At 43.7% G+C, this 257,214-nt stretch overlaps 1 protein-coding gene and 1 pseudogene across 1 annotated transcript; both read right to left on the bottom strand.

Annotated features, from left to right (window-relative positions):
- Positions 1 to 36,252: 36,252 nt before the first annotated feature.
- Tnfrsf19 (TNF receptor superfamily member 19) lies at positions 36,253 to 104,828 on the bottom strand. The gene is made up of 9 exons (XM_052190502.1): positions 104,754 to 104,828; positions 104,339 to 104,449; positions 79,102 to 79,280; positions 69,324 to 69,409; positions 47,036 to 47,200; positions 45,910 to 46,035; positions 44,429 to 44,531; positions 43,230 to 43,632; positions 36,253 to 38,682 (listed from the first exon to the last, which is right to left on the bottom strand). The coding sequence occupies exons 1-9, from the start codon at positions 104,820 to 104,822 to the stop codon at positions 38,674 to 38,676; spliced, it is 1,251 nt and encodes a 416-aa protein (XP_052046462.1). The 5' UTR covers positions 104,823 to 104,828; the 3' UTR covers positions 36,253 to 38,673.
- A 19,781-nt stretch (positions 104,829 to 124,609) lies between these two features.
- Positions 124,610 to 193,063, bottom strand: LOC127690698 (high mobility group protein B1-like; annotated as a pseudogene).
- Between the last annotated feature and the right edge of the window lie 64,151 nt (positions 193,064 to 257,214).

The following is a 257,214-nucleotide window of genomic DNA, read 5'->3' as shown; positions in this document are numbered from 1 at the left end:
ATGTGGAGATATTGGATTGGAGTTTGCCTTGCTGTGTGTCAGTCTGACTTTCATTCAATATTTCTTCACTATGCCCCCTTCTGTGTATTGTAGATTGTAAGTATGTAATTTGCTTTTTGCTTTTCCAGGGATTACATTTAAGAGATGTCATTGGTCTCAGAAGAGACTTTGGACTTTGAGAGAGTGTTGAGACCATAAAAGACTATGGGAACTTTGAAGTTTGATTAAATGCATTTTGCATTATGATATGGCCATGAGCCAGCGTGGAATGTGGTGATTTGAATGAGAATTACCCTGTAGGCTCATGTGTTTGAATGCTTAGTCCTCAGTGGATAGAACTGCTGGGGAAGAATTAGGAGGTGTGTTACCAAAGTGGATTTTTGAGATTTCAAAAATGCCATTCCTAAATCTCCCTCCTTCCCCACCCCCTCTCAGTTTGGATCAAGATATAAGCGCTCAGTTCTTCTTTTTCCCCACCACTTTAACCCTCTAAAATCATAAGCTAATATAAGTTGCTGTGGTTATGGTGTTTTATCACAGACAAGAAAAAGCAGCTAAGACAGACAGAAGTCATGGTAGATGATTCAATGGGTAATGAGGCTAGATGTGCAGGCCTGAAAACCTGAATTAAATCCTCAGAACTTACATGGAGGTTGAAGAAGAAAACCAACTCCGCAAAGATGTTCTTTAACCTCCACACATATACCTCCATACATATAAAGCACTAACAGCACACACACACACATCACGAACACACATGCATATGATAATAAATATTAAAGATAAATAAAATAAATAAATAAATAAATGCCATTGGGTGTTCTATAGATCTTCTGTTGACTTCAGTAATCTCCCAGGTAAAGAAAGTTCTGGTAGGTCCGTGCTAATAAAACTATCCCTGAACAAAGCAGGCTGAGTATGTAACACACATCTGTACTATAATTGGGAAGCACAGCAGGAGGATTGCCACCAGAGGAAGGCCATGTCCCAACCCATAATGAGACATCACATCTCAAAACAACAATAGCCAATCTAAAAACCAACCAAACAGAAAAACAAAGCCACGAGCCATGAGAAGGGCAGTGTAGAGCCCTGTCCCCATTGCCCAGTCATTGAAACTGACTTCAGGAGACCTCCCAAGGTACAGAGGAAGAGTTGCTGTCAGAAACTTTTGAAAATTCAAGTATTTTAGCAAGGCTAGTTTGAAAGCAGCCATCAATCACAAGGAAGGTGATGCCAACAGGGGGTTATAACACACAGCCTGCTCAAGCCTTGGAAGAGAAGCCCTGGAACCCTCCTGTGGCCAAGATGTGATCTAATGAAGTGAACTATATTTATAAGGCCATATGCCAGAACATACAGAAATCTGGCAGGTACAGCAGAAGATTCTGGAAATTCCTAGAATGAAGTTGAGTTTCAAGATGATGGATGTGATCAACTTGAACTTTACTCACAAGCCTCACTGGTTATAAACTAATCTAAAAAAAAAAAAAAAAAAACACTCACGTAAAACTGGAACAGGCAATCTGAACTGCAGAACGCTTCACTGTGGTGGCAATGAAAGTAGGTACTTGTGATTGTCTTACAGCACGCCAGCTTTCCTGTGAGAACTCCATCTTTGATTTTTTTCTCAGAAAGCTGATGGGTTTTTCATTTTCCCAGAAACCAAGCCAGTTTCTACCATCCTGAGAAAGCATCATTGAGAAACTCTAGGTGAATTTCAGATTTGAGTGTTAGGGAGGAATCCATTGTCTTCCCCTCATAAAATTTAGTGCCACTTCCCACTAGAGACACCTAACAATGCTTGCTGTCACTAAAAATAAATTCAGGAAATGTAAGATCCTATTACAAAATCTAGTAATGACCTAAGAGCTTGACTGAAGGTAAAGAAGAGATTTAGAAAGAAGAGCCAGGCAATGGTAGCCCACACCTTTAATTCTAGCACTCTGAAAGCAGAGGTAGTGATCTCTGTGAGTCCTAGGCCAGTCTGGTCGATGAAGTGAGTTCCAAGTTGGCCAGGGGTACATGAAGAAACCCTGTTTCAAAAATGAATAAAGAAACAACAAAAAGAAGAGTAGGAGGAGGAAGAGAAGGAAAAGAAAGAGGGAGAAAGAAGCTGGTGTCCAGGGAGGACCCGGGGTCAGTGCTACTGTGTGCACACTCAGCAGATCAAGTCCACTGATCTCCAGGGAAAAAGGACAACAGGATTTTTTGAAGTAATTTTGTTCATGTGTCATAAAATGTATGTGTGCGCTCACATCTGCACACACTAAAGTCTTTACAATCAAGTGTTGCAAGGTAATTTGAACAGTCCCCAAAAGCGCGACACCCTAAGAAACATAAGTCAGTCAGGATTTCAAACAGTCATAAATGGTGAGGGAAGACAGGGTTCTAACAAGGAGCTGGAATTTGGTGACACCCTCTATGACTTTGTATGACATTCACAGTGACTTCATGTGACACTCACAGTGATTATGTGTCTCCCTCACAATAACTCTGTATCCTCACAATCACATTCTGTGGCACAATGGCTGTGTATACCTCACAATGCCTTTGTGTATGCCCTCAAGATACATGGTTTGTTTGTTTGTTTTTTTTCTTGTAGTGTGGTTATCTTTTTTTTTAATGTTTCTTTTTTATTTTCTAAATTCTTTGTTTACATTCCAAATGTTTTCCCCTTTCCCAGTCCCCCCACCCCCATATGTCCCATAAGCCCTCTTCTCTTCACCCATTTGTGTAAGGTAATGGCTGTGTGTCCTGAACATGACTTTGTGTGCATTTATAATTTGTAATTCGAATGACTGCCTATGATACTTACCATGATTTTCTGACCTTCAAAGTGACTTTGTGGCCATCACAATGGTTGTATACCCTTACAATGAATGACTTGTTGGTCCTCACAACTCAGTGTGCCCTCACAGTGACTTGTGTGATACTCAAAATATCAGTGTGTCTTTTGCAATGATGGTATAGCCTCGTAAAAACTTGTATGCCCTCATAATGACCCTGTATGCCTTCACAATAACACTGTGACCTTCAAAATGTCATGTGTGCCCTCAAATGACTCCATTTATTCTTATAATGAATTATGTGCCCTCCTAATGACTCTGTGTGCCCTAACAATGACTCTGTGTGCCCTCACACTGGCTATGTGTCCCACCACAATGACTAAGTGTGTCTTCACCAATGACTGTGTGTGACCGTCATGACTGTGGGTTTTTACAATGACTGAGTGCTCTCACAATGGCCCTATATGCCTTCACAATGACTATGTGCCCTGATAGTGACACTGTGGTGTTCACAATGATTTTGTGTGATCTTTACAATGACACTGTGTATACTTCACAGTTCCATGTGCTACCATAACTCCATATGACCCTCACAATGACTTTCTGTACCATCAAAATGGCTCTGTATAACCTTCACAATGACTCTGCACACCCTCATAGTGACCTGTGTGCCCTCACAATAACCTGTATGACCTTCAGACTGAATCTGTGTGCCCTTACAGATGCCATCACAATTGCTAGATATGCTTCTACAGTCACTATGTGTGCCTTCACAATGACTGTGAACCCTGCACAATGAATGCAAGCCCCCACAGCGACTTGTGTGCCTTCACAATGACCATGCGGCCTCAAACAATGCTTCTACAAGATCTTTACAATGAATCTGTGTGTGCCTTCCACAATGACTTATGTGCCATCATAATGACCATGGGACCTTCACATGACTTTGTGTGATATTTACTGACTCCGTGGAAACCTTCACAATGACCTGTGTGCCATAAGAATAACTGAGTGACCCTCATAATGACTCTGTGAACTTTTACTATGACTCACATGCCCTCACAATGACACTGTTTGGCTGTCATAATGACTTTCTGTGACCCCAATAAAGAATAGTGTTATTTCACAGTGACACCGTGTAACCTCTCAGTGAGTTTCTGTGCCTTCATAATGACTGGACACCCTTCACAATGATTCTTTGTGACCCACAAAGACCTTATATGATTTTCTAATAAGTTTATATGTTCTTCACACATGGTATGCACTCACTAATAAGCGGATGTTAGCCCAAAAGCTCAAAATAAACAAATTACAATTCACCAAGCTCAAGAAGAAGGACTTCAGTGAGGGTGCTTAGGTTCCTCTAAGAAAGGGAACAAAATAACCACAGGAGCAATAAGGGAGACAATGTGTGGAGCAGAGACTGACATAAAGGCCACTCAGAGACTGCCCTATCTGGGAATTCATCCTATAAACAGTCAACAAACCCTGACACTACTGTGGACGACAAGAAGTGTATACCAAAAGGAGCATGCCATGGTTGTCTCCAGAGGGGCCCTACCAGAGCATTACAAATACAGAGGCAGATGCTAACAACCAACTATTGGACTGGGCATGGGGTCCCCAATGGAGGAGCTGGAGGATGGTCCAGAGGAACTGAGGGGGTTTACAGCCCCATGGGAAGAACAATGATTTCAGCCACCCAGATGCCCCAAGACTCCCAGGGACTGAGCCATCAACCAAGGGGCACACATGGTTCTAGTCAAAAATGTGGCAGAGGAAGGCCTTGTTGGGCATCAGTGGGAGGATGGTCCTTGGTCAGGTAAAGGCTCAACAGAGGCCCAAACAAAGGGAAACCGAGGTGGGGAGGAAGGAGTGTGTTGGGTGGAGAAGCATATACGTGGAGGCAGGGGGATGGAGGAAGGGAGGGGTTGGGGGGGCCTTAGGGGAGGGGGGATATTGGGAAAAGTTTTACCATTGGCAATGTAAATGAAGATGATATTCAATAAAAAAATAAATTTAAAAAAAGTTTATGTGGTCATCCTGATGACTCTATGACACTTGCAATGACTTTGTGTGACCTTCATAATCACATTTGCATTCAAAAGGACTCTGTGCTCTCGTTATGATATTGTGTGTTCATGAAATGACTCTGTGTAGCCTCACAGAGATTTGTGTGACCTTCTCAATGACTTATTGTGCATCCTCAAGATGGTTTGTGTGTTTTTCGCAATGTCTGTGTTAATTACTATCACAATGATATTTGGTGTCCTCACAATGGCTTTTGGGCCATCACAATGACTCTGTGTGTGCCCTCCCAAAGTCTGTGTGATTTTAAAAGTCATTTTGTATAATGTTCACACAGACTCATTGCCATGTACACAAGAATTCTTTGTACTCTTGCAATAACTATGTGTGACCTCACCTCATACTCTGAGTATGTGTGTACTCACACTGATTCTGTATGATCTTCACATGTTTCTGAGTGACCCTCTCAATGAGATTGTATGTTCTGAAATTGTATGACCTTCACCATGACTCTTTGTGATTCTTATAATCACCTGTGCATCCTCAAAATGACATTGTATGACCTCACAATGACTTAGTGGGCTCCTAACAAGGACTTTTGTGCATTCACAGTAACTTTGTATACCCTTTAGAATGATTTTTTGTGACTCTCACAAAGAATTTGTGTGTTCTTCACAATGACTCTGTGATGTGCACAGTAACTTTGTGGGACCTTCACAATGCCTTTTTGTGAGCTTATGATGATCTCTGTGCCCTCATAATGACTCTTTTTATCAACAAAATTAATGTATGACATCACAGTAGCACAGCATGGTCCTCACAATGACTGCATGTGCCTTTTCATATTAACTCAATGTGCACTCACAGTGAGTTTGCATTTCTTCACAAGAACTTTGTGGGTACCTAACATTGACTTACATGCCCTCACAATGATCTATCTTCCTCCATGTTGATTCTGTGTGGCCTTCACAATAATTCAGTGTGACATTCACAAGGACTTATTGTGAGGCTCACATAATTTTAAGTGCTGTTACAAAAACTGTGTGACCTTCTCTCTAACACTGTGTGACCCTCACCATGACATTGTATACCCTCATAGTGACTCTGTGTGAACTTCACAATGACTCTGAGTGATTCTCATAATGTGATTATATGCCCACAAAGTGACTCTATGTGACTTTCATAATGACTCTTTTTGTCTTTATTATGATGGCTTGAATGCCCTCAAAATGACATTGTATGACATTAAATTGCTTTTGGGGCCCCTAACATTGGCTCTTGGGCCCTCTCAATGACCTTGTATGCACCTCACAATGATTCCTTTTTACCTTCACAATGTGGTTATAACATTGACTTGTGTATCATCACAATTACAAACCCTTTCACAGGATTTTGTACACACATCACAATAAATTTTTGTGACCCACACTTCATGACTTTTGGGACTTTCATGGTGACAACTTGTGCACTCACAATATCATTCATTCCTCATAATTATTCTGTGTGCCCATAAAGTGACTCTATGAGACCATCTCAATTACTCTGTATACTCTCACAATGATTTTGTTCATCATAAAAATGACTTTATATGACTTTCACAATGTCACTTTGTGATCTTCATAATGGTTTGTGTGCCCTCAAATGACTCTGTGACTGTGTGCCCTAACATTGACTCTGTGTGGTATGACTTAAATGACAACTCAATAACAGTGTGACCTTCACAATGGCACTGTGTAACTTTTGCACTGTGTTTTTATGCTACACAATGAAGGTCCCCATAATGAGCTGTGTGACTTTCACAATGATTTTATATATTCTCACAATAAATTCTGTACCCCAATAGAACTCTGTCTGACCTTCAAAATGACTCTAGCTTTACAGTGACTCTATGTGGCATTCACAATGACTTTATGATCCCTCACAATGGCTCTACAGACCCTCATGATGACTCTGTGTGAACCACATAATGATGCTATGTGCTCTCACAATGAGTTTGTGTTCCTGTACAACGACTTTTTCTAAACTTCAGAGTACTGTGTTTAATATTCACAATGATGTTTATGACCTTCACAATGTCTATGTGCCCTTCACCATGACTGGTGTATCCTAAAAATATTTCTGTGTGTTCTCATGATGACTCTGTATGAACTTCATATTGACGTTGTGTATTCAAAATTACATGTAACCTTGACAGTGACTTCTTATATCCTCAGACTAATTTGTGTGCCTTGGTAACAGTTCTGCATAACCTGCACAAATGGCTTCCTGTGCCCTCAAAATGACTCTGCCTTGCCATCATAATGATGTGTGTGTGGTCACAATGATGTTGTGTGCCTTCACAAGGTCTTTGTAGACTCCTCACAATGACTCTTTGTGACACCCCCAGGGATACTGTATGCCACTCACAATGGTTTGTGTAACCTTGAAATAACTCTGTGTGTTCTCACAATGATATGTGACCATCACAATGAATTTTTTATACCATTACAATATCTTCTATGCCCTCAGAGTGATTTTGTGTGACTTCACAATGACTTTGTACCTTCACAATTATTCCATGTAGCCTTTGCAATGACTATTTGTGACTGCTCAAAGGCTTGTGTATACCCTCACAATAAAGATGTGTGCCCTCACAATAAGTCTCTGTACTGTTACAATGACTCTTTGTGACCTTTAAAAGGACTTTGTGTTTTCTTGCAATGAATTTGGTTCCCTTATAATGATCATATATAACCCTTATAATGATTATATATGACTCTCTGTGCCTTCATAATGACTTTGTGTGAGCCTCACAATGACTGTGTGAGCCTCTCAATGGCTTTTTGTGCCTTTATGATGAATTTCTGTGCCTTTACAAGCACATGTGACCTTCACAATGACATGTTGAGATCTTCACTATTTGTCTTGTATGCCTTCATGATGACTCTTTAAGACCTTAATGATGACTATATGACTTTTACATTTATTCTGTGTGAATATGTGTTGCAATGATTTACTTTACTGTGTCCTCAAACTGAGAAAAACATCATGAAAATCTAATTATATTGTCTGTGAGCTTTAAAAATTGTACCTTCTCTATTTTATAATTCCATAATATTAATTCCCTTCCCAAATTTGCTCTCAAATTGTATAACCTCACAATGACTTTTTATACTTTCACAATGCCATCTCCAATGACTCTTTGTAACCATAATAATAATTTGTGTGCCCCTCACAATGACTTCATTTGTAATTCACAAATCTATGTAATGCTCAGTGATTTTGTATGACCTTTACAACATCCTTCATGCTCATAATAACTTCTGCACCCTCATAATGATGACGGGTGACACAAAATGACTATGTGTAACCTCACGGTGACTCTTTGTGACCTTTATAATGACATATTTTGGTGTTCACAATGACTTATATGTCCTCACAATGATTTTTAGAAAGAGTATGGACGCCTTCACTATGATTCTGTCTGACCCTCATAATCACAGCCTGCCCCCACAATGACTTGTATGACATTCACAGTGCCTTTGTATACCCTCAAAATCATGTGCATCTTCACTATAACACCAAATGCCCTTACAATGACTTGTGCACCCTTATAATGATCCTGTGTGCCTTCACAACTAATTATATGCCCTTGAAATTACTTATGTACCTTACAATGACTTTGACCCTCCCAATGACTTTTTGTCCTTACAATGAGGTTTTTTTTCTCTCTCAAAATGTGTACAAGTCTCACAATGACTTTTTATACTCTTAACAATAACTTTGTGTGGTTTTTCAGTGATTCTGTGTGATACCGTTAGTGACTTTGTAAAACCTTCACAATGACTCTATGTGTTCCTCAGTGATTCTGTATAGTCGTCATCATGATAATTGTGTGACTGTCGCAATGACTTGGTATGACCTTACAGTGACTTTATGTGACTGTCACAGTAAAATCATGTGCCCTCACAATGACTAATATATCTACAAAATGATGTTGACTGCTCACATTCTGACTCTGTCTACCCTCACAATGACTCTCCGATACCTTCATTATGACTTTGTATATACTCACATAGCATTATGTACCCTCAAAAATGACTCTGTGACCTTTACAATGACTCTCTGTGAAGGACTTGTGTGCCCTTACAATGACAATGACATTATAAGACATTGCAATGACTTTGCGGCACCTAACATCAACTTTTGTGCTCTTATAATGACTGTATCCCTTAGTCATTACTGTGTATGCTCTTCATAATAATTCTTTGTACCTTCATCATGACTTTCTACGCCCACACATTGCTTTTGTGTGTTCTTCCCAATGACTTTTTGTGAAGTTCACAATGACTTTGTGCCGCCTTCACAATGACTGTGTAACCATCAGAATGATTGTTTGCTGCCTCACAATGACTTTTGTGTCCTCATAATGCCTCAGTGGCACTCATGAAGACTCTGTGTAACCTAAACAGTGATTCTATGTGATGTTCACAATGACATACTGTAACTCTTAGAATATTTGTATTTGCCCTCAGAATGACTGTGTGTGTCCTCAACTGAGTATGTATCCCTCACAACTCAACTGTGTGTGACCCTCACAATGACTCATTTTGATGTTCAAAACAGTTTCACGCCCTGAAAATGGTTCAGTGTGACATTCATAGTGAAAATGTATGCCTTCACAATGACTCTTTGGGTCCTCACAATGAGGCTATATGTCCTTAAGCTGACCTTGCCTGATCGTCACAGTGATTCTGTGTAATCATCACATGACTTTGTATTCCCTCACAGTGACACTTTCTGACCCTCAAAATAATATTTTATGTGGCTCACAAAAACATTGTGCTTGCATGAAGATTAGTGTGCACTTGTAATGATGAATTTGTCTTCACAATAGCAATGTGTGCCCACACATTGGCTCTGTGTCCCATCACAATGACTGTATAAGACCTTTAGAATGACTCTGCATACCATTAGTGTAATCATGTAACCTTAATATGGCTCTGCAAGTATTCAAAAGCCTCAATGTGACCTTCACAATGACTTGGTGTGTCCTCACAATGACTGTGTGACCTTCACAATGATTTGTGATATTTACAATGTTTCATTGTGATGCTAACATAATTCTACGTGTTCTCACAGTGAATGAGTGTGCCTTTCACGCTCACACTATGTAATCCTCACTGTGACATGTGTGCATGCATAATGACTCTGTGTGACTCACAGTGATTCTTAGTGACTCTGATCATGCCACTAAATGACTCAAAATGACTGTATGCCCTTCATAATGACTCCCAATGATTCTCATAGTAAAATGCATGCCCACGAAATGAAGCCATATGACTCACAGTGAGTTTTGACTCCATAACATTGACTTTTGTGCCCCAACAAGTTTGTGTTCCCTTACCATGATGTCTCATTCACAATGATTCTTTATAACCAATACTATGAATTTTTTGTACTATCATGACATCTTGTGCAGTCACGGATGTCTTCTGTGCCCTTGAAATGACTCTGTGTGACCTCACCGAGACTGTAAATGACCTTCACAATGACTTGTCTCCCCTCAAAATGACTGTATGACACTCACAATGACTCTTTATGACCTTCGCAATGACTCAGTGTGATGTTCACAATGACTTATTGTGAGGCAGCCAATGACTCTATGTGCTCTCAAATGGCTTAAATCACCTAACATGAGTATATAGTTCACTCAGCGACTCTGTAACCTTCACCATGACTCTGATTGAGCCTCAGATTGCCTTAGAATTGACTCTGTGGCTTTCACAATGACTCTGTGATTTTTTCATCATGGCATGCCCTCACAATGACAATGTATGACCTCACAATGACTTTGTGGGTTTTTAATATTGATGTTTATGCCCTCAGGGTGACTTTTACCTGTGTTTTCTTTACCTGTAATACTCTCAATAACATTTTATGACTTTCACAATGCCATCTTATGATTTACAATGACTTCTGTGAATGAAAATGACTTTGCCAACACATGCAATGTGTAACCTAACAGTAACAGAGTGTGATGCTCAAAATAACTGCGTGTGCCCTCAGAACGATTTTGTTTGACTTTCACATGATTGCCTGTGTATGCAGTCACAGTGAGTTTGTGTGTCTTTAAAATAAATTTGTTGTCATCTAACATTGACCTATATGTCCTTGGCAATGGTTTTATTTTCCTTTTGTAATAAGTCTTTGTGACCCTCACAGTGAGTTTGTGTTCCTCCCAATGAATTTTGTGTTCTTCTCAATGACTCTTCATGATGCTCGCCAGTACTCTTGTGAATTTCATGATGATATTCGGTATACTGTACTCAAAGTGACTTCTGTATCCTCATAATGATCCTGTGTTCCATCATGATGACTTTGTGTTATTTCTTTTTACACTGGCTTTGAATACCCTCACACTATCTTGTCTGCTTTCATAATGACTGTGTTTGATAATACAATGTCTCTGTGTGATAATTATGCTGACTTTGTGTGACCCTTACAATGATGTAATATGCCCTCCCAAAGACTTGTTGAGCATTCACAAAAATTCTGTGTGACCCTCACAATCATTAAGCAACCATCACAATAGGTTTTGGTATCCTCATTTGCCTTCTCAGACAACACAATGCCTTTGTATGTCATTCTAAAGACTCTGTGTGACTTTTACCATGACTTTCAACCTCACTATAACTTGTAGGCCCTTATAATGACTATGTGACATTCATGATGACTCCATGTGAATGGCTCTATGTGATGTCCATAATGATGTATTGTGATACTCAGAATGACTCTGTATGACATCCTGAGTATATACGCCCTAACAATGACTTTGTATGCCTTCAGAATGCCCTCAGAATGACTCTATATGACATCCTGAATATATATGCCCTAACAATGACTTTGTATGCCTTCACATGATTTGTGTCCTCCCAAAGAGTTTGTGTGCCCTCACATTGACTTTTTGTGACCTTCATTATGACTCTCTCTCATCTTTATTGTAACTGCCCGCAATTACATCAAATGGATTACCTGGAAGGGAAGCTGGGGATGTATGGGAAGGCCGCAAAAAGAGACGAAGACCAAGACAACATTGCTGTTCAAGGTCTCAAAGTTTAATGAAGAACTCCCAATATATAGGCAGGGGGAAACCCTTCCCTGTCCCTTCCCCCACAGCCATGAGCTGGGCTTCTCAGCCCATTCGATCAGTCTGTGACATTCCTGGTCACCACCCCCAGCCTTCTGCTTGTGTTATCCCTGGCCTTTGTTCTTCTGAGAACCATACCTCTGCTTTCATCTGGAAATCAAGGCTGCCTCAGGGCAGTCTCACCTGGAAACATCCTGGGACCTGTAAGACATGAAGTCCTTTAATCCCAGCAGGAGACCCGCTGAGAAGAGGAGCCAACGATTTCTCAGATATCTCCTTAAGTCTGGGGGGAAGGGTTTGCCCAAACTGTTAAAAGGTCTGACTGACATTAAAGTTTTGGCCTCGATCAGTGAAACATTGTCCTGACCCTTCTTTCTTTTCGCCCCTTCCCCATCCATCCCTCAGCTTCTGTTCCAGGAACCCAGTTCATAATAGCTGCAGGCAGCTATGGAATACAACACTTCCCCAAAGGCTGGAAGTTTCTCAGCAGAACCAGTTCAGTTGCTCCACAGGTGGCTAGTGTTTCTAGGAAACTGCAGGTCCTTGATGAACAATGGGCTTCACATTTGGTCTGAGCAATCCACCCTAGGTGGAGGGGATTATGGCTAACAAAGGAGTTCCTGCTTAAAGGTTGGGAGAGGAACTTCACATTGGTCGATGTCAAGTTCCTGCCAGGTGGCATGGCACCTCATTAAGGCTCTCTACACTTTAATATAATAAAGACTTCTAAATCCTTCCAATGACATTCTGTGACTTCAAAATGACTCTCAACTCCTAACATTGACTTTCTTACCATCACAATGATCTTGTTTCGCTGACCTTGACTTTTTATGGCCTCAGCAATGATTCTTTGTCATCTTACAGTGACCTTGAGCATCTATATCATTGACTTTCAGGCCATCACAAATCTTTCTGTCTTTTCCCAATGATTTTATAAGCCCTTCACAAAGATTCTTGTGACCTTAAAATGATGTCTTCCTCACCCAAAATGTCTTCTGTGCCCTCAAAATCACTCTTTATGCCTTTGCAAGGACTCTGTGTGACCTCACAGAAATTCAATTTGACCTACACATTGAATTTGTGAACACTCACAATGGCTCATCTGCTCTCATAACTGTTATATGACATTCATGATGCCTGTACAATCACATAGATTCTGTGTTATGGTCACAGTGACATATTATGACACTCAGAGTATTTTTGTTTGTTCTCAGAATGACTACATGTGACCTCATATGAGAATGTATACCCTCAAAATGTCTCACTGTGACCCGCAGAACAACTCACTTTGGTGTCCACAATGACTACATGCCATAACAATGACTCAGTATGACATTCCTAATGACTATATTTCTATATTCTTTGTTTACATTCCAAATGATTATCCCTTTCCTAGTTCCCCCCTCCTCATAAGTCCCATAAGCCCTCTTCCCTCCACCTGTTCCCCAATCAACCCCCTCCCACTTCTCTGTCCTGGTAATCCCCTACATTGCTGCATCAAGCCTTTCCAGGGCCTTCTCCTTCTTCTTGGAAATGATTTGAAATGTGAAGTGTCTTGGGTATTCAGAGCTTCTGGGCTAATATCCACTTATCACTGACTGCATTCCATGTGTGTTCTTTTGTGAATGGGTTACCTCACTTAGGATGATATTTTCCAATTCCAACCATTTGCCTATGAATTTCATGAGACCCAGATTCTATGGGTCTCTTTGTTCTCACAAAAACTATATGTGATCTCATATGAGTGAATATGACCTCACAATGTCTCTCTGTGACCTTTACACTGACTTCTGTGCCATTACTATGACTTTTTGTTCTTTCACAATGACTTCCTACACCCTTTACAAAGATTCTTTGTGATCCACACTATGACTTTGTGTGCCTGTCACAAGGACTCTTTTTGACCCCCAAAATAATGTTGTATGTTCTTCACAGTGTCTTTTTATGCTTTCACAATGACTAGTGTGCCCTCTGAATAATGCTGTATGATCTCACAATCACAATGTGTGCTCATAGAATAATATTGTGTGTAATCTCAATGATTTCAAGTGACCTTCATAATTGACTTTGTATATTCCCACCATGATTGTATGCCATAATAATGACTCTTTGAACCCTGAAATACTATAGTGTGACCTTCACAATGACTTGGATGTATCCGCACTATGACTCTGAGTAGCCTTTGTAATAATTTGGAGTAATGTTCACCACAACTTATTATGATGCTCCCAATAATTCTATGTGGCCTTTATAATGATTTTGTGGAACTTTTACTCCTCCTCTGTATGATCCTCACATGACATTGTATGTCTCACAATGACTGTGTTGTCCTCACAATGACTGTGTATCCATCACAATGATTTTTGTTGCCTTTACAATGATTTTGTGCCATCACAATGACTCTTTATGTGCTATCAATGATGGTATAGTGTTCACAATGACTTTGTATATCCTTGCAATAATTTGTCTGCCCTCATAATGGCTCTGTGACACTCATGATGATTCTGTGTGACCTTCACAGTGATTCTGTCTGATGTTCATAAAATATATTGTGATGTCGCTCAGAACATTTCCATTTTCCTCAGAAAGACTAATGAGTGACCTCATACAAGTATATATGCCCTCATAGTGATGCCATGCAACCTTTATAAAGACTCATTTTGACATTCAGTTATTTATATGCCATAACATTGACTCAGTGTGACATTCACTATGAATAAGTATTTCCTCACAATGACTCTGTGTGCCCTCACGTTGACTTTGCTTGACCCTCAAAATGACATTGTGCTTCCTCACAATGACTCTTTTGGACCCTCACAATGATGTAGTATGTGCTTCACAGTTTGCTGTTGTATCCTCTCAGTGACTAGTTTGCCCACAGCATGAAGCTGGGAGCCCTCACAATAACAATGTGTGTCCATATAATGGCTTTGTGTGCTGTTACAATGGCTCCATGTGACCTGTATAAAGACTTTGTGTATCCTTGCTGCTCCTATGTGCTATTAAAATGATTTTGTGATCCTTCAAAAGAACTCAGTGTGACCATTACAATGACTTTGAATGTCCTCATGTTGACTCTGTGTGGCTTTCATAATGATTTGGTGTGATTTTTACAATGATTTGTTGTGATACAAAACTTGCATGTACCCTCACAATGGCTTTGTGTGATTTTTTTTACTCTGACTCTGTCTGACCCTCACCATGACACTGTGAATCCTAAAAATAACTCAGTGTGATCTTCTCAATGTCTCTGTATGACCCTCACTATTTGGTGTGTACTCTCAAAGTGATTCTATGTATATGGCCTCCTCAATGACTGACTCTCATAATGACTTGTATTTTCTAGCAATGACTGGGTGTGTGTTCTCACAATGCGTTTCTCAGCCTGTGACATTAACTTTGTGGGATCACAGTGACATCTTTTTATTTCACTACTGATTTGTCCACCCTTGGCTATGATTCTTTGAGACCCACACAGTGACTTTGTGTGACATCAGAATGTCATCTTGTGCACTTAATGTGTTCTGTGTTCTCATAATGACTCTCTGTTCCTACACAATGAAATCTGTGTGGCCTCATAAAGGCTATGACCTTGATTATGAGTTTGAGGTCCCTCACAATTATTTGTTCTCATAATGACTGTGTGTGACCCTCAAAATGACTCTGTGTAACCTTCACAATGATTCTGGGAATTATTTGAAATGTCTTATTGTAATGCATACAATGGTTCCATGTGCCCTCAGAATGACCATGCTACCTCGTATAAGTATGTATGTCCTTACAGTGTGACCTTCACAATGACTCTGTGTAGCCCTACTATCAATATTGTGTCACAGTGACTCTCTGGAACCTCATAATGACTTTTTGTGCCCTCACAATGATATGGGATGATCTGTCAATGGGTTTGTGTGCTCTCACGATGATTTCAGGTATTCTTCACAATTACTCTTGTGTCACAATGACTCTCTATGACCTTCAAATGGCTGTGTGACATTGACAATGATTTATTCTGAGCCCCAGAGTGATTTTATATACTACACAGTAACTCTGTGTGACATTACACTGAGTATTTCCAGCCTTACAATCATTATTGACCTTCACAATAAATTTGGGTACCTTCATAATGAATCTATGTGACTCTCTCAATAACTGGTGACCTTCACAATGATTCCATATGATCTCAAGTCCAACACAGCATGACCCTGACCATGTGCCCTCACTATGACACTCTGTGACCTTCACAGTGATTCTGTGTGTTGTTCATAATGGCTTATTATCAAACATACAATAATTATTTGTAAATCCAAATAATTTGTAAACACAAAATGAATGACTCTAGACAATTTCACAATGACTCTCAGTGACTCACAATGACAATGTCTGGTCTCCTCTAAGTATGTATACACTCACAATAACTGTGTGACATTCACAGTGGCTCTGACCCTCACAATGAGTTTGTACAACCTCAAATTGACTTTGAGTGTACTTCACCATGACTCGCTGTGATCCTAATAATGACTTGGGTGTCCTCACAATAACAATGTATGAACTCACAACAACTTTGTGGGACCCTAACATTGACTATGTGCCTTCACCATGTCTTTGTGTTCCCTCTCCATGACTTTATACAACCTTCACAATGGTTCTTTGTTACCCACGATGGGTTTAGGGTTTTTTTGTTTGTTTGTTTGTTTGGTTTGGTTTGGTTTGGTTTGGTTTTTTGGTGGTTTTTTTCTCTGTTCGGTGTTCTGTTTGTTTCTTGTATTTTAATAAGCACCTCCTTCTTTTTTTAGGAAAATTTTCTATGATTTTGTTGAAAGTATTTCCTGTGCCTTTGATCTCATTTCTCCTCTTTTTTTCAATTTCTGTTATTTGTAGATTTAGCCTTTTCATAGTGTCTCAGATTTTCTGGGTGGTTTGGGCTTGAAATATTTTTTTATTTAACATTTTTTTTGGACTGAGGTATCTATTTCTTTTGTCTTGTCTTCAAGACCCAAAATTCTCTTCCTTTAATATGCTAGTGAGGCTTACCTTGAGGTTTATATTTAGCTTCCTAAAATTTTCACTTCCAGTTTTATGTCATTTTAGGTTTTCCTTAATAATTCTATTTCTATTTCTATGTCTTAACTGTTTTTATTACTTCATTCCACTATTTATTTTCATAGCCTTCATTAAGGGATTTATTCACATCTTCTTTGAGAATGTTCATAAAGGACATTTTGAAGTCCTTGTCTTGTGCTTCAGCTATACGGTATTTCTCAGGCTTACTGTAGTACGGTTACTGGGTTCTGGTAGAAACATTGTTTTGTCTGTTCATGTTTGTGGTTTTGGGCTGGTGTCCAGGCATCAGGAGTTATGATGATTGAGGTGATTCTAGGTGTTGATATCTAGTCTTTTCTTTATTGGATTGTGTTCCATTCCTTTATTTCTGTTGCCCTCTTTATATTCAAGGAAAGTGTGATAGATATTTGCAAGTTGCCTAGCAGAGAATCCTCCTGTAGGTCTGTGGGTGGGGGAGAGGACTAGAGGTGGGCTAGGAGAAAAGGCTGAGGTGGGCTTCAGGAAAGAACTAAGAGAATCTTACTCTGAGGGAGTTGGAGTTGTGGCAGTAGGAGGGGCTCTTGCAAGTAGCTTGTAGTAGGATAAAGATAAGGCTGGGATGAAAGGGATAGAGGAACCCTGAGTCTGTACCAAGAGTTGGAATCTCTAATGGATGGAGTTGAGGCAGGAGCTGCTACAAGGTTGAGGGTGAGAATGGAAAGGTCCTAATGGAGGACAGGATTGATAGCAAGAATGAACTACCTGAATCCTAGCCTGGTGTGTAGCCACTAGGACAAGTTCCATAGAAAGTGTTTCTAGATATTTGTGGCTGACAAAAATGACTGGGAATGGGTTAGAAGGATGTCTGAGAATGCCTGGAGGAAGAGTCATGGCTAGGTCCACACCAGGGGTTGACAAAGTCCTCAAAGAATGGAGCTATTTTATATTATTTAACAATTACTATGTGTGACCATCACAATGACTTTTTGTGGCATGCACAATGATGTATGTACTTTCACAAAGATTTTGTGTGACCTCACAATAAATTATGTGTCCTCATAATGATTCTGTGTGGACTCAGTATGACTCTGTGTATTCTTCATAATGACTCTGTGTGACATCCACAATGATAGTAAATTTGCCCTCACAATGACTTATCATGAACTTCATAATAAGAATCTGGTCCTCATTATACTCATTGTGGCCTCTACAATGACTGTTGACCTTCACAAATGACTTTATGTGATCTTCACAATGACTTTTGCTTTCATCACAATTTGCCCTAATAATGACACTTTATATCTTTATAATTGCTCTTTATGATCTGTACAGTGATTTAGATAACCATCACAATGAGTTGTGTACCTTTATAATGACATTGCTGACCCCCCCCACAATGACTGTTTGCCTTCACAATGACTCTGTGCACACACAATGATGTGTGTGTCCTTGCAACGAGATTGTGTGCTTTCACAGGTGTGTATCTTGACATTGGTTTTCTGAACTCTTCACAGTGACTATTTCTGGTACTCATAACTCTGTGTTTCCTTACAATGACTTCTTCCTTCCAGCCCCATGCTCTCAGAAATATGACTCAGACCTAAAATATATTTACAATACCTTGGCCATATAGCTAGGCTCGTCTCTGGCTAGATCATAACTTGGATAATTGAATTATTTTAACCTATATTCTGCCACATGTCCATATGACCGAATTCTTTTTCCTCAGGAATGTCCCACCTTCTATTTCCTGCCTAAGCCATAGGCCTTGGGCTATAGGCTTTTTAATTGACAGGTGATACATCCATACAATACACAAGATATTCTTTCTACAGCTGAGTCATGTGATTATTAGAGGCCAGGCTTATGAGGATCTATAATGAAAAGGAGAAAGTTGAGGAAGAAAAAATACAACATGTACAACATGTACACTTTGAGGAGAAAAGAGGCACTAGGAAGTATAACCATATTAAAGAAAAACCGGATGCTAAATGTAATAAAGGGAGTAGTGACCTCAGAGCAAGACCCCACTTTTGTAAGCTTCTAGCTTGTGAAAAAAAAGTGAAAATTAAAGAAAAGCTTAGGGCCAGGCATGGTAGCACATGCCTTTAATCCCTGGACTCAAAAGTCAGAGGCAGGTGGATCCCTGAGTTCAAGGCCAGCCAGATCTAAAACAAGTTCCAGGATAGCCAACCTTAAGAAGATAAGGAAACCATTGAAAACAGGAAGCTGGTGAGAATGTATTTGAGTGAGGGGGCATGTTTCAGCCCCAGTAAGCAGCCGAACTTGGCAGTTTTAGACATAGGTTCTGGCTTTAGAGTAAAGGATAGGATACGAGAAAGGGTTTTTGGAATCTCGCTCTGTAATTAAGGAAAGCCACTGAGACCAGGCATATATCAGGGGTGTCCCTACATGGATATCTGGAAAGGCTATATATAAGGCTATGAAGGTGAAGCCTAGATTTCATTTGGAGACTCCCAAGATGTTGGAGATGTCAGAGTTATGGGGAACCTGCCAAAGAAAGCTGTTAACAGGGAATAGAAACCAGCCCAAGAGAGAGAAGTATGTTGCAGTCAGCAAAGCTGAAAGGAGTTGGAGATCTAAAGAGTGCTTTGAGGTCAGACAAGGAGATGCAGAGTATGGAATTTGCCCTGCTGTTCCTTGGTCCCGTTTCAGTCCAGTATTTCCTCACAATGTACCCTTTCCACACTTTTGGAATAGTAATGTATATTTTGTATGTTGGAAGTATGTGATATGCTTTATAATTTTACAGGGGATTACACTTAAGGGATTTCCATGAATGTCTTAAGAAACTTTAAACTTTTAAACATTGTTGAGTTTTCTTAAACTATGGGAACTTTAGAAGTTGGACTGAATGCAGTTTTGCATTATGATATGACTACAAGCCTGTGAAGGCTAGGGAGTGGAATGTGGTGGATTGCATAAAAATGGATCCCATAAGCTCATGAGAAGTGGCACTATTAGAAGGTGTGGCTTTGTTAGAGTAGCTGTGGCCTTGTTGGAGGAATCATATCACTGGGATGGTCAAATGCTTAAGCCAGGTACAGTATTACTCTCCAGTTCTGCTGCTGTCACTCTCTTGTTCTAGTGAATACTGATCCAGATATAGAATGGTCAACTCCTTCTCCAGCATGCTGTCATATTTCCTGGCATGATAATAATGGACTGAACCCCTGAACTGAACCTGTGATCCAGTTGCAATTAAATGTGATCTTTTGTAAGAGTTTCTGTAGTCATAGCCTCTCTTCATAGTAACAGACACCCAGCTAGGACTCTGCAAAGCTTGATGCCTTAGCTACTCTTTAGTATACTTTGGGATCCCATGGAAGTATGTTTTAATACCAGCGAAGGAATGCCTCATCATCAGGATAGACGAGCGTGCCGGTGAAAGCAAAGGCAAACAGACAAAAAGAAAAGGGTTTCTTCTTCCACGGCCTTTATATATGCTTCCACTAGAAGGTGTGGCCCAGATTTAAGGTGAGTCTTCCTTTTTTCTTATTTATTTATTTAAGATTTATTTATTTATTATATATAAGTACACTGTAGCTGTCTTCAGACACACCAGAAGAGGGCATCAGATCTCATTACAGATGGTTGTGAGCCACCATGTGGTTGCTGGGATTTGAACTCAGGACCTCTGGAAGAGCAGTCAGTGCTCTTAATTGCTGAGCCATCTCTCCAGCCCCTAAGGTGAGTCTTCCAACCTCAAATAATCCAGATGTAAAGGGGTTCTTTACACCTCAAATGACCCAATCCAAAAATCTCCTCACACTTGTGAACAGTTGTTTGGGTTTTCATTAATTCCAGATATAATCATGTTGGCAACCAAGAATTGCTATCACATGTGCTTCACAGTGACTTCATGTGCTCTTTGCAATGGCTCTTTGTGACTCTCACAATGATTTTGTCTTCTTTTACAATGACCTTGTGTGAAGTTGAAACTTCTGGTTTCATTGGAAAGTCAGTTATGTCAAATGATGTTTTTCTGGGGCACACAGGTGAAATGTCTTGCTAAAGCAAACATGTGAAAAAATGTCCTGAAGCAGACACAAGTAAGAGGATGTTTTGCTATAGCAAACATGTGAAAGGATTTATCATGTTCAGAAGGAATAATATGACCCTGCAGACAGTGAGAGCTCGAGTTTGCCTTGCTGTGCCCCACTATTCTTTGTTGATGACTTTCATTTATTGATTCATCTTACATTGCATTGCTGAGCTTTGCTTGTGGTGACTTGAGAGAGAGAAATTCAACAAAGAACTTCTCATGAGGTTCCTGTGGCTTTTTGCTGCTTCCACAATTCAGGCTGGTTGGTGAGCCTCACAGTCTCAGGTGATGATTCGTGTGTGGTATTTGCTGAATAGGCTGGTAATTTGTGTTTGGTGTTTTGCTATTAGACTGAACTGATGATATTCTGACAAAAAGTTTGGAATCACCCCCAAAGAACTATTTCTAAACAAGTCTATTTCCCTCATGTCCTAATAGCTTTTCTTTTCCACTACCTTTGGTGGGTGGTGGGCTAAATGTTGGGTTCCATAGCTGCCTGCAGCTATTACGAAGTGGGTTTCTGGAACAGAAACTGAGGGATAAATAGGGAAGTGAAGGGGCGAAAAGAAGTATGGCTAAGACAATATTCACTGATCAAAGCCCGAAACTTTAACAGCGCCAGACCTTTTAACAGTTTGGGCAAACCCTTCCCCCCAGACTCCAGGCTGAGTTCCGGTGGAAGTTGTCTAGCTTCTCTTGGAGGTCCTCGTCTTGACTGCTCCGGCAGCTGGGTGGGTCACCTGCTTAATTCAGGAATTCCTAGACCTGGAGGAACAATGAACTTAACCTTTACTTCGAGCACTCCACCCTAGGTGGAGCAGGATCCTGGTTATCTGGGAGAAGTTAACCTTGACCAAAGTCAAACTCTGACCATGTGCATGACTGCCCCAATATGGCTCTGTACAGCTAAAGAAGAGGTTGAACCCTTATTAACGTAGGTTGAGAAAAACTTATGCCTACACTTGTATGTATACTTGTATCTTCATGATGACCCTGTGGCTATCACAGTGATTCTTTGTGAGCCTCACAATAGCTATGCATACTCTCATAATGACATTGTGTGTCCTTGAAAATGACTCTGAGGCACATGATGACTTTGTGTGACTTCACAATGACGTCTTGTGCTCTTAAATGATATTATTTTCCATAACACTCACTCTTTGTAACCTTCACAATAACTTTATATACTATGGTGGTTTGAATAGTATTGGTCCCCATAGACTCACATATTTGGATATTTGGTTCCACAGTTGGTGGAACTATGTGAGAAGGATTAGGAGGCGTGGCCTTGTTGGAGGAGGTGTGTCACTGGAGGTGGGCTTTTATACTAAGCCCAGTCTTGCTCTCTTTATCTGGAACTTGTGGATCAGTTGTGAGCTCTCAGCTATTGCTCCAGCTCCATGCACACTTGCTTGCAGTCACACTCCCTGCTATGATGATCATGGACTAACCCTCTAAAACTGTAAGCAAGTTCCCAATTAAATGCCTTCTTCTGTAAGATGCCTTTTAGTCATAGTATTTCTTCACAGCAAAAGAACAGCGACTAAGACAAATGCCCTCACAATGACTCTATGTGACACCCACAAGGATTCTGTGTGACCTTCACAGTGACTCAGTTTGACACTCATACTGACTTTATGTGCTCACATTAACTCAGTGTAAACTTCATAATAGATGTGGGGGCCTCAAAATGACTCTGTATGACATACACACTGACTGCTGACCCTTGAAATGATTTGTGTGCCTTTATAATGATGGAGTGTCCCTCACAATGACTATATGAGTTTTAACAACTCAAAGTGACCCTCACAATGACTCCTGTATGACCTTTATAATGACCTCTTTGTACTCCTTCAATGACTTGTGAACTTTCATAATGACTCTATATGCCCTCATAGTGTCTCTTGTACCTTCATAATGACTATGTGACACTCACAGTGACTTTGTATAGTCTAACAAGTCTAGCAATGAATTATGACCTCACAATGACTTTGTTAACCTCACAAGGACTATGTATGCCCTCATAATGACTATGTTTCTATGTTCCTTCACAAGGACACTGTGTGACCTTCACAGTGACTTATTATGATCTTTATAATAATTCTAAGAACTCTCATAATAACTATATGTGACCTGATATGATTGAGATCTCACTTTGACACTGTGTGACCTTCACTATGACTTAGTTTGACACTAATAATGACTTAACAACAACTCATGTGACCCTTGACAAGGAGTATAGGTGCCCTCATAATGAATCTGTATAAATTTCTTAGTACTCTGTGACCTTCACAATGACTGTTTGATGATCACACTGACTCTATGTGACCTTCACAATGAGTAATGGGCCTTCAAAATGACTCTAGATGAACTTCACAGTGACCATAATGACTCTTATAATGACTTGTGTGCCCTCACAAGAATTGAGTGTGCTCTCATAATGAATTTGTGGGTCATTAACATTGACTTGTGTGCCCTTACAATTTTTCTTCATTCAAAATGATTCTATACATTCTTCACAATCATTCTTTAATAGTCATAGAATACCTTTGCATGTGCCCACAATGATTATTTGTGTTCTTCACAATGTCATTTGTGATGTTCACAATGACTTCTATGCCTTCAAATGACTTTATACCTACACAATAAATAACTGTATGACTTCACAATGACTCTGTAAGACTTTCATCATGACTTCATATACTCTCACAAAGACTGTTCTGTGCTCATAAGACTATATGTAAGCTCAAAAAATTTAAGAGATTCAAATGTTTTGATGCACCCTAACAATGCTTATGTCCAACCTCATATGAGTATGAGTGCCCTCATAATGACTCTGTGTGACCTTCACTATAATTTTGTGTAACCTTCACAATGAGTTTGAATGACCTTCACAATGACTGGTTTGTTATCAAAATGACTCTATGTGACCTTCACTATGACTCTATAACCTCCAAATGAAAATTTGGAAACCCCCACAATAAGTCTGGGTCATCTTTATAATGACTTTGTGTTTCTTCACTATAATTTTGTTTTCCATAGGAAGGACTCTAGGATCTTCACAAAGTCTTTTTGTGACCCTTAAAATGATTTGTGTTTCATCACAATGACTATGTGTGACCTTCATAATGACTTTTGTGCCTTCACAATGACTTTATTTTTTCATAATGAATGTGTATCCCTTTACAAATATAATTGTATGCCTTCACAAGGACTGTATGTGACCTTCACAGTGTTTTTTTAATGCCCTACCAATAGTTCTATGTGCCCTCAAATTCTTGGGGTGAACTTCCCATGAGTCTGTATGCCCCAACAATGACTCTGTGTGTCCTAATAATGATTATGGATACCTTTGTGTGCTCTTATAATGACTCTGTGTGCCATCAAATGACTATTTGTGTCTTTCTCAAAGACATGTTGCATTCACTATGATTTTGTCTGTCTTTCACAATGTGAGCCCTCACAGTAACTTTCTGTGATATTTACAATGATTCATTGTCCCCTTCAGAAGAAGTATGGTCTTTCTCAATAGCTTGCACACCCTCTGTGGGCTCCCAGAATTACTGTCTATCCTTTACAACAATTCTGTGTGTTATCACAAGGACCCTGTATGATGCTCACAATTACTCTATATGTTCTCACAACGACATTGTGTGCTCTCATAATGACTACTGTGCCTTCATGATGACTCTGGGTCTTCACAATGATGTCATATGAACTCACAATGACTTTGTGTCACACTCTCATGATTTTTGAGTCGTCAGAATGATTCTGTAGCCTTTAAAATAATCTGTGATTGTCACAATGACTTTATATAAACATCACAATGTTTCATGTACTATGGTAATGACTCTGTATGATGTTCACAATGGCTTTGTGTGATGTTCAGAATAACTTATTGTGATGCTATCAGTGTTGTATGTCCTCATAATGACTTTCTGTTGAGAGGGACCCTGCAGGTAGTCACTGACAGCAGAAAAGTGAACCAGGAAGAGATGAGAATGAAAACTTGGTTTATATTGACTTTGTCAACCTGGATCAAACCTTCTAGAGATCTGAGGCCAGGTAATTTATTCCCAACAAATTTAAACACAATATAATTTGGGGAAAAAGTTTCCTGGTGTAATACTATCCCTGGTACACAAGGAAGCATAATCACATCAAAATGTCACTCAGGATTCAGGTCAATTCTTCTAAGAAGATGGGTTCTAGAGTTAGACTCCTGTGCTGGCCTAAAGGCCTATAGAAGTGTCAGACAGATACATCTCCATCATACAGATATTATAGACATCATTTAGGCTATTAGCCACCTCTATTTTGGTTGTGGGAGTTTAGGGGAATGCCTAGCTATACAGATAATGTAAAGATAACTTAGACTATTAGATATCTCCAGTCCTGGAGCTTGCCAGGGGAGGGTGGCTGTCTGTAAGGGTCATTTTGATTGCTAGTCACTTCTGGTCCTGGTTGTAGGCACTTAATATGTTCTGGCCATCAGATAATGCTGATCACCAGGCTATTAATTACTTTCAATTCCCAGCTTTCTGGATGGATGAACAGATTTTACATCTTCCCCATGAGAAAGACAATCATGAATATTCAACATCTCTGGTTTTTCTGGAGATCTGTGGGTGCAAGGACCTTCCTGCTGTACTCCCAACATTTTGTGACCTAACAATGAGTATATATGGCCTCATAATGACTCTGTGACCTTCACAATAACTCATTTAATGCTCACTACAATTGTGTGTGTCATCACAATGACCTAATGTGAAATTCACAATGATGATGAATACCTTTAAAATGACTAAGTGACTTTAACAATGACTGGTGAACTTCACAATGACTGTGTGACCTTCATACTGAACCTGAGTAACTTTTACCACGTAATTGTATGCCCGTAAAATGATTTATGTGACCTTCACAATGACTTTATGTACCCTCACAATAACTTCTCTGTCCTCATAGTGACACAGTATGACTTTCACAATGACTCCTTGTTATCTCACAGAGACCTGTGTGCCCTTCACAGTGCTTTGTGTTCCTTCACAATGATTGTGTGGCCATCACAATGATTTTCTGTGATTTCTTTTTTGCCCTCACAATGACTTTGTGTGTCCTCATAATAACTCTGTGTTGCTCTTTTTTTATTAAAGATTTATTTATTTTATGTAGATGAGTACACTATTGTAGAGTACACTATTGCTCTCTTCAGACACACGAGAAGAGGGCATCAGATCTCATTACAGATGGTTGCAAGCTGCCATGTGGTTGCTGGCAACTGAACGCAGGACCTCTGGAAGAGCAGTCAGTGCTCTTAACCACTGAGCCATTTCTCTAGCTCCTCTGTGCGACTCTTACCAAGGTTCTGTTGTGCCCTCACAATGTGTTTCTGTACCCATAAGATGATTTTATCTGACTTTGACGATTATTCTATATGCCCTTCACAGTGACTTTTCTGTCCTCATAATGATTGTGTTTGCCCTCACAATGACTGTGCAACCTTCATAATGACTTTGTTCTCACAACGAAATGTAATTCTCATGATGACTTGTATGCCCTCATAATGATTCTGTGTGATTTCACTATGAATGTGTGTCCTTCAAAATTGTGCTGTGATTCTCGTAATGACTTTGTGTGTCCCTACTATGACATTGCATTCCCTCAGATTAACAATGATTCTTTGTGACCCTCACAATGACACCCGTATGTTGTCACAATAATTGTGTATGACCTTCACAACATTTTTGTCTGCCCTCACCACAACTTTGTGTGACTTTACAATAATTTTGTATGCCCTCAAAATGACTACTACGTGTACTCACAACCCACAGTGTGAGATTCGCAATGCTTTTGTGCTCTCTTACAATAACTCTGTATGTCTATAATGACTGTGTGCCTTCGCAATGATTGTGTGCCATCAAAATGACCATGTGGCATTTACAGTAATTCTTTGTGCCTTTTCCAATGACTCATATACACTTAAAATGAGTTGTGTGCTCTCACAGTGGCTTTGTACAACCTTCACAATGGCTCTAGATTTCTTTCACAAGGATGGCACAGTGTGCCATCAAAATACCTTGTGCATACTTAAAATGACTGTTACCTTAGCTTTGATTTTAAGAACCCATACAATGACTCTGTGTGACCCTAACAATACTTTTCCATACCCTTATTATGATTCTCTGTGCCCTCACAAATCATCTGTGAGACAACATGGAAAACTCATTCGCCCTCACAGAAACCCTATGTGTTCTTATACTATGTGTAGCCTTCAGAATGACTCTATGTCCTTCATAATAATTGTATACACTCAAGACAACATTGTCTCCTTTCACCATGACTTTGAGTGCTCTCAGTATAATTAGTTGCCCTTACAGTGATTCTGTGTGACTTTCACAAAGACTCAATTTGAGGCTTATTATGACTTTATATGCCTTCACAATTTGTCTGACTTTCTCTATGACTCTTTGCAATCATTCTAATGACTCTGTCTTACCTTCATAATGATACTATGTGACCATTGCAATTAGTGAGTCCCCAAAATGTCTTTTGTGACCTTAACAATAACAGGATATGATCTTCATAATTATTTGTTTGCCTTAACAATGACTTTTAGTGTCCTCAATATGACTTGCTTCCCTTAGAATGGCTGTGTGACCTTCACAGTGACTATGACTCTTGCAATGACTTGATGTGCCCTCACAATGACTTAGTGTCTAACTTTCACAATGACTCTTTATACATTCCAGTGACTGTGTTGCCTCACAATAACTCTGTGTGACCATCACAATTAATTTATGAGCTTCCAAATGACCTTAACAATGAATGACTGTGGCCTTCATAGTTACTTGTATGCCATTACAATAATGTTTGTGACCTCACAAATGACTCTGTTCCTTCAAAATGACTGTGTGGTGACTTTCACAATGACACTGTGTGATCCTCACAATGACTTGTGCACAGTGTGTATAACTTTCATGGTGATTATTATGTATCCTCACAATAAATTTGTCACCTTCACAATTTCTTGTGTGGCTTCTCATTTACTCTGTGTGCCCTTACCTCCCTCATGTGCCCTTCACAATAGCTTTGTATTACTACAATGACGCTGTATGTCCTCTTAATGCCTATGTATGAACTCAGAATAACTTATGTGCTGTTATAATTATTCTCTGAGCCTTCGTGATGACTATGTCCTTCCACCAGAACTCTACTTGACCTTCACAATTACTCTGTGACTTTCACAATGATTAGTGTGTCCTCATGGTTACTGTATGATTTCACAGCGACTCAGTGTGATCTCACTGTGATTTTTTTGTAACCCTCATAATAAATTTGTACCCTCACCATAATGTCTGTGCCCCCACAATGACTCTGTGAGACTCCACAAAGACTTAATGTGATCTCAACAAGGCATTGTGTCTCTTCATAATGATTTAGTGTTTCTTCATAGTGATTATGTGTGATCTTTACAGTGACTCTTTGTGATTGTCATAATGATTTAGTACGGTCTTCACAATGACATCTCGTGCCCTCATAATAACTTCTGTGCCGTTGTAATGATTCTATGTGTCTGCACAATGATTTTGTGTTCTCTGTGACCTTCACAATGACTCTTTGTGATATTTACAATGACTTTGTGTGTCTGTCTCCACAATAACTTTGAGTTCCTTCACGAAGACTCTATGACTTTCTGAATGATTCCTTGTAAGTCTCACAATGACTAGTCTACCCTCCTGAGCCTTTCTAACAATTACATTGGTTCTGTGAGACCATAACGATAACTCTGTGACACTCACACTCATGCATTGGAATGCTCAGAATGATTTTCTGTATTTTCTTTTTTTTTAAAGAATTATTTATTTTATATATGAGTACACTGTTGCTGTCTTCAGACACACCAGAAGAGGGCATCAATGCTCTTAACCACTGATCCATCTCTCCAACCCAGATTTTCTATATTTTCACAATGACCTTATGTGACCTCACAATAACAATGTATAGCCTCACAACAACACTGTATGATCTTCACAAAAAGTATGAGGACCTGGTGACTGTGTGTGACTCTCCAAATGACATTGTGTTGTCTCACAATGAATCACTGTGACCTTCACAAAGACATTGTGTACCCTCTCAAAAACTTTATGTGACATTCGCAATGATTCTGGGTGACCTCCACAATAGGTTTTTTTGTGGGTTCATAATGTATCTCTATGAATTCATAATGAATTTGTAAGCCCTCACAATGACTTTCTATATTTTTTAATTAATTAATTAATTAATTAATTTTATGTATGTGAGTACACTGTAGCTGTCTCCAGACACACCAGAAGAGGGCATTGGATCCCATTACAGATGGTTGTGAGCCACTATGTGGTTGCTGGGAATTGAACTCAGGACCTCTGGAAGAGCAGTCAGTGCTCTTAACCACTGAGCCACCTCTCCAGCCCAGCTTTCTATATTTTTACAATAACTCTCTATACCCTCACAACGAAATATGAGCCCTTATAATGACTATGTGTGTCCCTCACAATGAATTTGGGTGCCATCATAATGACTTTGTCTAACCTTCACAATGACTGTGTAACCATCACATGATTTTTCTGTGACCATAACAAAGATTCTCCATAACATTTAAAATACTTTGTGAGCCCTCAAAAATGTCTCTGTGTGACTTTACCAATGACTTGCTGTGACCACAATTACTTGTCTTCACAATGACTTTGAGTGTCTGTCACAAGGATTTTGGGCTATCACAATGATCTGTGTACTGTTATGGCTATGTGTACCCCACAGTGAGTTCATATGCCCTCAAAATGGCTCTGTGTAACCTTTACAATGATTTTGTATACCCTCAAAATGATTAGTATGCTATCACAATGATTTTGTGTGGCCTTAACAATGACTTTGTGTGACTGCTGCAATGTCAATTGCACCACAGTGACTTCTGAACCCTCACAATGACTTTGAGTACCTTCACAATGAACTATGATCTTTAGAATGACTTCATACATCCTCATAATGACTTCTGGGATTCTTTTCCCCACAGAGGTTCTTGATGAGACAGACAGTCCTTGCTTGGACATATTGTTTAGCACTGTTCATTGTGAAAAAATGGTTTATACCCCTTCCTCAGGGTGGACCAGAGATTAAATACCTTTCTTAGGAGGGAATGTCTGGGAAGGGAAGCTTATTAGCTAAACTCTTGGGGACTCTAGATCCTCATTAGTATGGAGAACATTCTGTTGTTGTTGTTGTTTTTCGAGGCAGGGTTTCTCTGTGTAGCCCTGGCTGTCCTGGAACTCACTTTGTAGACCAGGCTAGGCTCGAACTCAGAAATCTACCTGCCTCTGCCTCCCAAGTTCTGGGATTAAAGGCGAGTGCCACCACCACCCGGTCGAGAACATTCTTTATGTGGGAGCTGTGGTCACATGTTCCAGGCCAGGAATCTGGTCTGGAGTGGATGAAATGTCTACTGACCATCCTCATGAATCAGGTGCCCGGTTTCTGAACCCACTCAGCCTTACCAAGTTTCCTGGCACTGCCCACTGCCCCATACTTCATAATGATGGTGTGTACTCACAATGATTTCTGTGCCCTCACAATGGTGCTGTGTGCTCTCATAATACTTAGATCTTTTCAGTGACTATGAAGCATTGCCATAATGACTTTCTATGTCCTAACAATGGCTCTATGTTCTCACAATGACTGTGTGTGACATTGGCATCAGTTATTTGTGACCCTTGCAATTTGTGTGCCATTGTATTGGTGTGATGTGTCTCCACAATGTCTCTTGGATTCTCATGATGACTTTATGTGACCTAAACAATGACTGTATATAACTTTCACAGTGTTTCTGTGTCCTCTCATCATAACTATTTGTGCCCTCAAAAGACTCTATGTGACCTTCACAGTGATGGTTTAAAACCTTCACAATGACTGTGTGTAATATTCACAGTGACTAATAACCTTCAAAATAAATATCTTTGACCCTTATATTGACACTATCTAATCTTTACAATGACTTTCTTTGTAAACCCTCACAAATAATTGTTGCCCACAAACTGACTCTGTGATTGCCACAATTCTCTCTGTGGCCCTCAAAATGCCTTGCGTGTGCTCAAAATGACTTTGTGAGTCCACTTCTGTGACTCTGTGGACCTAGCAATGCCACTGTTTGCCATTCACAATGACTTTTGATACACTTAAATTAGTGACTTCAAATGACTGTGTGCCCTCACAATGATTCTATGTGACCTTCATAATAAGTCTGAGTGTGTTTACAGTGACACTGTGATGTTAATAATGACTTACTTATTGTGTTCACAATGGTTTCATGTGCCTTCACAATGACTTTGTAAGACTTTGTAATATTTATTTGTGCCCTCACAATGACTCTGTGGGACATTCACAAGGACTCAGTTTGATGCTCATAATGGCTCCTGGTAATTACCACAAAACCTTTGGATGCCTTCTTACTGACTGTGAAATGAACAATGATTCATTGTGACCCTCACAGTGACTTTGTATGCCCTCACAACAATGATTCTTTGTGACATTCACAATGACTTGTATGCCCTTCTAATGAGTCTGTGTGCTCTCACATTGAACCTCTGTGCTCTTACAATGACTCTCTTAGCCATGACTTTGTATACTCTCATGGTGACTCTATGTGGCCTCACCATGACTCTGTATGACCTTCACAATAAGTTTGTATAACATCACAATAAAACTGTACCCTTATATTGACTCTGATGGTGACTTTGCCTTCACAATGACACTGTGGTGTCGCAATGACTTTCTGTGCACTCACAATGAGATTGTGTTCTCACAATGATTGTCTTATCTTCACAATGAGTGTGTGACCTTCATAACTCTGTATGACCCTAAAAATGACTTTGCTAGGCCTCAAAATGTCTCTGTACATTACCAATGACTCTCTGTGACTTTTTGTTTTTGTTTTTGTTTTTTGTTTTGTTTTGTTTTGTTTTTCAAGACAGGGTTTCTCTGTGTAGCCCTGGCTGTCCTGGAACTTATTCTGTAGACCAGGCTGGCCTCGAAACTCAGAAATCCTCCTGCCTCTGCCTCCCAAGTGCTGGGATTAAAGGTGTGTGCCACCACCACCACCCACCCCACCCCACCCCCACCACCCCCACACATCCCCCCCAGCTCTCTGTGACTTTTAATAATTGCTTCCTTGTGCACCTTTGCTATGACTTCAAGTGCCCTCACAATGACTTTTGTGTCCTAATAATGACTCTCTGTGTCCTTACAATGACTCTTGTTTGAGTTTCATAAAGTCCTTGTGTGTTCTCTTGATAGTTTTATCCTCTCAGTGGTTTTGTTTACACTCAGAATAACTTGTGTGCACCCATGATGATTCTGTGACCTTCACAATTAACATGTGTGCCTTTATAGTGATTATGTGTGTCACCACATTAACTCTGTGATACTCAATGACATCTTGTGACCCTAACAATGATGTATGTGCCCTCATAATGACTTTATGATCTCCTACTCATGGCTCTTTGTGAGCCTCACAATGATGTTGTGGGACCTTAACAATGTGTTTTTGTGTCATCACAATAACTTGTGTGCCCTGATAATAACTGTGCATCTTCACAATGATGATATGTGCCATCATAAAGACACTGTGTAACATTAAATGACCTTGTGATCCTCACAATGACTTGTGTGCCCCAGCCATGATTGAATGTGATGTCACAGTAATTTTTGTATATTCTCACAATGTATCCTTCTTTAGTAATCTCACAGTGAGTTTATGTGCATACACAACCATAATTGTGACTTTCACAAAGACTGTGTGTACTGGCTGGTTTTGTGTGTCAACTTGATACAGGGTAGAGGTATCACCAATCAGGGAGCTTCAGTTGGGAAAGTGCCTCCATGAGATCCAGCTGTGGGGCATTTTCTCAATTAGTGATCAAGTGGGGAGGGCCCCTTTATGGGTGGTACCACCCCTGGGCTGGTAGTCTTCGGTTCTATAAGAGAACAGGCTGAGCAAGCCAGGGGAAGCAAGCCAGTAAGAAACATCCCTCCATGGCCTCTGCATCAGCTCCTGCTTCCCGACCTGCTTGAGTTCCAGTCCTGACTTGCTTTGGTGATGAACAGCAATGTGGAAAGTGTAAGATGAATAAACCTGTTCCTCCTCAACTTGCTTCTTAGTCATGATGTTTGTGCAGGAATAGAAACCCTGACTAACACACTGTGTCCCCTCACAATGATTCTGTGAATATTCATAATGACTATGTTCCCTTACAATTACTATGTGTGCTTCACAATAATTGTGTGCCTCATACTTACTTTGTGTGACTTTCACAATTACTGTGAGCATTTCTTTACTGTATTTCATTACTGTGAGTAATTTCTCACAATCACTTGTGAGCCATCACGGTAATTTTGTATGTCTTCACTGTTAGAAATCAGGTGTACTCCCTCAGCCTGCCCTTTATGGAATCAGAGCCGGCAGACACCAGATACATCATCACCTGCTGCCACCAGGTGCAGTGCATTTCCATTGTCACCACTAGTTGTGTATTTTCTTATGTGACATGTGTACCCTTTTAAAAGGTCCCCCTTGACATCACAACTCTTTTCCTCTCTCTTGTTTGGTCTGTCTTCTAGTCTTTGTCATCTTTCTCTTTGTTTCTATCCCTCTCTCATGTCCCCATTCTGAGACGGCCTGACAAGGTACTTCTGCTGCTAGCTCCTAACACAACAACTCAGAGTGCCCTCACTGTGACTCTGTATTAACTTTACAATGAATGTGTCTTGACCATAATTTGTGTGCCCTCAAATGACTCTTCGTGCTATCACAAAGCTTGTTTGACCTACATAACGACAGCATGCACCCTCACAATGACTTATGTACTCTTCATAATGATTCTCTGTGCACACACAAAGACTATGTGACATTAACAGTGACTCTGTGATACTCACAACATTATGTGACCATCACAATGACTAGTATGCCCTTCAGAATGACCTTATGTGATATTCACAATGACACTGTGTGACTTAACAGTAACATCATGTACCCTCACAATGACTTATGTGTTCTCCTAATGACTCTCGGGGTTCACACAAGGACTCTGTGTGGTCTCATAGTGACTCTGCATGACCTTAATGACACAGTTATTTCTTCACAATGAACTGTGTTATCATAATTCATTGTACTGTATCCATTCATTCTGTGTAACCTTAGCAATGATTTTGTGTGACACGCATGACACAGTGTGATGCTCATAAAGATTTATATACCCTTATAATGACTATATGTGACTTTATAATGAGTATATGCTTCCTTACAATGACTTTCTATGATCCACAAAATGACATTGTGTTCTTTCATAAAGACTCTGTTATCTTTACAATAATTTGTTCACCATCACCGTGACAGTGTGACATTCACAATAACTATGTGTGTCTTCACAATGACTTCTTGTGATCTCATAGTGACTTATGTGCCCTCAAAAAATAACTTATGAATCCAGGTGTCCTCATAATGAACATATGCCCTCACAATGACTCTCTGTGACCTTTACCATGATGGTGTATACCCTTATAACAATGACTATGACGATAACTCTGGCTTAACAGTGACTCTGTGTGACTTCACAATGATCTTGTGTGCCCTCATAAGGAGATCATGTACCCTCACAATAATTATGTCTGACTTGCACAATGACTGTGTAACTATTACACTATACCTGCATGACCTTGACAACAACTCTATGCAATTCTCCCCAGGACTTTGTGCATCTTTACAATGACTTTGTTTATCTTTATAATGACTTTGTGTTCCCTCACATTGACTGCTTGTGTTCTCACAATGATAGTGTGACTTCACAGTGATTGTATGACCTCTCCAATGACTGTGAATTTCACAATGACTCTATGATCTAACCAGTGACTCTTTGTGCCCACACAATGAGGCTGTATAATCTTCACCAGACTCTTTGTGACCTTCACCATGACTTGTGTGCCCTCATAATGAGTTTGTGTAATCTTTACAATGACTGTAATCTTCTCAATGTCTTTGTGTTCCCTCACAATGACTTTGTACGACCCAAACAATGGCTTTGAGAACTCACATTCACTTATATGTCCTCACAAATGACTTTGTATGCCATCACAATGACTCCACGTGACTTTCAAAATTATTTTGTATTCATTTACAATGATGACATCGTATATCTTCTCAATGACTCTTGAGCCTTTCCAGCGACTATATGATATGCCACAATAACTTGGTGTACACTAAAAATTACTATTTGGTCTTCTTATGACTATGTATAACTATCCTACCCTCACAGTTACTCTATGTCACCCTCATAATAACTTCTTGTGTCCTCATAACAATTGTGTATCTTTCACAATGATTTTGTATATCCTAGCAATGACTTTGTGTGACTTTCAGAATGACGTTTTGTGACCTCTCAATGACTTTGTGTGTCTTCACCATCATTTGTGTTCTCTCCCCAGATGCCTGTGTGCCCACATAGTTACTGTGTGACTTTCAAAATGACTTTATATGCCATCACTGGCAAATGACTCTGTGTAACTCTTCCAACACATCTCTGCTTAATGGTCCCAGTGACATTTTTGTGACCTTCGCAGTGACGTTGTATACCTCACAAGTGACCCTGAGTGCTCTTTACAATGACTGTCATGCTCACAATGACTTTCTGTGACCTTCCCACTGTGTTCCCTCACAATGACTTTCTTTGGGCACCCTTACAGAGACTGCTGTGCTCTTGCAATCATTCTGTGTGCGCTCCAGGAAGACTGTTGGCTCTCACAATGACTGAGTGACCTTCCCTGTGACTTATGTGCCCTCATGATAACGGTGTGATCTTTACAATGACTCTTTTTGACCCTAACAATGACTGTGTCATCCACAATGGCTCTGTGTGTCCCCCACTGTGGCTCGTGTGTCACTTTCCATGATTTTATGACACACACATGAATTTTTGAAGCAAGCAAAACATAACCACAACTACAAAATCATTTTGACTTGACACGTAACTAAGAATAACAGGTATCAATTTTATTCACAATTTTTAAAAAGCACTAAAAAAAGGTTTGTATTGGAAAGCAGTAACTTACAATTGATAAATTCCAGTATGTAAAACAGTTGTGGTGAAATCTAAGCTGAAACAAACTATCTTAAGAGCCATGATTGTTTCTCTTTCCTTTTCTGTTCTTTTTCTTTTAACACAGACAGCAGTACTTATACTAAGTAACAGCAGCAGTAACTCTTTAAAGTAGAAAATCCCACAATTCAAAATATATTCCATATATTCAAAATAGAAAATACATGACTTGACCTGACTGCTTCAAAAGTCCTTGTCTCCATCTTGTCCTGGCTTCTGCCATGGAAAAGGTGGCACTGGTTCCCTCTATGCTTAGATGGTTCTCTATACCAGTGTCTGATATCAGAATGCCAGCTCCTATGTAAGACGTTCTAATAATGTGAAGTGAAGGTTGTAGTTTTTCCCTCTTGTTTGCAAAGACTGTGAAATGTAAAACACCATTGCACATTTCTAGAGTGTGTAGTGGAAGGATGTCTCCTTTTTGATGATAATCCAGGATCTTTCAAATGCAGTATCAAATGAAATCAATTTTTAACCCTCAGGATTTCTCTTCTGATTAAAAGTGATGTTTCAGGATTTGGGGCCAGAGTCTCCCTTCCGTCAGTCTGGCTTTCCCCAGCTGTGCCTGTCTTTGAAGTCCATCAGGGCTCAGCATGTGGAAAATATCTTCAGGTTACACAAAGGAACACAACCCTGCTGGCTTTGATCATCCCTGTCATAACAGAGATGATTGGGTTGCAAGCAATGACACACACATGTGCACGAGGAGGAGGCCTCTCAGGGGAGCTCAGCTTGCACCCTCATGGACGTCTGCTGCTTAAATCCCAAATACTTTATGACTTCCCTAAAGTCAGTTCTCACAATAATGGTTGGGGACAAACAAAAATGACATAGGTTATGACTGGGTACCATAGGGACATAAAAGCAGGTGTGGGCTACCACAGGACACTCAATGCTAGTGTTCTTCCTACATCTGGTAAAAGAACAGATGGCATGAGAAGCAATAGATATGGACAAACTAGAAGACACACACCAAAAAACTATAATTAGGAATAGAGAGAGGCTACAGGAAGAGGGCTCATTAAATCTACCCATGTCTTACAATGAGGGAAAACCATGGGGATAAACAGAAGATAAAAATAAAAAGTCTAGGAAGATAGTGTCTCGATGTTTGGTAAACGAGCCCGAATTAAACAGGACAGCTTCAGAACAAATAGACTAGTGAATTCCCCAACACTAATGCTCACAGACTGGGCTTCTTTTAAAGTGTGAACTGGACAGAGCAATGGCAGAGGGTTGAGAGGCTGAGGTCAGATCTGCTCATGTGAGTTCAAACTGGAAACCAAGGATAGCCTGCTCAGTGAAGCCACAGGGCAAAGGAGGAAGAGAAAACGAGGCCCACCTCTTCCTTAGCCTTAGAGATTGTTCTGGAAGGTAAATGCCGTCATGGAAGAAGAGGGAATACCTTACACGGCACCCCTACAAAGCCGTGGTTAGACTAGATGGCACCAGGGACCCTGTCCTCCCAAACTGGGCCAACCATGCTTCTCCATGCATTGTGTTCTCACTGAAAGGTTCTTTAGAAGTGCGCTCGGTGTGCTGAAGCCTTTTGTGTAAGCTCAGGTCTAGATCACGGATTACAATACTCAATATCTCCGTTCTATATAAGAAATATGGGCCTTGGAAGCTCAGGACAGGGCAACACTATCACAAGCATCCACAGTCGCCAGTCTGAACACTCACAGTCAGGCTTCGGGATATGCACAGTAGGTGTTCACACTTTACCGTGATGCGCTCTCCCCTTGTAGCTCCCCTCTCACCTGCTACATTCTTAACCACATTCACAGTCACTTTCAATAACCCAGGCCTCCCTCCTGTCAATGCTGTTGTACATTTATGGGGTGGAGACCAAAGGAACTGTTCGTAACAGATAGGCCGGTCGACGTCACCAAACTACAGTTCAGGCAGGGCTATGAAGCCCCTTCAAACCACCGAAGTATACCATTCTGCTGATTAGAAAGTGCCTTTCCTCAACAGAAACCCCCCCAGAGCTCTGCCTAAAATCTAAAAAAGTCATCTACTAAGGCTTTTTCACAGGGTAATGGAGTATTTCTAAAAGAGAATGTCTATGAAAGTTTATACTCTGGGTCTGTGAAACCACATTCACCATGAACGTAAGAAGGAGCCAGGCTGGGTCCTGCCGTGCCCACAATCTCACAGGCAGCACATTCCACCCATGGGTCCTTCAAATCGGCCCCAGCTAAGGTTCTCGGTTAGGGGAAGTGTGCAGGTCCAGAGGCCGCCTCCAGTCTCTCCTTGCTTCTCGCTGGGGTTTCAGCTTACAGCTGGTCTGGCTCAGAAGCGAGTGGCTGAAAGGATGGAAATGATGCCAGTTTGGTTCAGAGTTATTTTTGCTTCCAGACACCATAAGGTCAAGACTGCTTAGTCCGTAGGTCTCACTACAGGAGTGTCCAGACCTACACCTCCACATCAGGAAGATGGCCTTCAGGCATCCTAAAACAGCAACAGAGGAAAAGCTTGAAAAATGATGTCTTCTTCATTAAACCTGCTATTCAGTCATTCTAAAACTGATTGTGCACAGATAGCTACTTAGAATAGTATCACGTACCCAGGCATCCCATACTGTGTCCTCTGAGAAAGTAATAAAAATTTTGCAAAAAGTACAGCATGTGATGAGTATTTAAGAGATGACAAATGTAACCCATAATCATCACAATGACTTACAAAACAATTCTTTTGGAGGCTAGGGAGATAGCTCAGTAGTTAAGAGCAATGACTGCTTCTTCTGAGAGAACCAAGGTTTAATTCCCAGCACCCACATGGCAGCTCACAACTGTCTGTAACTCCAAAATCTGACACTCCCACATAGACATACACGCAGGCAATATTAATAAAAATATTAATATTAATATTTAATAAAATTAATGTTAATAGTGCATATTAATAAAATAAATAATTAAAAACCCACAAAACCCAGATTCTTTTATTTATCAATCTCATAGGAACATTTAAAGACACTTCTTCAGTGTGGGACTTCCGAAAACTTTCGTAGCTAAGTCATTCAAAGTCTCCAGAGACAAAGATGGCCAGTGAACATCGCCACTCTGTCACCTCAGTCATAGAACCTCAGTCATCCTGGCAGATATCTACAAAGAGTAAGGGACTAGGACCGCTCTTTACAGTCTCCTCAGAATAGACAGTCTTCTTGAGACAATTATCCTCAACAAAGTGCCATATCACAGAAGGTATGACCCCCTTCAGAAGGGCAGCAGCGGGCAGCGGGCAACTGAATTCTGCTGGAAGGGGCTGAGCCTTGCTTTCACACACTGCCCCTCAGCAATGAGTTCACCACCAATTAGGATCAGTAACATAGGTAAATCTAAGGATTTCTAGGTAGAAGAGGTTATCTAGAAACCAGAGGTTCTGAAGTCTGTCTGAACACCGGAAGACAGTCTTTACCAAACACTTTGACCAACTGATGCCACAGTAACAAACATGCTGACTCTATTGCAGGAAGCCTGCCATTCTCCTTTGATCACATGCAAAAAGTAGACTGGAAAACTGGGTGGTCCTCTCAAAGCTTCCTCAACCTTCTGGGCCTTCTGCTGAATTATTCATTTGTTTGTTTGTTTACTGTTTTGAGTTGGGGGGATGCTTGTGTCGTCGGTGCATATGAAGTCAGAGAACAGCTCGCAAGGGTCAGTTCTCTCCTTCCACCATGTCAATTCCAAGGATTAAACTCAGGTCATCAGGCTTGGCCGCAAGCACCTTTACCAGTTGAGCCCTATTGCTGCTGATATTAAATGATATTTTAAAGGTAACACCAAGAGGGGCTGCACCCATAGCTTATGGGTAAAGCACTGGCCGTGCATGGAGTCTGATCCCTAGAACCCTTGTAGGAGGCGAGAACGGACTCCTGCAAACTGTTCTCTCACATCTACATGTGCTTCTCAGCTCCGACAGCGACAAAAGCCACCAAGCAAGCTTTTCCTGTGAGGAAACAAGCTAGCTTCCTTCTCTCAAAGATCTCAACAACAGACACCACACACTCCTCAGCTCTGCTCCCTTCTGGCCAGATGGGCACCGGGAGAATGAAATTGTAATGGACCCATGGAGGCTGAAGGCAGCTCTCACACCTGTGTACTTATCTTGAGTCGGGAGTGCCACCATCTCACCGTGGATGGTCTTAAAGCACCCACACACACTAGTGTGTAACACACTAGTGTGTGACAAGCCTGGTTCGGGAAACAAAGTCACCATGCTTTGGAAATCACCAGGGCTGGAGCTGCTTCTGTCCGGGATATAAGATCCTTCTGAATTCCAACATGCTATGGGGCCAAGTCAACTAAGAATCAACCGGAAAAGAATGGACACGATGATCTAGATGTTCCATGCTTTGTTTCCTAATAGGAAGCTGCTGAAGAAAAAGTCTTTTTTGTTGGATTTTGTTGGCTTTAAAAAACACACACGGGCTGGAGAGATGGCTCAGTGGTTAAGAGTGCTGACTGCTCTTCCAAAGGTCCTGAGTTCAAATCCCAGCACCCACATGGTGGCTCACAACCATCCATAATGAGATCTGTCTCCCTCTTCTGGAGTGTCTGGAGACAGTTACAGTGTACTTACATATAATAAATAAATTTAAAAAAACAACAAAAAAAATCTTTAAACACACACACACAAAGTCTGCTATGTAGCTCATGTATTGTGTACTCACTATCTATCCTAGGCTGGCCTCGAACTCATGGTGACCCTCCTTAGTGTGTGCTACCTCATTTGGTAGTATCAAATTACTTATGAGAAGTAAATGCATTGCTTACTGGAAAAAAATGAGCCTGTTAAAAGAAAATGTGAACTGTTCTTTGAATGCACTAGTCAGAAAACAGCAAAATTAGTTAAGTTCAATAGTTGACTGCAAAGCGCAGGAGGGGGCCAGCGTGTGAGGAGACGGCAGTCTCACAGATTCAGTAAGTTCACCTGAAGGGGTTCTCAGAACCCAGAAGGGAGTCTTTTAAAATGGGCTCAAAATGTTGGTTTTGTTTCTGTTGTAGGGGGGATATGGAAATGGTTTACATTCCAGAAATTCTTTTTCTGAACTTAGAATGTTCTAGTTAGATGTTTCCTAAATTACCTATGGCCTGTAAGATAGAATATCTCAGAAAGTAACTTTTTTACTATGAAGTTTTGCTGTGTAAGCTGAAAGTCACAGTTTCTTCCTGGATTCATTTCATAAATAATTACGTTCTTCTTACAATTATTTGGGTTGAAAGTTATCCTTATGTAGATGGTGATAATTATCTGAGCTGTCTTTCCTTATCGCCATTTGTGATAACTAGTTCCATATCAACTTACACAAGCTAGAGTCGTTTGGGAAGATGGGACCTTCACTGTGAAAATGTCCCACCCTGTGGGCAAGACTGCAGGACATTTTCTTAATGATGTGGGAAGGTCGAGATAACTCGAGATAACTCGAGTGCGCTATGACTCTCCTGGGATGGTAGCTCTGGGTTCTGTAAGAAAGCAGGCTGAACAAGCCATGGAAAACAAGCCAGTAAGCAGTTCTTCTCTATGGTTCCTACATCAGCCCCTGACTCCAGGTTTCTGCCCTGTTTGAGTTCCTGTCCTGACTTCCTTCAGCAATAGAGTGTCACCTGAGAGCTGTTAAGCCAAAGTCAAAAGCAACCCTCTCTTCCCTAAGCTGATTTTGATAATGGTGGGTCTAGCTTTTCTTCTCCATCTCTCCATCTTGAGATTATAATTACAACCTGTCTCCCTTCTCTTTCCTCCCTCCAAATTTACCCATATACCTCTCTGCATCTCCTTCAAATCCATGATCTTTTTTCATTGTTATTACATACACATACATAAATGTATAAACATATATATTCCTAAATATAACCTGTTTAGTCCATGTAATGTTACTTGTATGTATATTTTCAGGGCTGGCTGTTTGGCACTGGCCAGCCAGCTGCTGTACTGTCCCAGGGAAGACCTCCTCTGCCACGCCTGGCGTTCCTCGGTTGCCTGTAGTTGTTTTTTTTTTTTTTTAATATTTATTTATTATATGTAAGTACACTGTAACTATCTTCAGACATCCCAGAAGAGGGCATCAGATCTCATTACGGATGGTAGTGAGCTACCAAGTGGTTGCTGGGATTTGAACTCAGGACCTTCTGAAGAGCAGTCGGGGCTCTTAACCACTGAGCCATCTCTCTAGCCCGTCTGTAGTTCTTTGTGTAGCACTGAGGCCTCATGGGCTTTTCCCCATCCAGTTCGGCATGTCCACTCGTGTCATCTTTCTCCTGCTTGGGCAGTCGCGTTGCTGAGACTTTGTGGGTGTGGCTTCTTATGTTGCTAGGAGACACAGTCTCACAGAAAACTCCCTGGTCCTCTGGCTCTTACAGTCTCTCTGACCCCTCTTCTGCCATGTTCCCTGAGCCGTAGGTTCCATTTCTCACAGCAATAGAAACCCGAAGACACCATTTATATTAGAATATAAGGTATGCTTACAAACATGCTTTCTTAAGACGGGATCTTGTGTAGGCACCTCCTTATCAGGAAGAACTCACACTAAGTAGTCAGATTTAAGAAGACAAGGGAGAATGCGTATGCACTTTGTGCTCCTATAAAATGGTTCTGTTTGGGTTTTTTTTTTTTTAAGTCTTGAAATTTATTTTAAAACTCTTCTCTGGCTGGAGAGATGGTTCAGCAGTTAAGAGCACTGGCCACTCTTCCAGAGGTCCTGAGTTCAAATCCCAGCAACCATATGGTGGCTCACAACCATCTATAATGGGATCCAGCGCCCTCTTCTGATGTGTCTAAAGACAGTGACAGTGTACTTATATACATAAAATAAATAAATCTTTTTTTTAAAAAAAAAAAACCTCTTCTCTTTTATGTCTATAAAATAATGTATAAGAAATAATAAAATATCGCTACCCCTTGTCTACCGCCCCAGATTTCAAAGTGGGACCGGAGGTTGGTTCCCTCTGGCCTAGCACAAGACACTGCCAGGCTCACACTGAAAGCCATCACTGTCTTACCTGGAGGGCTGTGGGCGTGGCTAGACTCAGGCTTCCACTGCCTTCCCAGCCACCTCGGCTTGGAGTCCTTTGAGCATCCTGAGGTAGGGTCTGCTCCCAGGCCGTATCAATCTCACCATATCTAGGTGAGTAAGTAGTTTCTGAAGCATTTCCAGAAGACTCTGGAGCAGCTGTCCCAGCTAGATCCTGGCCACCACTGGAATCCAGAGATGTTGAGCTTTCATTTTCCGGATTGAGGGAATTGATATCTTCTCCAGTGAGTTCAGGATAAGAGTCACAGAGAGAGCTGTCCCCGCCCAGAGGATTCTGCATCAGAGGCCAGGCATCAGAAAACTCAGCGCAGACGGAACGGGAAACAGACCCGAAGAAAGCTGGCATCGTGTCCCCCACAGAAGCTGCATTTCTGAACACACATCCAAAAGGTTTGTAAGTACTGTACAGTGACAAAAACCATTACTACAGAAGAGTATTTCAGCTATAATTTTAAGTCTAAGACTATAATACCAACGTACAAAGAATTCTAGTGCTAACTATTGTTTTAAATTTGCCTCGGTATGGCTACTGAAGCTACTCCATTGTCCTTGAAATTGATTTCTATACCCATTTCTAATTAATATAAGCATATCCAATGTCTAACACCTGCATCTTCTTAGTCTTAATTGAGTTTTCATGATTGCTGTTCTAGAACAGTGTGCCAGCAGACTGTGATGAGTGAGCTGTTACTTTGAAATAACAGAAATGTCAGGAAGAGACACTGGAGGAGAGCTGAACAGTTAAGCCCATACACACACTGCTCCTGAGCCCTGAGCTCAGTTCCCTGCACCTACACTGGGAGACTTACAGCCACCTGTAACACCAGCTCCAGGGGGACCTGACCCTGGTGGCCTCTGCGGTTACCTGTGCTTGTGTGCACATGCTTACACACAGAAACACACACATGCACTTTAAAATCTTATAAAAATAGAGAAGTGTAAGACAAAAAAAATGAGGTGAATGGGGAGAAAGTGCCAGAAGGTGGAACTGGCTATCAGTGACCTCAGGCCCCTCCACTCCCTGCAGGGATCTCTCTCCTCTCAGGTTCAAAGAAGTCCTTGTAATGCTTAAGAGGCCGAACCCTACAGTTTAACACAAAGCTGGTAAATCAGAAGGATCCATGTCTGCAAACAGGAATAACCATTGCTGACCGGGAGGGCAGTTACCTCTCCTGAAGGGTAGCCGGAGAATGCAGCCCACAGCCAAGCACAGCTCGGGTAGAGCTTCGGGCCTCCTCGCAGCACAAGGACGGAATCAGGTGAACAGGCCCTGAAAGGCAGAAAAGCATGAGACAGGGACTTTGTTTTTTCCTGAACTTTCTTGTTCATTCCAGCTAAGCCTTGCTTCCCTTGGAAAGGTAGCTGGGTGACTGTTTAGCAGAAGGAGGAACTGTATTATTGGTGTCCAGACTGAAGCAGGAGGATGGACGACTTAACCCAGCCTGGGCTATACAATGAGACCCGTCAGGAAGGAGGGGACAAAGGCGAAACTTTCTCATTCCATGTGTGACACTCGGGACCAAGAAGGTCCATTCGACAGCACCATCAAGAGACTGGATGATTCCAAAAGGCTAGTCCAACCACCCTGGAATATAGGTAATGAAGCAGATAATAGTGCCCAAGAGATGACTTGATACAGTCACAGGCACTATACCCAGAGGAACCAGAGGACAATAGAGAGGGACACTGGGCCAGATTGCCACCAGTGCTAAGTATGATTAGCCACGTGGAGTCTTTGTGCAGGAGGTCATCAGCTGAGGCCTGGAGTAGAACATGAAGCAGAAACTTCTGCTCAGTGACAAAGAGCTGGGGACGGAGAGAGTCTGTGTTAACTTTCCCTAATGGCTATTTCCAGCAACAGGCTAAGAGGCAGGCAAGGGTGGACCCTGCTGTGGACCTCTCTTTTCCTTCTTCCTCTCAGAAGTCATTGAAACCAGACACACTAGTGTGTGGCTTGACTTGACCAGGTAACCAAGGTGTACTGGTTGGTTTTATGTCAACTTGACACAAGGCAGAGTCCTCTGAAGGGAGAGAGCCTCAACTGAAAAGATGTCTCCCTCAGCTGGGTCTGTAGGCGAGCCCATAGGGTTCCTTCATGGATAAATGATTGATGGTGGAGAACGCAGATTACTGTAGGTGATTCCATCCTGGGCTGGCGGTCCCGGGTTGTATAAGAAGGCTGAACAAGCCATGACGAACAAGCCAGTGAGCAGCACCCCTCGACGGCTTCTGCATCAACTCCTGCCTCCAAATTCTTGCACTGTTTGAGTTTCTGCCTTGGCTTCTCTCGATAGACTCTAACATGGATATGTAGGCCAAATAAGCCCTTCCCTCCCGAGCCACTTTCAGTCATGAACTTTCAGCCCAGCCACGGAAACCCTGACTCACGCACACAGATGGCAGCCCCAACTCTACACAGCAGGAAGAGGTGACTGCAAGTGACAGTGACACCAAATGGAGACACCTGGAACACCCAAACCAAAGGTGGCAGAGGGAAATCATGAAGCTGGGTCAGCCAGGACTGGAAAATCAGCCTGTGACCCGCTGCCTCCCATTCTGAAGGATAAGAGCTGGGCTTGGCAATGCCTGGTTTCACAGTCCCGTTCTTCGCTCCTGGTTCCTCTGGGCCTTTCAACATCCCAACTCACCATATGTCGGGGCTGAGTCCCGGTGATACGGACAACACGCTCTATGGGCACAGTGGCGGAGCCGAGGCTGGTCAAAGCATGACAGCTCAGAGCCATTGTACTGAATGTCCTGTGACCGCAGAGACCCTAGTGGCGAGAAGAGAGCCCCAGTCAACACTTCTCCATAAGAAACCAGGCACCCCGGTTGCATTTGTATTTTTAAAGAGTCAACACCATTACCCCATGTATTGCTTCCGCGTACCCGAAGACACTCTGAAGAGAGTAAACTGAAGACACTCTGTATGCCAACCTCCCAAACATTAGTTCTTGATCTAGAATAGCTTAATCTGAACCACAATACTTCTATGAGCCTTCTGTGGGAAAACTCAAGCAATACAAAGCCTATGTCATTACATCCCCACCACACACACACACACAAACTTAAACATTTTTTATTATTTTATGTGTAAGGGTATTTGACCTGCATGTCTATCTGTGTACTACATGCATGCCCTGTGCCCATGAAGGTCAGAGAGGGCATGAGATACCCTGGGAATGGACGTATAGACACTTGTAAGCTGCGGGGTAGATGCTGGGAATTGAGTGCTCTTAACCACTGGGTCCACATCTCTCCGGTTTCCAATCCCCACATTTTTGTATGTGCTGGGAATTAAACCCCAGGACCTTTCACATGACAGGCAACTGCTCTACCACTTAACTACAGCCCAGCCTGTTTCATACCAGTGTCTACGTAATTTCCTGCACATGGGCTGAAAGCCAGAAGCAGCGTGGCTTAAGAGATACAATTTCAGACCATCATGATATAGAAAATCTGAGCCTACTGAGAGCAAGCCGAGAACTGCCTATTTCTTCTTATACAGAGGCACACACGGTTTAAAATCATTTGCTAAGAATGTAGGGTATAGACAATTTTTATTTTTGCCTTGTAGCCTTGGGACATCCCAGACATGCTAGCATTCCTGTGAGGCCCTGCAATTCCTGAGGAGGCCTGTTTTCCTGTGTCTTGTAGTCTAAACAGCTTGGTGGTGCTCTTTGGGTCTTAGGTCTTAGCCAGGTCTCTTGTGAACTCTTGTGTGACAGTGCTAACAAGCTCACTTCACTCTAAACCAGAGGGACGGGAGCTTACAGCTGGGCTTCTTCTCCATGAACTGCCTCTTGCAGTAGATGACGCACAGGATGAGCAGGGCTAGCAACACCGTGGCCAGAGCACTGCAGATGACTGCAGCCAGGGCCGTGTCCCGAGGGCTGGAGACGGTCGATGAGATCTTCACCAGATTTACCTTGCTGGTACCTGAGGGTGACAGCAACACGTCAGTACACCCTCTACAAGCTGGACTCGAAATGCTACCAGGCACGTCCAACCTTGTCACATTGTGACACCTTATCATCACTCCTCATGGTCACATCCCCCCAACCTGTAATCAATTACTAAGCAAGTTTAAGATTTGTTGCCGCTGTTGGATCACATTCATAGCTATTCTTGGCTGTGGCCAGCCTGTGGGCTGCAATCTAGACATACCAGGTTCACCTGGCCCACGGGTGCTAGCTCTCTCCATGGGTATGAGGTACATTGGAGGCAGGCTCCTCACTGCAATTCACACCCACCCCTCCTAAAAGAAAACCCATCTCTCATCCAGTGGCTACTTTGGACTGTCAACTTGGCTGAATTGAGAAACAAACACATGGGACAGTAATGAGGTACAATTCTGGGTTTGCCTGGGAGAATGTTTGCAGAAAGGACTGAGGAAGATACATCCTGCTTTTGGTCAATACCATCCCATGTTCTGGACCTCAAAGAGGAGACATCCAGCTGAGCAGAAGCACCCCCTTTCTCTTCCTGACTCACTGATATGTGAACACGTAGCCTCATGTAGGGAGCTGTTCCCCGTGTCAGGCCTTCTGCACCTTGGTGGGCCACATCCCTGCCATAAACCCAAATAAGCACTTCCCCCCTCTCCTTAAGCTTCTTTTTTGCCAGGCACTGGGTTATGGGGATGGGCAAAGCGACTACTATATTTCCCACATCTTCCTACCTGGTTGTTATGTCTGTCTGCTCTTCCCATGCTACCGTGCAGACCTCTCCCTCAGCTGACACTTGCTGGGTGATGCTGTTCCCCAAACAAAAGTTGCAATAGCAGTCCCCAGGGTTTCACACTCCTTCCCGCCCTCTTTTCCTCCACGATGCCACTGTCACTTACACACTTTACACACTTCCTTCTGAACCATTGTTATCTTCCTGACTGCCGTCAGGCTGGCTTGGCAAGGGGCTGTGCTTCCAGCCTCCTTTGCAGCTAGGCATGGCAATGCCAGGATACCAGGGGTGCGTGTGGGTGGAGATGTGTGGATCATCTCAATTCATGGACAAATCATTTTCACCTCCACTGTGAACTGGGAGTAGGGAAAGCAAGAGGCCCAAGGTTGAGGTGTATCAGCAAAGCTGGCCTAGCACCAGGATGGGAAGCTGTCCTTTGAGCTCACCCAGGCCCAACTGGATGGACTGTTACAAAACTTCTGTTTTACTTTGGCAGAAATTGTTTTGAATCTTCTCATTACAGCAGGCTTGCCTTTTCCCTAGCTAGTTCCATCCCTAACACGGGGCAATGGCTCTTGTTAAGCTTGGTTACTCTTTATTTGTGATGCCTCCAAGGGATCCTGGTGCACAGTTGCTTTTTGATGAAGGGTGGAGTAAAGAAGTGTTTACAGGGAAAAAAAAACCCTCAGCCCCTAAGTACTCCAGAGCGTTGGCTCTATAAGGTCCTGTCAGTGAGTGAAATGAGAATGCTTGCTGAGTACCTCCTGCCCTGCTCTCGCCTACACGGCTGATGGCAGTGCGAATGGAAACAGCTTTAGTGAAGAGCAGCTTCGTTTACAGCCACTGCTGTGTGCAGGGCGAGAGCAAAGGACTGCTTGACTTGATCAGTATGCAAACCCCGAAGATCATGACCTCATCCTCAGAATGAACACCCAACAATAGATCAACCTTCCCTTGTGACGACAAATCATGTAGCCATCCCAGGGGAATGGCAAACTTGATCCTAACTAATAATACACAGAAAACGACAGCTGATATACAACAAACACCCAGAGATCATGCCTTCTATCTAACCAAAGCTAATCTGGTGCCAGGATAGTTATTAAGGGAATCAATAAACATTCACAGCATCTTATTCAAATAAGGCAGAGTGACGTCTACTTATCCCTACCCTCCCACATTAGGTCAGCCAGAGAGCTGCTAGCAAGAGCCCACATTCATTTTCTGCAAAGCATTACCCAAGGTAGCATCCAAACCATTGTGGCTGGCAGCACCTCTTTGATACCCTGGGGCCATCCCCCAACCTCTCAATTCCAAGTGTTATCATAATGCTTCACAGTAAGGGTTTTATAGTTATGGACTCTATAGGCGTTTAATCCTAGGTTTGCCAGATTCGGAAGCTTGAGCTTTTATCTTCCTTTTTCATGTGTATGAGATGTACATGCATATGTTTTGTGCATATCGGTGTATATATGATCATATATACATATATGTGGGAACACTTAGACATTTGTGCATGCATGTGTGCATGCATGTGTGTGTGTGTGTGTGTGTGAGTCCTGAGAGTGTCTTCCTGGTTTATTTCCCACCTTGTTCACTGAGACAAGGTCTTTCAGTTGAACCCAGAGCTTGCTCACATACCTAGTCTAGCTAGCCAGCTTCTTCCAGGGATTCCCTGTCTCACCCTTTCAGTCCAGGACTACAGGTGGGCTGCCATGTACACCGGTATTTACATGGTTTGGGGGGATGTGAACTCTGATCCTCAAGCTCACTGCTTTTGTAGACAGCATTTTAACTGCTGATCAACCTTCCAGGCCTAACTCATGCTAATGTTTTTTGTTGTTGTTGTTTTCTTTTTATATTATGTTAAATTATTTGCAACCCCTTAGAATAAAGCATATATATAAACTGTACTGTAAGGAACTATTGACTCAAATTCTGTACAGGCAGATAAATTCTAGTTAACCAGCTAACATACATTATGGTTTGATCTAACATCAAACACGCACAGGCCTTCTCAAGTTCAACTCAGTTTATCCCTAAGAACAAAGAGGCAACTGAATTTTAGCACACTGAGAGGCAACACAGAGCTTCTAGTATTGGTCCTAAAACACTCCTTTTAAAGTACACACTGTATAATTAGATTACTGTTGCTTCTACAGTGGGGAAGAACAAGTGAAGGAGGAACTAATGATGTCTTGGGTCTGGGCTCTCATTTTGAGGATCTCACTAACACCTTGTGTGTTCTAGGGTGTTAGGATTTGCATTGTAGACTCTCCCTCTGGACACTGGACACAGTGGGGAGCACCAGTACTCCTTGCTGATGGCCATGTTGTTTTGACACAGGCAACTCGACTCAGAGTTCTGGAATGTAACTGTAGTTCAGACGTCTTACAATATTCCTCAATGGAATATTTTATCTGTTTAACTTCTAGATTTGTTTTGAGTAAGCTACAATTTATCCCATTGTCTTCTGTGACCTTCCACCATCACCAACAACCAAAATCCAAACCCACTGAAGGTTTAGCACAATTATTGATGAACTGAGTCTAGCCTCGCTCTTTAGTAACAATAAAGGCAGCTAGCAAAGAGGCCCTGCAGGTTCAGCGAGGCAAGAGCCCAGCCCCAGCTGAGGCTTTATCTTGTTCATCTAAACTGGTAAAAAAAAAAATCCACGATAACATTCGGCAATGAAATCCAGATGTGCCCTGATTTGCCAATGAGCAAAATAGCTGGACTTTCATCCACTCCATACCAAGCATTCCGACGACAGAGGAACATAAGCCTTAGTCATTCACGCTTTCTTCATTCTAGACTTTGATCTTTATTTTTTAATAAATGATAGAAAAATTATTTCAAAATAAGATTTCTAGTTTTATTTTCCTGTCTATAGTCATGTCTATATTTTAGGAATAGATCTTTCTGGAGGGAGGAAAGGGAAGTTGGGGAAGTAATAAGATTCTATTTTAGTTAAAGCTGTGTGAAAATATATTTTCTTTGATTTAAATTTCTTCACCTCTACTTGTCTTATTGTCTCTTGTGTGTATGCATCTGAGCATGAGGGTAATGGTGCGCACACAGAGCTCAGAGGGAAACTTGTGGGTCGGTTCTCTCCTACTGGATGAGGCCTAGGGAGGAAACTCAAAAGTTGACTCTCCAGGCTTGGCAGCAAACACCTTTTCTTGCTAAGCCATCTCATTTGCCATGGTTTTCTCATTGTAACAACATCTGCACAAGGGTCTTCAGCTGAGACACCAAGTAGGCTCACTATGCTGTCTGGTGATCATGGCTAATTCCAGAACACATTCGTTACCCACATACCCCTGAAACCCAAGGCCTGAGCAATCCCTCTCACCCAGAGCTGGACGAGCATCGAGCTGCTCTCTGTTGCTATGATACTGGCTACTCCAAGTGTTTCTGCATAGACGGAATCCCACAATATTATGTGACTGGCTTCTGTTACTTAACAATATTTTCAGGGTTCGTTTACAGTGTAGATGCATCAGAGTTCACCTCTTTTAATGGTTGAATAATATCTCACTGAACAGATACACCATATTTGTTTATCTAGTAGTCGGATGATCTTTGTTTTTAACCCTTGTAGGGTCATTTTGAGTAGGCTGCTTTGAGCACTTATATACAAGCTTTTCCAATATATTTTAAAACTTTCTCTACATGGTAATTGTTCCATATACTCTCAAAATACTCATTACTGAAATTATAATAATTAAACTTATATAAATACGTCAGTCAAAAATATTTCATGAACAAGAATGAGAGTAAGGGTTGTCAAAGCTGTTGGGAAGAGTTAGCTCACGTGGGAGTTTACTACTACATGTAGTAAGCCTACTAAGTAATTTTGGATTCTACCCTAAGGAGAATGGGAAGCACTGGAATCAACAGTCTCAAGTACGTATGGTCAAGCCAGTGAGTGATTCTTCGGTATTGCATTCTGAGGACACTCCTACCGAGTACAGCTCTGTATCTCCATTTCCCACTCGGATTTCTGTATTGCATCATATATAAAGGCAAAAGTCATTGTAGGTGAGTTCACAGGCAGAGCCGGGAACATGCAGAGTCTGTCATGTCCATCACCCACACCGGTGGGCCCTTCAACGGCATCGCTATGGGGTGATGGTTATTTACATTTCTCTTTCTTAACAGCTATTTTTACTAATTTTTGGATGGTGCATGCCGATCATCATGCACACATGAAGGCCAGAAGACAGCTATGGAAGCTGTTTTTCCCCCCTCAACTATGTGGGTTCTGGGAATCAAACTTGAGTTGCCAAGTTTCATAGCATCCATCTTTACCCACTGAGCCATCTCGTGGGTCCTTCGTTTTATTTTTATTTGACCAAAAGAAAAATCATTGTACATATTTCTTGGCAATAAACTCTACACTCTGCTAAAAGACAGCTTAAGAGACACGGTCGCAGCCGAAGTTGAAGAGGGTTTGCCTTTATCACCGTTCTACAAGGGAAGGTCCAAGCCTTGCAACCCTGTGCATCGGGGCGTGGTGCTGGTTTTCCTACAGCAGGTGGCTGTTATGAGAAGAGCGTCTTTGACTGGCACTTTCCACAGTTTCCAGCTAGCACCTTAGCTCCACACTCAGCTCTGCTAGAGCTCAGAGAGAAACAAGGTATACAGCTGATCCTGAACTAGCTAGAATGGCCAAGACACTGCAGGAAGCAAAGGGTTAAAGAAAGGATATCTGTTTTAAATATAAAGAACAGTTGTTTTAATTAGAACTAATGCACAAACTACCACCAATGACTTTTGAGATAAATTAGTATCTCAAAGGACATACAACAAATGAATGAGCAGGTTGGATGGAGTTTATACTTCTACAATTGCATCTTGGAGTTGTGCTCCCAGAATCTGGTCTTCATAACAAAGGAAGAGGACAACTAGCAAATGGGTAAAACCCAAAAGCTGATGTCTGCAGGGACTCTGGGGTGGAGGTGGGGGCTGACTGTGTGAAAATACAAAGCACTGCTTGTTCATCGAGCTGAGCACTTGGTCCTGAGAAAACAGAGGGTGCACCTCACAAGCACCTATGGTAATTATGATTTGGACAAAGATTAAAGAGTTTTTTCTAGGAGCCTCCCTCCACTGGTCCCCATGTGACCTCAGCTGACCTTTATTTACTTCCTTAGCTTTCCAGCTTTCTCTGCCTTTAAAATTTCCTGGAGTGTGCTATACACTTGATTGGTAGAAGGCTTTGTGGCCAAGTCTGTGTTCAAATACTAACATTGCCATTTTCTACCTGGGTCAACATCACACAATGGTAACCTTGTGCCTCGGTGTCCTTATCAAGGAAATCAAGATGGTTAGTAGGATGTTTGTGAGCACCTAAGCTCTAGGTTCTAGAGGAGGACTGCTCTTGAAGGAGGAGCATGTTTCCTGACACATGGCATCGGTCCATAAGTTCACCGTGCATTCTCCTCTGTATTTGAAACTGACATCATAAGTACTATGTTGTAGGGGGTCTTGAGTTCCATTAAACTCAACTGATACCACCTCCATAGGGACCACGGCTGACCCAGAGAATGAGGAGTAGAAACTCCTACTACATCCTGGAACTGATGGAATGGGCTACAGGGAATTATTTGCTCTTCGGTCCTCACATCCCCAATGCCCTGGAAATTTAAGAAGCAAAACTAATGGTAGAAGTGAAGCAAGAGCATTTGATCTGAAGGTTGATTCTCCTTTTCTATAAAAGAGACAGACACCATTACAGAGAACTTTACCAAAGTTATTCAGTGATGTTAAGCAATCCTCTAGAACAATTAGGATAAGAATCAATCCTTAAGAATTATTTGAATGGAAATGATAAAACCATGACTAATAAAGTGCTTCCAGAGAAAGTTCTTTGACAGGCAAACAAGAGCATTTGATCTCATCTGTCAGTTGCAGAGCTAGTTCCGACAAGCCCAGTGAGGGCCACCTGCCAAAGCTTTAAGGGAACCCTCCTGGTGAACATTTTCATTCAAGGAAGGCAAGCTACAGACTCTGCTACGAAAGCTAATCATCACTGTTAGCTCAACAGAGTGGAGAGCCACCTGGGACATGGACTTTCCTGGTATGTCTAGGAGGATACCTCCAGAGAGCTTAAACTGAAGTGGAAAACCCCCGCCCTGAATGTAGCCATGGTATTCCACAGGTTGAGGTCTTAGACTTAAGAAGAGGAAGGAGGGGTGAGAAGCTGAATTCATCCGTCTGTGTCCTGGCAGCAATTAATCAGTGTCTTATGCCCCAGCCACCAGTGTCCCTTCCCCACACTGACTGACATGGGCTTCCTGTCTCCATGTCTTCCCCATTGTGACAGACATGGGCTTCCAGTCACCATGCCTTTCTACCCTGATGGACATGAGGTTCCTATCACCATACCATCCTACTCTGATGGATGCGACCTTATCCCCTGTGGGCTAATTTTGCCATGTATTTTGCTGTAGCAACAAGAAAGTGACCTTTTCCTGGAACACATCTTCAGAGAATTCAGTGTAAATGATAGCACTATACCTGGGTACAATTTCTGCATGAGATCCCTGACTCTTCCTCCAAACTGTAGAGATGTCCTTAATAAACAGAACAAACTAGAAGAGATTTTCCTCCCCTCGTTTCACTGTCTATGTCATAGCACACTACAACTAAACCTGATGTGTAGAAAGACTGCAACCAACTCTTTCACCAAATGCTGAGTCTGAGCCAATCACAACAGACCACAGGTCAAACAGTGCTTGAATAAGGCGGATACAAGCTAGCACCCAGCAGACTGTCTATAGATTTTTCAGAGGTTTGTTTTTTTAATGGTTTAGCTTGATTAACTGTAAATAAGTAGAAATATAAACAGCAAGCAAAAGCAACAGTCTTTAAATCACATGTGCTGAATGGGCTGAAAGGAAAAGGGGTGAGGGTTGGTGGGCGTGAGCCTGGAAGAAGGCATAGAACAGAGAAATCCATATCCCTCAACCAAGGGTCTGTCCAGGTCTATGGTCAGTGTTCAAATGTGCAAAGGTGAATGTGCAAAGTTAAAAGGAGTGAATGGTAGTTCTCCTGGTGGGCAAGCTAACTAGGCCACAAATAGGGACTGATGACAGTTAGCCAAGCAGCTCTGATTGGCTCGGTTAGTGTTGGAGAGAAACTCTTGTACTTTGAAGGGAGAAGGGAAAACACACAGAGGAAAGTTCTGAACAATTCCCCAGCCAACAGAAGCGTGTGTAACTGCAAAGATAGCTAACGCATGAGAATCACATCCAGCAGTGCGGGCAGCTCGCCCACCCCTTCCCTTCCTCCTCGGCTTAACCTCTCATTTTTAGCTGGAGAGAATCAAGCTGTCAATCAAGACTAGGTACATTTTATTAATCAAGAATGCTGCTGAGAGTAAGGTCAGAGAGGCTCAAGTCTCCCTGAGGGAATTAGGCAAGGGCTTATGCCCTGTGAGGTCCTGCTGAGAGGGCTCACCACATGGTCTTTATTGTAGCACCCTTTGATGCATCTCCTTTCAAATGACCAAAGCTTTTATGGCCAAGTCACCCAGTCATTTGATAGACAGCTGACCCTTCCCTTGTGCCCAGTGGCCTTGACTAGGGAGTTGTCAATCATGCAGCCACTTCTTTGACCCTTGGTGATGGGACAATAGCTTGAACACTTCCTGGATGTTTCTGTACTAGCTGCAGAACCCTTGCAGCTGTGGTTGCTGCAGAAGCCATGGCTTCTCTGGAGGCCTTGATCCACACATAACTGCTCCAGAGAGCTACACTGAGACTCAATGACCCCATTCATCTTTTAGCTAATCTTGGATCCAGGACAGAGAGCCATTTTCCTAATGGCTCAGGAAAAAGTTTGCTTGAAGTACATCCGAGACTCAAGACTTGTGCAATTGGAAAGGTATGCACCAGTCTCAGTTTGGAGGCTTCTCCTCTGTGAATGACTATACCCTGGTGCCTTAGTCACTGTTCTGATACTGTGAAGAGACACCATGACCAAGACAACTCTTACAAAAGGAAGTGTTTAATTGGGAGTTTGCTTACAGATTCAGAGCTTGGTCTGTGATCATCCTGGTGGGGAGGGTGGCCGTAGGCAGGTATGGTGCTGAGAAGTAGCTGAGACCTTTACATCCTGATCTGCAGGCAGCAGGGAGGGAGGGAGGGAAAGAGAGAGAGTGAGACAGACAGAGACAGACACAGAGGCAGAGATGAGTCAGAGACAGAGACAGACCAAAACAGACAAGGCTGGGGAAACCTCAAAGCCTGCCCCCAGTGACATACAATGTCACACCTCCTCTAACAAGGCCACACCTCCCGACCTTCTAATCCTATCAAATAGTTCCACTCCCTGGTGACTAAAAATTCAAATATATGACCGAGACCCGCCAACATGGGCTGCTAAAGCAGCTACATAAACCCCTTTGGTTCATATTGAACCTTACTGACTCAGAAGACACCTGGGAAATAGAAAGTATGGCCTTTGAGGTCCCTAATCTTTAATGGTCTGCTTCTGACAGTGGTGGCCCACGTAGCACTTCAGAAGAGGGGAGGTGAAGGGACAGTGACATGCGTCTCCTTCCCCAGGAGAACAGTGGTCGGTCACTCAAAAGCACCGGTCCAGGCTAGCAGGTTACAAAGCAGCACTGACTCTACTGACTGAAGTTGTAGTAAAGAGTTGCAAATTTCCTTCAAACTTGACTTTGGATTTATTAATATAAAATGTTGACGGTTTCTACCCAGGGAACAGAGAGACACTAAGCACACTGCTTAGGAGCTGAGCTTAGGACTCTTGCGTCTCCTTAAGTGGACAAAAGAAAGTTCTAGACGGACAAGATAGAGCCATGTTCTCTACTCTTGCACATGTGTGCACCACACCGTCCACACACAGAGACGCTCACGAGAGAAAGCTAGAGGGAACCAGTAGACAGGGAAGGGCAGGGCAGGCATGATGGCCAGAGGTCAGTGTTATCAGCAGGGACTGAGGTGATGTGAAATGTATTCAGCTGGCAGTGTCCGGAATGCTTGGCAGGTCCTGAGAGAGGGAGATGAGACCCTGAATCACACACATGAGGCGAGGACGCACAACCACGGGAAAGACTCAAGGCAGGGGTGGTGCTGCCGGAAGACTGAAGCTTGGAAAACTACAGACTTAATTTCCTCAGTTCCATTTGCTTGTAGATCATTTGTCCTAGGGATATATTTCCCACTAGGCTAAGACAGATCCATATTATCATAACATGTCTTTGAGGAGAAAGGAAAGAGAGAAAGGCAGTCGGGAAGAGCTAACTACTGCTGGGGAGTAGCTAGCAGGGCAGGAGGTCTTCAGGCTCCAAATGATAACTGCATCCACTGAGGAGGTCTGAGGAGACGTCTGGTTCCTTCAGAGGAAATCCATTCCTAAGGAGAGCTCTTTCTTTTAAATTCCTCTTTAGCACTTGCTGGATGCCATTTGGCATTTTAATTAGCATAAATACTATAATTAACACTAAAAAGAAATCATAAGGCACTAAGCAGCAGTTGATCATCTGCAGCATTTCTTTGCAAACACAATAAAGTTAAAAGAATTTTTCCTGCTTGCAAGGATGCTCTGTTCTTTTTTTATTACCCCACCCACCTAAAAGTCTCTCAGTGTTTCTTTGCTTGGAAAAACAATGAGGTCTTTAAACTCTGCACCCAGAAGCAGGAAAGACACCATAAAGGAGAAACACATTACGATGGCTTTGAACATCTGTGGCCAAGGGACAGGAAACTCAAATAGGACCTCAAAGGGACAGAAGCTGGATTGCCATCTGGGAACTGAAACAAGGGAAACCAGGGCCCTGCCCTCCCAACTCTAAGCATGCAAGCTCTCCTTAACCCCTGGAGTGCCACACTGCACCAGAGTCCTTGGAAAGCAGGGCTCTGACAGGGAAAAGGCCCTATGGAAACAGACACAGAGACGCTGAAGCCAGCCAGCGCAATTTTCCTAGGCTCCCAAATCAGTGAGGTGGGCAGTAAGAAAGAAGTAAACTGTGGGACTGGACTCTTAAATTATGTATTTCCACCCAGAGAATAAGTGTTTGTGCATAGTTTAAAACTCCTGACTCAGCCTAGAGAAAAAGAAAAATCCAGGCTTACATAGCCGGCGTCCCCACAGCCTCCCATTCGGGCAGAGCTACTCCTGTGTCTAACTCATCTACATTTTAAAACCAACAGAACACAGGTGAAAGATCAGAGAAGTTTGCCAGATTGGAAAGAGGGCACTTTTCTTGAGTCTTAGGACATGAAAGGAATTTGAAAATTCAACCCATGTTTTATTATCACGTGTGGTTTCTAACATCTCCATCTGGTACATGAAAAAAACAGGGGAACCAAAAATAAACTGTCTGTGAGGTGTTATGGCCAGGACCCAAAATCAAGACTTCCTCAGAATGAGCATGGTATGTGACCAACCGAGAAAGTCATCAAACAGGGACTGTTCTGCATCTGTCTTGAACAAATGATGTGAAATGACAGACTGAAGGAGAGATGACAAAGGACTACGGGGAGGGGGGAGGAGGAGAGGGTGGGGTGGGGGTATAGTTAGGCATCCACCTGTTTCCCTAGAGCCTAAACCACAGAAAACACCGTTGATGATGTAAAATGACACAGTATGATGTGAAAACCCCTTAGCCGCTCTCCAGTGTGTGGTTTCTCCTGATGGTCAGCTCTGTCAACCTGACAAAGTCTAGAATCACCTGAGAAGGGAGTCAGAATGAGGACTGTCTACGTTAGGCTGGCCTGTGGCTGTCTCGTGAGGGATTTTCTTAATTGGGTTAATTAGTAAAGGTGGGAAGGCTCAGACTGAACGTGGGCTGCGTTATTTCACGGGTTGGCCCCTGGACAGAAACGGAGACAGTGTGCTGAGCATAGGTAGGTGTCATCCACTGCTCCCTGCTCTTGACTGTGGATGTAATATGACTGTTTCAGTGACCTGTCACCTAACAAGAATGATGGACCGAACCCCAAGACTGTGAGCCAAAGAAATCCTTCCTACCTTGCTTTAGTCAAGGATTTTATTACAGCTACGGGATACTTTGCTGTTGCTGTGATAAAACCCTATGGCTGAGGCACCTTAGGTAAGACTTTACTTTGGCTTACAGTACCAGAGAGACAGGGTCCATTGAGGTGAGGGTGAGGGAACTGCTGGAGTAGGAAGCCAGAGACCTCACATCTCAACCACAAGCAGGAGGCAGGGAGGGCGAACTGGGGAGTCGCTGAGGCTGTTCACTCTCAAAGTCTGCCCCAGTGACCTACTTCTTCTCCCTAAACAGCACCATCAGCTGGAAACCAAGTGTTGAAATGCCTGAGACTAGGGGGATATTTCTCATTCAAGCCACCACACATAGGAAAGAAAACACCTAATTTAGAAAAAGTGTATCAGTCAAATGTTGTTCTTTGTCACTTCCATTGACATATGTGTGCAGGTAGGGGGCTGGGGAGGCAGTTACCCCTTAGTATCCTGGGGGGATCTGCCTCAGGGCATATATTGTCTTCTGAATTCCAAAATCCACGGTGGTCAAGTTTCTTCTAACAAAACAAGTAACATTCCATAGAACCTCAAACACCTTCCTGGAGCATAAAGCTTCCTCTACATGACTTGTAATGTCCAATACAGCGTGAAGGCCGCTGGATAGCTATACAGTACTCCGAGCCGAAGAAAATGTCTGTGCAGAAGCACGGCTTCAGAATGTTCTTGACACCCCGATTGGTTGACTCTGCAAATGTGAAATCCACAGATAAGGAGGGCCAGCTATATAACAGATTATTATGTTCTTAGAGTAAAAACCGGTAATTAAGTCAGCCAAACGGCACTTATTTAAGTTAAATTAATTAAATTGCATTAATTAAATTAATCATCAGTTCTTGAGAAATGAGCAGAAAGCCTGTTCCTCAAATGCATTTACTGCACCAGCTGGGCATTTTCTGCTTAATTAGGAGACTAGGTCCCTGCTTCCTCCCTTGTTCCCAAAGTCTATTCCCACCAGCTTCCATTGCTGTAGCTAACATTGCCGGCTCACAGGAGTCTCCTCCCTCTTCTGACCAAGCTCCTAATCTTTATGCCCCTCCAGCCGCCACTCACACTGAGACCCAGCCCCTGCTGAGTGGGTTCCCACATCGCAGTTGGGTCTCTGTCCTCCGGACTCCTAATTTGGGCCTTCCTTTACACTTTACTGTCTTTATAAACCACTTTGATCCTGGCATTCTGAAGGTGTCCCTTAACACACTGCTCTGGTTAAGCAGCAACCCCGACACATTTTAAAGAGCGGTTGACCTTAAAGAGAGGCAGAGTTCTGTCATCTGTCACAGGAAACCTGTTCCGGGGCTATTCATTTTGTGTTCCCGTGCCTGTGTGGGTGTTTAAAGAGACCCGCCATTCCTCAGATGCTGCCCACCTTTTTTGTTTATTTTGATATGAGGCCTGCCTGTCTTCATCCCAACACCAGGATTCCAAGAACACTCAGCCATCCCGGGCCATTTACACACAAGTTGCAGGGTTGAACCCAGGCCCCCCAGTTTGTCGCGCAAGTACCTTACCAGCTGAGCTATTTTTCTACCTCAGGAGTTATTCTTTTTAAGCAGGTTTTAATTTGTTTTTCAGTACTGCGGACGTTGTGGACAATCATCTTGAGTAAAAACGTTTATGTCAACACTTTTTAGGAATCTGGATGAAAATGAGGCCTGAATGGGACATGGGGAGATTTGCATGTGCAAACTTTAAATAGCAAACAAAAAAAGCCGACAGGCTCAGTCCCCTTTGGGATGGCAAGGCTCTGTACCTGGGGTGGCTGTAGTTTTGTATGTATACATGTCAAAGCCACTGAGTGATGTACTTCAATAGGCAATCCTCTCACAAGAAAGTATGTTTCAGTAAAATTGAAAATCTAAGGCTAACAGTTACAAATTTACCTCCTTTTAGAATTATAACTGAGTATCAAGGAGAGATGATTTTTGAATACTTAAGAAAGTGGCTAAGTGAATCACAGTGTGCTTAAAGCCTGTCTTGGGAGCTCCTAAGATACTTTCTCTGAGATGATCAAGGTAAACAGAGCAGTTGGGACAACATTTTAAAGACTCAGTGGGAGACACTCTTAAGCTGAATTAATTTCCAACTTGAAATTTAACTTCAAGCTTCTACTTTTGAAGGGGAGGGGCTGGGCCTGTGCTCAGGGGCTCCTGAATGCCTTACTCTCAGATGCCAAGCCTGGGCCAGCGCTAGTGCTCTAATACCCTTTTTGGCCTATGGGGAATTTTGACCTACTATTTTTCGGCAGTGACTCAATTACACTGTTGACTGTTCTTTCTCGCTGTGTTAATTACGGAATCTGAGCCGCTCCTGCCTCTGTACCGAACATGCCCAGGCCTCTTCCCTTGTCATTATTCCCAAAATAGCACAGCAGAGCCACGCAGGTTGATTCAAATCTAGGGTTGAATTAAATTACGTGGAAGATCTCTTATATGAACGTGGAAGATCTCTTATACGAATACCGAACTGGTTTGGTACAAGAGACTTGAGCATCCAAGGTCACTGGCCTCCTAAGGCTGGGAGTCTCACCCCAGAATCAATCCCCAGGGGACACCAACGCACGAGCGTGCATTGATTTTTACAGTGTTGGGAATGGAACCTGGTCTTCACGCATGCTAGGCAAGCACTGTACCACTATACCACAGTTCTTGTCACACTGTGGTTTATAATTTCTTAATCTAGGCCTCTGGGGGTTCACTTGGAGCTTGGCAGGTCTATGTGGTCAGGCAGACCCCTGCTGAAACCCCTTTTTCTTCCACTTGAGAAGGAGCTGACAGAGCAGGCTGAGAAATTCCAGTAAGGATTCTGGCACCTTCTTGAATTCAAGAGGGATTTACTATGTTATACACTGTCCTAGTGCTTTTTTCATTCAATGATGAAAATAAAATTTCTTAGGTTAAGGCCCTCTTCAGGGAGCAGACTTGGAAATAGTTGGACACTAAGTTTAAAGGCCATCTAAACTGGTCCCAACTAGGTTGTGAATGGTCTCTGGCACATACCAACAACATCCCAAGAATAAACATTCTCTGGACGAAAGTTCCAACTACACAGCCCTGTGAATCTGTGACTGCACTGAATTCTCCAGCTGATGGCTTCACCCCTGCATCCCCCCCAGTCATTTCTTCCCATCGTTTCCTGGGCACTCGCAGATCACAGATCCACTTGTAAAAAAAAAGCCCCACAGCTTATCGATAGGGCCTGATAGGTTTCATTCATTATTTTTAAAATAAGCTGACTTAATCTAAAACTCATTCAATGTAGTGCTATCCTTTGATCAAATACAGGTTATTTTTCCATGAATAAATATTTAAACCAGCCCATAGGTTTAAAGGTCTAGAAGAGACTGAGGGGTAAAGCCAAGAAGGAAGATACACAGGGGACCAGGTAAGAACTGGTTCTCAGTTTCTCAGAAGGGTGGTCCTTTTCTCCAGAACCAGACAGGCAAGAGCAGCGCCAGGCTCAGGGGTGGTGCGATCCAGTCAAAACACCTACATCTCTGCTCTTCCTTTCACAGAAGAGATTGATGGCTTGTATTGAGAAATTTCTATTGGGAGAAAAGGATGTGTTAAGAATACCCTTAGAAGGATTTCTGAATCCTACAGCTGATGAAACCACAGCCAAAGAACCATTAGGGGCATGAGTCTCAGACAACTGGACCAGTACACAGGGCAATCGCATGGAGTTCTCTCTAGAGGCCAGGACATGTGGATTGAATTGCAACAGTCCCTCCTTCCCTGAAAATGCTATGTCATGACAGGTGTCGATTACCTAGGACCCCAAGCATGACCAAGATAAAAACAGACAAACAAACAAACAAAAACCCAAACCAACCAACCAACCAAACAAACAAACAAACAAATGAGAAGGCACAATGGCTGACATTTGTGGCTCCAGTCCTGGGGAGGCTAAAGAACTGGTATGTAGTCCAGGATGGTTTAGGCCAGAGTGAGATTCTCTCAAACAACAACAAAATAAAACAGAAGGAAGAAAAAGGCTCCCTCTGATGACATCTGATCACCTCTCCACCCTTGGAGCTTCTGGAAAAACAAGAACTCTAATTACCATATTCAATGACATTAGACCAAAAACCCTCCTGCAGCCAGTCATCCATCGGGATGACTAGACGACGAGTTTGCATTGCACTAAAGGCCACCAGTGAGACTGAGCTCTGGGTTCCTGTGGCTGCTCTGGGGTCAAGATCCTCACTTGACGATGGCTCGGTGATGGTCTGCCCTGCCGGCTGGTTGCATCCACTTCTCTGACTCTCCTGTCTCTGGAGCTTTCTCTCTCTCTCTCAGACTGGCGATTCTTACAGCAAAAGATAAGTTTGCAGCCAGGAGTGAGAGCCACGGGGCTGGAATCTCAGTGATGTGGAGGCTAAGGTAGCAGAATGCCAAGTTCAAGGCCAGTTTGGACTTATATTGGTAGACTGTATCTCAAAGTGCTAAGACTTGGGAACACAGCTCAGTGGTTTGTTAAGCAACCTTTGAGATGAGAACTACTTTGATTTATTTTTCAATAAAATAATGGAGTCACATAATAGTGACAGGAAGTCAGAGGCAAGAAGAAGCTCACAGACTGTGGTATCTTAAACCGCCCAATGAAGAGAGAAAAGTGGGGAGTCTCTGCTCAGATCATGGCAGGAGGCTGACTCTCCAGAGCTGTACCCCCCATCCAGGGCTGCACTGCCTCTGCTGTGTTCTGTGATCTTTTCCTCCTATCTTCCCTACCCCACGTTCTGTTCAGCAGGAGAGAGCTAATTTCAGACATCTCTCTGAGCGGCTTCCTCTGTGGGATGCTGAAGGTATTTGTTGAACACACACAGCCACACTCCACTGTTCTCCACACAGCACCCACAGTGAGGCTCACGAGCAGCCTCCTTTCCAGAGTGACCTGGCAAGACACCAGCGAGTCTCGGTCTGGGGACCAGAGACAACTTCACGACTCCCAGTAAGCTGAGCCCTTCATTAGTGCATACTGGCTTTGTGGATCATAATGCAGGGGTTGCAGTAAGTATTCTGGAAAATCTGACCTCTGAGCGTTAGCAAACTCGCCAAAAAGTCTACTTCAGAATCAACAACAAAAGCCCCATACATATGCTAGGTACACAGAGCAAGTGTGGAGGACCTTGCAGTATAGACAGGTATCCTCCTGCATCCACACACTGCTTTAGTGTGGAGTGCCTTGCACTATGCCCATCTCTTCTGCATCCACACTCTTTCTTAAAAATTGGATATGTATATGCTCAATAACACTTGCATACATCTGTGTGTGTGTTGAAGGTCAGAGGTCAATGCTCCGTGTCTCCCTCAGTTGACTTCCATCTTACTCTTTGACACAAGGTTTCTCACTGAAATTGGAGTTGGAGCCCATCGATTGCTACACTGGGACATGTGTACCAACCCAGCCATCCCCCCTGCAACACACAGCCTCCAGTGCAGTGACTACACATCCATCACCATGCCCGGAATTTATGTGGCCTCTGAGGACCTGAACTCAGGTCCTCGTGCTGCATAGCCGGTGCTTTACCTGCGGAGCCACCCCAGCTCCCTTTCAAAATGTTTTAGAGAGCTGCGGCCTTATGACAATCCAAGCAGTGTGGCAGTCAGTGCAGGCAGGGATTCCAAGAACGCTAGTGAAATTAGTGTGGCCTGGGACTAGCTTTGTGCGAGAGGAAATGCCTAATGGGAGACGGAGGAGATTCAGAGCATCAGAGAGCAAATCTTTCCACAGCTTATTTGTGCAGCGAAGAAAGTCTGAATCGGGGCTCAGTAGCATGTGTTTATATGCCCAGCTACTCGGCAGGCTGGGACAGAGGATCACTTGAGATGGGTTCAAGACTAGCTTGGGCATCATAGTGAGACTGCAGCCAGAATAGAAGGGGCCTGAAGGTGCAGCTTGGCGAACAGAGCACTGCCTAGCATCCCGGGGCTTGGAGCCAGCGCTGCGACATAAATTCATAAACATTGTCTAAATAGACACTTCCTTCTTTACAGAGTAGGCTTATGACCCTGCCGCAGCAAAGTGATCTAAACACAGGAAAGAAGCGCCCCTGTTGCCATAGTTACTTTTCTGTTGCTGTGATAAAATACCCTTCCTGATAAAAGCATCTTAAAGAAGGGTCTATTTGACTCTGCAGGTTGAGGGTACAGTCCCTGATGGCGGCAAACGCAAGGTGGCAGGAGCCTGTGGCCGCAGGCCACACTAGGCACATGGGGGGGGGGGGAACGATGGTGCTTGCCTCTGTATTCCCACCTCAGTTAACCACATCAAGAACTTCCCTCACAGGCCCGTCCAGAGTCTAACCTAACATAAATAATCCCATACAAGTGTGCCTGGAACAGCAGTTCCCAACCTGTAGGTTGCCACCATTGGGAAACACAGATTCCCACCATTGGGAAACACAGATTCCCACCATTGGGAAACACAGATTCCCACCATTGGGAAACACAGATTCCCACCATTGAGAAACACAGATTCCCACCATTGGGAAACACAGATTCCCAATGGTCTTAAGAACTGAGACACAGGGACTGGAGAGGTGGTTCAGTGGTTAAGCACACTGACTGCTCTTCCAGAGGCCCTGAGTTCAAATCCCAGCGACCACATGATGGCTCACAACCATCCTTAATGGGATCTGATACCCTCTTCTGGTGTGTCTGAAGACAGCTACAATGTACTCATATAAAACAAATAAATAAATTAAAAAAAAACAGAGATACAACTTACACCAAAATTAGTTATTAAGTGGCAAAATTAGTTATTAAGTGGCAATGAAAATAAACGTTAATTGGGAGTTCCCAAATATAAAACACTGATGTAACTCCCATCTTCTCTTTGACTCTGTTTTACTCCCTGGATACAGGAACAGTAACACCCAGGTAGTAGTCTGGGCTATAACTAAGTGAACGTGTCCACAAGCCCCAGATACAACTCAGGACGTCCATCCCTGTGCTGTTCTGCCTTGCTCAGGCTATAATTCCACCTGCCTTTTGTCCCATTACCTCTCCTGCCCTGACCACGCAGTTAGGGATATGGTAGTTCAGGAGCTGGCTTCTCCTGGGACAGTGCCTCATTTACCTATCTCTGGTGCATGTGCCCAGCAAAGGACAGAACAAAGGGGCTGTCTATTCTTTGATATGCTGGCAGCTGAGGAGCCTTCAGTCAGCTAGCCTTTTACCTTTCCCATGTCCAGTTCCCCCCACCCCCAATGCATGCTGAGGACCCCCACAACAATGGCGTTTGTGAAAGTGAGGCTCCTATCGACCCACAGCCTCTCTGCCAAGTCTCCAATAGCATCAATTGGTGGTAGAGATTGGCTGATCTTGGAACAGGGCCTGACAGTGGCATTGCAGACAAAAGAAAGGCATTTTATGTAACGTTCCCAACTACAGGCTTTGTTCTGACTGCATCAAATGTGTGCCCACTTGGGACAGGAGAGAGAGAGAGAGAGAGAGAGAGAGAGAGAGAGAGAGAGAGAGAGAGAGAGAGAGAGAGAGAGAGAGGAAAACACCAAAGACATTTTAGAGCTAAACCCTGCCTTGGGTCTGATGAAAAATGCAGAACTTGTGGGATTTTTCTTGAGTACTGTTTATTCGATTTGGGTCACTGCTGTGGCTGGAATAAGTGGTTTAGAAGTGATTCAAAGAGGCTTTCACCAGAGTATGACTGTGTTTAAAGTGTGTTTAACCTAGATGTTTGCTCTGTTCTCCAGGGCTCTGTACAGCAGGCCACGTGATTATAAAGTCATAGCCATGAGATAAATCTCTGCGTGTGGGAGAAAGGAGACCAGGAGGTGCGTTGACCTGCAGCGTTGGCAGCGGTGTGGGACTCGGCACTCAAAACGTAGATTCCGGCTCCTCGTATTGATGCGTAATAAGCCACATTGCTAAACAGTGGTTATATTCTAATCACTTGGAAGAACTTAAAAGACCTTCTTATATCATGAATTAAAGTCATTTCACAATTAACTTTAAAAGGACATTTGAACTTATTGTACATTTATGTTTGCTTAAGGGGCAAAAATAGAGGGAAACACCAGTAGTCCCCTGAAGAAGACATTTCTAGTACCGGGGCTTTATAAAACTCATCTAGCAAAACACAGCACTTGCAAGTTCTTCCTCATTGATTTGCTATCTATATGTTTTCAGAAGAGAGCTGTGAGGGCTCCCCGTAGGGTAGGCGATTGTGCTCGTCCCCTTCCCTGCTTCAGGTATGGCTTTTCCTGCACACCATTCACAAGCTTTGCTGAGCAGCGTGTCACAGAAGCTCTTGGACTGAGGGTCTCTGCTCGCCATGTTGCCCTTACCCTGCACAGGCCGGAAGCCTCGCCAATACGGGAAGATTCACATACCACACCCTTCTACATGCCTGTGTTACCAAGGATACCAGGACTTGTTTTGGGTTTTGCTGTTGTTGTTGTTGTTGTTTTTAAACAAGGTATTACTCTATATCCTAGGTTTGCCTCAAACTCAAGGCCATCCTCCTGCCTCTGCCTCCTGAGATTATAGCTAAATCATTATGCCTGAGGCAATACTAAGACTTTTCTTCTCTCTACACAGAGTGCTGAGCAGTCTGTTAGTCTAAGTGCTTGGGAAACATTCTTTGAAAGAAAACAAAAACAAATTAAAAAGCATATGAACCATCAGTCTTTGGAAATGGAATACCAGTGTGAATCCACATTTTTGTTTTGAAGAAGAAAAAAGAGTGTCCTGGGACCCTCCTCCAGTCTAGTACCCAGGTCCTGGGACCATAACTCCTCTGAGCCTAGATGCCCCAGCTGAGCCTGTCCTGGTGTGCACCTAGAGACCAACCCCACTGCCGGAGGCAGCCTGAAGGAGCCTTCTTCCCACAGCCTTGGGAGGCTCAAGGGCACAGGAGCCCCCGGGGGGGCCTGAAAAAGAAGTTCTTTGTGGATAGATTGAAAAGCCCAGAGGAGAAACACAAACAGGAGGCGTCAGCATCACTTTCCCCAAAGACTTCCAGATCTCCTTAGAGGGGATTAGTTAAACTCTGGACTGCTTCCCGAGGAAGGTGCCAAAGACAGCAAAAACCTCTTTGACAGAGGCGAAGCTCACCAAGACCCCAGGCTCTCTCCATCTGAAGTGGCAAGCCACTTCTGACCTCACCACTGTCTTTCTTTACTTTCTAGAAAGTGTGACGCTGGAGGAATGTATATTTCTATATGTTAAACTAACTGTCTTTTCCAAGTTGTATGACCAAAGGCTTCATAAGGCATGAGAACTACACGTGAGTCCTGTGCTCAAAGGTCCTTTCGTGCTATCTAAACTAGGCTAGCTCGAACCCTAAGGCAAAACATTCCAAAGCCCCGGACTTTTGATTGCAGTAAATCAAACCCAGCACATCATGTGTGGGGGGGAGGGGAGGGCCCCAGTAATTTCCAGCTCTAACCTGGTCTGTGCAAATGTCATTTGTTTAATAACAGATCAGCTTGCCTCCTAAAAAATATGACAAACAGGACCAGGTCCTTGAGTTCTAATTGGCAGGAGGATGTTTCACGTGTACATGCATGAAGAAGACCCCATCAGTATCTCCTACATGGTAGATTTGTAGAGTGGTTAAAGAAGGAGCCAAGGAAGGAAGGCCACAGGATTAAACAGTGCAGCTTGGTTTTTGTTTGGCTTTTGTTACAGAAAGAGGCAAGAGGGCAGATACCATGGGTCAGAAAGCCTGTCCTGCAAGCCCTGCAAGCTAGGACGGCAGAGCCTGCCTCACCCTTCCCTGACTGACCCCATGCCTTGCCTGGGTGGTTGTCAGCCACCTTTTCTTAACATTAAGACAGTGAGCGGCCACCATGCAGGGCGAGCATACAATAAATGTCTTTGTTTTCAAGGGGAAAAAAAGTAATGGTCAAAAAAACGAATGTTAACACAAAGACTCAAGTGTCTCCTGTGCTGCTGCCCCCAGGCCCTAGGAGTGCAGAGTCTTCTCTCTCACTGATTTGACAGGTGAGAAGAACAGAAGAATTAGTGAGCAGGTGGAGGAGGAGGGAGTCCCTGAAGGAAGTTCAGAAAGTGTCTACCCCTGTGTGATCCTGTCAAGGACAGAGAAAGGGACTCCCCGGAGTGTGTGAGCACGGAGTGTGTGAGCATTCGTCCCCAGACAACCCAGTGAACCCCGATCTCCTGCACTGAGCATCTAAGGTGAAGGGGAAAAAGGAACAGGACTCAGCGATGCAATGCCCGTTTCCCTTGGGCAAGCAAATCAAAGGTCACTGGTGACCGAGGCCCACAATAAAGGGCTTTCTAGACACAGGGTTTTTTTTTGTTTTTGTTTTTGCTTTTTTTTTTTTTTAAGGTCTGCTACCACTTGGCACATCACTCACAGTGTGGTTCATAGGGAGGAGGTGGGTCTCCGCAGGGCACACACTCCATGTCTTGAAAACCAACCAGTTTGGTCTTCCGGTAGAATCTAGAAGAGCGAGGAGAGAGTCCTGGTTAGTGGTGTCACCTAAGTTCACTGTGGCAGCCGAGCATCACGGACGGCATGGGTCACCAGCAGCCTCCAGAACCAGCTCTTGGTGATGTAAGAAGCAGCCAAAGGCTGAAGGTGGGAAGCAGTGTGCAGATCCAATTCCTTACATAAAACTTGTCGGCTCCTCTCTGGGATGGTTGGGATGTCAGAGAGGGAAGATGAAGCTAGTGGGCTCTGGCAATTCTGTTGTAATCTAAACCACAAACACCTCTTAAATAAAGTACTAGCTTTAGCATTTGAAATTTAGGAGCCCCAAACGCAGCATGTATATTTTCATGTTACATACAAAAGAGTAATTTGTGGTTGTTTCTAGACAGTGGGAACTTAAGTCATTCAAGACTCTGTTTAAATAAAAAAGAAGTAATAATTTAATTTATTTTAAGGAAAACCTAAAGCATCAACAACATAGCTAATGAGCAGCATCAAATTTAAAATTATTATGATCATGCTACTGCCTGTAAATTAAATTACAGGGACAAACTTAAAATCATTACTATGAAAGTGGTATTACAAGTAAGAAAAAGTACAACGTTCATTCTCCACAGAGCATTATTCACAATTAAACCAGAGTCTCCATGCAATTAAAACGGGTTTTAAATGCTTAATAATCAAGTGAATGCAAATTGATGTGGAAATGTATTGTTTTTATTTGGAAAGTAGGGAAAAGGTTAGCGTAGGCACATAAATACACAAGGGGCAGAGCGGTGGGGGGTAGGTATGGAGGGAGGCTGGGGCAGAGGAGTAGACTGTGGTACCATCCGTAGAACCAAATAAAAGCAAAACTACTGGAGAGTGAGAGAAAAGAAAACAAACTTTAAGGTTTACCAAGCTGTATTCATTGACTCACAACCTGTCTTAAAACTCTAGATTCTGAATCTTAGTCTTCATACTTGGGGGAGGCGCTTTTAAAGTTAGAACTAATGTCCGGATCATTACCACCTGACTGGTAATGTAGTGATTATCTTGAGCATTAGAGTCTGACCTGAAGTTCACTGTGTGTTGTGAGCAGGTTGGTAGTTCTGGAAGCGTTATAGTTGTTTGGTAAAGGTCGTACCTGAGCCTGCAGTGTGCTGGCTGGCCGGCCTGTAAACCTGGGAGGATGAGGCCAGCCAGAGCAACAAGGGGAGACAACCTCAAAACAAAACAGGACCCCAAACTCACAGACCCCTCGCCTAAGCTACAGCAGTAAAAGAGTGCTGGATGTTTCTGCTGGACTGACGGACAGCACTGGCAGCCCCTCTGGTCCTCTGTGACCCGTGCCCATGCCGCCCTTTGCCTGGTGTTCATTCCAACTCACCAGGATTTCTTCACCTCCAGCCTCACAGGCGTGCTGGCCTTGGGAAACATGACCTATTTTAATAAATTATTTTGGTAACTGGATTTTGTTTGCTTATTAGGGAAAACGCAGCCATCGCAACTGTCTTGCCACAGGGGAATTTCTTATTTTTTAGAATGTTATTCAATTTTGAAATTAATATTTCTGTTTTGTAAAGTAGTTTTAGAATATGCATTTTTTGTGCCTTTAGTGTTTGCTTTAAAAATATTGGGTATTACTTCTTCATCTGCTTTTTTTGCTCTTACACAAAAAAGCTTTTCTGTATTAAAACAAATCTTATAGATTTTGTCAGTATTTAATTAAATTATATTTGGTAATTTTCTGGATGGGAGTATAAAAATGTCGATATATTACAATATTTATTTATTTTTGTTTTTCAAGACAGGTTTTCTCTGTATAGCCCTGGCTGTCTTGGAACTTGTTTTGTAGATCAGGCTGGCCTCGAACTCAGAGATCAGCCTGCCTCTGCTTCCCAGGTGCCAGGATTAAGCTGTGAGCCATAACACTTGTATATAAATAAACTACAACATTTATTACAACATAAAGAGATTACAACATTTAACAAGTCACCTTTAATTAAGAACTCTCCCTTTAATGTTGTTTGTCTTTGTGTAGAGACAGGATCCCAGCAGGTCGTCCAGACTGGTCCCCCCACCCCCCACCCCCACCTCTTTCAGGTGCACGCCAGAGGTATATTACTGGTTGTAGGGTAGTTCTCTTAGTATCTGAACCGACTGCTACTCCGCGCCCCGGCAGTGCACAGCAGCCAGTTCCTGCCTCTCCCCCAAATCCATATTTTTCTTAGTTCTTCCGGTTTGTGTTTGGTAGTAGCCATTCTAATGAGTATGAAGGGAGAACTCGCTGTGATTTGAGGGGAAGCTTCCTGAAGATGAATGATGTGAAGAATACGTGAACGTACTCTTGTAGGCTTGTCTGCTGTAGAGCAGATCATCTTTGCAGCAATGCTATTTGAATCCTTTCCCCAATTCTTTAATCAAGTTAGTTGATATTTGTTGTTGTTGAGTTATGGAAGCTCTTTATATACTTGCATATTAACCCTTTATCAGACAGTCGTAATTAGCAATCACTGCAAAAAATAAAAGTTGATTTTTTTTTTTTAAACTTTGTGTCCATATGAGGATGGATGTGTATGAAGAAGGCTGGAAGGACTTACAGGAAATCAAGCTTGGGTGTTGTTCTTTGGGTTTCTTCCACCTTGTTTTTTTGAGAAAGGGTCTTTCGCCGGCCGGGCTGACTGACCAGTGAGCCTCAGCATCCACCTCCTCAGCACTAGGAGTACAAGCCACCACACCTGGCTTTTCTACATAGGTTCTGGGGCTCAAACTTGGGGTCTTATGCTTACAAGATAAGGACTTTACCAAGTGCAGGGTCTCTCCAGCCCCTGCCTGACGTGTAGATGTTTCCTCTCATTCCACGGGTGTCTGTGAACTGTTGATGTATGATTGAATGCGTGCTGGCTCTGTCTTGTTGCACAGGAGATCTTGAGTTTGATGTATCATTGTCAACTTTGGTGCCTGTGCCTTGGTGTCACATCCAGAAACTGTCTCCAAATCCAGTGTCAAAGTTTTTTTCTTATATTTCTGTAACACTAGGTCTTGTCCTTAGATGTTTAAATCAATTTGAGGTCGATTTTGTACAGAGCATAAGGTAGGAGTCCTTCTATTGCTTCCACGTGGATATCCCAGTTTCTTGATTCTGTCTCCAATGGAAGGAAGCTTCAAAGGTCACCAAGCAAGGGCACATCTCCAGGCTCCACTTTGTGTTCTTTTGATCCCTTTATCTGTCTCTGCACCATGGTGTCAGATATTCCTGAACAAGCCATAGTCAGATCAAAGTAGAAGATTGACCAAGCACCGAATGTAGCTGGGATATGATCTTATTTACCAAGTTTTAAATGTGTTCCCATTATAAGTGACAGAGCTTCCTACTGTATTATCCATTACCCCGTTGAGGTCAAAGGTGAACCCTGGGCATTGCTTCTATCATTTTGTGTGTGTGTGTGTGTTTGGTTTTTTTGTTTTTTTTTGTTTTTTTGTTTTTTCGTTTTTTGTTTTTTGAGACAGTTTCTCTCGCTAGCCAGGAGTTCATCACATGGGCTACATTGGGCTAGGACTGCACATGTACACACACACACACACACACACACACACACACACCAGGGTCGGTCTTTTGACTATGGGTTCTGTGGATAGAACTCTGGTCTGCACAGCCATCACTCCATGCTAATTAGGCACAATTACTGATCCACCGTCACTCTCTCTCTCTGTCTCTCTCTCTGCCTCTGTCTCTGTCTCTCTCTCTGCCTCTCTTTCTTGCCTCTCTCATTCGTTAAGAGTACCACAGTTTGGGGGGCACAGAAACAGTTGCAACTGCATTTCCTGTCCAAGTGAGGTAGGAAACAGATTTTTCAATTGAAACAAAATGAAAGTGAGCACAAACATTCACCGTGCTAAGTGTCTGGTTTAACTGGCTGCAGAATCTGCAGCAAATCTGCCCTTGGCTTTCACACATATAATATAAAAAGACAAAAGCAACCCACCCTGGAAGGTGCTTGCTCACTGTGTGGTGAAAACTGGCATGCAAATACATCTTACAGATGCAAAACTCACAGGCGGTGGTTGTGAGGAGACAGTTTTTAGTGAAGTCAGTCCAAGTTAGCCTGGTTAGCCTGGTGAACGCTCTTTAAAAATGCTGTTCTAAGAAAGTGTGGTAGACCGCCACACTTCCACCATCGAGAGCTCTTCTGCTATGCAGAGCTACGGCACACTGGCTCGGGTTTTACAGTGCGCTGGCTCGTGGCCTGTGAACCTCCATCAAGCTAAGGCTCAAGTCTGCCACGCACATGATCTTGGATAGACACAAAACTACCTTGGTGACAGCTTTGTTCATCCCAGCACTCCAGGCTCAGGCTAGCCCTCCAGCCCACAGTGGACCTTGCCCAACAGTTCACGGTCATGACTGAACACTGCTAGTGACAGGATTAACCGAAGAGCCCAGGCCTCGCCAACAGTGTCACTCACTGTTATCCTATCTGCTATCCTGTTCTTATCCTATGGACAGGATAAGAATCTAGGCAACAGGAGAGAAGACTGGAAGTGTGCAAGCCAGTTCAGACAGCTCTCCAGAGCTAGAGGCCATCAGGAAGCTAGAGTGTAGAATGGCCTGGGACAAAGAATGGGCAGATGACTTGAGTCATTTTCTGTAAAACTTCCTGGTTCCACAGGCGCCTACCCAAACAGGAGGCTCAGCGCTGGGAGAATCCTTGCCCTTCTACTCACAAGCGGAGTGACTATGGCCATCAGTCACCACGCTAGGGACCAGTTTCCTTCTTTGAAAGGAATGCACAATGCTCCTTCTGACATAGCAGCCTGGTTTTGGCGACAGTACAGTGCACAAAAATACCTGGTTATAGGAAGTGCTCCTTAAGTGGGTTGACCACCAGAAGCATTGAAGAGCTAGAGAGGCCAGGTTCTACTTTGCAGAACTGGATTCCACTTTCGCCCAGAACAGAAATGATGGACCACGTGAGGTCCACTGTCGCTCTGATACAAGCTCCTCTAGTTTGGTTTCTATTGCTGTAATAAACACCACGACCAAACGTCTCAGGGGGAGGACAGCGTTTACTTCAGCTTACATATATAGTCTGTCCCTGAGGGAAGCAGAAGCAGGAGAGACTCAAGGCAGGAACCTGGAGGCAGCAGCAATAGAAGAGTGTTGCTTAACTAGTTTGCATGCACACACACATATACACATACACACACACACATACACTCACACACTCACACACATACATACACACACTTACACACACATATACATATACACATACACACACACACATACACACACACACACACACACACACACACACCACCTGCCCAGGGATGGTACCAACCACTGTAGGCTGGGCCCTCACACATCAGTCATTAGTAAATAAAATGCCCCACAGACCTGCCTACAGGCCAATCTAATAGAGGCATTTTCTCAGCTGAGATTCCTCTTCCCAAGTAACACTCCAGTTTGTGTCAGACTGACATAAAACAAACCAACCCCCAAACCAGGACACAGCCATCTGAAGCCTTGTGAGGGGCAAGACCACTAATGGGCAATCCTGTCTCGTATCTGTTCCGTGTTTCCTAGGTACTGGGCGCTCTCCTAGGAACGCTTATGCTTTACATGTTAATTCCTCCAAGAACTGCAGGATGTCACGACTCTCAGATGACAGCGTGTGAGTGACTGGAAGGAAGTCAATGGACACACCTGGAAGCCAAGGAACTGGGTCTTTATCATCACTTAGCTTGTGGGCATTGAAGACCGTGATTTACACACACAAGTGAGCACATGCAGACACATACCACACATGCACACACATATGCACGTACATATTTATACTACACATGCACCCACCTACCACATGCACATACATACATGCACATGCATGTACACACATGTACACACACACACACATACATACACAGAGGACATGCTGTATTAGCATTGCTGGTGAACTGCTTCCTGGAGGCCACACCTACAGGGGCCATCTAACCTCTTGCCATAGCTTAGTGTGTGTGTGTGTGAGGGGGTATGTATGTGTGTATGCACATGGTGTGTGTGTGTATGCATATGGTATGTATGTGCACATGCAGTATGTGTGGGGTGGGGGTGTGAGTGCATGTGTGTGTGTGTGTGTGTGTGTGTGTGCGCGCGCGCGCGCGTGTGCACGCGCGCGCGCAGCACACCCCAGTGTGGTTCTTGGTAAAAGCCCAGGAGGCTGCTTTGAAAAACCAAGTCCCCAGTCCAGCTAGTCTCTCAGGGGCTGCCTCCCTAGATTTGCAACCCAGGGGCCTCAGCTTAGCCCCACTCCCCAGATGAGACAAGACACGCACAGACATGCTTCCATCACAGAACTGTAGATCACAAGTAACAGAGACATGCCAGAGGTTCCAGGCATGTTCTTCAACTTAGGCTTGCACAAAATTAAAACTCCATTAATAGCTGGGCATGGTAGTGCATGCCTGCCATCCAGTATGGAGAGAGAGAGGCAGGAAAATGGGGAGTTCAAGGTTACTTCAAGCTACACTGCAAGATCTTGTCTCAAAGCAGCACAGAAGAACAATTCCCCTCAAACTGTCCTAACTACATACATCTACAGTCATAACTTAGAGTTTTGAAACGACGGCGCTTTTAGGTCCGCTTTAAAATGACAGACTTGTTAAGCCGTAATTCACGTACTATACAAGCCAACCCCTGAAAGGGTATTATTATAGTCATGGAGCTGGGTAACTATAGTTACGACAGATGTTATAACATTTTATCATCCCCAGAAACAAAATGTCTAACCATTATCATCACCCCCATCCTTCACAATGCTCCCCAACCAGCCCTCAGCCCAGGCTGACCAAGTGGGTTTTCCATATCTGTAGATTTGCCGTTCTAGGCATGTCAGTAAGGTGACCATTGGCTGCGCAGCCTTTTATGACTGCCCCTTTCATTAAATATAGTATTTCTCAGATCCATCTATGAGAGGTGTCGATTTCCTCGCTTTTTGCTGCTGAGAACTATTTCATTGTCCAGCTCTACCCTGTGCTGCTCCTTCACAGTTGATGGACATCTGGGTTTGTCTGACATATTTCTAGAGTGATATACCACAGACTAGGTAGGCCATGTATTAAAAACAGAAATCATTTCTCATGGGTCTGGAAGCTGGCAGGTCCAGGGTTTGGGTGGCAGAGACAGAGGCTATGAGAGTCAGCCTTCTCGCTGTATCTTCACAAAGGAAGGAACGCTGTGTGATGACTTGGTAGAGGGTGGCGAGGCTAGAAAGGGACAAATTCCCCCCACCCTGTCCTTAGCCAGTTCAGGAGAAAGAAGCCGTTGGGACCCAATTATGGCTTTGAGTTCTAAGGTTAAGTCATCACACAACAGCACCCAAATTCTGGAGAGGACCAACTCAATCCACAGCAGGGCTGTTCCGGCTCTCTCGCTATTATGTACAACGCTGCCACAGACAACAATGTAGCAGAGTTTTGCATGTGTGACAGTTTTCAGATCTCTTGATTATAGGCCCAAGCAAAGAACTGTTGCATCTATGGTATCTGTGCATTTAACCTCTTGAGGAAATGTCAGTCTGTTTCCTAAGGTTTTACATTCCCACCAATTCAGGAAGGTTCCCATTCTCCCTCATCCCACCAACACACGTAACCGCCCACCCGTGGCTACTCTAGTGGGTGGAATGGTGTGATTTAGATCTGCAGTTCCCCAGACCCGAGCACCTTCTCTGAAGATTTGCCCTTTGCTTGTATTATTGGAGAAGCACATTCAAAGCCTTTATTCTTATTTTAAGTTGATTGTCTTTTTGAACCATTGGGTTACAGGAATTCCTCGTGTATTGTTGCTGAGATTATAGTGAGGTAGGTATCTCTGCACAGATCTAGGACCCAAGAAGCTGCAAAAATAGCAGTCTAAAAGCAAACACGTATGAGGGTGTGGGAGAAAGGTATGTTGTATTTCTTCAAAACTAAGAACTTTTGTGCCTCAAAGAGAGCATCCGGAAACTGAAAAGCCAGTCACAGAGCAGAGGAAATGTCGCTGAGTCTAGCATCTGACAAGAGACATTTAACAGAAACATGTGGACCTCCCAGGGTGCATGTCAATGAGCCCAGGCTGTCCCCATCCACACCTGTCTCTGCTGCTCCATCCTTCTATTCTCCTGTGACTCCCTGGGCCTCTTGGCGAAGTTTTTTATGTGTAGGGGGTACTGGACTCAACACAGAGCTGTGCCTACACAAGGCAAGCACATTGTCACCAAGCGACATCCTCAGCCCCCTCCCTCTCTTTTTGAAAATACTGTGAGATGGTATTTTTCTTTTTTTGTTTTTTTGGGTTGTTGTTGTTGTTGTTGTTGTTGTTTTGTTTTGTTTTTTTTTTGTTTTTTTGATTTGGTTTTTTCGAGACAGGGTTTCTCTGTGTAGCCCTGGCTGTCCTGGAACTCACTCTGTAGACCAAGCTGGCCTCGAACTCAGAGATCCGCCTGCCTCTGCCTCCCAAAGTGCTGGGATTACAGGCGTGCGCCACCACCGCCCAGCTGGTGTTTTTCTTTTTACTTTAAACAGTGCTTATTCTTTTGTGCATGCTAAAAACTCAATCTGAAGGAACGCTGCTTACTGGGGTTTGGAAAGGGAAAGGAATTATGGGATACCGGGTAAGGGGCAGCAAATATGTTTAGATGTGGTAAGTTTGAGGTGGCATTTCAAGCATCTATTTCAGATATGTACTTGTGGGGAGAGATGTGTGTGTCGTGCATGCATGTGGAGGTCAGAGGACAACTTGGAGGGAGTCAGTTTTCTCGCTCTACTAGGAGGGTCCTGGGATTTGAACACAGGTGGCAAGAGTTCTTACCTGCTGAACCACCCTCTTGGCCCAGAACATACCCAATTTTAGAGGAATTGTTAACATTTTCTGAGAAAACTGAAGATTTACGGGGGAAAACTTACTGATAAAATTGAAGAAATATATAGGGAAGCTTTTTATTTGTTTTTTTGTTTTTTTGTTTGTTTGTTTGTTTTCTCGAGACAGGGTTTCTCTGTACAGCCCTGGCTGTCCTGGAACTCACTCTGAAGACCAGGCTGGCCTTGAACTCAGAAATCCGCCTGCCTCTGCCTCCCAAGTGCTGAGATTAAAGGCATGCGCTACCACCACCCGGCATAGGAAAACATGTTAAAATTTAAAGTACGGTAGCCCAACAGACATTAAATGAAATCTCATGTGTTCCTGGTGCAAGCAACTGCTATTCCTCCAGACCTCATTAAGTAATCTCTGTTACACACAAGGGTCACCTAAGGTAGGTCTCCCTATTTAATACAATGAATGCCAAACAAAAAAACCAAACTCCACGTGGTTAGAAATCTTTGCTACCTTCAACTCCGACCTATTCCTGGGCAGAAAGGAATGCCCACAGGACAGCCTTTATGGTCATTTTGAAAAGTACCATCTTTCACAAGCTGGCTGCCAATTTCTTTGTCCTTTTGTCCAAGTGTTTCTGTTTACTAGCTTGCAGGAGCTCTAGTTTGCAGGACACGCCCCTTTGTTGGTGTTCGGCCTTGTCTCGAGTGCCTGGCACAGAGTAAGCTCACAGGCTGTAGAAGGAACGAGACAAAAGTTTCAAATGTTGCCCAACCATCTTCAGTTCTTACCACCATGCTTTCAAGTTTAGAGGGATCAGAGAACTGCCTTGGAAAACATTTCATTAAAGAGAAAAAATGGCCCCACTCACCCCGGCAAGCAGTCCCCGCAGACAGCATCGCTGGTGTGTGAGCAGTTGGCCCTCTGGAAGCGGTTCACCAGTGCACAGTCCACACAGGGCTTACACTTCTGGAAGCCCCAGTCTTCCTTGAACCTGTGCAGCCTGCAGGGCACACACTCTGCATCCTCCCCGTAGCCGAAGCCACATTCCTGTGGGGATTAGTGGGTAAAAGACAGCTATTCAGACTCTGCAAGCTTGAAAAAAGGAGAAGCTGCTGGGATAAAGAAGACCCACGAGGCCGCCTTCCTGGGCACAAAGGCAGCTCTTTCAGCAAGTTCAAATGTGTCTTCCCTGGCTAATAATCTCTCTTGCGGCCAGCCCAAGGGTCCTCAGCAATTCACTTTATTCCAGAGGCGGTGAGCATGTGCATAAGAAAGGGTCTCCCACTGGGGCATTAGGGCACAATTATGGCACTTTCTTCTCCCCTAATTAAGCCAGCCACGTGACCACTCAGAAGCTGAAGCCAGTGGACCGTTCAAGGACACTGGTTCACTCATCAAGGCAGAAAATAAACACATCACTATTAGCAGTGCAGCTTCAGAGGACAGAGGTGTGAGAGATTTCAAACACCTTAAAACACTGAGCAGATTAGCATTTCCCGTGATCAGAAGGGTTGTTATCTATTTGTTCAAAGAGAGCTCGGGTCATAAGCTGGAGCTTGGGATGTGCCTCAGAGGTAGGGAGCCTGCCTAGCACATGGGATACCCCGGTTCAATTCTTAGTACTGCAAAGAAAACAAGGCACCTAAAGGTTTCAAGCCTCAGGTGTGATGTATATCGGGACGCTGCACTGTTTTTTTACAGGGACGAGTGACATTAAACACTCTTCGGCACCCAGACTTCCACAGCTCAAGAGCAAAATGACCTATAGCGACCATATAATGTGACTAAGACACAGCATAAAACACAGGTTTTAGTTGTGTATTCGTGAGTCCACAAGGCTGGATGTCTCAGCAGGTCTTCAGGATACATTAGGATCCTGAGGAAGTAGGCTCTACTGCCAGTGAAGGAATGGATTTGCCAGTGAGAGAGAGAGAGAGAGAGAGAGAAGGTGAAGAGCAAAAGCTTCTTCCTTTTTCTGTGTTTTTTATATAGGCTGCCAACAGATGTGGCCCACATAAAAGGTGGATCTTCCCACCTCAGAAGATGTGAATTAAAACTGGGTCTTCCCACTTCAAATGATCTAATTAAGAAAACAATCCCTCACAAGTGTACCCAGCCTCTTGGATTTCAGTTCATTCCAAATGTAGTCAAGGTGAAAACCAATGAGCTAGCACAAGTCCACCGCTTGTCAACTTGACACAATCTTATCTCCTTATGTCATGCATAATTTCCAAATGAAAACAATAACCAGGGCATAATTACACCCTACATAATATAACTGTTCCACACACAATCACAAATGCATTATACATTTAACCAGGTCATAATTACACCTAATATGATGTAACTATCCCTCATAAACCACAAACACATAATAAATTTTAAAATAGGTGGCAGTGTCCCTTGAGGGACAGTCTTTTGGTATCCCAAAACTTAAATATGGTCTTTCTCTTGGTGTTATATTACATGATAAATATACCAAGGAAAGAAAACTCAAATATCTGTATAAACATTCTTAACAAAATATGACAGAAACACTCATGTCAATTATAATTGTCACTTCTGCAACTGGTATTACGGGCTTCTCTGGTATTTGTAACTGCCTTCCTCTACTACCCATTCTGAATTTCCTCCACTCTCTTTAAGTACCTTAGCAGGTCTTGGTTCTCTTCCTGGAGGAGTGACCCATACCTTTATTCTTGAAGGGTCTGTGCCCTTTGCCATCCTGCCTGGATTAGGTTGTTGTAGCTTCTCTTTGTAGTTTTACAAGACACAGTAGTACCAAGAGACGCCCTAAAGGATTTCCTGCACTCCAGACATAGCCTTTCCTAACCCATTGTGGAGAAGCAATCCAATTTCCCCATGGTGATTTGGATCAGTTATCCCTCTGAACACTGTTATTCCTTTCTTGGCCTTTTGGCTTAAGAGCATCAGAAGCTCATAGTGGCCAGGGGCAGTCTCAGCTTCCAGTTCAGTGGAATGCTTGTTGGCTTGTTGTGATTCCTGGCAGGAGGGTTCCCTCCTCTGGAACCAAAACTTCTAGCCCAGCAGGTTGTGTGAAGAGGAAGCAAAAATGTTCCTAGTAGGTTATTAGGAATGATAGTGAATGGAACTATTCCCTTTCCACTACTGATTCCTGGAACCGTGGATCCTGGCTATGGGTGAAACTGTACCATGTTTGGATGCTGATTCAAAGCATATACCACCTTCCGGAGGACCCTCACCCAGCCCTTCAAACTGCTACCACCTAATTGGTGCTGTAACTGTGTCTTCAAAAGGTCACTCCCTCTTTCTATCAGGGCAGCTGTTTCAGGATGGTGGGGAGCATTGCAAGACCTGTGGCTCCTATGATTGTGGCCACACTACTAGACTTCTCTGGCTGGGAAATGAGTTTCTTAATCAGAAACAATACTGAGTAAGGCCATGACAGTAGATAAAGCATTCTCTAAGTTCATGGGTGGTAGTTTTAGCAAAAGCATTGCATGCAGGAAAGGCAAATCCATAACCAAAATGAGTATCCACTCCAGTAAGGACAAAGCAATCTTCTGTCCACGGAGGAAGTTGTCCAACGTAGTTGCCCTGATATCAGGCTGCTGGCTGCTCACGCTGTAGAATGGTCGTTATACCCGGGGCTCAGAGTTACTCTGCAGTTGGCATATCTAGCACTCAGCAGCAGCTGTGGCCAGGTCTGCCTTGGTGAGTGGAAGTCCATGTTGTTGAGCCCATGCATAACTTCCATCTCTACCACCACAGTCACTTTGTTCATGAGCCCATTGAACAATGGCAAGGCTGACTGGAAGAGGCTGAGCATCAGAAAGGCTCATCCTGCTCTTGCTCTCCTCCTCTTGCTTCTGTTCCCGTACCCTCTTCCCCATCTCTCCTCGTTCCCCTCCCCTTCTCTCTCCACATGTTCATGACCAGCCTCTACTCCTCTCTCTCTCTCTGCCTTTCTGTCTCTACTCCCTCTCCTCCCCATACCCTAAATAAACTCTAATCTACACTACAAAAAAAAAAAAAACAAAACAAAACCCAAAAACAAAAAAACCCAACTCAACCTCTCTAGTTGATTATTGAATTCTTTCTCTGCTGAAGTCACATTTACAATTGGACACAAGTATCTTCATATCCTTTGCCCATGTGGAGAGATCTATCCACATCTTTACCAGATGTTTTTCTTACCAATTTTCCAATCGTGCTTTTGCTAAGTCACTGACAATGCAGCCAATCCATTGACTACAGCCCTAATCACTATTCATAAATAATCACACATTTGGCCATTTCCCTTCCAAACAATATGTATGAGCATGTGTACTGCCCAAAGTACTGCTCACTGTGAAGATTTCCCTTTGTCAGTATCTTTCAGGGTTGTCCCAAAAAGGGGCAGTTGTCCTCTTCTGGGCAATGCCTGCATAATGTATAGAACCATCAGTAAACCAGGTCCTAGTCTTCTCTTCCTCAATTAACCAATCATAGGCAATATTCCATGAGGTTACAGTGGCATTCCTGGGTACAGACAGCATTATAATGGGAGTAGAGACCATAGGCATTTGGATAACTTCTTGTATTACTTGCTTGCACCTTCAGGACCTGCTTGGACCTGATCATGTATATATCACTTCCATTTAATAATAGATTGCTGTTGTACAAGTTCTATTTAATGGCTTGGAGTGTCCAATAACACCCAGCTCACAGTGGGCAGCTCAGGTTGCATGTAACTTGGTGGCCCATTATCAAATATTCACTTTTCACTAAGGCTAAATAGCAGGCCAAGATCTGTCTCTCAAAATAGTTGTCTGCAGATATGGCAGAGCCTTGCTCCAAAATCTCAAAGGTCTCTCATGTAATTTGCCAGTAGGGGCCTGGTAAAGGCTCTAACCAGCATCCTTGTCTACCACTGACACAACTACCATTGGGTCTAAAAGATCTTAAGGTCCAAGTGGTAGAGCAGCCTGCACAGCAGCCTGAACCTGTTGAAGAGCCTTCTGTTCAAGGCCCCACTCAAAGTTAGCAGTTTTCCAAGTCAGGGTATGAACCAGAGTAACATACTTAACTGAGGAATGTGCTGTCTCCAGAATCCAAATAGGCCCACTAAGCATTGTGCTTCTTTGTTGGCGGTGGGAGGGATGGACCAGGTACAATAATTTATCCTTCACTTTAGAAGGAATATCTCTTTGTGCCCTAAGGAATTTGGGGGGGGGGGCGGGATTTGGTTTTTTTTCCCGAGACAAGGTTTCTCTGTATAGTCCTGGAGCTCACTCTGTAGACCAGGCTGGTCTCGAACTCAGAAATCCTCCTGCCTCTGCCTCCCAGAGTGCTGGAATTACAGGCGTGCACCACCACTGCCCGGCGACTCCTAAGAATTTTATTGAACTAGAAGGCCATAGAATTTTGGTTGGATTTGTTTTTTTTTTTTTTAAAGATTTATTTATTTATTATTATATGTAAGTACACTGTAGCTGTTTTCAGACAAACCACAAGAGGGCATCAGATCTCATTACGGATGGTTGTGAGCCACCACGTGGTTGCTGGGATTTGAACTCAGGACCTTCGGAAGAGCAGTCAGTGCTCTTAACTGCTGAGCCATCTCTCCAGCCCCCTAGATTTGTTTTTTATCCTGATACACATATGTGTTACCAATGAGTTCAAAGTGGTTGCTATCACCTGTTCACTTGGTCTAATCACCATAATGTCAATACAGTGCACCAATGTGATATTTTGTGGAAAAGATAGACAATCAAGATTCCTTTGAACTAAGTTATGACACAGGATTGTAGTGTTAATATATCCTTGAGGCAAAACTGTGTAAAGGTATACTGCTGGCCTTACTAACTAAAAGCAAATTGCTTCTGGTGGTCCTTATGGACAGGTATTAAGAATAAGTCAGCCAAGCTGGGCGGTGGTGGCGCACACCTGTAATCCCAGCACTCTGGGAGGCAGAGGCAGGCGGATTTCTGAGTTCGAGGCCAGCCTGGTCTACAGAGTGAGTTCCGGGACAGCCAGGACTATACAGAGAAACCCTGTCTTGAAAAAGCAAATCCAAAAAAGCAAAAAAAAAAAAAAGAAAAAGAAAAAAAGAAAAAAAGAAAAGAATAAGTCATTTGCTACATACAATACACCAGGAGATATGTTAATTTACTCAAGCAAGGACCCGCATCTGGTACAGCAGCTGCAATTAAAGTTACTACCTGATTGACTTTTCAATAGTCAACTATCATTCTCCACAATCCATCTTTCTTCTATACTGTCCAGATGTGATGGGAACCACCACCCCTGTATCTCTCAAGTCCTTGACGGTGGCACTAATTTCTCCATTTCTTCCAGGGATTTGATGGTGGTTTCGATTCACTATTTTTCAAGGCAGAGGCAACTCTAATGACTTCCATTTAGCCTTTCCAACCATAATAGCCCTTACTCCACAGGTCAGGGAACCAATTTGAGATTTCTGCCAACATCTAAGTGTATCTAACCCAATTATTCACTCTGGGACTGGGAAAAATAACCACAGGATTAGTTCAAAGACCACTGCACCTATTGTGAGTCAGACTTCAGCCAAAGCTACATTAAACTTAGCCGGGTATGGTGGCACAAGCCTTTAATCCCAGAAAATCTGATTGTTTCCTATCTACCAAGTATACAGTTATCCTTGTAAAAGGCTATAGGACCCTCTTGGGGAGAAAGGCTAATAGTAAAAACTCTTGGGCATTTTATGAATGTCCTTCCTTAGGGAATCTGGCCATCCTTTCAATCAAGGAGTTCTGGATCTGCAAACTGACTCAAGTCTGGAAACTGGTTACAGGATGAAATTCCCTTCTATCATGATACAATGTAGCCTTGCTTTCATTTGTTTGAGATTTTCCCCCTCTTATACAGATCAAACAAAAATACAGTAGACTTCTTTTCTTCATGTCTGGAAATACCATGATTGACTAGCCAATACCAAAGGTCCTACAAGTTATACCACCATAAAAGTCACTTTGCCCATTATGTGTCGGGCCCTTATGGACATTGCTTCGTCTGTGCTGGCCATTACAATAACTATGATCACCTTGCCTTTGACCATTCAGCTGCCACCTGGCCCCTGCCAAGTTAGGATCCAATTCAACCTATTGTATTGAATTTATTCAACTGAGCAGCAGCATCTCCAACCCTAAAGTCTAGCACAGAAAAAAAAATTGATGACAAAGCCCTGGTGCCTCTCTCATCATTTTGCATCTTATAGGTTTAGTGAAGGGCATGTCTTCTGGACCTTCTCATTGTGGTGGATTAGGTTTTACACAGTTTATTCAGTCTAGCATTGCAATTTCTCCATGCCTTAAATTCTTCCTCAGCACTAACAGAAGGTATAACAGGCATCTCCAACTCCTTTTCAATAGGCCTTCTTTTGACAAATGCTTTATCCAAGCATTCAAACAAACTTTGGACACCTTTTTTTCTTTCTTCTTAACTGTGCAAACTTCCATATTAAACCTAGAATCTCTGCTCAGAGGGCTTATATCAATAAACTCAGCATGATCCAGTTTTATGTTTCTTTCTCCATTATCCTACACCCTAAAACTCCATTCCCACACATATTCCCCAGACTTCTGCTTGAATGAGTTAGCAAACTCATTACGTTCTTTAGTTTGCCTCCTCCTGGAGTACACCTTCTAACTCCCCGGGACCTGCTTAGCGTTTGGTCTGGCTATACATCTGTCTGGAGGGGACTCTTGGTGGTCCTGTAGGACATCAGCATGGTCTTTCCTGGCATCTCCTTCGGGAAAGTTGCTGCTGGTTTATCAGACAATAAAGATTAATTTCCTCAGTCAAAGGTGGAAATCAAAAGGCAGTATTTCAGGGGAGGAGTAGGAATCCATCTTCTGCTGGGGGGGGGGGCGCAGAGACTACCTCCTCAGGTGGGCTAAAGCCTTGAGAACCTCAGCCTCAGTAATGCACTCCCACCCATCTCCAACCCACATCATAGGGTCCCATTCTTCACCAACTAAGGCCCTTACTTTAATGGCTGATACCCTCCAAATGCTGAGTCTTGAAATTTCTCTATAATTCAGCCAACTTTATAATGAGGGTTTCAGTCTGACTTTCCACAACTGAGCTCTGTGGCTGCTGGAGAGAAGATTCTTTTCCAGGGCACACTTATAAACCTTTAGAGCACTTATGTGTGTTTGGAGATGAACAATTTTATTGTTGAATTTATTGTTGTCCTTCACCATCCTGAGATGCTAGACGTTGGCATCAATGAGTAGAGCTCATTCATTTCCTCTCTCAACTTATCCAGAGATGCTAGGAGCAACCAACCAGCAGCAGCATTTCCCCATAAACCGTCACAAGTTTTATGTACAGACTCATTGAATTCATTTCCTCTCACAATTGGTCAATCAGATAATCAAATGCACTTGTCTCCTAAGTTTGTAAATTAGTTCACAACATGGGCTTTCAGTACTCTCTGAGCTTCCAGGAGAGGTTTCAGTAACTGAAGAGGCTTCAGTAACTATAGATTGGCTAGTCGGAAAACTTATTCCAGATACTTAAGAAATTCATCTGTGTACTTCTGTTGCTCTAGAACCATTGCTGGTACCAAAAATCCGTATTAGTCAGGATTCTCTAGAGGGACAGAACTTGTAGAATGAACACACACACACACACACACACACAATTTATTAGAAAGGTTTACAGGCTATGGTCCAGCTAGTCCAACACTGGCCATCTATCAACAGAAGGGCCAAGAATCTAGTAGTTAGTTAACTGTTCAGTGTAGCTGTCTAGTGGCCTTGGATGAACTGGGTACCTGAAGGGGGGGGCTGGAAATGAAACAGGACAGGGTGTGAGAAAAGGATGAAGCCAAGACTAGGTTCTGATCAAGGCTCTAGGTTTAATAGTGAGTACAGCATTTATATAGGGAGAGCCCACAGACCCATCCTTTGTTTCAGTTGGATTATGTTGTAAAGCGAGTTCAGTGGGGAGTTTATTCTTCAAAGCTCCTGTAGGAATTGTAGATGCAGTGAGGCCCAGACCTCTCCGCCTAGGTTGCCTAGGTTGTAAAATCCATTGCAACAAACACTCAAGGTCTAGTTAGCTGCTCAAGACTGGCAGAAGGACACAGCTAGATGTCTCAGCTGGTCTTCAGAATCTTAAAGAAGTAGGGTCTAATGCCAGGAAAGGAATGGACTTTCCAGCATGAGTGAGAGCAAGCAGGCAAAGAATGAGAGAGCTTTCGTCTTCTATGTATTTATTTAGGCTGCCAGCAGAAGATGTGGCCCAGATTAAAGGTGGATCTTCCCATCTCAAAAGATCTGGATTCTCCAGATACATAGGCAGCAGAGGATGGTCTTGTTAGACACCAAAGGGAGGAGAGGCCCTTGGTCCTGGAAAGACTTGATGTCGTAGTGTAGAGGAATACCAGGACAGGGAAGGGGGGTAGGAGTGGAAGGGGAGATGGTTTATGGGATTTTCGGGGGAGGGGGGATCAGGAAAGGGAACATTTGAAATATAAATAAAGAATATATCTAATTTTAAAAAATCTGGATTTAAAGTGATTTAATTAAGGAAAAAGTTTTCTCACAGGTGTACCCAGACTCTTAGATTTTAATTAATTTCAAATGTAGTCAAGTTGACATCCAAGAATAACCATCACAGTATGTATGGCAGAGAACTATACATGTGACCCTACAGGAAGCATCGCCGACCTGCATATGGCATTGGTTCTTATAGTAGAACTGCTTCCTGAAGTTCATTCCTTGATCATTGCCTGGCATGTGCACATATACATGCTGTAATATCTTTAATTCTCAAAGTTCAGTTTTCTTAATACTTTTGTTATTGTGTTGTAGAAGGTTGGAAATCAGAGGACATGGTTTTCATGATAAGGATAGGGAAGTTGGTGGACTCATGTCCAGTCTGACATCTATTTGAAACATACTAGTCCCTGGTAATCTCATAAGGAAAATTTGCCTCTAACTTTAAAGCCACTAGACTATCTGTTAAAAAAGAATCACGACTCATGGCTTTTATGTTTTCAGCACATAGGTTAAAGTGTCTAAGGCCTGGTTCTCGATATAACCCCCCCCAAATGTTAATTATGAAGGGGAAAGTCCTGGCACCCTGGGTGCTTACTCTGTGAGAACCTCATAAAGCATAAAGCCATGCCCACTCCCAGGGAGGAACACTGTCATCGCTGCCTGAAGGGCTGGAGCTTTGGAGAAGTGTTTGACCTTATGCAAGGTGATCCAAATGATGTTGGATCTGAGACTTGAGCCTCCACACCTCTGGCCGCGTAACCACTGTGTCAAAAGCTATGTCTCAGAGTAAAGGGTGCATACCTAGAACACAGAATCAGCCTCAAACCTCAGGAATCACCTTCTAGAGAGTCCTTAAGCAAGTCCACAGACACATGTGAGATGTCCCAGAGTAGGAATAAGACAAACTCTCTTACGGCTCCAGTTTCTCATCTGTATCCCTATATGCTAGAATCTAAGGCCCAGCCTGTGGGGGAAAAAATCCCCATTTGTCCATAAAGTTTTATCCATAATTTTAATATAAAACGAACTAAGCTTCACTTAATGGCCAAAAAAAAAAATTAAACCCAAACCAGCCCAAGGATAGGCCTCCCGTGAGAGAAGCTAGCTATAAAGGATAAGCAAAATCAACCCAGAATCCACTAGTTCTCACCTTCCCGTTTAGGCTGCCACTGAGCCCAAACTGGCTTCTAACTGGCGACCAGGTCCTGTCTCAGCTTCCTGCAAGGACTGTGGTGTGAACCACTACATCCCTCAAGCGTACACAGCCTTCACATGCTTCAGAGATAGTTAGAGCGAGGGTGGGGGGTTAGGGGGTGAGGGTGGGGTCAGGGGTAGGGGGATGGGGGGTGGGGGGTGACCTCAGAGGCAGAAAGTCCATCAGTCTCTTCCCAGTTCGGGGGTTGAGGCCAGGACCTCATATGTGCTGAGCAAATACTCATCACTGAGCTACGTCTCCGTCTCCACTTAATGGTTAGTTTTTATTTTCAGGAAGCATCTCATTAAGCACTCCAGGCTGCCCTTGAACTCACGATGTTTCCTTGTAGTCATCCATCAGCCCTGGCTCTTTCTATCCCCTCTTCCAAGATGATCCCTGAGCCTTGAGAGACAGGGGAAGCTATAGATGTCCCTAGTCTAAGATGTCCCTAGATAAAGAATCTCTATAGATGTCCCTAGTCTATAGATGTCCCTAGATAAGCTTCTCTATCCTAACCAGTTATGGGTCTCTGCATTAACTGTCATCTACTTCACCAAGAACTTCGTGGGGGTTTGAAGATGAACTGACTTATGGGCATAGCCATACGTTGCTAGGAGCTGTTTTAATACTATGTCCATTTAGCAGAATAATAGTAGCAAGTTCTCCCCTAGGCCCTATGACCTGTCTAGCTTCAGGTTCACAGCCCTGATAATGGTGTCAGGTATGGTTGTGTCTCATGGCACAGGCCTTAAGTGCAATAAAAATGTGTTTGGTTACATTATGGTATCTTACAGGGCATCTCACTTTCCTCTTCTGACATCATGCAGAACACTTTCTGGCGATAGGAAAGCCGACTGAAGGTCTGCATCCTCCCAGTCAGTACCAGATTGATTTCGCCACGTTCTTCATCCAAGCATGTGTTGTCTTCAGCAGTTGGGTCTTACGCTTAAGTTCTTATGGGTGACCATGAGCAATGGTCATGATCTATGGGATCTATGGTGGGGTCTATGGGAACCACCACTCTCTGCACTAGGATTCCTATTTTCTATCATGGGGTTATCTGGTCCCTCTTGTTATGGTGGGGGGTAACTAACTCCATTTCAACTCTCTGTGTACGATGTATATATATATTTTTTTTAAATATTATTATTTTCTATATTCTTTGTTTACATTCCAAATGATTTCCCCTTTCCTGGATCCCCCCTCCCCATATGTCCCATAAACCTTCTTCTCTCCATCCATTCTCCAATCACCTCCCTCCTTTTTCTCTGTCCTTATATTCCCCTCTAATGCTAGGTCAATCCTTTCCAACGATGTATATATTTTAGTAAGCTTCTTCAGAAATAAGTTTCTATGACTTTCTCAAAGGCCTTTAGTGTTAGATTTCCCTCCTGTGTCTTACCTTCCCATCCCCCACCTCATTTAATCCTTCTTGACCCATTTTTCATCTCCCTTCGTATCACTGCATTTTATCTTGCTGCCTTGAAAGCTCCTCTCCCCCATGGCCCCATAACGTTTCCTAACCTCTATGGGTATTCCAAATGAAACCCACATCTGCAGACTCAAAGTTAACATCTGTACATGAAAGAAAATGTGAGATGCTTGTCTCTCTGGGTCTGGGTTACCTCACTCCGGGTGACTGTTTTCTAGCTGTAGCCATTTCCCTATAAATTTCATTTTCCTTAAAAGTTGAGTAACATCTCATTGCTTAAAAGAACTACGCTTTCACTATTCATTCATATTGAGTGGACGTTCAGGCTGTTTCCAATTTCTGGCTGTTAGGAATAAGGAGAGCATCAGTAATCAGGGCCGAACAAGTGTCGCTGATGTAGGACAAAGCGCCCTTTGGGTATACGCCCCAGCAGTGTAGTGGGATCATATGGTAGATCTATTTCTAGCTTTTCTGAGAAACTGCCACACTGATCTCCATACTAGCTGCATGAGCTTGCATACCCATCAGCAGTGAGGAAGCACACCCTTCCCCCACACACCAACAGCCAGCGTTTGCTATTTTGTTGCTATTGTTACCTATCCACTCTAACTGGGATAAGGCAAAGTCTCATATATCAAAAATTATAAAGTTTGATTTATATTTTTGGGGTGGCTAAGGTCAACCACTCTCTTCATCTTGAGCACTTAAGCTACATGATGTTCTGAACCAAGCACAGACAGGACAAATATGGTGCAAAAATCCACCACGATCTGAGGAGTGAGCGCACAAGTTAGAATTTCTTTAAAGTTGTTAACAGAGATGGTCTATTGGCCAGCAGCGGTAATCTCTGATGCTTTGAATGTTTTATAATTCTACCATTTATAGTTCAGTGCTTGCAAGACCATCTGTCCTCCTTGAAATCAGAACAATCGTAAAGATAGGCATTCAGAAGGAATTTCTTTGGACTGAGGGGTCTTTGCAGGAGGTCATTGTTCCAGGCTTCGCGGCTTTGTGTGGGGCTTGTGGCTGCACTGTGGACAGAGTGTTTTTGCTGAGCGCTTCTGTTGCTTAGAGAACCAGGAGCTCGCAAAGGCTTTCCGTGAGTACAGAGCGGCCTCCCCACCCCCACCCCCACGCAACTCCAGGGATCAAAGCGCTGCACACGTGACATTCGGGGGCGGGTGCCACATTGTTCACATGAGAAGCTTCCAGTCAAAGGCTCCAGCCTGAGCAGAACGTTTCAAGTCAGGCTTTGATCCTTGCAGCCAGGACTGTCAGAGACCCGTGTACAAGTTAGAACACAACAAAAGGGGGAGGAGAAAGGGGAGGGGGCGGAAAGAGGGCGAAGGAAAGGAGGGAGCGCCTGTGTATTAACTCCAAAGAAATGGGGCTAACTTTTCTTTTCAGGCCAGCATTGAAATGAGAAGCAAAATGGACAGGATTTGCTACATTGGCTCCAAAACTGCATGGGTTGGTGCGACAACTCGACCACTTGCTGGCTAAGAAGTTCTGGGCACTCTGGTCCTCAGTCTCCTCGTTGGTGAAATGGGAACAGGGATATTTGCCCCACGGGGTTGTTCTGAAGAATAAACGGGAGAACACATAAAGCCTAAATCAAGCACAGTGGGCACCCATTAAACAAATTATACCGATGGCTATTATTTTGGATTTCCTACAGACCAATAAATCAACTCTCCCGATTAAACTTTAATAACATATTCGGGTGGTATGGGCAGGAAGGTTGTGTGTTCAGGCCAGTTTAAGCAGTATAGTAAGATTCTGAGTAAGATTCCGGCTTGTAAAGAGCTTGCTTAGCTTGCGCACAACCCTGGGCTCAAACCTCGTGGGTGGGGGAGGGGGGAGGGCAACGACCCTTCATGGAAAAATATGGTCAGGTTACCTAATCCTAACTTTTTCTAGTTTACTTGAGACATACCACTTTCTATCCAAAGCATCTTATGGGGGAAATAATCATCCTAAAATGCATTACAAGTTTTCTACATCAAAAAAACAAAACAAAAAACCATCTCGACGACCATCATTCAGTGTGGCTGGACTTCACGTTGAGGAATCACCTGCAGTGCTGTTTCACAGATGTAGCGCCAGCTACAATTGGTCTACCCTGCAGCTGTGCTGACTTCAAAGCTCAGCCAGACAGCCCACTGTCACTCCTGCAGAGATCATTTCCTACACATTCCACCTCCTCCCACCATGAAGAAACAGATAAATGCTCCAACAGGACAAAAAGATCAGCAAGAGACCGGTCACTAGTCACTGTAGCATGAGTCTGTAATCCCAGCACTCAGGAGCTTAAGGAAGAAGGCTGGACAGGGCTCCTTAGTAAGACTTTATCTCAGAAAACAAAATAACAGCAACTAAAAATCAATAGGAGTTTTGAGGGGCTCATCTTTTTTAAAAGAATGAGTATTTACACATTTTGTACCACATAAGTAGCATTGTGACCAATGTGTTCATGCCATATAGTTTCCTGTGTCATTTATACCCATGGTACTTTATACAATGAGCATCTCTTAAAATGTGCATGTGCTCATAGTGTATGTGTATGCATGCATGCATGCGTGTGTGCTCATGATGTATGTGTGTGCATGCATGTGTGTGTGCTCGTGATGTATGTGTATGCATGCATGCATGTGTGTATGCTCATGATGTATGTGTGTGCATGCATGCATGTGTGTGTGCTCATGATGTATATGTGCATGCATGTGTGTGTGCTCATGATGTATATGTGCATGCATGTGTGTGTGCTCATGATGTATGTGTGTGCATGCAAGTGTTCGTGAGTGTATGTGCATATTCCATTTTACACTAGGTCCAATCATACACGAAGGAGCAACCAGGTTGCAGATCCTCACACTTTACTCTTATTACTGGATGCCAGCCTTCTGTGTTTGAATTTACAGAGTCTGGTGGCAGCAGAGCCATTTTCACTGGGGTGGCTTTGAGGGAATGAAAACCTACCTCCATGCCAGCTGTGGTGGCATACACTCTAAATCTCAGCGCCTGGGAGGCAGAGGCCAGAGGATCTCTGTGAGTTAGAGCTTAGTCTACTCTACAGAGATAGAGGGCAGCCAGGACTACATAAGAGAGTCCTGTCTCAAGAGAGAGAGAGAGAGAGAGAGAGAGAGAGAGAGAGAGAGAAGAAAGCCTATATTCAATATAACTCATAAAATAACACCCATGAAATATCTACCCTATTGTGTCCTGGGAACTATCAACGCTGCTAACTGGGGAGAATTTTATTTAAAATATATTTTCTTCAAGACTTGATAGTTTTAGAAAATTAGTCTGATATTATTTTTAAATTCATTTTTTTAAAAAAAATACCTCTAGTTGGTTCACGACAGGCTAATGGATGGTGTAAGCTCAGTTTGTAATTCTACACATGAAATTAAGTAGAAGCTTTGAATAAACTGGAAATCCAGGGAACCTGTTTCCAAGGAATGAAATCAGGGTGTGTTGTTGCATCTCTGAGCAGCCACACATCCAAAGCACCATAAACACAGGGCACTGTAATTACTCGTAATCCCGGCTGTATGTAAACAGCACATAAATATTAAATTACCCCCCAATAGGCCCGTCCGCTTTGAGGTTTTTTATTTCATTCAGTGAAACCCGGTGCTTAAAATGCTTTGGAACCTCCACGAAGGTCAAGAAGTAACGACCATGTGGAAAGGAGTGATCAGCTGCTGGTGCCGCCCACCCTCCCACCATCGGCCATCTCGATTCTGCCGGCACAAGACAGTGTCTCTGCACACTCCTGCCCCTCCCTTGCTTGGGACCATGTCTTTTTCTTTGTATGTTGAAACCTATTACATATGACATATTTAAAAACTTAAGCAATATACCTTTCTTCCTCTCTCTTAAATCCCTAAAATCCCATCTCTGCCACACAGGGAAACACGGGCAGTGGGTTGGGATGGCTTCTCTAAGATGCCTGTTTCTATGCACGGGCTTGGCCACTCTGTAGCTCTTCCATGCTTCGTGCTTGGCACGTCAGGGGAGTGCTCCACAAGCAACAGGGAGCACTGCCTTTGTGGATGCAGCGGGATGTGCCTCGCCTGTGCTAGCCACTCGCACAGCACCCATGTGCTAGGCAGGGAAACAATTCACACTTGGCTAGCTGCCTGTACACGTCAGATCACGTCATTGTACTTCCCATGAAAATGATGTCAAGTCTCGCTCCCTATAATGCTTATCAGAAAAGGGATAATTCCTCTAGCTACATTCTATTCTGCATCAGGCAGACAAGCAAGGAAGGGCACGGGCTGTGTTTAGATTTAGCTTTGTGATGAGAGCCCTCTAAACCAGTGGTTCTCAACCTGTGGGCCGTGGCACCCCATAACAAATTTCTACCTCCAAAAATATTTACATTATGATTCACAGCAGTAGCAAAATTTTAGTTATGCAGTAGCAACGAAAGTAATTTTGAAGTTGGGGGTCACCACAACATGAGGAACTGTATTAATTAAAGGGTCGTAGCATTAGGAAGGTTGAGAACCACTACTCAAGGTCAAATGCTAGGTAGGCTCCTGTGAGTGATGCTCTTGACTAGCCTTGTCTACAAAAGCTCAGCTGTTTACGCAATCTATCAAGTCTGTTTAGTCCAAACGTCTCTGCACTGTCTAATCAGGCCCCTCACCCTGTACCATGCCCGGGTAGCTCCTGTTTATCCTGGATAGTCTTACTAAGAATCTTGGTTGGTCAGTTTGACCAAAATCCCCAGGTTTGTCCTCCATCCTCTGACCCTGCCTTACCCTTGAACGCTCTGCATTCAGGACAAACCCCTCTTGCACACTCACATCAGTACACACCCCTCTCCTGTGCTGCTCTTGGGGCTACATCTAATTCCGTTCTGAGGTCCTTCCTTTACCGCGGTAGCCCTACACGCTAATCTAGTTCAGCGCTCTGCTGTCTAGCTCTGCTGGTTCTCTGACATTTCCCAGGGTCGGGGGGGGGGGGGGGGGTAGAGAAGAGTCTGTAGGGTCAGTGAAGGAAGGAAGGAAGAGGAGGGTGAGCTAGTCACCAGCCTGGACTTAGAACTGGATTTCTTTTCTTTCTCTATTTTCATGGTTCAACCACAAATACCAAGGGTCAAATTTATATTTTGGGTTTAAAAATACCCTATGCATTGTTTTTTGTTTTTTCTTTTTAAACATGCAGTGTTGTAAAAGCTTGAAGGAAGAACCCGGTACTTCCTGAGATCACCAAGCCGACTGCTTTATCAGTAAACTTTTCAAGTGAGAAAATAAACACACTGATAAAATAGCAATGCAATGGGGAAGGCATCGCCCTTAGTTTCTTACTTTCCCTCTAAAACTGTAAGCACGCAGTCCTTAACGCGGACTCTCCTAGACTCTGGAGTCACACACAGCCATGCCGGAAGATAGATAGCTGGGAACGCGCGCCACCGAGCAAACAGCGAGTGGGCCAATACTGTCCAAAGCAGTACTTCCTAAGATTCCCTTTAGGGATTAAAGTCTCAGGAGCAGAGGCTGTAAAAGGCTGCAGCCACAGCTCCCTTCATCCCGGAGTCTTCGTGGGTGCCATGGGTGTGTGAAGGCAGGGCAGGGTGCCGAGTGGGAGGAGCCTAGAAGCTTCTTCTCCAGGTTCTGGGCCCAACCCAGCTGCTTCCACCCCGGCTGGCAGCTCCCCGCCCGCCCGCCCCCCCGAGACTCTCAAGCCACATTTGGTGGCTATCCAGTAGCAGGATGGGATGACTCAAAGCCAGACAGTCCCTAAACCTCCTCTCTTTTCTGCCTTAGAAAAGCCAACACTTAGCAAAACACAGGCTGGTGCCACCACATTCAGATTTGGGACAGTTCCCCACACCACAGGGGGCCTCTTAGACCCTCTGTGTCCAGGAGTGGCTCCCCAGGGCCTCTGGGCCTAATAGCACTATTTATTTGTACAGCCAGTGAGTTATTTGCTTCGGTTCTTTGAACTTTAAAAGTTAAATGTTAAATTCCAAATTTAAGTGGGAAAGAAGTTATTTGTGGAGAAAAACAAGGGCACAAAACTCGTGATGTCAAAGTAGGTTTATATGGCTTGTGCTTAGAAACCAGTTTTTTAATTTCCTTTAATAAAACAACACCAAAGAGCTTTAAGAATCTATACTTTGAGCTCTTCAAGAAAAATTACAGGAGGGGACTTACTGCTATCTGCTGAATGTGCTGGACTCACTAGTACAACTATAAAACAAAACAAAACAAAAAAACGAAAACTTAAAAGGTAGAAATGGGTCTTTTGACATATATAATCAAAAATTATATTAATTTTTGGTGACTTTTATTCACAGGGATGAGAACCTCTTTCAAAAATTAGACATCCTCTAGAAACCCGAAGCTGGACACTTGCCCAGCTGAAGGGAAAGTGGGTTGTTTACAAGAGCTCCCTTTTTTTACATTAACGAAAGTCATCCCAATAATTGGTTAGAAAAGCTTACTTTGAAAACCATGCCAAAGGCTTGAAGCCTGCTTCAAGTGGTTCATGCGAAAACTAGTTTCCTGATTTACTGCTGTGAGGCGATCATGTTAAAGGCTGGCATTCTTTCTCTGGGAGGAGGAGGGGCCAGTGCTGATGAACCTCCAATGTGGTTACTTGGTGCAAACAAAAGTCCCCCTCTACCCTGTATCTCACCAGAGTCCAAGGGATGCTGAAAGCAAGTGGCATTCAGGCGAGCTCACAGCCCCATGTGCCCGGCGGGTACCACCCGAGGGGCCGTGGGAACAGTCTTGGGGGCTTTGACTCTGGCATAGAAAAAAAAATCACTCTATTATCAACCATGTTAGAATTTTTCAAAAGATAATAGGGTGTACACGTGTGTACATACATACATCTCAGCAGGTGGAAGTTGCCCAAACAGGCTCCAAATGACTCAGTTATCTGTCACGTTCTTTCCCAACATACAGTTAAGATGGCTAAGGGCAACCAGAAGGAGCAGAGAGATTTAGGACCTGGAGGAGAGGAGCGTAGGAACCAAAACGAATTAATGAAATGAGGCTGCTCATCACGGTGCCCAGAGCACCATCGGTGCCGGGAGCATCATTGGGTACAGGGAATGGATGGGGTTAGAGCCTGCAAGCGGCGATTCTCATCTGCGAGGTGGGGGCAGAGACAAAGACATCTGTTTAGAACATGGTTCTCCATCAGCACCTTTCTCAGCTCTGCCTTGCAATTCCAATGAGATTGACAATGTTCAAATGAGATACAATTAAATGATCAGTGGCTCTAGCTAAACACATTTCGAATGTTTAGCTGTAGGGGCTAATTGTTCCCAAAGTGGTGACAGACATACAGACCACTGTCACGGGCAATCCATTAGACAGTAATCTATTGGAGCAATGACAGAATGAGAAAGGTCATAACTCCAGGTGACCACACCACTCCTGATCCTGGCATATGGTAGGTTAACATCAGTAGTGACAAATGAATCAATCCCCAGGTGACCGTTGTCTATCCCTAAGATGGGAATAATCACGGTCCTTACATAGGCCATGTGGTGTGAAGATTCTATTATTTAGTACCCAGAGTCACATGCTAACATCTGCCGATTTGTTTTGGTCATATCATCTGCCATCACCACTGCAAGATATTTATTATAGAATAACAAATGTGAGCTAGAGAGAAGACCCAGTAAGAACACTGGCTGAAGTTCCACAGGGCCAAAGCTCAATTCCCAGCACCCGCATGGCAGCTCACAACCATCTGTAACTCCTATCCCCTGGGATCCAACACCCTCTTCTGAATTCCAGGGGATCAGGCACACACATGATTCCCAGACATACATGCAAGCAAAGCATAAAAATAAGTAAATATAAAACCACAAACATAAAAATAAGTTAATCAGATAAAATCACAAAGCATACATGAAAAATGACCATTTTGTTAAGAGATGTCCTTAGGGACACAACACACCCTCAACTCTCCAGGTTTCATGAGGCTATGGCTAAGCTACAGTGGCACAGGAGGGAAACATGTGGATCAAAGTAGCCAACATATTGTCAGAGCTGGGTCTCTAAGCAGACTTCTTGTCTGATAACCAACAGAAGGAGAAAGGAGGCTGAAACCCACTGATCCCATCCGACGGGTCCACCTAGGCACAGAGCATCTCCAGGAGCTCTGCTCCAGAGGCCGCAGCAAGCATCAACTACATATTAAAGATGGCGGAGACCTAACCAGTAATGAGCCTAGATACCTCGAGGAAGCACAGAGTTGAAAAACTTACAAAGGAAATAATAACTTGGAGTAATAAAACCACAGGCGGGAAATGTACCTAGCCTTGCCTATCCAAACTATCTCTAACTTTGGCTTGAGAACACAGATACACACTTGCAGGGGAAAACATAAAACGACCCTGGTGTGTGATGATTCAGAGGCCTCAGCCTTGGAAAAGGAGGGTTGTAGACATGGCTCAGCAGTAGAGCCCTTGCCTAGCATTGAGTTGTGTTTCGAGTGAAATGAATGACCTAAAAACGGTAAGGTTATCCTATAGCTCTTACATTTAGGGAAAACAAACTTTATTTTACTCTTTAAATAAAACTTTAGGTTTTTATTACTAATTCTCAGAGCAAAAACTAAGATTAAAGACCTTATGAAATACATTACTTGTATAAAAATTTATTAATGTGCATTCTGTTAAATGTTAGGACCTTAAAAAAAAAATGCCCAACGTGGATGAATTCATTCAACCCCTGGGCAAATGTACTACTGTACTAGGGGCTGCGTGGGCTGGATAGTAAGGTGACAAAACTGCACTGAGAGGAATTGCCACTCTCAAGCGAACACCACAGGTCATGTGCTAACATGTCTATGTGTTAACATCATCATGTACACCAAGGCACTGTGGGTGCTGCCCCCAGAGCATTGTGGGTATGGTATGGCTGGGTAGATGTTTCAATGCTTAGGGAAAACGGCTACCTAGGTGTCTTAGTAACTTTTCTATTGCTGTGACAAAACACCATGACCAAGACACCTTACAAAAGGCATTTATTTGGGTTTATAGTTTCAGAGCATCAGAGTCTGGTGACAGCAGAGCAAGGTGTCAGGAACAGCTGAGAGCTCACATCCTCATCCACAGACAAGAGCAGAGAAAGCGCTGGTCATGGCACCAGGTTTTTGAAACCTCAGAGTATTTCAGAGTCCTATGGAATCTATAGAGTCCTTTGGTTTTCCCAGTGTGTTAGTTTGAAAGAAAATGGCCCCATAGCCTCATATGTCTGAATACTTGGTCCCCAGTTGGTAGAACTGTTTGGGAAGGGTTAGAAGGTATGGTCTTTTGGAGGAGGCTTGAATTTGTTAAATATCTGTTAATTATTTTCAGGTCTGTGTTCATGAGTTTTGCTGTTCTTTGGGTTTTCTGGTTTTGGTAATGCTTTTGTCTGATTTTGATATTAGGTGCTGTTATCCTGACACTCACTGAGTGAATTTGTGCTCTCCACGTCTGCATTACAGGGCAGCCTGGGGAACACTGGTCTAGTTTCTTGATTACTAGTGAACTCCTGGCTTGGGACTTTCTGCACGACAAGGGCAGTTTACTGATGATTATTGAGTGGATCTCCTCAGTAGATAAAGGCACTCAGAGACCCATTTCTCTTGTATGTTTTGGTAGATTGTGTCTCACATAGAGTTGTCACATTTTATGTTCAAGATAATGGATGTCACATTTGCATGTCCATAGTCTGCAGTGATGCTTTCCTTCATTTGTGCTATTTGTGGTGTGTGTCCTATTTTCTAGTTCCTCACTTAGGCTGGTTAGGAGTATCTTTGTTTTGTTTGTCCTTTTTAACCTTTCTGAGCAATCAATTTTTGCTTTTGTTAATTTTCCCTTTCCATTTCCTGTCCCCTAACTTTCTAGTTGTTATTGTCTATTTTCTTCTCAGTTTGGACTTGATTTGTTCTTTAGTTTTCTAATACGGAAACCTAGATAGTGGCTTTAGATCTTTCTTTTTTAAAATAAATGCATTAATTCGACCCACTTATTCTGAAGTACTGCTTCATTTCATATCACACCCTTTTATAAGCCTGTTGTCATTTTCTTAGGAAAAGTACATTGCTTTTGGTTTTGGTTTGTGGGTTATCTGTCATGGTGCTTTTTAATCTCCAAGCACTTGAGGACGTTTCCAACTATCTACTTGTCTCTGGTTTCTGCTATATCATTCTGTCTATGGGTGGAGAGATCACACATTTCAAATATTCTTTTAAGTGTGTAAAAAGCACTTAACAACCAGACTTGTGGTCCAGGTTGCTGAATCTTTCACGGAAGCTTGAGACAAATGAATACTCTGTTGGCACTGGGAGAATGTCAGTGACATGCACTTTGATTGATGGAGGTGTTGCTGTCGGCGGTGACCTTGCTAAGAGTCTGCCTGGTTCTCTGCAGGCTTCTAATACAGGGGTGTAGAGGTCTCTACTCTCCTGAAGGATTCTCAGCTGCTCACAACTTGCTCTGCCTCCATTTTCCCCAGGCTTCTGCATCTTTTATCATTTCCTTCCTTCCTTCCATCTTTCCTTCCTTCCTTCCTTCCTTCTTTCTGAGACTGGGAACTCATTATGTAGTGCAGTGCATGTTGGCTTTAAATTCAGGATCCCACAGGGTCAGCCTTTCAAGGGCTGGGATTACACCTCAGGGTCACCATTCCTGCATTCTCCTTCAATTCAGAAGGACAGCTTCACAGGGCACAAGATTCTGGGCTGGCAGGGTTTTCTTCTCTTAACGCTTCCCATCATTCACTCGGCTTTCTTCTTTCACATGCTCCCTGAGGAGTCGGATCCACTCCCGTCTCTGACCTTCTCGCTCGACTTAAGACATTCTTCTTTTAATCATCACTTCACTTTCTCTTGTTGCAGAGGTGTCCATTGAGAAGTCTTCAAGGCCCAGATCCTTTCCTTCATGGTACCTAGTGACCAATGGCCCAGTAGAAGCATTCTTTTGTTTTCTTGTTTGTTCATTAAATTCTTCCTAAGGATTTCTGCCTCTGCTTACACTGTCCACTTATCCCAAACAATGCCCATTTCATCCTATACATCACATCAGTGACAACTATTTTTAAATTCTCTTTATTACAATACCAATTCTTCTGGCACACTTGTTTCCTATGTTTGCTCGGTCTCTTCTTTTTTTTAATATATATTTTTTTTATTTATTATATGTAAGTGCACTGTAGCTGTCTTCAGACACCAGAAGAGGGCGTCAGATCTCCTTACAGATGGTTGTGAGCCACCATGTGGGTGCTGGGATTTGAACTCATGGCCTTCAGAAGAGCAGTCGGTGCTCTTACCCACTGAGCCATCTCTCTAGCCCCGCTTGGGCTCTTCAAATTGAGCTTTTGCTTTTGGGTATGCTTTTTGTTGTGCTTTGTATTTTGTTTTGTGGCTGTTACAAATCATACCCGGTAAACTGGGTAAAAGGGAATAGTCTATATATGCCTTTAGTGTGGAAAAGCTGTGGGGTCTGAGAAGCAGTCCCTATCCCTCTCACTATGTCTGTCTTTTTTGTTTGGCTTTTGTTTTGTTTTGCTTTGCTTTGTTTTGTTTGAGACAGCCCTGACTGTCCTGGAACTCACTCTGTAGACCAGGCTGGCCTCAAATGCAGAAATCCACTTGCCCTGCCTCCCGGGTGCTGGGATTAAAGGCATGGGCCACCACTATCCTGCTAAGTCTATCTTTTTGTGAATCTGTGCCCTTGGGCTATGACCTTCAAGATACACCACACACACACACACACACACACACACACACACACACCCCTCTCCCTCTGCCCCTTCACCCTTACCTCTCCCTCACCTCCTCTCCCCATCACTTCTGAGACAGGATAACTAGAGTGAGGTGGCGCTGGTCTTTCCCTCTCCCATGTCACACAAGCTCTGGTAATAGAGGCTCTAGCCACCCTCCAGGTTCTTGCAAGGGTGGATCTCCTCAAGAGTACACTGCCCTGGCCCCTTTCTGAAGGCCACCTTGTTAGAAGAGAGGAATTCTCTTTGCTGTGCACCCTTGGTACCCTGGAGAGGCCACCCTACACAGGGCTGCAAAGTTCTGCATTCTCCTACTTCTCCACACAAGGCTTTGGCAATTTGTCAAGGACAGTTCCAGCTTCCTGCCCCAGAGGGAGGTTGTGAGGTGGGTGTTGGGGTGGTTGAATCTGCCTGACTCCCAAGGGTTTACTTCTTAAAGATCTCAAAGAAGCTGATCCTTGAGTTTGTTCAGCTGCAGAGAAGCCCCTGGTCTGTGCAACCAGAGACTGTGGAATGATTTTTCCCCTCCACTTAAAAAGTTTACAGCTGTTTGAACCTTCATCTTCTGGTCTGATCCTCTAGATATTTATTTTATATTTTACAGTCAAAAGACAAAGATAAGAAAACAAACTTTAGAAAGAGTTTTTCTCATCTTAGAATCCATGAAGTTCCACTCATCTTTCCCCAGTGTTAGGCAAATGGATCCCAGGGGCTGGAAGAATTATGTTTCCCTTCTGGGTGGCTGAGTGCTTGAATTTCTTTGCTGGCCATGGGCAAGAGGACCTGCTATCTACCCAATATGTCAGACCCTATATCTGAAATAACCGTTAGTTCAGACTAAAACCTTTCTGATAAGATGTAGTAATTAACTAGCTATCAGAGAGCTGGAAGTCACTTCAATCCAGATGTAAAGTCAGGACTCTGAAAGCCACCACCTACTTAGCTTAGCAACCAGCAAGAAAAACCCTATGGTTTGTGGAATGCATAACTCTTTGTTTCCTGCTGTTTGTAGATTGTGGATGATAAGACTCAGATTTAAATAAGAGCAGTCTGCAGGGGAGAGGGCTCTCCATTTAGAAGTTGCTCTCCATAAAAACAAAAACCCATTGTCTCTTTTGTAACAGAAGGCTCTGATGCCTCACTGAGAACAAAACATTACACCAGTTCCTCCCAACTAATAACATCTTCAAAGGATTAGAAAATAAAGCAAATGGTGGGTGTTTAGCTTAGAAGGGGCCAAGAGGAGAAACCCCAAGATATGAGCAGCTGTGATGAGGATTTCTTAATGAGCAAGATTTAAAACGTGCATGCTAAAGTAGTAAGATTGTAACACTGGCTTCCTTCAATACCATGGCCTGTCCTGTTACATCCCATCAGCAACGGTAACATTCATTTTAATTTTAAGAAAAAGAAGGCCCAGAAAATGATAGTATTTCTATTTCCACTATTCACCCCTAGTTATTTATGTTTATAGTAGAATATTGGTTCTTTATAGTTAACCTCCCCAAAACATTCTGCCATTGAAATACTAAATTATAAACATCAATGGTGTTTGTAAAATTCTGGTTGTTAAGTGTTAGGGTTCTGTCTAAGCTCCACCCCACAATTACCTGGCAACAGCCAGGTATGCCCCACCCCACAGTTGCCTGGCAACAGACAGGTAAGCCTGGCCTATAAAAGAGGATGCTAGGCGCCCCCTCTCTCTCTTATTTCTCTTACTCCTTTTGCCCCTCTTGGACTCTCCTCCCCTCCCCCCTCTCTCCACATGGTCATGGCCGGCCTCCATTTTTCTACTCTCTCTACTCTCTCTACCTTTCTCTGCCTCCACTACCCCATTAACTCCCATCCTCTGCCCTGAATAAACTCTACTCTATACTGTGTCTGTGTGTGTCTGGTCCCTTGGGGGAAGGGATGCCTGGGCATGGGCCCGCTGGGGCACCCCCTTCTCTCACACCTCAGTATACCATATTCTCTAAAACCTCTTTTTCTTTTTATGATCACAACATTGGTGCTGAAACCATAACAGTTAGATCTACTTATCTCAAAATCAAAAACAAAAAAAAAGCAGGGATTAGAAGGGAATTCTTTTATATCTCAATAAAGTGGCATAATGAGCCAAGAATTCTGTCATGTTACCCAAAGTGATGCTAATAGCCAACTGAAAGAATGCAATTTGGAACAGTGGAACAGAAGCACTGCATGCACCGGATATGTACCTTGGACAACTCCATGCCAGGTCCACACTGTTTGCAGAGGACACAGTTTCCAGATTGATCCTTGAATTCTTGCTGTCTGCAATCTCCGGTTTCGCAATTCACTTTACATGACTGCAAAAGAAAAACCATTCCCCAAATGTCATCTTCAGCACCACTGCTCATGCTGTTTGTAAGAAAGAAACGGCATCTACAGAGTTGCTCACATGCACCTGAGTGAGAGTAAAAACCACCTCGGTGGGGCATCAACTTAATTTTCATCTAAGAAGAAAGGCTGCTTTCTGAATGAGTGGATGAACTTGCTGTCTTCTTGCCCCAGCCTCATGGAGAGCTGAGGTTACAGGCGTGAGCCACCCAGAACCTGGGGCTATGATAGGAGGTCTTTCTCCATGTTCACATGAAAAAAGCGGGAACTTACCCAGTGGACCAGGAGGAGAACAGCAGCAAAGAGCACTGTCCTGGGTACAGATAGGACCTTGAATGCCATGGCTCTCACCAGACGTCTTTCCCTGAAGAATGCAAGTCAAGACAGGAGGGAAGACAACGTTAACATGCAAAGTCTTAGCGACCACTCTTTACTTACTATATAGCTACGTGAGTGCCAATCTTTGTCCACACAAGGCACTGAATGTTATCTATCTTTTAAAAAGAACCACTTTTATTTTATTTTATTTTATTTATGTGTTTGAGTGTTTTGCCTGCATGAATGTCTCTGCACAGCATGCAAGCATGCATGGTACCCACTGAAGCCAGAAGAGGGTGTTGGATCCTCTAAAGGCTGGAGTTACAGACCGTTGTGAGCTGCCATGTGGGCACTGGGAATTGAACCTGTGCCTTCTGGAAGATCAGCCAATGTTCTTAAAACTGCTGAGCCATTTTCCCAACTTTTAAATGAACCACTTTTTAAAAAGATACCACAGGCACAGAGAGACGCTTCAGTATATAAAAGCACTTGCTATCAAGCCTGAAGACCTTAGTTTCCAGGCTCCAAGAACCAACTTTTTAAAATTGTCCTTTGGCTGCCACACAGTGAATGGGTATGTATGTGTGCAAAACACACGAACACACACACACAAATAAAATAAAATAAATGTAATAAAATTTCATAAACTCTGCTTACCTATATGATACATGCAAAACTCCTACTGGCCCTGAATTGTGTCTGTCTTACACTAGCCTTTATTTTCTACCCAAGCCTTTCCAGTGACCAATGTACTTCAACCACACAATGGCTTGCAACTTTCTGATTGTAACTGTTTGACCAGGCCAAAAGAGTAACAACAGCAACAAAACAACACTTCTAAGAGCCAGCATGTCTCTAGCATGCTAATTTGCTCACTCCAGAGACCCTCTAAAGCAGTGCTTCTCAACCTTGCTAACGCTGCGGCCCTTTAATACATTTTCTCTTGTTGTAACCTGTAACCACAAAACTGTTTTTGTTGCTACTTCACAACTGTAATTGTGTTACTGTTATGAATTAAAATGTAAATATCTGTGTTTTCTAATAGTCTTAGGTGATCCTTGTGAAAGTCATTCAACTCCCAAAGGAACCATGGCCCACAGGTTCAGGACCACTGTTCTAGAAGGTAAATACTATCAGTCTTTAGAGATGGGAAATTGAGGATCAGAAAGAGCTAAGTAAACTGCTCCAGGACACTCTGCAGCTAGAGCCAGCCACAAGCCGGAACGGGGCAGTTCTAAGGCAAGGCAGAGAATGCAAACCCTGCACAGGTCTGGGGATCGCCACCTGCCCCCAGGAACAGATGTTGAATCCGAGGCTGGACTTGAGTGACTCCTCCCCAGAGCTGCACAACACAGAGTGAGGATCGGTGATCACTAGGAAGCTCTCGTTTAAAACATCTAAATGCCATCAAACAAGGGATGCAATGAGAGGCAGCACATTGCAACAAAACATCAGTCCAGCTTCTTGACGCAGGCACAGAGCCAGGACAGACATCACGGAGAGTACTCTGAATAAATATAGATTTGGGATGAATTCAAACCTTGCTTCTTCTTGGTTATGTCTCTCCCTAACATATCTCAGACGCATCCATGGACTGACTCTCTTGCCTAGTCAGAAGGAAGAGAGGCTAAGGAGATGAATTTCATCCCTGAAGTATATACAACAGGTTATCTCTTGACATAGTCTTAAGATGTTAAAAAAAAAAAAAAGGGTGATTCTCTCTAAGTTAATAAAGTGTAATTTAATAGCTGGGTGTGGTGGCACATACCTTTAATCTCAGCATTTAGTAGGCAGAGGCAGGTGTATCTCTGTGAATTTGAGGCCAGCTTGGTCTAAATAGTGAGTTCAAAGACAGCCAGAGCTACATAGTGATACCCTGTCTTGAAAACAAGGGGAAAACGTGTGTAATTTATATGGAATTACAAATTAACATAGAAAGGCAAGTACAGGCAGAGCATCCCTCCCATGAAATGCTCAGGGCCAGAATAGTTTGAGATTTCAGATGTCCTGTGATCCTGAATATTGGTACATACACCAGGAGATAAACTGTGTTGGGCCTGAGGACCAAGTCAACTCAAAATTCATTTGTTTCACATACAACTTAGACGCATCGCCTGAAGGTGACTTTACAGGGAGATTTTAATGACTGTGTGCATCAGAGAGTCTCCATCGGGTGGAACCCCCACGTGTAGCAGCTTGCTGGCATATAAAACAATTCAATTTCCAACCTGTTAAAGCAAAGCACTTATACCAAATAAGAGAGAGAGAAATAGACGGCCTGAGTCAGTGTAGGGCATAGTCAACAGAAGACTCTCTAGAGATACTATGTGAATTTGCTGGAGCACATACAGAGTTCGGAGACCCAGGGGTACTGAGATGGCTCAGAAGGTGTTTTGTTTTGTTTTGTTTTGAGACTGACTGGCTCAAGAGATCCTCCTGTCACTACTGGGATTATCATGATGTACACACAGTTGTGCCTGGCTTTTGATGTGTGTATACTCACTGAGCCCTCTCCCCAACCCTCCCACCAGGTCCCTCAGGGGTTTGTTCTCTATTTATTCTGAGTAAGGGTGTGCTAACTTGCTCCAGGCTGGGCTTGAATTCGATTCCTCTGGTCTCAGCCTCCCAAACATTAGATCTCTGCTTTTCAACTGAGCCCAGCTCAGGATATACTTCAACTAACTATGGCCACGGCGCGTGGTCCTACTGCGACAGAGAGCAGCACAGCACAGCAGGATGAACAAGAACAAACCGCTCAGTCTGTGGGGAGCCAGGGTTCCTGCAAGCTAGTCATCCCAGGAGGACTAGGAGTCCTCCAGCACAATGGGACAGGTCACTGATACAGTGTTTCTGGAACACGGGAACTGCTATAAAGCATTAGCAAGTGCTGTGTTGAATGTTGATTTTGTTTTTTAATTTTTTGAGACTTTATTCATGCAAAACATGTTGATTATATTTCCACCCTACTCCTTCTCCTCACACCCACTCACCTCCATTTTCCACCTCTCCCAACTTTGTGTCTTTTTAAAAATAAAAATAATCTTCTGAATCTAATTTGTGGTGCCACAAAACCCCACACAGGGTTTTAAACATTCTGCTATGCCACTGCAGACTTGAGTCTTGTGTGGCTGCATCCATCCAATGACCAGCTTCCTTAGAGAAAGGAGAATCACCTCAACAAAGCTGCTGACAAGTGTATCAGGAAACAGCAAATTTAATTATTTTTCTACTCGTTCAGCCTGATGTGAGCTAAGAGTTATGAGGTGCCTTGGGTGAGGACGGTACTAATGACGTACATCTGGAAGCAGCTCACAGCTCTGCAGACACCTTTTTCTTCTACATGCCTTTTATATCCTGGCCAAGGAGCCCATTAGAAACCAACAGCTTCACTGTGGAGTGTTGTGAGTGTGACCATGAATTTCCTGGAATAAAATGAGATTCCTTATGAAATTCTTTGGCATTTATTTAAAACAAGAATGGGGGGGGGAGAGAAATAAAAAGAAATAGCTAGCATCAATAATATTTAAAATAAAACAAAACCAAGACTACTTGTGAATTTTTTTTTAACTCTAACATTCAGGATTGGGCTAAAAGACAGAAAATATTCATTTACATTTCAAGATTCTATGTATGTGGTATTAATTTATCAAGTCCCAGATATACAAGTGACTGTGCTTCTGTACCAATGGTCTGTAAGTCTGGAGATTTTGCAGGTAACTAGAATGTCCATGCTGGAAATGCCTTCTAATCACCCAACACCCATGTCTACAGGACAGGTGCAGCGAAGCTACCCCTAGCTGGCACTTCAGAACAGACATCCCTGCCCTGGTGTCTGCCTGCAGCTATGCCCAGGTATCAGAACTGGGCCAGAATGAGAAGGTACAGGAATCCAAAGTACAGGGCTGGCACACATGCCGCCAGCTGCCCTGAAGAGGCTCTTACACATGAAGCCGCCCCGCGTGCTCATTTGCGTGAATGGGCGCTAATGCAGATGTGTCCCAGCTGACCCAGCTCGGCAGGGACAGAAATACAACAAGTGGTATCCATGCACACCACTGGTGCTTGCTGGAAATGAAAAAGAAAAAACAAACAAACAAACCTGCGCCACGTGTACATGGGCAAAGGAAGCCTTAGTTACACTCAGCAGCTCAGGAAAGCAATGGCCAGGAGACTCCCAAGTCAGCCAGGTTGCCCAGACCTCTAGAGCAGTCCCTAAATCGATGCCTGCGCCAGGCTGACTGTCAGAAGATCTGGAAGGGTGAACATCGCCTGGGTACTTTGGCATGGTGTCCCCCAACCTTCATCCATCATCCATAGCTGCTTGCTCCTCCCCCTTAGTCTCTAGCACTTTCTTTAGCTGAGGCAATGCTCGGATTTTTTTTTTTAATACTCATTCATTATGCATACGAGTGCTTGCCTACACTCTTGTCTGTGTACCGTGTGTACGTCTGGTGCCTTTGGAGATCAGAAGACGGTGTTGGATCTCCTGTACCAAAGTTACAGTTACAAGGGCTGCCACGTGGGGTGTTGGTAAGTGAACTCAGATCTTCTGCAAGAGCAACGAATACTGAGGCATCTCTCTAGCCCCAACACATGGATTTTAGAAATTAGTTTTCAGCATTATGAAGGACTTCACGGAAGCATGAGCCAGCCTGTCAGCCCAGAGCCCATCTTGTGGTGACATACACCAGAGCCAAGCATGCCTCGTCCCTCGAATGTAAGAAAACATCGTTTTTTCATCTCCTCTGTTCACTGGGCTCCTGTCTCATAGTCAGTCACCTACCAGCCATGTGTGCTTGGCACCAGTCAGGGTTTGCAGACTGACCAGCTACGACATCGATTTTACTCAAGAATTATAACTAACATAGAGCATGTTACTGATATATGCTAAATGAAGACTAACCAGAGATAATATTTTATCTTAGATGTCAAGGATAAAATAACAGAAGTGGAAAAAAATGTATGCCAATATAACATTAAGACGGTAGTAGATGGCTGGAGAGATGGCTCAGTGGTTAAGAGCACTGGCTGCTCTTCCAGAGGTCCTGAGTTCAATTCCCCAGTATCCACGTGGTGGCTCACAACCATCTGTAATAGGAACTGATGCCCTCCTCTGGTCTGTCTGAAGACTTTATATTCATATACATAAAATACATAAGTAAATCTTAAAAAAAAAAATGACCATAGTAGAATAAGCTTCAGGATCAGCCCGTGTGTCTGCATGCAGGACTCCAATAAGGTGTTTGTCTCTTGTCTAAAATACTTAGGGAACTGGGGCTGGGAAGATGGCTGACTCCATGAAGATCTGAGTTTGGCACAAACTCAGGGGCCCTTGTGGGTAGTGCCATCCCTGGGCTGGTAGTCTTGGGTTCTATAAGAAAGCAAGCTGAGCAAGCCAGGGGAAGCAAGCCAATAAGTAGCACCCCTCCATGGCCTCTGCATCAGCTCCTGCTTCCTGACCTGCTTGAGTTCCAGTCCTGACTTCCTTGGATGATGAACAGCAATGTGGAAGTGTAAGCTCAATAAACCCTTTCCTCCCCGACTTGCTTCTTGGTCATGATGCTTGTGCAGGAATAGAAACCCTGACTAAGACAACACCCATACATAGAATTTTTAAAAAAAACAATAAAATAAAAAGCAGACTTTACAAGTGTCTTAATGTAATGAGATTTGCCTTATGAACTTAACATATAGTTGATTTTTTTATACATCCCATAAAATATAAAGAATGTAAAGTCTAGCTGGTAGGTGTAGGGCCATGTTGTTCATTGTGTTGCTTAAATTGTGTATAATTCAATACAAAGCTTGCTCTGTTTGATATTTAAAATGATGAGATGGGGGATGGGCAATGGGGGAGGCATGCAGCAACTCATGTGCATGCACACACGACTCCAAAATAAAAGAAAATGCTTGGGGCCAAAAGCATTTTAGATTTGGCAAGTCTTCAAGTTTTGGAAGATGTTTGTGTACATAATCGGTTGGCTTGAAGATGGGACTAGGTCAAACCATTAAGTTCATTTATGTTTTATATTTACTTTAGCCATATAAGCCTAAAGATCATTCACCTACATTTTAAGTGTGTTTTCTTGTTGGGTTTTATTTGAGATGGTCTCACTATGTGGTCTGGCTGGCTCCTAAAGTACAGAAATCCACCTGCCTATGTCTCCCCCCAACCCCCTCCACCTTCCCACCCAGAGTGCTGAGATTCAAGATGAGGGCCATCACGCCTGGTCTTAACTGAAGTTTCCTGCTGTGGAATTTCCACACGTGTCCTCATAGCAGATTTTGCCTAATTTCAGGTTCTGGATTTCTGGGCTAGGGACAATCAACCTCAGTTAGCAACTGTCTCCAAGAAGGAAAGGCTAACATTTATCATTATAGCTTAAACAATAAGAAAGATTTCTAACATTAAGTAAACATCTATATTTAGTCCGGATTATCAAAGCATATGAATCTAGGAATACTTAAAATAATCTGCATAGTCTTTTATAGAACAAATAATCTCTTTTTTATTCTTCCATCTCTCTGTTTCATTTTATTTTACTTTTGATGTTTGGGATAGATTGTCACTATGTAGGCCAAACTCAAAGCAAACCTCCTACCTCATTTTCTCCATTGCAGAACATATAGGAACAAGCTACCACACCTGGGTCCTATTTTTGTATCTCTTGAAACCCATTTAATTAACCCATGAGGGAACATTTAAGTTTTCGTCTACCGGAACTGTAACATTACAAATAGTTATGCTCCACCCCTGAATTTTTCTAATATGCAATAAGATGAAATGTTAAAGGAATGGGACAACACTTAAGCAAATCCACAAGCTTACTGCTTTAACAAAATCATCATGGAAATTAAGCCAATGCAATCAATGCAAATGCTCACATTGGGATAATTGGATAAGTGGTTTAGAAATCCTGCCAGTCCCACATGCTAGCAGAAGAAACAACAGAAATTTGGAACACTATTTTCAAGTAGGACAATAAGTCTCAGCCTGTGACTATTCCTAATCTTCTCCTAACTTCACTGTCTTCTGAAAATCCTTCTCCACACCGAGTGGGGATGACCACCCTGGCAGCTTAGGAAGTTTGCAGAGGTGTGTAGAGGTGAGAGGACCTTGCACACAGGAAGGGAAGCCAGAGTGATTCTCTTCCAAATAGTGAAATGTTTGTGCCTAAAAACTCCACAAGCATTAAGGTTTTCTACTGCCAAGCACAGCAATTCAAATTCCCCAAAGGTCAGAATCGCCAAGGGCCACTGTCAGACTTCCGGTTCTGTTTGCCTTGTTTTAACAGAACTTCACATCGGGGTCGGCGGTTCTGAGATGAATTCCTTTTATTTCTTGAGTTGTAAACTCAATCCTGTTTGCTCTAGGGAAATGTCAGAATTCTTAAAATGTTCACTTAACAAGTACACTGTTAATAAATGATGTCCTTTTTCTGCAATTTATCAAACATTTATCCTAAGATGTCAGAATTCTCAAAATGTTCACTTAACAAGCACAATGCTAAAAAAAAAAAAAAATCATGTGCTTCTGAAATTTATCAAAAATTTATCCTAAGAAAAAAAATAAAACACAGAATCATTGACTACAAGGGCTCATGCACAGCTGCTCTCAGGACTGTGTACAACCGTCCCTAAGACACAGCTGTTTAAATTTTTATTTTGGAAGGAAGCCTGGGTAGATTCCAAACAGCCTGTGTCTGTCCATTCAGAATTTCCTTAGGAGATCCATCCAAGCTTTTTTTTCTGAAGAGAAGCTCAATAATCACAGTCTCATATAATTACTGATGGATGGCTCTTTTCTTTTCAAAGCCTGGGTTTTAATCCTATAGCCTAAAAAGTATATGCTTCGTGACGGGTGCACTAGAAGGTAACCCAGTTCTGTTTAAACATCTTACTTTCCAATGTAAACACTTTCAACAAAATAAAGTATGATGAATGGACTCCATGCGCAGCCTGCAAATCAGAGACAATTCTCTTCAGACTGCCTTGTTTGTCTTTTTCTTCAGCTGGAGTTTCCGTCATAAAGCCTGTGGACATCCGACTGCAGCAGTCACCTGCTGCAGGACACATATATTTAACCGTCCTGTGGCCTCTGCCCACACTGGCAGCTGCTAAATCATTCATTTGGAATATACACTTATTCTGAGAGGGCATTCTTAGTCAACCTGCCTGGTGGAACTTGATGGCCTTGTCTAGAATTTTAAATGTTTGATCTTAAAGACTGATCTATCAGGCTTAAAACAATTTGGAATTTTGTCACTAATGATGCATGGAGCTTTCTGACTGTGGAAAGTTTGGGGCGGAACCGGTCTAGAGGGTTGAAGTAAACTAAGCCTGGGTTCAGAGATTTTAAATAAGCAGAAAAGAAGAAGGGAGTTCTCATGAGTGTTAGCACAATTGCTCAGATCTGTTTTAAAAGTCTCAAACGTGCTGTCAATTCCCCCAGCACTCTAACTGGTAAATTATGCTAATGTACTGAAGAGAGCACGCTTGGGCACTTGCCAGGCCTGAGTCAGTCACTGTCTTTCTGCTTACAGCTCATCTAAATTCTCAAATATATATGAATTAAGTCCTGAATCATTTAATCAGCTGCATTAATTTTCTGTCCTTTTTCTGAGGCTTTAAAAACTCTTTTTAGGGGCTGGAGAGATGGCTCGGCGGTTAAGAGCACAGGTTGCTCTTCTAGAGGACTAGAGTTTAATTCCCAGCACTAATGAGGAAGCTATCAACCATCTGTAACTCCAGTCCCAGGGAACCTGACACCCTTTCTGGCCTCTGCAGGCCCCACATACACGTGTGACACAGCATGCATGCAAGCAGAACACCCATGCACATCAAATAAAAGGAAAGGGTAAAAAAAAATGTTTTAGACATTTTTGCTGGAGTCTGGGAGACAGCTCGAAAGGTAAGAATGTTTGCTCAGGAAGCATGAAGACTTCAGTTCAGATTTCCAGCTCCCACATAAGAAAGGTAGGCGTGGCCACAAGTGCCTAGAACCTGGTACTGGGAGGGGAGGGGATGACTGCAGGTCTCTGGTGCTACCTAAAAGAACAATCTATAGGTTCAGTGAGAGGTCTGTCTCAAGGAAATTAGGCAACTAGAAATAAAGATTCTCAATTATCCTTTGGCCTCCACATGTCCATACATGGGCATGGACACACACACACACACACACACACTACTTGCACATTAGCAACGTCCCTTATACCAGTCTTTTGCTGGGAAAGATATACACCGTAGTCACTGCAATTCCCAGTGCATAACAGTTTCTATCTGTTGGCTTCAGATTCAAAACTCCAGCCTGGATTCATCATTAGACGCTCCCACCAAAGACATCACTCATACGGTTGTCCCAGAAAATGTTTGCAGAACATCTCAAGAGTTAACATCTACTATGGAAAAGAAACCGCTAAAGTCAATAAAGCCATGTGGCCCTGATAATAAAGTAGACGTCATAAGACATTTCCATTGATTAAAAAGCAAAGAACTTACAGAGATTATGATAATGCTTCCTGCATCAATGTCAAGGAAATATTTTCACAAGATACTTTTGTAGTTTGTATTCCTTTCACACCAACTCAACATGCAAAGAAAAAAATCTTTTTTGTTACCCACACCTCTGAATACTTCAAAACTGTCTTCTACATTAGTACTCAATTCTTCACCCTTTAGAGACAAATCTTTCTCCAATGAAAATATTCTGAGTAAATCCTGAACTGATGTAATATAATTATCCCAGTGCACAGGAGAAACCGACCATGAAATAATAACACAAAAGTAAATTCTTCTGTTTATATAAACTGTGTCTAACAATATCCATTTCCCACATATATAAACTGTTTTGCAGTCAAAGGGCATGTTGCTGATGTAAAGATAACATCTTTTTTTTTTCCGAGACAGGGTTTCTCTGTGTAGCCCTGGCTGTCCTGGAACTCACTCAGTAGACCAGGCTGGCCTTGAACTCAGAAATCTGCCTGCCTCTGCCTCCCAAGTGCTGGGATTAAAGGCATGCACCACCACCGCCGCCCGGCAAGATAACATCTTCATAAATAAATTGAATTAAGCTGTTTCACTTGGAGAAACACCCAACAGTGTTTATAGTTTTGTTTGAAAACTGAGTCTTATTATTAAAATAAAAAGTGTCATGGACTTTTTAGGATTTTAGATAGAGGCTTAGTGGCTAATTTACTGCTACTAAAACTGATCATAGGTTTTGGATGCCACCAAACTTGATATCCAAGAATACTGCCTATAACCCCAGTACTCGGAAGACTAAAGCAGGAGGACTCAGTCCAAGAATAGCCTGGGCAATGTAAGTTTGAGGCCAGCCTGAACCACACGAATAGACACCCCACCTTACTCCACCCCCCAGCCCGAAAAAAGAGAATAAAATAATGAAATAGCCTAACTAAACTAGTTCAAGAAGTGGCAAGGGGGCGCTGACAAGCCTGCGAGAGCTGGCTCCTCTCCTCCACAGCTATCACATGATTGCTCTGCTCACAATGTACTAGCAACGCTGGCATTCAAGAATTCTTTCTGCACGGAATGAGAATGATTCTGGGCTACAGATGCATTTTCTAAATGTTCCCTTTTGGCCCTCTCCGCGGCAGTTGCGCAGTGGGACGTGGGCTCCAACTGGGGACTACGAATGCCCGCCCAGGGACAGGGGACAAGAGAGAAGGTGGATGGGCAAGGCGTGATCTGCACACCCACGCACATGTGCCTTTAAAACATCTCCTTCACAGACTGGAGCCTAAATCTGGTTGCTCACGCCTTCACCCCCTAAGTGACTTGGCTGTCCAGGGCTGTCATTCAGTCCGCTTCTAGCACGTGCGCCTCGGCAGCGAGCCTCCCCCGTCTCAGGCAGCCGCCTCTCCACCGCTCCGATCCCCCGGGGCGATCTGGTCCCCTTGCAGAGGCACCTACCTTCCTCTTGTCCTACCCCGCGGCGCCGGACTGCAGTTTGAGGCGGGGGTGGCGCGGGATGCCCGCACCAGGTTGCACCGGAATCCTCTCCCAACGTGCACTGTGCTGCCCTGCTGCCCCTCTTCTCTGTAGCCCGGCAACCGCTGAGGCTGGAACCCGCCCCGCCCCTGCTCGCTGGGGCTCCGCCCCCGGATCAGCCTCTTCTCCCAGAATCTCACCACGCCCCTAGTTAATCCCGGAGCGGGATAGGAGCAGACTCCAGGTAATCTCACCAAGCCTCAACCAGGTTCCCAAATCTAACCACTCCCACTGAGTCCCTGGCACGCCTCTAATCTGTCCCTTTGGTCTTCCATTCAGGGTCTGACACCAGGTATCATTATCTGGCTCACCGTTTTGGCTGGGCATGCTTTGTCTCTCCCAACCCCGGCTCAAATTATAGGTTCCCCATATCAGGCTGCGTAGGCTAATGGGAGCCGGATGAACATGGGCATAGACAGGATAGGGGAACGAAGACCACCAGATTTGGTTAGAAGAAAGAAGGGAGCCTTCCTTTCTCCTCCAGGGATATTTCCCTAGCATCTCTGCTTTTCCCTGCCGGATAACATCACACCCAAAGGAAGATGATGGCCAGATCTGTGGCTGTGACCCTTCATCTTGGGTCACTGAAGACTGAGGATCTAGCTTACAAATAGATATTCGACCAGTACCAGGTCACTGCATGGCACCTCCAGAAGCTGGGCCTGGGGTGCCAGATTGACAATGCCTACTCTTCCTCCTGGTTCAGATCCAGCCTAGTCCCAGGGCTAGGATCACCATTAAACCTGAACCATTGGCCATGAGGAGAGGACGTAGCAGGAGGCAGGTCCAGGCTTAGAGCCTTCCCCATGCCTGTGACAGGTTTATAATTCCCAGCCTAGTTTGAGCATTTAGGAAGAAGGGGCTAGCAGTACCCATTTTATTTTAAAATAGATCTGTGCTGTGATACAGGGATATAAACCATTCCCACCCTGTGCATTCAGTGTTTGGTTCAGCTGATAAGGTCCTTCCAATCCAAGGAACAGGGCACGACTTTGGTGTGGCGGTACCTAGCTGTTTCCTGAGTTGATTTGCCAGTCCCTAAGGCAACAGCTCTTCCCCTGGGATGGAATTTGCTTCATAGAATCTCAAAGGATATTTTGTTGAGTGAATGGCTTTTCATCATTAATCTTCTAAAACACAGCTTTAACTGCAAATGATGTGGCGGTGCACTAGACACCTGTGAAGGGAACTTTAAACAGTATCACTCCTAAGAGTTGCCTTTAAAGGTGGAGACTTTGCATCTAACACACCAGGACACAAATCTCAGGAACCATTTATTTGTAGTTGGTTTACAGTTAAGTGCTTGAGTTTATTTGAGCATCAAGGCGGGGCGCTTGTCCCTGCCCGGGTATCACTAACACTCTTAAGCACTTTGCTAACATTCTCATTCCCAGACCCTGGTGAAGCGATCCCATACTGCTTCTTTCCCCACACCACCTCCATCTCTTGAGGGGCATGTCTTTTGTCTTGGTATCCCACAACCTCACAGAGCAGTAGGCAGTTCATCTTTAGCAAACTAAACATCTGCTTCCTTCTTTGCAAGATCTCTGGCACTCACCCCTCTGGGTCCTTTGGTCCTTTAATGCCTACCTAGCACCTCCTCCACCTCCCCTAAGGCCTTCCCATCCCCCACCCCGGAATCTGGACCACAGCTCCTCAGCCTGTGCTCTGTCTTTCTGAGCTGCCATCGTTGGGAGCGGGCACATCTATACTCCTTGGATTAGCATGTAAAGATTTGCACATTTGGGCTCCGCCCACACTTTCAGCCTTATCTTCCTCTAGACCTCTTGCTTTATATTCTGACCAAACTGGTCTGCTTGCCTGCCCTCCGTTGGCTGTGTCCTGAATTTGCCCTCTCTGTGCTCTGGAAGCTTCCTCTTCTTGCTCAGGCATCGTGGTGCTTACCTCCCCTTGACTCTACTCATATTTCAGGAAGTCTGGACTCTCCCATTTTCCCTTAATCCTCAACTCTGTTTCCTCCTTTCCAAGGTTTGTGACGATTCAGGACTTCTCACAATCCTTGTGGCAGGAGGACCTGTAGATTTTGCTGTTCTTCCTCAAGTACTCAAAATGCTTCCAGAGGAAGGGCAGATTTTGCTCCAACTTTCATGTCTGATAACATCAACCATGCTAGTAGCTAAATGGTGCCCGGTGAAATTTAATCTGCTGACCAGAAACTACCTTCTCCGACTTCAGCCAAGCGCTGCCGTCCTGTCTGACCTCCGTTGTTCTTTGAGACAGTAACCCATTATTCAGCTCATTAGTTCTTGGATCCTTTCAAGTGTCTGATGGATCTCGCCAGTTAGTCTGTTAGCTCCCTGTGCCGAGAGACCCAACTGTGAACACACACAAGCATCAGGATCAAACAATCTTGTCTCGATGCCAACTTGGCACCCACTAGTCGTATGACCTTGGCGTAGTTAGCCGCTGGACATTTCCCCTCTTCATCGCTATAACAAGTCGCTTTGCTGGAGGTTGATAAATGACACCAGGCATTAAAACGCCTAGGCTGGTTCTTGGCACACAGTACATACTTAGTAAATGGCACCAGTCATAGCAGGACATTGGTCAATAAATGACAATAAATTACAGAAATAACCACTGACAATGGGAAAGGGACCTGGAACCCCTGCACTTGAGCCCTTGGATGCCCATGTGGTTGAACAGCCTCTCCCCTTTGCCTTGCTTGAGTGTTTGTATGATCCAGTAACAGCACAGAGTAAGAGACCCACGGCTGAGCACCGATGGTCCGTCTCCCCAAAAGAATTACAAAATTTAGCTGAGTATGGGGTCACGAGGGACTGAGGCAGAAAGAACGTAAGTTCAAAGTCACCCTGGGGTACCTAGTGAGACCCTGGATGTGAGAAGGAGAAAAGACTGCTAGGCTCCTTTGGAATAAAACTCATGCTTTGAACTGGGGCTGGGACTTGTTTTTTCCCTTTCGTTAAGCACTGGATCATATCAATAGGTTGAGATTTTAAGTGGAAAAGCCAAGTTGCTATGAGACTCTTGAAAGAGGCGCTGTCTTTAAGATGAGTGTTAAGGCAGGTTTTGTTGCTGTTGTGTGAGATGGGGCCCTGTTATGTCACTGTGTAGCCCTGGCTGGTTTAGAACCCATCATGTAGACCAGGCTTGAGATGGTAGCATCTCCCAACCCTACCTCTGGAGTGAAAGGTTTTCTAGTCTACACGACCACAGCCAGATTCCGTGCTCAGTTTCTAAACTGAGCTTTGGCAATATCTGAGTGTCACAGAACACACTCATTTAGAACCTTTTCATTGAGAATATATAAAGTATTGAAGTAACATCTTTCTTGGGGAACGTTTCAGAGATGACCCTCTCATTGGGATGGCTGGCACACTGGCATTGCTCATGGAAAGCTGTCTGACTCCGGGGCTTTGCACTATAACACAACTCCATGGGCAAATGGGCTAGAAGGCTGATTATTCAAAAATAGTGGATCTTTATGAGATTAGTTCACAGCACATGGCACATAGTAGATATTTATTAAAAATCAGTTGAACAAGTGCCCAAGAGGCTTAGCAGGTAAATGCATCTGCTACCAACCCTAACTCGAATTTAATCCCCAGGATCCACACTGTAGGAGGAGAGGGAACCAACCCAAGGAAGCTGCCTTCTGATCTCCACACACAAGACCTGGCCTGTGCTCACCACCACCACCACCCTGTGGCACACACATGTACACAAAATAAATAAATAAGATGTATCTTTAAATTGTTGAATTAATTTATATGGAAGTGAGATTCTCCAATGATAACCAAGTTTGTAAATATAAGCAATAAAATAGGCAGTGGTTAAAAGTATTTTTGTATAAATATTTATACATGTATTTATAAATATAAATATTTAGAAAATAAAATAGACAGCTATATAAGTATTTTTAACAATCATGGCTACCAGTCAGAGTGGAGAGTTAGTACGGAAGGTCAGAAGTGGAAGTCCTGTTCACAGACACACAGTAAGATAATAATCAAGCCAGGATCAAATTCTGGGTTCCCCAAATCCTAACATAATCTCTACCTCTCCCTCTCCCTTTCTGTTTCCCTCTCCCTCTTTTGTTTTGTTTTTTTGAGACAAGATTTCTCTGTGTAGCCCTAGCTGTCCTGGAACTCTCTTTGTAGACTAGGCTGACCTCAAACTCAGAGATCTGCCTGCCTCTGTCTCCTGAATGCTGGGATCAAGGGAATGCACTAGAAATCACACTTTAAAGGAGCACAGAATCCTAAGTTTTCCCACAGTGGCCTGGAGTCACAGGGGCAGTTTCTGACCGGCCAGTGTAATGGGTGCCTGAGTTCAGTTTACTCTTAAAGGAAAAGTTTATTTTGAGGCTCTTTATAACTTGAGAGTCTAGGCCAACCAATAATTCTTACAAAGTATGTTGAAAGAAAGAAAAAAATGGGACCTATTTTGTTTTGTTTGTTTTGGCCAAACTTTTAGGTACAGTATTTGCTCACAGTGGAGTTCAGCTCTCTGTAACTAAAGGGCTGCCTTGCCTGAGAACAAAGAATTTAAGATTTGAGGTTAGATAGACATTTGCACCCTACTGAATTAACCATCTGACCCTGACTTGTAATTCAACTCCTCTTGGACTCACTTTTCCTCTGCATAAAATGGAGAAATAACAATTTTCTTAATTGTTCATTTAAATGAGACAAAGTTTTTAAAAAATATATACTATTTGTGAGACTGGAATGCTTGGTATTACACTGATAATTAGTGAATTAAAGAGTAAAACAATCTGTAAAGATTTACATGAATGTTTATAAGATGGGTGAGAAACAGTACAATAGGAACTAGAGAGACGGCATCGTGGTTAAGAGCACTTCCTGTTCTCCCAGGGAACCCGAGTTCACATCCCAGAACTGACATCATGTTGGGTGGCTCACAACCACCTCTGAGTCCTGCCCTCAGGGATCCAGAGTCCTCCTCTGGCCTCAGCATACATGTGGTCTACACACACACACACACACACACACACATGCATTCTCTCTCTCTCTCTCTCTCTCTCTCTCTCTCTCTCTCTCTCTCTCACACACACACACACACACACACACACACAAATAAAAGTAAATCTAAAAGAAAGAAATAATACAAAGAATAGCTAGCTATTTGGCTTTGAAAGCAATAGACAGGCATCAAATTTGATCAATAACTGGGCGGTGGTGGCGCACGCCTGTAATCCCAGCACTCTGGGAGGCAGAGGCAGGCAGATGTCTAGGTTCGAAGCCAGCCTGGTCTACAGAGTAAGTTCCAGGACAGCCAGGGCTATACAGAGAAACCCTGTCTCAGAAAAAAAAAAACAAATCCAAAAAAAAAAATTGATCAATAGTCAAATTAAAATTTTTCACCACCAAATCTTTCTAAGAAAACAAAATAATCCATGAGAATGCATGTCATGATTCTCAACACACTTAAATGGGGCAGACCAAGCCATTGGACATGAAGCTGTATTGAACTGACAAACAGAACTTTCACAAAATCCCATGGCAAGTCTCCACTTAGGAGTCATAATTTTTTAACTAACTATTAAACTTTTCAGGGATGCTGCCAGCTCCAAAGAAAATACCCATTTTTGAAAAACACTGTTTAAGTCATGCTAACTCCTATTCATAGTCTTGCCCGCTCCCCCCCATGGACACACATTTTCCACACATTACAGATATATCCCATTTGTTTATGAGAGTGACTCCAACTGTTAGGAGGTCAGGTATGGTGGCAAATGCCTGTGATCCGAGCATTTGAAAAGTAAAGGCACAGGTTATCAAACAAAACAAAACAAAAACCTAAGGAAGGCAGAGGAAAATGAAGGCTGTAAGTCTAATGTTTTGATAACTCAGAAATATTTAGAAAAACAGAAGCAGAGGAAGAGCTGGAAAGGCTTGCGACAGATCCAGCTGACATGTCTCTCCTGGGGACAAAGGAATGGATTATAAGTAGGAAGTGGCTATTTCTATCTTTCAAACCTCCCTTGTGCTCTGTTCAGCCCCACAGAGCTTTCATCTGCTTAAGCAAGGGGAAGGTAGACCCTGTGGGCTCAGGAAGTCAGGCATAGGCTTCAGGAAAACCAGAGAGCACTGTCTGTTCTCAGTCTCCCCTCGTGCAAAAGGGCTGTAGATATCCCAGTGGTGCTCATCCGAGGGAAAGAAAGCGATTGGACCAAGCCCCTCACTTTACACTCCAGGGCACCAGCAGTGTGCGCCAGGCTCTCTTAAGGTCACCGAGCTAATTAGTGGCAGCGTCAGGAGTAGAAGTGAGAGGCCTTTGAAGACTTGGCCTTTCTGCGGGAACAAAGCTACCATTGAAGCAATAGATAGGAAATGCTTTGAAAAAAAAAAAGCAATATTGTAAGGGAGAACTGTCACAGACATATCTAATCCCAGCAGAGGCATCTGTGGCGATTAATTAAGAAGCGCCCTTTGAAGCCCTGTGCCATAGCAAGAGTCTTCTTTTCTTTAAAACCCAATGCACTAGGATTCAGTTCCCAACAAAGACACGCGAAGTAAACAATTAACTGAATTAATTCAGGCACTGAAGTGGATTTTCAAGGACTTGACTTGCCCAAGCTAGTTTTCTACAAAGCCTAAATAAATCAGATAATTGCTAATTCTCCTCTTTGTTTTGCACTGAGGAGAGTCTGTTTGTTAAAATGAGCCTAGCAGCGGAAGAAACAATCATTAGAACAATCTCCGAGCTTTGCATCGGAGCAGGACAGCACATTCCCAGCACACTAGCTCCGATATTACGTCAAAAATATTACCTTTTTGTTTAACTGAGAATCTTTTAACCAAATGTTTAAAACCCAGGCTGTCATAAGCAGGGTTGGTGGCCCCTCCTCCCCAACCCCCACACCCCCAAATAGAGACATCCTTCTGGCTGAGCACAGGTTAGATCTTTTGGGCACAATTCCTACTGATCCACTTTGAAACACAGTCACTTTACCATGATTCTAAATAGCCTCTGCTTTCATAGCTGTTCAGGTTTTGAAATTAATCCAAATATGCAAAGTGGCTTCCATTATCAGAGGAAAGTTGTGAAAGTAACTTAATTAGTTGGATCAGAAAAAAAAATCACAAACGTGAGTTTCAAGACCTTTCATCAGTATTTCAGAATCCAGAACAACTATTCTTATCATTTGCATTCCGATGTTGCACAGCTAACATAAAACACACCATTGTGACAACAATGAAGTATTTTACCAAGTAAACCCAGGACCAGAATATCAGAATGGGCCAATGTAGGTACAGAGTTCTTGAGTCCTATTGTCCTGAGTACCTGAAGTTCAGGGTAAAGATGTGTGTGTGTGTCTTTGAGTATGTTTGTGTGTCTGTGTATATTTCTGTGTGTTTGTATGTGTGTCTGTGTGTGTTTGTGTCTATGTGTTTGTCTATGTGTGTGTATCTGTGTGTTTGTGTGTCTGTTTGTCTATGTGTGTATCTCTGTGCGACTGTGTTTGTGTGTTTCTGTATGTTTGTGTGTGTTTCTGTGTGTATGTGTGTGCGTGCATGTGTGTGTGTAGAAGTTATAAATTCACAAGTAGCAGTTAACTGGCAAGCTGGGTGCCCAGTGTAATTTGGTTTTGTAGGGCACTAATTGAAGTGAAAATGTGGCTAAAATACTTCATGTAACATAATAACTGTTGACTGCCAGATAGTTTTGGTAAACAGTTGGCAAATTGTAACTCACAACAGCTGTCACTATATATTTAGAGTAAATGTTAATTTAAGAATATTAACCTCGGGAGTGTTTCTGTAAACAAAGCTTCTACTATTTTCAAAGGTTACAGAGACCGGCTTGAGTATTTTTAGCCAAACCTAATGCTACTTGGCCCTCACTGTTTCTGAGTTCTTCCGCTTCACACTTGAAAGGCTTCAATCCCAAATGCCTTTGCAGAGATTCCCTTGGGAATGCAAATGGCAAGGACGTATGTGTGATAGATTCACATCCTGGAGTCCGGAGAATAAGCTAATAATACTGCTAGTATTGCTAGAGATGAGTTTTGCTCCTTGGGGTGGGGGAAGATAGGGGAAGAGACAGGAAAAGGGGGTGGCGGGGTGTAAACAAAATCCCACCCCAAATCCCACCGTCTTTAAATAAAGGGCTTTGCCAGCCCTGCTTCCAGAGTCTGAAACCCTGCTGGCAACAAACATTAGCGAGGCTCTGTTTTTGTCCTGTGTGAATTACTCACTTCCAAGAACATTTGCATGACAGATCTCAAGCTCTTGTGCAAACCTCGAAACAGTTGCATCAAGAATCAAATTCAGTTTCACCGGCACGCAACCTGGTGCAGGACTTGGCTTCAGTCGTGCTTGCTGGAAGTAGATAGCCATTTTTTCCCCTTTGAACATGCGAGGGAAACGCAGTGAAAGTTTCAACCACACACAAACGCCTACCTGCTGCTCGCCGGTGCTGTGCTCCAGACTCAACGCTTTCCGCAACTTGGTAGCACTTCCGCGCCAAACGCTTTTACCTTCTCAAAAATGTGTGTGGGCGCAAGCCCAGACAAACTTCAAATCCAGGAAAATGGATTACCCGCGCAGATCAAAGGCAGGGCAACTAGGAGATGGAGTGCCTGTAATCTGATCGCCGATCAGTTGCTGCGCATCAAAGGCAAGGCTGAGCTTACTCACTACGCGCGCAGATCTAGAAAGTTCGCTACCTTCTGGTTCTTTTGTTAAACGTGGGCCACGTTGCTCTGCCCCAGCTCTGGAAAGCAGGCTTCCCGGGCCTGGGCTGAGTGGCTGGATCTGCAGCTCTCTCTCGCGGTGCCCCAGCTGGGCTGCCTAGTGCCAGCGCTGCTGCGCCGCATCCCTTTCATCTCGCTGAGTGGCAGCTCCCATGACATCATGCCGTGCCGTGGGGCTGGTCGGGAGAAGCCAGTCAGCCTGATTTCTAGTCGTGTTGGTCTGTGCCTCGCCCGCGACAGCCCTGTAGTGTGTCTCTCGGCTGGAAGGAACACACAGGGACTGCTATGGGCCGCTGTGCTCCCCAGCCTTTAAGGTCCGGGATCAGTGCAGGTTCCAGTAGAACCTGCATCAGGCTGCTCGCTGCCTGTGACAAAAAAAAGCAGAATAGGGCGTCCGAAACGCAGCAGAGCGCCACAGCAGTGTTTAATTAGGCCATTTCTCCGAACACCTGCCTTACACTGCCAGAGTCACAGGCAAACATTTTAAAAGCTTGATGCCCCACCCCCACGAGCAGCTCCTCACCCCAACACACACATACTGTGACAAGTCTTTAAGAATTAGTAAAATGCCTTTTTTTGGTAAAAGAAATAATTATAGGTGGCACCAGTCTAGTATGGCTTTCATTGAGTAGTGAAAAAGTAGAGGCTACAACTTTCCGGGTACCACCACTCGCTCATTGGACACCTGGGTCAGAAGTCTGTAAATCTGAACTTGGGGTCATCCTAGTAAAATAACAACAACAAAGGATGCTTCTTTCTGAGATGCAATTCATGGATACCTCTTGCGACTCCTAAAAGTCACAGAAGAGTTACTTAGAGGAAAGCATTTGCTTGCAATCACGCCACAGCTTCCATCCCAGACAAGGCGCAATCTACAGTTTGGACCTTGCTGAGAAATCGCCAACTTATTTTCTGTATTGTAAAATGAAACTTAGTGTCCGTTGTTTAGAATACCCACAATGCCCGGTAAAGCACTGTGGTAGGAACAAGGCATGTTGTTGAACCTGAAGCTGTTTATTCTGGGAGAGAGGAAAGATTTCCATTTTGTGATGGAAATGCGTCAGTTTGCAGAAGGGCAGTGAAAAAGATATCTTCTGCAGCACTCTTAGAGGAATCCATTTCCTTCCTGTGACTTCCTTCTCTTATCGGTTGCATCTCATTTTTTTTCCTGGTGTGATATTTAAAAATAGTTTATGGCCTGTCTATCTCCGGCTGTCTTTGATTCCTGAGTAAATCTTGATAGCAAAATACTCAGTTTGAACAGCATTTGAGTTCATTGTCACACTTAGATCTATTTAGTTTCCAGTAATCCCCCCCTCCCTGGGGGTCGAGGCTGGACCCCAGGGCCTGTTCATGCCCTCTATCTCTGAAATGTTCCTGAGACACACGGGGCTCAGTTCATACTTGTTTTCTTTTTCTTTTTCAAGACAGGGTCTCCAGTGCCATGAGCTAGCCTCAAAATTGCTGTTTATTCAAAGACAGCTTTGAACACTTGATCTTCCTAAATGCTGGAATTACAGGCATCCACTGCTACATTTAGTTTATGTGATTATGGTTTCTCAACCTAGGGCTTCATGCATATTAGGCAAGCACTCTACCAACTGAACATGGACCCAGCTCAGCAGGCATGCTTTTGTATACCACAACAAGATACCTGTACCTCAGCTCCAGAGACACACGAAATCAGGAGCAAACTATCTCCAAGAAGGCTGACTCTTCTTTAAGGTAACCCAGATATTCCGTGGCCTGGGGTCCATGCCCACAGCCTTCGTCCAGTTTGCTGTTCCCTAAACCTGACCACAGCTGATGGAAACAGCTGGGTGCTCTTATCTCTGGGTGAGCAAGCTGATTATCGGTCTCTACAGTTTGCCATCCATGGGAAATGGGCAAGGGTTGAATTCAGATGGTTATGTTTCTAGAAGCTTCCAGGAGGCATCTGGAAGCAACAGCTTCAATGAGCATGCCAGTCAAACTAGCTCTACGTGAATCTCACAAAACAACACTGGTTGTTCAAACATCTTTGCTATCATGCCCCGTGCACTGGGTTATTCTTTTTGAGACAAGAACTATCCATGTGGAAAATGAAACAACCCTGAAGTTGTCCCATCTGTCCCCAGATGCAGGGTATGGCTAAAGGCTGGTCTCCAAGGAAGAGTGACCTCTTGACCTGAAGCTTGTTTGCACTGTGCTCAGCTGAACTCCCTGCAATGTGAGATGTGGCCCAGCCCTTGGGACTCTGAAAGGCAGTGTGAGGACTTGCCTGGGAGGCCCAGTCCCTTTACCTCCCAGAGGCACACAAGAGTGCCAGCAAGATAACTCAGCCAGTCAAGAAACTTGCTGCTAATTCAAATGACTTAAGTTTCATCTCCAGGACCCACGAGTTATCCTCTGAGCACACATACACACTGAATAAACAAACAAACAAACATGTAATAGTTTTAATAATTAAAAGGCAACACAAATAAGCAAAATAAAATTAGTTGTTCTATATCCAGGAATTATCACTATACTTGAGATAAAGTCATGTGTCATTTAACTATGGGGATTTTTTTTTCTGAGAAATCTGACACACAAACATCAGAATTTGTTACACAAATCTAGATGGTGTTATCTGCCATAGACTTAGGGAATCTGCTACACACACACACACACACACACACACACACACACACAGAGTCTAGCGTATTGTTCATGAGGAACCAAGTTAATACTAAATTCAAACACAGAGAAGGTGATGCAGTTGGAAGCTGGAGTGGAAAACAGCAGAGTAACCCGCCTGTTGTGTTACAGTGGCCTTTTTTAAAATAAGAAAGCATATACTCTTGATAATGAAAAATATAAACACATAAATACATGAACCAGCAGCATGGTGCCTGTTACTATTAGCAAGTATTATGTCACATATTCTGGGACAAAGCTATCTTAGGAACTCAGCCAGTGTTTTGTCATTGACTCCTGGTTCCCTATCACATAAATGGCAACTCTTACTCTCTTTCCAAAGTTGCACTTTGGCCACTTGACTATGCAGAGACAACCTTCTGATACAGTGAAGAGTTGGACACAGTTCTATAACATTGTGACTGGTTCAGACAGACACCATCAAAGGAAGGAAAGAGCTTCTGAAGAGGTTTGTAGGAGAGGGGTCTCATATTGCCCCTCGGCAGCCACTAATTTTCTCATCACCTGGAACATTTGTCCTTTGTTTATTCTCCTCCCTTCCTGCTGTTGCTTATTCAACGTCCTCATCCTTCTGTTCCTTCCTTTGAGACAGAATTTCATATGTATTCCAGGCTAGCTTCTAATTCCTGATCCTCCATCCTCTGTTAGTTTGCTTTTTTGTTATTCTGATAAAACATTCTGAAGAAAAGCAACTTAAGGTAGGTGAGGGGAAAGGGGTCCTAGCCCATCACTGAGAGAAGTCAAGGCATGAAAGCAAGTCAGGAACGCCTCAGAAAACATGAAAGAAAGCTGCTTTTTCATTGGCTCTCTGGCTCATTCAGTTAGCTTTCATATACAACCCAGATCCCCCGCACCCCCACACACACCGAGAGATGTGGCCTTCCCACACCAGTCATCAATCAAGCAACATCTCACAATTATTGGCCACATTGGCCATGTTAATCTTATCTTGGCAAGTACTCATTTACGACTTCCTCTTCCTAGACCCACAGCCCAGGATGACCAGTGATCTCTACCATCACACAGATTTGCCTTCTCCAGAAGGCTCATAGAGAGAAACATTCAATATGTTATGAGAAGCAGATGGAATCCTGAGTGAACGTGTTTTGCTGACATGAATACAGCCATGCCTCAGACCCACAGAAATGGCAAAACGCTCCTCTGGTCCAAGTACCAGTTTTGAGGAAAGATTCGCCTTTATCTAAAACCACTGTGTGCAAAGCCTTCCTTGGGGGGTATGTCTGAATGCTGAGCAGAGTGTCCTGAGATCACGTCCCTGCAGAGACCTTCCAATGAGACCAGCTGACCCACCTCCTTGTGCAGCATACAATAAAGGGACCAGGTTTACCTACTGTATAGTAGATGTCTTCTGTCAGGTGAAGAACAGCCTATCCTGTCCCAGCTGTTCTGTATGTGCAGTTTTTCTGCATGTGTCTTCTCTGTGTATCTAGTCACATAGCAGGGTGCATTTAAGGCCTCCATGAGAGGTGGGAGGGATGGCTCAGTGATTAAGGATAGTTATTACTGAAAGGACTGGAATCAGCACAAGACACCTCAAGACCAAGTTCTCAGCTCGAAGGAGATTTATTTACTCCAGAGGAACAGAGGTCAGGGGATAAGAGATAAATACAGGCAATAGAGGACAGGGTGTTAGCATTCTGTCTAAGCTCCACCCCACAATTACCTGGCAACAGCCAGATATGCCCCTCCCCTTAGACCTGGTCCCCTATAAAAGGGGCTTCTTGCCCCTCCTCTTGCCTCTCAGCACTCTCACCTCTCTGCCCCTCTTGGGCCTTCCTCCCTTCCCCCCTCTCTCCAGGTGGTCATGGCTGGCCTCTACTTCTCTGCTCTCTCTCTCTCTCTCTCTCTCTCTCTCTCTCTCTCTCTCTCTCTCCCCCCCCCCCCCCCCGCCTTTCTCTGCCTCCACTACCCCATTAACTCCCATCCTCTGCTCTAAATAACTCTATACCATGCCCGTGTGTGTCTGGTCCCTCAGGGGGAAAGGGTCCCCTTCCCCATGGTGCCTTATACCATTCTCTAAACCTCTTTCTTTTTATGAACCCAACATTTGGTGCCCAAATCCAGGAACAACACAGGGGAGAAGGAGAAAAGAAATAGGGGGGGAAGGGATATTTGCCCTAGAGGGACAAAGGACTGCCTCTACATAAAGAGAAGACATAAAGGAAAAAGGGGAAACCCCATGTTAGGATGAGGTGTTTAATTTTGATTGGACATGTTAATTAGGGTGTTTTCCACGCTGGGGCCTGTTAGAGCCCCTTCAATTACTTGCAGAGGACTTAGGTCTGGCTCCTAGAGCTCATGTCTGGTAACTCCCAACCACTTATAACTCCAGGGCCAGGGGATAGGACGCCCTTGATGTCCTCTTCTGGCCTCTTCAGGCACTGTCTTCATCACTGCTTTATTGCTGTGAAGAAACACTATGATCACAGCAACTCTTACAAAAAAAAGGATTTAATTAGGGCTGGCTTACAGTTTCAGAGGCTTAGTTCATTATCATCATTGCAGGAAGCACGGCAGCATGCAGGCAGGCAGGGTACTGAATAAGTAGCTGAGAGTTCTACATCTGGCTCAGCAGGCAGCAGGAAAAAAAGAGACAGTGGATCTGGCTTGAGCTTTTGAACCTCAAACGTCCAGTGACACAGTTTCTCCAACAAGGCGGTTCCTACTCCAATAAGACCACACCTCCTAATGCTGCTAAAGTGGTGTGTCACTCTCTGGTGACTTAGCATTCAAATAGATGAGCCCACGGAAGCCATCCTTATTCAAGCCATCATATTCCACTTCCTGGACCCCATAGGCATAAAGCCATATTATTATGCAATTACATTTAGTCCTACTTCAAAAATCTCCATAGTTTATCACAGTCCCAACACTGTTTAAAAGCTCGAAATTCAGAGTTTCTTTTGAGATTCAAGACAGTCTCTTAACTCTAACCCCCTGTAAAAATCAAAATAGAAAAAAATCAGATCATACTTCTAACATACAATGGCACAGAACATATATCACCATTCCTAAAGAAAGGAGAAGGAGCATGGTGAGGAAACACTGGACCAAAGCAAGACTTAAAACCAGCAGGGCAAAATCCAAACCCTGCCTCTCTATGCCTGATGTCAAAGCACTCTTCAGATCTTCACCTCTTTCCAGCTTTGTTGACTGCAGCACGCTCTTCTCTTTGGGGCTGGTTTGACACCTGCTCTGCTGTTCTCCTTTGCAGGTATCCTAAGACTCTGGCATCCCCAACATCTGGGGGTCTCCAATGGAATCCAGGCTTCACCATTGCAGCTTCACACAATGGCCTTTCTAGGCCTCCATGCAGGGACACCCCTGACACACGAGTGGCCTCAATGCCTTTCCTTAGCCCTAGGTGGAGATTTTATAACTTTTTTTTTGTGTATCTATGACTCTGAAGCCAGAACTATGTGGCCAAAGCTGCCAAGTTCTGCTGCTTGCTGAGAGTAGAGCATGCCCTCCTCAGTCAATTAGTCCTGCATCAACTTTCTGCTGAAGATGGTTTCCTCTCCTCTTAAACTTTTAATTCTCTTTCACAAGTTGGAAGCTTAGCAGGGTGGATAGGGTCTTGCCCCAAGGTCACTACTCTCTTTATTCTATTTAATATCCAGTTTTTCTTCAGAATTTCTTTCTCTGTTGTGATTATAAAAAGAGAAGGCAGTTTGAGAATATGTTCTGCTGCGGTGTGGGGAAAGGGGGTGCCTCAGTGGGCCCATGCTGAGGCATCCCTTCCCCCTGAGGGACCAAGCACACACTGGTATAGTATAGAATAGAGTTTATTCAGGGCATGGGATGGGAGTTAATGTGGTAGTAGAGACAGAGAAAGGGAGAGAGAGAGAGAGAGAGAGAGAGAGAGAGAGAGAGAGAGAGTAGAGAAGCAGAGGCTGGCCATGACCACATGGAGAGAGGGGGAAGAGAAGAAGAGCCCAAGAGGGGGCAAGAGGGAAGATAGGAGAGTGTGAGAATAAGAGATGCAAGAGATGTAAGAGAGAGAGGAGGGGCTGAACAGCCCTTTTTATAGTAGGCCAGGCCTACCTGGCAACAGCCAGGTAACTGTGGAGAGGGGTATACCTGGCTGTTGCCAGGTAATTGTGGGGTGGAGCTTAGACAAAATCCTAATACTTAAACTATCTGTTTTGTATTTCTCTTTGTCTACTTTTTGATTATGGATCTGCATAAGCCTAGTCACAAGTATCACAGGATACAGTCAATACTAGGTTGTCTTGAAATCTCCTCTGCCAATGCCATTAATCCAAAAAATGCTTCAAATGAGTCTCAGGCAGATTATTTGAGGGGGAGGAATGGGGGGGGGCGCAAAAAGCAGTCACGTTCTTTGTCAAATATCACAAGAATGGTTTGTAGGCCTCTTACTAACATCCTCCCCTTCTGAAATCTCTTGAGTTTGGCCATCATAAAATACATTGTTCTCAGCACCATTATCTTTCCATGGCGCTGACTAATAGTGCTCATTAAGCTCACTTAAAAAATGTTCAACTGCTTTCCTAATCAAGAGTCCCAAAGTCTTCTATATTCCTTGAACAAATGGCATAGTCAAGCCTGTCACCTCAATAACCAACTTCTGTCCTGCTCTATTCTGTAACTGTTTTATTGCTGTGAAGAAATACCATGACCATGGTAACTCTTTAAAAAAGAACATTTAATTGGGGCTTGCTTACAGTTTCAGAGGTTTAGTCCATTATCATTATGGCACAGAGCATGGTAGCGCATAGTCAGACATGGTGCTGAAGGAGCTGAGAATTTTATATCCAGTTCTACAGGCAATAAGGAGAGACACTTTCTGATGTAGTGCTACTCCCTGATGACTAACTGTTCAAATATGTGAGTTATGGGGAATTATTGTTATTCAATCTGATTCATACACATCACACACACACACACACACACACACACACTCACACACACACACACACACACACACACCAGCAGATGGGAGGGCCTACAAAGAAGAAATCTTGGGCTGTTTTTGAAATTGCTCACTACACCTCCATTGCCTGAATACCCCTTGTTTCTCTATTCATTCACCTGTGAGGTAACATTTCAGCTTTGCAGCTGCTGTGAATGTATGTGATGGTTTCTTGTGTGGACTTGTGTCAATATCTAGGGGCACAATGCCTGGGTCATAGGGTAAGACTGTTGCAAGTGTTTTAAGAAACAGCTGCTGTTGTGTCTTATAAAATACCCGTGCTTTGGAGTCTCACCAACAGTGAAGGACACTGCTAATGCTCTGTCCTTGGCGGCCTCAGCACTTCGAGGTCATCTGAGCCGTCAGCCACTCTGCAGGGCGATGGCCTGCCCCTGCTTGTGCTTACAATGGCCTGCTCCAAGGAGCGTCTTCTCACAGGTTAACTTGTCCTCCATCTTCCATCTTAAAGGAAGTGTCTGCTCAGATCTTCACTACACTGTAAACTGCTGTTTTTAAAAGTTGCTTGCATTTTAGGTATAAATACTATTTTGGGTATGTACGGTATAAACACACATGTACAGACAGAATGTATTTACCCCCCCCCCACACACACACCTGAAATTTTGTTTCCATGGTTTCAGTCATTGATGTGAACAGCAATCAGAAACCACTTGATGAAAAACAGCCATAAATTTTGGGGCCAAGCATGATAGTGCGTGCCTATGATCCCAGTGCTTAAGAGGCAGAAGCAAGAGAATAAAGAGTTTCAGATCAGGCTGGAGAGGTGGCTCAGTGGTTAAGAGCACTGACTGCTCATCCAGAGGTTCTGAGTTCAATTCCCAGTAACCACACAGTGGCTCACGACCATCTTTATCGGGATCCAATGCCCTCTTCTGGTGTGTCTGAAGACAGCGACAATGTACTCATATAAATAAATCTCAAGTTTAAGGTCTTCAGTTCTGTGGTGAGTCTGAGGCCAGCTTGGGCTACTTGAGACCCCTCTCTCAGAAACTAACAAAGAAAACAAAGGTTTTGGAGGCTCCCTACGGCCCAGTGCCAGGTATTGGGTCACTCGAAGGGCTAGGGTTCTAGATCGGATGCAGAGGAAAAGTGGTGGGTGTGTGTACCACACACATCTCTCTCTGCTCCCACATTGTTGACACAATGTACTTCACACTCTCCTTCCCTCCATGACAGACAGTCCCTTCAAACTGTGAGTCAAGGTAAGCCCTTCTGTCCCTCAGTTGCTTTGGCAGGTACTTGGCACTATAATGAGGAAAATAACAGTATCTATGTCTTGGTGAACAACATAATGAACAGACAATCAAAACCAGCAACCAGACACAGTCTCTTCCAGGACGTGAATCATTCCTGACCCATTTCTCATGTGTGCTGGTGGATTGATGGTATCGCGGTGCTGAGTTCAAGAGATCCCTGATTTGCCTGTCATTTTCCCTTCTTTAAAGAACTCTGTTAACTACCCGCCCCTCCCCCACACCCTACTCGTGACAAACTTCTTCAGCTGTGTGCCTGGGAGAGAGCCCTTCGCCCCTTTCAGTTCTGAAGGGTTTTGTTTTATACAGGATTCTAGTTCTGTGTTCTGTCCTGCATTTCCTTGCACCTTGTATTCCACGCTCTGCTTGCAACCACGTCCTTCGGTCTCTCAGCACAAAAATGCTTTCGGGTGACATTGCCCTCCTAGATTTCTATTTTATTTTGTTTTTAGCCCGCTCTCTCTGTGCAGTATCAGCTGGCCTGCAGCTCATGCCCCTCCCGCCTCGGCCTCCTGAGTGCTGAGGTTTCAGCTGTGCCCCACATGCTCGCAGCTCCTGTTTTATATTTGATTTTCTGCTGTTTGGATGTGACATGCCCACGTGTAGATGGTCTCAGTGTTTTGTTCTATTTTGTTTCCTGGCAGCTAGCCCCTGAGCTTTCTGGATCCGTAGTTTGGAGATTTTTTTGTTAACTTTGAAAAATTCTCAGCCATTACTACTTTTAGCTTTCCTTCTAGGCTCTGCCCCACGGTTACCTAGCAACAGTTAGGTAGGCCTGGCTTGCTATAAAAGGGACTATTTGCTTCTCTCTCTCTCTCTCTCTCTCTCTCTCTCTCTCTCTCTCTCTCTCTCTCTGACTCTTTTCTCTCCTCCCACCCCCATGTGTTCCTGGCCGGCCTCACCTCTCCTCACCTTTCCTCATCTTTCCTCTCCTCTCCTCCCCAAACCCTCCGCTCCCTTTCACTCCCCTCCCTTCCTCTCTGTCTTTCTCTGTCTCCACTCCCTTCTCAACTCTCCTTCCCATGCCCCAAATAAACTCTATTCTATAATATACCGGTTGTACGGCTAGTACCTCAGGGGGAAGGGATGTCTCAGCGTGGGTCTGCCGAGGCCCCCACCCCCTCACCATACCTTACTCTATAAAACATATCCTGGTCTCTTTTTTTTTTTTCTTAAACTATTTATTTTATGTTTGAGTACACTGTAGCTGTCTTCAGACACTCCAGAAGAGGGCGTCAGATCCCATTACATATGTTTGTGAGCCACCATGTGGTTGCTAGGAATTGAACTCAGGACCTCTGGAAGAGCAGTCTGTGCTCTTAACCACTGAGCCATCTCTCCAGCTCCCCTGGTCTCTTTTTATAAAACATGACAACTACTTAAAGTTTGGGGGATGTATTTACTTATTTATTTATTTAACTTACCTATTTGAGCTATGTGTACTCGCCTATGTGCCTGTGTCTGTGTGTGTCTGTGTGAACTGGAGTGCAGGTGTCAGCAGAGGTCAAAGGAGGTTGTCAGATCCCCTGGAGCTGGAGTTACAGGCAATTGTGTGTCACCCAATGAGGGTGTTGGGAACTACACTTCAGTCCTTTGCAAGAGCAGCAAAGGTTGTCTCTCCGGCTCCCGTTACTGTTTTAAACATTTCTTCTGCACTGTTCTCTTTTTCTCCTTTAAAATCTCCATTACTCACTGGTTATAGCTTAGTTAGCTGTTTCACTCCATTGATTCTGATGCAGCCCTGTCTCCTTCAGACTGTTTCTTTCTTGCCTTTTAGTATGCCTTGTGATTTTAATCAGTCAGTCAACCAACTGCAGAAAGTCGATCGCATGTGCGAGGTGACGGGAAGGGGGTGAGTGGGCTTTTTAGGTGTGTTTAGTGTGTTCTCTGTCAGCCAGAGGTGACTTGCTTTCCTCACACCCCTGCCTTGTTTTCTCCCCGCTGGAGGTCTGGCACCTCAGGAACCCCTGTCTTGCAGTTTTCTCTAGTAATCCACCGCTACTTTCCTAGCGCCTTTGATGTGGTGAGAAGCTTCCTGTGTTTAACTGTGAGCGTTCGGGTGTCAGCAGCCCACATCCCTGCACTGTGAATTCCACAAGTACTTCTGAGATTTTAGGAAAGGCTTCACGTGAGACCAGGCATGGCAGATGTGGGAGGGTTGTACTTCTTCCTCTGTGTGGGACAGGTAAGGTTCCACACAGCATCTTGGGAAGGCAGGGGGTGTGATGGAGATTATCCATCTATAGTTCAAGTATTTGCTGGCCCCCCTCTGCCCCGAATGCAAAAGGTTTTCCCCTTGTCTTGTGGGGTTTTCTGAGAATAAAGTCCACAGATGTGGATCCCACTGAGGGTGATCTTCCCAGGGTCTTTAACACACAGGAGTCTACACACAGCTTCTGGAAAACCACCTAAGTCATTAACTAGGCGTTCCTCAGACTTCCCAGCTCTGGTGACATCTGTCTCAGTTAAACAGATGTGCTGAAGCTGTATTTGCATATATTACCAGACTGGGGAAACAGGTTTGCTTTGTGAACTCAGAACTCTTCCATTGGTGGATCTAGAAAAATCACCGACTTTCAGCTTTTTGTTTGTGTTGTGTTGATAGGATGATGCATTCAGAGCTCTTCACACAGGGATATGGGAACTAGAAGTCCTTTGAACACCGCAGGGCTTCCGCAATCATCATGATTACCCAGATAAGGTTTCTCATTTTGATACGAGTAGTCTTATCATTTCCTAGCTATCAACACTCACTTTGATTCTGTTTGTACAAACACTCTGGGAGCAGATACTGGGAATTACGTTCTTTCAAGTTTTGATTTAATAACATATCATTATGGGCTGAGGAGGAGGCTCAGTCAATACAGTGCTTGCTGTGTGAATGTGAGGGTCGTTCAGAACTGGCGTAAGTGGCTTAGAAGGTGGAGGTGGGGGATCTCTGCAGCAAGCTGGTTTGCCCGGCCAGCTGTAAGGATGGGCTTTAGCTGCACTTGGATTCCAATTGGACAAAACAAACAAAACATGAAGCCTATGCTCTGTCACTATGACACAAAAGTAGGTACCGAATGAAGAACAGAAGTGGGTTCGGCTCAGTTATATTTAAAAGCAAGCACTGCCTTTGCCTGGCTCTCACAAGGACTTCCTGGCAGATGATGTCACAATTACAGAGGAGGTCACAGGCAAAACAGGGAACCTCGAGTTTTAGGGGCTAAGCATGCTCTGTTACGGCTCATTCTTGTAGGAAATAGTGGGTCTCCTTGAGAGCTACAGGAAGCTCATCTGAAGGCGGTGTTCCTAATGATGTCTTAAAGACCCTACTGTTTCTTAGCATTGCCTCCCTGGGTGGCTATGTATGTTGGAAGAACCTCAGAAACAAGCAAGTGATGGGGCTGGGTACCAACAACTACTTGTTCAAGGGCATGGCCCCAATGACCTAACTTCCTCCTCCCAATAGATCCTACTTCTTAAGGGTGATAGCACTTCTCAAGGGCAGCATGCTGGGGTTTGAGCATTTAACTCATGGGCCTTTAGAGGATAGGTTAAAATGAGAACCACAGCAGGATACCTAGGCCACAGAGTTCTTATACACTAGAGAACCGAGCTGACAGCAGGCAGTAAACTAACCAGCTATTTAAAGTATCAAGAATGTGCTAGGATGTGGTAATTCAGTGAATGTAAACCTAGCATGTATAAGACCCTGGATTTGATTCCCACATTGCACACCTAAAAAACACTGGTTTAAAAAACAAACAAACAACAACAAAAAAAAAACTTTATCTCTAATTCATAGCAGGTGAGAAAAACATTGTTTCCCTTAGGAAATAAAAAACCGGGGCTGGTGAGATGGATCAGCAGGTAAGAGCACTGACTGCTCTTCCAAAGGTCCTGAGTTCAAATCCAGCAACCACATGGTGGCTTACAAGCATCCGTAATGAGATCTGATGCCCTCTTCTGGTGTGTCTGAAGACAGCTACAGCTACAGTACACTAAGATACAGTAATATACAGTAATATACAATAAGATATAGTGATAAATCTTAAAAAAAAAAAAAGGAAATACAAAACCACCCAGGCTGGCCTTGAACTTTGGATATCCTTGCCTCGTCCTGGATTGCAGACCTGTCACCACCAGGCCTCTGCTCTGCATTTGAAGAGCTTTGCATGCATAAGGACGCATAACCATGTTCAAATAGCGTGGCAGGACTTACTGTGATTCTGAGGTTACTGTGCATGAAGGGTTAGAAGGGTGTCTGTCATGATTTGTTTGTCAGAGGAAAACAACATTGTCTCTAGTTTTGATTAGAGAATTCTAGAAGTCCTCTGGTGCTTCACACGGAGGTATTCTCTGCCATAGAGATTTTTGTCATAGAAATCAGGTTGAGAGACCCGTGCACCTTTGACACAGCTCAGGCGATTTCATCATTTCGTAAGGAACGGGATCTGAGCCCAAGTGGGAGGGACATCAGCTTGATCAGAGGTTCCCTGTGCAGCTGCAGATTAGTGATAAACCACGCTTTCTCAAGTACTAGAGATTAACCATACTCGGATTTCTGGTGGTGAGGCACTGACACATGCCCGTTCCTGTCCACCCTCCTTCCAGCACCATGACCCACCTTCTAGAATATACCACAGAGAAAAGGAGCTGCTTGAAACTCAGGGAGCCTAATCTGTGCACTCCAGAATGGAGCCTGCTCACTCGGGATGGGGTTCAGACGGGAGACTGGCCACTAGGAGATAAGAGGAGGCTTGGGGAATCATGAGTGGCTTCTGAAGCTCAGAGAACGGACAACCTATGACTGTAGCTCTTCCAGCTCCCCCACAACTCAGAGATACTCCAAGACATTGCATCATCATTTCAGGAAAAGGCTTACTCCTGCATCCATGGACACACTGCCTCTTTGATAAAAAAAGAAGGAAGGGGGAATCATGCTGCTTTCTCCTTTTGAAAGAGCATGTCTCCTCATCATGGTCTTCGGAAGAGCATCAGCCAACCTGCTGTGGACCATCAGGTGAACAGGGCGCCAGGCCTGGCTTCAGGAATCATCTCCATGGTCCATCTTTCCTCTCTCCCAGGAGGCAGATACTTCCAGACTTACAAACCAGCTGGCTCTGAGTGGTTTACTAAGAAGTTTATTTGGCTCCTATCTCTGTAGGCTAGAAAACCAGAGATGATGAAAGCAGTATCTGCTCAGCAGTATCTCTCTGTTTCACTCTATGGTAGAGGCACAGGGCAAGGCAGAGCCATCTGCTAGCCCAAGTCTCTTCCTTCTTACGAGGTTGCCAGGAGCAGTCCATGCTTATGACAGTGTCTGCTTCTAGCTACCTCTCAAAGGTCTGACTTTCAAATGGCATCAGCATACAAATATAGGGATTAAGTTTCTTTCTTTCTTTTTTTGTAAAGATTTATTTTATGTATGTGAGTATACTATAGCTGTCTTCAGTCACATCAGAAGAAGGCATCGGAGCCCATTGCAGATGGGACTTTAACTCAGGACCTCTGGAAAAGCAGTCAGTGCTCTTAACCACTGAGCCATCTCTCCAGCCCAGGGATTAAGTTTCCAAGGTGTGAACTTCTGGGGACATGCTCAACTAATGGCACCCCTTGTGAGAACTGAAATGAGGGAAAGACTATCTTCCAGACTATGCTAGTAATGAAAATGGGAGATGTACACCTTATACCTGTCAGATAAAACGAAGTTGATGTGTACTGGAAGATGAGTGTGTGTGTGTGTGTGTTGTTTTTGAGTCTTAAAAAACAAGTTATATAATGTGTTACTTGATAAGATAACCCTGATAAAAAGCAGTTTAAGAAAGAAAGGGTTTATTTGGCCATAGACTGAGGGTGCAGTCCATTATGGTGGGAAGTTGTAAGGGCAGCCAGGATCTTTGAGCAGCTGCTCACATGGTATCCAGTCAGGAAGCAATGAATGCTGTTGAGCTGGCTTTCCCTCTGCTATGTGGTCCAGGACTCAAGCCCATGGAATGTTGCAAGCCCCCGCCCCCTTAGGGTGTGTCTTCCCACATCAATTAAACTAATCAAGATAACCCTTCAGAGGCTAACCCAATCTAGATAATTCCTCACAAGTGTGCCAGGAGGCTTGTCTCCCAGGTTATTCTAGAACCTGTCAATTTGACAGTCAACACAAACCACCACACAGAACAAGGTGTGGGCTACAAACTTATAAAAGGTCTCTGCAGAGACAGTCACACACAGAGAGACAGGGAGATGAGCACTTTTTAAAAAGTATTTTCTCTCTTTGGAGGTTATCTTAAACAACTGCCTTTCCTCTTCACAGCACTGAACTAGCTCTCCAAGTGCAAGGATTTCCATCTATAAGTCGTTTTCCATTTCCACTCTGCTCTCTGAAGGGAAAAACTATGGTATAGCCTCCCCACTGTCCCCCATGAGCTCAGCACAGAAGACCTCATAGCTATCCAATGGAGTAGGAATTGCCGCAGTCACCTTCTGATTAGACACACTTAGATCAGAAGAGATCACCATGATCCTAACTTTCTAATATGCTTCATTTGGTAAGGATGTCCCCAGAGCTTGCTAGAATGTCATCTGACCTGGTCATTCTTCAGTGACAGGGTCCTGAGAAAGAGAGGACTAAGAGATGAGAAAATAAACAAGCTAGGAGAGTTGGGATCAGGAGGGTCGTCCCCGAGCTCAGTTAATTAAGAAGCTCTTATATAAGTTTTGAAAGTAGGACAAAGGACAAAGAAAGTAGAAAGCTACCACACAACAGCATGGAGTCAACAGGAAGCTAATCAAGCAATGGTACACGAAGGGAACACAGGGTATCACAGACCAGCATTGCAGCCTTGGTAACCACAGCCCTTTAGGAGAAGAGTTGGGTTCTCAGGATCCAAAGTCCCAGCTCCCTCAAGGCCCTAACCATAGGCCATTATTCATCTTGCCAAGCATGTTCCTGGTTTTAGACAAGAAACTACACTCGTTCTCCTGGGCCTTGGGTAGACCTGGCTCCCAAGAGCTATCAAGGTTCTTGCTTATTCAGGGTGTGCTCCTTGTAGGAGTGAGGTGAGCAGGGGAAGGTTGGACAGAGGCACTGTTCCTCAGTAAGGATGAGCCTTTTCTCTACCTGAGCATCTCACTGGGTTCAAAACCAAGGTTAGGATGACTTCCGCTTAGGTCCTGATCCAACGTCACGTTCCGTTAAGACCGTGTTACAGACCTGGCTTTCATTTTTAAGACTGCCCCATCAGTGGTAGAAGTATGAAAATTTGAGAATCTGGCAAAGAAAGAAAGAAAAAGAGCCCAAGATTTGTCAATAAAAACGTCTGCACTGCATTTCCCCACCTTTAATTAGCTCCTTGAGAATGTTATGCATTGTTTTCATCATGTTCTTCCCAGACGCCCCCATCCAATTCTTTTTCTTCTTACAAAAACATTTTAAAAGTCATCTAGGCCAGTCAGCGCTACTTGAATGCCTTTGGATGTGCACCCTTCTGCTAGATAGAGTTCACGATTACCAGAAGTCACATTCTTAAAAACCCAAGTCTCTCTCTCCCTGAAGCTATCAACTGCCAGGAACGCCTTAGGTGGGGGTGGGCAGTGCTTTTCTTCTTTTTTAAAAGACTAGTTAATAACACCTTCATTGTGACTTTTCCTGGGAACACTGGCACAGACAACAGGAAAACAAGCACACAAAAACAAGAGTCCCCCAAATCTAGTTTTGTGAATCTACATAGGCAGCTGCATCAGGGGCAGTCCCCACTCCAGCCTGGAGTCAGCTCCACCCAACTCTCTCTGCTGCTTTGTAACCATGGGAACCTGTGAAACCTGTCCCTGTGTTCATTTCTTAAGGCTTTCTGCATTTCCTTTTCCTTTAAGGGGAAGATTTCAGTTGAGAGCAATTAGCTCTAGACTCCAGGTTAGCAGCAGACCGTCTCCCCCTCCAGTGAGCGATGGGTTCACTCTCTATTCTGACTGCTGCATCTTGCTTGTGCATTTGGAGACTTAGTCAAAGGCTCTTTGATGAGATGAGGTCACCTTGAACTTGCTCCTGCTCCTTACAACTCTGTGATTCTAAAGTACATATACTTAAAAAGTCCATGCTACACAAACAAGACCATCTGTTCAAATGCTGTTCTATTTAGGTCTAGGTAGTGTTGTGACATGACTCATATTCTACCAGAGAGGAGTAGTCAGCCTTGTGTTACTACAACAAAATATCAGAGATGGCCAACTTAGGAAAAAACCCACAAGTTTATTTAGTTCAAATTTGTGGAGGTTCATAGTTCAAACTCAGGTAGCCCTTGTGGGCAGCAGAAGGTGTTGAGGGCCAAGACCCATCTATCTCCCAACCTGTTGTTTCTCTCTCTCTCTCTCTCTCTCTCTCTCTCTCTCTCTCTCTCTCTCTCTCTCTCTCTCTCTCTCTCTCTCTCTCAGAATGGAGCAGGCAGAGAACAGAGTACCAATGATGCTAAGTTACCTATATTAACCTTGAAAATTAAACCTGGGGCCAGGTGATAATAGCTCATGCCTTTAATCCCAGCACTAGGGAAGCAGAGGCAGGTGGATCTCTGTGAGTTCAAAGCCAGCCTGGTCTACAGGGTGAGTTCCAGGACAGTCAGGGCTATACATTGACACTCTGTCTCAAAAAGGCAAATAAATAAATAAATATATAAATAAAATAAATAAAAATAAAAATGATTGTCAGGAAGAATGAAAACAAACCCAGTTTGACTCTTGGTAGTGGGATGAGGAGAGCCAGTAAAACTCTGAAAAGTGTAACAACACAAAGCTCCAGAGTTCCAGGCACTAGCTGAGAAAGAGTCCCTTGTAGAGCAAGTCTGTAGGTCACCCACAGAAGGCAGTGGGAACAGGCCTCCTGTCTCTGGCAGGTCTTGAGTGTTAGAGTCGCAGGTCTCTGGTGGCTTACGGAATGAGTTCCTCTACCTGGGCTGATGGTGGGGTCTGGAGGCCAGCTCATGTGATCTCTCTGCCTGGACAGAAGTTGCAGACACGGCTTGGGGAGCCAGTCAGACCACAGGGGGATGGCCTAAGGAGTCAGCTCTGAAATCTTCCTGCTTTCCTCCTCTGCCAAGCTCCTGCAGGGAAGTGTGCACCCAGGGACCAGGTCTGGTCACTGCGTTGCTCCAGTGCTCTCTCTAACTCTATCAAAAGCTGAGAGCCTTGTGTCATAGAATTTTGTCTTCATCTTTCTCTCGATGACTCCCTTTTCCTTCGGGCTAAAGTTTCCCACTCTGCAGAAACACCCTCCCACCTTCAGTCCCCAACTGGGCTGGAAGCTCTACACTGTGGACGCTTTCGATGAGACATAATGACGGCCGCCCTGACAGGAGCAAGCGGCCAGATTTCATCCTGCCCTGCAGAGAGAGCTGGGTGGGCACATGCGTGACTTTATGACAGCTGTAGCAGGAGATTAGCGCAAGAACCTCAAGAGAAAGCGCTCTATAGGCTCCAGCCCTTAAAGGTCTTCTTAAAGCTCTCCAGCACATACCACCACCACCACCACACTGGGGATCAAACCTCCAACTGAGAGCACCATAGAGAGACGTAGAAAACACCTCCAGTGTCACTGGTAAGTGCACAAAAATGTGCAAGAATTTGGCCAGGTAGAGTGTTGAGTAATGTGCTAATAGGGGCAAAAAAGACAGTCTCGGATACAGTGCTTTAGTTTCTCCTTTGGACATATTAGATGTAGTTCTTCATACTCTGTTTTTTAAAAACACCCATTCTCTGTTAGGCATCTTTCCTGGTCTCCAGGACACAGTTCTCTGCTGTGAGGTTTTGCCTTTGCTCTTGCAGATTCTATCACCTCCAGGCAGGCAAAATAAGGACTTGGTTTCTTCCATGTTAACACTTTTAAATATTTGTGGACGCTTATCGAGTCCTGGCTATCTCCCTTCCACCGTTACCTGGTCTGTACTACCACGGCTTTTGATCTTAATGTGCTAGTCGCTCCTTTGATCATCTTGGTACCGTGCTTGGGACCCCCTCAGCGATATCAGCTTCTCTTAACTCGCCACTTGCAGCATTCCAACTGGGCTTGAAGACGCAGATCACAGAGAGAACATTCCTGGTGCCTTTTTTTTTTCCATGATGTAAACCCTTGCAATATTGGACTCAACTCAAGATTTTCTTTTCAACTTTAACTAATGTTCCCTGAAGGTTACAGCTTAAGAGATGGGTACAAAGGAGCGTGCTTGTGATCCCAACATTTTGGGAAGACTGAGACAAGAGGATTGCTTGAGTTGAGTTCTGGACCAACCTGGGCATTCTAGTGAGATCCTGCTAGGGAGAGAGAGAGAGAGAGAGAGAGAGAGAAAGAAAGAAAGAAAGAAAGAAAGAAAGGAAGGAAGGAAGGAAGGAAGAAAGGAAGGAAGAAAGGAAGGAAGAAAGGAAGGAAGAAAGGAAGAAAGGAAGAGAGAGAAAGAAAGAAAGGAAGGAAGGAAGTTAGTTTAGTGATATAGCCACCTGTAAGTTGCTTGTGTTCTTATAAATTCCGCTCACCCATGTCTGTGTAAGTGGTCCTGTTTTAAACTTATTGAGTAACCCAGACAATACAACATGAAAATTAAAGAGGATTAAAAAGAAGGAACATCAGGAGCGGGAGACAGTCAAGAGAGGACAAGAGGTGAATATGATGAAATTTCATTATAAAAACATAAGACAGTGTCATAGTGAGGCTCATTACTATACATATCAATGAACCAAAATAAAATTAAGCTGCCAAAAAGTAAAGGAAGAGTTGAGGGAGGGAGGGGAAGGAGTAGAGGGAGAAAGGAGAGGGGGGAGTAGATAGGTGTGTTTCTGACATATGTGTCAGTAGCATCAACATACCTGTCAGAAGCAAACCCAGGGTGGAAACCTTTGTGCTCACAGTTCCACCAGTGACACACAGTGGAAGCAGAGAAAAGAGGCAGCCAGGGGTACTGTGTCCCCTGATGACCTGCCCAGGAGCCTGTTTCTTACAGGCCAGCTCTACCTTTTATGTTTCTAGAGCTTCCGAGTACAGAACCACAGACAGACACCAGACATTCAAATCATGAACCTGTGAGAGATACCACTGTATAATCAACCTCAAACAAAAATGATTTCTGTTAAAAAAAAACATTCTTAATCATCACAAAATGCAGGTACTTGACTCATGGGGTAACACGAAGGCCCCTTAAGCCACACATCTTACTGATGAGTTTCTGTCTATCTCCTGATTGGCCAGTCAAGTATTTCAGCTGGGATGGGTTTTAAGATACAAAGACTTCCGGGATAGTGTTAAGGACTGAATTTCACATTCTTCCATGCCATATATTGAGGCCTTAACCATGAACTTATTGCTATTGGGAGGGAGGCATTAAGAAGTAATTAGGTTCACATGAGGACATGGAGGTGGGGCTCCCAAGGGACAAACAGTGCCAGAGACAGTGGGGAGCTTGCTTCTCTCTCCCTGTTAGACTGCAACACTCACGTGGGCTTAGCTGCCTGCCCTGCAGGAAAGGCCTCCCAGAGCCAGTCTGCCTGCTGGCCATCCCGCACTTTCCCGCCTGGCTCCAGGACACTGAGAAATGACTTCCTGATGTTTGAGTGACATGGCTTCAACTTCTCCACCCATGGCCCCATTTTGTTTCAATTGAAATATTCATTTAAAATATTTAGACCACACCAGGTATATGAGTATATACAGTAGCTATACAGATCAAACATTTACTAATAAGTCTTTGGTACGTCTACATTTTTTAACATGTGTTAGATAAAAGTGAATTTGCATTCTAATGAGATGTTTCTCTTGTTGGTTTTTATATAGATAATTAAATCTTGGCAGAGTATTTGGTACTTCAGGACATCTTAGGTCATTGAAGCATGCTTTTCAGAGTTGATCAATATTTTGAACACCTGCGGTGCAACCCAGGAGGGCTGCCAGGAACACCTAAGAGTCGTCACACAGATATTTGAATTAACGCTTGGTAATTGTATAGTCATAAACCCTTTACTCTTGTTAAAATGTTTGCAACCTCCCAGATCCAGTCACATGACCTCCTGGGAGTTCAGGACCCAGAGGTTAAGGATCTAGGGTTTAAGAGTCTATGGGTTTCTTGGTACCACAAGCTAATCAAGGCAGAGAGGATATATAGACCTAACTTCTCGTTAAGATGCTGTCACTCACCTGGATGTGATGGTGCATGCCTTGCACTCAAGAGACAGAGACGGGTGGATCTCTGTGAGTTCAAGGTCAAACTGATCTACATATTCAGTTCCCGGATAGTAAGGGTTGTTACGCAGAGAAACCCTGTATTGAAAAAACAAACAAACAAAAAAGATATTGCCATTCTTGAAGTTGTACCATAAAATCTCAACAATAAAGTTGCCCAAACATGACTGGCATTATGACTCCACCAGTCAACAGGCCAACATGAATGAAGAAATCTACAAGGCCCACTCCTAAATAAAGAGCTCCAGGCAATTAGTGACTGCAGAGAGAGAATTAGTTTTCTTCAGGAATGAATCTCCATAGGTTATTCATGCTCAAGTGGTCAGCCCTACACACATGTACATATGAGCAACAGTAAATGGAATCAATATACATTATATATTATCTACCATGTACTATATACACATGTGATAATATACAACAACAATAAAAAAGAAAAGGTCTTGAGTTTGAGAGGGAGCATGGGTAGGAGAGGAGTTGGAGAGACGAGTGGGAGAGGTAGGGATAATGTAAATAAAGTTCTCATCTATGAAGTTCTCAGAAGAATTATAACCATTATAGCTGGATACACTAATGCGCTTGCTTTAATTCTGGTACCTAGAATTAGACATTGAACTACAGAGAGAAAAGGGGCTGGAAGAAGTTTGCAAAACCAGGAATGGGAAAGCTGAGGGTAAGTGTATCTCAGTTTGGATCCAAACAGCCCCTGCCCCCTGCTCTTAGGAACTTTTAAGGACCTGATGTATACCTTATATAAGTAAATAACCCTTCTCGATGTCTCCTGTGGCATGTGTCATAAGATGGGGCCAAAAAAAGAATATTTAAAAAATGAAAGTACATGATTAATTTTTGTTTGGATTAGTTTTTTCTTGAATTGACCCATTGCATTTTGTTAGATTAATACTCATTTCGCCAGGGTATGCTTTGAGATCTAACACAGTAACTTTGCTTTTCTGCTCTATAAACCACTTTGCATGATTCCTGAATATTTATTTTTAATGATGATTCTCAGTTTCATGTGAAAGACTTATGCCCATACAGTCACGGATCGAAACTTTGGAAAAACCAGCTAGTATGTTAGTCAGCACTGTGCTTGCTGAACTCAACGTGAGATCATGTGTAGGACATTGTTAATGCTCAGGGCATTATGTTCTTCAAATTTCATATCCCCTGGAGGTCAGGTGTTCCCTCCAGAAGCAGTGGGAGCCCAGCATCTACTTGCAGGGGAAAGTATAATGGGAGCTGAGATGTCTATGGAATTTCAGATTGTGGACAAAGGAGCTTTGTAGATTAAATCAAGGCTTTGGAGTTACCCTCAGAAGGGAAATCGAAAGCTTCTGTTAGAACTCAGGGAATCCAGATTCTGCATATCTCGCTTTGTGAGTCAGACATTGCTACTTAAAGCCACTGTTGAAATCTGTCTGAGATGTAGAGAAATCCCCCAAGGAATTCTACTACTGGAAATGGCAAAGGGACAAATCTCTGTCCTGGCATCTTTCCCATGAATTCTAAAAGACTTGCTTTGTTGTAAAAAAAAAAAAATAAATAAAGTTAGCAATCTCCGTTTCTCCCTGCACATATACCTTCTACAATGTCATACCTTATACTTAAAAGGGGACATTTTCCAGCAGACACTTGTCTTTGTTTGTAAAGTCCTAAAAACCACTGTGCACAAGTACTGTGCTTAAAAAAGACTCTGCTCTTGTTCCAGGTGGCAACAAATTTAGTTAATTAAGTATTTATTAAACACTTCTTAGCAAAAGAGCTAGGCAGTGTGAGTGGAGCTCAGTTCACCCTCTGCAGAGGTGGTGTATAAAACATGTCTACGAAGCTCACACACAAACTGAAGGCACACCAAATGTCTCCTGAGTGGCCCTTCACATGGTTGCAGGCACTATCTCTATCTTAGAAGAAATTGTCCCAGAGCTCAGATTCTTGGGTCTCCTTCCTGTGTCAGGCCATGCTCTGGGTTGTAAGTGCTGTGGGATACCTAGGCATTGCATTCACAAAGCAGGACACTCCTATATATCCTCCTCAGCAGTCTGAGGAAGGCAGGTGGAGGTGAACCATGGGACCCACTGCATGAGCCCAAACGGAACCCGAGTTAGTTATTCTAAAGAGCAGGTGTCCTGAGTGCTCAGCAGGCCATTTGAGTAACCTCCAGGAAGGAAAGAGCTTCTGTTGGACCTCAGAGAATCCAGAATTCTGAATTTCTAACTTTTGGAGTCTGACACTGAAACTCAAAACTGTTGTTGAAATCTGTTTTATCTGTGTTGTTGAAGTGGACTCTGGAAGCTGATAGACGGTAGCCTCAGACACAGGTGCTGAAGCTCTAGCCCTCAGATGTGGGTTGGAGACTGCCGAGGCTCCTTCCCTCCTCCAGGACACATGGCCACAAGCATCCAGGCTCTTTGTCACGGTGGCCCAGTTGTGTGGAATGTGGGTAAACATGCATGCAATCAAGGGCTTGCTGATCATTTCTAATCGTTCCTCCATGAGCGGTCCACTCCTCATGCCTTACCACCTTCCTCGTAGGGTTGCTTTCCGTTTCTCAATCTGACGAATGTTATGAAAATTTCAAATAGGGATTTGTGGCTGGTTATATTTGTAACAATTATCTTCTATCTTTGCCTAAGATATTTTGTGTGTTGTTTAGAACTTGAAGATGATGGTGAAGGAAGAAGGAGGAGGAGGAGGAGGAGGAGAAGGAGAAGAAGGAAGAGAAGAAGGAAGGAGAAGAAGGAGAAAGAGGAAAAGAAGGGGGAGAAGAAGGAGAAGGAGAAGGAAGGAGAAGAAGGAGGAGGAGAAGGAGGAGGAGAAGGAGGAGGAGAAGGAGGAGAAGGAGAAGGAAGGAGAAGAAGAAGGAGGAGGAGAAGGAGGAGAAGGAGAAGGAAGGAGAAGAAGGAGGAGGAGGAGAAGGAGGAGAAGGAGAAGGAAGGAGAAGAAGGAGGAGGAAGAGAAGGAGGAAGAGGAGAAGGAAGAGAAGGAGAAAGAAGGAGAAGGAGGAGGAGAAGGTGGAGGAGGAGAAGGAGGAGGAGGAGAAGGAGGAGAAGCAGAAGCAGCAGCAGCAGCAGAAGAAGAAGAAGAAGAAGAAGAAGAAGAAGAAGAAGAAGAAGAAGAAGAAGAAGAAATGAGGAGTGGAGGAGGATGGGGAGGAGGAAGAGGAAGGAGTAAACAATGGACAGTTTCTGACCCCTCAATGCTTTCTCAACAGCTTATCCTGCTGCTTCTACAGGACTGTATGTGCATCACATGAAAGACACACCTTACCGTGACTTTCAATTTGTATCATAGATTTATTCAATGTTATAATTAGATACAATGCTTTTCAAATTAAGAAAACTGTCTAGGGCTAGTGAGATGGTTCAGGGTGTAAAAGAGCTTGCCAAGCAGGCCTGGCAATCTGGCTTTAATCTTCACAACTCATTGGAAGGAGAGAACTGCCTCTCAAAGGCTGTCCTCTCATCGTCACACCAGAACTGTGGCATGCTAATGCCCCACCCCATAATAAGTTAAAAGGAAAAGAAAAATCTCTGAACAGGTCATCTGGTTACAAAGCAGGTGTTTGTTTGCAATCATATGTCAATACAATAATGACTCTTTTAAAATTGATGGCCATAACATTTTCCTCAAGTTGTCTTTTTTTTAAAGAGTTATTTATTTATTTTATGTATATGAGTACACTGTAGCTGTCTTCAGACACACCAGAAGAGGGCATCAGATCACATTACAAATGGTTATGAGCCACCATGTGTTTGCTAGGAATTGGACTCAGGACCTTTGGAAGAGCAGTCAGTGCTCTTAACCACTGAGGCATCTCTCCAGTCCTCAAGATGTCTTTTAATGAAGTAAAGTACACCACTGTGTTTTCTCAGGGTAACTTGGTCAGAGCAAACCCAAACTTGGCCAATTACAAACTGGCTGAAATGGATTTGACCCTCCTTTATTCCCAGCTCCTTTTTTGGCAGAAAGCACGAAGCAGACGGTTAGTCATTCCCCATGATTCCTTACCAGGAATACACAAGAAGGCAATTTTCAGCCCAAATCCGTTACACATCACAAGGCTTACTAAACACACATTGACTTGGAGGTGCAAGCCTTCTTTCTTTCTCTAGATGGCTTTCTACCTCTGTTTATTTGAGGGCTCTTACTAGCGCGCTGCATGAAGTCCTGTCAACATTGCACAGGTGGTGCTAGGCAACCATAATTTTGCCTAGACCAATGGTTAGAGTGGACATTGTTTAAAGACTAGCTCTCAAAGCACCATGTAGAGATCAGGGTAAGGGCTCACTGAATTTGTCTGCCCCATGCGCTGCAAGGATTATGACCATGTGTTTTATCCAGTCTCTATAGCCTGACAATTTCAAATATCACCCATTTTCCTATGTGCCTCACATGTGTTCACATGTGGCCTGCTAATGAGTAAGTCCTAAAATGTCCACTGTTGCATTAGACAGTGTAGGTTCATGACTAAGGAAGCTGACTATACAAATTAAACATTAAATTGAGTGGTGTAAATATTCTATCCATTCTCAATTAGTCTTTAGTAAATTATAGACAGCTCAATCTTGCATACACTGAGAATACCTGGTGTGGCTAATTCTGAAAACTAGAAATGAAAGAAAATATTGTCATCGCCACCTGACACACCAGGGAACCAGGCAGGAAGAAGGATGGAGGGATGTCGTCACATCTTCCTTCCCTAAATGCTTCCCTAAAGGAAATGCTGCAACTGTGCAAGTAAGGGTACTTACAGCCAAAGCCAATGCCCCGAGTTCAGTCCCCGGAACCTACATGGTGGGGGGAAGGAACCACTGAAAACTGTCTCCTGACCTCCACATATGCACACACACACACACACACACTCGATAAAGAAATAAAACTCCAACAACTATGACAAGTGCCTTTCAATGCGCTTAACCTAGAATCTACTAGAAAAGGTAATGTAATGAGTAGATAAACCTTCCAACTCCCCACATCTTCCTGGAATTTCAAAAATAATACCTTGAATGTGGGTTACTGTTTGCACTGAATTTAAACGCTTTTAAAGGTCTATTTAGTTTTCTTCTCTCTTGTTTGCTGCAGGACCGAGCAGGCCAAAGCATGTTAAACAAACCAACAGAGAACATTCTCAAGTTAAATTTAGTTGCATTCAATTTAAGACTCCCCTGGCAGATAGAACCCGTCAGCCCCGCCCATGCAGCCAGGACTTAGGTTACTATCTGATGCCACCGGACTTTTGCTTCAAGGTCTTAACAGCAGAGTGAAGAGTGAGCCAATCTGTAGCCAAATCAACTCAGAGAAGACAGAGGGAAAGAAAATTCAGACTGTTCTTCATGGATCCCTCTCAGGGAGCTCCTGTGCCAGGTCTCTCATGGTTACCAGCACAGACCAAGGACGCTGTGACCATTTCACAGTGTCAACTGCTGATGACAAGAGTGGGCTTCATCAGTGAGTTCTCATGTGCTCCTATTTCTTCTGTTTCTCTTTCAAAAGCCCAGGGAAATATTTCTTCAGTGCCTGCTGAGGGGCGTAAGGACATTTCTGTAAGAAGAGGGCTGGAACGGGATAGCTCAGGGACAGAGCACCTGTTTAGTCATGAGGCCAGCCTGGGCCCAACCTCCAGCACCAACACCAACAAGCATACCCTTTGGGTAAAATCCACACCAGGTCTCCACAACCTGGTGTTTTGGGGCTGTTGACTCTCTGTAGCATAGGAACTGTCTTGGGTCTGTCCTCCACCACAGTCATAATGAATAGAGCTGTTTCCAGACTTCATAAATGGCCCTTGGGGACAGCAGCTGCCTCCATTTAAGAATTACTGGGTTAGATCAATTTACTAGTTCTTTCTCTTATAAATCATTGACACTAAGAACATGATCGTGCTTTAAAGTCTTAGGAAACAATAACCAAAAAAAAAAAACCCACCTTTTTTTTTTCTGTAAAAAAATCACAATAGGTAAGTTCATTTACCTGATAATTCTGATCTTCAATTTTGGAAAGATTTTAATAGCTTCATTTAACCTCATGTGATAATATATTTGGCCCATCCAAAAGAAGGGAAAGAAAATAGCAACTACTAGTAACTAAAAGAAAGTAACTTAAAAATTGTTGCCCATTATTGCAGGTATTCAGGAGCCTGGGGCAGGAGGATTCTGAGTTTGATGCCATCCTGGGCAACTTAGGCAGACCCTGTCTCAAACAAAATTTTGTTTATTTTTATTTTTGAATGTTGTGCGGTGGCAGCATGTCCTCTCTCTCTCTCTCTCTCTCTCTCTCTCTCTCTCTCTCTCTCTCACACACACACACACACACACCCATATACATGAGTATGCTGACGTCCTCAGATCCCAGAAGAGGTTGTTGATAGGTCCCAGAGCAGGATCACTCTTCAGCTGCCAGGCCCTGCAAATTTGAGAAGCCATTCTGTGGAGGAGGAACTCAGGAGACTGACCTGCTTTGACTTAAGCAACACTAGGCATGTCTGGGGTCCCTTTTTGTCCATAGGCCAGGCCAGGCCTCAGCAGCAGGCATGACAATGGAGCAGTCTTTTTCAGTGGTCCTCATACCACAATCCAAGTGGAGTCCTTTCTTGTGGTAACAATATCTTCTTGGAGACCTTAAGGATGTCACTGCTAAGATTTGGGAGTCTGTCATTTTAAGCATCTTAAATTTAAGATTTTAAGTGCCATGTTCAGCATGTCTCTGTCAGGTTTGAGGCTAGCACTAGTAAGCATATCTGAGTTAGACCATCTATGCCTGTTTTTAGTTATCTGCTTTAAATTCTACATCTAGCAAATATAAAGCAGGAGGCTAAATAAAACTTAACCATTAATTGCATTGATTCTTAACATGTCTTTAAATAGAATTTTGAACACATTAAAGGATATGAACATCTATCAGGTTACTGGCTATCGCCTTGCATTTTTTAGTTATTATAGCTTTTATGAAACTAGAGCCAAAAATCTTATCTCAATTGAAAAGTATCTTTGAAGATCTGCTGCCTTGTTCATCATGTGTTGTTGTCCTTAAGAAAGACATAATTTAACCTCTTTATTCCAGAGTCAAGCAGGCACCCAGTCACATGTTGTTTATCTAGGGTGCATACTTTGCTCCTGTGGCGTGGTGGCTGACTTAAAATGAACAGACTGTTCGTTAACCATCACCATTTGCCATCACAGCTGCTGGTGCTGCTGCCGCCACAGCTTCCCCTGGCCACCTGTGGACAGGCGAGAGGTAGGGATAGGAGGTGGGGGAGGGAAGCCTTAGGCACCACCTACAGCCCTGTGCTCAGTGACTTGAAGGGAGACTAGGAGAGCTCAGCTTCCAAAAAAAAAAAAAAAAAAAAAAAAAATAAACAGAACATAGGGAGTTCAGGCCAATTTGAGTAAATTTTTATTTTAGATCCCATGGCACCCATTCTTCCAACACTGTTGAATTGGTGTCCCAGTTCATAGTCTGAGATCGATCGAAGAGTTTATGCCGAGGTGGTAACCTCAGATAAGACATCTCTATATTGAAGCTTCCCCCAAAACAAAGACCTAGTCTTTGTTCAGATGGGGCTAACTCTGGTGCATGACTCAGCAGAGAGAGCCCAGAGGGTCCTGGATCCAGATAGGCAGTAGCTGGTGATAGGTACTCATGGAATCTGAAGAAACGATCAGAGGAGAGAAGTGGTCCCCACATGGCCAGGAAAGACCAGGGTTGGAACCTCAACAGTTCACTGGAACTGGAGTTACAAGGCCCCAATGTGGATGTTGGAAAGCAAACTCGGGTCCTCTGTGAGAACAGGAAGCCTTCTCAACCACTGAGCCCCTCAAAATAAATTTTGTTTTGTTTTGTTCCAGCCCCTCAAAATAAATTTTAGACAGGGGTGAAGATGTAGCTCAGACACAGAGCACTTGCCTGTGGAAGTGCTGGAAGACTCTGTGTTCATCCCCAGTACTGTAAACACTAACACACAAGGGGGAAACTAAAGAAAAGGAACCAGTGGGAGATTTTTATTAGCATATCTGTTAAGACAGTGCATTACCTAGGAAACCACGGAGCATGTACCACAACCACCAGACATTTCTTGGAGCTCTCAGTGGTCAGTTTACACCAGCAGCCCAGGTATTATGTTTGCTGGGTTTTATTTACTGTGAGTAAGTAGAAGCTGTTTTCCTATTAAAAGGCAGCCAGGTAGAAACTGGACTCCGTGGCACAGTAGGGTCGTTGAACTGAATTGTGCTGAGATTGTTCACAGCAGTGCTACAAAGTCACTCACAGCTTTCTGTGGAGGCTCACTTCCTGGGAGAGAAATGCAGATCTGTACAAAAAAGTGGAATGTAGCTAACCTGTGGGAACTTGTGGGCCTATTACAGGAAAGGCACATTTCTGTGGGTTATTTGATGTTCTAAATGAATCCAACAGATATCTGTGCTTAGAAAGAGATAAACAGCATGCTTCTACAAGTACCCCAGAAAAGTACAATGTACTCTCAAGTGTTGCCAGGCACCTTGCTGGATGTAAGGGCTAGAAGGCTCGGTGGAAGACTCAGTAGCTATTGGGAAAGAAGGCACAGTTTTGAGCACCCTCTTCAGCCTTGGTGTTTTCATGTGTGGTTGTAGCAGAGCAATAGTGTATGGCAGACTTCTTCTAGTAGGGCAGAGATGCTTAACAGAAGGCCTCCACTAATCATAGTGAAGATAGAGTGCTTGTCTAGTGTGCCTAAGGCCCAGTGCTTCACCCCCAGAGCCCCACAAACTCACTGTGAAGCATGTACTTATAATTCCAGCACTTGAATAAGTAGAAACAGAGAAATCAGATGTTCAAAGTCATTGTTAAATACATAGAAAGCTTTAGACCAGACTGCACTCTATGAGTTCCTGCCTTAAACAAAACAAAACAGAAAACATTTTAAAGGGTCATTTTATACCCATATCAACAGACCTTACAATTACTAGGTAATGGATAAAAAAAACATAACCCAAGGACTAATTCTACACAGTTTTGACACAGAACTTGAAACACTCTAGAGTAGAACAGAATAGTCTGTAAAAAGGCAGAATAACAACTCAGACATTTGCCAGTTATAGGCTTCTTGAGTCACTATCATAACCATGATCACTACCTTCTTTGATGTTTAGTTACAACTTGGAAAATGCTTTGTATATTACTAAGAATGCTTTGAACAGTCATAAAGACAACAACCTGTGACACTGTGAAGGTGACATGTGCTTTTTATTTTGAAACATTGACACAGTCTGCATGAGTTAACTCATGTCCTACTTTTTCCTCCAATGTCATATGTTTATCGATTAATTGGCAATTTCACATCATTGGTGTGTTGCACCCCAATCACATTCACTTCCCAATCCTCCCAGGTCCACTCCTCACATCTATGACCCCCCCCTATAAAAGAAGACAAAACTAACTCTCTCCCTACAAAAACACAAGTCCAATTAGTGTTGCTATAAACTCACTGGAGCATGGTCACCAGTCCCTTAAAGAAAACTGAGTCCTTCCCCAACTTCAGACCCACAAGAAGCCACCAATTGTAGAGAGCTACACTTCAGCATCCTTAAAAAATAATACCCTTCAATGGCTTCCTGTCCAGGCTTTTACTCTTTTGGGTTGAGTGTGTAGGGGAACTAGTGATTGCCATAAAGCTTTCAATGATTCTCAACTATGAGTCTTCAGTCATTGATACCACTACAAAAAGTAGCTTCCTTGCCCTTTACAGTCAGCAGGAACATGGAGCATGGAGTATGGACTTCCACATGGTTTCCTCAAGACAGTACAAACCACATCTACAGACTCTCCAGCATCAGCATATGTCACAGACATAAGCATGACTTCCAGTGGTAGTATAAACCATGCTGCAGCAGGACCATGTCATGTTCTACTTAAATGATGAAAACCCATGACCTTGAGAAATCTGAGTGAATTTCTCTCCACTTTAGCATTTTAAAGTGAAAGTGGAACAGTGGGAAATGTCTCAAATTCCCAGGACACTCACTCTTCAGGAAGTAACCTAGCTTTCCTCTGGTCTCTCTTCTCAGACTCCCCTCCAGAGCTACCTGTGCAGAGGTAAGTGACTTTGGAATTGCAGGGGTGACAAATGGTGATAAATGGTCTGCTCGAGAGGGAAATAAACCACTCAATTGACTCTTGAGAATATTGAATTTTGTTTGTTATTGTGTGTGAGTATGTGTGTATTGCAAGGTGTATGTGTGTGTGTGTGTGTTGCATATACCTGAGTGTTTGGTTGTGCATTTCTGCATATGTGCGTTCAGAGGACAGAGAGGTTGTTGGCTTCCCTTGCAGCTTTTTTGCCTTATTTCTTTGAGGGTCTCTCACTGAACCAGAAACTCACCATTTAACTAGGCTTGCCTGATAGTGAGTTCCCAGGACCTCCCTGTCTCCATCTTCCAATGCTGACCTTACAGATACACATAGCCATGCTCAACCTTTTACTTGGGTGCTGGGTGTTTGAGCTCAGATCCTCATAGTTACACAACAAGTCCTCTTACCTACTGAACTATATGCCTAGCACCTCCCCCTTAAGAATATTTCTTTATATGTAGAAAATAAAAGCAGAATGCGGTGGCCTGTTGGACAAGTCACTGTGTGGAACCGTCCAAAGAGTGACAGGTCCCTCTCTATCCCTCCTACCCCCGCCCCCCAAGACTGGCTGTTATCAGCATTAGTTAGATGAGAGGGATTCTTAAAACACACTCCCAAAGTTGATGAAGCATTTATCCTTGATCCAGTGTACACTTTAGCTGACTACACTAGGTTCCCAGATATTTCTTGCCTGTGTGGGGGATTTAATCCCATTATTCGCTCTTGGCAGAGTGGCCTAGAGCTTGCCTGTGGCAGGCAATGTTTTACAATTCCAAGGGTTGAAAGAAAGGGCCCTAACAGTCAAATAATCACAAAACAGCTCTATGAAAAGATTACAAAATAAAGAAATCTACACATCAAAGCAATGGAGAAGACTAAACCCTAAATGAGCTAGTTATGCAGTCAGAGCGAATTTCAGAAACCCTAAACGCTACTTAGCTTTGATGAAAATGAGCATTGGTTAAAATCCAGTCCTGAGAGATCCTTCGTGCTGTTGTGGCAACAGGAGTTAATTCCAACCCACAGACACCCTTTGATTCTTTTCAGCGATGTGGGAGTATCATGAATCATGTTATACATACTAAAAGAACTTTCCAGAAATTCTGAAGGAAACAAGACGCGGGTTACTGGAGCTTTCCAACAAGACCCTTCGTAATCTCTAAAGAGCACTCTCTCTGACATGACACAATGAGGTTGTGAATGAAGAATGTTATTTCCATCAGCTCAGTGGGTGAGTGTGCTCTTGTCCACGCTGGATATACTTTTAAAAAGGAGAAAAATACTCAGTTTTAAAAACTCTTCACTTCTGGTGAATGTTCCTCTTCGTGAACATTCACGAGCGCGCGCGCGCGCGCGCGCACACACACACACACACACACACACACACATTATAATTTCTGCTTTGGGGAGGAGATAACAGCATCCCCAAAAGTCTTCGATGGATATCTGTACTCATCCCAAGCTTCTTGCAAATGAGGGAAACCTGCCAGAGAGGTTGAGCCTTTTCTGAGAGGTTGATAGGGGATAACAGTTTCTCAGCGCCCATTGTCCTCAGTCTCCTGAGAGTCTCAGGTTAGCTTTCTAGCTGCCAAAACAAAAATCTCTTGAATTTCAAAGACACCAACAGGGGGTGACAATGGTAATGGATGCTAATTGGCTTGACCTGGACTGATTACATCTGACTCACTGGCTCATTGGCTCCTGTGGATATCATAGGAAAGATTTTGGGGAGATGGTCCCTTTTACCCCGCACTCTATACTAAAGCCAGAGTTCATTCTACCACGTGCCTTTCAGGCAGAGACTGGGAAAGGTGGCCATTCCTTACAGCTCAGCGAGTTCCCCAGCCCAAGGGAGAACAGGTGGACTTCCAGGAATCCGCCTCGCTTTGCTCTGGATCCTTGCTGGAAACTGAACTCACGCCATTCCTCTGTCCTCTCAGCCCCGCCCCTTATCTGGAGCCGGGCAGCGGGTGAACCAAGCGCTGCCGGGCGCCGGGAGGGGAGACTCCCACACAGAGTCTATCATCACGTTTTTATCACTTGAAACTTGAGTTACTCAGTAAGATTTAATGTTTGCATCTATCCATCGGACTTTCTTTTAAGGCTCTGAGGATCGCATGCATGGAACCAGGACCATCTCCAGCCCTGCGCCAGCCAGGAGACCACTTTTCTTCATATGGGTTTCTAAACCATTCTTTTTAGTGAGTGACTGCCCTAGCCTTCAGTCTATTTAAATGGAATTGGGCTCTGGAAGTTTCCCTTCACTGCATAAAGCACTTTGGGGTGCTTAGAGTCCCCTCCCTTCCTTTTTTTTTCTAATCTGGGGGTTAGTTCAGTAATTTATTTGGTCTGTATTTAAAAATATTTACTGGATGGCCGGGCGGTGGTGGCCCATGCCTTTAATCCCAGCACTTAGAAGGCAGAGGCGGGATTTCTGAGTTCGAAGCCAGCCTGGTCTACAAAGTGAGTTCCAGGACAGCCAGGACTACACAGAGAAACCCTGTCTTGAAAACAAAACAACAAAAAAAAATTTTACTGGGACAAGAATCAAGACCAACAATTGAGAAGTGGGTCCTCCTAAAACTAAAAAGCTTCTGCACATCAAAGAAACAATTGAGTGAAAAGGAAACCCACCAGATGGGGAAAAGTCTTTACCAGCTATGCATCTGACAGAGGATAATATCCAGAATATATAAAGAATGAGAGACAGACAAAGAGACAGAGACAGAAAGAGAGTAAAAAGACAAACAAACAAACAAACAAAAACAAAATGACCCCTTTAAAAAATGGGCTGGCCAGGCAGTGGTGGCTAGTTGCAACTAGAAAGCCTAAAAATCAATCATTAGTCATATGCAATATTTTAATTTTCTAAATTAAATATGTGTATCATTTTGATAAGAATGATAAGGAATATGAGTATCATTTATCTGTAATAATTAAGTCCTCTAGACTTAGAGTTTTGGGGCAGGGAAGTCCAAGAGACTCCAAAAACGTTATAGGCTATTGATAGTATCTTAGATTGCCTCCCAGAAATTGAACCGAAGTCCACACTCACTGAAGCCACTGTACACGTGGGGCATGAGGATCCAAGCTGGATCTGACCAGAAAAGTGTCCTCCCAGAGGACTAGCTTTCATGGTAGCAGAAAGCACCATGTAAGCTTCCAAGGGAAGGATGCCGCCAACAGCCCTACGCAGCTGGGATGCCTATAAACTACAACCACCAGCATGGCATAACAACCCTCAGGGTACAAGAGTTGCACGAATACCTTGGTGGTTACCAACAGCCCTCTAATTGGACTTAAGGCTCAACAGAAGGGAAATTATGCCTGGCACTGGAACCCTAGTCGACTACCTAGGGTTAGGGAGGTCATGAATCTTGGAGGAGAACCTATACCCAAGACTTGACTAAATCAACATAATTCCTAACTACTTTTCACTATTTGTCCTTAATAGACAAGTATATATACTTCTAACCCCTTAGCAAAGAAACTACTCTTTTCAACAGACAGAGAGCATTACAGAAAGCCACAACCAATCTAAATGCAAAGAACAAGTAACTGACCACATGTGGTGCTCAGTTCCAGTTGTTCCATCTTCGACACAGCTCTGCAGCTAAGGCTCTGAGAACATCAAGGAAAAGGAAGCAGAAGGATCGTAAGGATCAGAGGAACAGGATGTCTGCTGTGAGACTGTGTCTCTCAGAAATGGCAGGGAAGCTACACCCATGAAGCCTCACCAACATGGCTGCCTAAACAAGACCTGAACATTGGTGATAATGATAGACATGCTAACAGAGAAGGGGGAAATCTCACATGGTCTCGCCCTGAGGCAAAGTACAGGCAACTAAAGGATGCTGAGGGTCAGAGAAATAGCTTTCACCAGGGCAAAGCCCTCCAAATGCTTATCGACACCATGTTCATTTCTGCAATAATATACATACGATTAACATATACAGACTGAGAAGACTGTTTTATATATCCAAGAATTGTGTGTGTGCAACAACTAAAGAAAAAGAGGCCAACTTGAGAGAGAACAGGGAAGGGCACATGAAGTGAGTGGCTAGGAGGGAAGTCAAAGGGGGAAATTATCTACTTATTTACAATTTACTGAGTACTGTGGGCAATATGAGATGAGAATGGAGGTTCTGATGGCTCTCAAGTCACACGTTTAATAAACCCAATGTGAAAATAGACTAGAGAGAGGCCCAAATGTGAGTCATCAATGAAGTGACATCCAAAGCTCTCCTACCACACATGGCTACCTGTCTGCACCAAGCATTTACGTGTTCTTGCATACTGTTATATTCTGTATGTTCTGAGGTTTGTTAATCTTAAGAAATTTAACAACCATAAGCTCCACTTAGGTGCAGTCAGAATAAAGGTCAGTTAGAGCTGTTCTGTCTAGCTAGCCAAATTAGCTTGAGCCAGAGCTGACCACTGGGCAGCACTTCCTGCACGTGCACGTGAGCTCGTTATAGTTTTTTCTGTGTAAGCTGGTGTACTGGCTGGGTTTGTGTGTCAACTTGACACAGGCTGGAGTTATCACAGAGAAAGAAGCTCCAGTTGGGGAAGTGCCTCCATGAGATCCAGCTGTGGGTCATTTTCTCAATTAGTGATCAGGGGGAGGGCCCCTTGTGGGTGGTGCCACCCCTGGGCTGGTAGTCTTGGGTTCTATAAGAGAGCAAGCTGTGCAAGTCAGGGGAAGCAAGCCAGTAAGAAACATCCCTCCATGGCCTCTGCATCAGCTCCCGCTTCCTGAACTGAGTTCCAATCCTGACTTCCTTTGGTCATGAACAACAGTATGGAAAATATAAGCTGAATAAACCCTTTCCTCTCCAACTTGCTTCTTGGCCATGATGTTTGTAAAGGAATAGAAACCCTGACTAAGACAGCTGGCCTTGAGAACTGTTTGGAGTCGTAGCCCCAGCTCCTGATTTATTTATTTTTTCCCGTTAAGTTGTAGGAGTTTATTTTAAATAACCTACAGTTGACTAAAAGGGAATTCATGATAGAAATAAAAGATACTTGAGGAAAGATGTAGGAATGAACTCTGCACACACCCTAAACTAACAATGCCTCTAAAACTAATGATTATACCAAAAAAGTCTTCACATTAAAATTTTTCCTTTTTATGTTTTGTTCCATTTTTTTTTACACAATTTCAAGAGAAAAATAAAAGCTCTAAAATCTTAATTATTTTTCCTCTTTGTTTTTGTTTTTATTTTTCTTGGACCAAATGCTCATTTTTTTAAGTCCTCTAAATTTATTGACCTGTGGAAGATTTTGTACAATAAAATCTTTCAAATGAAAGACTGGGGTTTCCAAAGAGAAAGGTGAATCACTTAAAGGGTACAAAGAATGGTCAGAACAAAGGATGATGGGAAAATGGCCTCAGTCACTGAGTATTTCATCATCCTCAGACTCACTTACCCTCATCCCTCCCCATCACCAAGATGCATGATCTTTAAGATCAAGAATAAGGCTTAAATATTTTAAAATAATTCAAATCAAGTCAGGAAGTATTTTCCCATCATACTTTTCTGTGAATAGGTATCCGAACCAAAACACTGCCAAGGTCACAACTGCTTCAAGTTTAATGAAAACTGATTCCTATGACAATAGGATGACAGCTGTAATCAGCCCCGAATTCTGAGCCATGGCCCTAATGGATCAGTTTTAGAGTGTGTGTTCAATAAACCATCCTTGACTGGCTGAGAGGTGGTTTGTGTGGTTTGTGGAGTGACTCCTGGATTCCCTCCTCAAATCAAAATGTTTCCTAAGGTAAGTAAGTCATCAGCAGATGGGATGCCGGTTGATGGGACAGGGTGTTAATACAAATATGCTCTTCAAGTAGAAGATGGAGACACATGACTGTGACCCCAGCACCCAGGAGGCCGAGTCAGGGAGACCATGAGTGACACATGACTGTGACTCCAGCACCCTAGAGGCTGAGTCAGGAAGACCATGAGTTTGAGGCCAGTCCCCAAACAGCTAGTGTCTTTCTAAAATCAAAATAAACAGAGCCTACAAAATAAAATAAAACAAAAACCTAAGAAAAATTTTAAGCAAGTTTGTAGCATTCTATATAAACCACTCATTCATTCTACAACGACCTTAGTATCCACACGCATCATGCTTGGCCCCCTGCAACCTTAGGTTCCAATGGGATTCCAATTGAGATAGAAACTGTTTTGTGGGGCTGGAGAGATGGCACAGTGATTAAGAGCACTGACTGCTCTTCCAGAGGTCCTGAGTTCAGATACCAGCAACCACATGGTGGCTCACAACCATTTGTAGTAGAGTCTGATGCCCTCTTCTGGTGTGTCTGAAAAAAGTAATGGTGTACTCATATACATAAAGTAAATAAATAAATCTTTAAAAAAATTACTCTTTTAAAAACTGTTTTTTGTTTGTTTGTTAAATAATGTTTGCATAAAATGCCTGCAGATTTTTTTTTTTTTTTTTACAATTAGTCCCTAAATGGAACAGGATTACAAATATTTCCTGAGCATGTATAGTTTATTAGACATTTGGAGTTATCTAGGGATGTGTGACTTCTAAGCAAATATCACATCATTTTATGTAAGGATCTGAATCTCCTAAGCCTTTGGTTTCCACCCAGGGGTCCTGATGCCAATCCCCGTCAGCTGACAGTAAATTCTGTATTTGGTCACAGCTGGTTGGAGGAAGTAACTTTGGGAGATGAATCAGCTTTGCATAGGAAACTGATAAAAACAGGAAGGAGCCCGAGCTACGAGCTAAGAAGAGTAGACCTTCGTTTGAGAACTGAGTAATCCAAGAGACTGGGCGAGGCAGACCTTGATTCTCAGAAGGGCTCCTGAGATTATGAGTATTTGTCGGGTGGGGACAGAGGAAGCAAAGGGAATGGTGGGTCAGTTTGCAGGGAGGATCTGGAATGCAGGTTACTCTTGCTGTGATGACACACCATGACCAAAGCAACTTGTGGAGAAAAGGATTTATTTGGTGTATACTTCCACATCGCTGTGAAGTAAGATCCCTATGGCTTGTTCATCCTGCTTTCTTGCAGAACCCAGCACCATCAGCCCAGGGATGGCACCACCCACAATGGACTGGGCTCTCCCCAGTTTGTCACTAATTAAGAAAATGCCTTTAGCTTGTATTAAGTTGACTTAAAACTATATAGCACACAGGAGTAGATGAGTTACATCTAGTCCTGTGGTCACTCAGTTATGCAGAAGAATAGGGTTGTAAGAGACTCTTTCTTTTTTCTTTTCTTTTTTTTTTGGATTTTTTTTTTTTTTTTTTGGAAACAGGGTTTCTCTGTGTAGCCCTGGCTGTCCTGGAACTCACTCTGTAGCCCAGGCTGGCCTCGAACTCAGAAATCCGTCTGCCTCTGCCTCCCAGAGTGCTGGGATTACAGGCGTGCGCCACCACTGCCCGGCTATAAGAGACTCTTTTACACACACACACACACACACACACACACACACACACACACATACACACACACACACACACACATACACACATACACACACACTCAGACACACACACATAGACTCACACTCAGACACACACACATAGACTCACATACAGACACGCACATACACACACACACAGACATACACACTGAGACTCACATACACACACACATACACACATACACACACACTCAGACACACACTCATAAACTAACACTCAGACACACACTCATAAACTCACACATAGACACATGCACACACACATACACACGCACACACACAGACATACACACTGAGACTCACATACATATAGACACACACACACACCCTTTAAGCATGGATCTTTTAATGTTGTGTATCATGGAGTAGTCCTTCCTCAGGATCTCGGGTGTTACAGATGCATTCTCAGCAGCTAAAGAGGCCCACACCCCGCCTTCAGTCTCTGGGTTCTCCATGTTCTGAACCCTGTAACCTAGAACCAAATTCTCATTTCCAGAACAGTATATAAGAATCAAGGCATAGAGGGACAGAAATTCTGCATTAAAATTCCAATTCTACCTCTTAGCAAATCTCTTAGTCAAGTTCATGGACACCCTTGGCAGTGAGCCTGCTGTAGTAGAGAAAATGAAATCTGTGTCTAATGTATCCCATTTTCTCTGGTGGTTACAATTCATTCAGCTTCCCCCATACCCTCCCTCATTGGGTGTTAAAATGAAACAGTGTATGTACAGTAAACAAGGAAATACACTGTGGTATACAAATGTTGGGGAATTTGTCTGAGGCCACACAGAAAAATCCCACAGTTCTTAAGCTGTTCAAAATTCTAGGCAAGTTTTATTGACAATGAACGTCACATCTCTGCTGCTAAGCTGTGTTACCATCCCAGGCCCCTGTATATATACCTCAGACTTTTCATTACCTTCTGAAAAAAAAGTCATTGTGATGTTCACCCTAAACACTCACCCAGGACTCATTCCACAGTCTAATATTTCCAAGCAATAGCAGCAGTAGCAATTTGTATCTGAATGACTATGATGTACTGAATTTCATCTCTAGAAACATGGACAGAAGGCCAGGTGGGATATAGAACCTGACATACAGATGCAGCAAACCCAGAGGCTCCAACTGAATCCTGACTCTACCACATAGAGAAGAGAGCAGTGGCATCCAGGGACTCAAGTCACTGACCAATTTCCCTGTGGGGAGTGTCTAAGGGTATAGGGGCAGGTGTGGCGTGAACTTAAGAACAGAGGGCGTGAGACAGGGCTAGCAAATAGCAAATCTGAGACTGTCAAAACCAGATACATTAAACTAGAAAGAAGTAATGTGTAGAGAAAAGGCTAAGTCACACTGAAAAGTGGCACCAACTGGTATTGATTGCACACTTCCTGAAGCAGTGTCCTCAGGGTAGCAGAGACACCCACCTCAGAAGTCCTTGTGCTGGTCTATGAACAACAGCCTGTGATAAGCTTTTTGCACCACCTGCTGGCAAAGAATTGTGATCCCAGCACTCACTGAAGGGAAGGCCACAGACACTGGCAAGCAAGATCCGGGGAGAGGGAGATCCCTGCTATTGGGGCTGTGGCCAATCAGCAGCCCCTGGATCTTTGTTGTCCCCTTGTTAGCATATCTTCTGCGGTGCCTGGTAATTTGTCTCAACATCATGAGGTCACTCTGCTATAGATCAATAGGAAGGGGAACTTTGTTTTCAGTGGCTTGGAAAAGCACCTATTTAGAATCCACAAAGCATGATGCTTTTTGGCAAGTGGCAGGTGCACCAGTTATGCATTTGTTGGTGTGTTTCAGGGAACTGTTCTAGATTTTTCTTGACATAGTAACTTCGGGGACAATCCAAAAGTGCTCAACTCAGTGCCTTTGAAATGGCTTTTCTGGGTGAAGTTTCAGAGAATATACTGATACCCTTGTTTTTCCTGAAAATATGAAAAGTCTGAGCTAAATTCCCAGGAGCTGAGATGGGAGTATAGCTCAGCAGTGGAGCCCTGCTGGGGTCTGCTTCAGGCTCTGAGCTCCACCGCTACACATACACATAATAACAATGATGATAATGATCACAAAGTAAAATTCACAAAAGTTCAACCAATGGCCACCCTTTGATGTTCTACAGCTAGAGACCCAGGCTGGGGACTACAAATATCAACAGGGCACAGCCTTCCCTGTTTTCCTGCCTGCTCATTTGCTCATTTGCTTGTTTGCTTGTTTTTGAGACAATGTCTCATGTATCCCACAATGACCTTGCACTCACTGTGTAGCAGAGCATGATTTTGAACTTATGAACTTCCTGTTCCCACATCTTAAGTGCTAGGGTTATAGCTGTTTATAGGATGCTAAGAACCAGACATAGGGCTCTGAAGGTGCTAGGCAGGCACTCTACCAACTGAGCTCCATCCCGTGGTCCTCTCCTCATGTACAACTCATACTTCGTATGAAGGAATGTCTTATAAGTGAATATGATGAAACCCAAGTACCTTTTTAAAATTGCCGTATTATACGTGGAAAAAATGGGAAAAAGAAAAGCAGAAGAAGAAGAGGTCAAACAGAAGGATAGAGAAGAAGGAGGATAAATAATACCAAAGACGTTTGAAAAGACAAAGGAACCATTATTTTATGTTTACCTAAATGGCATATGATAGATCCAAGTGTACATGTGCACAGATTAAATGAAGCTATGCCCCCTGCCAGGCCTACACTATGCACTAGGAATCCCAGTGGCAGGCTTCAAAACCTCCTTTCAAGTTGTTCATCATGGAAATAAATTCAAAGGACTCTTATTGATTGATTGATTGATTGATTGATAAGATTTGGTTATTTTATGTATATGAGTACACTGTAGCTGTCTTCAGACTCACCAGAATGGGGCATTGGGTCTCATTACAGATGGCTGTGAGCCACCATGTGGTTGGTGGGAATTGAACTCTGAGTTATCTCATCAGCCCTCAAGAGACACTTTTTTTTTTAGGTTTTTATTGTTTTGTTATTACATATTTGCTTTATTTACATTTCAAATGGTATCCCCTTTCCTCATTAACCCTCTGAAAACCCCCTATCCCATCTCCCCTTCCGCTACTTTCCTGACCTGGCACTCCCCTACACTGGGGCATCAAGCCTTCATGGGACCAATGGCCTTTTCTCTCATCGATGTCTGAAATGGCCATCTTCTGCTACATATGTAGCTGGAGCCATGGGTCCCTCCATGTGTATTCTTTGGTTGGTGGTTTAGTCCCTGGGAGCTCTGGTGGTACTGGTTGGTACATATTATTGTTCTTCCTATGGGGCTGCAAACCTCTTCAGCTCCTTGGGTCCTTTCTCTAACTGCTCCACTTCAAGAAACTCTTTAAAAGATATAGGCTATTGCACCCCAATATTCTCGGCAGGCACAGGACAGAGTAGAGTTGCTCAAAGGGAAACTCATATCTTGGGTCCTCATTCTTTTAAACCAAATGTCTGTTCTTTCCTTAATTTTTTTCTAACAAAATTATTTTCCCAGACTCAAATTCCTGTGTGTTCACATTATTCTCATCCACCTGAATACAGGCAGAGTGTCTTAACGTGAGGGCCAGGGAGAGAAAGCGCAGTGTCCTGTCTTTTGCCATGCTCACCTTAACTGTTCTCCATGCGGAAGCTGTGACTGGTAGGCACTGGTCCACACACACTTTGAATGTGGAGCATCACCTCCATTGGGGAAAATGGCATACCCCTGGTTGTCCTTTTAAAGTGATACCTGGCAGCTAGCTGGCTCCAGTGGAGGAGTGTCAGGCTGTGCCTTGGCAGCACCCCAGAGAAAAAGGGGCACCATCTGTGCTTGGTGGCACCATACATGCCTGGCATGAGGTGCTTGGTGGCACCATACATGCCTGGCATGAGGTGCTTGGTGGCACCATACATGCCTGGCATGAGGTGCTTGGTGGCACCATACATGCCTGGCATGAGAGTTTTCATCTACCTGTGGAACAGATGTGCGGATGGATAGTGAGGACCGCTATTGTGAAGTGAGCTAGCCACAGCAGACATGGCTGCCTTCCGGAATGTGACTTTGGCTCCATGGCAATTCTGCCTTGAGCAAGGTATGCACATTGAGTGCCTTTGTAAATAAAGATTTTGATATGAAAGTTGACAGTATTTCCAGATCTCTTGCAAAAAAAAAAATATGAGAGGTACAATGTAGCTGAAAATCTTAATTGTTTTCTGACATATGTGATAAGGAAATACATGGGATGTATTTTCTCTGGAAATTAACATTTTATTTTTCTGGCCAATTGGAAACTCCATGATCAAATAGAATCCTAAATGCTTTTAAGTGAATGAATAGGACTGTGATCACAAGAAAGAGAGTCTGTGGCCAGCTGAGTGATGCATTTGTGTAAGAAATGAAATGGGGAATTTAGATGCTCTCTCAGCAACCTGTAAAGAAAGCTTATATCTTTGTCTTGAGCTGAACTGTTGAGTCACAGACTGTAGGCATCAGTCAGAGCACCATGTGGGCCTTTCCCACAATTCCCTGGGGGTTGTGCAGCTTCCCTGGTGGTGGAGGACACCTGGAGGAGTTCTGCCTGTAGGAGCACACCTGGCGTCTGATGATATCCGGCATGCCTTAGCCACCAGAGGTGTTTGCCTCCAGCTCTGCTCTGGCCTTATTTGCTGCAGTATTCCCTAACAAAGGCCCTGGTTTGTGTTCTGTACCTCGTGATATCAGAATCTAAGTCTTTGATTATAAACTTCTCATATTTATAATTTAAAAGACAAGAACATGCTTCAGGAATCTTTGCAGCACATGGTACATTGGATGCTATTGTTGTGGTTTTAATGCCTTTATTAAGGAGAGTAAAGCAGTCCTCTGTAATTGTTTAACTGAAGATCACTTTCTTCCAAACTCAAAGCAATATAATTTTTCATACAATCTTCAAGCAGCTTAATGAAAGTGGGGATTCATCTCACTGGTAAAGATGGTGCTCAAGTGTACATTTCTCTTGCTCCCTTCAGGTCTTATGCCTGATCCACTAGCCAGGAGCACAAACTATACCACAGCCATATAAGAGCATCAACAAAATGTGAAGTAAAGTCTTGGTAAAGGTTAAAACTTGTTGCTGTTGTTGTTATTGCTATAACTATTACTATTATACAAGCTTTCTCTGTACAGTCCAGGCTAGCCTCTGAGTTCATTGTGATCCCATGTTGTTCTAAGACTATAGGACGTTGCAGGAGCACAGTCCCTGCTTCAGCCCTGGGAGCAGTTAATTCTCGGAGCTCCTGGCTCCTTTCACTGCAGTGGGTTTGCTCGCTGCTGGTGAGGGAGCTGTTGTTTTCCAGATCTTCTCAGCAGGTAGTCACCATCTTTACAGTGTTTGGAATTTTTAAATGATTTAACTTGCCTTCACATGAGACCGTCAATACAATTTTAACCGTTCACACACACAGTTCTAGCTGACTTGAAACTCTCTTAGACCAAGCTGGCCTTGTCATGGCAGACTTTACATTTTCATTTTGAGGTAAATAATATAGGAGCCTCAATCTATGTCAAATGGGAATCTTGAAAGATGTGGGGGAATTTAGTGTACTATGATACATACCCTGCAGTTTTGTAACCTAAAATGGCTTGTGTTGTTTTGACTATGTACAAACTAAGATATCTTTATTAACACAAATGTTTTTAGTGGTGTATGTGTTGTGCCCAGTAATATCTCTCTATTATATGTGTACATATATATATATATCTATATACCTTTCCAATTTCAATTTCAGTTGCAGCCTAAATCAACTTTGTCAAAGCACAAGGTTCACAAGTTACTTCCCATTTTCTTCTGCTCATCCTCACAGGCCAGTCTTTAGTGTCTGTCTGGGACCTGGAAGACTGAACCTCCAAGCTTTGGTTTCTGCTTCACAGTAGATAGTGCCACGGCAAGAGGAAAGAGAAGCTGAGGTGCCTCCTCCCTTCCCCAGCCCCTCCCGGACGTCTCGGCATCAGCTCCATGGTTCAGGCAGGGACTTCTAAGCTGAAGCTACTGTGTTCTGGTCACATGGAGTCCCCTCTTTGCTTTGTCAGAATTTGGAGCCATAATAGTTTGTGGACCTTTCTCATCTCTAGATGGCTTATCGCCTTTGGTATTATTCAAGTCCCATGTGACCTTCTATTTTTAGAAAAAAAAACCAAACAAACAAAATCTCAATCCTTTGATTTTACCAAATGAAGACTCAGGATCCAGAAGCTGTAGTGAATGCCTACTAGCTCAAAGAGGCAGAAAAAGCACCCAGCTGACCTTCTTCTTCACCTGACATCCCAGAAGGTAAGAGCCAGTTCTTCTTCTCCACAGTGTCTTAAAAACCCTTCTAACTGATTGTCCCTCCTTTCTACTTCCGGTGGGTCTCTCTATCTGTCCTCCTGACTTCCTCCCAACTCTCTGTGGTTTTTTCCTATGTTCCTTCCCTGACAAGTTGCTTGCTCCATCTCCTGACCTATCGTTGTCTTTATGTAATCTTGTTTACAACAAACAGAAAGCTCTTAGATTAAATGTGTGTTCTTGGGTTGAGCCACAGCATAACTAGAAACACATTTTTCCAGTACACAATCTCATAATGTGATCAAATATCCTACAACGACTCTTGGATTAAAGGTGTGTGCTTGGGCTGAGCCACATTATAACTGGAGCAGGTTTTTCCAGTATATAGTCGCAGGGTTCACAATGTGATCAATTTTCTTGTACCAACCTTTAACTGTGTATAGTCCCTGAACCAAGTCTTATAAAGTGGATCCTTTGAGTGAAATTTTGTGTCCTTTGGGACTTGGTGGCAAGAGGCCAGGCTTGCCTTCCTTTTCCCCTTTCCTTTTGGAAAATGATAGAAACACACAATGATAATGCTAGTTAGGAGTCCAAGAGTTAGGGTACACAAAAGACAAGGGTGATGGTATTCTGGAGACTTAGTCCTCTAGTGTCTAATTTCCAACTTGCAGCTGACTCCATATCTGATTTCCAGAGAAATCAACCAAGAACCCAGCTGAGCACTTTGAATGACATTCTCCTTTGGAGAATTTGCCAGAGTTCTTAGGCTTAGGAAGTGGTCCAGAATTCTCTTCCCAGGCCCTTTTCAGGATGCTGTGCTGAGAATCCCAGAAGTATTCTGTAAAAGAGACAGTCCTGGCCCGTGCCTGCTGGCTTTGATTTCTACAGGATACGCCCCCGCCATTTCCATGACCAGCTTCATTATGTTCTCCTTCCGATCGTCCTCCCTGCCAGAGATGAGATGGAATCGTTTTATGCATTTTCCAACTTTGCTGGCAGAGTGCAAAGCAGTAACCCAAACAGATGGGAGCAGAATGCACTGTCAGTCACGGGGCCTGAGTTCCCTTTGGGCTGTTTCCTGTCTCCACATTGTATGCTGGATCCCCAGTGACTGATCCTTCACTCTGCCTCCTGGATGCTTGGTTGGTTTCATTTCTTCTCAGACACCCAGGTGCCCATGAGCTTCTTCTATGGTAGGGAGTCCCTCGTGACTGTTCCCTTATGAACTTTCTTGAAAACTGAGGTGGGAGCACCCGTGTACTCCTGTGGTTGAGATTATATCCAATCATGAATCCGAAACTGAAGACATGGGACACCAAAATGGCTGCCCAGGTAGAGGCCCTTGCCTCACAATCCCGCCCACCTGAGTTTGATCTCAGGATCCCATGGGGGAATGAGAGAACCCACTTTCCTGCCTTACCTTCTGACTTCCACACCTGTGCTGTGGCTCACAGCCTTACACACAGAGACCCTCAAGAGCAGCAAAACAATGCTGATAAAGGAATTGGAGAAGCATTCAATACAGCCTGAGTCCTCACATCACCTCTTGCTATACAGACAGGAGGCCTTACAGGACTATGAACAGAAACAGCCCGCGGCCCGGATCGCCCTCTGTGGCAACTCCCCACAGGAAACACCAAAGCATCATCCAACCCAAACTCACGATTTTTCATGAAACCATGTGATTTTTTTTAGTCAGCTCTGTTTCATAATGGGAGCTCTTATTTCCTCTTCTAATGCGTTCCATAATTTTCACAAGTTCCAAAAGTTTGTAATTCCAAAGAATTCTAGTACCTTCTAATTACAATGATTTTTAAGTGAGTATTCTTTTTTGCATAGTCTAAGTCAGTTTGGAGGATAATTTTACCAATGTAAGCTCCAGATTTCCCTAGTTTTAGGGCATCCAGAACAAATGCACTGTTTTTTGCTTGTTTGTTTTGCCTATGTTTGTCCTTGCTACAGTTTTTGTCAAAGCTACAGATGGCCTTAGTTTTAGCCAGCAAGGCATCTGTCTGTGTTTGAGCTGTTTGGTATTAGACACTATTTCTCCAAACGGCCCAAGTGTGGCTCCTTTTTCGGTGGCTGTCTGTCTTCCACTAGCAACACTGGCTATTCTCCTGCTTCTTTAGATTCCTGTGCTCACCCAGGCTCTTCCAGTCAGCTCATCTCCCTGAATACACCACAAGACAACTAGTTCAACACTCAGTCCCTCCAAACTAAGTAAATGATATTCGTGGTTTTTAGCATTCCTTCTATTTTTTTAAAAAAAAATATTTTCTTGATTTACATTTCATATGTTTTCCCCTTTCTAGGTCTCCCCTTCAGAAATCTCCTATCCCATCCCTCCTCCCGCTGCCTCTATAAGGGTGCTCTTCCCACCCTGACATTCCCCTACACTTGGGCATCGAACACTTCAGGCCCAAGGGCCTCTCCACCCACTGATGCCAACAAGGCCATCCTCTGCCACATGTGCAGCTGGAGCCATGGGTCCCTCCATTGAACTCTTTGATTGGTGGTTCAGTCTCCAGGAGCTCCAGGAGGCCTGGCCTGTTGACTCTGTTGCTCCCTCCATGGGGCTGCAACCCCCCTCAGCTCCTTCAGTCCCTTCTTCAACTTCTCCATTGGGGACCCTGAGCTCAATCCAATGAGTAAATGCTATTCTTGTCAGAGCCTTGCTGTAAATTTAGATTACTGTTTCATTTCCATATGAACTTCTGTTTTTCCTGGAGTTAGTAATCTTACCCTTGGTTTTGTGCCATCCTGGTAACTCAGCTCCAGTTTCTCACAGGCTGTCTTTGTCTTTCCTTGGGCCTCCCATCCATTTTGTATTTCTGGAATAACATCTGTGGCCACTCTGATGTACAGGGCTTGTGCTCTGTACCTGTGCGCAACCATCGTCCTAGGCCCCTGTTATGTCTTCCATTACTGGTTTAGTCTTTGGGCTTCACATGAGCTTTGTGTTGAGGGTGTGCAGGTTCTGAAAGGTCCTTCTTATGTCCTCATAGCTGATCTACAGGGGCTTGGTGGATGATTCTAGGATGGAAACTATTTCCCCCTAGAATCTCAAAAGCATTGCACGCCACTCCTTCAGGCCTTCTCTGAGGCCCACAAGGCGAAGTCGTGTGGTCTGCCCAGGTCTTGCTTTGCTTTCTCTCCCTCTTTCCCCTCCACATATGTGCATCGGTGTGTGCATGGGTGTACTAGTGTGTTCATGAGCACATGGAGGCCAGAGGCCAACTCTGAGCGAGTGTCTTTATCACACTCCACCTTACTATTTGGGGACGAGGCCTCACACTGAACTTGAAACTCACCATTTTGGCTAGGTGGGCTGTCCAGTAAGTTCCTATGATCTGCTGGTGTCTGCCTCCCTATTGCTGGGGTTATACGTGCCTGGTGCCAAGCCTGGCTTTTACATGAGTCCTAGGAACTGAACTTAGGTCTTGCAAGCATTTTGCCTGCTGAGCCATCTCCGGAACCCAGTTATTCATTTTCTCTTTATTTTTGTTTCATAAGATGTTTAGCATCATGACCACTGTCTTAGATGCATATATGCTCACATATGTGACTCACATATGAGATCGATGGACTCACAAGGCTAATATGATAGGAACTGAACAAACCTCAACGTGTATCAAAGCATCTGCTTTCTTTCTGAGATGTGTTTCCCAGGTTGGCCTTCATTTTACTATGTAGTCATCTAAGAAGTCCTTGTGCCTTGGGTGCAAGGGTCAGTTTCCAGAAAGGATTTCAGAGCTCTTAGTGCTGAGAGGAGTTCTTGGCTTTGATACAATGATAAGTCCTTTCCCTTCCAACCCCACCCCCCAAATGCTAGTAGGACCATAGCCATGCTCCACTGCACCTGACTCATTGTCATCTTTGACGCAATATGCTAACCTCTCTAGATGTCTCTTTATTAATGCAGCTTGTATGACTAAGGTACTGAGAACAAACACCTCACACAGTGCTCTGAAGTTTGTCATGAGCTCCTATACTTCCTCTGTGGTGAAGAACAGCAAGACTTCAGCACCTGGATCGTCTGTCTATCCAGTTTTGAAGAGTCTGTCATAGATCATGAGCAGCATAATCTGGAAATCAAAGATGAAAGTCTGAGTTCATTTTGTGTTGCTATAGTAAAATACCCCAAGTTAGGCTCTAACCAAGGCCCTGACTAGCTAGACTCAGCTCTCAGAAGGGAGAAGTACACACACACACACACACACACACAACACACTACACACCACACATACACATTGGGGACTGACTTGGTCTGAGAGCACTATCAATTCCATCCAGGGGTGGCGTCCAATGACCCACTCATCTCCCTTTGAGCCTCAGGTCTAAAAGCCCCACCTGTCACTGATGTCACGTTTGAGATAAATCTTCCTACCCTTATCCTTTGGGAGGCAAACAACATTCAAACCACCACGAAGCGTGAAACCATGTGTCCAAGCTGGACAAGTGCTGCCGCGGAAGCTACTTCCCCTCACACAGTAGAAAGTGAGCTGATGACTGGTCCGGTGCAATTCTCTTTGCATCTCCACCCTCTGAGACCCCCACATATGAATTAGTTTGCAACTCTAGTGAACAACACTAAGAAATTCATTATGTGAAGAATTCCTTGAGAAAGTTAAATAAGGCTAAAGAGCAAGGCAGGCAACTGAAGGTGGACTGAAGTTCTGCCAGATCGGCCTTAGGCAAATCTTTGGGGCAGCTCCTTTACAGGTGGTTGATGTGGGACGGCCCAGACCACGGTGTGGGTGCTAGTAAGCAGCACTCCTCCATAACCTCTGCTTCAGTTCCTGCCTCCAGGTTCCTGCTGTGAGTTCCTCCCATGACTTTCCTCAGTAGAAGTTTTAAGCTGAAATAAACCCGTTCTTGACCAAAATTGCTTTTGGTCCTGGTGTTTCATCACAACGACAGGGAGCACACTAAGATAACTGCCCATCACCAAGCACTGAAAGCATCAGGCAGCCTTTCTAACAAGGCTCAGTATTTCCATCTCACTTACATCCATCCCTTTGTCTTCCGTCTGTCTCATTGTGGTTTTCTCTCCCATGGTGGCGGAGTGCATTGAAAATGTCACTAAATGTTGCTGACCTCAAAAGGTCCTGGACACTTTTTCTTCTTCTCTCCTTTGAATCACAAGTAAATGAAATTGGTTGCCTCCCCTCTCTCCTGGAGGGGAGGGGAACATTTCTTCTTCATAACACCACTAGCTTTGTCTAGTGTATTGATTTCATTTGTGTTGCTGCAGTAAAATATCCTAACAGGAAGCAACCCAGAAAAGAGAAGAAAAGGTTCATTTGACTCACAATTCCAAATGGCTGGATCAGAGGACTCAGAGCCCAGGGGTATGGAGGACCAATTGTATTGGTTCCAGACAACTCCAACAACGAGCAGCCTTGGAAGGTGAGCTTGGACTTTTATGTGGGGAGTGTGGGTGGATTTGAGCAAAGGCAGGCATAAACCTCATTTGCTTCCACTGAGAAAAGCTGCAAGCGTGATCCTGCTTGGCTGTGTGGATACTGCCATGGCTGTGTGGATATGCTGTGGCTGTGTGGATATGCTGTGGCTGTGTGGATACTGCCGTGGCTGTGTGGATGTGCTGTGGTTGTGTGGATATTGTCGTGGCTGTGTGGATATGCTGTGGCTGTGTGGATACTGCCGTGGCTGTGTGGATATGCTGTGGTTGTGTGGATACTGCCGTGGTTGTGTGGATATGCTGTGGCTGTGTGAGTACTGCTGTAACTGTGTGGATGCGCCCATGGGTTTATCACCACTGTTCACATTCTGTTTTGTCTGATGAGGAGTCCATGTTTGAACGCTGGTTACCCAAGATCACCCTGGACTCTCCCATGAGCTTTGCAGCGACCTCGGCGGATTGTTAAAGCAGCCTCAAGGCCAGCAGCCCTCATCCAGCACCTTCTCAGTTTCTGCTCAAGTTAGAAGGCTCCCCGGAGACATAACCCCCAAGGCTTTGGAGGTGACTTTGGCAGTGTTCTTATACAAACAGATGACGGCAGCTGGTAACATTAGCGACTTCGCTTGTCATCTCCTTTTTCTGGGGCAGTTGCTTCCCCGAGAATTATTTGTGTTTACCATATTCATCCATGGCAACCATATAACACAGCTACCCAGGGCCCCTCCCCATACCAGCAGTCGCTTAGTGTCCTTTTCACGGTTCTATTTTGGGAGTGATGCGGACTATTAACCGTGCTGGGTTGAGTTCTTGACCCCAACAAGTCACTAATGGTGCCTTGTAAAATAGTCTTCTATTTGGTTTGCACTTCAAGAAGGAAAAAAAAAGTCAATTTTTTTCATCTGTCCCAATGGTGCTATTATCCATGTTTTAATTTTAAAGGATTAAAAATAGACAATGTGGTCTACCTGGATAGAGGAAGGGGCTGGCTAGATGGGTCAGTGGCTAAAGTGCTTATTATACCTGCCTGCCAAGCTAGGTTTGATTCTTGGAATTCACAGTGAAGAAAAATGACTCCTGAAGTTGTCGCCTGACTAGAACATACCCCTGGCACGTGCAAACCATACTTTTTTGTTTGTTTGTTTGTTTTGGGTTTTTTTTTTGTTTTGTTTTTTCGAGACAGGGTTTCTTTAGGTAAGCCCTGGCTGTCCTAGAACTCACTCTGTAGACCAGGCTGGCCTCGAACTCAGAAATCTGCCTGCCTCTGGCCCCTAAGTGCTAGAACTAAAGGCATGTGCCACCACTGCCGGGTCAAACCACACTTACATGTATACAGACACTGGACTCTTATGAACACTAAAAACAATAAAGATATAGTGGACCACAGCAAGACATACATTGATAAGCAAAACTAACAAATGCAGACCACTAGAAATGTTCAAAAGCAGCCCCCTGCCTTTCATACTCCCTCCATCCCAGAGCTCACAGGAACTCCTTGAAAGGAGACCTGTTAGGAGCTGGATGATGGCTCTGTTGGTAAAGTGCTTGTTGTCCAATGAAAAGAACCTTAGTCTGAGCCCTAGAATCCACACAGAAAGCCAGGCATTGTGGCCTATCCCAGTAATCCCAGCACTGGGGAGGTGGAGACAGGGAGATTCCCTAGGGCCTGCAAACCAGTCATTTGTCGTACTTGGTGAGTTCTAGTAGATGTGAGGGTGAGGGGGTAAGGGGATGAGGGGGTGAAGGGGTAAGGGGGTGAAGGGGTGAGGGAAGTAGGAGGTAGGGGTTAGAGGTGGGGGATTCAGAAGTCCTGTGATGGTAACATTGACTCTGGGACCAGCTGTGTGGAGACAGATCAACTTTACTTAGGGTGATTCAAGGATTATAAATTTGGGGGGCAGGGGTGGGAATATCCAGGATGGGCAAATGTCACTGGCTGAAGGCTTAAAGTACTAAGCCTTGAAAAAGCATTTCAGGACTCTCAGGTGCTAGCTGAACAGGTTCTTATTGGGAGTTGAACCTGTAATCTTAACCAAGGCTACATGACATTCTGCAGGTATAGGGAGTGGGGTCTAGAACCCCCCAGGCTGAGAAGAGCAAGTCTCACTGACAAGGGGGTCCACCATTTTGCACCAAGCCCAGAAAGCTATCCTGACAAAGGTAGACTTTTAACATTAATTAGCAGGGCAACGTTTATCTATGTATAATATATAAACTCTAATATTCACTAAATGTGTGATGATGTTTAGTAAATTTAGAGTTGAGCAAACATCACACGATCTAATTCTAGAACACTCCTATCACCTTAAAAGCCCCATCCCATGGTGGTTATTCCACATCTTCACTCCCGGCCACAGGAAACCCTGGGTCTATTTGTGTGTCTTTCTTTGTATGCCTGGATATTGCATAGATACAGAATTGACGAGGCAGTTTAAGGAACTATCTGCTGCCTCTGCCATTGGCCTCACTCCCACTCTCCACTGGAAGCCCCCTCCCTGTTTTCCCCATCAACTCTTGATAATTTTTGACTACATTGCTTCTCCATTTAAACCATCCTCCCTGTCCTCTGTTTTCACTTACCACCATTCACTCAATAGACTTCATTTCATAATGATTAAAGCCAACTTTTTTTTATTTATATGATTACACTGTAGCTGTTCTCAGACACACCAGAAGAGGGCATCAGATCCCATTATAGACGGTTGTGAGCCACCATGTGGTTGCTTGGAATTGAACTCAGGACCTCTGGAAGAGCAGGAAACGGGCAGGGTCGAATAGCGGAAAACAGCTGGGCAAGGCCCACATAAAAGAAAACTGGCTGGTGGGGCCGCATAGGGGAAAAGTGACTGGGCCCGCTTACCCGCACCGGGGTAGGGACAGCAGGCACCCTAGTACCTGAAGAGAGAGGCTGCCTGGCTGGCGGGGAAGTCTTTGCCCAGAAGACAGGGCTGGGTACCTGTTGAGGAAGCCTGGCTGGGAAGAGGCTGCCTAGGCGGGGAGTCCTGGGTCCTTTCCTGGTGACTAGAGACACTGGTGCCTCTTCCATGCTCCTGCGCAGTGGGCTCTGATAAGAAGAGACAGTTTATAGTTTCAAAGCTTTATTATAAAAAAGTAGGAAGAGAAAAGGAGATAGAGAAGTAAAGGGAGAAGGAAAAGATAGAGGGGTGAGAGCTGGCCATGACCACGTGGAAAGAGGAGAAGGAGAGGAGAAACAGGGGACAAGAGCAAGGACAAGAGAGAGAAGCAAGAGAGAGCGAGGGGGGCAAGAAACCTCCTTTTATAGTGGACTGGTACCTGGGGTTGCCAGGTAACCGTTGGGGGCTGTGTGTGGGGGACCTGGCTGTAGCTAGGTGACTGAAGGGGTGGAGTCCAGCCAGAACTCTGGCCACAGGGTAATGGAGTTGAGGAGTCAGCAGTCTGGGAGCATGGCTCACTGGTTCCGTCCCTTGTAGAATGTTCTACTGGGTCTCCGGAGTAAGCCTTGCTCAACCAGGCCACAGACTGCCTTCCACGGTTAAGGCTAAAGACTAATAAAATTTAACCTTTACTGTGCAACTGTGTGTAAGTCTTGCATGCTTGTGGCTTGATCCTAAAAGCAGGAAGCTCCGGCAGCCCTGATGTGTTTCTGGGCATCGGTGAGGGCACAGCAGGGTCAGGAGCCAGGGCCATTTCTTTCTTCCCATGCCCAGTGAAGGTGCAGTCACATCCCAAGGGCAGTGTGCCCATCTCAGGGTTCAGTGTGTCCTCCTGCTGTGTCCTTCGTGGGATCTCCAGCCATCCCACAGTGCGGGAGTGTCACAGGCAAGCCATTCCTCTCCAGCATCCCTTTATTGTCCCTCCTCGCTGCCTCCCCTCCCCAGTTTCTAACGGCCCTTCCTAATTGGAAGGGAAAGACATTCTTTTCCTCTGTCCTGCCATTTCCCCCCTTTAAAAATGTACTGCATTTATTTATTTGATTGGGAGACCTACACCATCACACCCTGGCAGACGTCAGAGGACAATATGTGGAAGTTGGTTCCCTGTTCCATTGTCCCAGGACTTGAGCTCAAGTCATTAGGGTGGACAGCAGTGCCTTTACCCACTGAGCTGTCCCATCAGACCACCGTTCATCTCTTCATCACATCATTTGTGTGAAGTCCCTCTTCCCCCGGAGTCCTCAGATGTTTTAGTTTTAAGTGAGATTTTTCTGGACTAGATGTTGGAGTCATTAACCCAGCCTTATGTGTGCTGGATTCTGGAACGCATACATTCTCTAATGTCCCTCTGATCAGGTCTGACTTGCTTTAATGGACTATATAAATGGTTCTATTGTAAATGACTGAGAAAGGGGCTGTGGAGAAGTAGACTTCCAGTAGCACATAAATTGTTTGTTTCTATAGTTTATGGCTTATCTGGAGCTAGAGTTGAAGTTTCACATCAGTTTTCTATCTCCCACCAGTTGGAATGGGCATCAATAAAAGGGAAAAATAAAGTCAAATGTAGGCAGTAATTTAAGAATGATAGCTTATCTGTTCCCATTCTAGATCCAAAAGCATTGACATAAAGACCTATTAAATTTAATAGCAAGCTTTCAGCACTGGGCAGGCATGCATCTGTTCTAACCCTCTAAGCTATCCCTTTCCCAGCCACAGATGCTCTGTTCCTTGCAGTTTGAGTCTTGCCCTGGCTTGCTCTGCTCCATGTGTGTCCGTCCTCATGGCGAATCCCTTGACAACGTGCTTATTATGACTTCTCCTGGACCTCCTGCCTCGTAGTCACCCCTTCCCTTCTCCCTCTTCCGCTTTGGGACTTCCCTGGGATCGGAAGTCCTGCCTTCTCTGCCCAATCACAGGCTACTCAGCTCTTTATTAACCAGAGATAATTGGAGAGCATTCTTCACACAATATTGATACAGGAGATGGTTCGACAATCATGATAATCCTAGCATCTGGACTGTAATCAGATGTATGGGCACAGAAATCAGCATCTGATTACATAGTGCCCCAAACCACCCCCAACAGGGCCTTGGAAGGCACAGACAGCAGATCTTTTTGAGTTCAAGGCACCAGAGCCACATGATGGGGTTGGGAATTGTTGAAATAACTAGAAGATGTTTTCTAAGTTTTCATGAAATTGCTTTCAGATAACAAGGGAACTTTTTTTTACAGCGTTTTCTTTTACCCTAGCTCAAGTGTCTCACTGTCCCATGCATCCTCGGTCTAGAAATATTAGAGTTGTACCTCAGGGACTTAGGGCTCACAACACAGCTAGACCTAAGAGTAGACAGTACTGACTGCACATAGACGTCTCTAGAAAATGGATGGTGTCAAGGTTACAGCTGCCAACCAAGACTTCTGCGTCTATTGCATCTATCCTGAGAGAGAGAAAGAGAGAGAGAGAGAGAGAGAGAGAGAGAGAGAGAGAGAGAGAGAGAGATTAGCTAGGGCATTTCTAGATGAATATAGATGAATAAAAGCTAAAGGATTAGGGACACAGTTCAGTGGTAGAGTACTTCTTATGGTATAGCAGGTTTAGGTTTGATCCCCAGCATTGCTTATGTTTAGCAGGTATGAAGACTATAAGGCCAATAAATAAAAGTCAGTTGAAATTACACTATCAATGAAAAAATCTCTAAAATGAAATTTAAAAGACTATTCATTCCCAAGAAGAAGGAAGGAGAGGGCCCGGGTCCTGGAAAGGCTTGATGCAGCATTGTAGGGGATTGCCAGGACAGAGGAGTGGGAGGGGGTTGATTGGAGAACTGATAGAAGGAAGAGGACTTATGGGACTTAGGGGGAAGGGGAACCGAGAAAGGGAAAATCATTTGGAATGTAAACAAATAATATAGAAAATAAAAAAATAAAATTATTTTCTACATTAAAAAAATAAAAATAAAAATATTAAAACGGATTAAATATAAAAGGGATTAAATACTTCGGAGTAAACTTAACAGAAGGAGCATAAAACTTGCACAGACTACAAACTAAAAAACATGGGTAGAATAAATTAAAGACCTAAGGCAATCCTAAGGCCTCATGCTCACAGGTCAGAAGAGTTAATCTGGTAAGAGGGGAACCTGCCTAACTGACAAATCTAGACGGTCCCATGACAACTATTAAACCTCTGCAGGCTGCCAATGATGCGTGAGATGTCACACTTTTCAGTTTCACATTTTACTGAAGAGATGCAGTCATCAAGACAGAATGGTACAATGATGACACGAGACATCCAGACAGTGGACCACGGCAGTCCAGAGACACCCTTCTGTATCCACGGACAAGCGACTGACAGTAACACCATGTTCACTAAAGTCATCTTCCTGGCAGTTAGCTGGAGAACTGAACATCCAAAAACAGAGAATGAGCTTGGACGCCTACCCCTAAAACATCAATTCAAAATGGATAAGACCTTGAACATGGATTTAAGAAATCCATGTACAAGATTTCTAAAAGAAAACACATGTGGGCATTTATGATTTAGTTACTGTTTCTTCAGTACGATCTGAAGTAAGTACCAAAACCAAAATTGTCAACTTGCACTTTGTCAACAAAGGACATCTTTTGTGGTAAAGGCCATTATGAAGAGAGCCGGCTCTGGGAAAAGAAAGACCACCAGAAAAAACAAAATATCTGCAAATCATCCATCTGATGGGCATCTTTGATCCAGAGCCCGTGAAGGTCTCTCACAGTCCACAATGCAAAAGGATGCACATAAATCCCTCCACACATATGACTTGTCTTTTTTTTTTTAATGTGCAAATGATTGACATTGACATGTCTCAAAAGAACACATCCAAGTGGTTAAAAAGCACAAAATGGTTGCTAATCACTAGGGCAGTGCAGGCAGCAGCAATAATGAGGTACTTACCATATACTTGACATGTACTGCAATGACTATAATACGTATTTTAAAAAGGGAAATAAAAGTTGGCAAGGATGTTGAGAAATGGAAACATCCACAATTGCTAATGGACTGTAAATCGATGTCTTCAGTGTAAAGAACATGGAACTTCTTGATAGTTCCTGAAAGAGTTCAACATAAAGTTACCCTATTGCTTGGTAATCTTAACTTAGGAATACGACCAAGTAAACAGAATATGTATGTTCACACAAACATTTGTATGTGCATGTTCATAGCAGTATTGTTCATAAAGGCAAAAAAATGGAATTGTCTGTAAACAGATGGGTAGTTAAGCTGTGATGTATCTGTGCACAGGGATATTATCAACACCCTGTCCCCCAAAAGGAACGAGTAACCAGTACATGCTACATCATGCATGAAGCTTGGAATTGCTTTGCTGGCTTCACAAAAGAAGCTAAGCACAAAAGACGACTGTGTATTACTTCCTTTACATGACATGTTATATGCAAAACCATGAAGACAGAGGATAAATTAGCACTTGTCAAGAGTTGGGGAATGATAGAACGATTGGTGTTGAGTAGGAGATGTTGGGTGTTGAAAATGCCCCTGAAATAGACACTGAAATAGTCAGAGTTTATGTGGCAGAGCTTGTGAATGACACCAGGAACCACTAAAGCAGAGGCTCTGAACTGTCAGGTTTTCCAGCATGTGAGACATGCACTGTCAGCAATACATGTGGGCACTCTAAGTCCCAAAGTGGGCATCAGCACATTTAGGCTTAGGCTAGGCCGGTCTTGAACTCTTGGCTTCCTGACGGACTCAACCTCCCAAAGACTGGGATTGTGAGTGAGCCTCCATCCCTGGCTGACACACACATTAATGTAAAAAAAAAAAACTGTCTATTTTAATGACCTTTGTGCACACTTTCTGTGTTTTGTAACAGTTTTCTGTGTCCCAGCTGCCAACGCCAGCTGATGTGTGGTCTCTTGTGTTGGGTTTGAGATTTCTGTGGTTTCCCTTTTAAGTTTTTTTCTAGCTTTTTTTTTTAAACAGTATTTTTTAAAAGTAACAGTCAACAATGGACAAGGAATTTAGAAATAAAGACTGGTCGTTCAGCACAGGAAATTTCAGAAGCACTGGAATGGGGAACCTGGGTAGGGAGTGGAACTGGCCTTAACTCTATCTGTCTTGGTAATTTGATGCAATCTAGAGCGATTGGTGTTTTCATTTTTGTTGTTTGACCCAGAGCATACTTTGTGGCCTTCACCAGCCTGTACTTCCTACATAGCACAGGCTCAAACCCAGCACTTCTATTTCACTAGTACTCTCTCTCACCTTCATATTTGCTTAGGTGTATTCAGTACCAAATCTGCTCGTTTTTATTGGCTTGTCTGCCTTCTGTAAAGTTGTAAGAGGTTCAGCCCTCTGTTCCTCTACTTACCATGACTCATTGGTCTGGGACTCACCATTGTAGTTCAGGCTGGATCCAAACTCAAGTATTGCTCCTGCCTCAGTCTCCTGGGTGCTGGGATTACAAGTGTAAGCTCTCATGCCCAGCTCCATCTTTTAAGACTTGACATAAATTATATTTGTTTTTTTTCCTATATAGTTTAAATGTTTCTACGTTCATAGATGTTTCAATTTGGTTACTGGGCTGGCTGTTGAATAAAGGGGACTCATGAGCTTCCTTTGTCTTTCTCCCTGTGTTAGCATTTTAGCTGGTGAATTGTTTGTCACTGCTAAAATAGAGAAATTCACCTATGAAGTACCCAAGGCTGGAAGAGCAGCATATAAAATTCTCCTGGAGAGCTTTTAAAAACCCCAGTGCTCTCATCACACAGTTGACAGGGAAGCCAGAAACTCAGAACTAGTGTTAGATATCTGCATTTTGTTTTAGTTTTTTTGTGTCTGGGAACTGAACCTGTGGCCCCGTGCCTACCAGGCAGTTGCTCTATGACAAGCTCTAGCTCTAGCCCAAAAGCCTTCATTTTAAAATGCAAAGCAAAATGAAAGATTTGATGATTGATAAAGTTTATACATCCCCCTGTTTTGCTTCCCTAGATCTGGGATTACAAATAGCTGTCAGCACCTCCGTGGGATGGATGGAGGGAGGGATGGATGGATGGAGAGAGGGATGGATGGAGGAATGGAGGGATGGGGGAATGGGGGGATGGGACTCTGGTTTTCATGTTTGCACAGTGAGAGCTTTATGGGCTGAGCTGTCTCCCAGCCTCCATCTACGATCCCTTGACATTAACTGATGGAGACCAGTGGTAATGATTCCACACACACTGGTTTCTCTGCTTTGATTCACTTCATTCTTCCACTAACCCAGCAAGAGAAAGCAAATGTCACAGTGGCCTGGGCTAATTGAGTGGCCCAGCTTCTCAACTCCTGTCACTATGGACTTTCCATTGGTCACCTAGGCTGAAGACAATCAATCACTAAAACCAACGTTAACTGACAAACGGAGTTCATGAGCTAATTACAAGTCTGTTTCCCAGGGTATGTCTGATCCACACTGCTTTCTTCTGCACCCTCCATGGCTTCCAAGTGCCCAAAGGAAGAAAAATCCAATGTGACACAAACTCTGGTCCTTCCCTGCCCCCCCACCTCTCAAAGGAGCCCTGGGTGGCTTGCATTCCCTGTGTGCTGCTTTGCTTCCGGTCTGCAGGCTCCCCTGGCCCCTGCTAAAAGGTTTGTCTACAAAAGCCTTTTCCCTCCCTCCCCACTTCCTCAACAGTGGACTGGCTTTCCCTTTAGAGCAGGACTTGACTTTAGGGCCACCTCGTTTGAGCTAGCCTTACCTGAATGATTCATAATCGCTCTTACCCAAGGGGAGGTGACCACGAGCTACACTACCTAGAAGGAAGACATTGGTGGCGTTTAATACTAGCCTAGCAAAGCAGACTGATCTTCAGTCTCTAACCCTCCCATCCAGAAAACACGATGCAAAATAAAACATAATATGTAGCCCACGCTGGCCTTGAACTTGTGATTCCCTTGCCTCAGCCTTTCGGCATGCACTATCACTCCTGGCTAAAATATGTTATAATGTCTGATATGGGCCGTTATCAGCAACTGAAGAAGATGACTGGTTGAACCAAAAGTTTTACCTTTTAAACCCCTGCTTCTATTCAGTCTCTGTTCTCAGACCCCAGAGGCTTCTTCCCATAGAGTCTGCAAGTCAGCCACTCTCCCATGACATGTTTGTTTTGGCAATTCTAGAACTTTCTTCTCTCCTCAAAAGGAATCATAAAATATAAGTAAATGAGTGCAGGGTCCTAAGAGTGTCTGGAAACAGAAGTGACATTCACAGGCTGTCTGAGGTTTAGTAACTGATAACTGAGCCTGGGGCTGAGGAGATGGCAGGGTCAGGGAGAGCACTGCCCACTCCCTATGCAAGCACCAGGACCTGCCTTGATCTGCAGGACTCAGGGGAAGGTTGGGTGTACCCACGCACGCTACAGCAAGGCTGGACCTTGCTGCCCATTACACTCTAGGTGTGGTGAGAGACCCCGCCTTAGCAGAAGAAGGCAGAGAGTGACAGGGCATGCACACCAGAACACAGAAACATATATAAGTGATGGTACCATGGCCAATGCTAACTTCCTGATGGCAAGTCTATGGACCACTGCTCAAGGAAGCTTGGATTCTTGACTTCACTTCAGAGAAGGATTTCAGGATGAGCTAGTGTGAAGTCCAATTGTAATTTATTAAGGAGAAACTTATTTAAACAAGGGGTTTGATAGGAAGAAGGGTGCTCAGGGAGAGGAGAAAACATCCAAGCCTGCCTACAGTCTTAAGAGAGTATCTTTACATGTGTCCTTTGTAGGAAGTTGGTGGGTTCAGAAGTTATGTCTTCTATAAAGGGCTGCTAAGAGACATTCACTCCACAGAGACTGTTGGGCATTTTCAGGCCACCTGGATTATGGTAGAAGTTAAGATGTTTTTCTTATAAACAAAAGCTTATTGTTTTGCCTGTGAGAATCACAGATGGAATAAGGCCGTATATGCATGGTTTGTTGTTACTTTACATTATTTTTAGTGTGTGTGTGTGTGTCTGTGTGTGTGTGTGTGTGTGTGTATTGAGAGAAAGGGAGAGAGATAAGAGAAAGACACACAGAAAGAAATGGAGACAGAGAGATGTGGGGGAGAAGGGAAGAGAAGAAAAGAGAGAGAATTGTGTGCATGTCACATGGGGGTCGGACGACAACTTTCTATTCTGAGTTCTGGGGATCTTTCTCGTGTTGTCAGGCTTGGTGAAAGAGCTTTTCCTTGCTGAGCGACCTCACCAGGCAGCTCATCATATTCTAAAATCCTTCTTTCAAATATCCCTGTTTCAGAGAAATGTTGTCTCTCTATAGGTGATCTCCACAGCAAATGTTGATAACTGTTGTGGAAATGTTCAGCTGGGAGTCTTAAGCCAGACTCCAGAATGAGGAGCTTCTATCCCTCCCATGTCCCCTTAACTTTCCCTTCCTGTCTTGCCTCAGCTTCTGGTGTGTGTGTGTGTGTGAGTGTGTGAGTGTGTGTGTGTGTGTGTGTGTGTGTGTGTGTAGGATGGGCTGAGCGAGTTCAGTCAGTGTTCCTGGACACACACCCATAGTTTGCAGCACAACTTCTTGTGCACAAAGCTGGGCGTAGGTGCCATGGGCCAATGCTGTGTCTGCGGCCCAAGCCTCATTCTTCTGCAGAAAGCCCGGTCCTGGGGCCCTCGCCCCAGCTTTTCACGTGTGTGCCAACTGCAGGATTAATGACGACAAGAAACGTGCCTGGTTCCTTGCACAAAAAATGATGTCTGAGTGAAAGGGCGCCAAGCGTGGATTAGAAGCAAGAATGTGAACACTCTCAGGACGCCATGCTGGGTGATGAGCTGGGGGGGGGGGGGGGCTACTGCTGCCTCTGCAGGGCGGGTCCTGTCCACAGATAAGACTGTCTCCTGATTCACTTCATGCCAAGCTGTTTTGTCTTTTACATCAAGCAGGGATCTAACTAATGTGGATCTGGATAAATATTTGTCAGATTAAAGGAAAGTGGAGACTAGAAACTTCTTTTAGTTGGGCTGCAAACCACCACGCATTCTCCCTTGGGGTCCTTCCCACAATGCTCTGTCCTTCCAGTCCTCTGGTGCTGCACATGCCTTAGGCACTCCTTCTGGTATCTTTTAGAATTTTTGTTGTTTCTTATTTTTTGTTTTTGTAATGTAGCTCATGTCTATGCTAGTTAGGTACACATTTTAATAAGCATGTTAATCAGCTTTCTGTGGCTGTGACAAAATACTCGAGAAAAGCAAATTAAAAGAAGGAAAGGTTTATTTTGGTCCATGGTCTCCTTAGACTTGCCAGACTGGGCCTGTAGTCCAAGGATGAGGGGACAGTACATTGTGGGAGTATCTATCAGAGGACACTGCTGCCCTCACGGTGGCCAAGAAGTGAAGAGAAAGAAAAAGGCAGGGTTTCAATATCCCTTTAACGGAAATGTCCCAAAGACCTAACTTCCACCAACCCTCCTGAAGGCTCCAAATCAGGTGAGCAAACTTCTAACACATGGGGCTTTGAACAACGTTTTTCCAAACCATGACAACGGGTTAATTTATTACAAATGTATACAGCATAAAGAAATGATTATTTAGAAATAAAACGGAACTATGAAGAATTTGTCTTTTAGTTAGTGGAAATATCCACAGAATTTTTTTTTTTTAAGTAGGAAGATGATAGCAAGTTGGGTTCTCAATAGAACATTTGTCGCAAAGAAGAGAACACTAAAGGATAGGGAAAAAAAATGAAAAGCCCCAAAGAGTTGGCATTTATGTATTCATGTCTGTTTGTGTGTGTGTGTGTGTGTGTGTGTGTGTGTGTGTACACGCACATCCAGGCATGCAGACCCAGGCATGCCACAGCCCTTGTATGGAGACCAGAAGACAACTTTGGGGAGTCAGTCCCCTCCTTCTTCTTCACTGAGGCAGAACCTCTCTTGACTCTCTCATGATTTGTGCCCCAGCCTGGCTGATCCCACAGCTCCAGAGGACTCTCTTGTCAACAAGCTCAAGCTGTTGCACTTACACTCACCCAGTGCTCTTACCTGGGGAGCCATCTTACCTGGGAGCCTCCAAATTGATTTTTTAAAAGATGCTTTTGAGAGCCAGGCAGTGGTGGCCCACACCTTTAATCCCAGCACTTGGGAGGCAGAGGCAGGTGGATTTCTGAGTTCGAGGTCAGCTTGTTCTACATGCTGTATCAAAAACCCAAAACCAAAACCAAAACAACAAAAAAAAGATGCTTTTGAATGTAAAAGCCCAGCATCTCACTTTAAAAATGAAAACAAAAATGATAAAGTAAGTACTTACAAAGTAACTAAAAAACTTTTGGCCAAATTTCAACCCAAAAATGTAACATGACACAAAGCTGCAACACAGAGACACAAAGCTGCAACACAGAGACACAAAGCAGCAAATTCCAACAACTTCCATTCTTGCACAACTGTCAGATGGCCCTGGACAGACCCAGGACCAAAGAGACCCAGCCCTCTTCTCAGATCTCGGTGCATCCCTTTGGGGCAATCTCATTTGCAGGATGCTGGGACTGAGGGCAGCAGCAGCAGGGCCAGAGCTGGGACAGTCATCCCTCTCCCCAGGGCGCTGTTGACCAAGGCTCTTTTCCAGAGGTTTGCTCATGCTAACCCACCTCTCATTCATTATACTATAGTGGAAATTCCTGCCCTTTCCATTCTCACACCAGCCCTGAGGAGGAATATTCTTTATGGCTTATTCACCCAAAAGTATACATGAGAGTTTTTACTCAGAGAAAAGCTTTTCACATTTAATTTCAAGGAACAACTTTTTTTTGAGACAGGGTCTCATGATGTAATTCTGAATGGCCTAGCATTCCCTCTGTAGACCAGGCTGTCCTCAAACTTACAGAGATCTTCCTGCTTCTGTTTTCTGAATTCTGGAATTAAGGACAGTGTCACCATGACAGGTTCCAGATCATGTCAGGTCTGGAAGAATTGTTGTTGTTGTGGTTTTAAAATTTTTATTTATTTTTATCGAAAATAGTTTTTTCATACAATATATTCTGATTGCAATTTACCCCCAGATCCTCCCAGTCCCCCTCAACTTCCTTACTCACACAAATTCACAGTCTTTTCCCCCTCATTAGAATAAAAGCAAGCATCTAAAATAATTATCAACAATAAAAAAATATAATACAAACAAACAGAAAAAAAGAATCAAAGAAAAGTCACAAGAAACACATACACATTTACTCACACAGAAAACCTACTAAAACAAAATTGGAAACTTTAATATATAAGGAAAATTTCTATAAGGTAAGGGCTGGAGCCAAGACAAAGCATTGTGAGACAAAAACAAAAACAAACAAACAAAAAAGTCCAAAATTGCCATGGAGTTCATTTTGTGTTAGCCGTGTACTACTGGGCATGGGGCCTGCCCCTAAGAGTTGTTTGTTTATCCAGTGAGATTCCATTGGAGAAAGCTATTTTCTTCTTGGCCAGAAGTTACTTATTGGAGATAGCTTCTGAGGTCTGTGTCTGACTTCCCTTTCAGCACTGGGACTCACTCTGACTTAGACCCGGGCAGGCCCTGTGGATGCTGCCAGTCTCTGAGTTCATAGGTGTGCCAGCTCTGTGGTGTCTAGAAGGCCTCTATTCCTTAAAGCCTTCCATCCCTTCTGGTTCTTACAATCTTTCTGCCTCCTGGTCCTCAGAGTTCCCTGAGCCCTGAGGGGAGGGATTTAACAGAGACATGCCATTTAGGACTGAACATTCCAAGGTCTCTCACTCTCTTCACAGTGTCCATTGTGGATCACCATATCCGTCCCCATCTACTTCAGGAGGAAGCGTCTCTGATGATGGCCAAGTAAAGTCCTGATCTATGAGTATTTTCAGAATGTCATTAGGAGTCACTCTATCGCTACATTCCTTTAGTGGAACAGTAGTATTTTAAAAGCTTTCCCATAAGTCCATAGCCTCTCTAGTCTCAAACTCCTGGCCACCTTGGTTGTATCGTGCATGGATTTCAACTTATGCAGTGGGCCTTGATTCCAATCTGATGGTGGGTAGTTACTTCCACAACATTTTTGCTAATATGGCACTAGTATGTCTTTCAGACAGGTTACCATTGAGTAGAGTTTGTAGCTAAGAGGGTGTTTACCTTTTGTTAGTTTACAGGTGATTCTGCTAGGCTCCTCCTAGAGACCTAGCAACCGCTACCTCAGTTCTCTCTCTCTCTCTCTCTCTCTCTCTCTCTCTCTCTCTCTCTCTCTCTCACTCTCTCTCTCTCTCTCTCTCTCTCTCTGCCCTCATGGCTCTGCTCCCATGAGTCTACCCTATTCCTTTGTCAGGTTCTCACTCCCATCCTTTGCTCCAAATAAACTCCCTTTTTATCAGTTCTGTTGCATCAGGTGTGATTTCTCAGGGGGACACCTTGGCATGGGCTCAATAGGTTTTAGGGTTAGTAAATACAGCTGAAAGCCTCAGTGGTGATAAAAAGTGATTTAAGGCATATAAGAGGAAAGAAAAACGCTTCAAATTTCTTCCCCTCTCTATGCTACTGTTATATAGTAAGACTTTGAAAGTTCTAACATTGATCAATGGAGTTCTAATAAGCCATTAGTCTAACTCTAGTAAAGCCTTTGTCTATGCAATCCACTATCATAGTCACAAGCTCAAGATTTAAGTTTCTTCTGGTAATCTTTTAAGTATAGACCTAAAGGTGTTCCTCATTTTGATAAATTTATATATACCAGTCTTCCTGATAGAGGGAAGAAGCCCCTCTTTCACAGTCTGTAGTTATATGAAAATCAAGTGAGCTTTTGCCCCTTTTGCCCCAAGGACGGTTTCTGTTTTCCCTGAGCTCTTAAAAAGGGCTCATGATTTTAACAAATTTATCACCTTTTGTAAACTTAAGGAGATTTTTGTAAGCTTCAGGAAATCTACTCGGATCAAAGATGTACTGCTATTAATAAACAACCTTAGTTTTCCACCTACTGCCTATTCCAGAGGGTGGGATTTCTCCCTGGTTCCCTGGGTTTGGGACTCCCTTTCCTGCAACTACCAAGATCGTGTATATCCAAGATTTTTTTTTCTCCCTAACCTACTTAACTTTATTTTCTGTCTCTAATATGTGCATATGTTTCAGCATCCTGCCAAATCCAGATTTTGTTTACTCAAAAATCTACATCCAGGGCAGCTCCAGAGAAGCTACCTACTCTCTGCTCTAGTACCTACTCTAGTCTACCCTCACAGACACTTCAAGTAGCCCACACTTTCGAGCCACAGATGGTCACTCAGATCCTGGACAGCAGTGAAGCAGCCAGTTCTCCCAGAACTCGACCAGCATCCAAGTTTTCTTAGGGCCCCAGTCAGCAGGAAGTAGTCTAAAGAACACAGGGACCTCACTCCTGCTCCACCATCACCCCTTCCTAGTTCCCCACTTGTAATTAAACAGGAAGGGAGGGATGTTAGCGTTGAGGCCGTTCTACCAGGCTCCTGCCAGGGACCTAGCAACTGCTTATGTCATCCTCTGCTGCCATTACCTGCCGCAGCCAGGTACCGCTTGTTGCTACCCCAGTTTTTCTCTTCTCTTTTCTCTCTCTATTCCCACAAGTTCCTGCACCCCCTACCGTGTGTGTCTCTGTCCCTCCCCCTCTCCTTTCTGTACTCTGTCCCCCTTTCCATCTGTCTGTCTCTACACTTTCTCTAGGCTGTCACCTCCTCCTCTTCCCCCAAAGAAATTCCCTTTTATCAGGTCTGTTGCATGTTGCTCTCTTGGGGGGACTCCTTGGCCGGGGCCTGCCAGTGCCCTCCTGCTACTGCATTATATTTCAGGGCACCTTTCCCTCCCAGTAGCATACAGAGAACCTTCCAGTACCATGAACACTTGTCAGTAGTGGGGAAGGCTGTATGTAGGCAGCAGCTCAACCTCTTCTTGTTCAGGGAGTTATGGAGGTGTTTGCAGGACCTTACCACCAGTTTGTGGAGAGCAACCAGCAGCCTTGGTCATAGTCCGGGTTGCTCGGGGGTTTCCATGGGGCCTGTTTGGCAAGTAATCTTGATTAAATGACATTCATCTTTGGTACTGGAGGGCTCATGTGATGGTGAGAGATGTTGTAGTTGGGGTTTTGTCTCCCCAATTATTTGGTGGTTCCAATTAGGATTTATTTACATATGTATATATACTTTTTTTAATAAAAAAAATTGTATTTACTTAGAAGCATTCAGAATGTCAAAAAACAGCCACGATTTCTTTTAGCAATTACAGAGTGCTATTCGGTTAACAGAACAACAATTATCTTTGTATAAGCTGCATCAGAGACAACTGAAGATGAAAAAAAAACCCAAAACCAAAAGAAAAAAATCAAAAACCAAACTATGTATCAGTCCCCATCTATTAACTAATCTGTGTTGTGCACCAAGAAGAAGCTGCTTTGAATTTCCATGCCAATTTACAACTCCAGACTGTACCAGGCAAGGTACCATCAGGACAGGGCTATCGTGTTAACTATACAAAAATATAAATAAATAAATAAATAAAAAATAAAAAAAAGACACCATACAGTTTAAAAGCAAGTCTTACCCAGCCTTACATTTCAATTTTTTTTCTTTAAAAGGAGTGAGTTGTGTACAGGGGGGTTAAATGCCTTATAGATAAGGAAAAAAAATTGCGCTAGAACCAACTTATCATCATCACCTTCATCTTTGTCTTCCTCTTCTTCCTCCTTCTCCTTCTCCTCATCTTCCTCTTCCTCCCTTTTCTTGCTCTTCTCAGCCTTGACCACCCCCTTTCTCGCTGCATCAGGTTTTCCTTTAGCTCTGCAGGCAGCAACACCCTTCTCGTTCTTCTTCAGCTTGGCGGCCTTCTTCTCCCAGGAGTGCCTGTCATCCGCTGCAGTGCTGTGCCACATCTCTCTGAGTTTCTCTGCAACATCACCAGTGGATAAGCCAGGATGCTCTCCTTTGATTTTGGGGCAGTGCTCAGAACAGAACAGAACAGAACAAGAGGAAGGCTGAAGGAGGCCTCTTGGGTGAATTGGGGCCCTCAAACTTCTTTTTGGTCTCCCCTTTGACAGGGAATATAGGTTTTCATTTCTCTTTCATAATGAGCCTTGTCAGCCTTTGCCATATCTTCAAATCTCCCCTTTCCTTTAGCAGACATGGTCTTCCACCTCTCTGAACACTTCTTGGACTCTGAGAAGTTGACAGAAGCATCTGGGTGCTTCTTCTTGTGCTCCTCCCAACAGGTTTGCACTAAGAATACATATGAGGATATTTTACCTTTCGGCTTCTTAGGATCTCCTTTACCCATGTTTAGCTGATTTTCCTCCACAAGGCACAGAGTCACTCAGTGCCCATCTGGCTCTCGCTTGCCCAGGTGCCGTCTCTATCTATATGTATATATTTTAAGAGACTTCTACTGCACTAGGTTTCCATACGACTCCACAAATGTCCCTTGGTTTTAGCTGTCCCTTTGCCTCTCCTTCTCCATTTGATCCTCCTGATCCAGCTCCTCCTCCTTCTCCTCCCCATAATAATACATCCATAACTATGTACTCTACTTACCCTTTCCTCTGAAGGTTGTTCCCGCCCTCTCCCTAGTCTCTTACTCTATACATAACCTCTGTGGTTGTATGGATTGTAGCCTGCTTACTGAAGACTTAATAAGATAATGGATACATACCTTATTTATCTTTTTTGGGACTCTACCTCACTCAGGATGATTTTTCCCCAGCTCCATCATTTACCTGTATATGTATATATACATATATATAACTTATATATATTTATTTTATATGTATATGTATATATAGAGAGATTTGGGTTTTTTGAGACAGGGTTTCTCTGTATAGCCCTGGCTGTCCTGGAACTCACTCTGTAGACCAGGCTGGCCTTGAACTCAGAAATCCGCCTGCCTCTGTTTCCCAGAGTGCTGGGATTACAGGTGTGCGCCACCACCGCCCGGCTTCATAATTTTTTAATAGCTGGATAATATTCCATTGTATAAATGTACCACATTTTCCTATTCTTTCATCTGTTGACAAACACCTAGTCTATTTCCAATTTCTGACTATTATGAATAGAGCAGTAGTGAATATGGTTGAGGGCCCTGGAGACTGAGAAGCCCTTGAGTTCTCTTTCTTCCAAGACATAAAGTGTTGCCGAAATCCATGAAAGTCTGTTCTGTCTTTTCTTGTGCTTCATTCAGACAATGGCGGAGAGTGGGGGAGGGGGACTCCCTGAACTGTTCTCAGTTGGTGAAGCAAGGGCTGGAATACCCCTCATTACCCCTTCTCAACAATCCCAATTTGAGTTTACAGCAGCAACCACTTTGCTTTTAAAATGATCCCGCAGCGCCTCCCTGTGGCCACAAGTCAGGTGGGCAGCTGTCCCCGAAGTAGGCAGGGCTCTGCAAACCTGCCTGGAACAATCAGCCCGTGCAAGCATCCAGGCATCCCGGATCCTTTACTGTGGGCTCCCCGCCCTCGGTTACCCAGACAATTATACTTCTGCTTTCATGTCATATAAACATACATGACTTTATGTATTAATATAAAATATAGGAACTACAAACTAGAGAAAAATGATAGTTGGTTTTTTCAATACAGGGTTAACTTTTTTAATATAAGATCCGTAGTAAGCATTCATTTTCCCCACAAAACAACAAACAAACAAACAAACAAACGAAACAAAAAACCTAATCAACCAACCAAACAACAGCAACAACAAGACAAAACAAAGCAAACCCCAGCAGAATTTCGTTCTTTGTGGTGGGAAACGAATCCCAGTGTTTACGTACACAGTGCCTTTCCCTATCCACCCCTCTGCTGGTGTCGCTGCATTTCCCCACTTTGTCTATCTTGCACTGTCGTCTTGGGTTGGTAGTTTGCACACTTCAGGAAAATGCATCCCGGCCTGAGGAGGTGGCTCAGTGACTCTGAGCGCTTCATGTTCTTCCAAAGGTATCTGAGCTCAGCTCACTGTAACTGCAGTTCTAGGGGATCTGGCTCCTCCTTTGGCTTCCACAGGCATCTGGACTCATGTGCACGTACCCTACACACACACAAATATAAACAAATTTTTTTAACTTTAAAATTAATCTAATTTTCAAGAAAAGAAAGTACATTCCAAAGACACATGTAATTGAACAAAACCTCATTAATAACAAGTATTCCAACTGATTTTTAAAACAATATATCTTATTACATATTTTTGTTTGTTTGTTTGTTTTAAATTTTTATTTATTTATTATATGTAAGCACACTGTAGCTGTCTTCAGACACCCCAGAAGAGGGCATCAGATCTCATTACAGATGTTTGTAAGCCACCATGGGTTGCTGGGATTTGAACTCAGGACCTTCAGAAGAGCAGTCAGTACTTTTAACCACTGAGGCATCTCTCCAGCCCCTTATTACATATAATTACAAATATTTATTTGTGTGCGTACACATGCCACAGTGTTACTGTAGAAGTCAGAAGACAGCTTACAAGATTCTGTTCTCTCTTTTTACCGTGTGGATCCTGGGAGTTAAATGGAGGTCATCAGGCATAGTGACAATTTTTCACTAGATGAGGCATCTTTCTTGGCCACCAGTTGATTTTTCAAAGGTGACTATGTATTCTATTCTTTTAACCAGTTAAAATTCTTATTACAAAATGGACTTTAGAATGAAAGAAAAAATCATATCAAAATGAAATAAATGTCTCCAACTTGGATTTTTTAAAATATTGTGAATTTGGTGCTAGAATAGCATCATGTTAATCTGATAAGACACGGATATTCTACTATCATCCATCTATCTGTCTGTGTGTCTGTTATTGTTTGTTTATTTATCAATCTATATGCTTATAAACTCTCTCTCTATATGTATATATATATGTGTGTGTGTGTGATATACTATTGTGATGGTTTGTAGGTGCTCAGCCCAGGGAGTGGCACTATTAGAAGGTGTGGCCCTGTTGGAGTAGGTGTGTCACTGTGCAGGTGGGCTTTAAGACCCTCACCCAGCTGCCTGGAAGTCAGTAATCTGCTACAGTCTTCAGATGAAGATGTAGAACTCTCAGCTCCTCCTGCACCACTCCTGCTTGGATGCTGCCATGCTCCCACCTTGATGACAATGCACTGAGCCTCTGAACCTGTAGGCCAGTCCCAGTGAAATGTCCTTATAGGAGTTGTCTTGGTCATGGTATCTGTTTACAGCAGTAAAACCCTGACTAAGACAGCAATAATATAATTAATAGAATATAAAATATAGAAGAGACTACAATAGAGAATAAAATAGAGAAAAGAATATATAATGTATAATATACATATAATTGGTTATATATAAAATCAACTTTTCTTTCTTTTAATTTTTTTTAGTAAATCTTTTTTTAATATACTTATTTATTTATTTCATGTATGTGACTACATTGTCTCTGTTTTCAGACACACCAGAAAAGGGCATCGGATCCCATTACAGATGGTTGTGAGTCACCATGTGGTTGCTGGGAATTGAACTCAGGACCTCTGGAACAGCAGTCAGTGCTCTTAACCACTGAGCCATCTCTCCAGCCCTAAAATCAATTTTTCTTTTCTTTTTCTTTTTTCTTTTTTGTTTTGTTTTTCAAGACAGGGTTTCTCTGTGTAGCCCTTGCTGTCCTGGAACTCACTCTGTAGACCAGGCTGGCCTTGAACTCAGAAATCCTCCTGCCTCTGCCTCCCAAGTGCTGGGATTAAAGGTGTGTGCCACCACCGCCGGCCAAAATCAACCTTTCTAAGATAGGTTCTCACCATCTAAGCCAGTTCTCTCGCTGCCGCAGTCTCCTGATCATTAGAGGCATGAGCCATGATGTCCAGCTACATATCTACATTTTTATTAAACATTAAGTAGAGAACTTGCAATTATATATATATATATATATATATATATATATATATATATATATATATATATATATACATATATTCAAATATATGTTTGTTTATAGTTGTGAGTTTAGTTCCTAACTGCCTGTAACTCCAGTTCCAGGGACCCCACACCCTCTTCTGGCCTCCACAAGCATCTGCACTCATTCATGTATGTGCACACTCCTCTGCCACACGTATGCATAGAATGAAAAGTAAATCTAAAAAATTGTAGAAAATAAATTTATTCTAAGGATGCACTTAAATGAATAAAACCCCACTAGTAATGGAATTCTAACTGATTTTAAAAAGATCTATTTTATTAGATGTAATTATTTGTGTGAGTGTTTATTTTTTTCTGTTTATTTATTTTTTTAAACATTAAAACATTATTTTTAAAGGGAAGTAAAAACACTTTATGATAAAATTAAAGATTTACATGGAAAATATTTCAGATAAACATGTTAAAATTGACAATTTTCATGGAAAGTTAAGAAGTAAAGTGGTAGACATGTAAAACATTGCTAAATAAACTGAAATATGGGATAGGAACATTTTATGATAGAACTGAAGATTTATATGGAAAATATTTCTGATAAAATTGTAGAAAAGCATAGAAAAACATGTTAGAATTGAAGATTATTATGGAAAATTTTATATAGATATAATAATGGTAGGCATAAAAGTATTCCTAAGTTGATTAAAAGAGGAAGTATAAACATTTTTCTGATAAACTTGAAGATTTACATGGAAAATATTTCTGATAAAATTGTAGAAATATATAGAAAAACATGTTAAAATTAAAAATTATCATGGAAATTATATAGATAAAATGATAGGCATAAAGATAATTCTAAGTTGATTGAAGGTGGAATTATAAACATGTTCAGATAACATTGAAGATTTACATGGAAAATATTTCTGGTAAAATTCAAGAAATAAATAGACAAACTCGTTAAAATTGACTATTTCATGGAAAATTTTACATATAAAATGGTAAATAAAAAAGCTCTTTCCAAATGAATTGAAGGAGGAATTAGAAACATTTGTGATAAAATCAAAGATTTACATTGAAAACGTTTTTGATAAAATAGAGGAAGTATATAGAAAGACATATTAAAATTGAAGATTATCACGAAAAATAATGCAGATGAAATGGTAGACATGAAAAACATTACTAAATTAATTAAAAGGGGAATTACAAACATTTTCTGATAAAATTGAAGGTTTATATGAGAAATATTTCGTTAGTCTATGTCTTTTTATTGGGGAGTTGAGTCCATTGTTAAGAGATGTTAGGGGAATAGTGATTGTTGCTTCCTGTTATTTTTGATGTTATTTTTATGTTTGTGCAGGTATCTTCTTTTGGGTTTGTTGGCAGATTACTTTCTTGCTTTTTCTAGGGTGTGGTTTCCCTGCTTGTGTTGGCATTTTCCATCAATTATCCTTTGTAGGGCTGGATTTGTGGACAGATATTGTGTAAATTTGGTTTTTATCATGGAATATCTTGGTTTCTCCTTCTATGGTGATTGAGAGTTTTGCTGGGTATAGTAGCCTGGGATTTGTGTTCTCTTAGGGTCTGTATGAGGTCTGCCCAGGATCTTCTAGCTTTCATCGTCTCTGGTGAGAAGTCTGGTGTGATTCTGATAGGTCTGCCATTATAAGTTATTTGCCCATTTTCCCCTTACTGCTTTTAATATTCTTTGTTTGTTTAGTGAATTTGGTGTTTTGATTATTATGTGCAGGGAGGATTTTCTGTTCTGGTCCAGTCTGTTTGGAGTTCTGAAGGCTTCTTGTATGTTCATGGGCATCTCTTTCTCTAGGATAGGGAAGTCTACAATTTTGTTGAAGATATTTACTGGGCCTCTAAGATGTAAATCATTGCTCTCGTCTATCCCTATAATCCTTAGGTTTGATCTTCTCATTGTGTCCTGGAGTTCCTGGATGTTTTGAGTTACCAGCTTTATGCATTTTGCATTTTCTTTGACTTTTTCTTTATTTTTTTAAAAAGATTTATTTATTATATGTAAGTACACTGTAGCTGTCTTCAGACACACCAGAAGAGGGTGCCAGATCTCATTACAGATGGTTGTGAGCCACCATGTGGTTGCTGGGATTTGAACTCAGGACCTTTGGAAGAGCAGTTGGTGCTCTTAACTACTGAGCCATCTCTCCAGTCCCTTCTTTGACTGTTGAGTCAATGTTTTCTATGGTATCTTCAGCACCTGAGGTTCTTTCTTCTCTCTCTTTTATTCTGTTGTTGATGCTTGCATCTATGACTCCTGAATTCTTTCCAAGGTTTTATATCTCCAGAGATGTTTCACTTTGTGATTTCTTTATTGTTTCTACTTCCACTTTTAGATCCTGGATGGTTTTGTTAAGTTCCTTCACTTGATTGTTTGTGTTTTCCTGTAATTCTTTAAGGGATTTTTGTGTTTCCTCTTTAAGGGCTTTTACCTGTTGACCGATGTTCTCCTGTATTTCTTTAAGGAAGTTATTTAAGTCTTTCTTGACTTAAATTGTTGCCATGTGGCCTTGGTTTCTGTTGGTAGGGTTCTTGTGCTTGCCTTTCGCCATCTGGTGCTAGTTGGTATTGTTGTCTCTGGCTGGAGTTTGTTCCTCTTGTGCATCTATGAAGTTCCAGAGCTCATTAAGTCTGTTCCTGGCATCAGGTGAGAACATGGTGCTACACCGTGACTGGATGAATGAATCTTTCAAGGAAGGCAATGCCTCACCAACCATCAGTCAGGATACCTGGCACAGAACCAGCCTACATCCTCTGCCCTAATACAGCTGTCAAGCCTGCGTGCAGACATGTGTTTGGAGATACATCCATACCTAGCTTCAGCCACACCACCCCTGCCACTGCAGTGAGCACCACTGCAGACGCCTCTCACTGGGAACCTCTTCAACACCACCCAAGGCTTCACTGGGGTCTGGCCATAGCCTCATGGTTTCCTGTGGAGCAGAATTCAACACCCCGGTGCCTGGATATACACTGCAGGCCCACCTCTTGTCCCACCTCTCCAATGTCTTCCTTGCAGGTGTCTGAATCTCAACTCTTGCTGGAGGGTCTCTTAACACCCTCACCCCTAAATCAAGCCCAAACCCGAGCGCTGGCTGCAGCTAGCTGCCTGGGAAGAAGTGGCAGCCTGGGCGATTTAGTTCCCTGGGAATCAAGAGGGCAGGAGGTGGCAGGCAGCAGCCTTTACTTGAATGTTTGCACTCGTGAGGCCAGAGACCAGAGCGTCAGTTCATGCCATCCTTCGTTGTGTGCAGAGCTTAGATGACTCCTTTTTTGTCTGATCTCCCCTGTAACCAGGCAAGACCAGCATAGAGAAGAGGCTTTTGCCTCTTCAGGGCCCCATCGCCTGGGCATCCAGCCCTAAAGTCAAAACACCAGTGGAAAATTCAGGAGTCAGCACAGTGGCCATGAAACAGGGCCGTTTTGCACAGTCAGTTAACGGGACCTGGGAGACTGGCAATATGCAGCCAGATGCTACCAACGTGCCACTACCACACAGACAAACTAATCTTTTTTTCCATACTTGACTCAAGGATGACAGGTGGGCATCAGACATGGGGCACCTCTTGGACATACAGTCTGGGAGAGGCAGGCGTGGTCTGTGGAGAGGCCACATCCTCTGCACAGGTTGAGCCCCTAGTCCCGTGCAATCCCATCCTCTCTGCGATCCAGGCTCCCAGTACGCATGCTCAGCCGGCAGGGAGGGACCACGCTCTCCTTGCTGGAGTCCACGGTGCACACTTGCATCTCTGACGCATATGACAAGCTCTGGCATGGGCTTGACTTAGGGGTGAGGGTGGTAAGAGACCCTCCAGCAAGACCTGAGGTTCAGACACCTGCAAGGAAGAAGTTGGAGAAGTGAGACAAGACACCACTAAGACACCGGCTATTTCTGCTGAGTGGGATGCAATTGAGCCCAAAGTTGTCTGTCCAGGCGCTGGGATCTTGAATTCTGCTCCACAGGAAAGTCACGAGGCTGTGGACGGACCCCAGTGAAGTCTTGGGTGGATGTCGAAGAAGTTCTCTTAGGTAAACACAGGATCTTGTTGGTTGACCCTGCTCTAATTTTGTTTTGGTTTGGTTTTTTTGGTTTTGGGTTTTTCGAGACAGGGTTTCTCTGTATAGCCCTGGCTGTCCTGGAACTCACTCTGTAGACCAGTCTGTAGACCAGGCTGGCCTCGAACTCAGAAATCCCCCTGCCTCTGCCTCCCAGAGTGCTGGGATTACAGGCGTGCGCCACCACTGCCCGGCTAATTTTTTATTATAAAAGTTTAAGACTCAGTTTCACCTAGCCTTTGGCCATTTCTCTTCCCACTGTTAAGATTTTCTGACTCTCTTTTTCAAAAGTTTTTTTTTACTAATTTGTATTTATATGAGTACACTGTAGCTGTCTTCAGACACACAAGAAGAGGGCATCGGATCCCATTACAGACAGTGGTTGTGAGCCACCATGTGGTTGCTGGAAATTGAACTTAGGACCTCTGGAAAAACAGTGGCTCCTGCTTAACCACTCATCCCCTTTTGTCTCTCTTTCTAGTAACTATTTTATTCTTGTTGACTTGGAATACTTTTTTATAAGTAATAATTTATTTACTATATGTTGCAAATACTGTCTCTGCAATACTGCAAATACTGAATGCTTCTTCCTTTCTAAGGTCGTGTGAACAGGACGTTGTAAGTCTGAGTGTCTGGCATACTGTTCTCCACACATTCTCTTCTGGTGCATTGCATTGTATTGTGTTTTACTTCATCATGTTTTATATACTTTTCTATTTGTACTTTGAATTTAATTTTCTATCCCTCCCTCTATCCACTCTTGCTTGATAATGCAAGTTAAAGCACTTTGCATTTTGTTTTTTCTATGATTTCTGGGTTTCAGTTTATGAGATGGCTCAATGGGTTAAGCTGTTTGGCACCAAACTTGAGACCCTGAGTTGGATCCCAGGAACCCACTGGGTGCATGGAGAGAACAGACTGGAACGCTGTCCTCTGATCTCCCCCTGCGTGCTGTGGCACTCATGTGCACCCCATGAATGAATGAATGAATGAATGAATGAATGAATAAATGTAGAAAAACTAGAAAAGCAATGAATAATTTCACCTATTCAAAACTCACACTCAAAGAATATGAACATTTTCTACTACATAGTACTGTTATTTTAAAGGATATAAAAGCATTGTGCGCATGGTGTCATACTGAATTAAAAGATGATATACTGTTCTCTACATGATATAAAGTAATCCATGTAAGTGGTTGAAACTATCTATAGCTTTTCAATAATTAATCATTTGCTAGAAAGTTCCTTACAGAATGCACACAACTTTGAAATCTGAGAAAAAATGACCTGTGCCCAGATTTCCTGACACACACTCATTTAATCGGCCGTTCATTATACTAGCTAAAGTATTCAAACTTAATCCCCACTAGAATCAGAGGGAGTGAGTGGAGGCTTCAGAGTGACTCGTTTGGTGTTACTGCACACATGGCTTTCATACGACTGTTGAAGGTTTTCTGAAAGAAGGCTTTAAATCTTGGTTCAAGTTGGATCTTGATACCAGGCTAGACTAAAGCTGACCTTGTGAGACTCATCGCCTTCCCACCCTGATGTGTCAAGCACACATTCTCTTCAGCTGGCACCTTCGGCTACTTTTGAACAAGATTTCTTTCCTGAGTGTTAGGTCCAAAGCTGCCCCTCAAACTGCAGTGCTGGTGGCAATGTCCTGAACAGAAGGACTTTGGACAGGCGAACAAACAATTGTTATTGGGTAACCAAGGCCTGAAGACTAATTTCTATTTACCAGGAGCCTCCCTCAAATTACCAGGAACATCCCTTGATCCACCATTAAGCTCAGCTACCTAGGGCAAGGTCATCTAGTTCTGGGTCAACATAAATAACCCCCTGCTGACTGTCTTATAAATTCCACTTGCTTCTCCGCCATTTTTGCCATTTTTATCTTCTCTTTGTCCCTCACCTCCACTCAGCCTTGGCAGTTTGACCCCCAGTAGACCTTTCTTTCTTCCCATGGAGTGGTCCAGTTTGGTGCTTTCACTGTGCTCTCACACTGTTAAGCACAGGAAAGGTTCTGTTGGCTCTGCTTCTAAATTCTCATTGCCATCAGAAGGGGAAGCATCGTTGCAATTGCTGTTTCATGGATGAGGAAACACAATTTCAGAGCTTAAGGTGGGTGTGGAGTGCAACTCCGTGGTAGAGCACTTGTCTGGCATGAATTCCATCCCCAGCAAAAACATATGCTCGCACATGCGCATGTGCACGTGCATGCGCACTCTGTGCAGGGTGCCCCAGCTGGTCGGGCGTTCTGGGGCTGACCATCTTGGTCTTCACGCTTTCTTGCTCTATCACAGCTCCTCGGGACCTGCCTTGCCAGTATTTTGCCCTGTTACACGTTCCATAGTTGAGACTAGTTCTAAATTTAGAATCAAAACGACAGGAGTGGTTTCCAAAATTGGAAATGAGTTTTCCATCCAGGCTTCTAGCTAAAATTCTTGAATTGTCTTTCAAGTAGCCGGTCCTTTTGCTCTGAGGACGCCCTGCATTGACTTTCCATGGCCGCAGCTGGCTTGACGAGAAGACCTTGGGATAAGTAATGACCTTGACATTCAGAATAAAATCAAGTTGTGGCAACGAAGAATTCACCTCATAGGCACCAAGCACAGCCTGACAAGCCATTGTGAGGATCTACAAGCAGGATCCAGCCAGCTCATGCAACACAGGGCAAGGATGTCAATCAATCTTATTCTATCCTCAAGGGGAGGAAGAGACACAGCTACAGACTGAGCTGGGAGCTTTATAAACTTTAGATGACCTTTGAAAGTTCACTACAAGAGAAATACAGCTCAGAGATATAAACCCAGTGGGTCTCAGGTATAAAGGATCGATGCTGGAGACAGTCACGCCTGTCTCCGAATCCTCTACTCCCTTTATGCTGCACCAACTGATTTTTGTTATCCATGCCCCACTAACATTTGAGAAATGTATTTTTCAGATCTGCTATAATTGTCTATGATTTGAGCATAATGGTGGTTGTTAATGAAGAAAGGCACCCGAGAATGGGGGTGTTAAAACTGTGCAGCTGAAAGGGGCCTCACGGCTGGACTTTGGACATCTTCCTTCACCTGGATATTCACTAATAGTCTCACCATAACATGGACTTACACAAGGTTTAATAGCGAATTCAGAGTAAAGTATTCTAACGAACTCTGTTACTTTGTATGCCAACTAAAAACATTAATAAAACCAGCACAAGGGGCCACCAAGATGGTTCAGTGGGTAAAGGAGCTTGCTGCTCAAGCCTGAGCTCTCACGAAAGATGCAAGGAGAGAACCGACTCCACACAGTTGTTCTACGATGTCCACAGGTACACTGTGGCACAGCCCCACCCCCAACAAGCACATCAATAATAAAATAAAATTTAAAGATAGTAATGCGCTTGATGACATTTGTTAACTTGGATTCATTTAACATCCGCTGCTTTCCTATTCATAGGAAAAGTTCATCAAAACTAAAATTATAGTTATAGAAAGGAACCCCTCATGTGAGTTTATAAACTTTCTGATGCTTTTCATTTTAGATTATACTTCCCCAAAAGTTATGAAAACTATAAGGAAATATACAAAGCTCAAGGTAAGACAATTTCCATTAAACCTGTTCTGTGATTTATGATGTATGCCCGCAATCATTGAAATAAACGGTTGTAATAATGCAACAAAACAGGGAGATTTATGCCTCATGGAGATGAAAGTGTCAAATGAGACATTATATCTACTCTGCCTGAGACTGCAACCAGGAAGATGTCCACAAAAGTTCCCATTACTAATGCTTATTATACCTAATGACCCAGCAGAAGGGTGCTGATTCCCTATCAGCTGTTGCCTGAAGCACTATATCTAGGCAATTACAGAATTCTGCCAAAGCCCCACCCACTCAGTAGCCTCAAAAGGACTTGAGTAGGTTCAATATTAACAGTTAATCATTACCCACTCTCAGGGTGGGTCTTCACTCCTCAGTTACATGTTTTTGGAAACTCCCTCAGAGACACACTGAATGACGGTGTGTTCCTGAATCCTGTCAGGCTGACAATAACGATAAAATAAACAAGATGCCAAGTCTAGAAATACGATTTCAGAATAACAAGCCCAACAGCTGTCTCTATATTGGTGCTGAAAAGGAAATTGTATGCTTGTTGTTTCAAGTAGAGGTTGTAATGGAGATGACTCATCACAGACCCCAGCGTCTGCAGAGGCCCAAAGTCTCTCATATAAAATGGCTGAAACTACAAAATTGTATTCTTAATAGGTCAGCCATTTTTGAGGTACATTTTTGCCTTGTGAAAGGACCACCACTCATAGACACACAGGTTCCTGGGCTGAGACGGTCCACACATCCAGATTAGTTGCTCTCTGACCCCAGACATCAGGCTCAGCCCTGAGGAGATGGCTTCCACCTCCCATGGAAAGGGGTATCTGTGCGGCCCCCATTCCTGGTCTTTGACTTGGCCTAGTCCTTTAATGAATTTCTTTGCTCATTCAGGGATGCCGGCAGCTGCCAGGTGTTACAGCTCCTGACTGGGCTGGTGTCTGATAATCTGATCGGTTAAAGAGCAGACACTGTGCAGGCTGTATAGAGAGGGAGGTGGAAACCCCGTCACACCAGGATTTCAGACTTGTGTTTTCTGCTAGGTGGTCCAGGTGGCCCCTGGGGGACACTGGAGTCAACTGTACACCTCTTTTCTCAGCCCCACTGTGGTGGCTAATCTTTTTGTCATCCTGATGAGAAGTGAATTGTGCTGCAGACTCCCAGCGCTATGACAGAGCCTCCCCAGCCTCTAGCTTCCTGCCATGTTGGAGTCTCTTCTCTGAAATCATGAGCCAAGATTAATCCCTTCTCCCTTAAGTTACCTCTGTCGGGTGTTTTATCAGCCGTGAGAAAAGCCAATGCACTGTAAGTGGTTGTTGCATTGTCTTGTTTGAGGAGGATGCATAAGAGGAAAGGAACAGTGTATACATTCTCTGTGTAATGTCCTCTGTGGATACAATCACCATGTCCTTGTTCACCACTTATCTGCCCATGTTCACCTTGTACATATTTATTGTGGCCATGTTCAGAATAGACTGACTCCCCTGTCTCCCATATATATTTCTGGTCCATTCTGAAGTTGATTGACTTCATGAATGTGGAACCCACAGATATGGAAGGTCAATGACAGTTATAGTGTTTTAAGGTATAATACTAAAAACAAACAAAAAAAACTCTGGCACACTCATATAAACCTCATGGCATAGCTAAAAACATGCCACCCAGAGATTCACCCCAGCTTGTTCAAGTTTTACTCAAATGATACACATTTAAGGCAATTTGTGGCTTGTATTATATGTTTCTCTGACTCATATGAGTTTTTTAAAAGTACACATGGAGGTTTTATTAAACTATATTGCTTACAAAAATAGCTGTGTTTTTACATTTATGAGGCAGAATTGTCATTTAATTGTGAATGTTTTCTCAGTAAAGAGCTGAGACGCAGTAGACTCCTACTATTCATTTTCTAAAATAATAAGATTTATAAATTGGATTACAAAGTAAAGGAAAAATTAGATTTTAAATCATGAAGCAAATGAAGTGAATACTAATCTTGAAAGCAGAAATAATATTTGAGGAATATTCTTGCGTGTGAAAGCCACTCCTGGGGCTATTTATCAGTCTTCCACTGTCGCCTGCCTTTCTGTACCTCGTCCCTAGCACTTGGTACAGATGTGCAGTTGTGTAGAGGCCACGGCTATCATGTAAGTGCAAGAGACCCCCTTTCTAAAGGGACTAGCCTTCCCTGGGGCAGGAACCAGTCTTATGTCTCCTGGCACTAAGGGGGCTCAGGACATTCGCTTCAGGAGTCCATAGCAGAGGATTGAAGAGAGAAGGTCTGTCCTCTGATGGACTGCGGCAGGTGTGCGAGGCTGAGGCTGCTCTGGCTGGCCTGGCTTCTCAGTGGCCTCACTTCCAGGCCTCGTGTGCGCTGCAGCTGCTGTGTCCTGCTCCGTGTCTGTGTAATCATAAGTGTGACTTCTCTACATTCCAGACGCTCATTCACCATGAGGGTATTCCAGCAGTTGCCCGGGCACCATTTGTAGTGGGATCCACAAAAGTTTGTCACTGCATGGTCTGATGCAGCTGTCTTGGACCACCAGAAGCCACCATCTCAGCAAAACAACAACTGCCTTCTTCACGGTTTCAGATGGAGTGCCCTGTACACTTCCTGTCTTGATAACTTATTACTGGGAGTGGAATAAGCTGTGAAGACCAGAGATTTATTTGGATCATGGGTCAGTGTGGGGGGTATGTGACAGAAGGCTGCAGTGTCCTTGCTTTAGGGACTCTCTGTAGCTTCCATAGTGACACAAGACACCACCCAGACAGAGCCTGTAAGTTCAGCCCTTTCGCCCTCTTACCAGAAAGACATGGTCCCACTGGGTGAGAGGCCCAACTTTATGGATTTATCTAACCTTATTCTCTGCTAAGACAATAGACAGAAGAGTTGAGGTAATTTCACACTTTCTTAACACTCACAGCAGAAATTAATTTTCCAATAAAGTTTTGATGAAGAAATTTTAACTACAGCAGGAAATAAGATCAGGTGTGTGAATATTTGGGTATAAATAACTTATTTCTTATTCAGCATGCTTATGTTTTAATTTTGAGAATACTTTATTAGTTCCTGTAATCAAACTCTGTTTTTGTCTTTTTTTGTTTTTTTGTTTGTTTGTTTTTTGTTTTTTTTTTTTTGAGACAGGGTTTCTTTCTTTCTTTCTTTTTTCTTTCTTTCTTTTTTTTTTTTTGTTGTTTTTTGGATTTGTTTTTTTCCGAGACAGGGTTTCTCTGTATAGCCCTGGCTATCCTGGAACTCACTCTGTAGACCAGGCTGGCCTCGAACTCAGAAATCTGCTTGCCTCTGCCTCCCAGAGTGCTGGAATTACAGGCGTGCGCCACCACCACCACTGCCCGGCAAGACAGGGTTTCTCTGTATAGCCTCGGCTGTCCTGGAACTCACTCTGTAGACCAGGCTGGCCTCGAACTCAGAAATCTGCCTGCCTCTGCCTCCCAAGTGCTGGGACTAAAGGCGTGCACCGCCGCCGCCGCCGCCACCACCACCACCACCACCACCACCACCACCACCACCTGGCTTCAAACTCTGGATTGTAAACATTTACTACATACTTAGTACTATGTGTTACCTTTATACAAATGGGAAAAATAAGTTTAAAGTTTCAAGACTAATATGGCTATAAATTTCTATGTAATGCTAACTCAACATGATAAATTGCAACATGTTTTGACAAGTTAACATATATATATATATATAATTTGAAAAAATATATAATTGAAATATATATGATTTGAAATACATATAATTTAAAATATATTTATATATCAGTAGTATGTTAATATATGGTATAATTAAATATATGTTATATATGATAGTAGTATGTTACACTCCAGTAGCAGTAGCTTTTTTTCCAGGCTCTGAAAAAATTTGAACAATTTGAACAAAATTGTAAAGCCATGTAGTATACTCCATTTTAACTAAAAAAGGAAAAACCAAGTCCCAGAAAACAGCACAGTTGTTACTGTAATCTGACACCATGTTTTTTATTAGCTTCTCATTCATCATCTGCAAAGACCACATTCTAATAAAGTCATTTTTCAGGCCACTCATGCACTGCAGGTGCAGGTGCAGTCTAATTTACACTTGTGGGGTGGAGTAGGGGTGTGGTACAGAGCTGTCTTCCATCTGCAACACCAGAAGACACCAGAAACAGAATCACGTGAGACAGTTGCACTTTTCCAGCAGAGGGCACAGAGGCCGGGCTCTGTAGAGAAGTGCACCCTCATAGTGGTGACTCCCTTTCTCTGTAGCTCTAGGGCTCCATGCTCTGCTCTTCTAGATGTGTGAAATCTCTATTTGTTTTTGTAGAAGAGCTCTGGCTAAGGAAACAAATCAAACTTCAGGGCCTTGAGTGGATGTGGCTTTTTCCTCTCTGTGATTCGGCCTTGGGTGAACTGTAGAGATGGGCCCTGTGCTGTGGTCGTGTAATGAAGCAATTGTTGTCTGAAGAAGTGAGAGATGAATGTGTAAGTAAGGAGTGAAGGGCAGGCTGTGGTGGGAGGTGGCTGGGAGGCTGTGCCCGGTCCCTCTTCCTCGGGCGTGCCTTTGCTTCCAGTCTGAGGGCTACCTGTCTTCTTCTTCAACTCTGTGCATGGGTCTGGCACCCATGCCAATATGAGCCAATTCAAGGGTTCCGTGGGCTTCCTCCTCCGTGGGCTTCCTCCTCCGTGGGCTTCCTTCTCCGTGGGCTTCCTCCTCCGTGGGCTTCCTCCTCCGTGGGCTTCTGTCATAGAAGAACAAAAATAGAGGTGGTGGAAAAGACAGAAAGACAGGAAAGAAGAGGGATTAAGGAGAGAGAGAGAGAGGGACAGGGAGAGGGAAATGGCTTTTCAAGCCCCCAATTTATTAATCTCTGGGGTCATTTGTCTTCTCCCTCATTCTAATTTCAAGCACAGAACCCTTGCAAATCGACATAGCTGGTGCTAGTGTCTACAGCTTATGTACTGGGTGTGCTTGTGTTCTAGCTACTTTTCTAAATACTTGGTGGTTGTTAGCTAACTGTAATTCTTATAGGAAGTTAAATGTTTTGTATTGTGGGTTTTTTTTTTTTTTAAGATGAAGAATCAGAACCTATTGAGTGAAAGTCATCTGTCAAATTTACAAGGCAGAGATTAAGAGATACGCTCAAACCGAGGCAGCTGGAAACCCAGGCAGTTGGTGCTAGCACAAGTGCCCAACTGCATTCCGTGCTCCAGCACTTCACAGTAAGAAGCTTGGGGATGGGATCTCTTCCCTCCAGAGGGACATTAGGCAGGAGGGAATCTGACTATAAAGGCCATCTGCAGCTATCTGCTCCGAGGCGTTTTGGATACTTGAATGTCAGTAATTCGACATCCTTTAGCACAGCAGCATGGCCAGTGATATCCTTCACAAATGGCATTGCCAATCATCAATGTTTCTCTTTACAAAAGGCACGTTTGGTGGCCAGGGACAAATTTACAAATTTAGACGTGCTGTGTCTCCCATGTCAGGGAAGACTGGAGAACTGTTTTGAAGTAAGATGAGCGCTATGACCAGACACCTGATGTGGAGTGAGTTAATGGAAGAGACATGCATTTTGGCTCACAGTTGGAGGTGACACAGTTCATGGTGTTGAGGAAGGCACAGCCATTGGTGTGAGACTGCTTGCCTCACATCCAGACAGATCAGGGAGCAGACAAACAGACACATGTGGATGTCCACCTGGCTCTCTCCTTCTGCTGTTTTTATTACTCAAAGACCCCAGGCAATGAGATGCTGCAGTCCATGTCTAGGGTAACCTTCGCCCTAATTTGATATTCTCTAAAAAAAGGCCCCAAAGATTTGTTTCACTTAATCCAATCAAGTTGACTTGATTAACTTTCACAGACCCCTCTTGCATTGATCCTAGAGCTGAAAGAGAAAAAGAAATAAGACACACTGGACAAGACCAGACATGGGAGCAGCAAGTGTGCCCATAGTGAGCTCTGTGCTTACACCCTCCCCCAAGTCCTTCCTATGCAGCTGATCACAGGCGTTCATCGCAGAGCCTTTACTTTCTGACCTCTGACTTAGAAAGCTTCTATAACTTGCCCCCTCTGCCTCATCTTCAGAGCTCCCTTCTCTCAGCAGTGCCAGATTCCAAGCTCAATCATTTTATCATTTCTTTTCCTAATTTCAGTCAAACACCCTTAAATTATTTTTTTAATTTATAGGAGGACCAAGAACCTGTGGAAGGGGACACTGTGTCCTATGGTGACAGTTCCACCATATCAGGAGTAGAGACAACCTTGTAGTCCTTCAGTGCGGGGCAGGGTGACACTAAGTCCCCCTAAGTCCACTAAGACTGAAAGGTTACAGTATGTCATGACCAAGGTGGTTGCATGAAATGCTGTTGAATTTGGAGGCCTTCTTGAGTTGGGATAATGACTTTTGGTTAGTGCAGTGTGTGATAGGTTAGAACGGACATGGGGAGAAGGGAAGAGGCAGAGATGGGGACAGGTGAAGGGCCTTGGTTGAGTCTAGGGTAGGCCTGGTTTCTGACATTTCATGTGAATTTACAGGTTACCAGTGTCTTCTATTTCACTTTATAATCATCACTGCTATTGTCATAGTAATTTTAATATGCATATGAATCTTAACTATTCAATATCATACACAAATTGTCTTATTCTAATTGGGCATTAAATTTTACTCTGATGCCTTAGAACAAAGGCAAAAGGCAAGTATATAAGCACATAGTTAAAAACATTTGAAAAATTCCATCTGTATTCAATATGTATCAACTTTTCTCCTTAGGAATGTCCCCAAATGGGGGCTCCAGGGAGTCTGTGAAGGTGATTCTACTGAGACTCCTAACAGTGGGGGATATGGAGCCTGAGGTGGCCACCTTCTGTAGCCAGGTAGGACTCCCAGTAGAGGGATAAAGACACCAACCCACCCACAAAACCTTCGACCCAAAATTTATCCTGTCTACAAGAAGTTCAGGGACAAAGATGGAGCAGAGACTGAGGGAATGACCAACTAATGACCAGCCCAACTTGAGACCCATCCCATGGGCAAGACCAATCCCTGACACTATTAATGATACTCTGTTAAGATTATAGACCAATCCCTGACACTATTAATGATACTCTGTTAAGATTATAGACAGGAGCTTAGCATAATTGTCCTCTGAGAAGCTCTGCCCAGCATCTGACCTAAACATCCAAACATTAGACTGAGTTTGGGAAGTTTTGTGGAAGAGTTGGCAGAAGGATTGAGAGATGCAGAGGGCATAAAGACTCCACAGGAAAACCAACAGACTCAACTAACATGAACCCATGGACTCCCAGCGACTGAACCACCAACTAAAGGGCATACATGGGCTGGACCTAGGCCCCCTGCACATATGTAGCAGATGTGTAGCTCAGTCTTTATGGGGGTCCCAACAACTGGAGCAGAGGCTGTCCCTGACTGTTGTCTGTCTGTGTATCCTGTTCCCCTAACTGGGCTACCTTGTCTGACCTCAGTGGGAGAGGATGTGCCTAGTCCTGCAGTGACTTGATGTGCCAAGGTGGGTTGATAATCAGTAGGGGGGGCCTCTCCCTTCTTAGAGAAGAAGAGGAGGGACTGTGTGAGGGGGGACTGAGAGGAGAGGGGGGCTGCACTGGAATGTAAAGTTAATTAATTAATGGAAAAAAAAGGAAAGTCCTTTAAACAACGCAGTAGAAAACTGTGTTGCACGTAATTGTATTTGGTATTGTGACCATCTGGAGATGAATTACAGTTGATAGGAGGATGGAATAAGATTATATATAAATACAAACACATGTTATATAAGGTATTCAAGCATCAGTCCACTTGGGGTGCCTGTGTATGTGTGTGTGTGTGTGTGTGTGTGTGTGTGTGTGTGTGTGTGTGTGAGAGAGAGAGAGAGAGAGAGAGAGAGAGAGAGAGAGAGAGAGAGAGAGAGAGAGAGACTCTGAAGCCAAATCCTCACAGAGAATACTGGATTAAAATGTTGAACATTTGAATCTTGGCTGCTGCTGATAGTCATAGAAACAGCAAAGATATGATCACTTCCTGCTAGTGTTTACAGAACTGTACAGAAAGCCTTCTGCATGGACATCATCTTCATTGCACACATGAGAAACTAAGGCAGGCAGATGTTGCCAGGTCCCAGTTATAAGTTGAGGACTAGGTCTTTTTTTTTTTTTAGATTTATTTATTGGTATATGTAAGTACACTGTAGCTGTCTTCAGACACACCAGAAGAAGAGGGCTTCAGATCTCATTACGGATGGTTGTGAGCCACAATGTGGTTGCTGGGATTTGAACTCAGGACCTTCGGAAGAGCAGTCAGTGCCCTTAACCGCTGAGCCATCTCTCCAGCCCGAGGACTAGGTCTTAAGCACAGCGGGCATGCCTTCACTTCCCCCTGCTGTGCTGAGTATATCCCTTCCCTAAGCAGAGGATTCAGCATCTTCAACAAGTACTCTGGAATGCATCTCTAAAAGTGGATGTAGTCCTTCTCCTACTCTGCTCATGGGATGGCCAACCAGCAATCTTGTATAAAACTTTGTAAAGTCTCACATAAGACATATTAAACTTGTCTGTTTCCTTTTGACCTATTAACTTCAAGGAATATACTGTTAAAACTGAACTGTCATAACTTACCAGGGCCCCTGAGTGAACCACGTGGAGACGGAATCACTGCAAAATGCATGAGGAATTTTATTGAAAATATTAGCATGCTAGGGTCACTCTGCATATGAAGAGTGAGTAACCCTCACCGTCTGCATCATGGACTTTGTATACAGACCCCAGCGCCGACTCCATTAGTGACAATGTGATTGGCAGTAATACCCTCAAACAGATTGGTCCCCTAGGGGATGAGGTAAATGGCCACCGGTCAGTATCAGTACACAGTATCAGTAAGGTCAGTCCTTTGGAATGCGGTCCTCACCCCTAGGTCGGTCTCTCCCTCCCCCTTGTGGTCTGAGGAATGCAACCCAGCCCCTGACCCTTTTTAAGTTTCTGAGTTAACTCTTTCAATACAACCAGGAAGCCAGCCCCAAGAAATGTATCTCTAGGACAGTAGAGAAACAGTTAAAAGCATTATAATGTGACCTCTGAGATGGGATACTTTGCTCCACGAGTTTTTTAAAAGAGTACTTCAATCAGAAAAGCACATCCCTGGTGTCTTTGTAAGCAGCATAAAAAATAGCCATCATGTAAGAAAAAGACCTAGATGTTGTTTAATTGCCAATAGCACACCTGGATGAAGGGTGGCCCAAGTCCCAAGGGTGAATAACAGGCAGGTCCTGGGAGGGTAGGTGTGGACTAAGCCTGGGTCTGTCCTTCCTGTCTATCCACAGAGTTCTTGGAAGGTCTGTCCATTGAACAGACATCCGGAGGTTACAGTGTATATTAAAGACGCACTCACCCATGCTTGTGAGGTTAGTCCACCTGCCCCTGGACTGTGAGTGCCAACACAGGAGACAGGATAGATGGTGTGCAGGGATGGCCATTAATTAGGGTAGGGTCATGAGGGCATTCTGCACAAAGTCCTATCCATACTCACCCAGTTGTGGTCACTCTCAACGTGACAGGGCTGCGAATCACCTAGGCGACAAGCCTTTTGTCATGCCTGTGTAGGAGATTGGATAGGTGGGTGGGTTAGGTACCATTCCCTGGGCTTGGGTCCTAGACCGCATAAAGAGGGGAAAGTGCATCACTGTTCATCCATTGCTTGCAGCTTCCTGACAGCAGATTCCATGTGTGCAGCTGCCCTCGATCCCCTACCACCAGAGGCTCCCCTTCATGATGGCCTGGCATGAAAAGGAGGACATCGCTGCTCCTGGACAGGGCTGAGGAAGAGGGTTGTTGTAGATCTGAGAGAAAAACAGCCAGAGGCAAATGGAAGAGTCCAGGCTGAACTGGGCCAGGAGAGGGGAGGGGAGGAGTGGAAAGGAAGAGAAAGGGAGGACACGTGACCAGGAGAGGTTTAGGAGTGGAGCCAGCCAAGGGCCAAGAGGGCACATAGCCAAAATGGCTGATGTACACAGGCAAGAGAAACGGAAGCCCTGCTCCTGGGCTGGGGAGGGTTAGAGTATGGGGAGGGAGAGACGTGCTGGGAGGAACGACCTCTACTGAGTGAGCACAGCAGCCTCAAACCGTGAGCCAGAATAAACCCTTTCTCCCTGAAGCTACTCAGGGAGGGTGTTTTATGATAGCAGCAGGGAAGGCTCTTTGTAAGCTGCTCTGATCTGAATATTTGAATTTCGGAAACCAAGTGTTCAGTTCTCGGGAGTGGCGGGAGTGGCGCCCACTGGCGGCCTTGGGTCATGGAGGCAGAATCCTGTGGGTCAGGTAAGTTTCCCTCTTGGTGGAGAGCTCTGCCCCACTGAGCTTCAGCCCTCTGGGGACCACGCACCCCACCCCAGCCAGAGCAGCAAAGAGCCTGGGGGACCACTGACAGTTGTTCTTTACAGCCTCAGGGACCAGCCAAGTAATCTCTTCTTCTTTTATAAATTACTCACTCTTGGATATTCTGCTACAGCAACAGAAAAAATCAAGATGTAACCTAAATATAGCCAGTATTGTGTCACATCCTGAATGATTCCAAACGCCTACTTCAAATGGATGAAGGAGAAATGAGAGGTTTAGAATGTTACATTGAACATTACACTGCACAAACTGTAGCAGAATTTCTTTAAATTAAACATTTGTTTTTAAAAAATAGATTTTCTTTTACATTTATGTACTAATTGGTTGAGTGTGTGTGTGTGTGTGTTTGTGTACTACAGTGCATATGCGAAGGTCAGAGGACAACTTTCAGGAACTGGTTCTAGTGTCTCCTTCTATTCTGTGTGTGCGTCCTGGGAATTGAACTCTGATGGTCAAGCGAGGCAGCGAGCACCTTTACTTGCTGAGCCATCTCGCCCATGATTTTTTTTTTTAAAGATTACCTTCTGTGTCTCTTACAAATCACCTTTCAAGGCAACACTTCAGCTCTTGCCCCATCATTCTGTTCTCTTTCCAACCTTCGCAACCCCACCCACCTGCCTGGATTTCACTGTCTCAAGGACACACACCCCTGATCTTGGAGTTGCCTCCAGCCGGGCAGCCCTCCTGTACAAAGGATCCAGTTCTCTTCCTGGCTGTAGTTTAGCAATTTCAGCATTCCTACATGAAATGAAACAAAGGCTCTTCCTCAGGACCTCCTTGCTGGGGGAGTCATGGAGTAAAGAATACATATATATATGTGTATGGTTTGTATGTGTATGTATGTATGTATGTATATATAAAATGTTTTCCTATGAGTACTCCAGAGTTTCGCATAAGTTCTATGTAAATCTGCACTTACTTTTATTTATTTATTTATTTATACCCCACCACCAGTGTGTGTGTGTATATGCAGGAGTATACTCCAAAGCCAGTGGAAGACCTGTCTTATCTCCTTGAGACAGGGTCTCTCACTGGTCTGGGAGAGTGCAGAAGACAGGAAACTCTACCCGCCTTAATATTCTTGAGTTAAGGGCTGACAGGCCCACAACCCCACAACACTTTTTGTAGATACTGGGCTTTTGAACTCAGGTCCTCACATTTGTGCAAAAAGTGACCCTGCCCACTCTGCCATTCCGAACACAGCCCTCTACTGCCCCCTTTAAGATAAGGACCTTGAGCATCTTTGGATTTTGGTAGCTTCAAGAAAGCGATTCCCATGGATACCAAGGGATGATTAATAGGAGTCTATGGTGTGGAAGAAATGCTATTAGGTTTGGTATCTTTAGCGGTCCTCTGGGAAGGGCTAGGCAACAGCAAAGCAGACTGCCCTTCCTGAAGTCAGTGCCTCTCCCCAGAGACACCATGTGAGCCTGTATGGTCTAGAGCTGGTGGAGCTGAATTAGGTAATCTCCCCGAGGGCACAGCGAACAGGAGCTCTAGTCTTCTGAAGGCCTAGCTGATGTGCACTTCCCATTCATAGGATGCCAGAGGCTGCTCTACCTGATACTGTAACCAGAGCACAGGGCAGAGGACAGGGGCTGCACACAGAGCCTGGTGCTGTAGGGACTCCATGCCCTGGTTTGTGGGAAGCAGACATTTGTCGCCTCAGTGTCCCCACTATTAAACTCACAGGAGCAAATAACACTGGCACCAGTTTGCAACTGTAGGACATTTTACAACACGCAGCACATTTTGAGTAAATGCTTGTTTTGATTTTTGATATTTATTTGGAACCTTGAACCCACATCCAACAATGAACAAAGGCACCGTGTAATACAGAACATGCTGTTTTATCTGGGCATGTGCTACTGGTACTATCATATAGCTATCATCTGTCTATCACCCATCCATCCATCCATTTGTCCATCCATCCATCCATCCATCCATCCATCCTTCCATTTGTCCATCCATCCATCCATCCATCCATCCATCCATCCATCCATCCATCCATCCATTTTGGGACCAGCTATCCTTGAACTCACTATGTATAGGAGACTGGTCTTGAGCTCTTGATTCTCCTGTCTTCACGACAGTGAGCAAGTGTCTAGTCAGAACTCTTTAAGGGGAGGAGGAGGCTCACACCAAAGCCCTAGCACCAACCTTCTGTGAGGAATGGCTTTGTTTTAAACCATATGCCTTCCATAAAATAAATCTTTGCAAAACCAGGAAAATAAAGCTTCCATTGTGACTTTTTACCTCAGTGATCCACAATACTGGGTCTGTGGCATTATGACATTCTCTGAAGCTGATATGTTTCTATCTCTTTAATGAGAGAGAGAGAGAGAGAGAGAGAGAGAGAGAGAGAGAGAGAGAGAGAGAGAGAGAGAATGAGAGCTACGTAGGGGGAGCTGTGACTGCAGCACTCTCCTGGCCCTGCGCTGAATGCAGTGGCAGTCACGCTGGGATTTGTTGGTACAAAAGGCACACAAAGGCGGGGCGGGCGACCAGGTTGATGATGGCCACCGGGAGACTCTGAGGGTCCTTCGGACTGAGGCTAATCAAGGAACAGCTGCATCGGGCGTTGCGCCCGACTGGAGCCGGGTGGGCGGCGCAGTCGCCGCTGCTGCAGCTGCTGCTGGTCCGGGGCCCTGGACCACCGACCACCGACCACCTTCCTCAGCGTCCTCAGCGTCTGCGCCCCACAGGGAGAACAGAGCAGATCTGGCAGTAGCGCAGCGCAGTGCACCGGTGAGGAGTTGCTACCTTGGCATCCTTGGGTGGGGTGGGTCCCCGCTCTACCTCCTCATCTTAGTTCCAGAGGGGCTTTGACTGCAGACTTTGACTTTTTAATTTCCACTCCAAGTTGCAGAGAGTGGTCACATGTAATGCAGAGTGGGGTCCTGACTATTGGTATTTGCACAGTGGCATTCTCAGACTAGTTTGTTACTTAATCTGTAGTCGCCCTAATTTTAGTCTCATGTTCTTAACTAGCCAGTTCTCAGTTACCTTATAATAATACTTGAAAGCCTTATGGTGAAAAAACATTGTCCTTATTTCACTTCATTCCAGGAAATAATTAAATTCTTAGAAAGAGTTCTGTAATTTAGAGTTCTCTCCCACTCTGCTGGCCCTTTTGCTTGCCTGTGTTTTTCTGAAAACAAGGTCCGTGGAGAGCGTTGCCTTGCAGCCTGATATGCTGATAATTTTAGCTTTAATCTTATTCCCTGTGTCTCTGAAAATGGGAAAAAGTCTCTTCCATTTCTGCCAAAGACAGGATGGGGGTTTTCCAAGCATAAGCTGTTACAATCCCACATTGATCTCTTTATTTCTGCACCAACCAGTATAGAAGTAATCCACTCTCTGTCCCATTTATTTGTCTTAGGATGAGTTTTAAAAGCAGCCACTGGCAGCCAGATAAGAATTAGGGCAGTGTGAGGTTCTCATGTCTCCCGAGGGTTGCCCTTCTGTGTGGTTCCTTTCCTTCTTTATCCTTGGCTCTTGGCTTTTGGCTGCCCAAGCTGCTCCCCGACTCCCTGCCCCGCCCCATGATCCTTAAGATTCTGTCTATGTCCCTTTCAAAGGAACCAAGCTAGCTGACACCATCTCCATGTGTCCCTGCTGTTGTGCTCAGCTTGTGAGGACGGCTGTAAGAACTGTGGAATGCTCTTCCGGTGTTCCCCATTTTTCCCATTAGAAGAAAAGCTCAGTCACAGCTTTTGAAGAACAAATTCAGCTTTCAGGAGCTGGACTGGCCCTCAGCAGCCCTGTGCTCAAATGTCAGCTCCACTGGACCTTCATGCCACAGCCCCCTGGAAGTCGCTAACAATCTGTGCCTCGGTTTCTCTTCTGTCCAAGACACTGATGGTCATTGCTCACATGATGGTGGTATCATTGAGACATCAACTATTTGTGAAGATAGCTAGCTTGGACTGAGCAGTGTATTGCTAGTGAATATTTGATTCACTTTCATCCATCCCATCCATCTGTCTGTCCATCTGTCCATCCATCTGTCCATCCATCCATCCATACCATGCATCTATCCACTCAATCTATGAAACACAGCAAATAGCTTCATATTTAGTTTGCCCTCAGAAACTGTATTTATAACCTGGCTTTTAGCTGCGTGCATCTTAAGTAGCCCTGGCTTTGGGCTAAATGCTCTTCTCTGCTCTCCCAAGCCCTTCTTACACCTTTGACCTCTGTAGTAGTTTGGGTTCTCTAGAGTCACAGAACATGTGGGCAGTCTCTATATAGTTAGGGAATTTGTCGATGACTTACAGTCTATAGTCCAACTCCCCCAAAATGGTCGTCAGCAGCTGTGGATGGAAGCCCAAGGATCTAGCAGTTGCTCAGTCCCACGAGGCAAGCAGGCAAGGAAGAGTGAGTAAATCTTCCTTCTTCCAATGTCCTTATATAGATCTCCAGCAGAGGATGTGGCCCAAATTAAAGGCGTGTGGGTCTCCAGCAGAAGGTGTGGCCCAGATTAAAGGCATGTGGATCTCCAGCAGAGGGTGTGGCCCAGATTAAAGGTGTGTGCCTCCATGCCTTTAATCCCAGATGATCTTGAACTCGGAGATCTCCTTGTCTTAATATTCTGGAATTCATAGCCACTATGCTTCAAGATCTCCATGCCAAGAGCCAGGTCAGAAACTTATATCTCTGAGCCTCCAGATTAGGATCATAGGTGAGCCTTCCAATTCTAGATTGTAGTGCATTCCAGATGTAGTCAAGTTGACAACCAGGAATAGCCACTACAATCTACAAAAGCAGAGCTAAAACTTCCTCACGCCGTGGGGCTGTTCTCTGAGGGGAAGGAAGGCTGATTCCTCTTGCATACCATTCCCTAAATACATGCTGGAGGCAATAGCAATGATTATACTGGCCATGTCCACAAGGAGTCCAAGTCAGGACAGTTAAATGTGCTCAAATGTGCCAATTTGGAAATCGGAACAAGTCCCATTACTATTCTGATCTTGGACACCCAGGTGGCCACTCGCTCTTTATGGACATTGCCAACCCTGTGACTATTTAACCTCTGCTTTGCCTTTCTCCTTTCTCTTTGCTATTTTTTCCTTAAACTCTACAGCTCACATGAGCTGGATTTCAGTGTCTAGGAGGGAGATGTTGTACCCTTCCCCGGGGGAGAAGGAAAACAGAGGTGGAAAAAGCACTGGATTGGGAACCAGAAAGTGTGACTTTAGCACTGTTGCCTTAACAGAAAACCTTTTATCTTCATAGCTAAGAGGTTTCGGGAGAGACTCTTTAACTTTCCTTAGAGTCCAAAGTGTATGATTTCCACAGCTCTCTTTGGACTCTGTTCACTGACTCAGAAATATTCAATCAAATAAAATACTTTTCACTTGTGTGGTCAAAATTAGAAATGATTCAATAGCCCCATTCTGCAGGTTACAAAATGTAAGATTAAGGAAGTAGAAGCTCAGTGTATTCTTCTTTGAAAAAGGAAAGGTCTACTCAGTGTAGCTTTTCTTGCTGAAGATTGCCAAGTTCTCAGACCCTGAAGCCCAAGTTCTGGTTCTTGCTGTCGTGTTCTCCCCACTGTGCTATGGACTGAGAGAGACAGGAAGTCTGAGAGCTCACACTGGTCACTGTTGTACAGAGCCATCTTTAGTTCCTTTACAGCAATGTAATATCCGGACAGACATTTGTTTTTAAAAACCTGCTTCTGATTATGTTGTCTCTTACCTAGGCCAGAAGACAAAGGCTCTGCTGTCCATAGCCTTTCACTTCTTCCAAAAAGATAAAAGCTTGAAGTCAGCCAGGCACCTCCAAGTGGCACTTTAAATTTCATGCACATCTTTATTTCATTAAACAGCTGAGCACTGGAAAGGAGCACACGTGTGAATATTACGAGTCTCTGGGATTTGTGGACATTTCTACAAAATAGGAGCATCAGCATTTCTCCCTTGCTTAACACAACAATACATTTAACTGTTAGAAATCCCCAGTAAGAATATTGGATAAAATGCACACACACTAAAATATTATTCACTGTCTGGAATTGAAACTTAACTAGGCATACATATATTTGAAGCTTTTATAATACTGCAAAAGCAAACATTTGGATTATTGGATTAAACAATATTAAGCAATAGCTGCTTTGCACGTAAAAATATTAAATTGTCATATTTTGAAGCTCAGCTTGTAAATTTTATGCAGTCTATGTCGGTTTCCCATCACAAACCCCTCCTCCCAATCGCTTATTTTTATTTATTAGTGTTTTTGTTAAGTGCTTGTGCTGGGTGAACACTTTAGAAAAATTCTAGTCATGGAGAACATACTTGTTCAGCTCATCATTATATTCCTCAGACACCCACCTAAGAATGAGAAAAGAATAGCCCAAGACTCCAAACAGACTTATTATTCTGTGTCAGACTTGGGTTAGAACGCTGGCTTCTCCATAGTGATTCTGACATTTAACCCCTTGGAGCTTTGGGCTTCCTGCTTTTGAAACAAGACTGAGAACAGATCGGCAACCTCACTGCAGTGATCAGATAACAGGCACATAAAAGCCCCTGGCATGGTGACACAGGGTGGGCTGCTCTAGCAAGGTAGCTTTTTAAAACAGTGAGCGAATTCATATGTCTTCTAAAAGCTACATGATGTGCATCAACTCTTGCCAAATTTAGGAGATTTTAACCATATTTATTTTAATGTTATTTTTAGCAGCTTTACCAAGATATTATCCATATGCCATACAGTTTGCTTGTGTGTTATGTTCATAAATTTTTATCTGTGAACATACACAGGACCGTTTTTTTCTTTTTTCTTTCTTTTTTTTGCCAATGTAAGACCCTACCTTCACAGTCATCTCTACAAATCATAGAATCAACTTGACCTTGATTCAAGGTATAAACCTAGGTGTTTGTTCTTACGATCTGGGAATGAGAGTTTATGCACATTGGTGAAATTTGTACACCAAGTCGCTAAATTGTTCACACTGTTGAGTGTCTCCTGTATCCATGACCAAGAGCCTGAAACAGAGCTGAAGAGAAGTCAGACAGCTTTGAGGAATTGGCAGCAAAAGAAACGAGAAAGGCTGGGTCACACAAAGGCCTTCAGGACACCAGGGGAAACACTTCGGTGTTTTTCTTAGGGGTTTTCACGGCCGTTCTGTGGAAATCTCTATGCGCTTGTGTGCACATGAAGTCCGCCTCACCTTCAGCTTCCCGTTGTGGTGTTGGTAAATGCATTTTACTTCTGTGTTAATCTGCCCGGGTATATGAGGTCAAATCCGGCTGTGGTGACTATGACCTGTTCTCCAGCATAAGACCCACAGGTGACCCTGGTGACCTGGCCTACTGTGCTAGATGTTGCTCTGTTGATTCACAGGGTGACCTCATCTGACTTTTCCATTTTGTAAAGATTCTGGTTCAAGCTGTTCATCTTTGCTGACTCATGCTTTGCTCTGAGAAGATGGAGTAGTTTTTCTTGGTAGATCAGTGGAGGGCTAGAAGTCTGTCTGCCTTTGGCTTCTTGCTACTGTGTTGAAGACATTCAAAGGGAAGATTTTACTGTGCCCAGCAGGGTTTACTGCTTGAGAATTTCTTTGGCAGTATGGATTTCTTAGTTCTATCCACAGATAAATGTGTATCCTGCTCTCAGGAGAGGGCCAGCTGGAGTGCTATGCCTATTTGCTATAAATGTCTTAACTGGGGACACGGAGTCTATTTTGATAGGCTAAGTGCAGAGAGCTGTGACTACCAAGAAGCACGGCGGCCTTGTGAAGGGCCTCAGGAGAGGCTACCTCTGCAACCCACCCAAGTCCTCTCCACACAACACTAGCTTCACCGGGTCCCAAGTGTTTCAAGTCTATTCAAAAGGCTCTGCAATGTAACAGAAACCCTCTATAGGATAAAGCAATAAGTGGCTCTAGTTACACTTCTGTGCCAATCCCCGTAGGAAGGCCTGTCTTCTCGTTTCCTTGGCAACAGCCAGGTGTCTGTGCTGTGGCTTCTAGGAGGTTGTCCTTGACCTTGCTGCATCAGTTCACTTGATTGCAGCCTAGACATCTTCTACCCTCTGTACACTGCTTACCTTTACCGAAGCACAGCCTTGGTAGATCATGGCCTGTTGTTTACTAACCGTGCCTGACACCTGGACTCCTGGCTGTTTGTTTCAAACGGTGTAATTCACAGACATTTTTGCATGAGTTAGTGAGTAAAACTGGCATGTCTTCCTTCCTACTCACCAAATGAAGCCTCCACAGTGCCAAACCTTGCTGTGGAGCTCAGGTTGCCAAAATAGGACATTTCTACTGAGAAGGCACAAAGGGCGTGGCATAGACACAATGCTAATGTCAACAGTGGACAGAAAGAAGCTTCAGATTTCGGAGCCAAACAAATGATCAATTCAGCAGCTGCCCAGGAGGAGTGTCCACCCTCACTCCCTCCAGACACTGCAGGGCACCCCCACTGTTTACACCTGGAGGAAGTGTGTGAACTGGTGGACAGAAACCATCCCAGGCCATTTCATAGATACATGGGATGCAGTGCACACATGCACAGACAGCCCATCTGGAAGTTGTGCAGACTACCCACACTGCTGGGCGCCTTTAGACACAGTTCAATAGTTTTTTATGGAGACATTGTTCCTGGACAGCAGGCACATGGGCTATGTTTTACAGATGTTAAAACTTAGGCACAAAGAGATTGCAGAATTGGCGAATGGTGAGAAGGCTCCAGAAAGCTGTATGATGCTTTGTTCTTTCCCAGATGAAGGGGACCAGCAGCTTCCTTACTTTGGACGTGACAGGCCATCTGAATGCCTTGGTGTACCCGGGGAACCGGCAGGCTCTTCTGTGATGGCTCTCTGGTGTGCTGGCCTAGTTTCTTATGACTCGTTCTCACCGAGTTTGGCAACTTCAGTAGCGTCTTTTTAGAACCAACTCTGCCCCTCTCATTGTTTTCCCATCTTCACTCATATTTTCATTGGAGTTAATCCTATTACATTATTTCTCAGCTCTGGAAATTAAAACGTAACCCAGTCTTCAACCATTCTTCCTTCTGAATGAAATCACAGAAGATGATACTTTCCTCATAAATGTCCTGCTCCTAATTCTAATAAAGAACCCTCAGGTGAGGTGAGGAACATCTTCAGAGGATATGTGTATCCAGTCTGAATTTGTAGGTCTGCGTGCTTTCGTTTTAGCTTTAGGTGGTCTCTGTTTGCGGCACCTGGTACTGCGCTTATGTATAAAGGGACAGATTGTTCCCATTCACAATACATTTGTTGGAGCTGAGAGTGCTTTATATTTTCAGTTGCTACTAAAATACCACAACCTGGGTAAATTATAAAGAAAAGAGGTTTAACAGATCTGGTTGAAGGTCAAGTGGCACTTTTGGTGGGACCTTGTTACTCCTTGCTGGCAGAGTCCCCAGGCTGAGCAGGCCATCACATGGCAGGAAGAAGGAGTGTTTGCATCTTCTCTGCTCTCAGTCTCTTCTGATGAAAGCTCTAGCAGTCAATCGCAGACACATCACTCTAGCTCTGCGTCACATCAGCTCCCAGCTCCCTCTGAGCTCACAACTGGCTTGAGTCTCTTCCTTCCACAGGTTTTGCAGTGGGGATGAAATTTCAGCCTGTGTTATAAACCCGCATCTGCTCTATTTTATGGTTGCATTGAAAGTAAACATTTAAGGAACAAAACCATTTTTATTTAAGGAAAAAAAAAAAAACCTCTACTGTTTCTCTGCTAGCTTTAGAAAACTATGCTGATTGGCTTTGATGAATGCCAATCAAAATGTCCTGTGAAAAATTAAACTACACCAAGTCACTGAGAAATTGTCTTCAGGGATGGGTCTGCTGTAGCATTTGATGATTAATCTGCTCGAATCGTCCCAGTAGCATTGGTGCAAGTTTCTCACTACATGTCCCAATGCTCTGGATTCCTGAATGAAAGACACACACACACACACACACACACACACACACACACACACACAACCTTATATTTAATATACCTTTATCAGTTCAATGGCTGGGGCACTCCCAGGCTTCCACATTGTTGATGCCTCCCCTCTGATACTCCTCAATTATTACTTCCTAAAATCTATATTCCATCCTTGCTACCCCAGACCCAGTTGGGGGGCTGGGGCCATGCTTCCCCAGCTCTTACATTATTGGCATGCCTCTCTTCCTGCGGCTCTCAAGCCTGGATCTTATTCCTTCCCCGGCATGGAGATTCTCCTTTTATGCTCTCTCCTGCGTTCCTTGTCCCGGAACCTTAAAGTCCTGCCTCTGTCCCCTGCCCAGTCATTGGCTGCTAGCAACTTTATTTACCAATAAAAACCAACTGGGGGCAGGGACCTCAGTGTCTTACATGCAGACATGTGGGTTCTTGTGTAGTTTTGGGAACCAAATAAACACAAGTAGCATTAGAACCAAGCCACAACACTCTACACTGAATTTTGAGTTCTCTTTCTAGGTTGTATTGATCACCCAGACATGATGGCTTGCTAGAGCTTGAATGATTACTCCTGCAGACACGTCATCCAGTGGAAGTGCAGGAAGGTTGGGATGCAGCTGAGAGGTGGAGTGCCTTCGAGCATGTGTGAGGCCCTGAGTTCCACCATCAGCATCACCACAATAAGTAAATACTGGACGCATAGACGGAAGGCCCAGGAACTGATTCTCTACCTCTTCAGCCCTTTACCTTCCTCCTGGAGTGTGTTTAAACAAAGTTACTTATTTTCCAAATTTCCTTAACATATTACCAATCCCACCTCTCTTCCAATAGCTCTCATATGTGGTCATGTCTAAGAAAACTTTGAAATTATAAAGTATGTTGTAACCATGATATTATAAGTATATAAACAGAAGTTTCAGTCTCCTGGCTTATCTACCATCATTGCAAAAGCTTGTCATTTCCCCATTTTATTTCTTTAAAGTCGAGACTGTTTCAAAGATTAGTGGTTTTTAAGATCTTCCAACAGGCACACTTTCTGTCTCTAAGACAAGTGTTTGGTGTGTGTGTGTGTGTGTGTAGTGTGTGCCTGTGTGTCTACTTTATGTAGCTTCCCACATGTTTCTTTTCATGGGTTCTGGGTATCACACTTGGACAACAGGCACTTCACTCACTGACCTCTCTTCTATCCATAATATTTGTCTGTTGAACATGAGATTTTGTCTGTGTTAACTTGAGGTCTGGATTTTAAGAATGTTTTCTGGGTCCAGAATGGCTGTGTAAGGGGATGTGTGACACAGTTCCTGCCCCTGGAGTATCGCCAGGCTGTTGATCCCATAATCCTCATGTGTGCTGATGGTTTGCTATTACCCTGAAGCTGATCTGCTGCCTTTACTACTCTACTTTCAGTCTCTCTTTCTAGGGAATGTACTTCACCCGTTACCCAGAGCTGGTCGTGCCATAATAAATGAAACAGATGAGGCCCTTGGGAATGAGGGATGGAGGTGGTCTTGAGGCTACGGAGGATGAGGAACAGGCCTTTCCTGGTTTTCCATGAAAATAGTTACTAACGACTGCCCTCTGCTATAGCAGGAGACCTCAGAGCTGCGCCCAACCACCTGTGGATACTAGGCTGTGTAAACCTATAAGGAAATGTGCTTTGGCTTAGTGTTTAGAGTCTGCTCTAAGGAAGTGGGGGTTGAGACAATTGATCCAGACTCATAGAACTTATGTAAATTTAAGGATTTGAAAAAAACTTATTAACAGTGATCAAAACCTTGATGATGTGTTTTTAAAACACAGAATACTGGTTCAGGCTCTCTGGTCAGAAAGGAGAAGAAAGGATGATAAGGATCCTCAGGGAACAGAAAGAGCCCCTGAACTGACAGCTTGCGTCCACTATCGACTCCGAGCCTGCTCCCATCCTCAGGACCCTCCTCTTGCTGAGGCTGGACCTCAGCAAATGTTGTTCCTCCAAGAAAGCATATTGTGTTGGAAGTAGGATTTACAGTAGGAAGAAATCGGGGAAACAGAGCTCATGTGGTAGGGTGATAGGTACGTTTATTATTTCAGAGGCCTCCGTATCCAGTAACACAAGTGTGTTTGTTGATGTGTGTTTTGTTGGAGCCAGGGGACAGTGGGGAATGTCATGCTGGCTGGCAGAGATGCAGAACAATGATACTTCATATTTAATAGGTCACTCAAGCTAAGGGCCTGCCTGCCTTCTGTGCAGACTGCGTTCTCCACACACTCATTATTCTTTTCTTTACCTTGTTTTTTTTCTTTCAGGGTCCTAGAGGTAAAGCCAAGATGCCAGTAGCTCCAGACCTGGAGGAAGTGCTCTCAACAGCCAGCATCTTCTGTCTCCTGAGATGAGGGTGGGCAGTGCCCTCCCCAACCCTCTCTGCAGTAGCTTCCCTCTGCAGTTACAGTCAGAAGAGGAGGCGAGGAGGCGTTAAGGTTGCCCCTGGGAAAAGCTCCCAGCCAGCTGATACCGGCTTGCTTTAAAAAGGCAACCTTATCAGATCAGAGTGGCGTACAGAACACAGGAACAAAACGTAATGTTTTCTGATGTCAGATGATGACAGATGCTGGGGAAGACTGGCCTTTCACCAGCCAGGAAGAGCTTCGCTCAGAGTGCACATCGACCAGAAACACAGGAAACAGACGGGAGCCTTGAGTAGAAGGAAGCGGGAACCGTGTATGGTTTTCAAGGTCAGCTGCTCCGGTGACCATGGAGACGGAGGAAACTAGGTGAGTAGTGGCCGTTTTAAATGGAATTTGTTCATTTATTTATGTGAATGTGCACTTGTGAGTCTGGAGGGCAAGGGCCTAGTTTCAGAAGACTTTCTTTCTCCCACGTGGGTTCCAGGAAGCAAAATCAGGCTGTCAGTTTGCTAGAGGGTAAAGGGCACCTTTGTTCTCTGAGCCTTCTTGCTGTCCCCACGGTTGCCGTTTTATAAGATTATATAACTGATCTTACAAGCTTAGGACTTATCCAACATTATGTTTATTTGTTGCTATTGAAATTTATATGGGCGCTTCTTCATTTTGCATCTTTTAAATTGCAGTAGAATTATATCGCTTTCCCCCTCCTTTCTCGCCCTGCAGACTCTTCCAGCTTCCCTCCCTCCAACCCCTCCCATGTCCCCCTTCTCATGATGACAGTTTCTTTTCCTTTGGTGATTATTGTTGTGTGTGTGTGTGTGTGTGTGTGTGACAAATACATGTAAACATGCTTTTCCCCTAGTCGTGTAACAGAGTGGAACTCTTTTTTGTTTCTTTTTTCCTTGGGTTGTTTGTTTGTTTGTTTGTTTGCTTTTTAGATAGATTTCTCTGTGTAGCCCCAGCTGTCCTGGCACTTGCTCTGCAGACCAGGCTGAACCCAAACTCAGAAATCTGCCTGCTCTACCTCCTGAGTGCTGGGATTTAAGGCACCACAACTGGATCAGAGTGCCGCTTGCATTCAAATAGTGTACTAAAATAACATGCTCAAAAATTGAATTTTTAGTATCAAGAAAACAAGGAAGGCTTCCCATCTTACCCTAATGATATCAGCAGATTGAAGATTTTTCAAAATTTTATTTTCAACACTTGAAATACTACATTAAAAAAAAAGCAAACAAACTAGCTTTTCTATACTAGTTTCTGAAACCTGCAGGTTAAATAGGAGCACAGTTACCTGCCTTTGGGGAGTACCTGCTCTCTCTGGCATGGTTGGGAGTATTTGTGGGACTGGTTCTTCCTTTGCACCCCAGGCTGGCCTTCAGCTTGTCTCCTCCCGCAGTGCTGGGGTCATAGGTCGAGCCATCCCATTTAGGTGTTCTTACAGCGCGTGAATGCACATGGGAGCCATCAAACAGCTGCTGTGTTCAATTGCCTTCCATATTGGCTACAACTACAGGAAGTCACCTGAAATTCCTATTACTGATGCTGTCGGTAAACACGAGAGGCAGGTGCATACCTTTCACTACCCATGGCTCTTTGCAGCATCCTGTAGATTAATAATAATAATAATAAATAAAACAACTTTCTCAAGTCCCTCCATAGTGGTACCCACTCCCTTAATTTTGGAAGTAGATAGTCTCACAAATAAAAAGTGATCTGCTTTTGTTTAACTTAATGGTTGGCCCATTTGTTTTAAAGAATTTCATTTGCAGTAGTTACATAGAACCACTCACTGATCCTGACACTAACTAGGATTTATCAATCATCAGGAAGAAGTTCAGCAGAGTAGTTTCTTTTGCCATCACTATCATGGTTGGTAAATTCTATTTATATCTAAAAGAAAATATGAATTAAATTTGGGTGTACTTTTTCTGAGGATGACATTATATGGGCTGTAGGTACTTGTGATTTCTTACTTTACTAAGAACTAAAGTGTCAGTGACCAGCAACACACACATGCAGGCGAGCATATACATATGTCTACACACACAGTAGCATATTCACTGACAGCTTCACTCAGCCTGCTGACTGTAGATCCCTCATGTCCCTGCTGGGGTTCAGGCTTGAGCTGATCTGAATGAATACTCCCAGAGGCAGTAGGGAAAATTACTAAGAAGAGGCATAGGCAGAAGGAAGGAAGATTCTTGCTAAACTGGATCTGACAGAATGACCACATGGTTTGAATGACAAGGATGGATTCTAAGCGGACTTAGTGGGATGCTTGATGCTACTGGGCCAGGCAGGCTGGACACAGGACCAGGTTGAATAGAGGAAGAGATGGACTGGAATTTAGTTAAGGACAGTTTTGTCATTGCTCCTCTTATTTGAAAAAATATGAGGCAGCCTCATCCCATCCTCAAGTTCCTGGCAGACAGTGAAAGCATCTGTTGAGACTCCATGAGTCAAGAAATCAGGCATTTAGTGAAGGAATTTTTGTGAACATCAAAAGAAAGACAAAGACCTTTGAGATAAATTTTAAAAGTAATTTTTGAGTCTGGAGGATGACAGTTGGAATTTCTACATGAGTCAGATGCTTCTCCAGGTGGAGTCAGGGCACCACGGATCCTGTGGACTTCCTGTTCAAATATCTCTGAAGATGGAGTGGACACCAGTGCCAGTCATGGTCCATGCCTGGGGCAGAGGGCAGGGATTCAGAAGGAGGCTGAGGGTCTGAGTATGGAGTTTTCAGGAATAATCAGAGCGCATGAGCAGCTGTGAGTTATTGGCAGGAGACTTGGGCTGCTGTGGTTACAGAGCAGAGATCATGAAACAAGAGCATGGTGTGATTTCTGAAGATCCTAAGATTGGCACATAAGAACCAGAATTGGGGCCGGGTGGTGGTGGTGCACACTTTAATCCCAGCACTTGGGAGGCAGAGGCAGGTGGATTTCTGAGTTCGAGGCCAGCCTGGTCTACAGAGTGAGTTCCAGGACAGCCAGAGGTACACAGAGAAACCCTGCCTCGAAAAATCAAAAAAAAAAAAAAAAGAATAAAAAAAAAAAGAACCAGAATTGTGATAAACAGCAAGAAGACAGGATGTGTCATGGAAAAGAAATTTTCTAGGTGTATGGTAGAACTTCTGCAGTAGTTGTGAAATCAGTACTACCTCCTCGTACGAACATAGTCCAGAGAAAGGTGGGTGCTTTTAGAAGATTTGGTACTATGTTGTACTATAAGCCTTTATTAGTCTTGTAATAATGACTTTATTAGTCATTAAAATGATAACATTATAGTAGTGAGCACTCATGTCATTAGGCAGAGAACAAATTTGGAAGATTGCTTTGCCTCCTGGAAAATCTCAAGGTCAATTTGAGATCTAGATCCATTTAGAATCTAATTTGGAGAAGGCAAAAAAAAAAAAAAAGTCAAAAGGTCGAACATTTGACTAAATGGGATCTTAGTTTACTGTAATGAAAATTCTTACCAGTCTACTGAAGCAAAGTAACAAAGTTTCAAAAGGAGAAAGCAGTTGTGTATAAAACAAACAAACAAACAAACAAACAAACTCCAGAGGCTGGAGAGAAGGCTCAGTGCTTAAGAGCACACATTTTTCTTTCAGAGGACCTGAGTTCAGTTCCCAGCATCCACATAGTGGCTAACAATCATTTCTAACTCCAGACCTAGAGGCAGTTGTGAGCTGTCCAACCAGGCTGCTAGGAACAGAACTCAGACCGTCTGAAAGAGCAGTACATGCCCTTTCACTGATCCATCTCTTCATCCTCAAATCATAACATTTAACAACTGACAATCCTTGTATGTGTGCATGCACATGCACGTATGTTTCTGTGTGCATGCATGCATGCATGTGTGAGCACATGCATGTGGGAGCTAGAAGTGAACCTGACTCATCACTCTTCAGGAGTCATTCATCTTGTTTCTCTTGAGACATGATCTCTCATTGGTCGAGGGTGTGCTGAGTAGACAATGCTGGCTTCCCATCATGCCCCAGGGATTCAGATCTGGAATTATAGATGGGCACTGCTCTGTCTAACTTTTTACATGAGTTCTGAAGATCAAACTGGTGTCCTTGTGTTTGCATGGCAAACATCTTGTGGACCGAGCTAGTCACAGCTCCCTGATAGCCCTTTATTACCTTTTTAAAAAAAACAAAATAGGATGTACACATTGCAAATTGCCAGCTATTCACCAGCACTGTAGAGAAATTTTTCTAATTATCTTCTGATGCTATCTCACAGTTTTTAATAGGCATGCCGATTTGTGGTACAAGGTTTAATATTTCTCAATAGACTAAAATATAGCTGGCATCTCTATGCAATATAAAAATAAAAGCCAATACCATATAAACCTGTATGGTAATTAGTGTGTCAGCAATGTGTTTTATTTAGAGATTACATAGCACAACTCTAAGGTTGCAAGTTGCAAAGAGATTTTGGAACCTTTTCAGCAGGCATGTAATAACAGTAAAAAACCTTCCTACTGTCTCCAGTAACTACCCTGCTAGCTGTATTCAGCATATGTATGTCAGACAAGTATTCGAAAGAGAAGGGGGAAAGAGAACGTAAAACCTGAAAATGGCAAATACATCAACTTTGGTTTGTTTCCTTGCTGTTCTTGATGTCTGTGTAGTTAGCTGGTATCCAGAAATTCATCTTTTGCTTATACATTGCTTCTAGGTTAAGTTCATAGTTTAATTTTTTTTTTTTTGTATTGTTTGGTTTTTTCGAGACAGGGTTTCTCTGTGTAGCCCTGGCTGTCCTGGAACTCACTCTGTAGTCCAGGCTGGCCTCGAACTCAGAAATCCGCCTGCCTCTGCCTCCCAGAGTGCTGGGACTACAGGCGTGCGCCACCACCTCCTGGCATCATAGTTTAATTTTAAAGGTTTATCTTATTTCTTAATTGTTTGTGTGTGTGTGTGTGTATGTGTTCACGAGCGCGTGTGCACTAACATGAAGATAAGTACCCATAGAATCCAGAAGAGGATGTTGGGTTCCCTGACTGACTGCTGGTTGTAAGCCATAGCATGTGGATGCTGGGTCCTCTGAAAGGTTAAGATGGCTCTTCACCACCGGGCCATCTTTTCAGTCCCTTAAAAAATAATTTCGCCACTGCTATAGTCTGCTTTGACTGGTAAATTCAAGCACAATTCTTTGTTAAACTTAATACAGACAATTGAAAACATACTCATTTTTTACTAAAAATTTTAGTAATTCTTTTACTAAAGCAGTAAGCCTCATTTACTTAAATCATTTGAACCTGGAAAACTTTGGAATTCCTTTATACTGTTTTAGGAAGTTGGGAATTTCACTCATGTAAGGGTTCACTGTTACCAGGCCAATTCTAGTAGCACCTCATTAAGGGGCTTCCTAAGTAAATTTGGTGATGTCTTGGTGAAGTAGAAAATCTTATATACTAACACATATAAGCATACAACAGTTGCTCTAAGATTTTATTATAGGTGGCAAGCAGAACAGTTGACAGTCGCTAGACTGTGTGAGATTTTACCTTTCATTGAATTGTTTTTGATGTTACATGTGGAGGGTGCTTCCAGATGCTGTTTGTCCTGATACCCAGCTTTGGGAGTCTCTGAGTCTTTTTGAGAACCCTGATGGCAGCAGTCTCAAATTCAAATGGCTACAGGGAATGGAGAGGCTGGCACAGGAGGGGAGGGGTCTGTTGGGTGGGCTGAGGAAGTGGGAGGCGGAATCAGAGAGGACCAGAAGGAACTGAGAGAATGCTAAGCTGGCTGATGGGAGGAGAATGGGGATACAGCTGTTGAAAGAGAGCCAGCGTGAGGATGTCATTGGCCATCAGAGTCATCCTCAGTAACACCAGTCACAAGAAGGAACTTTAGTGAGAATGGTATGAGGATGGTATACACAATCACATAGTGGGGGCGTCAGGTATTCTTCCCATATACTTAAAGGTACTCTGCAAATGGATACTTGGGACAGCAATCCAGCTGTCTCTGCACAAACCCAGCCTCCATGAGTTCTAGCTACCTAAAACTCCACACAGTCTCTAGAGTGTTCCACTCAGGACTGTGGGAAGTACACTTACCTCTCACTCTGCTTCCGGGGCATGTCATGGGAGCCACGGCTCAGGAGTGTGATCTGCTATTGGCTGATCAGTTAGAAAAGATGGCTGAAGTTTCCAAAAGTGTAGCTCAATGATGAACTTGATCTTGTATAAGGCATGGCGCTATGATTGTTAAAGGGTGCATTATCTCTGACCCTTGTTACAACAGTGAGGAAGACTAGGACTGTAATGACCGGGACCAAGACTTTGAAAATGGGGGTGGAATGTAAGCCCAGCTTCTAAGGCATCACAGCAGCTGAGTGTTCCAGTCAGTGGGTAGTGGGGTGGAGCTACGGAAAACCATGAAGGGATTCTTGTTAAACATACTACAAAGGATTCCTGAGGCAGGACAGAGTGATGAGTATCTAGACCAGGGGATTCTCCCTGAACTAACTGAACAGTTCCTACTATGACTGACCTTAAACAGGACAAAGACAGTCTGCTGATGGGGCCTGTTTAATGGGGGTCTATCTGTAGTTAATAAAGAAACTACTGGGTTTGGACAAGAAGAGCCCTCATCAGACTCACACCTAGCCTCCTTTCCTGTCTTTCTTTGAGTGAGACCTTACACTCATCCCAGGACCTCAGCATGCTGGGAATTCTCTAAACAGCTCTGTCCTCAGAACCATGCATTCAACTATTACGATTAAGGACTTGTTATGCACCAAAGCCCTGGATTAGACACAGGAATACAACTGATACAGAATCCAGCTTTTATGAATCTTACATATTAGCAGGGTGTGCTGGTTGGTTTCTGTTTTTTGTAAGTTTGACACAAATTAGAGACACTTGGGAAGAGAAGACATTAATTGAAGACTTGCCTCTACCAGACTGATGTAGGGGCTTATCTGTGGGGCTTTTGATTGATTGATTGGTTGATTGGTTGATTGATTGATGTGGGAGGACACAGCTGACTGTGGGTGGTGACACAACTGGACAACTGCCCTAGGTTGTATAAGAAAGTAGGCTAGACAAGCCATGGGAGCTAGCCACTAGGCAGCATTTCCCATAGTTCCTATCTTTGTTCCTGCTTGAATTCCTGCCCTGACTTCCTTCAATGATGGACAGTGGTTGGGACAAGTCATTTAAATCCTTACCTTCCTAAGTTTCTTTTGGTCATGGTGTTTGTCACATCGATAGAAAGCACAGAAAGACATTGGGCAAAACATCAGAAGAAAGGTAATGCATTATACAGAGTGTGGTATGATGAGACAAAAGCAATGCAGGGACAGGGGGACACCTGCTGTGGCACAGTGGGACCAAGAGCCACAGTTTTAAATAGCACGGTTAAGACAAGGATGCACTGGTGATCAGAGGGGGTGACAGCTGAGCAGGCATTGAAGGCAAGGAGAGATTTAGTCATAAGCTGTGTGGAGATGAATGTTCTAGTGACCAAGCCCTGGGTCCCTGTAATAGAGAAGGGAGCCATTCTCAAAGCGTCCCTGTAGCTGATCTGTTGAGGGGCACAGGCAGATGTTGGAGAGCCAATCACAAGATGTAACACTCCAGACAAGAAGTGATGGTAGCTCTGGCCAGCAGGTTGAATGCTGGAGATGCTGACCCAATGGCTGTGGGCTAGCTTACTGTTAGTCTCTCTCTAAAGAGACTGTATTTCCTGGCTAAATCAGAATACTGACTACATCTCAAAAGTATGTCAGCACCGGGTTATTATAAAACTTGCTGTGGTTTTCTCAGAAACAACAGTAATTTTCATATCCATTGGGTGGCCCACACTTTAGTTTTGACACTAGCTACCCAGAGTTAGCCCAAACCTTGGACATCAACTCCTTAGTCCAAATGAGACTTTACCTACCTGTGATGTCAGCTATCAATGAATGGGGCGCCCAGATCACCTACACTTCTGCCTAACCACCTGCAAATCAGAGAATGCCTAAGCTGGTCCCTAAGCATGGGTTTCTTAATTTGTAGAAACAATCTAGCCTTGAGGAAAGCACTCTTCCCAAGATTGTGTCTTATTATGATAAGGATTCTATATGTTCTATACATTTCAGGAACACCATACTGAGAGAAACACAGAGGATACAGTGTGGCGAAGGCGGTGGCCTGAGTCTTTCAAGTCCTCCTCTGAGTATCCCCCCTTCCAGCACCTTGATACATTCACCAGTTACAAGCTCCCTCAGCCCCGTCTCCTCAGAGTTTGTATCAAACTTCCGTTATGTTGAAATAACTTAGTCATTGGCCATTGGTGATTGAATTCAGTCTCCATCTTATTTTTTCACCTTGGGATTTCTTATGGATGAGGACGAAAGGGGACTTAAATGCATGATTGGTGCCTCTGGCCACTAGCCCCCACCTTGAAGTTGATGAGAGTTGTCCTTGTACTTATACTCAAGGTCCATAGAGCCCTGTGAATAACTAAAAACGCTCTTCTATTACTCAGCAAGATTCAAGGGTTTTAAGTGCTCTGTGCCAGGAACCAGATACTAAAACCAAATACATGTGTGTATCTCCCAAAATGGAAGTAACAAATCTGCAGATGGAGGAAGAGCAGAGTCTCTGGGATGGCAGGCAGATCTGCAGTCCAAGTGGCTGAAAAGCAGGTAGAGACAGGGAAGAGCAGGTGGGTGGGCGAGCGCCAAGACAGCCTGCCCCAGCATGCCTGAGGAAGGACAGGCATAGAGGTCATTCAGGCTTCAAGCCATGATCAAGTAGCCGTGCCCAGTGCTGGGGGCAAGGCCGGGCCAGTGGCTTAGAGGTTGTTCCATGCCTCCTAGGTCTCAGAAATTCATGTGCACCGCATGTTTTTACGGCTCCAAGTCTTCTCTTGTGTGACAGGACCCCAACTCTCTTCCTCTGCCATCTGCTTCAACTTTCGCCCAGCTATTTCTGGGCATGCTTGGGGCAGGGATCACTCGCTCACAAGGGCTCAGGGATAAGTTTGTTCGTGTTCTTTCCATTTGAGTCGCTTGGCCCTAGAGTCTGTGCCATGCCTCTGCAGCTGGTGTTCTGGGCAAGATGTCATCCCTGTGCTCCCAATGGAGCCCTTGAGCCCAAAGCTAACTGTAGCATGTGGGTAGGTGTAGCAGCCAGGGCCCTTGCGGGAGCACTGTGTGACATCAGTCTTGCCCTCTCTTTATTTTTTATCAAATAATTTTATTACTATAGATTTATTATAGAAAATAATATTTTATCATGGCCTTTTCCATGAAAACTTATCACAGTCACTTCTGCCATATCTTTTCTAGTTCCCCTCCCTCTCTGGTCCCTTTCTGCTTCCATGTGTATAATTTTTAAATCTACATTCTTTCATGTGAGAGAACACATGTGACATTTGTCTTTCTGGGTCTCTGTCCCTTATTGCCTGGGCACCGTGGCTTCACCTCATATTGTCCCAGGCTCAGAGCCATTGCCCTGCCTGTGGCCAGAAGAGAGGAATGTGGGACCTGCCCTGACCCCATGTCTCCTCTTTGCCTTAGAAACAGCCACATCCAAACACTGCAAAACAAACTCCCTGTGAGTACCCTTCCACCTCTACCAGGGGAAACAGAGTGATGTGGAGTGGCGTAAGCCAAGCTGGCCCTGCTTGCTTTGAATCTTAGCTTTGCCATTTGTCATGCTGCAGACATGAATTAGTGACTTTCCTCGTTGTGAGAAAAATCATCCTGACAATTCTGTTTTGTTGGACCCATGATTCCACACAGTTGAGTGTCTGTCCACCTGCCTCATGGCTCTTTCGTCAGAATAGTGAGTTGCAGTGTAAATGCTCAGTACCCACCATTGCCTCAAGTGTTTGGATACCAGGCCTCAGTGGGTGGCACTGTTCAGGGAAGGTATGGAACCTCTAGGATGTGGCTTAGCAAGAAGTGGGGTGCTACGGTTAGGCACTGAAAGCTTTATCTGGTGCTGGCTCACACCTGAGTTTCCTGCTTCTTGGTCTTGTCCCACGTGAGCAGCTACCACACGCTCCAGCCTTGCCTGGCTGAAATCATGAACCAGGATAGATCCTCCCTTCAGTAGCTTCTGTCAGATATTCTGTCATCATGACCAGAGGAGTAGCACAGTGAGTTTGTTTCACCTTCTTCCTTGGCTGTTGAGTGGACATCCCTCTTCCTCCCTCACACGCTTGGGGCCAGTTTTCCTGGTGCCTATCAACTCTACAGAGTGCTGCACCCAGTGAGGGGGCAAGGGTTTTGTTTTGTTTTGTTTGTTTGATTAGAGTAGTTACAGAATCTGTTCTTTCTAAACTCAGAAAGATAGCAACTGTCCTTTCCTCAGCCTTTTGACCAGGGTCACTAAAAGACACAAACACTCAGAGAATCATCCCGTCAAACTTTGCTTTGGTAGTTTCACACTCTATCCAATGTATCCAATGTATAAGGATGTACACAATGTATACAAGGTACACAATGTATACAATGTATACAATGTAGCTTGGTCACAGCCATTCTCAGCTCCCCTTCTCATTCCTCCCCACCCACAATCCTACCCCAGCACCTTCTCTCCTCACCTTCCTGTCCTCCTTTAATTTTTTTTAAATCCACTAAGTCCAGTAAGTACTTTTTTCCTTTCTTTGTTTTTTGTTTTCTTTTACTTTTTTCTTTCTTTGTTCTTTCTTTCTTTCTTTTTCTTTCTTTCTTTCTTTCTTTTTTCTTTTCTTTTCTTTCTTTTTTTTTTTTTTTTTGACACAGCATCTCACTGTGTAGCCTTGGCTGGCTTGGACCTCAAATAGATCGTGTCTAGAAACAGAGCTCTGACTCTCTTTGCCTCCTGAGTGGTGGAATTAAAGGCATGGGCCACCACCCTTGGCTCAGTTAGTGCTTCCTTTTGGAATGTGACTTCGTTGGCCTGACCTTGTGCAGGTAGCCACAGTGAGGTCCTGAGTGAAGCCATGATGTCATGGCCTGTACTTCTCCCATTCACTCCTTCCCCTCCTCTGGGTCTTAGCCTCCTTCCCTCCTCTCTTCCCTGGCTCAGAAGAGGGAGCTCTTACTAGGCATTTTTAAAGCAAATACCAGGTGTTTCCTGACAATCTCTTAGGGAAGCCTGAAGGATGTGGAACTACAATTTCTTAGCCTACTGTGATTATGAGGTAGATTCTGCAATGACAACCGAGACACTGTGGGCCAGTCAGCTGGTTGATTAAACTATGCCCAGTTGCCCAGTTGCTAGTTGTTGATTAAACCATGCCCAGTTGCTAGTTGTTTTAAACAAGTGAGTAACATTTACGTTTTAAAAAATCTTTCTAAAGAGTTGTGTTATTACAAATGTTGCTTATGTAGACAGGTTAAGACATCAGCTATATAGTTGATCATTAGTCAAGTTTCAATTCATGCTCACAGACAGCATTTTCTGAACCCTGCTATCCCCAAATGGACTGCAGGGACCCTACCCACAAGTTGTATCACTGAACCAAACCATCACCCTACCCAGTCAATCACAGACAAATGGCTTAACACCAGCCATATGCAAAACGCAGAAAGAAATGTTTAGAGTGTCTCTGAGGAGTCCTAGGAATTAAACAAATAAACAAAATCTGACCTGCATTCTCTTTCTAGGAATAATTTTTATTGATGGGCTCTTTGTGTAAATTAGTTAATAGTTATATTTGTAATAACTTAAAAATAGTGGATAATGATAGATTTCTCTTTGAGTGGGTTTTGGATAAAATATACTTTTAATCACTAGTGAGACAATAGATAACCTCCCATCTTATAAGTACATAATGTGAGCATTTAGAGCCTGCAGAAAAATGGGCATTGGAAGTGAGTAAATGTTGGGTGCTTCTGTTTGAGTCGGGTGATAGTGAAAGACCCAGCCATCCTGGTTTTTATGGATTCATCCCCAGTTTTTCCTTAAAAATAAAAATAAAATAAAATAAAATAAAAAAAAAACCCTTCTTTTACCTGTTTCTACCTGGCTTCTTTTCTAGCGAATGCCGCCAATGGCTGGAGCTGCTCTGAGGGAGCACAGGCATGAGCTGTCTGGACCCTCGGCCCTGTGAGGAAGGGGGTGGCATGTGCTCCCCTCTTCTCTAGATCTGTTATTTCTTGGGTCTGTATTTCCGGGTGTGTGTCTTCCACAATATCCTGTTCCAAGTCACTGTGACAACGGGATAGGCAGACACAGGATAGGAGCCCTTGATCTGCTTCTCGACAACCCCAGATGTTTAGAAATGGTATAAATCACACATTGGTGTATTATTTGGAAAAATCTGTAGCTGGGATGAGGGTGTAGCTTAGCAGCAGGGATTTGTCTACCATAAGGCCCTAGTTATAAAAACAAGCCCCTCCTACACCAACAGTGTAAATCTCATAAGCACAAAATTTAGAAAAGATGACAAAAACTAGTTCCTTTCATTTTTTTATAAATCATTTACGTATCTCAGTGATTTCTGACCAAAGAATATTTAATCAAATGTTACTCTTGATGTTTTAAAGCAAAGCAGAAGAGGGTGTATTTTTAGACAAGCAGAAATGGGCAGTTGTAAGATCTTTTAGGTAAGTAGATGATTACAAGATTTTTGCTGAATATCTAGCTCTATTTTGTAATTTCTATTTTTACATTTATCCTACATAGTTAGTATAAGTTGATGAAATCAAATCACAAAGGTATAAAATCTTATGTAAAATGCTCCAAATTCCTTTCTTTTCAAGGTCGTAGATGGATCATTACAGGTCATAGTCAGAAGAAGATGTGCTAAAAATCATTGTGTAAAATTACCTTTAGGCTATGTGTATAATATGTATATGAATCACAAATTTCCTGTCTTAACTCACTTTGGTCTTATCCCAAAGTAAATCATTGTATGTGCTTAAATATTACAAAATTGGAAAAACCCCAGATCCCAAACAATTCTAGTTCTAAGTATTTCTTTTAAGTCATAAACTGTTGTTGGAAGTATTTAATCTCAGTCAGGGGCTTCTATCCTACCTTTAATCTTTTGGTTCCTGAATAAAAGACACACATGGCCTTTATATTATAACAAGCTTTTATTAGCACAAACACTGGGCAGAATCTACCTTCTAAGCTATTAAAATCTATTTCCTATTGATAACTCCGAGTTATTACTTACTCTGTCTCGTCTGGGCTGCACTGGACTCCAGCTGGCCATCCCTCAGCGACTTGTGAAGTGGTAGTTTGTTTTTTTTTTTAAATCCACTCTGAACTCCCTACACTTAGCAGTACAATACATAGCAACAGGCCAAACCTCAACATGAACTGTAGACATGTTTTCTGTTGTATGTGTGAGGGCTTCATGCTATCTACTTCCAGCCAGAGTCAAGAGTGCTATGTTCTTGGAAATTTAAATTGTCTCTATAGGCCTTAGGTGAGAACTTTGGATTCTGCTGTCACTGGAGAGTACTGTCCCTAGAGAATGCTGTCCCAGAGAACACTGACTATGGTCTCTGCCAGCCTAAGCAGACTGTCACTTCAAAGTCGAGGAAACACAATGCTGCAGGAGCCAGTGACCAATAACTCCAGGCTCCGGGTTTCCTCACAGTCACCCTCCCTGGATGCCAAGCCTTAGCTATGACTGTGGATGAGAATGCCTCATTGCAGGGTTTTCTGGTTACTAAATATGACAGTGTGGGTGTGGAGATTTTGGAATATATTGGGTGATCAGAGACTAAAAATGAGAATGGTTCTGATTATTGCCACACTTTTCTTTATACTGAACCTGACATTTGTGACTTTCTCTTTTGTCAGCTGTAAATGTGAATACATGGATGCAAGGGCCTTGAATAGCTTGACAAGGAGTTTATAGAGCATTTGGAGATTGATTAGGAAAGGTCTGGTGTCCGCTAACCCTCAGATTGACAGTGGGTACTGTTTGCTCTCACCAGGCCTTCTTTTCAGTCTCTTCCTTCAACTGCTGCTGAAAATAAACCACTCTACAGTGTGGTTTCAGAGGCAACTGAAAACCTTCCAAAATGTGAGCCCCATGTTCCACACAGTAGCAGGAATTAAAATTCCCTATTAATGTGCAAACATTTTTGAGAGAGGTGACTGTTGTCTTCCCATGTACGGTGATTGAAGAAGGGCACTTCCATGGCCACTGAGAATGGCCACTGTTGCTGGCAAACACCCCATCTGGCCTGATAGTTCAGAGAGGTGGGAGGAAATCAATTCCAATTCTAAATGCATATGCGCACACACACACACACACACACACACACACACACAGAGAGAGAGAGAGAGAGAGAGAGAGAGAGAGAGAGAGAGAGACTAGAAGGGGATGCCAGAGCCATTCTGAAGGGATAGTTTGCTCCTAAGCAGGAGGGAAATAGAGGGACTGGAACCTAGCCCTAATGGGTCACTTCAGAGGCAGTGACACAATGTGACACACAGATGTTGCTTTCAAGTGTCCTTGGGAAGAAACAATGAGGGAAGAATAAAACAGCACTTCAGATACAAACTGACCTTTAGGACAGCAGCTGAGTCAGTGGAAGACACCCTCTGCACACTGAACAGCTGATGATGATTACATAGGTTTCTGTGATATCAGTGCTTGCTTTGTGGGGCAATTCTGTTTGTCGTATTTGTCTATTTTCCATGCACAAGCAGAGAGGGTGTTAGGATTACTGCCATCTTAGATTTTTCCAGCACCCAGCAGAGCATGTGCAATACACACAGGTCCTGTTTACTGAGCTCACCAGAACCAGGGAGGGAGTTGAGGGGGGGGGGAGGCAAGGCATACTGGGAAAGATGCCAAGCTGAGATGATGATGGGTGTAAGGCTCTCAAGGCCCTCTTGCCTTCTTTTATATTAGTCTCTACTGCTCGATGATCAAGCCAGAGAGGAGTGGCCCAGAGGGAGAACAACAGGGAGCCTGCCACCCACGTGGTCACGTTCCTTAGGAAGCAGTGTGATCATGCAGCATGGCGACAGAGAAAGGGTTGCAGGAGGGCAGCTGTGGGCTTCTTAGCTCCTCCTCCTTTTTTCTCCATTGTACTGTCTTGTCAGTTTTATGATGGGAAGACTTTTTTGTGCTGGTGCCTTGGTCTGAGACTCTCTTGTCACACACTGTGACGCTCAGCTCACTTTGTTCCTGTGTAGCCAGCTCACCAGGGTCCTGCATTTCCCATAATAATTCAAAAAAGGATGTTTAATCAGCATTCGTCATAAATTCAAAAACCACACGTGGGCTTAATGTTCCCATCCAGGATAAGATGTGTCAGCTCATGAAGTCTGGGGGCTTGAGTCATGGCTTTCCTTTCTAATGCAAAATATCGTGGAACACTTAATTGCTGTCCTATGTACATACGACCCTTACTGGTTAGTGATACTTTGGCAGAGCTGCCTTTCAGGATTTTTGGCATCCAAACACCTAGCTCTCATTAAAATTAATGGTATAGTCAGAAGCCTCATGTGAGATCAGTACCATCCTATTTTGAGGTTACTTCACAGCACTCCGGGGAATTCTTAATGCCCCTCTTTGGAAGTAGAAAAGGCAGGAATGCTAACTCAGAAACATGACCTCATTTCTCGAGGCATGTTTAATGACACTAAAAATAAACCTTCACTGACTCTGCCTACATGAGCGCAAGGGCAGGGGAGGTTCGGCTCTTGTCTGGCTTCCTGGGGAGTGGGTGTGGCCTCTACCCAGGTCCTCTGGGCCTGCCTGTGTCTGAAAAGGGGGCAAGACACATGGGCAATGCCTCCTGAAGCATCAGGCATCCCCAGGAAAGATAATTGCATTGACTTGGAAGGAATGGGAGAGAGGAAGGGGTGTGTGCAAAGATTATGTAGAAAACTTGGCAACTAGGTGTCCTGGGCCCAGCACAGAACAAAGAGAGGAAGCCATGGGAAGCAGGACACCAGAGTGAAAGGACCCCGTGTGCAGACGGAAGCGTTTGCTCGAGCTTGCTTTGTGTCCATGAGAGAGAGCAAAGATTATTCTGGTGTGGACTGAGGATATTGAAAGATAGCTAAAAACAAGTAAGCAAGCAAACTAACAAACAAACACCTCACCCAAACAACTACAGCAACAGCAACCACTGAGTCCCCTGGAAAAGCCAGTGCAACTAAGTTAGAGTGTTTTGTCCACAGAGAGATCCTGCACGTGGGGACCTGGGGATGGGGTGGGGCAGCCTTTTCTTTCACAATAGCTATGGATTTTAATTCCTTAAGACATTATTCCCACTATGGAACGTATCATTTTAATGAGTATAGGTTTCTTCTTTTAGACTAGTCACAATATTGCAAAAACTATTGCCATCCTCTAACTTAGAATACATTTGCTACCCTACAAAGGCGCCCCAAACTAATGAGCATCCACAGGTCATCTCCGCTCCCCACAGTCTCTGGCAGTCACCCCTCTGCTTTCGGTTTATATGGACCTACCCTTTCTGGACAGGAAAACAAATGCAGCCACACAGTATGTGACTGAATTTTTCATTTGATGAAATGTTTTCAAAGTCATCTTTGTGGCCTCAATAGTCCACACAACTCTTCAAGCTTATTATCTTCCTCCAAGGCCCTCGAGGAGAAGAAGGACGCAGAGTCCTCCGCGTGCTGTGTGCAGAGGCACAGCATGTGGCAGCAGTCGGTAGAAATTCATTCAGCATCGTACAGTCCTGCTTACTGAGCATTTCCGGTGCTATGGACTGACTTAATGTTTGTGTCTCCTTAAAATTCATGTGTTTTTCATCCAAACCTTCAAGGTAAGAGTGCTACTAGAGGCCATTGACTGGATTTGGTTTTCCAGAGTCTTGGTGCCTTGTTTAGAAAACTGAAACACACACAGGAGGATTGGGAGAGACAGACAGACAGGCAAAGATAGACAGAGACAGAGATACAGAAAGACAGGGATACACAGAGAGACAGAAAGACAGACACCAAGACAGAGAGACAGAGAAACAGAGAGGCAGCAAGAAATTTTATTAAGAGTGACAGGAGAGATGGTTCAGTGGTTAAGAGCACTGAGTGATCTTCCAAAGGTCCTGAGTTCAATTCTCAGCAGCCACATGGTGGCTCACAATTATCCATAATGAGATCTGATACCCTCTTCTGGTGTGTCTGAAGACAGCTACAGTGTACTCACATATAATAATATATAAATCTTTAGAAAAAAAGAATGACATGAAAGCATGAATTTTAGACACACTGCCAGGAAAAGCAATGAGCCTGGGAAAATACTCAGGGGTCTTGGATATTATTGAGAATTTCTTTCTCAGGTTCCAAAACAAGGAGTTGACTGCTAGGAATGTAGCTGCAGTGATTCTGTTTTGATTGGCAGGTTTGGGTTATATAGCCCTTCTTCTACTGTGCATATCCCATCCTATGATGAATCTGATTTTAATTATATGTGTATACCTGTCATAGGCATATGATGACAAATAGATTTTCCTAAGATTCATTCAGAAGACATAGTTTGCCTTCCTGAGTATGTATCCCTTCTTGTCTTAGTTAAGGTTTTACTCCTGTGAAGAGGCACCATGACCAAGGCAACTCTTATAAAGGACAACATTCAATTGGAACTAGCTTACAGGTTCAGTTCATTATCAACAAGGTGGGAACATGGCAGTATCCAGGGAGACATGGGACTGGAGGAGCTGAAAATTTATCCAAAGACAGACAGAAGACTGGCTTCTGTACAGCTATGATGGCAGGTCTTAAAGCCCACACCCACAGTGACACACATAATCCAACAAGGCCACACCTACTCCAAGGCCACACCTACTCCAACAAGGCCACACCTCCGAATACTGCTGCTCATTGAACCAAGCATATTCAAACCACCACAATCCCCAAACCAGTGTAGGTCAGACCTGTACCATGTCTCCTAATCCTAGAATATCCAGCAGCATGTGTGACTAGAAATGAGCATTATCAAGAGGTTCCTAAGGGGAATTACCTATTTCCATTATTTAAGTCAAGCATGTGGCTTGATACAGGTGTGCATGTGGGTCCCAGGTAACTAAGCTTTTCTTAATACTTGCCAGCCCCAGTAGTATTCAAAGGCAAGATATTTGAACAGGGTAATTAGGGTCAGATGAGTTTGTAAGGGTGGGGATCCTTGATGGTATTAGTACCCTCATAAGCAGGCCATGGACATGGCAAAGAGGCTATGTAGCTAAGTTGGGAAGAGATGCAGGGATGTGACCTTTCTTACATGCATTTTGACCTAAAACTTATAGTCTATTCTGTCTGTGGTGTTTTATGGGTGGCAACTCCAAGCAGACTGAAGCTCTGTGGCACATCGTCAGGCCTTACCACCTGCCCCCGTCTCCCTCCAGTGCACTAATACCTGAACATGTCAGCCTCACTCTGGGGAGCACAGAGCAACATTGTGGATGATGTAGAAAAAGAGATGAACACATAGCTATCTGAGGGTAGCTATGATGAGAGAGGGTAAGGCAAGTCAAGGAAACCTCAGAAACAAGTGGGGTTGCATTAGGGGTATTACTGTTTTTATAGGGCAGTAGAGGCAACGTTCAGACTGTCAGTCAAAGCATGGTGCCTAAGTGTAGGCAGAAGTTGGTGAGGGAATGAGAAAGGACCAAAAGGGGAGGAGCCCACGAGAAGACCCTGGGTGAGGGAATGTGCTTTGGTATTCGAGGCTTCAGACCAAATGTGTTGACTATGGTAGACCGAGATCAGAAAGCTGGGGGCGTGTTCAGTCTGGGAAGAGGAAGCCAGTGTGAAGCAGTGATTGACCAAGACCACAGCACCAGGCAGGTTGCTGACTCTGGTTCTGTGTGATAGTCCACACTGGCTTTTCTCTGAAGCCACATCTTCCTAAAGACCCCAACTGCCACCACCTGCAGTTCTCAGTCACGCTTTGGTGTGGAGATCAGATTGCCAGACAGTTTTGCATGGAGTCACATGAACTGAAAATTGTTTTTCCGGGTGGGCATTTATATCTGAATGTTCATCCACAAAGTACTGTGAACAGAAAAGGATGCTGACAGTGCTGAGCGTGACACAGATGGGGACTGGTTAGGCCTGTGGGAAGGCAGAGGGAAGGTGCAGACATGCCACAGGTCAGTGCACAGAAAAACCAGGCAGGGCCCAGCCTGCCTGAGAGAGAGCCCTTCTTGTTCTTTGAAGAACAGGAGACTTACGGAAAGCTGTAGTGGAGAGTTGGTCAAACAACGATGGTAGAATCCGGGAGGAAGGAAGGGAGAAAGTGGAGAAGTCAGGTCAGTAACTTCACACTGGCCAAGGTGAAAATGTCACTAGGGACACTGGGCAGTGCCAGGCCCTGCCTTACTGTCATGGGTCTGGGTGCTGCCTGCATCCTATGTCTGGGACCAGTGGGGACATCCACATGGCCTCTTCTCATCCACACATATCAACTGCATCTGGTACTGATGGTTTAAAGTCTGGCTGTTGGTCCTGCATTTGGCTTCTAACAGTTTTAACAGTTCACTATGGCCTGGAGTCCACAAGACTTACAGTGTGTTAAAAAAAAAAAAGCAACAATTACCATATACCACGTACCAAAGCACACATACAATTGTCTACACACAACCTTGTGCACACAAGCTTCTTGTAGGAATTAATACACTTCCCATCTATGACATCTGTAACCTCACACTGTGACTTCCCATCTATGACATCTGTAACCTCACACTGTGACCCAAAAGAAGGCTTCCCCTCTTTAAGTTGTCTTTGGCGTTTTGTCAAGTAATGCATACATAAAAACAAAAACTAATATTACACAGGAATAGACACCAATTTGAAGAACTCCAATTAAGTAGGTAGTTAGAATATGGAGAGTTTTTTTCACACAGAGATTTGTAATTGATATGAAACTTAATATTCCATAAAGAAACTTGAAGCATGCAGAAAATTAAATATTCTGTGTATATTAGTCAGGATCTCTAGAGTCACAGAACTTATGGAATGTCTCTATGTATTAAGGGAATTTATTGGAATGACCTAGAGTCTGCAGTCCAGCTAACACAACAATGGGCAGCAGTGAATGAGAAGTCCAAAAATCTAGTAGTTGCTGGTCCCGTGAGGCTGGGTGTTTCAGTTGGTCTTCTGTATAAGCCAGAATCCTGAAGAAGTAGGTTTCAACACATGGGCTGGCAAGGAAGTGTAAGCAGGAAAAGAAGAAGGAAGTCTTCCTTCTTCCATTGTCTTTATGTAGGCCTCCAACAGAAGGTGAGGCCTAGATTAAAGGTGTTTCCAGAGGACAAACACCTAACTGTTTACAGACGTGTCCCACCTTGTTAGTGGCCTTTTCATGGCCACTATACGTCAAGATACAGATCAGAGGCCTGTATATTCCAACCTCAAGATCTGGACTGCAAATGTGCCCTCCATTTCTGGATTGTAGTCCCGTTCCTGATATAGTCAGGTAGATTAGCAGGGATAGTCATCACACTGTGCAACTGGTTGGAATTCTGGTATGACTGTCACCTCAATTTTATGTACTTTAAGCAGAGGTTATATAATGAGGCAAATTAAGTAGAATGAACAGGAGTAGCTATTCATAATTCCCTTGTATGGAAAAGTCATTTCTTTGCCCTTGGCCTTGGGGAAGCCATGTTTCCAAAGTCACCAACATCATCCTACTGTTTTTTTTTTTAATAGGTTTCCTCACAGCCTTTGGGTCTCTTCATAGAGGACATGTATATCAGAGCAGCCTAACCAATGTAGACATTTTCTGTTACCTTGCCGTATTTCATGGTATATATCTTGGCTAGGCAGGGGCAGCCTTCTCCTTCCTTTCTCAACTCTCCAGCTCTGGCCGGAGAGACAGCTGCCTCCTTCCCAGGTGGAGACGGCCAGAGTGAGGAGAGGTGATCACTGAAGGAGATGGGAGGTTGGACCGTGTGACTTTGGCTGGGTTTGTTCTAGTCCTAGAATTGAAATAATGATTTGGTTTTTTCGAGACAAGGTTTCTCTGTGTAGCCCTGCCTGTCCTGGAACTGTGTAGACCTGGCTGGCCTCGAACTCAGAAATCCTCCTGTCTCTGACTTCCAAGTGCTGGGATTAAAGGCATGTGCAACCACCGCCCAGCTGAAATAATGTCTTAAAAGTAGTCTCAAGGCTGTCATTTCAGGAGAAGGGTTAGAAAAATGCAATCTGCCAATATCCCACCCCAAGGTGAGCTAAAGTCACCTGCGTGAAGTGTCCTCCCTTCCCGACGCCTTCAAAAATGGGTTTTATGATACTAGGCAGCTTTGATGGTTTTCCAGTTACTGCTTTGAAAGTATTTTTCCCCATGGTTTTCCTTCCACAGCAGCACTGAAGATGGCACAGTCAGATGATTAAGCTATTGTTCCTTGTCACCTCTTGATAAAACTGTCTGCTACAAAGGCTTGGAAAGCTGTCAGCCATGTCCTCTGTTTGCCTTAAAGGTGCAGTTGACTCACAATCAATGTCTGACCTGAGGCAGAGAGGCACTGCTGCAGGTTTCCTCCCCCTGGGCTTTTGGTCTCCATGGTTTCACATGCACTCTTCCTTGCCTTAAAGGTCATTTCCTTTGCCTATGTAGCTGACACCTTTCACTGGTTCTTAGGACTTCTCGGGATACCCATACTTCAAAAGAATACTGGTTTGTGTGTGGGCAGTGGATGTTCTGGACCGTGTGTGGGTTCCTGAGGACAGTGTTGTGGGGTCGGTTCTGGGATCACACGTCTCATCAGGCTTGCATGACAAGTCTTTCAGAGCTGGCTTCCAGCACATCCTCACTTTTAATTTTCAGCCTTGTGCTGACTTATAAGCAAAGGAACAACAATCAGTTCTACGTTCGTTCGTTTCTACCTAATTGGTGAGGGGAAGAGGTGATGGTTCTCCACTATGAAGACTCGTGAGACTCAGCTCACAGACCCTCAGCATCCCACCCTGGGAGTCGCCCTCCTCATTCCAAGCAGAAGAAATACAAACATTTAAACTTGTTTTTTTTTTTTTCCCCAAATTTTCCGGGCATTTTTTCTTCCTTGTTTCCTCTCACAATCTCTCAGCCTTGTAGATTCCCCTAAAGGGTCAATCTGATGGAGCCTTTGTCTCAACTGAAGTTCCCTCTTCCCTGATGATGATGCTGGCTTGAGGCTATTTGAATAAAAAAAAATCTAAGTAGGAATCCTCTTTCCCGCTCTTCCCTGCCTCATTCACTTTTTCAGTCCCCCTTCACGCCCCCTTTCTCTTTTCTGAGACAATCCCCTTCTCCTCCCCCTTTCTCTCAGTTCTTCCTACTCCCACGTTCTGTGCCTACCTCTCCTTCCCTCCCTCACCTTTCTCTGCCTCTCTCCCTCTTGCATTATCTTTTCCCCTTCCCTGTCTTCTATCTTTTCCCTTCATCTCCCCTCCCTTTTTTCTTGTCCCTTCCTTATTCCATTTCTGATTCCTTCCTTCCTCTTACCATGCATCCATCTCTTTGCCTTTCTCTGTTCTTTCTCTGCTCTCCTTCCTTCTCTTTCCTTACCCTTTCCTATCTCTCCCCATTCCTCCTTCTGTATCTTTTTCATCCCCACATTCGTCCTCCAGATCGCCTCTTCTTTCTTTCCTCTTCTTTCTCTTCTACTCCCTCCCTCCTTCCCTTTCCTTCTTCCTTTCCCACGCCCTGCATTCTTCACCCAGGTCTCTCACTTTCCCTCCCTCCCTCCCTCCCTCCCTTTCCAGCTCTCTTCTTCTCTCCTTTACTCTCTCTTCCTTTCCATCCCTTCTTTCCTCCTCCTCTTCCCTCACTTCTTTCCTTCCCTTCTTTATATGCATTTCTTTTCCTCCTTTCTCTCATTCCTTCCCTTCTTCCTTCCTCTCCCTTCCCTTTCTTTCTTCCCTTTCCATCCTATATTCTTTCCCCTTTCCTCTCCCTCCCATTCTCCTCTTCCTTCCTTCCTTCCTTCCTCCCTTCCTATGCTTCCCCTTTTTCTTACCTCCTCACTTTCCTCCTTTCTTCCTCTGTCCCCTTCCTTCCCTCCCTCCCCATCCCTCCTTTTTTCTTCCCTCCCTTCCCCCTTTCTTTCTTTTCTCTTCCTCCCTTCCCTTTTCTATTTCTTTCCGCTTTTCCTCTTCCCCTTCCTCCCTCCCCTCCTTTCTTTCCTGCTCTTTCCCTCTTTCCTCCCATTTACCTTCCATCCTCCCTCCATTTCCCCACATTCTCTCCCCTTTCCTTCCTCTCTCTGCTCGTCTTCCTGCCTTTTCTCTCCCCACACATTCCTTTCTTTTTCTTTTCTTCCATCTCCTGTTCTTTCCTGGCTTTTCTCCCCTTTCCTTCTCTCCTTCTCTCCTTCCTTCCCCTCCTCCTTCATGACCCTTTCCACTCTCTCCCCTTCTTATTCCTCACTGTTCTTTTCTTACCACTCCACATTCTTTCTCTTTCCATTTCCCTTTCTTTTCTTCTATCACCCCTTCCTTGCCTGTTGTTTCCTCAGCTTGTCTATTTATTCCCTTCCACCCACATCCCTTCCTTCCCTCTCATTTACATTTCCAGCCCTTAGCCCTCCTCCACTCCCCCTCCCTTTGGCTCCCCTTCACCCCCCTCCCCTTCAATCCTCCTCTGTCCCCTAGTACCTTTTTCCTCAACCTTTCCTATGACCTCTGCCTTCCTTTAACCTCCACCTTTCTCCTTTCATTTCCTCTTCCTTCACCTTTCCTTCTTTATCTCCTTTGTTCTCTTCTTTCCTCCCTCCCATCTTCCTTCCCCTTTTCTCTTCCCCCTCCCCTCTCCATCCACCCCTTCATCCTTCCATCTTCCATCCCTCCCCCATTTCCCCTCTATCTTTTTACCCATCTCTTTCTGCCTCCATTTTTACCTCCCTCCACTTTTCTTTTCTGATTTCTCCCTTCCTTCCCCTTCCCTCTTTCTATCCCTTATTTCCTCTACTTTCATCCTTTGTCCATTTCTTTCCCTGTTTTCCCTTGACTACCCCCACGCCATTTTCCTCCTCTCTCCTTCTTTTTCTGTTATCTCCATCTCTTCTTCTGCCTCCCCTTTAAAAATCCTGTTCTTTCTTTCTTCATTCTTTTCCCTCCTTCCCCTCATAGATTTATTTTCCCTCCCTCCTTCCCTCCTTCTCATCCTCTCATTTCCTCTCTCTCCCTCTTCCTTCTGACTCCCTTCTTCCTTTCTTGTGGTGGTTTAAATGAGAATTTTCCCCATAGGCTCGTGTGTTGAAATTCTTGGTCCCAAGTTAGTGGAACCCTTTGGGAAGTGTCTTAGTGTTTCTATTGCTGCAAGGAAACACCATGACCAGAAAGCAAGTTGGGGAGTGTGGTGGTTTGAATATGTTTGGCCCAGGGAGTGGCACTTCTTGGAAGCGTGGTCTTGCTGGAGGAAGTGTGTCACTTTGGGAGTGGGCTTTGAGACCCTTCTCCTATCTGCCTAGAAGACAGTCTTCTCCAGGGAGCTTTAGACCAAGATGTAGAACTCTCACCTCCTCTTATGCCATATCTGCCTAGACACTGCCATGCTCCTTCCTTGATGATGATGGGCTGAACCTCTGAACCTGTAAGCCAGCCCCAACTAAATGCTGTCCTTATAAGAGTTGCCTTGGTCCTGGTGTCTCTTCATAGCAATGGAAACCCTCATTAAGACAGAGAGAAAAGGGTTTATTTAGCTTATACTTATGCATCACTGTTCATCCTCAAAGGAAGTCAGGACAGGAACTCAAGCAGGGCAGGAACCTGGAGGCAGGAGCTGATGCAGAGGCCTTGGAGGGGCGTTGCTTGCTAGCTTGCTTTCCCTGGCTTGCTTGGCCTGCTTTCTTATAGAACCCAGGACCACAGTCCAGAAATAGCACCACATATTCCTTCCTTTTTCTTTTCTTCCATCTCCTGTTCTTTCCTGGCTTCTTTTCTCCCTTTCCTTCTTTCCTTCTCTCCTTCCTTTCCCTCCTCCTTCATGACCCTTTCCACTTCCCCCTCTTATTCCTCACTGTTCTTTTCTTACCACTCCAACTCTTTCTCTCTTTCCATTTCCCTTTCTTTTCTTCTATCACCCCTCCTTGCCTGTTGTTTCCTTCCCTTGTCTATTTATTCCCTTCCATCCACATCCCTTCCTTTCCTCTCATTTGCATTTCCAGTCCTTAGCCCTCCCCCATCAATAAGTAATCAGGAAATTACCTTATAGCCAGATCTAATGGAGGCATTTTCTCATTTAAGTTTCCCTCTTTTCAGATAATTCCAGTTTGTGTGTCAAGCTGACACAAGACTAGATAGCACAGTGTACTGGCTAGTTTCATGTGTCCACTTGACACAGGCTGGAGTAATCACAGAGAAAGGAGCTTCAGTTGGGGAAGTGCCTCCATGAGATCCAGTTGTGGGGCATTTTCTCAATTAGTGATCAAGTGGGGAGGGCCCCTTGTGGGTGGTACCATCTCTGGGCTGGTAGTCTTGGATTCTATAAGAGAGCAGGCTGAGCAAGCCAGGGGAAGCAAGCCAGTAAGAAACATCCCTCCATGGCCTCTGCATCAGCTCCTGCTTCCTGACCTGCTTGAGTTCCAGTCCTGACATCCTTTAGTGATGAACTGCAACGTGGAAGTGTAAGCTCAATAAACCCTTTCCTCCCCAACTTGCTTCTTGGTCATGATGTTTGTGCAGGAATAGAAACCCTGACTAAGACAAATTGGTACCAGCGTAGTGGGGTATTCCTGTAACAACCTGACCATGTTTTGGGGAGGACTGTGGAAGGACTTTGGAACTTTGAGCTAGAAAAGCCATTAGAATATTAAGAGCTTGGTGGAAAGTTGTGTAGGAGCTTGGAAGACAATGTTAAGAACAGTGCAAAAGATGGAGGCCTGGCTTGTGAAATTTCAGAGGGAAGATTAAAGACTCTTACAGTGTTCATGTTTTAATTGTGAAGATTCTGTGGTTTTGGTTATCTGGGGCTGAAGAATCAGCTGTGAGTAACAAGATACCAGAACCACTAAAGCAAACCTTTGTGTTACTGGGACTATTGATGCTGGTTAGCTGGAGCTAAGAAATTAGCGGTGATTAAGAAGAGACCAGCATCACTGAGATGAAATCTTCTTGGAAGTGTTTTCTGAGAGCACAGAGAGTGTGTTCCAGAGATAGCCACAGTTGTATTTTGTGCTATGGCTGGACTTGGTATTGTGTAAGAGTCACCCAGATGGTACTGGTTTTGAAGGCATAAAGCATTCATGAAGAGCAGCTGAGGCTCTTGGCACAGTGAGAGGCCACGGAAGGCCATTGGTGAAGGTGCAGCCTCAGTTGCAATTGATGGCCCAGGACTTGAAGTGGTCATGCATAGGAGCAGAGGCTTGTCACCCTGATGAGAGCCTATGAGAGGCTATTGGTGAAGCCTAATTACAGTGGAAGATGGCAGCGTTTTGGAGATGCCAGTACCATGTAATGACCACCAAGAACAGCAGCAGCAGTGGAATACAGGCAGCTGGAGCCTAGGAGACAAGCTGTGTGCTACAAAGGGCAGAGCTGAAGAAGTGACCCAAGCCCTTGGAGGAGTCCAGAAGATCATGAGTTGGATCCCAGACATTGAACTATTGAAGTTTGAGTTTTGCTTTTGGTTGTGACTGTGCCCCGATATGTTTTCCTCTTGAAGGAAGAAAGTATTTTAGTGGAGCCCACAGTTGAGAGACTTTGAATTTTTAAAAGACTTTGAATTTTAAAGATATTGGACATTTTAAGGTGATTGAACTTTTAATATGTAAAGACTGTGGGACTTTTAAAGTAATTCATCTTGGGGATGAATAAGAAAGTAAGGGTTGAGGCTTACTTGTGATGTGTTTGTGTGTCAAGTTGACAAGGGGTCAATTGCACTGGCTAGTTTTGTGTGTCAACTTGACACAGGCTGGAGTTATCACAGAGAAAGGAGTTTCATTTGGGGAAGTGCCTCCATGAGATCCAGTTGTGGGGCATTTTCTCAATTAGTGATCAAGTGGGGAGGGCCCCTTGTGGGTGGTACCACCTTTGGGCTGGTGCTCTTGGGTTCTATAAGAGAGCAGGCTGAGCAAGCCAGGGGAAGCAAACCAGTAAGAAACATCCCTCCATGGCCTCTGCATCAGCTCCTGCTTCCTGACCTGCTTGAGTTCCAGTCCTGACTTCCTTTAGTGATGAACTGCAATGTGGAAGTGTAAGCTCAATAAACCCTTTCCTCCCCAACTTGCTTCTTAGTCATGATGTTTGTGCAGGAATAGAAACCCTGACTAAGACACACAGGAAGGATTAGAAGGTGTGGCTTGTTGGAGGAAGTGTATCACTGGGGGATGGGTTTGAGGTTTCAAAAGCCCTTAGCAGCCCTTAGTCTCTCTCTGTCTCCCACCCCCACCACACTCCAACCCCACCCATCTCCTGCTTGTGGACCAGATGTGGTCACTCAGCTACTGTACCAGTGCCAAGCCTCTTTGCCTGCTGCGTTGCTCCCCTCTGTGATGTTCAAGGACTCACCCTATGAAACTGTAAGCACCCCCCCCCCAATTAAACACTTTCTCAAAGTGCCTTGGTCATGGTGTCGTCTCTACCACAGGCCACAGTGACTAAGGCGCGTTCCTCATGCCTCCTCTCTTTCTCTCCTTCCCTCCTCTTTTTTCTCATGACTCCTCTCCCTTCCAGTCCCCTTACACCGCCTTCTCTTCCTCTTCCTCCCTTTCCTCTCCTTTCTTTCTATTCCTTCCCTAACCTTCCCTCTGTCCACTCATCCCATCTTTCACTCTTTGCCCTTCCTTTTGTTTCTCCTTTCTTTTCCTTCCTTATTCCTTGTCTGCTAGCTCCTTCCCCCTTTCCTCCTCCTCTCCCTCTCTTCCTTCCCCCTTTCCTCCTTCCCTCCCTCCCACACCGCCCCTTTTCTTTCATCTCCTTCTCTTCCTTCCCTGTCTCTCCATCCTTTGTTCCTTCTTTCCTTACGTCCTCCTCATCTTCTCCTCCCTTCACCTTTCTTTATCCTTTCCTTCCCTTCCTCATCCTTTTTCTTTCTTCTCCATCCCTCTTATCTTCCTCATTTTCTCTATTTCCACCCTCTTCTCCTTTCCTTCTTCCCCCCTCCTTCTCTCCCTCCCTCCCTCTAAGCCTCCCTCTTTCCCCTTCTCCCTCCTTTCTCTCACCCGTCCCTCTTCCCTCCTATCCTTTTATCCTTTCTTTTCTCTTCTCTTCCTCCTCCTTTCCCTCTCCCTCTTTCTGTGCTTCCTCATATCCCCTCTCTTTAGTGTTCCTTTCTTTATTTTTCATCTTTTCTTCCTATTTCTTACAATGTGAATGTGAAAACAAATGTCATGCGTGTTGTCTCTGGGTCCCTTTCTTCAATGCATGGAGCTATGTAAGCTCCATTTCATTTTCTTCCAGCCTCTAAATAAAGTTTTCTCTCAGAGTGGAACACTTCATTCAGATGGTCTTAAATGGCGTGTCCTGCTCCCTGACATCACAGGGAGGGCTCGTCTATCACCTGTCTACTTGCTTATTGTTTCTCTCACTTTCATTGCTTATTAAAAAAATATTTTCATGTCCCCACTAGCCCCATCTCTCCTGCCTGGAAGGAGCTTGGGGGCAGAGTCGGGCCTGTCTTTATTGTTTCCAACCCGCATCATTTTCAACTTGTGAAAACTCATTTTACCCTTCAGATTCATAAAGATCATCAATCAAGATGGATTCCCTTCGGTAGACTCTGTATTGCCTATGCCCATGTGTGTGCTTTTGTGCTCGGATATATGTGAAAATGTGTGTGTAGAGGCTGCAAGTTTGCGTGGCTTTTTTTTTTTAAATCCTTTATTTCTTCACAGTTTTTGAGATAAAGTCTCTGCACTGAACTTGGAGGTCACTGATTGGCTAGACTGCTGGCCAGTGACCTCAGAGATCTGTCTAGCTCCACTCAGCCCCTGCCTTCCTGATTACAGACACCAGGAACAGCTTTCTATGTGCAGGGGCGGGGAGTCTTAATTCAGATCCTCATGCATACATGACAAGCACTTTACCCACTGACCCATCTTCCCAGCCCCGGATTCCTGGTTCTCTGAACTCTTCTATTTATTGATGGCTTCTGTCCAAATAGTCATGACATTTATTCAGGTGTAGCATACATCTTTGCAAGGTGTGGTGGCACATACCTTTAACGCCAGTATACAGGGGGAAGGGGCAAAGGATTCTCTGTGAGTTCAAAGCCATCTAGGTTTATGTAGTAAATGCTAGGCCAGCCAGGGATACATGGTGAATCTCTGTCTCAAACAAACAGTCCCTTGTGCACACAGAAAGTAGAACAACACCCCCCCACACACACACACACAGACACACTGATAGACTAATGACTATCCTGTTGCCATTTTGCTACTTTGTCCTAGTCACCTGCTAGCTGCTCAAGTTTATCTTTGTAGTTTTTTGTATCTTATTGGTACCTGCCAGTCAGTATGTAATAGGGAATCATTGTGAGATGACGCGTGTGGTCACTGCCCTGCTGCCTGCCTTTCATATCTCTGGCGCCAAATCTTGACCGCTAGTACTTATCAACTTCTTTAGTGTTTTTGTGCTACCCTAAAATATTGGGAAAGAATGGAGGAAAACAGCTGAATACATGACCACGTCGCCTATCCTAGCATTTAAGAGGCAGAGGCAGAAAAGTCCTGACACTTCAGAACTGCCTCGTGCTGTCTCAGCAAACAAAATGGAAAACCTATTTTAATATGGTGGTACCCATAAGATAAGATCTACCTTCAGACTCATTTTGAATTGTGCAGTTCCGTGGCATTACAGTCATGATAGTATGTAACCACCAGCATGTTCATGTCCAGAATTCTATCTGGTAAAATTTCAGCCCTGTCTACTCAAACAGTTGCTTAGGATATTTTGTCTCACTCCTTGGGTGTCCTTGTCATTCAGGAGTGTATCCAGTTGGGATACAGTAGATTCCATCACTATTATGTGAAGAAGCTAGTGACTCCTCAGTCTAGGATGCTGGCTCTGGCATCTCTTCTGAGTTCTGGATCTGCATTTCCACTGAGTAATGACATTGTGAGATGTGTCCCAAAGGTCTTCTGCTCTAGAGGTTCAAAGCTGCTTCTCTTGAGGCATACCTGGTGGCTGAGGTCATTCCTTCCCTTCAAGGCTTCCACTCCGAGCCTGGGTTCTATTGTTACAACATCCTGTTTGGTGCCCAAAGAAAGACCTTATAGGAAGACAGAGGAATAGGGGTATCCTGAACAGGGGTATATACCTGAAGATTTGTCTTGGGGTCTGTGTGGTACCTGTCACATCACAGGTG

The sequence above is a fragment of the Apodemus sylvaticus genome, chromosome 8 (genome assembly GCF_947179515.1).
Source record: "Apodemus sylvaticus chromosome 8, mApoSyl1.1, whole genome shotgun sequence".
Lineage (NCBI taxonomy): Eukaryota > Metazoa > Chordata > Mammalia > Rodentia > Muridae > Apodemus > Apodemus sylvaticus.
The sequence above is the reverse complement of the archived record's forward strand: the minus strand, read 5'-3'. Positions and strand labels throughout refer to the sequence as shown.

Coding starts and splice junctions, on each gene's coding strand:
- Tnfrsf19 (XM_052190502.1), bottom strand. CDS start 104,822: ATGGCATTCAAGGTCCTATCTGTACCCAGGACAGTGCTCTTTGCTGCT. Junction 79,281..104,338: donor CTGGCATGGAGTTGTCCAAG/GTACATATCCGG, acceptor TAATCCCCACAG/GAATGTGGCTTCGGCTACGG. Junction 46,036..47,035: donor CATGGAGAAGAAGCCCAGCT/GTAAGCTCCCGT, acceptor TCTCGCCACTAG/GGTCTCTGCGGTCACAGGAC.